Source organism: Malus domestica, chromosome 10, assembly GCF_042453785.1.
Source record: "Malus domestica chromosome 10, GDT2T_hap1".
NCBI lineage: Eukaryota > Viridiplantae > Streptophyta > Magnoliopsida > Rosales > Rosaceae > Malus > Malus domestica.
Genome location: NC_091670.1, coordinates 6,902,567 through 7,179,401, shown reverse-complemented (window position 1 = coordinate 7,179,401; position 276,835 = coordinate 6,902,567). Strand labels below are relative to the sequence as shown.

The 276,835-nt window shown below is 38.2% G+C and overlaps 16 protein-coding genes, 3 long non-coding RNA genes and 1 pseudogene across 32 annotated transcripts; 9 read left to right on the top strand and 11 right to left on the bottom strand.

Moving 5' to 3' along the window:
• Positions 1-9,297: 9,297 nt before the first annotated feature.
• On the top strand, positions 9,298-12,629 carry LOC103412045 (uncharacterized). 2 transcript variants are annotated; one of them, XM_008350651.4, is made up of 6 exons: positions 9,298-9,676; positions 9,783-9,878; positions 10,545-10,585; positions 10,859-10,976; positions 11,706-11,786; positions 12,033-12,629. In XM_008350651.4, the coding sequence occupies exons 1-6, from the start codon at positions 9,473-9,475 to the stop codon at positions 12,087-12,089; spliced, it is 597 nt and encodes a 198-aa protein (XP_008348873.2). In that variant the 5' UTR covers positions 9,298-9,472; the 3' UTR covers positions 12,090-12,629. The 2 variants fall into 2 exon arrangements, with proteins under 2 accessions (XP_008348873.2, XP_070662091.1); XM_070805990.1 differs by lacking the exon at positions 10,545-10,585.
• A 1,677-nt stretch (positions 12,630-14,306) lies between these two features.
• On the top strand, positions 14,307-19,110 carry LOC103422138 (uncharacterized protein At4g38062-like). Of its 2 annotated transcripts, XM_070806915.1 has the most exons (4): positions 14,360-14,502; positions 14,798-14,926; positions 15,657-18,566; positions 18,836-19,110. In XM_070806915.1, exon 3 carries the CDS (start codon positions 15,702-15,704, stop codon positions 18,558-18,560), a length of 2,859 nt encoding a protein of 952 aa, XP_070663016.1. In that variant the 5' UTR covers positions 14,360-14,502; positions 14,798-14,926; positions 15,657-15,701; the 3' UTR covers positions 18,561-18,566; positions 18,836-19,110. The 2 variants fall into 2 exon arrangements, with proteins under 2 accessions (XP_008358395.2, XP_070663016.1); XM_008360173.4 differs by lacking the exon at positions 14,798-14,926 and having other exon boundaries at positions 14,307-14,502.
• Positions 19,111-19,168: 58 nt separating this feature from the next.
• LOC103445021 (uncharacterized) lies at positions 19,169-20,569 on the bottom strand (annotated as a pseudogene).
• Positions 20,570-32,714: 12,145 nt separating this feature from the next.
• Positions 32,715-33,400, top strand: LOC139188942 (uncharacterized). Its single transcript, XR_011572370.1, has 2 exons — positions 32,715-32,843; positions 33,019-33,400. It is a non-coding gene; the product is annotated as an uncharacterized lncRNA (long non-coding RNA).
• A 564-nt stretch (positions 33,401-33,964) lies between these two features.
• LOC114827530 (uncharacterized) lies at positions 33,965-36,484 on the top strand. Its single transcript, XM_029109508.2, has 3 exons — positions 33,965-35,086; positions 35,173-35,648; positions 35,729-36,484. The coding sequence occupies exons 1-3, from the start codon at positions 34,096-34,098 to the stop codon at positions 36,380-36,382; spliced, it is 2,121 nt and encodes a 706-aa protein (XP_028965341.2). The 5' UTR covers positions 33,965-34,095; the 3' UTR covers positions 36,383-36,484.
• A 12,361-nt stretch (positions 36,485-48,845) lies between these two features.
• On the bottom strand, positions 48,846-61,409 carry LOC139188782 (probable ubiquitin-like-specific protease 2A). Of its 2 annotated transcripts, XM_070806583.1 has the most exons (16): positions 61,007-61,351; positions 60,518-60,711; positions 60,183-60,273; positions 60,024-60,073; positions 57,896-58,000; positions 57,748-57,823; positions 57,002-57,077; positions 56,032-56,160; positions 55,002-55,202; positions 54,852-54,907; positions 54,674-54,767; positions 54,155-54,245; positions 53,672-53,791; positions 50,671-50,955; positions 50,543-50,581; positions 48,846-49,637 (listed from the first exon to the last, which is right to left on the bottom strand). In XM_070806583.1, the coding sequence occupies exons 1-16, from the start codon at positions 61,215-61,217 to the stop codon at positions 48,951-48,953; spliced, it is 2,505 nt and encodes an 834-aa protein (XP_070662684.1). In that variant the 5' UTR covers positions 61,218-61,351; the 3' UTR covers positions 48,846-48,950. The 2 variants fall into 2 exon arrangements, with proteins under 2 accessions (XP_070662684.1, XP_070662685.1); XM_070806584.1 differs by lacking the exon at positions 57,896-58,000 and having other exon boundaries at positions 61,007-61,409.
• Positions 61,410-97,091: 35,682 nt separating this feature from the next.
• On the top strand, positions 97,092-99,430 carry LOC139188396 (uncharacterized). Its single transcript, XM_070805702.1, has one exon. It carries the CDS (start codon positions 97,453-97,455, stop codon positions 99,244-99,246), a length of 1,794 nt encoding a protein of 597 aa, XP_070661803.1. The 5' UTR covers positions 97,092-97,452; the 3' UTR covers positions 99,247-99,430.
• LOC103444995 (beta carbonic anhydrase 5, chloroplastic-like) lies at positions 98,215-105,856 on the top strand. 4 transcript variants are annotated; one of them, XM_029109507.2, is made up of 10 exons: positions 100,448-102,859; positions 102,947-103,014; positions 103,668-103,727; positions 103,834-103,995; positions 104,082-104,130; positions 104,298-104,411; positions 104,551-104,604; positions 104,833-104,915; positions 105,048-105,150; positions 105,502-105,856. In XM_029109507.2, the coding sequence occupies exons 1-10, from the start codon at positions 102,764-102,766 to the stop codon at positions 105,703-105,705; spliced, it is 993 nt and encodes a 330-aa protein (XP_028965340.1). In that variant the 5' UTR covers positions 100,448-102,763; the 3' UTR covers positions 105,706-105,856. The 4 variants fall into 4 exon arrangements, with proteins under 4 accessions (XP_008382186.2, XP_028965340.1, XP_028965339.1 ...); XM_029109506.2 differs by having other exon boundaries at positions 105,045-105,150; XM_008383964.4 differs by lacking the exon at positions 103,668-103,727 and having other exon boundaries at positions 98,215-102,859; positions 105,045-105,150.
• Positions 105,857-108,279: 2,423 nt separating this feature from the next.
• LOC114827364 (protein PELPK2-like) lies at positions 108,280-112,825 on the top strand. The gene is made up of 2 exons (XM_029109127.1): positions 108,280-108,694; positions 112,581-112,825. Exons 1-2 carry the CDS (start codon positions 108,280-108,282, stop codon positions 112,823-112,825), a joined length of 660 nt encoding a protein of 219 aa, XP_028964960.1.
• Positions 112,826-113,553: 728 nt separating this feature from the next.
• Positions 113,554-115,326, bottom strand: LOC114827529 (protein CHROMOSOME TRANSMISSION FIDELITY 7-like). 2 transcript variants are annotated; one of them, XM_029109504.2, is made up of 4 exons: positions 115,012-115,326; positions 114,461-114,742; positions 114,255-114,350; positions 113,554-113,930 (listed from the first exon to the last, which is right to left on the bottom strand). In XM_029109504.2, exons 1-4 carry the CDS (start codon positions 115,188-115,190, stop codon positions 113,810-113,812), a joined length of 678 nt encoding a protein of 225 aa, XP_028965337.1. In that variant the 5' UTR covers positions 115,191-115,326; the 3' UTR covers positions 113,554-113,809. The 2 variants fall into 2 exon arrangements, with proteins under 2 accessions (XP_028965337.1, XP_028965338.1); XM_029109505.2 differs by having other exon boundaries at positions 114,461-114,739.
• Positions 115,327-119,873: 4,547 nt separating this feature from the next.
• LOC103422137 (uncharacterized) lies at positions 119,874-153,341 on the bottom strand. 4 transcript variants are annotated; one of them, XM_070806739.1, is made up of 21 exons: positions 153,167-153,341; positions 132,232-132,294; positions 132,058-132,130; positions 131,662-131,784; positions 131,216-131,385; positions 130,546-130,695; positions 129,431-129,574; positions 128,862-128,922; positions 128,162-128,475; positions 127,171-127,302; positions 126,314-126,433; positions 125,976-126,062; positions 125,689-125,811; positions 125,360-125,480; positions 125,134-125,259; positions 124,341-124,475; positions 123,768-123,919; positions 123,441-123,581; positions 121,835-122,158; positions 121,189-121,319; positions 119,874-120,297 (listed from the first exon to the last, which is right to left on the bottom strand). In XM_070806739.1, exons 2-20 carry the CDS (start codon positions 132,286-132,288, stop codon positions 121,209-121,211), a joined length of 2,664 nt encoding a protein of 887 aa, XP_070662840.1. In that variant the 5' UTR covers positions 132,289-132,294; positions 153,167-153,341; the 3' UTR covers positions 119,874-120,297; positions 121,189-121,208. The 4 variants fall into 4 exon arrangements, with proteins under 4 accessions (XP_070662840.1, XP_028965335.1, XP_028965334.1 ...); XM_029109502.2 differs by lacking the exon at positions 153,167-153,341 and adding an exon at positions 132,599-132,821 and having other exon boundaries at positions 121,177-121,319; XM_029109501.2 differs by lacking the exon at positions 153,167-153,341 and adding an exon at positions 132,599-132,821.
• Positions 153,342-156,850: 3,509 nt separating this feature from the next.
• Positions 156,851-157,837, bottom strand: LOC139188526 (uncharacterized mitochondrial protein AtMg00810-like). Its single transcript, XM_070806112.1, has 2 exons — positions 157,600-157,837; positions 156,851-157,491 (listed from the first exon to the last, which is right to left on the bottom strand). Exons 1-2 carry the CDS (start codon positions 157,835-157,837, stop codon positions 156,851-156,853), a joined length of 879 nt encoding a protein of 292 aa, XP_070662213.1.
• A 12-nt stretch (positions 157,838-157,849) lies between these two features.
• Positions 157,850-160,884, bottom strand: LOC139188525 (uncharacterized). Its single transcript, XM_070806111.1, has 3 exons — positions 160,026-160,884; positions 159,788-159,940; positions 157,850-158,718 (listed from the first exon to the last, which is right to left on the bottom strand). Exons 1-3 carry the CDS (start codon positions 160,882-160,884, stop codon positions 157,850-157,852), a joined length of 1,881 nt encoding a protein of 626 aa, XP_070662212.1.
• An 18,504-nt stretch (positions 160,885-179,388) lies between these two features.
• LOC103422136 (root phototropism protein 3) lies at positions 179,389-182,902 on the bottom strand. Of its 2 annotated transcripts, XM_008360170.4 has the most exons (5): positions 182,600-182,902; positions 182,328-182,469; positions 182,086-182,155; positions 180,666-181,952; positions 179,389-180,190 (listed from the first exon to the last, which is right to left on the bottom strand). In XM_008360170.4, the coding sequence occupies exons 2-5, from the start codon at positions 182,438-182,440 to the stop codon at positions 179,639-179,641; spliced, it is 2,022 nt and encodes a 673-aa protein (XP_008358392.2). In that variant the 5' UTR covers positions 182,441-182,469; positions 182,600-182,902; the 3' UTR covers positions 179,389-179,638. The 2 variants fall into 2 exon arrangements, with proteins under 2 accessions (XP_008358392.2, XP_017184125.2); XM_017328636.3 differs by lacking the exon at positions 182,600-182,902 and having other exon boundaries at positions 182,328-182,593.
• Positions 182,903-203,459: 20,557 nt separating this feature from the next.
• LOC139188524 (uncharacterized) lies at positions 203,460-204,901 on the bottom strand. Its single transcript, XM_070806110.1, has 2 exons — positions 203,785-204,901; positions 203,460-203,485 (listed from the first exon to the last, which is right to left on the bottom strand). The coding sequence occupies exons 1-2, from the start codon at positions 204,899-204,901 to the stop codon at positions 203,460-203,462; spliced, it is 1,143 nt and encodes a 380-aa protein (XP_070662211.1).
• Positions 204,902-221,182: 16,281 nt separating this feature from the next.
• On the top strand, positions 221,183-221,674 carry LOC139188834 (uncharacterized). Its single transcript, XR_011572177.1, has 2 exons — positions 221,183-221,323; positions 221,457-221,674. It is a non-coding gene; the product is annotated as an uncharacterized lncRNA (long non-coding RNA).
• Positions 221,675-222,340: 666 nt separating this feature from the next.
• LOC103441844 (uncharacterized) lies at positions 222,341-225,260 on the top strand. The gene is made up of 2 exons (XM_008380556.3): positions 222,341-223,802; positions 224,113-225,260. Exons 1-2 carry the CDS (start codon positions 222,710-222,712, stop codon positions 225,174-225,176), a joined length of 2,157 nt encoding a protein of 718 aa, XP_008378778.2. The 5' UTR covers positions 222,341-222,709; the 3' UTR covers positions 225,177-225,260.
• Positions 225,261-230,619: 5,359 nt separating this feature from the next.
• On the bottom strand, positions 230,620-239,507 carry LOC114827362 (uncharacterized). Of its 2 annotated transcripts, XM_070806737.1 has the most exons (10): positions 239,026-239,507; positions 238,846-238,921; positions 237,460-238,230; positions 237,241-237,372; positions 233,903-235,197; positions 233,613-233,805; positions 232,273-232,509; positions 232,047-232,147; positions 231,016-231,313; positions 230,620-230,750 (listed from the first exon to the last, which is right to left on the bottom strand). In XM_070806737.1, the coding sequence occupies exons 3-6, from the start codon at positions 238,228-238,230 to the stop codon at positions 233,658-233,660; spliced, it is 2,346 nt and encodes a 781-aa protein (XP_070662838.1). In that variant the 5' UTR covers positions 238,846-238,921; positions 239,026-239,507; the 3' UTR covers positions 230,620-230,750; positions 231,016-231,313; positions 232,047-232,147; positions 232,273-232,509; positions 233,613-233,657. The 2 variants fall into 2 exon arrangements, with proteins under 2 accessions (XP_070662838.1, XP_070662837.1); XM_070806736.1 differs by lacking the exon at positions 230,620-230,750 and having other exon boundaries at positions 230,993-231,313.
• Positions 239,508-239,616: 109 nt separating this feature from the next.
• On the bottom strand, positions 239,617-240,896 carry LOC139188833 (uncharacterized). The gene is made up of 3 exons (XR_011572176.1): positions 240,617-240,896; positions 240,458-240,522; positions 239,617-239,924 (listed from the first exon to the last, which is right to left on the bottom strand). It is a non-coding gene; the product is annotated as an uncharacterized lncRNA (long non-coding RNA).
• A 7,306-nt stretch (positions 240,897-248,202) lies between these two features.
• On the bottom strand, positions 248,203-251,981 carry LOC103422547 (2-oxoglutarate-dependent dioxygenase 19-like). 2 transcript variants are annotated; one of them, XM_029109496.2, is made up of 5 exons: positions 251,536-251,970; positions 250,400-250,635; positions 249,639-249,969; positions 249,219-249,490; positions 248,203-248,453 (listed from the first exon to the last, which is right to left on the bottom strand). In XM_029109496.2, the coding sequence occupies exons 1-4, from the start codon at positions 251,965-251,967 to the stop codon at positions 249,224-249,226; spliced, it is 1,266 nt and encodes a 421-aa protein (XP_028965329.2). In that variant the 5' UTR covers positions 251,968-251,970; the 3' UTR covers positions 248,203-248,453; positions 249,219-249,223. The 2 variants fall into 2 exon arrangements, with proteins under 2 accessions (XP_028965329.2, XP_070662836.1); XM_070806735.1 differs by lacking the exon at positions 248,203-248,453 and having other exon boundaries at positions 249,088-249,490; positions 251,536-251,981.
• Between the last annotated feature and the right edge of the window lie 24,854 nt (positions 251,982-276,835).

Genomic DNA, 276,835 nt, shown 5'->3' with positions numbered 1-276,835 from the left:
GCTGAAAAATGGCTCGAAAGTGGCTAACTTGAGAACAAGACAACCACTTTTGAGCCGTTTTTCGGCCAAACCACGACGCGTTAGCTGTTAAAAAAGGTACCATTCTCTTTGTCTCATCGATAAGTATGATTTTTGTTTTTGAATCACTTGATTTCGTTGAGTATTGAAGAAGTTATGAACGTTTAAAATTTACCCAGTTTCCGACGAGTTTTCCAGTTTTCCTTAGACCAGTCAACTTTGAGGCTATTTTTTGGCCATCTCCGGCAGCCATTGGGCTTCCAAATAGGTATAATCTTATTCTACACTTTCCTATCTTCATTTTGATATATTATGGGTCGAATTTGGTTAAGAATCGATTGAGTTACGAAGCTTTGAAAATTGTCCAAACTTCCGGCCAATAGCTCCGGGACACTTAACGGAGTTTTTAATGGAATGACCAAAATGATGGATGGTGGACAATCTCAGGGACCACTTCTATTGATTTGAAATCTCAGGGACCAAAGTGATGTGTTATACAAATTTCAGGGATCATTTTCGCGATTTATCCTTTTCCCATAATACCCCCATACCCCACATTCTCAATATACATCTTATATTTTGTACATACACCCCACATTTTCTTTACACCCCACATTTCTCAAATCTTATAACACTCTTTTTTAATTTTCAGGGATTGAATCTAACCATTTGAACGTTTAGTTTGCCGAAAGATTTCAAATCATCTAAACGTTTAGTTTGCCGAATGATTTCAAAATGATGATTTGAAATCATCTTAGTATAGTTTGAAATCATCTTATTAACGCGTGCTAATTCGAAAAACACAAGGGATCCTTATTCAACTTCTAAATCTAATGTTGGACCTATTATATGGCCAGGAGATTCTGCCTCAGTTCCTAAGGGATGGGAGATCCCGACAAATGGCAAAAGATTGAGAGTAAGAGTTCCCGTGGAGAATGGCTATCCTCAATTTGTAAAAGTACTATTGACTCTAGCACTAATATGACTCATGTTACTGGGTACGCAAGATTAATATGAACCAATGTTCTAAAAAATGACCTAGGCGGCTGCCTAGGCGCTAGGTGAGTTGGAACCGAGGCGATTTCGTGCAAAACGGCTGGAAAAATCGAGGTGGCTCTAGGCGACACCTAGGCAGGCTAGGCGGCTTAGGAGGTGCTAGGCGGCTGGGCCTTTTTTTTTTTTTTTGAAATTTAAAAAATAAAAAATGAAAACTTAGATTAAGTATCTTACATTACTATATTTCCTTATTTTCCTCCTATTTTGCATTTTATGTTGTTTTAAATTGTGAACTTGTTGTACATGTGGCATCCTACATTACAATACTCATCACTATGGTTATATGGCATTGTTGACCCTAAAAACTATCAAGCCTACGTGGTGCGCAGGCCAAGTAATTAATAAGTTAACTACAACATTTGGTTATGTGCGGGGCGTGCCAACTTGACGGCCGAGCTTGGCCAGTGAGTAAAATTTGTTGATGTTGCGTTGGGTGAACTGCTGACTTCTGAATCTCGTGACTGCGACCGAGGAAGAAACACGTCTCGGCCTTCGGGTTCTAGAGCTTGAAGACAAGGCTGCTAGTTCTGCGAAGTTCAATATCAAATTTGACTTTCAATGTGCCAAATGTAGTAACTTGTAACACCTCACTTCGCCGAGAAAGCTAATAAGATGACATCTGCCAATAAGGATTCTAAAACCCTTCTCGACTGAGACTTGGATAGATAACCAGTCGGCCTCGACGCAGTGCTGTTTATCCAAAGTGAAGGTGCTCCGCGATCAGCTGATTCTACGGCAACAATGTTGTTTATCCAAACTGAAGATATTTGCCAGTTTCCTTCATAGTGCTATTTATCCAAACTGAAGATGTGTTGGCGAAAATAGAAACTAAAAAATCTCAAGGTTATTGAGAGGTTTTGCGTAAAGCGAGGGTTTGCGCATGGCAGTTTGTATGTTGAATTGGAGGTCATCTATCCGTCGCAGAGTATCTTGTATTTATAGCATTCTGTCTTCTGCTTGGCTTGGCCAGATAGTAGAGTCCAATTGCAACTCTAACTGGTGGAATGAAAAACTGACATTAGCTAAAGCCTATCTTCCAGATGGCTATCCGTAATTTTCAATAAATAAACAAAAACATTTCCAAGATTATCACATCATGACCAAAGACCTAGCCTACCTAAGCCTCCTATCTCATCACCTTTAATGGAATTATCACATCATGACCAAAGGCCTAGCCTACCTAGGCTTCTTATCTCATCACCCACATCCATGCACGCACCTGATCCCTTTTCTTTAATATCAGCTTGCAGCATATCCAATCCACACGTCCACACCCCAACTCAAATTGAACTGTACTGCTTGCTTAGGGATATAATTCACATCCTATTTATCCTGCTTAAAAATATGCCAAGATAATTCATATTAAAAGAATAATTATTATGATAAAAACCATAATATTATTTTTTAACAAAATTATCTTCACTTTTCCATCTGACGATCGGGAGCTATGTTCACTCAACGGCCTTAATTGCACGGGCCGATGATGTACAATCGGGTCCAAACAGGCATAAATGCTTAATGCGTTTTTAAATTTTGGACTTGTTGGATACTCTTTTTGCATGTTATCATTCTTTTATTATCTTATCTATGAATTTCATACAAGTATAATTTTTTGTAAGTGACAATATGCACTTATTTGCAAGATATACAAGAAATTTACATAAATCATCATAGTTGCTAGGCGCTAGCCTACCGCCCGACTAGCGTCTAACATTTTTTAGAACCTTGTTATGAACCCTAAAAGATGAATATGAATATATAAGTTTAAATAACGCAACAAACGCAAGATTAAATAATTATCCATGTCATCGAAATCACTAAAACAATGAAAAATATGAAGTCTTACCTCATGTGAAGCTTCCGAAACATTGATTTTGTGTTCCATTCGTCAAAAACAATTTTTCTCAATCAACATGTTTGTAGTTTCATTGGTTAGGGTTTTGTTCAACAATGGAGGATAAGAGAGTTTTGATAGTTGAAAAGATAAATAATACGCTAAAAGTGATTTGGGGTGTATTTATAATTTTTTTTTTTTTTAAAAACCTAATAAGGTCAAAATTGTCATTGCATAGTGGGGTAAATAAGTCATTTAATATTAAAATTTAATGTGGGGTGCATTCAACATTTTGTGGTGTGTTAATATAAAAAGGCCTAATGAAAATAGCTTCAAAAATTTGCATTTTAACCAAAAATCACCCTATAATTTTATTTAATAATAAGGACAAAAAGAAGAAATTAATAAAAAACAAAAATAACCTCACAAAAGCTCGTGCATTGCAAATTCTGTAAACTTACCATATATATTGCAGCAGCCCACACCTTTTATTATTATTTTCTTTAGTAGCTTCAAACCCTAGCCTCATAGCCCCACGTGCCTCCTTCCTATTTCTTTATTTCATGTTTAAGATCTTTAATGATGATAGTTAGTACTTTCAATGCTCTCCTCATGTTCCCACTCTTGCCATTTTCAATGAAAATGTAATAAACTATCTCCCATAATAATATTAGGGAATTGTTATTGATACTCCAGAAATCTCATTTTGCACTCCAAACTTTTTATACTTAGAAAGAAAAATACATTTGTGAAGAGTGTAAAATGAGATTTTTGAAGTACTAATAACAATTCCCTAATATTAACTGACCTATTTGAACTTTTTATGAGAATGGAATAGGCTCTCATCTTTCCTAAAATTAGAGAAATATCTGCTCTCTTCAGACTTAAATGGCTAATTGCTTTGGATGACACTTCCTGAAGAGATTCGACCATCATAATACTTTTGACGACATTCTCGTGTATAGAATAATTATTTGGGTTTGCTATTCATTGTTAGAATGTTTACGACTCATCCATTAATCAATATAACAACTAATCAGAAAACACAACTAATCATTTGTATCTAGTTAATGTTGATGACATGTCTTTTCCAAGTTTATTTTTCAAACCATTGGCCACTAATTTCTTGGCCCCCAAAACCATAGATGCTAGTGTGCATTTTCTATTGAGCTTCGCCTGTTGTCCATTGTTTTCTCTGCCATGGTTAATGAAATAGTGATAGTACTAGTGTTCAATTTAAGAAATAGTCAGTGTTTAGTTTACGAAATAGTGATAATATTAGTGTTTAGTGTTTAGTTTAAGAAATCGTCAATGTTCAGTTTACAAAATAGTGATAGTATTAGTGTTCAGTTTAAGAAATAGTGATAATACTAGTGTTTGGTTTAAGAAATAGTTAGTGTTTTGTTTACAAAATGGTGATAGTAAAGTGTTCGGTTTAAGAAATAGTTAGTGTTTAATTTACAAAATAGTGATAGTACTAGTTTACGAATTAGTGATAGTAATAGTGTTCGGTTTAAGAAATAGTCAATGTTTAGTTTACGAAATAGTGATAGTATTAATGTTCAGTTTAAGAAATAGTCAGTATTCAATTTACGAAATAATTAGTATTCAGTTTAAGAAATAGTGATAGTACTAGTGTTCGGTTTAAGAGTTAGTCATTATTTGGTTTGGGAAATAGTTAGTGTTAAGTTCTAAATATAATCAGTGTTCGATTCTAAAAATAATCAATGTTTAGTTGTAAAAATAACTAGTGTTAACATGACATGACACAAACTTAAAAAATTTGTCCAAACTAAAGATAAAATCACTATTTCGAAATTAAAATAAGCATTTTTTTTGTCTTGTAATATTATTACTTAGTTTGTTCCAAAAAAAAATTATGAAACAATGGTCATATAAACATACAATAAAATCAAAAGTAAAAATTGTAATATTTATGGAGTGAGAATAGAGTGATATGAGATATGAGAGAAAATAAAATAAAATTGATGTGAATGGGTGAGGTGAAAGAAGAGAGAAATTTGATGAGAATATGTGTGTGTGTGTGTGAGAGAGAGAGAGGAGCTAATAACAATGGAGGGAGAAAGAGATGGAGGAAAACTATGTGTGACTAAGTGATGTGACATATGCGTCAGATTTTGTTTTTTATTTTTTATTTTTATGTTAAACTTTTGTCCCTTTTTTATTAAAACTTAAATTCTTTTTAATAAAATTTAAGCCCTCTTTATTAAATAAAATTAGTTGATGGTTTTTTGTTAATAAAAAGTTGAGAGAAGCCATTTTCATTAAAGCTCCCTAGAAAAATGGGAACTTTAACGAAAAGCTCTCGGTACTGTTCACTTTAACGAAAAACCACATTTTTACACTAAAAGTCAATCCTGGTACTATTCATTTTACCCTTTATTTTGTCCTTATCATTAAAACTCAAAGTTTTCAAGCTCTTTTAATTAGTTTTCCTTGGAAAAATATGTATTCATTATTTTTCTCTTTTATATTGAAATTATAATCAATGGTTTTTTTTTTTTTTTGAGAGTTTTATATATAGAGACAAAAACTTTCACTATATTTTAAGAAACTCTACTAGTTTTTAAACATGTCAATGAGAGACAAAAACATAAAAACAACTAAAGCTTAGCCTAAAAATATGGAACTAATATTTTAAAACATCAACCATACCCTTAAGCCTTTATGAAACCAGCCTTCATAACTCTAACAAAATTAATATATGTACTCATCATTGACCATTTTTGCATAATTAGTTCAACTCATTCTCGATTATTTTTGCAGAATCAGTTCAACATGTCTTCAACCATTTGTGCAAAATCAGTTCAACATGTCTTCGATCATTTTTGCAGAATCAGTTCAATCAGTCATCGACCACTTTTGCAGATTCAATTCAACCCTTCATTGACTATTTTTATAGAATCATTTCAACTCATCCTCGATTATTTTTGCAGAATCAGTTCATCATATCCTCGACCATTTTTGCAGAATCAGTTCAACCCATCCTCGATCATTTTTGTAGAATCAATTTAACCCATCATCCACCATTTTTGCAGATCAATTCATCTTGTCCTCAATCTTGTAGAATTAGTTTATCTCATCCTCAACCACTTTTGCAGAATCAGTTCAACCTGTTGTTATCATATGTCACCATGCCTATGTGTGGACATTTGTTGTCATCCATTTAAAAACTCACCCAGACACCAACTACTGTCTTCAAACTACTCAGCCTTGTATTGTTCTTAATATTAGTAATTTAATAAAGTTGGTTACTTTTTCTATTTTAATTTTATAGCCAGTGAGTTGTGGATTTGAGATTCAATTCGACATAGGACAAACTAATACATAAAAAAATAATAACAAAAAACCAATATTATCTTGAAAAGTAAACAAATTTCAACCATTTTGATCACAAGTGTCAACCAAGGAGAAATCCAATCATCGAAAAAGTTTCTTTTAAATTGTGACTATAAAACCACACCATTTATTGGATCTCTCAACAATGCATATTGCTTCAACAGTGCCCCCAAACAAAGAGAAATTATTCTAGGTTCCAGGCTCGTTAGCTGACCTAGAGTCCACCAACCATAACTAACACTTGTTCATTTTTAACACCAACCCACCGCTTACAGAAACAAAAAAAACATTTTGGGATTTGCGCCCCACTCCTTCCTTTCTCCTTCTCCAAGAAATTGAAAGAATAAAAAAGTATTTTGCATTTACATTATTCAAAATCTATTTGATTTCAGAATTATGTTGTCTCTTACCAATCATATTTCAGTTGGCATGACTAGAGAAAAAGAAGCACAATGTACCAAATTCATATTTCAATATGAAGATTGGAGTTTCGGGTGGGTGTTCATGGTGGTGGGCATGATGTGGTTGGGTGGAAGGAATCTATATCAAGTGGGTGATCTTGGGAGTGGCAGCGACGGACATTTGGATGTAGGTGGTGGTGATTTTTACCCTTTTAGTTTCCTGGAGAAGAAGAGATAGTGGAGTGATCCCCAATATGTTTTATTTTATAATTCTTTAAATTGTGGGTTGTGTGAAAAATGAGGTGGTGGAATTCCCAGTTAGCTTATGAGCCGGATGAATTGGAATCAATATTTCTTTAAAAAAAAAAAAGAAGAGAGAATGGAGCAATAAATGAAGAGATAAAATTGTGAAAAAAATATTTTTTTTACTATAAAAGATAATTTTGTAACTTACACTCTAGAGAACAAAAAGGCAATGATGTCATATTTCACATGTATTAACTTTTGTCTCCCATTCTAATGTTTAAAAAGTGTTGTCTCAATATACAATTAAGTATTAAAAGTATACTCTATGTGTAATTTTTCCTTTTTTTTTATCTAAACAAAAGATTTTTTATTTATTTTTAAATACATGAGGTATTTCACTACACATTGATGACATACTATATGGGAGTTTCTATTTATAGACTCTGACCGTCAAATTAGAGGAATATTTGAGTCTGTAACATATCTCTGAATGAGATAAATAAACTTGGAATTCTAATAATATTTTGAATTTATAAAATGACATGCACCAATTCACTTATTTAGAATCATAAATATAGAAATTTAGAATTTCTGCATGAAAAAACAATTGAATTTTGTGACCTCCAATTCTTAGATGTAGGAATTAAAATATTAAAAAATCATGGTTTATTTCGTTGCAGTGTTGTTGCTTTTAATAGAAACCAAAAAAGTTATCTCCATCTTTGGAAGAGAAAAACCAAGGAAAAAAAAACCAAAAAGAGAAGGCATTCCCAGGTTGTAGACTTGTTTCTCATTCAAAATCAATGGTGGACTCACTTTTTGAGTCCCTATCACATTTAAGGAATGCTTTGAGATATTCGATGAATTCCTATATATTAAGATATTTTGAGAACTTTTATTCTGACCCATTAAAAGCCTTTTCTCATTATATAGGGACTATACTATTGTCGGAACTTTATTTAGGATTTTCATTGGAGATGCTCTAATACTCTTCTCCATACAGCCTCAATACTGTGAATGTAAAGTTTTTGTCCAAGCGGATTGGGAAAAAAATTGAGAGATGCCAATGTAAGACCTCTTTGTCACCACCACCACCTCATGAGACCTCTCTTTCATGGTCATGATCACCATTTCAATAATAAAAACTTAAAAATAATAATGTTTATTAGTAAAATTAGTATTAAAAAGTCCATGGCAGCCACATAATTTTCAAAAATTCTAGCATTGAACTTTTTAAAATTCTGCAAAAATCTATCATGTAACTTTTTTCTTTTTTGCAAAAGCATATAATTAAAAGTCTGAAATTTTATAGAGTATGTAATAATCAGTAAAAAAAATTAATGCATCCGTGAAAGTCTATCACTTAAACAAGTTAGACGTCCATATTAATTTTAATAAATCTCCTATTGTGAAATTAAACGGCAGTTTAGTTACAAAAGATGGAGGAGATTTATTAAAGGGAAATTTTTATTTAAATCCATATAAATTCTTTTTACACTCAACTTAAATTTTAAATGTTAATTGTCTTTTTTATTCTATTGCATAATTACTATTAAGTACAAAATAAAATTAATAATAAAACTCAAATTTATCAATAAACCCACACATTATAATTAAACTCTACCATCACTCCGTGTTTATCCTACTTTTATTCTAGCTAAAACATAACAACTCTTATAGAGAAAAATAAGTTTTTTTATTGGTGGATGATGATTTTGAACTTTTGAATCCTCCATGACTCACCTTATGAATTATTCAGGACAAATAATTATTCTTTTCAATTAATTTACATCCAAACATGACATAACAGGCTAAAGAACCCTAAAAGGGGCTCATAGTTTAGCACATTAGAAGGTGAAATATCAACCAAGGCATCTTAGGCAAAGCATGATCTGATATGTTGAAAGTGATTTCTGCATGTGTGAATAACTACAAGAATAAGGGAGAAATCAGATAAGGATGAACATGCAAAAATTTAAAAAGTTGGTAGAGATATGTTTTTTTTAAGGGAATGGTAGAGATATTTATGAACAAGACTAAGAAAGAGAAGAAAATTAAGTTGTGGGACTTGAGGAAAATAAAATGCTTTGATTTTGGGTTTTAATTTTCAAATTGGTGTAAATATAAATTTACATATTGAATTAAGTTTGTGAGGGTATTTAGGGTAGTAAATTTGGCTTTAAAAAGATATTGATAGTTTAATTAAAAATCAAATTGATGTATAAAATAAATTAGATGTATAAAGATGTTACATGAGTTTAAATAAAATTTCGTTTTATTAAAATATCATTGCGTAAAAGATTGGGTAGGAAGGAGCTATTGTAAAATATCAAAGCAGACCCCACCATCCATGATCCACGTTGCGGTTTGATATTACAAAATATCAAAGCAGCAGGTCAAAGTAAGGAAAATATCCCGCTCACAGAGAGAGAGAGAAAGCGCCAAAGCCATAGCCTGATAGCCATGACAGAAACCGACAATGCATTCGGATTCGCAAATATGAGCTACTACCTGCATTAGTTGGTAAATTTTCTCGGAGCTGAGAAAGCGCGAGAAAATGTCGACAAGCAATGGAGCCGACGTAGAAAGCGGCCTAGGACCGAGAACGTCTCCAGTTTCGAGTACAACCACACCGAGAGCGAGACCCGACCCTTTCTTGATCTGCTGCAGATGCTTCAGGGTCGTCACCGCTCTCACCGCAATTCTCTGCATCGTTGTCAACGTCTTCTCTGCCATTCAATCTTTCACTGATGGATCTGATGTACTTTCTCTCTCTCTTCTCTCTCTCTCTCTATATATATATATGAATTATGCATTAGTGTGGAGTTAGTTACAAATTGGGTTGTGTGTGTGGTTGTGAATTGCAGGTTTTCGATGGGATATTTCGGTGTTACGCCGTCGTGATTGGAGTGATTGTGGTGGTGGTCGAGACGGAATGGGAATTCGTTATGAAGTTCTGGAAGGTTCGTTTTCACTTTTTTGAAATTTAAATTACGATTATTCGAAATTAATTTTGAACCGATTTTAACCCATTAACATGTTACCAAGTTTTGTAGTTTCTAATCAAATTTTCCTGCCATGTACTTCCTGCGAAGTCCTTGTGTTGCATCCCCTGCTTTGTGACCTTTTGAGCCGTGAAAACGGTCTATTTGCAAAGCAAGAGTAAAGCTGAGTACGATAGACGTTTCCCCGCCTCCCGCAAAAGCAAGGGCCTTGTTGGCTTGGGGTTGCGCTTTATGTACTTCATGTGACTAAACACAAGAGAACCTTACAACTTTCTGAACTTTGATTTTCTCTTCCTCACTCTTTGATTCCTCACTCTTTGATACCAAACTTAGTGTAAGAAGACATGTCCCTTAGGATTCCTTGAACCTCAAATGTCTATGAAAATGATCTCTCAAATTGGATCCTCACATATTTACGATGATCGGGACCCCCATTTCTCTCCAACAACTGATGGAAGGGGGTATTCTAAGATGCTATCATTATCTCCACTCCAAAGATATTGAACCAATAAAAACTGAATATCAAAGAAACTATCTTTTTGAAACTTTAACTGAAATATTGGTGCTAGGGTGCCGAATTTTGCATCCATGATCTAATTTTAATATTGTGTTAACTGTTTGCAGCTATTGGAGTATTGGGCTGGTAGGGGTATGCTACAAATCTTGTAAGTTTGCAGATGTAGTGAGAAATGTCATGTTTCACTCTCATAGAGTAATTTTTCTGCATCTCGAGATTTTGGAGCACGACTGAATTCGTTCCAATCTGTATATTGCCTAGCCTTGTAACAGTATAATAATGTTGGGGCTAACATTAAAGTTAAGCTTGCTTTAGTGCCATAATTTGGATAGCGTGTGCCTGTATTACACTGAAGCAAGTCCCTTTTATGGCTGTTGCATAAATTTTACATGGTTTCTGACGCTGTGATTCTTTGTACCAGCCTTGCGGTCATGACAAGAGCTTTTCCTGGCAATTCCAGTACAAAAAAGGATCTAGTTCTTCTAGAGGACATAGCGAGCTATATGCTCCTTGCTTGTGGTGGGATCTATATTATTTCGGTAGGTTTAAATAGCCGAATCCTATAACAATTTTTAAAACTCGTGCGTGAGTTTGCATGTGGTTTTGTCTGTTTCTTCTTTTAATTGGAAGAATCCTCCAATGTTTATTTGGTTCGATGAAGCCGATTGTAACCAAAACTAAGATTCTTCTTTAACTAGGACTCAGCATGGCTCCTATTGCTAGCCGAGGTTAACGTTTCTCTTCTAGGAACACGATTAATTCCATGAGTGATTGGGTAATTGTTGCTAAGCAACTAACCCATTCATGACTTCAGGGAATTTATTGTGTGTTGGGGTGGAAGGGCACTCACCTAGTTGTTTAAACTTTCCCTTCATATATATGAGCTGTGTAACATCAACCATAGGGGGATTGTAAAGTTCCTGGAGGGGCTATGACTCCACTTAGGCTATCTATAGTGCCGCCCTTGTTTTCTGGTTCATGAATTATGATTAACTAGCAGTAGGAGATGCATGGGTATTCCCTAAACTTTTATATCTTCTTTATCCCTCGCAAATCATTTATCGTGTTATTGTTCAATATCTTTTAGTCTGAATATATTACATCAATATGTTGAGAGTAATTCATGCAAGGGTAGTATTACATCAATATGTTGAGAGCCATTTGCCCTGCCTTTGCAACTTCAATTGTAACTTAAAGTCTAGTGTGCCCCTTTTCTTCATCATTTTCTGCCCCTTCAAACTACTAATCTTTAATATTTGAATTTTAAGGGAATCCTATGCATTGGCTTTCTCAAACGGTCTCGGCAGAAGAAAGAAATTTCAAGGGAGCAAGCAGCAAAGGATCTTGAGGTAAGTTCTCACCATTTGCTTATCATGCTTCCTTTTCTTTATGGTTCTTACTATAGGGATATAAAGCTTTAGCTGTGAGGCCCGTGACATCAAAGGCTTAAATCACTATAAGATTTCTGCTAAAATCTATAGTACTTCTAAATAGTCTGTTTTGAGTTATGTTACGTTGTGCTTGTCAACGTTATGTATGTTTAATCTATCACGGAAGCTTGCTTACATTCATTCACCTGTATGCAACAATCACAGGACTTGGAGCGGCGAAGGGAAGAACTTGAACACTTGCTTATTGAGCAAAGAGATTAAGAAATATTGCACCGTACGTAGGCAAAAAGTGACACCGGTGAACCTTGCTCATGTTTCCAATATCGTGATTCTGTTAGTGAGTTGCATTTGAATTAGTATTCGTTGTTTGTATAGTTGTGTGAAAAGGCATGCTACCAAAGAAAAGGAGAGGATCCAGGATGTTAATGTTATTCATTCGTGAAGAAAAGACGAGTCTGCGAACTGATAAAAAAAAATTACCATAAGGGTTCATGCGCGAAATCCCTTTATGTCGGCAGAGACACAATCGTCTTAGACGAATGCTTTCAAGAAGATGCAAACCTGTGAATTTGAATCTTCCATGCTTTTATCAGAATAATGCATTTTATCATTGTTGAGCTTTTGGTTCATGTAAGGCTCATTTTGTTAGACTAATAAGCTGGATTGTAATAGTTGCTTTAGTGTGTTTTGTATTTGGATGACTCAGCTGGGGACCGGCTTGCCCGGCTCTGAGTGTGAGACTTAGCTTATGGTTTACATACCTCTGCTTGTCAATGTCAATTGGGTTTCCACGAAATGAAACAGGCTTTTCGTTTCTCTTTTATCTTCTTTCCCTGCTTTTTTATACGCCCTGCTGGTTCCTATAAACCGGTATCCAAAGCCAATGGCGGTTTTATAGGGGACCTAAGCGGTTTCAGGACTCCTCAACGATCTGAAATCATTGCTTGAAATTTTTCGGGGACCTCTCAAAGTCAAAGGCTGGGTCTCCGGCCTTTAGAGCAACTCCATCTCTACAAATTGCACTACCCAATGGGCGATTGAACCCGCAACACATATGCTCCAGGCCATGTCAATTGCCCCAAGTATTGTGGGCCCAACTCCTGCTTACCAGGCAGTCGGGCTAAAATGGCCAGAGGCCTTGCTTGAGGCGATTTGATGGCAGGGTGATGTCAACTTGACATCACCCACGTAATATTATCTTTTGTGTTAGGCACGTGCGAAAGATAGCGAGTGAGCCGACCAAAAGCAAGCGGCGGAGCCCACTTGGTAGCGCACTCACAACCCCCTAAAAGTGATCGACGTGGGTTGTTCTCAATAATTTGATTTCCAACGGTAAGAAAAATTGAATTCTTGGATTAAGAAGTGTCTATGTTGACAAAGTATTATGTACTCCTAAGCACAAAGACGTGACATCAACTATAAAAACTAAAGCATTGCCCCAAACAACTTTAGAAGAATATTTTAGGCCATCTTAAACTTTTATTTGTGATATTACATATTTTCGTCCTTTTTTTTCTCAGAAAATAACTAAAGCCACAATTACAGCCAGTTCCAACTCTATCAAAAGCATAAGCAAGTTTGGCACACGTACGAAGTGTGTTCCCAAACATAGTTATCAGTAATATCAATTCCTACACTAGTTCCAAGAAATAGTCTAAAAGGAAGCCGCCAAGCTTCTAATATCCTTTGTAATGGATCGAATTCTCCATGGAGTCTTGTATCTGTATTTAACCACTTCAATGACTAGCTTAGAATTCCCCTCCACACAATGATTAGCTTAGGGTTGATTTGGTATTGCTGTGATTTGAAAAAAAAAAAAAAAAACTACTTCTGCTGTGCTATAAGAATAAACTCATTTTTGTTGCTTCATGTTTTCAGTTTTTTTTCACCCAAAACTGTGAAAATGAGCTGTTTTTAAATGTTTACCAAACACATTTTTTAGCTCAGTTTTTTTTATACTTTTTATAAAATCACTTCAGTACCAAACTAGTAATTAGAATCTCCCTCCACACATACATTCTTAAAGCCCTTAACTTTTAGAGCATCACGTCTCACAAGAGCATCCGCAACTGAAATTGTGTTTCCCCCAATACTTCTTGCACCCGCAACAATGGGGATTTGATCTTCATCTCTAATGATAAAGCCACCAGCAGCCTTGCCTCTGCAACTGAAAAATATTGCAAATTTTTTAACTCATCAACAATTATTACTATGTAGAGGTGTGTTCTTAAAATGGGGCAAAAAAATTGTAACTTATTACAATATGTAGTTTACTTCTATACATAACTAGTCCACATTCAGACCGAAATATTTTATGACCTTAAGAAGAGCAATACCACAATTACTCATCTGAGTCTCATTTATATTAAAAAGATAGTACAAATGATGATACAAATAGAAGAATAATAATTTTGTTTTAAGAAGGTTATCCTTTTAAAAAAGAGGTTTTTGACCGTTGTGGTGCGAAAAGAAATTTCTGACCGTTGTGGTTGCGAAAAGATATATGAACGAATTTTCCCATTTTGCCCTCATATCAGATTTTGAAACCATTCGAATTTGCTTCCCACTCAACTCAACCACTTGAATCCCCCGCACACACAAATCCAGATTCGAAACAGAAACAGAAACAGAAACATAAACCCCCTTCATCTGCGATTCACTCATTTCGTTCCAGGTATTTCTCGTTTTCTCTTTTAATTTCTTGCTTATATTTTGAATGAATCCACTTCCAAGGTCATAATTTTGGTGTTCTAGGTTTCTTATGGCCCAAATCTTTCCAAAACCGAAGTTGAATCTTGAAAATCTCGAGTCTTGACTATCGTTTAACTCTAGTTTCTTTAACCTGTTCGACGATTCGGTGAAATTTCCTGCACTCAGACAAGTACATTGATAAGTAATCCTATTTCCCCATTTCTTGATTGGTGTTTCGAGAATCAGGTTCATGTTTGTGTTTTTTTATCTATTTCCAGTAGATACTTGCAAGTTTTCGATCAATTATATTCGGAAAATCTGATCGAATTTATGGCTCAATTTGACCTTTTCACAACTAAGGAGCCCCATTCCAGTCACTGTTAGCAGCAGATCCCAACTTTCTACAGGTAGGTAGCAATGGAGTCATAACTAGATTTGTAAACGAGTCGGATTTATTGGATTTGGGTCGGGTTGAACCTGACCCGTTAAGTTAACAGATCATCCGAATTCAACCCATTAAGCTAACGGGTCACCCGAATCCGACCTGTTAAGCTAACAGGTCATCCGTTTCACCCGTTAACAATTATTTTTATTTTTATTTTTTGCATAAAGTTTATTTTTTGTCATTAAGATTTTACTAAAATTACTAAAATATCCTCAACTAACGGGTGCTAATGGGTGTTAACGGATCCTAACGGGTCTAACGGTTTGACCCAAAATGACCCGTTATTTAACTGGTTCATCCGTTAACGAACCGACCCGTTAAGCATCCACCCAAATACAAATATTAACGAGTTGGGTCGGGTCAGGTTAACGGGTTGGGTCCAAAATGACAGGCTTAGTCATAACCATACTATGCCCAATTTTGTACACGACCTAGTGTATGTCCCGATACCAAGGGGTGTCAACTAGCGGGGCAGAAGTTGCAGGGAAAGAGTGTCATGATCCATATACCCACCACAACTAATCCCATACACTGCAGATGTGGGATTACCAAAGGCACATAATACTCATGGAATTCATAGTCTTAAATACTTCAAACCGCGCTTTTTCTTCTCATGCATCTGTCTATGTGGTTGGTTGTTTTCAGTTTTCTATATGAAAATGCTCACGTTAACGTGTTTCTTCATGCTTCAGATCTTTACTGCATTAGAGCCTCTCACAAGTTGATGATAAAGGGAAATGGAGGACGTATATGAAGAACTAGACGAAGCTAAAGCAGAGGTGGAGAGGCTTAAGACTGAAGTCCGGGTTAAGACTGAACTCTCTGATGCTTTGAAGAAAGCTCACAATGAGCAGTTGATTAAGTTTCAAGAAGCGAAGCGGGAGAATGAGAAACAAGCTCAAGAACTAAATGTCAAGCTTGAGGAAATTTCTCAATTAAGGCAGGCTTCTGAAACCCTCCAGTCTCGTTTGCTTGAAAAAGAATCGTTGCTTAGGCATTTGACTACTTTGCATGAAAAACTCCGAGCTGATAGTGAGAAGAAATTGCTAGAATTGGAAGGGGAAAATAGAGAGTTAGTATCTGCCTTAGATGAAGCTACTGAGAGAAACATAGAGTTGGAGCAGAATTTTGGTGCTAGTACTAAAGAGATTGAGGGCCTTAAAAGACTCTTATCGACTATAGAGAGGAAGTGTTTCGAGGCAGAGCAGAACGCTCGTGAAGCCAAAGAACTGAGACAAAGAGATGACGTCATAATGGGGTTAGAGGAGGAAAATAGAAATGCTCGAGATCAGCTGAAATGGAAAAAAGAACAGTTTACACATCTTGAAGAAGCACATAGACGGCTCCGAGCTGAGTTCCAGTTGGGTAAAGAGGAGTGGGAGAGGGAAAAATCAGCACTGCTTGAAGAGATCTCTTTGTTGCAGACAAACTTGGATTCCCAAACTAGAATTCTTGAAGGCGTTCAAAAACGTTTGGAAATGTGCAACCATGCTTTAGCTCATGAAGAAAGCAAGAGGAAGTTTTTGGAGGTTGAAGTGTCTGAATTCAGATCACGTTACGAGAATGTGTTTGCCCAGTGTGAAGAAGAAAGGTCAAAGTTTGATAGCTTGACTGTTCAAAGGGATGAAGAGATTGCTAAGCTAAGAAACTCATTGTCAACAAAAGAATCACTCTCCAAAGAAACGGAATTTAGAATTGTTCACCTTGAGCGAGAGAATCGGGAATTGAGAGAATCTATAAAAGAACTGCAGGAAGCTCAAATCAGAAATTGTGCCCCAGCTTCTCTAACAAAGTTGCGAAACAAGCTTAGGGGCATGGAGCAGACACATAGCAACTGTTCCACAAATCTGAAAGCAAAAGAATCTGAAGTGAGTCTCCTAATAGAGAAGATGAAAGGAGATGTAAACAGGCACAATTTTGAATTGAAGGATAGAGAGGAGCAAATACAGAAGCTTCAGATGGAGCTAAAAAGCTGCCATTCAGTGATCGACGTTTTAAATTTAGAGATTTCAGTACTATTTACGATCTTTAAATCAGAACTCTCAGAGGCTTACTCCAACAAATCTGATGAAAACACTGAGATGGAGCTGTGTAATAGAATGGATGACAAGATCTCTCTACTTCAAACAGAGTTGGAGATGAAGAACAGTGATTTAAGAAATGCTCATCTTAAGCTTGAACAAGAGCACATCAAAGCAGAAATGCTAATGAAGAGGGGAAGGTCCTTGGAGCTCGCTGAACAGCAGCAGGTTATCATGGAGGAAGAGGTTCAACGACTTAAAGAGATGCTTGAGGAATCATCTGTGCATCAACTTTACATGAAAGAACAATTTGTGCAGATGGAAGTGGAGAAACGAGAAGTATCTTTGGCTTTAGAAAAGGCAAATCTTGAATTGACTGAGGAAGTTTGTGAAGCAAGTCAGCTAGAATTTGAATTACAGAATTGGAAATCTCGAGCTGAAAGATTGAAAGTGTGCTGGCAAGGAAATCAAGAAAAATGTAGACAAATGGAGGATTCACTTCTTGCACAAGCTGAGTATGAAGAAACCCTTAAGCATGAGAAAGACCGCCTCATCACCATTATCAAAGAGGAAACTAAAAAAAGGGAAGTTCTGCAGCAGAAGATTGTCCTTCTAGAAGCTACAGTTGCAGCAGCAAAGAATGAGGAAGTGGAATTCATCCCAGAAATCACAGAGAACCTTATGAAAAATGCACAGGAGAAGGATAGCTGCATAGAAAAACTCCAAAATGATATCATGCAGATGGAGCAAGAGGCCATGACAAGAGAAGTGGAAGCAGCAATTTTTGCAAGCATAGATGCAGAGAAAACCGTTGGACTAGAGAAAGACAAGCTTTTCAAGGTTATAAATGAGAAAGATGAGGAAATAAAGAATCTTCAAGTACTGGCATCATCATTAGAGCAAGACTTGACAAGTGCATTTATATCGTCCTTCTCAGAAGTTGTAGAAAATTTGGTTACAATTGAAAAGCTTACTGAAGCTTTGAAGAAGGCCAAACATATGACAGAGCTAGAGATTGAAGAGAAGAACATGAGACTTGTTGAGTTGGAAAAGGAAGTATCTGGTTTGCGAAAAAGTTTGAAAAATCAGGAGGAAGCCTTGTTTACTGAAAAACGACAAGCAGATGGACTTCAAGCATTATTGGAAGCCAATAAACTGGAAAATGACAAACTGATGGGTGAACAGAGGAGACTGGAAGGCATAAACAAGCAACTTGAGTTTGAAAAACAGGTTCTCTTTCAAGACACCGCAAGTCTATCAAAAGATAGGGAGCACGTTCTTGTTCACTTCGAAGAATTCTGTGATCGCATGGGGGACTTCACTTGTGAGGATGTGGAGATGATGAATCTTTTGGATACAATATTGCAAACGTGCAAGGAAGAGGTGAAACCAGCAATGAATTTGAAAGTGGATAATGAGCTCTATGATTCTACCCAAGAGAATGAAAACAATTCTATTTCAACCTCAGCAAGAAAACTTGAAGCATGTATTACTGGAAGATCACCACTGAAAGAAATGAATCAGCAGGAGTTTGTAACTAAGAGAAGGAATACGAGTTTTCACTTAAGAATATGACACGAGGTAATTCAAAAGATTACGCTTTGGAGTTAAAAGATAGTTGTTTCAGTATTTTATTTGTTTCTCATAAAATAAAAAGCTCTTCCTAAGTGCTATAATGTTGTGAAATGCTTTTGCAAATTTTCTGATTCTGAACAAGAAATTTCTGTATGCAATAGCGAATTGCTAGATGTAGGAGGCATATTGTATATAATCTCTAGAAATACAGTCTCATTCATGCATTCAATATTTGTGGGAAATTTGACCGTAATGTAATGTTTTTGTTTGTGTAGAGGTGCCAGAATCGAAGAAAAGGGTTTGAGACCGTATCGAGCTTGAACCAGTTAGCAAATGGCAAGGGCAAACAAATATTTTGTATTTACTGCTGTGTGTTGTTTTGTGAGTTACCACGAAGCTCTTATAATTTTTCCTTTGTATGAGACTGAGCTGTGACGAAACATGCACTTGAAATTCAGTTCCCAAATGCAATCATCCCTATAAAATCCTTGTGTTGTTGAAAATTGTAAATTTCAGTTGTTAAAAAAAATTAAAAATGTTGCAAGTAGTAGTTGAGCAGCTGTTATTTGATAATGTAATGGAGATATACTGTAGTTTGGAATCAAAGATTCAGCGTAATCACAACGATGATTTCGAATGCAAGAAGATTAAACGATTATTAGCTCAGTCTGAGAAATTATATTTCTTCGGAATATGCCCAAAAACCTTGAAGCTGCTACTACAAGAACAACACAGAGGGATCACTTTGGGACCCAAAATCTACTCAAAACTCATATATGGCATAGAAAATTACTACTTCATAATAACATCAAATTTCTACTTGGTTGACTGATACCGTTTCCTGAACATCCAGCTTACAATACACATGAAGGAGACGGCGAGATGGGAGTGCTCTAGCCGTCTAGGGCGTTTCTTGGTAATTGATATAACAAATCATCGCCATAACCGGCATAGGGGTTGTCGTAGAACAATCCCCGACAATACAGGGAACCGCACCAATAAGTTTCAAGTTGTACGTATTTCAACATCTATGGAAGATTCATTCCTTTTCATTCTTCTCAGATGAGCTTGAACTTTTGGAGTACATTGTGCGCCATTTCTGCATGTTCCGCTCATATGTATTCACATTTCGGCGTAATTTGTAAGACCCTGCCTCAACGCTGCAACATTTACCCCATTGAACACCAAAATGCTTGTTATGCCCATCTTTGAAACCTGTAAACACCATCAAAATGTTTTGATAAATGGGTGAGACTGAGAGTATAAAAATAAAATCTCTTGGCACGGAGACTTGATGCGAAGTAACACTTCTGTCACACGTTGTATAGATAAACAGTGATTTCTGATAAGTTCTTAAACACTAGCAAATAATTCACACAATTTTTCTTCATTATTTTTAAATTAAAATATTTTAGGCAAAAGTCATGTATTTGGAAACGATCAAGGGTCAACAGATGATTTATTCATATTTATTTTCATGATGGTGAGAAATATAATAATTCAAAAGTTGATAACACAAATCCGAAAGGTAATCGTAACGATAGCAATAAGAACAACTGCAACAGAAGAAATGGAAGGCATGATCTTACCGCTTGGACGTTCCTATTTTCCTCATCAAAGAAAAGAATTGAGTTGAAGGGGACCCCAGTCCTCGTATGAATTCGCTGAAAATGATTTGTCTTGTGCGTCCAACTCCGAAAAATCTCCTGTATAAACGGCAATTCAGAGTCACAAATAAAACTCAATCGATGAAGTGTTACAGTCAGCACATCTTTGGCAGCTCTCTTAATCCCAATTGAAACTGAAGGAAGAAAAAGGCATTGTGCTCTGAAGCATCACCTGGGCAACGAACATTGACTCGATGTTCAATTTTTCAAAAAATGTCTTTGCTATATCCAACAGTTGGTGACCTCGAAGCAATGGCGAGGTCGATTCCTTTTGTCTTTCAGTGCATACAATACTGCTCTAGTATGGTGATACATCGATGGCATTTCACTTTCGGAGCGCAATTAACTGAAAAAGGAATACAAATGTAAGTTTGGGCTGAACATAAAATTGTCAAAACTGTTTGCAAGAGAATATGCTAAACTGTGTATGTTAGACATAACTCAGTTCACAGACTGTTTCATCTTTTCTTTGTGTCTATCCATGGATAGCTTATAGCAGGAGCGAAGCCAGAGATTTGTACGGATGGGGGCATCCTCAAACAAGAGTCACAATTAAAAGGCTAAAGTATTTACTAATACCATCAAATATCATGACAACTTCATTACCAATACCATCAAATATCTCTCTATAAAAATAATCATGTTATCATTCATCCATTGATCTCCCATCCGACTTCTCAATCGATTCTTCAAAAATTTCATGGACGAACATGCTCTTTCAACGTTGACAGTAGCAATTGAAAGAGTTAACTCCCCCTCCCCCTCCCCTTAGTGTAAAAATATCAATGTACTAAAAAAAATGCTAATATCACAAGCAAGTTAACTAGTGATACACCTTACTTATGTCACAAGCATGGACATTTTTTTCTACGAAAAAATTGAGCACGCGTATCTGCCCCCCTAGCGCAAGTTAGCTCCGTCCGTGGCTTATAGCCTACAAATGTGAACCCTAAACCATAAACTCTAGGAAGACTTGAAAAGAGATTTAAGAAAAGATACGAAATATTTGGAGCTAACGGAATACATGGTACAAAGCCAAGAGTTATGGCGTTTTAGGATTCATAAAGGTACAAAACCAAGGGTTGTGACGTTCTAGGATTCATAATGGACTATGCAGAAGAATATTCACAACATCCGAAACCTCATATCATGGTTTTGTTTCCAGTTGACAGGGAAAGTAGGATTACATATATTCACTAGTCATCAGGGTTATCACAATTAATGGAAGCTTTTCGCTGCTTCATGGGAAAAGGAGAGAAAAACAAGAATTTCCTTGACTTTGCTCGGCAACCAAACAAGTTGTAGTCGGGAAAGAAAAATAGAGAAAAAATGGCGTATTTTACAAATTAAGAATATCCACACACCCCTTTTTTTTCTATAACTTCCTATAACTTTTTTTCTATAACTTATATTTTACAAATTTTGGTTCATATTTTTTTTCGTATAACTTCTATTTTACCAAATTTGTTTCATTTTTTTTAAATTCCATTTTTTTCATATAACTTCTATTTCACAAAATTTGTTTCATATTTTTTTTAAATTCCATTTTTTTCCCATAACTTCTATTTCACAAAATTTGTTTCATATTTTTTTTTCCTATAACTTCCTAAGCCATTATACAACATTAAATTAAATTAAGTAACATGAAACAACATTAAACAATATGAAACAACATTAAATAACATTAACCAACATAAAAATTATACAACATGAAACTTAAACAACATTTTTAAAAACATAAAACGTAAATGCCTACTCCATGCTTCTTTGGGCCCAAAGATGTGCAACAAGACCTTGTTGTAGGTACTTGTTTGTGGTACGAGAACGTATCATTCTATAGCGCCTCATGTACTCATTTATAGAGATACTACCAGTTCTTGGATTGAAAGGCAAATTAGGCTCATCATATATTTTTGCACAAGCCCTTCTTGACCTATTTGGATCTTTTTGGTCTTCATCGAACTCTCCATCAATATATCCATCTCGCTCATCCTCCACTATCATATTGTGTAATATGATGCAAGATATCATGATGGAGTCCAAATTTTCTCGACTCCACCCTCTTGCCGGTTCGATGATGATCTTCCACCGTGCTTGTAGAATACCAAAAGCTCTCTCAACATCTTTCCGATATGCCTCTTGGTGTAAGGTAAAAAACTTTTCCATGTCATTCCTAGGGTTTGGAATTGCTTGGACAAGTGTTGCCCACTTTGGGTAGATGCCATTTGCCAAGTAATACCCCATATTGTATTGACGGTCGTTGATGTAGTAGTCAAGTTGAGGTGCTTTACCTTCCGTCAAGTTATTGAAGAGGGGTGAACGCCCAAGAACTGTAATGTCATTTTGGGATCTAGGGACTCCAAAGAAAGCATGCCAGATCCATGTGTCATATGAGGCAACCGCCTCTAACACAACAGTTGGCTTTCTCGACTTCTGCTAAAGCCTCATTGCCATCCGGTGGGACAGTTCTTCCAATCCCAATGCATGCAGTCTAATGACCCTATCATGCCCGGAAACCCACGGTCTTCAGCTTTGTGAAGGAGCCGATTCAGATCTTCTTGATTTGGCTCGTGGAGGTACTCGTCTTTGTAAACCTGAACAATTGTGTCACAAAATTCTTCAAGAGTATCAAGGCATGTAGACTCAGACATACCATGGGTTTCATCCATCGAATCAACTAGGGAGCCATAGGCCATCATTCGGAGTGCAACATTAACCTTTTGATGAGGTGCCAAACTAGGACGGCCTGCTCTGTCCTGCTTCTGTCAAAAGTACGGATTGACCTGCTGGACATAACAAATTAAACGCTCAAAGACATGACACCTCATCCGGAAGCGACGTCTGAAATCCTCTTCTGTGTACACTGAGTTGGGGTCGAAGTAGTTGTTCATTAGATTGGCATGCGTCATCGCTCTGTTTCATGGTTTGTAAGAGCGACCAGCAATAGAGCCACCCCATTGAGGTTGTTCCTCAGTTGGTTGACACACCATGGCCGCAGCCATGGCTGCTACTCTGTTTTGTTTGTTGCGCCTTACTTGAACTTCTTCATCAGACTCCTCATCTTTTCGTCTCATTTGCGCCCATTTTGATTCTCTTTTGGAATTGGATGAGGACCCCCAATTGGAATCTAAAGAGGATCCAAAGTTGGAATTCATTGCAAACTTGAATTGAAAAAGATGGAATTGAAATAGATTGAAATCAAAGTTGTGTAAATTATATCCCAATATCCACCTTATTTATAGCAAAAAAAAAAAAAATTCAAATCTAACGGCTAGCTGACGTCACTTAGCCGTTGGATTTAAATTGAAGTTGTAGTTTTTAAATAATAAATTATGTTTGGCCCTATGGCCCTTTGGCCCTCGGTTGGAGAAGGTTTTTTGTGACAGGGCTAAAACGAGCCCTTTGGCCCTCTGGCCCTCGGTTGGAGACGGATGCAAATATAACCCTGTACTATTCATTAAAATATTAATAGCTTGGAGGATCTTTGAGGGCTAGATGGCTAAAACGAGCCATCTGGCCAGCCATCGGTTGGAGATGGCCTTAGGGGTATTCAATTAGAATTTAAATTTAAAGAATTTGGAAAAGTTGAGGAATTGAGGGAATTAGAGAGATTTAGTAGTGTATTTTAAGCATCCACAAATCTCACCTCTCCCCATGAGATTTCTAAGGAATTGAATCAAAATTTTACATAGAATCTCTACAAATTAGTTAAACTCCATAAAAATCCATTAAAATATCTCAAATTCTCAATTGAATACACCCTTCTAAGTCTTACAATGAACCAGCCATAATAATATGATTCAAATCCACATTTGACGAGAATCGAACTTAACACTTCGTACTTACAACTAAAGAGGAATACAACTAGACCATAATACTAAAGTAAATAGAGGACAAAAAAACTTGGAAGGCTTACTTCTACGTGGACTACACGTAGGCATACACGGTGGCATTACCTAATTAATAAAGAAATTGAGAAAGCCACGCTGGACATATGTGTTTATTAGAAATTACTTTGTTTGGGTGCATTTTCACTCACCACCCTTAAATAGGGTAGTGCTAAGAGCATCTCCATTGGAGTCCCTAAATATGAACAACCACGGTATAAAATGAGTATAAAACAAATATAGAGACAAAATGAATCTGTAATGGATCGGAAAGTGAGTCCCTATAGAATAGGGACTCCCTAGATTAGGGGTGGGTTCAAATAACCGAAAACCGAAAAAAACCGAAAACCAAACCGAACCGAGGCCGAAAAAAACCGAACCGAAAAAAAACCGAACCGAAACTGCCAAACCGAACCGAACCGAATCTGGCTGGTTCGGTTTCGGTTTTTAAGGTTCAGAAACCGAACCAAACCGAACCGAACCGAACATATATATATATTTAATTTTGTTTTCAATATTATAAATAATTTAGTGATACAATCATAACAAGACATAACCTGTTATCAAGTTGGTTTGCTTGAAACTTTTCAAGCCCCTGTGCATGGGTTCGAATCCTCATGCCTCCAGGGTTTCAGAAAAGTTTTTTAGTTTTTTTGAGCAATCAACAACCTTTTAACTTAAAATTAAATATAAATACTTAAAACCTGCTGCTGTGAGGAATCGAACCCCTTCCGTCCAGGGGGGATAATTCCTTCAAGCCAACTTGACTGTAGGCTTTGTGTTGTTATAATTGTACCAGTAATATATTTATAGGTTTCTAATATTTAATGCTTTATAAAATTTCTTAAGATTAAAAACCCTAGCCGTCACTCTCCCAATCCCATTTCGGTTTTCCCTTTTCTCAAGCACTCTCTCCCCTCCGCTATTTCCTCTCTGCCTCTCTCTCTCTCTCTTTCTCTCCCCTTCCTCTCTTCCTCCAAATCACTATCTCTCTTTGTGGATTTCGACGGTAGCAAAGAGGAGACCCAAACCACAGTGGCAGTGGAGTAGTCCAGTGGCACAACATGGGACTGATGGGCAGTTGACGGCGGACGAGGGCAGTCATTAATCGTTGCAGATCCATGATCCATGGTTCTTTGTTTTTGTGTTGTGTTATTGGTTAATTTTCGTTTGCAGATTTTTTTTTTCAATTTCGTTGGTTCTGAACTTCTGATGAATTTGATTTGTAGCTTCTAAATTTCATGGTTTTGCAATTTGTTTTGGGTATGCTGGATTTGGTTAGGTAACTTCATTTATGAACACTATTAGACTATTTGTTGAGGTTTGATTAATTTGTGAGAGTACATACGGTTTGATTAATTTGTTTTGGGTATGCTGCTGCTGAAGCCTGGATTTGTTGTGGCTGTTTTGCATTTTTTGGAGGAAAAAAAAAACCGAAAAAAAACCGAAACCGAACCGAAAAAACCGAACCGAAAAAAAAACCGAACCGAAAAAAACCGAAAAAAATTTGAGCCGAACCGAACCGAACCGAAATTTCGGTTTGGTTTCGGTTTTGGCAAAAAACCGAACCGATAAGAACCGAACCCAGCCCTACCCTAGATACATAATGTATTTTCTCACATATAGGGACTGTATAGAAACAACTTTGAGTGAAAAACGGAGCCTACAATCTTGATTGTAGCTTTTAATTAATTAAAAAATGGTTAACATAAACAAAAAATAGTACACCTTGAGTGGAAAACCGTACTCACAATCCTGATTGAAGATTTTTCTTTTAATGCTTTTAATTACAACAACAACAACAAAGCCTTTTCCCACTAAGTGGGGTCGGCTATATGAATCCTAGAACGCCATTACGCTCGGTTTTGTGTCATGTCCTCCGTTAGATCCAAGTACTCAAGTCTTTTCTTAGGGTCTCTTCCAAAGTTTTCCTAGGTCTTCCTCTACCCCTTCGGCCCTGAACCTCTGTCTCGTAGTCACATTTTCGAACCGGAGCGTCAGTAGGCCTTCTTTGCACATGTCCAAACCACCGGAACCGATTTTCTCTCATATTTCCTTCAATTTTGGCTACTCCTACTTTACCTTGGATATCCTCATTCCCAATCTTATCCTTTCTCGTGTGCCCATACATCCCACGAAGCATCCTCATCTCCGCTACACCCATTTTGTGTACGTGTTGATGCTTCACCGCCCAACATTCTGTGCCATACACCATCGCTGACCTTATTGCCGTCCTATAAAATTTTTCCTTGAGCTTCAGTGGCCTACGACGGTCACACAACACGCCGGATGCACTCTTACACTTCATCCATCCAGCTTGTATTCTATGGTTGAGATCTCCATCTAATTCTCCGTTCTCTTGCAAGATAGATCCTAGGTAGCGAAAACGGTCACTTTTTGTGATCTTCGCTAGATTGCTCCGGTCATTAGTGTGGATAAGTATATAAATGGATAGAGATAGGAAAGCAAACACAAGATGTACGTGGTTCACCCAGATTGGCTACGTCCACAGAATAGAGGAGTTCTCATTAATTGTGAAGGGTTTACACAAGTACATAGGTTCAAGCTCTCCTTTAGTGAGTACAAGTGAATGATTTAGTACAAATGACATTAGGAAATATTGTGGGAGAATGATCTCGTAGCCACGAAACTTCTAAGTACCGGAGTGTGGTATCGTCTTGACTTGCCTTATCTGTCTCATAGGTAGATGTGGCATCTTCTCTGGAAGTACTCTTCCTCCATCCAGGGGTGGTATCTGTAACTGGTGGAGATGCACAAGGTAATGTATCAATTTCACTTGAAGCTTACTTGTAGTTTCATGCTTGGCCAAGCGCGATACAAACCATGTAGTAGGAGTCCCCCAAGTCGCCGAGCTAGGGGATCTGCTGAAAGAGGTGACAGACAAGGTAAGCAATCAGAGCTCCGGCTGATTGTTCACATTCTCCCTATCTTGCAGGCAGCATGAAGGATAAAGAGAAGAAAAATGAGGAGAGATGATATGGGATACTTTTGCTTTTGAAGAAGTAACTTTCCACAGGCTTATTCTTGAACTGCGCTGGAGGGTTTTCTGGTTTCCTCCAGAGTATAAGGCCGACTGAAGAATTTGAGGGTCAAAACAAGTCCATCAAATCTAGAGTACGTTCGACCCTGCTGATATGGGATACTTTTGCTTTTGACAGAGTAGTGGATGTATCGGCACGTGTGCTGTTACGCTTGTCTCCACATGCTTCCTTGTATCTTTCTCACTTGCCCTATCTGTTCCTCAGGCAGATGCGGTATCTTCCCTGGAAGCATAAGATGTTGAAGATGAGTACTCGAGAGCAATGCCAGGTAAGTAATCAGGTAAGGGGTTCCAGGCAGTCAGTTCCTGGCTGGAAGCTTGATTCCAAGTGCTGACTGATTGCTCTCTTTCTCCTTGTCTTGCAGGTAAGAACAAGGCCAAAGGAAAAGACAGGGAAAAAGCATGATATGGGATACTCTTTCTTTTAACCCTGATGATATGAGATATTCTTGCTCTAGTATAGCTTGTTTACAGAGGTATTATCGGGGGGAAAGAAAGCTGAATATTTCGAAAGGCTTCGTTGGGAGTGCCCTCTCAGATAAGAGAAAGGGTTGAGCATTTTTGCAGGTCTGCCTGTCCGTTAGGGATGGAGGTCGACATATATAGGAGTCTCCCTAACATCAAGTAATAATGCTATTCCTTTACCCTGCTTGGTTATAGCACGGTAGTGGGAGCTGCCAGCTTCACATGTTTTAACTCTGTCAGAGCACTTTGAAAAAGTGGTCTGTGGTATCTGGAAAGCTGATGTTGCGTGTGAAGATTACAGACAAGCTTTATCCAAGGAGATCCAGCTCTTGAAGTTGGGAAAGTGGTGCCTCTTCGGTTTTCGAACAAGCAATCCTGTCGGGGATCTGGCTCTCGAGATTCGGAGAACGATGCCTCTTCGATTTTTGAGAAAGCAATCTTGCTGGGGGTCTGGCTCTCGAGATTCGAAAAGCGGTGTCTCTTCGATTTTTGAGAAAGTAATCATGTTGGGAGTCTGGCTCTCGAGATTCGAAAAGCGGTGTCTCTTCGATTTTTTAGAAAGTAATCATGTTGGGAGTCTGGCTCTCGAGATTCGGAGGGTGGTGCCTCTTCGATTTTGGAGCAAGCAATCTTGTTGGGAGTGTTTTCTCGAATGTGAGTAAAGGTTGGGCATGTTTGCTAGTCTACCTTGCCACGAAGCACAGAGGTTGACACACCGGGACTTTCCAATTATCCAGCAGTGGTACTGTTCCTTTACCCTTGTGGGTAATAATATGGTAGCTAGACCTTCAAAATTTATGTGTCTTGTTGATGCACAAAATCAGCGAAGACTTTGGTACAACAGAAAGTGTCAGGTTTTGTGACCTTCGCTTGGTTGCTTGGTTGCTTCAGTCACTAGTGAGGATAAGTACGTAAATGAATAGAGACAGAAGCAAACACAGGATGTACGTGGTTCACCCAGATTGGCTACGTCCACGGAGTAGAGGAGTTCTTATTAGTAGTGAAGGGCTTACACAAGTACAAAGGATCAAGCTCTCAATTTAGTGAGTTCTTGTGAATGATTTAACACAAAATGGCATTAGGCAATATTGTGGGGGAATGACCCCTATTTATAGAAAAACTTGTAGCTTTGTCACATTGACATGTGTCATGTTATGATTGGTTCTTGATGTTGACACGTGCTGCGCTCTGATTGGCTTCTAATCTTGACACGTGTCGAGTAGTGATTGGCCTCCTGGTCGGAGGGGAACTCTTCTGGGTCCTTGACAGTATAGCGTTGGCCGGTGCTCGGTAGTTTCGGGATTGGTCAAGTATGGTACAAACAGTGCTCCCCTAAGTTCCCGAGTGAGGGAAACTCCTCGGTTGGGGACTTGCAAGATCCAATCCCTTGAGTAATCACGAAACTTCTAAGTACCGAAGTGTGGTCTGATCTTCATCTGCCCTTCTCTGGAAGTACCTTTCCTCCATCCGGGAATGGTGTACTTAGCTGATGTTGACGCACAAGGTAATGTATCAATTTCACTTGAAGCTTAGTTGTAGTTTCGGGCTTAGTCAAGTGTGATACAAACCCTATAGTAGGAGTCCCCCAAGTCGCCGAGCTAGGAGATCTGCCGAAAGAGGTGACAGACAAGGTAAGCAGTCAAACTTCCAAGTAAGCAACCCAGGATCAGAGGTTTGACGTCGGCTTCCGGTTGATTGTTCTCATTCTCCTTGTCTCTCATTCAACTGCCAGGATAAGGAGAAGCAAATGGATAAGAGATGATATGAGATACTTTTTCTTTTGAAGAAGTAACTTTCCACAGGCTTATTCTTAAACTGTGCTGGAGGGTTTTCTGGTGCCCTTCAGAGTATAAGGCCGACTCAAAAATTTGAGGGTCAAAACAAGTCCATCAAATCTAGAGTACGTTCGACCTTGATGATATGGGATACTTTTGCTGTTGACGGAATAATGAATGTGGTATGGAAAGGTGTCGTGCTGTAGTGATCTGTTTCAGCTCACCGTTGAACCTTCTGCTTCAATCTTTTGCATGGCAGAAGTGGTGTGCAACCTTTGCATTTAAATGGTCATTCAGAACATTCCTTCATAGTGACTCATCCACGCTTGGCAGCTTCAGTGTAAAGAGCCAATATCTGATCAACTGTCATGAGGTATTTGCCGGTGGAATTCGTGACCTTGACAGCAGTTGAGGATGAGTACTCGAAAGCAATGCTAAGTAAGCAACCAGGCAAAGGCTCCAGGCAGTCAGTTCCAAATTGGAGGTTTGATTTCAGGTTCCGACTGACTGCTCTCTTTCTCCTTGTCCTGCAGGTGTGGACAAGGACAAAGACAAAGACAGGGAGAAAGCATGATATGAGATACTCTTGCTTTCGACTCTGATGATATGAGATACTCTTGTTCTTGGTGTGGCTTATTTGCTGAGGTATTATCGGGGGGAAATAAAGCTGAGTATTTCGAGAGGTTATGTTGAGGGTGCCTTTTCGAATGTGAGAAAGGGTTGAGCATTTTTGTAGGTTTGCCTGTCCGTTGAGGAGGGAGGTCAATGTATATAGGGATTTCCCAATAACAAGTAGTAATGCTATTCCTTTACCCTTCTTGGTCACAGCAATGTAGTGGGAGCTGCCAGCTTCACGTGTTTTAATTTTGTCAGAGCACTTTGAAAAAGTGGTATGTGGTATCTGGAAAGCTGATATTACGTGTGGAGATTACAGACAAGCTTTATCTAAGGAAATCTGGCTCTCGAAGTTCTGAGAGTTGTGCCTCTTCGGTTTTCGAACAAGCAATCCCGTCGAGGATCTGACTCTCGAGATTCGGAAAGCGGTGCTACTCCGGTTTTTGAGAAAGTAATTATGTTGGGAGTCTTTTCTCGAATGTGAGTAAAGGTTGGTCGTTCTTGCCAACCTGTCTTGCCACAAAACACGGAGGTCGACACACATAGGGACTTTCCAGTTGTCAAGCAGTGGTGCTGTTCCTTTACCCTTATGGGTAATAGTAGGGTAGCTGGCACTTCGAAATTCTCGTGCCTAAACTTTGTCAGAGATCTTTGACAAAGTTATATGTGGTACCCGAGGAGTTGATGGTGCATATGGAGAGCGGTGATTGATCAGTAAGATTCACGTGCTTTCTACTTCACCAGAAATCTTCGACAGATTGCCCGTAATTTCCGCAAAGCTGATTGTGCATGTGACAGGTGCTGACGAGGCTGCAAAAGCAGGTGCTTCTTCGATTTCTGAGATCGGCCCTCGTGGTCTCTGAGCAGCCCAGCTTTTGAGAAAGCAAACGCCTCTTCGATTTCTGAAGCTCCGTCGAGTGCAGATTTTTATAGAGGCTGGCATTAAGTTCCACAGCACACTTGAATCTCTACCAGTAGAAGCTCATTTCTTACACTTCTAAGATCTTGATTTGTCTGACCTCTTCCTTCTTCAACACATTTGAAAATGTCTGGACCCTCCGACCGTCGTTTTGACTTGAACCTTGGAGAAGAGACAGCCACGCCTTCTCCAGACAACATATGGCGCCCATCCTTCATATCCCCTACTGGTCCTCTTACCGTTGGGGATTCTGTGATGAAGAATGATATGACCGCTGCAGTGGTGGCCAGGAACCTTCTCACTCCCAAAGATAACAGACTACTTTCCAAACGGTCTGATGAGTTGGCTGTTAAGGACTCTCTGGCTCTTAGTGTTCAGTGTGCAGGTTCTGTGTCTAATATGGCCCAACGCCTATTTGCTAGAACCCGCCAAGTTGAATCATTGGCTGCTGAAGTGATGAGTCTCAAACAGGAGATTAGAGGGCTCAAGCATGAGAATAAGCAGTTGCACCGGCTCGCCCATGACTATGCTACAAACATGAAGAGGAAGCTTGACCAGATGAAGGAATCTGATGGTAAGGTTTTACTTGATCATCAGCGGTTTGTGGGTTTGTTCCAAAGGCATTTATTGCCTTCGTCCTCTGGGGCTGTACCTGGTAATGAAGCTTCAAATGATGAACCTCCAATGCCTCCTCCTTCTGGGGTTTTGTCAAGTACTGAGGCTCCGGATAACCACCCTCCGGTGCTTTCTCTTTCTGGGGCTCTACCGACTGCTGAGACTTCCCCTAAGCAACCTTTGTGAAGGCTCCCTTTTGTTTGTTTATTTTGACTCATGTATATGTACATATTTGTGGCTTATCGAAAATATTAATAAATAAGCTTTGCTTCATTTCAACATATTGTGTTAAATACACCAAAGCCTTCTTCATAAAGTTCTTTGAATTTTTGCTTTTGTTGAAACCTGTATTGTTGAAGCTTTGTGAGTGAAGCATGTAGTTTGAGGTAGTGTTCCCTTAATTTCCCGAGTGAGGAAAACTTCTCGGTTGGAGACTTGAAAAATCCAAGTCACTGAGTAGTCACGAACTTTTGAGTACCAAGGCGTAGTAGCATATGGTGGGAGTCCCCCAAGTCTCTAGTCGAGGGAGTTGACGAATGAGGTGTCTTGCTAATAGCCCCGGACTTTTTCTTCATAGATTTTGTTGATGAAGGTTGCTAGGCCCGAATAAGTGGAATTGCAGAAGGTGTAACCGTTGGTGCATTAACATCATAATGGAAGCATCACAATGATGGAAGCATCACAATGATGAAAGCATCATAATGATGAAAACACCATAATGATGAAACATCATAATGATGTTTCTTTGGTGGAATTGTTTTTCATTTCCCCTAACAACCGGAATTGTTTTTCAACATAACACCATCATCTGTAGGTCGAATCACAAAGTTGTCTTCATGAAAGTTGTTCGTTAATTCCTTAACTACAACATATCCAAATTGGAGAGCCGTCGGAGCAGTACAACTCCAGAAATCCAGGTATGATGAGTGACGGGTTATTATTTTTCTGTCAACCCGTCAGATTTGTTGTGAGCTTCGAAACTCCATTTTTGCTTGTTCAGATCGGTATGCTTTCTTCATTGAAGTTGTTCCTCAGCTTGTGAACTACAACATATCCAAATTTGAGATCCCTCGGAGCTGTATAACTCAAGAAACTCAGGTATGATGAATGACTGGTTATTATTTTTCTGTCAACCCGTCAGATTTGTTGTGAGCTTCGAAACTCCATTTTTTCTTGTTCAGATCGGTATGCTTTCTTCATTGAAGTTGTTCCTCAGCTTGTGAACTACAACATATCCAAATTTGAGATCCCTCGGAGCTGTATAACTCAAGAAATTCAGGTATGATGAATGACTGGTTATTATTTGTCTGTCAACCCGTCAGATTTGTTGTGAGCTTCGAAACTCCATTTTCTATTGTTCAGATCAGCATGCTTTCTTCATTGAAGTTGTTCCTCATCGTCTCTTTCATAACATATCAAAAATTCAGAATGAACTAATGGTTAAATATTTCCAGATCTTCGAAACATCACAGCAGCTTCGAAATCTGCAAGAATCCGACTGTCATGCTTGGAGCTTCAACACTTTAATTTCCGTGGCTCAAACAGAAATGGTTCCTTCTTGAAAGTTGTTCATCTGCTCAAGAACTAGAGGGTGTCCAAAATTCAGCTCCATTGGAGAGAAGCAGCAGCTGCAAAAATTTGATAGAGAAAAGGAGGCGAAGCTTTGTTGGATTTCTAGGCTGGGGAAGATTCCAGTTTTTGTAGCAACTTCAGTACTGGTGAATTGCTTGTATTTTTGTCCATAACGAAATTTTGGACTTTGAATTATTATTTGATCTATCATAATATGTTTGGGAACATATATAAGTGAATAAATAAGAAGGAAGATTTTGGGCCCTTGTGGGTGTAAAACAAAAAATGTTTAGGTTTTGTGAACAAAATTTGTTTATTTGGAGCAAGGTTTTGTGTTGAAGCTTTCTAGGTGAAGCTTTGATGGTGAAGCTTTGTAGATGAAGCTTTGTAGATGAAGCTTTCTAGGTGAAGCTTTGATGGTGAAGCTTTGATGGTGAAAGTATGTAGATGAAGCTTTCTAGGTGAAGCTTTTTTAGGTGAAGCTTTGTAGGTGAAGGTATGTAGATGAAGCTTTCTAGGTGAAGCTTTTTTAGGTGAAGCTTTGTAGGTGAAGCTTTTCGGGTGAAGCTTTTTGGATGAAGCTTTTGGGCCCTTGTGAAGCTTTGGAGGTGAAGCTTTTCGGGTGAAGCTTTTTTGGGTGAAGCTTTTTTTGGGTGAAGCTTTGTGGGTGAAGCTTTTTAGGGGAAGCTTTGTGGGTGAAGCTTTGGAGGTGAAGCTTTTCGGGTGAAGCTTTTTGGATGAAGCTTTTTTTTTTTTTTTTTTTTTTTTTTTTTTTTTTTTTTTTTGGCGCTTGACACGGTCTTCATTTGCTTGTTTTGTAGTGACTGTGGAAGACGGATTGCTTTCTGATTGAGAAGGGTTCCGGCATCGCTTTGCACCATCTTCATGTGGGTAATATAGGAACTTCCTTATGTTTTGATCATGCATGTAGTGATAGAATTTGTTTCTTCTTATTGTAGATGTCAGAGCCTGGAAGTTCTAGTGATGAGGGCTCTTCTAGCTTTAGCTCTAAGTCTGAGTCTGCAATGTCGGAGTCTTCAGGGTCTTTGTTAGAGTCCGGTACTAGAGAAACATTGGATGATCTTCCCAACCGTCAAACTTTAGCTATTGCTAGTTCTTCCTCCATGGCGTTGGGTGAGGGGGTTGTTTTTGATGCCATACCCATAGTTCGCTCTGAGTTCACAGCAGACCATCTAAAGAATAACTTGTTAGATAATGAGAAGCAGGTTGAGGCGCTAAGGCAGTCATGTAATATCCCTCGTAGTGTAGGGATACGTTTGGTACATGATGAAGAATGGCCTTCTGAGCCTCCCCAGGGTCATGTTATGTTCTACACCCAGATATTACTGACTTTAGGGGTGAGACTACCTTTACATCCGTGGTTGCAAAAGATGTTATCTTTGATCGGATATGCACCTGGGCAACTCAATCCTGGTTTCTGGGATACTTTGATTGGATTTTATATCATTTGGATGGAGTGTGGGTTGTGTGAGCCTTCCTTCCATCAGTGGCGTTACTGTTACAAGATGCGCCCAGCAAAATCATGCACTGGTTATGCCGAGTGTGCATGTCGGAGTGAGAGAGAGCGTATTGTGTATGGTAAGAAAAAGGCATACTACACATGGAAAAACCGTTGGTGCTTTCTGTATAATGATTGGGAGTATGATAAGGGTGTCACGCCTGAGCGACGTGTGCTTACTCACTTCCAGACTGTAGGTTGTAACGTATCAACCGTTCGTACTATTTGCTATTTGTTGTGGTCTTTTCTTGCTTCTAACACTTTGCTTCATGTAGTGACGCGGGGCACCATCCAACTGTTTGGGCAGGAGCTATCTGACATAGAGAAGGTGTTGAGGGTGCCCAAAGAGGATAGACACTTAAGCAAGCTACGACCCTTATTTCGTCGGTACGGTTTCCAACCCTTAGTTTCCGAGAGCCAGGGACGATCGAGTAAGTTGTATCCTTCATGTAAACTTAGCTCAATTCCTTACTTTATTTGGAAAGTTGTATTTCTTATTTTGATTTTCCTTATGCAGTGGAGAAGGTAAGCAAGAAAACAGGGACTAGCACCCATAAAAGGAAAGCACCAGTGTTAGTTCCTTCGGAAGACATCCTACCGCATAAGAAAATTCATAAGTTCCGAGGGGAACCATCCGTTAGACCTAAGTCCCAAGATGTGGTCCTTAAGGGGCCTGCCTTTAGGAAGACTGGAGTCAAGGCCGTTGATAATGCTGCTGCCGTAGTTGCAGGAGAAGGGAGCCGACTGTTGCCTCATCCTCTTACTATGGAGCACACTGTCCAGGAAAGTGATCTTGGTTCCCGCCATGAGGGGAAAGGCAAGGAAAGAGCTGGCAGTGTCCCGTGGAAGGACTTGAGGGTTGCCACGCGGCCAAAGGATTTTGGGGATATCAACAATTGCTTGGCAGGGCGTCGATTCGCCTTCGATGAGCTCGGAGAGCCCTTAGCTAAGGATGAATCGGATTGCGACCGGATGTTGAAGCTGTCTTCATATGTGAGTGTTACTTTGTCATTTCCTTACTTTTTCCTCTTTATTATCATTATTTAGGTAGTGATGATCGTCTTGCCATGCAGGTCATGGCCGAGTATCACGACAGACTGCAAGAGGTTGAGCGGTACAAGGCAAAACTGAAGGAGAATAAGCAGCTTGTGGACGAGGCCCGGAGGAATAAGGGACTTTTGACTCAGGCCCTCCAACTGAAGGACGAAACCATGGAGAGCTTGAAAAGGCGAAATGGTGAGAACCTAAGGCTTAAGAAATTGTTTGAGGCAACTAAAAAACAGTTGGAGGTGGCTACCTTGGAAGTATCCAAGGTTAGGGGAGAATTGGATGGTGCCTTAGTTGAGATTTCTGAACTGGAGAAGAGCATTCCAACTGAAAGGGAGGCTGCTGTGCAAGAATACTTAAGTTCTTCGACCTTTCATCTTGCTATTAAACCCTACTGTGCTCAAGAAGCTCGCTTTGAAAAAAGGAAATGGATGGCCGTCCTTGATCGTTATGATGATGGGAGCATTCTTCGAAAATACCACGAAGATATAGATGAGCATCATCGAAAGGGCGAGACATTTGTCCTTGCTGTTGATCCTAGCAGCGAAGATGAGTCTGATAATGAAGGTAGTGCTGATGCACAGACTCAGCATGGTGAAGAGGATCTTGGGGATGCAGAGGATGATGGTAGGACGCGGAGTGATACTGCCAGGGGTTCGGCTTCAGATGAGAATGAATAGCAGTGTCTTTACTATCTGCATGTATTCTGGATGTAGTAGTCTGATGTGTGTATAACATGTGCCCATGTTATAAGCTTGAGAGTTTTGGATTTTAGGTGTTTATGAGTATTTGCACTATTATTAATGCATGTTTGGCTATGTATGAATAGATCTATTGTTTGGATATAAGCCATTGTTTGGTTGTTCCTTTCTTTGTATAGTCTTGTCGACACATACTTAGATTTTGCTTCGTGTTGGATATATCTGCTTTGAGGTTTCAACACTTGAGTGTTCCCTTGCTAGGAATGTAAAAGAGTGAGGGCTGAGTTGGCTAAATTACCTCTTTATTGAATTCATTGCCAAATGGCCTTCATTACATAGGATGCCGAACGGCTATAGCTCAACACTTGTACATCGTGAGTCTATTTGTAGTAGTACTTCAAGTGATCAGCGTTCCATGGATGGCCAAGGGTCTTGCCATCGGAGCTTCTAAGTGTGTAAGAGCCAGGGCGACTGATGCCAATGACTTCATACGGTCCATCCCAGTTTGGACTAAGTGTGCCTTCACTCGGGACTCTGTCGCAGAGTAATCTTTTCTTTAAGACCCAGTCTCCTATTTTGAAAGAACGAAGCTTGACCCTAGAGTCATAATAGTTGGAGATGCGCTGCTTGTAGGCGACATTCCTCAAGTGAGCTTGGTTTCTGTGTTCCTCGACTAAATCCAAGTTGAGGGTGAGTTGTTTGTCATTTTCACTTTGAATGTAGTTCTGGACTCGGAATGTTGCTTGCTCGAGCTCAACAGGGACAACCGCCTCTGTGCCAAAGGCAAGTGAGAATGGAGTTTCTCCTGTTGAAGTCCGATATGAAGTGCGATATGACCAAAGAACTTGGGGTACAAATTCTGGCCAACAGCCTTTAGCTTTGTCCAAGCTGGTTTTCAAAGTGCGCTTGATTATTTTGTTGATGGCCTCAACTTGTCCATTAGACTGGGGATGAGCTGGAGAGGCAAAGCATAAGCTGATGTTGAACTTAGAGCAGAACAACCTGAACTTCTTGTTGTCAAACTGTCGCCCATTGTCAGTGACTATCGCATTGGGAATGCCGAATCTACAAAGGATGTTCTTCCACACGAAGTCTTCTATCTTTGCCTCAGTAATGGTTGCCAAGGGTTCTACTTCGGCCCACTTTGTGAAGTAGTCCACTGCAACGACTGCGTAACAGACTTTGCCCTTCCCTGCCGGCATTGGGCCGATCAAATCAAGTCCCCACTGGGCGAAGGGCCAAGGGCTGATCATAGGAGTAAGAGGCTCTGGAGGGGAATGAGGAATAGTTGCATATCGTTGACATTTGTCACATGAGCGGGATACTTTGATGGCATCCTGGTGGAGTGTTGGCCAGTAATATCCTTGGCGAAAAGTCTTGTGTGCTAGGGACCGAGATCCAGCATGATCTCCACAGACTCCCTCATGTATTTCCCGAAGGACGATTTCCGCCTCGGCAGGCGTAAGACACTTTAAGTATGGCAGGCTAAAACCTCGCTTATAGAGTTGATCATTGATGATCAGGTAGCGGGTAGACTTGTATCGAATTTGCTTAGCCTGGACTTTATCATTTGGGAGGGTGCCATGAGCAAGGAAATTATAGATCGGGGTGATCCAACTATCCCCCTGTTGTAAGTTGCATACTTCTGCGGCCATGGTGCTTGGTGTTGCCAACAGTTCGACAAGAATTTTTCTTCCAATCTTGTCTTCCACAGCTGAGGCGAGGCGAGCCAGGGCGTCTGCATGACTGTTTGCCGCTCGAGGAACTTGGGTGATCTGGTAGTGGAAGTGCTTGAGCAAAAGTTGTGTTTGCGCAAGATATGCTGCCATGGAGCTGTCCTTAGCATCAAAGTTGTTGGTAACCTGGTTGACCACTAATTGGGAGTCACTGAAAATATCAATTTGTTTAACCCCGAGGTGTTTGGCCAAACGTAATCCTGCTAGAAGGGCTTCATACTCGGCCTCATTGTTTGATGCCTTGAATTTGAAACGAAGAGCATACTCCATTGCTACTTTGTCGGGCGTAGTCAAGACTAGTCCCGCTCCACAGCCCTGTTGGTTGGATGAGCCATCAACATACAGACTCCATGCTGAGGTCGTTGATTCTACCTTCTGAGCTTCCGGGGGTAATGAAGCCACTGCTTCAGGTGTAGAAGCAATGTCAACCGGATATGTGAAGTCGGCAATGAAATCTGCTACTGCTTGACCTTTTTCGGCTGGTTTTGGTTGGTAGGAGATGTCAAACTCACCCAATGCTATCGCCCATTTGATCATTCGCCCAGACGTGTCAGGACTCTGGAGTATCTGTCGAAGAGGGTGATTGGTAAGCACGATGATGGCGTGTGCTTGGAAATAAGGGCGAAGTTTCCGAGCAGACATGACCAATGCTAGAGCTAATTTCTCAATGTTGGAGTATCGTGTCTCCGCATCTTGTAGGGCTTTGCTAGCGTAGTAGACAGGTCGCTCAATATTCCCATCCTTTCGAATGAGAACGGAACTTACGGCTGAAGCTGATACCGATAGGTAGATAATGAGAATGTCTCCTACCTCGGGCTTGGAGAGTAGAGGGGCTTTACTCATGTACTCCTTGAGGTTTTTGAATGCCTCGGCACATTCATCAGTCCATGTAATGTACTTCCTACTTCCCTTAAGTGCTTTAAAAAAGGGAGCACATTTGTCTGTGGCCTTAGAAATGAACCTGGTTAAGGCTGCCACCTTGCCAGTAAGGCTCTGGATGTCCTTTGAAGTTACCGGTTCCTTCATGTCGAGGATTGCTTTGATCTTCTCGGGATTAGCTTCAATGCCTCGTTGGCTAATCATGAAACCTAAGAATTTGCCCGAGCCTACGCCGAAGGCACATTTGTTGGGGTTTAACCTCATTCGATACCTCTTCAAAATAGTGAAAGTTTCAGATAGGTTGGTGATGTGTTGGTCAGCATGTTTGCTCTTGACTAACATATCATCAACGTAAACTTCCATGCTCTTCCCAATCTGCTCGGCGAACATTGAGTTGACTAGTCTCTGATAAGTCGCTCCTGCATTCTTTAGGCCGAAAGGCATGACTTTATAGCAGTATAGTCCTCTGTCGGTAGTGAAGGCTGTGTGTTCTTGATCCGAAGGGTTCATGAGGATTTGGTTGTATCCTGAGTAAGCATCCATGAAGCTCAGGAGTTCACACCCGGCCGTAGAGTCTATAAGTCTGTCAATAAGAGGAAGAGGGAAGCTATCTTTCGGACACCCTTTGTTTAGGTCGGTGTAGTCAACACACATTCTCCACAAGACCTTTTGAAGCAAAAGACTTTCTTTGGTCGGATTTTTCTTAACAAGGACCACATTTGCTACCCATGTCGGGTAATTGACTTCGCGGACAAAGCCTATGCCTTTGAGTTTTTCAACTTCTGCTTTCATTGCCTCGTATCGTTCAGCGTCATAAGATCTTCGCTTCTGTCTCACCGGCTTGATCTTGGGGTCAATACTCAAACGATGACAGATGACATCGGGAGAGATGCCTGGCATGTCCTCGTATGACCAGGCGAAGACTTCAGTGTTCTCTTTCAAAAAAGATATCAATGCTAACCGAAGGGGTGGTGACAATGTGGTGCCAATCTTCACCATGCGATCTGGATAATCTCTTGAGATAGGTACCTTCTCCAACTCTTCAGCAGGTTGGGCTTGCTGGGTGAAAGAGTCATCTCGAGGATCATCGGGTTGATTGTTGCTATCAGGAAGATCCAAGTTCGCTTCATCTAAGCTGGTCTTTGTGACTTGGTCATGTACAGACAGGGTTTCCTTGGGTCCGGGCAAGTGTTGTTGCTTAACTGAAGTGTTGTAACATGATCGTGCACTAAGCTGATCTCCTCTGATGTAGCCGTTGCCATGGGGGGTTGGAAATTTCATCAACAGCATATGCGTGGATACCATAGCCTTGAGGTCATTGATGCCTGTGCGCCCAAAGATGACATTGTATGCCGTTGGGCAGTCAACCACTAGGAAGTTAGTGGTAATGGTAGCCGTGTAAGGGCCTGTACCAATAGTAAAGGGTAAATGTATGCTCCCTAAGGGTTGCACGATATCACCGGAGAAGCTTATCAGAGGAGAAATCGAGCGATCGAGCAAGTGTTCAGCTACACTGAGCGCCCTGAAAGCTTCGGCAAACATGATATTGACCGAAGCCCCTGTGTCTACGAGGATTCGTCGAACATCAAAGTTGGCTATGTGAGCCTCCACGATCAATGGGTCGTTATGAGGGTAGATGATGCCTCTTTCTTCCTCAGGGTAGAAACATATCGGATCCCAGTTAGGTTTTTGATACTTCCCTCCCCTGATGTCTTCCACGTGAAACACTTGGTGACCAGGCCTCAGACTTCGTTCACTGTTTTTCATGGCCCTATTGGAAGATTCAGATATGGGTGTGCCGCCGCTTATGGAATATATGACATTCACCTGGCGTTGGTTACGGTTATCCCTTTGAGGGTGAAGAAGGAATTGATCAATTTTTCCTTCTCGTGCCAAAGCTTCAATACGATCACGGAGGATGATACATTTCTCGCTATCATGGCCGTTATGCTCATGGTAGCAACAAAACGTGCCCGCGTTATTCGGGGGCGTGTAATCTGGGTGCCTCGGCTTTGGTTTTGGTATCAGGTGAGCTATGCTGGGGTAAATGGCCGCGCATGTGGCGTTCAAGGGCGTGTATGTCTCATACCTTGGGGTAGGGGGTATCTTGACGCGAGTTTGACCCACTGCATTGACTGCCTGGGGGCGAGCGTTATTGTGGCGATACCCTTGGTTATCGGGATAGTGTCCCTTACTCTTTTTACTGAAAGGAGAGTGGTGAGGATGGAAATCCTTCCTCTTGCCTTGAAATTGATATGTCTGTTGATTCGGTGAAGCATTATGCAAGGCATGGGGAGGTGCCACTGCTGTTTGGGAAGTCGAGGTCTTCTCATTTAGGTGAGTCTGGCTTCCACCTCCCACTTGTTGATAAAGGATGGTTGTAGGGGGTTTCTCCTGATATGTCTTTGCCTCGGCGGAGGCATGGTTATAAGCCTGCGCCATCACCTCAGAGTAAGTCTTCCAAGTATTGGCATTGATCATGTATTTAAAGAAACAATCACGTAGGCCTGCCGTGAAGGCTTTGAGGGCAGTCTTGTCATCTGCTTCGGCACACCGGGAGTATTCATGGCTGAAGCGGCCAGCATACATACGTAATGACTCGTCTGGCTTCTGGCGGATAGTGTACAAGTCATCTGCAGAGTGCAAGCGATCGGTTTGGAAAATGTGTTGGGAAACAAATAGTTTCCTCAATTCCTCAAATGAGTCTACCGTCTCAGGTGTAAGACGACAATACCAATTTAGAGCTCCACCAGAGAGGGTGGAGGGGAAGAGAAGACATCGCTCTTCGTCGGTGTGCATCCGGTATGCCATGGTGGACTCAAAGAGGTTAAGGTGCTCAATCGGGTCCTCTTTTCCAGTATAAAGTTGCAAGCCAAGCTTTTGCTTTGTCTTTGCTTGAAGGGGGGTGTTGAGGATCCTCCTTGTAAGAGGGCCAGGCCTGGGTTGGTTCCAGTCAGGTATTTCAGCCTGACGTTCAGCCTTCAACTTGTTTACTTCCTCAAGAAGTTGTAGGACAAGGGGGTCCTGAGCGGAGTTATGTGTCACTGGAGCTTTCTTTCGTAAATCTCCATCTCCTCTTGGAATTAGGAAGGTTTGATCAAGGGCATGTGATTTTTCCCTGGACTCGCTGTACTGGCTTCCAGGGTATGTCTGTCGGAACACCTCTGAGTCCCCTGTACCCTCATGTCTCTCTGGGACTTGTTGCCCCTTCCCCAAATTGGTGGCCGGCTTGGGCCGTGGCAGGGGACCGAGTCTCTCAGAAATCCTTGGGTCATTAATCTTTGAGCTTATATGGATGGAATTCTCTCGACGTTGCTTCAGGAAATCCCGACAATCGCGAAAGACGGCTTTCGATCCTTCTGCCCCTTCAGTAAAGAGGTGTCTCCCTCCACTTCTCATGGTTCGGGTTGAAGCAACTGGGTTAAGAGAAGCCTCATGTTGATTATCAAGTCGAGGGGTAATCTGTTCCCTATCAGGGATATCTATGTCGAATGCATGTGACCCTCCATGTTGGAGGGCACCCAGTTGATGATTGACTTCCACGGGGGCAACAAGCTCGCGTGTCTGAGCTTGCCTAGCTTCGTGGAGTGTCTCGAAGAGCTTCTCATATTGCTCCTGGAGGACCTCATTCCTTATTGCTATCTTGTTGTTCTGAGCTTCCAACTCATCGACTTTAGCTTGAAGAAGAACTCGTTTTCCTTCCTTCTTTCGTTGTTTCGCACTATGTGCAAGGGGGGTGTCATTCTGTGTGCTGTGGCTTCCTTCGCTTCCCATGTTGGAGAGGGATGCCTGGTCAAAAGAAAGTGTACGAATGATAGAAACCAGCTTGACACAGCTGAAGAGAGTAGGAATAAGTGTCGTTTCCCACAGACGGCGCCAAATATTGATGCACAAAATCAGCGAAGACTTTGGTACAACAGAAAGTGTCAGGTTTTGTGACCTTCGCTTGGTTGCTTGGTTGCTTCAGTCACTAGTGAGGATAAGTACGTAAATGAATAGAGACAGAGAAGCAAACACAGGATGTACGTGGTTCACCCAGATTGGCTACGTCCACGGAGTAGAGGAGTTCTTATTAGTAGTGAAGGGCTTACACAAGTACAAAGGATCAAGCTCTCAATTTAGTGAGTTCTTGTGAATGATTTAACACAAAATGGCATTAGGCAATATTGTGGGGGAATGACCCCTATTTATAGAAAAACTTGTAGCTTTGTCACATTGACATGTGTCATGTTATGATTGGTTCTTGATGTTGACACGTGCTGCGCTCTGATTGGCTTCTAATCTTGACACGTGTCGAGTAGTGATTGGCCTCCTGGTCGGAGGGGAACTCTTCTGGGTCCTTGACAGTATAGCGTTGGCCGGTGCTCGGTAGTTTCGGGATTGGTCAAGTATGGTACAAACATGTCTAAACTTTGTTAGGGTTGTTTCTTTGCAATTCTTTTACCCTTCTTGGTCAGAGCGATGTAGTGGGAGCTGCAAGCTTCACGTGTCTCAACTTTGTCAGAGAACTTTGGCAAAGTTATCTGTGGTACCCATGAGCTACTGTTGCGTGTGGGAAGTGGGTGATTGAACAGTACGATTCATGTGCTTTCTACTTCGCCAGAAATCTTCGATAGAATGCCCAAAATTTCCGCAAAGCTGAGTGTGCGTGTGACAGGTGCTGACAAGGCTGGAAAAGTAGGTGCCTCTTCGATTTCTGAGATCGGCCCTCGTGGTCTCTGAGCAGCCCAGCTTTTGAGAAAGCAAGCCTCTTCGATTTCTGAGATCGGCCTTCGTGGTCTTTGAGCAGCCCAGCTTTTGAGAAAGCAAAAGCCTCTTCGATTTCTGAGATCGACCCTCGTGGTCTCTGAGTAGCCCATCTTTTGAGAAAGCAAACGCCTCTTCGATTTCTGAGCAGGCGCCTCTTCGATTTCTAAAGCTTCGTCGAGTGCAGATTTTTATAGGGGCTGACATTAAGTTCCAAAGCACACTTGAATATCCACCAGTAGAAGCTCCATTCTTGCACTTCTAAGATCTTGATTTGTCCGACCTCTTCTCTCTTCAACACCTTTGAAAATGTCTGGCCCCTCCGACCGTCGTTTTGACTTGAACCTTGTTGAAGAGGCAGCCCCACCTTCTCCAGACAACATATGGCGCCCATCCTTCGTCTCCCCTACTGGTCCTCTTACCGTTGGGGATTCCGTGATGAAGAATGATATGACCGCTGCGGTAGTGGCTAGGAACCTTCTCACTCCCAAAGATAACAGACTACTTTCCAAACGGTCTGATGAGTTGGCTGTTAAGGATTCTCTGGCTCTCAGTGTTCAGTGTGTAGGTTCTGTGTCTAATATGGCCCAACGCCTATTTGCTCGAACCCGCCAAGTTGAATCATTGGCGGCTGAAGTGATGAGTCTCAAACAGGAGATTAGAGAGCTCAAGCATGAGAATAAATAGTTGCACCGGCTCGCACATGACTATGCTACAAACATGAAGAGGAAGCTTGACCAGATGAAGGAATCTGATGGTCAGGTTTTACTTGATCATCAGAGATTTGTGGGTTTGTTCCAAAGGCATTTATTGCCTTCGTCTTCTGGGGCTGTACCGCGTAATGAAGCTCCAAATGATCAACCTCTGATGCCTCCTCCTTCTAGGGTTTTGTCCAGTACTGAGGCTCCGAATGATCCCCCTCCGGTGCCTTCTTTTTCTGAGGCTCTACCGACTGCTAAGACTTCTCCTAAGCAACCTTTGTGAAGGCTCCCTCTTGTTTGTTTATTTTGACTCAAGTATATGTACATATTTGTAACTTATCGGGGATATCAATAAATAAGCTTTCCTTCATTTCAACGTATTGTGTTAAATACACCAAAGCCTTCTTCGCTAAGTTCTTTGAATTTTCTTTTGTTGAAGCTTGTATGTTGAAGCTTTGTGAATGAAGCATATAGGTTGAGGTAGTGTTCCCTTAATTTCCCGAGTGAGGAAAACTTCCCGGTTGGAGACTTGGAAAATCCAAGTCACTGAGTGGGATCGGCTATATGAATCTTAGAACGCCATTGTGTTCTGTCCTGTGTCATGTCCTCCGTTAGATCCAAGTACTCTAAGTCTTTTCTTAGGGTCTCTTCCAAAGTTTTCCTAGGTCTTCCTTTGCCCCTTCGGCCCTGAACCTCTATCCCATAGTCGCATCTTCTAATCGGAGCGTCAGTAGGCCTTCTTTGCACATGTCCAAACCACCGTAACCGATTTTCTCTCATCTTTCCTTCAATTTCGGCTACTCCTACTTTACCCCGGATATCCTCATTCCTAATCTTATCCTTTCTCGTGTGCCCACACATCCAACGAAGCATCCTCATCTCCGCTACACCCATTTTGTGTACGTGTTGATGCTTCACCGCCCAATATTCTGTGCCATACAGCATCGCCGGCCTTATTGCCGTCCTATAAAATTTTCCCTTGAGCTTCAGTGGCATACGGCGGTCACACAACACGCCGGATGCACTCTTCCACTTCATCCATCCAGCTTGTATTCTATGGTTGAGATCTCCATCTAATTCTCCGTTCTTTTGCAAGATAGATCCTAGGTAACGAAAACGGTCGCTCTTTGGTATTTCTTGATCTCCGATCCTCACCCCTAACTCGTTTTGGCCTCCATTTGCACTGAACTTGCACTCCATATATTCTGTCTTTGATCGGCTTAGGCGAAGACCTTTAGATTCCAACACTTCTCTCCAAAGGTTAAGCTTTGCATTTACCCCTTCCTGAGTTTCATCTATCAACACTATATCGTCTGCGAAAAGCATACACCAAGGAATATCACCTTGAATATGTCATGTTAACTCATCCATTACCAACGCAAAAAGGTAAGGACTTAAGGATGAGCCTTGATGTAATCCTACAGTTATGGGAAAGCTTTCGGTTTGTCCTTCATGAGTTCTTAGGGCAGTCTTTGCTCCTTCATACATATCCTGTATAGCTTGGATATATGCTACTCGTACTCATTTCTTCTCTAAAATCCTCCAAAGAATGTCTCTTGGGACCCTATCATACGTTTTTCCAAATCTATAAAGACCATGTGTAAATCCTTTTTCCCATCTCTATATCTTTCCATCAATCTTCGTAAGAGATAGATTGCCTCCATGGTTGAGCGTCCTGGCATGAACCCGAATTGGTTGTCCGAAACCCGTGTCTCTTGCCTCAATCTATGCTCAATGACTCTCTCCCAGAGCTTCATTGTATGACTCATTAGCTTAATACCCCTATAGTTCATGCAATTTTGTACATCGCCCTTATTCTTGTAGATAGGCACCAAAGTGCTCATTCGCCACTCATTCGGCATCTTCTTCGTTTTCAAAATCCTATTGAAAAGGTCAGTGAGCCATGTTATACATGTCTCTCCCAAAACTTTCCACACTTCGATTGGTATATCGTCTGGGCCTACTGCTTTTCTATGCTTCATCTTCTTCAAAGCTACAACCACTTCTTCCTTCCGGATTCTACGATAAAAAGAGTAGTTTCTACACTCTTCTGAGTTACTCAACTCCCCTAAAGAAGCACTCCTTTCATGTCCTTCATTGAAAAGATTATGAAAATAACCTTTCCATCTGTCTTTAACCGCGTTCTCTGTAGCAAGAACCTTTCCATCCTCATCCTTGATGCACCTCACTTGGTTTAGGTCCCTTGTCTTCTTTTCCTTTGCTCTAGCTAGTTTATAGATATCCAACTCTCCTTCTTTGGCATCTAGTCGCTTATACATATCGTCATAAGCCGCTAACTTAGCTTCTCTCACAGCTTTCTTCGCCTCTTGCTTCGTTTTTCTATACCTTTCACCATTTTCATCGGTCATATCCTTGTATAAGGCTTTACAACATTCCTTCTTAGCCTTCACCTTTGCTTGTACCTCCTCATTCCACCACCAAGATTCCTTTTGGTGTGGGGCAAAGCCCTTGGACTTTCCTAATATCTCTTTTGCTACTTTTTGGATACAACTAGCCACGGAATCCCACATTTGGTTAGCTTCCCCCTCTCTATCCCATACACACTGGGTGATTACTTTCTCTTTGAAAATGGCTTGTTTTTCTTCTTTTAGATTCCACCATCTAGTCCTTGGGCACTTCCAAGTCTTGTTCTTTTTTCTCACTCTTTTGATATGTACATCCATCACCAACAAGCGATGTTGATTAGCCACGCTCTCTCCTGGTATAACTTTGCAATCCTTACAAGTTATACGATCCCCTTTCCTCATTAGAAGAAAATCTATTTGTGTTTTTGACGACCCACTCTTGTAGGTGATCACATGTTCTTCTCTCTTCTTAAAGGTGTTGGCTAAGAAGAGATCATATGCCATTGCAAAATCCAAGATAGCTTCCCCATCCTCGTTTTTCTCCCCAAAACCATGGCCACCATGAAAACCTCCATAGTTGCCTGTCTCCCTGCCCACGTGTCCATTTAAATCTCCTCCTATAAATAACTTCTCCGTCTGAGCAATTCCTTGCACCAAGTCTCCAAGGTCTTCCCAAAATTTCTCCTTCGAACTCGTATCCAACCCTACTTGAGGTGCGTACGCACTAATCACATTGATAAGTTCTTGTCCTATTACAATCTTGATTGCCATGATTCTATCTCCTACCCTCTTGACATCTACAACATCTTGTGTCAAGGTCTTGTCCACGATGATGCCAACACCGTTTCTCGTTCTATTTGTGCCCGAATACCATAGTTTAAACCCTGAGTTTTCTAGATCCTTTGCCTTACGACCAACCCACTTAGTTTCTTGTAGGCACATAATATTTATCCTTCTCCTCACCATAACTTTTACTACTTCCATAGATTTTCCCGTCAAGGTTCCTATATTCCACGTTCCTAAACGCATTTTGCTCTCTTGAACTCTACCCTTCTGTCCTAGCTTCTTCACCCTTCCCCGTCTAATAGGATCAAAGTACTTCTTTTGTGTGTCCCGTGTAAAGTTGATAGGAGCATATGCTCCCAAACAACTTTGAGTGGAGTCGTTCGAAAAGAAGTTTCTATAGCCCCCTTGCTCATTTAACACTGCATCCGGGTGCCGATGGAGATACAGCGACCCTTGCTCACTTATCACTGTGCTCGGGCCACACAGCGCGCCACTTACGGGTGACGCCCTAGCTTTAGCGCGATTTCGTTCTGGATTTATTTTCATAAGGATTCGACGTGATCATGGAGTGCCGGCTGTCGACTACCTGACGCCCTCCCCCTCCTCCTTTATCCGGGCTTGGGACCGGCAATGTAAGATAAACTTACACGGCGGAGTTCTTTTAATGCTTTTAATTAATTAAAAAAAATTTAACATAAGCAAAAATTGTGCACCAAATCAAATTGATCACATAAAACCATAAAAACTTCAAATTTAAGGATTCTCCTATAAGGACTCTACCATTGGAGACAATATTCTTTTAGAGACACAAAGATTCACTTTTAAGTCTTTAAATAAGTACTCAAAATGGTGGTGAGAGTCCCTAAATGGGGACTTCCTTTAGAGATACTCTAATCACCCTATTTATCACCGCTCAAAACTACACAAATTTTAAAATTCAAACTCATCTAATAGTAATAGATAAATGGTGAGGTTGGTGGCGAGAATTTTTTTTTTGTTAGACGATAAATTTTTGTAAGATTAAATTTTAAATTAGCCACCGTTAGAGACTAGAGTTTGAACTCACGCCGTCTTGTAAGGGCTCAACACCTTTCTACCACTATGGTAAATGACCACTTGTAGGTGATGAGATTTGTTGTCTTCGTTGGCGAAATTTCAAGGGAGTAGGTTGAACGAAGATCACTTCTTCGTCCACCGTATGATTTTGGAGGCATACACGACGGAACCATTGTGTTAGGTTTTTTTACTTCCGAACACTCGTTACCCTTTCCACTGCTTTTTACTAAGCAATTATTCTTAATACAGTAAAAGATCACTAATGTCTAGTGCTGTATTACCAAAACGGCCAGAACAAATGCAACCGCCTTAAAAGGGGCGTAAGCCGTCTTCTACGTCCTGCACGAGCGATCCGTCGCCTTTTTCGAGGCTGCTGGTCGACTGATCCCGACTCTGGATCCTCACGACTCACTCGCGTTTGAATCCCTTCGCGATCGATGTTTTGGGTTGAGTCAGGATCTTGATGAAATGAAAGTTCGTTTTCTAGTGAGGAAGAAAAATATTTAACCTCATTGTCGTCTTGCGTTTCATCTTCATCTTGAGAATCCAGCACAACACAATCTTTGTAGTCGCCTTGCATGTCGTCTTCGTCTTGAGAATCTTCGTCTTGAGAATCCAGCACAACGCAATCTTTGTAGTCGCCTTGGACGTCGTCTTCGTCTTGAGAATCCAGCACAACATAATCTTTGTAATTTTCACTTGAAGATTCAGGTGCATCTGTTTTCCTTGGATAGTTCAAAGCCTCATTTTCCATTATCGAACGGTTTTCATCTATCCCCACTGCAGATAAGTTCTGTAATCCGCTACTAGATGCATCAACATTTCCTCCGATATGCCTAGCAACTCTAAATCTCTTCTCAAAACAGGATTTTGGGAGTGATTTCGAAGCTAATCCAGTCCCTTGCTGACGATCTTCCACGTTGACCCCTGAATCAGCAATCTGATCATCACTATCGTCAACTTCCTGTATCAAGCAAGATAAAGTGGACATCTTTAGTTGTTTGGAAATATTTTCAACCATTCTCAGAGCATAATGTCGGTTGATATTGTTATTCAACTACAAAATTAATAATAGTGCACACTACACACGACATAATCTGGAAGCAAATTTCACTAGAATGCATGGCACACGTGTCTAACGTTACTCTTTTTATGGCAATCCATATGAACAATATTGTTAAGGCAATATAAGCTTTGAACAGGCATTGCAACTTTAGACAGCATTCCCGGATATCATAACTAAACATGCCTGATGAGTTGTCAAGGAATACAAGCAGGTACAACTATTTTTTCTTCTCTTGGGAGCAAGGATCAGACACCTTGCGAACTTTATGCAACGTACAAAGCATCTAGTAAAATCTAAAAAACATTGATGTTATTAATGGCCAAAGGGCAGATGCTCCAACAGTTTCTGGGAAAATTTTGGAGACTAGCAGAGTTTGTCTTCAAAATACTTGTTATGGAAAATAATCTTCTTTGTACGGTTTCTATGTAAAATAATCTTCTTTGGACGGTTTTTTTGCAATGCACCATCGTTGTTTCTATGTAAAATAATCTTCTATGAAAATAGCAAAATCATTTTCTTTGTACTTTCATTTAGTTTATAATCAGTTGCATGTCAAGTATCTTTGGAATCATAATAAATACAAAGCACACATGGGTACACTGAACGATCAGATACATATAAATGGCATGTAATGTGGTCAAACTGATACAATATAATCATGGTGGAGCAAATTCCTAATGTCATCCAGCACTAAATTTTCAGTCAAGTTCCAAAAACATGGTACCTATTATTAGCAACTAGCAAATAATAACACCCAAAAGCCAAAGGAACTTCTGGATCATAAATAAATAAAAAAGGATTACCTCTATTGGCGACATTAAACTCATAACCCGAGAAGCAACCTGCAGATAATTTACATCAGAAATTAACCCGACAGAAGTTCTTGGTTACACCCCCTAAAAACCAATCATGAATTTCTAAAGCACCGTACCTGTACAGGAGGAGAATCTCCTAACAACGAAATTTCAATTCCACTAGCATTGGAACTGGAGGAATTACCATGAACTTTTTTTGTTAAGCTGGACAGATCTTCAGGAAACTTCATGCCAGTTTCTAGCTTGTCTGTTTCGTCCATCCCTTGAGAGGAAGGATGCTTATCAGTACAATCAGCATTTAGTGCTTCCCGAGAATGATCTTCAAGGATTTCACAAATTAACTTCTTAATATGAGATCGTTTGGCAGAAGCTTCCTCAGGACGGAACCAATTTTTTGTGAGCTGAAAAATTATAACATTGTTGTAGCATATCAAATTAATTTCCCATAGTTACAAAGTCATACACCAGTTAAAGATAAAAAAAATACATGGTCAAATGCATCAGTAAATCCTCTCAAATGAAAAATAGAATAAAAATTTATGTTAGTTTCTTCCACAAGTGAAGAAACAGTAGATTTTTATTAACTTTGGCAGAGGGTAGAAGAACAATGAATTCCCTGCCTCCATATCCTATATACAAGGAAATAGTAGGAAACAAGTAACCTTAGGCCCACAATCCATAATTTTATCGATAATAAAATTGTTCATCTTCTGTTCTCATTTGGGGTGCAATACAAGATGGGTTTTCAAGCTGGTATAATAGCGGTTAGATGATCCTACAACAACAACAAACAACAACAAAGCCTTTTCCCACTATATGAATCCTAGAACGCCATTGCGCTCGGTTTTGTGTCACTTCTTCCGTTAGATCTAAGTACTCTAGGTCTTTTCTTAGAATCTTTTCCAAAGTCTTCCTAGGTCTTCCTCTACCCCTTTGGCCCTGAACCTCTATCCCGTAATTGCATATTCTAACCGGAGAGTCAGTAGGCCTTCGTTTCACATGTACCACTGTAACCGATTTTCTATCATCTTTCCTTCAATTTCAGCTACTCCTACTTTTACCTCAGATATCCTCATTTTTAATCTTATCCTTTCTCATGTGCCCACACATCCAATGAAGCATTCTCATCTTCGCTACACTCATTTTATGTACGTGTTGATGCTTCATTGCCCAACATTCCGTGCCATAAAGCATTGCCGACCTTATTGTCGTCCTATAAAATTTTCGCTTGAGCTTCAGTGGCATACGACGGTCACACAACACGCCAGATGCACTCTTCCACTTCATTCATCTAGCTTGTATTCTATGGTTGAGGTCTCCATCCCAAACTCCGTTCCTTTGCAAGATAAATCCTAGGTAGCGAAAGCGGTTGCTCTTTGGTACTTCCTGGTCTTCAATCTTCACCCCTAACTCATTTGAGCCTCCGTTTGCATTGAACTTGCACTCCATATACTCCGTCTTTGACCGACTTAGGCGAAGACCTTTAGATTCCAACACTTCTCTCCAAAAGTTAAGCTTCGCACTCCTTCCTAAGTTTCATCTATCAACACTATATTGTCTACGAAAAGCATACAATAAGGAATATCATCTTGTATATGTCCTGTTAACTCATCCATTACCAATGCAAAAAGGTAAGGACTTAAAGATGAGCCTTGATGTAACCCTACAGTTATGGGACAGCTTTCGGTTTGTCCTTCATGAGTTCTTACGGCAGTCCTTGCTCCATCATACATATCCTTTATAGCGTGGATATATGCTACTCGTACTCCTTTTTTTCTCTAAAATCCTCCAAAGAATGTCTCTTAGGACCCTATTAAATGCTTTTTCCAAGTTTATAAAGACCATGTGCAAATCCTTTTTCATATCTCGATATCCTTGGCATGAACCCAAATTGGTTGTTCGAGAGCCGTGTCTCTTGCCTCAGTCTATGCTCAATTACTCTCCCAGAGCTTCATTGTATGACTCATTAACTTAATACCCCTATAGTTTATGCAATTTTGTATGTTGCCTTTATTCTTGTAGATAGGCACCAAAGTGCTCTTTCGCCATTCATTTGGCATCTTTTTTGTTTTCAAAATCCTATTGAAAAGGTCTGTGAGCCATGTATACCCATCTCTTCTAAGACTTTCTACACTTCGATCGGTATATCATTTGGGCCCACTGTTTTTCTATGCTTCATCTTTTTCAAAGCTACAACTTCTTCCTTCCTAATTAGACAGGTAAAAGGAGTAGTTTCTACACTCTTCTGAGTTACTCAACTCCCCCAAAGAAGTACTCCTTTCATGTCCTTCATTGAAAAGATTATCAAAATAACCTCTCCATCTGTCTTTGACCGCGTTCTCTGTAGCAAGAACCTTTCCATTTTCATCCTTGATGCACCTCACATGGTTTAGGTCCCTTGTCTTCTTTTCCCTTGCTCTAGCTAGTTTATAGATAACAAACTCTCCTTCTTTGGTATCTAGTCGCTTATACATATCGTCAAAAGCCGCTAGGGTGAAGAACTCTTGGGTGAAGAACTTACCATGAGGCATGATGTATATTGGATATCTGCCAACTTATTTGGCCTCGTTTGGTATAGAGGATTGGACAAGAATGGATAAACCCTCTAAATTTAAGGTCAAAGAGAATGATTTTCACTTCAAGGAGGTTAGAATAGGAATTAAAGGATTAGAAGGGAGAAGTTTTCTTCTTGAGTAATCCATCTTCTACAACCAAGTTGGCAACAAAATTTTCATTTCTTGTTTCATCATTTCTTGAAAATAGTTGCTTATCCATTCAAACCCAAAGCTTCATACAAAATGTGGCCAATAGTATATATTATGGATGGTGCACATGACTTTGACAACATGTAGAGGCAACATAAGCTTGACAACTTAAGGATTACTATGGATTGAATTTGAGTGTAATCAATAAATAATAGTAGAACAAGTCAACCAAAAAACACGAGAGAGCAACAGAAGCTACAAGGGAAAATTTGACAACTAAACGAACTTTTTTATGCTGATAGGAGATAGGATCATAGGACTAAGAAAAGTTGCATCATTCATAAGGGCCTGGAAAACAGAACATATACAATTTTTTGCTTAGGCTCTGGTGAAAGGAGATAGGATGACTTACAAATTTGGAGGACTTTGTGATTTCCAAAGGGCTAAAGTTGACAGGAGCTTCCTCCAGAAAACATTCCACATAATGAAGCAAAAAGAGGCCACAGTCATATGAATTTTCCTGTTGTGGTAACTGAATAATATGAAAGAAAAGCAAACGTCACAAATGGTAACTTAATTCCCCTTGTTAGACAAACATTTATTAAGGAGCACAAGGAAAGAATGACAAAAAGTACACCTTGGAGAAGAGAACTAAAAACTAACTCCATAAACACAACAATAAATCATATTCCCCTCCCATCAAGACAAATCAAACTGAAGAGTCTAAAATGTTTTGACATGGAAGCTGCCAATCACCCCCAGAAAATCCAACTCCTCCCCAATATTTAAAAAATTTCCATGATTATTACTAAGAAAAAGTTAGATATATAAAGTGGAAAGAGATATTGTTTCTTTAGTTAATGATATGGATGTCACTAAAAGCACAAGGCATTACCTTCAGAGCTACAAATCTCAAATGTAAGAATTTTGAATAATCATCTTCTGATGTGTCACCATGCCTCTCTTTCCACTCTTCACATAGGTATCTGTCATCTCATGACAATGTAAATTATCAGGGAAATCCTTGTGATCAGTAGTCTCAAACTGAAGGACATAGTTTCAAATTTTCAATATTATAGCAAATCATTAATTTGATAAGAGAGCAAATTCCAATATAAGCAATATATTCTTTTACATCTAACACCTCAACTATTAGTTAATGAAATCGTTATTTTTGTTTGATAGAAAAAATTTGCACAAGTGGGCCCATTAATTTTTTAGAATGGGAATTCTAGCTTCCGCATCAACCAAATGTAAACAAAATCAGAAGACTGATAGAATCCAAAATAGACTCAAGTAGAAGCATGAATAAAAAATTCATAATAGCTTTTGTTGAAAATTGAAATCCAGAACAATGAATTCTTATGGCCGGCAACCAGAAGGAGACTAGTGAAGCTGAGCCATAAGAAGCTACCTTTGAACAAGTTTCTCGAGGCCTCTATGACTTCCTTTAATTGAATCCATATGCAAGATGCATGGAACCTTTGATAAGCTTTCAATTTTCTCATCTGCAAGATAATTAGACAAAACAAACTGAAACAATAAAACCATAGTACATAAGGGAAATTAATCACAGTCCTAAAAGATCTTGCCTTTGATATTAACCACTTCACCAGGATGACAAATGACAATCAAACTCCAATGGAGACTGCACAAGATATAGTAATAATTCATATTAAAACGGTGGTCTAATTCTCCAATGCCACAAGCAGCAACAAAAATAATGCACGGCATTTTCTCACCTGTAGTTTACAGGAATGAAGATATAATCCTTTTCAAACACATTCACTTTCCTAGTCCATTTATGAACACCCTGAAATGCTGCCTTGCCTTCACAAGCACTTGATTGGTCTTTGTCTAGATCAGCAAGTTTCCGAAAGAAAAAACTATTGAAGAAGTGGAACCTATGCTTTTCCTCAGGTTGAATTTTACTTTTTAAATATCTGTGAGAAAATAAAAAATCAAAATTACTCAATATCGACTATTTTTTAATCTGGGAAGTAGGAAGTACAATCGGATAAAAAGAAAGGGTATAGGAGCTAGAACTGAACTGCAAGTAGATCTTTACACTTTGTAGTTCCCAAGTTTGATAATTAAAGGTAAAGGTGGTAAACTATCATAAGAATACTATGATCTCAGAAAGGGGAATGGCTTGTTTCATCAACGAAATAGATTCCTCTATGCAGTACCTGTCCTGAAAGTCTTACTTACACATTAATATGGTTATATGAGTTCCTCAAAAAAAAAAAGAAAAAAAAAAAAAAAAAAAGAAAAGAAGCTGATGTTTAATTCAAAGTGAACATAGACATTCAAGTTGTAAATATCAATTAGCATCAGATCAATAAGGATTGGGTAAGGAAAAAGCATCATGTGTGCCTGACAATCTGATGATCTACACAATATGGTAAATTATATGGAACACGAAGGCAGCCCAAACCCAAACAAATTTGAAATTCTGCACTATTTAAAAGCTCAAATCCAGAAATAAAAGGTCGTACCCAGTGCACAAGGCTCCCGCTTTACGCAGGGTCTGGGAGAGGTGAATGTCGGCTAGCCTTACCTCCATTTATGGAGAGGCTGCTCCCAAGTCTCGAACCCGAGACCTATCGCTCATGGTCAAATCCAGAAATAAAAGATAAAAAAAAATACAAGAAGCCTCCCTACACATTTAATGAATTTCTCCGAAAGTTATAATGCCTTCATTGTTATGCAAAAAAAGGAAGTTCTAATGCTTCCAATAGAGAAACTTGAAAGTGGCCAGGTCAAACTTACTGAATATAAAAGTCAACTACAGTGTCATTAATGAATTTCTCCGGCTGTAGAAGCTCAAGATCTCTCTTACTTATAGAAACTGCATCAGGATCTCCTTCTGGATAACTCACTTCAAAAGGCTTATTGGCACTACAATAAACAACCAACACGGATCATAATGGAAGTAAAAAAGGATGAGATATGATAATATCAAAGCCAATAAACGTACATGTAAGAAGATTGCCAAAATTTTAACACCAAAACAAGTAGTTTTAAATATAATGGGTGATACACTCAACAAAGGTAGTATCAAATTGCAAAGAAATAATAAATAAAAAAAAAGGTTGTACCCAGTGCACAAGGCTCCCGCTTTACGCAGGGTCTGGGAGAGGTGAATGTCGGCTAGCCTTACCCCCATTTATGGAGAGGCTGCTCCCAAGTCTCGAACCCGAGACCTACCGCTCATGGGCAAAGGCACTTGCCATCGCACCAAGTGCGACCTCTAAAGAAATAATAAAAGATTAAAAAAAAAAAAAAACTATAGTTTACAAATTACAATGACATAAATTAACACAATATAATGAAAAACAACTCGAGAAAAAAAATTGAGATGACTAATCTAAATTTTAAGAATGTATAGTTTATTGCTTTGCCTTATGCAGATGAGAAACAGTTACAACTTACAAATGTGCTGCTCTTAGACACCTGATGCTTGGAGTGTATTATCATGTCCCTTAGCTAAATTAGGTAAGATTACCATGCTAATATTTGGTTCTCTGGTATTGGTATTTGTGGTCAGATAAGTGACTCTGCTATTGTTTGGTGCCATGCAAGAACAAACCTTGGAGGTCTAGTATTCTAGCCAAGCTTAGGTTTGGTGAAAGTGGATTGCTTCCTCAAGATTCAAGGTGGTGAGCTTTCAAATTCTTTTTAATAGTTGACTATCTGGTGAACCGTGAACATCAAAATAAAAACTCCAACATGTCCATACCTCTCATCCAATGATTTAGTATCTTCCTCTTTGTCCACATGAGGTTCATAAACAGAACAGCTCAACTGCTCAATGCCTGCATTGACAACAAAGTCAAATGTTACACAAAGAACATTTAAATAGTTTAGCTAATTTTCAAAAGTAGTACTCACTTGTCTTCAAAAGGTTTAGATTTTATTTGAAGAGAAACAAATTTTTTATTAAAATGTAAATCATCAAAACAAACCATTATCTAATGTCTTCCTATCCAAGACAGCAGAGAGGCAAAGCAAGACGGGCTAAAATGGAGATAAAATAAAACCAAATATATATAATATCAAATTTGATCTTCTATTCTCAATACCAATAGGCTGAAACCAATTCTTTAGTATAAAATCTAATGTTCCAGTGTAAATTGAGGAAGAAAGAAGCTAGATATTAAGTTTTATAAAGTAAAAAATAAGTGTTTAGAAGAAGGCTTTTTAAACAATAATAAAGAAGCTAGATATTAAGTTTTATAAAGTAAAAAATAAGTGTTAGGAAGAAGGCCTTTTTAAAAATAATCGTGCTTGTTTAAGTCACTCGATATTCAAGTGTAAACCACATTGATTTGTAGACAAAATTCATTATTTGCTCAATCAAATAGGTAGAATCTTTCAAGTAAATATGCAACGCTACACATTTATAAAGGACTTTAAGGGGAAAAAATACACCATACAATCCAATATCACAAAGATCCAATACCATTTATCTAAATATGCACAAACCTGAATCCTTATTTGCATTTCCAGCTCCTCTAGAATCCCTTGATTCAAGATGAAGGTTGAGTGTAGCTTCTTCAACCTACACCAAATTTAATTGCACATAAGTCTTCCTTTATAAATAAAAGGGAACATAAAAGCAATTGCAGCTAACCCTGCCACACCATTCTGACTCAAATCTCAATAATATCACCAATTTACCACTTGAAGATAAACATTCCCTTTGGCTCAATTTCCCATTTACAGTTAAACCATCTACCTAAAGACAACGGCATAAAAAAATTAACTGAGATTCTATGTCCCACATAAAGTATCTAAAATCTATCAAAATAACAATTTACTACAAAAAGTTACTAAATAGTGTAAACTAAAAAAAAACTGATATGTCTAAGCAATGTATTTTATCCACATGCACAAACATTTTGTGAATATACTATCATGTAACTCCACTAATGCAAAAGAAAGAAACAACAGCTATCCATAGAATGTTCTTGTTTCCTTTACACCAATAAATCTTCATTGCAAATTACTTGATATTTTAATTTTTTTTTATTTGGTGTGTAGAGAGGCAATTTTTAACTTGATAATGCTCCCCCTATCACAGATCAATCACATTTCAACATCCATCTGATCATCACCTTTTTTGTTTAAAGGCACCGTTGGCAATAATGATGGGCCTTGGACACTGTAATATAGTCACAGCTTCACTTTCATTTATTTATTCTACCAATTGCCTATTTAAGGGTGGTGTAGAAGCAGATATGGCTAAACAATCTCAAATATAATTCCCCTCCAATACACAGATCTCTATTGGAAGGGACAATTCCCAAAAACTAAATCTTGTAGCCCAAATAAACATCACAATACCAAATTCATGCTAGTAAGCTTTGTAACTAAGAAGTCAACAATTAAGGTTGTCATGGGTCTAATGATGTTAGATCAAAGGTAGTACTTCTTGTGCTATACATATCTTCTATAAACCAGAGATCATCCAACTAAGCTAATAACAATAATTCAAAATATTTAGCATCAAACCATTTCACAAAGCAGAAAACAGGTTATCTATTAAAAAAGGCTTTGAGGATCAAGAGCCTTAGGTTGAAAGCATCCCTTAGAATGACTATGCAGCTACGTGTTATATCAAGAAATACTCCAATCTCAAAAAATTCCAAAATTACCTGAATGCCCCAACACTAATCATCTCAACCCTAGTTACATCTAGTCTTAGCCATGCTTCAAAAGCATTTAGAAAGGATGAAAAAAAAAAAAAAACAGGACGCTTGATCATAATGCAGCTAGATGTGAAAATGCGTAGTTAATATCGATAGCATAATGATTAATGAGGCTAAAACCCAAAGGAAACTTTTCTATTGTTTAGACACATTTGGTTCTTGAAAAAAAATAAAGAATAATAGCCTTCTTCGGGGCATCCAAAGACCAAACTTCACACATCTTTCAAGACCAGCTGGTTTAGGGAACACTTGCAAAGAAAGAATAATAGCCTTCTTCGGGGCATCCAAAGACCAAACTCTTATGGTTAGGGATCTCCACCGCAATTGCAAAGGGTATGAAGCCAAGGTTAAACAGGCTAGAGGAACGATCCAGAAAAACCCCCGAGTAGACTTATATTTTACCTAAGTTTGTCAGGAAGACACAAAATGACATATCTTTCCAGCACACTGTTATGCATGTAGCTCATAGTTTACTAGTCATACATACATGTCCCCTTTAAAGCATCCTCCTCTGCATGTACACCACTCTTTCATGAACTTCTTACAATTAAAACCTAAAATCCAAGCATCAAGCCATTGATTAAGAGGTTGATTCAAAGAAGTTCCCAAGACAGGAGAGGTGAAGTGTTTTGGATACTTATCCAGCTGACATAAAAATGAGTTAGGTTAATTTCAAAGTTATTTCGTTCGTATTTCTTTATGTTCTCCAATTCAGATGCAAAATCTTAACCAGCCTCATAGGAATAACTCTAACAAACCTTTCAATTCGAGTCCTGATGACGCAATGGTTATCATAAACTTGGTGATCCACCAAGCTCAAACATTGAGAATAGAATTATGAAAGGATATCCTACTTTCTGGAGATAAAAAAAAAACATTGGGGGTAGTTTTCATTAAACATTTCATTTTTTCATACTTCTACACTCTATATTATGTTTGTCTTCTTGCTCCTCCTGTTCGCTATGTTTCTTACACTTACCATAACAAGATTCAAATTACCATTTAAAAGGAAGAAAGGGAATATAACAAGGGGAAGGGAGGCAAGCTTACCCTTGCATATCCACCAGAACTTGGCTTTGATACTTGTTCTTCTAATGGAGCTAAAATCATGCAAAAAATATTGGGTAAGATAAATGGCATTCACAAAATACTGAGAATAAAGAGGCACCATAACTATATGATATGTACTTCACAGAATTAAAAAGTCACCTTCATTCTCTGATGGACTAACGGCCAAAGTTGATGAGGAGCATTTCTCAAATCTGTCATTGTCATCTGAAATTATAAAAACTTGCTTACTCTGCAACAATATAAATCAAGTTGTTATCAACAATATGCTTAAAGTGAACTTTCGGCATCCCCTTAAAATGAGTAAAATAACGAGTCTAGCAAAATGGAAAGAAACCAAGTATGATCATATTTAAAACTTCAGGGCCAAATACAGTTGCTTTAAGGTTTTCAAACCCCACTGAAAACAATTCGCCCAAGTAGGACAAGTTAGGAGTTAGACACTTGAAGCAATTGGAAAAAGCATGAATATTTACTTGATGATTTGAAGAACTAGAAAGAGCACAAGCATCCGACCCAGACATCCGTCTTGCAGTGCCATCCTCTGCTAATGTACCCGCATGAAACGAATCAGACGATCCACATTGACGATCCGCACTAGTACCAGAATCATCGTCTAATAATAATACTGTGCTAATTTTCTTTTGTGGACTCTTTGCTTCTTTTGCAACTACACAGAAAGTAAAAGAAAAAAACTCAGAAAACTTAAAAATCAGTAAAAGGGTTCAGGCAGTGATGACCCTACTACTACTACTACCTCCACCGTCGACGTCAATCGGTTCAGTTCCAACATTTTGAAGCAGAATTTAAATTCGATCATTTGAAGTTAATTAATTGGCGCAATTTTGGAGAGCTAGAACGATGCATTTCCGAAATCCCCAAAATTCCAATTTCTCGTTCCCAGAATTTAGTCAGAAACCACAGTTCAAAAGGCAAATTAGGAAAAGCGAATGGTGAAAACTTACAGTACTGGAGGAACGTGTACTTGGTGAGTGGGGAACCGAGGCACTTTTTCTTGGCGTTTTTGGCGTTACTGGGCACCTTCTTCATGAGGTTTCGGAATTTGGCCATCATCTTGGCGGATTGCGTCTCCACCACCTGGTCGTCGGCGCTGAACTCGAACGCCTCGAATCGCTTGCTCGGAGACTCCAAGTCGGACGCGAACCGCCGAGTCATGAAGCCAAGTCACTCAAAACTCGCAAACGAGAAAAATGGCTGAAAATTTTTGCGAGAAATTTGAATGATATAGAAAACAGACAGAGGAGAAAGTCGAGAAGCGTACGAGACAAGTCTAATAAACATAAATGGAAGGGAGAAGAATCGTTCTCAGGTTGAGATCAATTTTAATTTTTTACAATTTCTTTAAAACATTTCAATTTCACACATTTACTTATTATTTTATTTCAATTTCATATATCTGTTAAAAAATCTGTAAGTAAACCGTTAAGTGATGATGTGGTAAATATGGAATCCACATTTATGCTGATGTGGCTGCCAAATTTATGTCATGTGGTAAAAAAAATAATTTTTTATGCATTTAAAATATAATAATATTTACCCTATTATTTTTTTTTTTAAAACCCCAGAAAACCCATCTTCTCCCTCCCCTTCCGACCCCCATCACCTTCATCGAGCCCAAACCCTACACCTCTAATGCTCTTCACCGCCACCATGTCCAACCTTCTCCTCATCACTCCTCCTCCACCTACTAGCCGCAACCAAGGCCCACTCCGACCACCAAAACAACACCATCATCGCCTTTCTCACCGTCATCGCCCAAACCCTAAACCTCCAAATCCAGACCCTCCATTCCACCCTGTCCAAATCCAAGCCCCTTATCCTTATCCATTCCACCCCATTCCACACCGTCGACATCGTGATGCGGTTGTAGAAGATGAGGAAAAGTGAGTACTTGAAAAACGCCTTGTCGTCGCCGTAAGACATTCTCATGATCTTCTCATGCAAGAAACTAAGCAAAATATTCAACATTTCCGCCGCGAAAACATAGATCGATTCGATGAATTGAATGCGAGGGAATTAGGGACTTGGAGAACGTCGTAGGTGACGAGCATGGTCATGATTTCGGCCATCGCAAAAACACCTTTCCATAGCTTGCTCGGCTGCGAGGTGGTTGGGTGGGGAAGACGATTTCTATGCCAGATTTTTTATTTTTTATATTATAATATTTTTAATGCATAATAATTTTTTTTTTTACCATGTGGCACAAATTTGGCAATCACGTCAGCTCTTAACGAATCAATTGATAGAAAATGTAACGGATGTATTATATTGAAATAAAATAGTACGTGAGGTATGAAAATGAAATGTTTTGAAGATGTTGTATGAGGTTGCAATAGACCTCAAACCTGAGGTGGTAATGACACGCCCCGACCTTGATATTCCCCGAATACCAGGATAGACACGTGCTGGCCGACACCCGAGGGTGACGAAAGCCACTAATTGATACAAAAGCTAAGAATAAGAAATAAATAAGGGTTAGAAATTTGAAATACAATGAACTAACAATTTAGGAACATGTTCAGAACATACAACTAAACCTAATCACTAAAAAGAATTTAGATAAAATTGAATGAATAAAGAAGTGAGTCCTACATCGAGAAGATCCGAAGATGCTGCTGCGGAAGTGCCTTCACGCCGGGATTAGGTGCCTTGATTCTAAGTCCTGAATAGGGGCACAAAACAAAGGTGAGTGGACCAAGTTCGTATATATATAATAATAATAAAACAGTTATCAAGATACTAACCCCCACAGTTTATATAATGAAACCTACTAGCATAATCAGTGATGGATTTAATAAAAATCCTAGCATGCCAAATATCTCAAAAGTCACATCACGGAAACGCATCGGGGAAATCAAAATAGTAAACGTATCATAAATCGTCTTGTAAACGCGGTGTGCTGCTAGAAAGATCATCGAATAAATATAACTCCTGGCCCAATGCCTGCACCTCAGTCTTTGTGCCCGTAGCCAGAGATAACTCCCTCACGGCCCAATGCCAGTCTTCGTGTCCCTCATCCTTTCGCTAGGGATTATTTCTCCTGGCCTACATGCCAACACTAGATCCTCGCCCCAGGCGGCATAGTGTCTACTAGGTACGCACAAATATTTACGCCTCTCATAAATAACCACTTCATAGTATAAAGTCATCCATCGTCTATACTATAAAGAGGGGTTTCTAAAACATGTTCTAGCATCCTATCGTCATCCATTGGATAGTCTACCAGTTCATGGTTTTTATAGAAAGTACGATATATTAAAATATAGCACAAACTAGGCTAACAATTTATTTCCTCACCAAAACACGAGACGAAATCAATAAATTTCATAAACAGGCTTAACATAAATCAATTCATAAATTTGCAGGCATGCTAATCATTTATGCATTTACTATAAAATCATGTAATTTTAGAAGGGGTCCACTCACAGTACTTAGTTGCCAAAAGTTGCGCCACTAGCGAAGACGGAAACGTCACAATAATTGCCCCTAAGCACATAAAGAGTCCAATAAATAAAACTATATAATAACAATTGAATTTGGGAAAACGGACATTGGAAACGGATTCAGAACGTCGAATTACCCTAAGAATGGTCCTGGACGAAAACCCAAAAAGTCAACCCTAAAGTCAACGTTGACCGGGGGTCAATGGTCAAATTAGGTCTATCGGGTTTTAGGCTTGAACCTGGATTAGGGTTTAAGTTAAATAGGATTAGGATTTATTGGGTTTTAGAAACCTAGGGTTTTTGGGTTAAAATGGTTTTAGGGTGAGAATTGGGGTTTGGGCTTTAGCCTAACACACACATACTACAAATACACACACACACACACACGACATGCATGTGCATGCATAAACACATACACACACACACCTAACACACACACCCACGGCACCAAGGCCCTAAGGCCTCACAAAAACTAACAGGGCTTTAAGCCCTTTAAGTCAAAACCGGCCCAGGCCCTAAGGGTTTTAAAAACCAAATAACAAAACTTAAAAACTAAAGGGGCTAAGGTTTTAGGCTTAAGACAACACGGGCCTAAAGCCCGAGGGGAGGAAATGGGAAAGGCCGGATGGCCTAGTGCTGAGGAAGAAGAAGGCCGGAGCTGCTACAGCTCCGGTCACCTGAAAATGGGGGCTTCACGCTCCGATCTAAGTACAAACATGAAGAACAAAGAGAGAGGGAGAGGTTTCTACCTTCCAAACACCGTAACTCGGTTGGAGGTGACCGAAAAAGCCCTCGAAGTGCACGGGTTCACCGGAAAAATGGGTGTGCTCACCCACAACGATTCCGAAGCAAATCCTACGTAAAAATGGAAGGTTCTAGATCACAAAACTGTTGGAAATGTGCCCTAAAGCCAATCATGTGATGATACTTTACGGACATTTCACATGTTAAACTAATCCAGTTTAACATATAAAGGGCATACATTATTGTTTGAGCCGTCTCATATAAATGTTATATGCTTAAACAATAAAGTCCAAGGAATTTGTGATTGGGAGAATGTAATCTAATGAAGTTAGATTCTTGAGACCATTCTTTCGTAGACACATCCTAAACGTTCCTGATCATAGGATTGCCAATTGGGCATTGACAGTCCGTCAAGATCGGTACGTACTATGTCTTCTCTCAGGGAGAGTGATTAGTCTCTAGTCATTGGTGTGTGTGACATCAAGACAAGTACGGTAGGTGCTCAATAGAGAATGAGTTCACTGAACGCGATCAACGAAGAGTTCTCATATTCCATGTCACATGAGAACTCATGGTTGGGATAATGCAAAGTAGTCCTTTGACCTGAGGCATCATAGTTGTCTTGTGGTTAAGACCTTGATCTTTGATTATGTCAAAGTCATCCCACCAGGAGGGTGTCCACGGCATCGTTGGGGTCAAGCCGCTTAGCTATGGAGACAAGTGAATGCGCAACAAGGGATCTCTAACCTTCAAACCGTTTGAAGGAGAATACTCTCTGATATGATTTGAATCTCTGGCCAGAGTATGAATGAGATTTGGGAATGCGTTCCTAATCACATTCAAGGTAATCATATAAGCACAAGACACACATTGGATAATAGACATGAGAAAATAAACTATCAAACCAAACAATGTGGTCAAGAGTATTAGATTAGAGAAGGACCGTATTGCATTTGTAATCCCAGACTGAATAGGTTCTCCACCTCTTCTGATAAGCTTGGGTAACCATGACATACGGCTAGGTGTCACTCATGGTTTGTGGAAGCCCTAAACGTGTGTAATCACTAAAGGGAGAATTGAAAATAGTTTCAATTCACAATCGATGTAAAATGGTTTTAATCGCCCACTACCTCGCTAAAAGGAACCTAATGGATCGTACACCGTGTAAGGTAGAGATGGACGAAATAAATGAAATGAGTAAGATTAATTGAATGGTTTAATTATTTATGGCAAGGATTAATTAATATGTTAATTAATCAAAACGAATAAGTTCGTTAAAGACCTCGGGATAGTTTTGGACCTTAAGGCCCAATGGGCTTCGAACGTCAAGCCCATTAACTTAAGTTGTATGACAATTTAATGACTAAAGATTCATTAAAGCCCAAAAGCCCAAATCCCATAAGGTGGCCGGCCATATTAGATGAATTAGGGTTGTTTGGTTATTTAGGTCACTTAAAGAAGTGACTATATAAATGACTTTATAACTAAATATTCATTAAGTGAAATAAGGGTTTATTTTTGGGGAAAATGGGTGAGAATTGTCTCTCCATTTTCTCTCTAAAGAGGCCAACACCTTGGAGGTGATTAGCTAGTCATCTAATCCTCCAAGGTCACTCATTCATCATCCAATCTCTCCTTGGTGTAGAGACTTAGAGGTTCTCAATTTTGGGAACTTGGAGAACCTATTCTTCCATCCAAATCCATGGATCTAAGAAGCAAGGAATGAAGGCCCTATCTCTTTGGGTGATTAGCCTTTGCTTATGCAAAGAGGAATCTACAAAGGTATTAATTTCAACTCACTTATTTTTGAGTTGATTATTGGTTCACCAATCTACTAGGCTTTGAATTTCATGGTCATGTTTTGTTTTTGAGTACATACAAGCATGATTCCGCCTTTTAATTGTTAATTGCATGCTATATGATGTTGCTCAAATGAACATGTTTTTTCAAAATAATTCCTTCAAGTGGTATCAGAGCCTAGGTCTAGTAGTTGGTGAATCCTTTTGGGTTTTGTAGTTCATAGTATGTGATCTAAAAGTTGTAATTGTTACAAGCTTTATTCTTGCTTCTTTGAAAGTAAATTTTGTTGGAAAATTTGCTATCTCAAATGTTGTAGATGTTGTTCATATGAGCATGAATATTGGAGCTAAAATATGGTGCCATGCTTTTGGGAAAATTCGGCCAAAATCAAAGGGTGAATTTTTGGGTTCTTGTTTGACTTGTTAAAAGTGTTTTAATGTGTTCTTTGGAACCCCTAAGTACCCTAGTTTGGTTAGATGTTATTTCCCTTAAGTAAGAATGGTTTTGGAATGTTTTTGGGTGGAAAAAGTTCATGGAAAAATTTGGGTTTTTCATGGATGTTCTTCATTGTTCTTGATGTTCTTGCCAAGAACAAAAAGGTTTGGTGTTTTGATTCAAAGTTTTGATTTATTTCTTAAAGTATATGTGATATGTTTTTAAATGATTTATTATGTATTTAAAGTGTTAAATATTTGTATAAATGATGATTGAAATAATTGTGTTTGAATTATTTCAAAAACATATCTTATCTTACATACACTTGCATGTTTTTGACAAAACTCACAAATCAACACACACACCAACCTTATCCCTCCCTAAAACCAGCCACTCCCTCAAAGGGAGTACTTTTGGGGCTTTTATGCAATTACATAAAGTTTTGATACTTTTGTGTATTTGCACTTTGGCCCAAAAGTTTACGTTTTTACGTTTAGGTCCAAAAACGCTAAAGGACAAATTGTTTTGTTCCTTTAATGAAGTTTTTGCATTATTAAAAGTTTGGGTTCTAGTTGTATTTACATGAAGTTGTGACTTTTGTGTATTATACAAAGTGACCCCAAAAGTTTTTGTATTTGCAATATGGCCCAAAAGTTGAGGTTAATTGCAAGATGGCCCAAATAGGATGAGAACAAAATTGTTTTGTCTCTTTAAATGAGAATTGGATTTTCATTTTGTTTAGCTCCATTTAAATCAATTTTATGGATACAAAAACCAAATGAAAATGTTGCATTCATTAATTAGTTAAAGTGTTAATTAATTAAAGGGTGATTATGAACCTAAGCCTAATATAATTGAGCTATGTGAAAGGCGTTTCAAATTTGTTTGAACCATGGGAATGTGTAGATTAGATTTTGGTTGTAATTTGATTTGATCAAATGTTGTAAAAGGGCTTAAGCTCTTCTTTACTTTAAAGTAATTTGTTATATGCAAATGTTGTAATGAGCATAAGCTCACCTTTACTTTGAAGTACTTCTTTCTTGCTTTATATGATATGCATGAAAATGAAGTAGTTGGGTCCAACGCCCATAAGACAACACGCCTTAATGTGATTAAACGCGTAACTAAAATCAATCTTCATTCCTAGACCGAGATTCAACACAAGGCTCGTGTTGAATCTAAACAAAGGTTCATGATCATCCTTAGGCCCTAAGACAACTATGTAGTCCATCAAATGAATGCAAAGTTTATGTTAGTAGTATCATATACTCTTGCTTTAAAATCGTTTTAAAAGCATAGTGGGAGTATTATGTACAACTAAAACAATGAGATGGACCAATAGTTGTAATAGGACCAAAATAGTTTTAATAGAGATTAAAATGTATGTTTATATGTGATGAGACCTAAAACCCTCAATCAAACCAATATTAAGTTGATAAGCGAGAGATGTTTAGAATATCTCTTCGTGGCCTTCCACCGTGGTGGGATCCAATCGTTTATGACTTGTACACCGGCTTCACCCTATCATGGGGGAGTACACAGTGCATGCTTATACTCAGGAGGAATCCATATACATATGATGAGGTGAGTGTAGGCAACGAGGATAGCTATATATCGTATCATCGTGAGGCTATTCTTGAACCCCTTCACACACTAAGCATGGTGGGAAGAACTTAACTAAGTGCAATGGAACCAATATCATATCATTGTGAGGTTACATTCTCTAGAGGCCAAATAAGATGGGTACTTGCATGAGTTGCAAATGAGTAAGCGTACTCTCTCATTATTATTGTTGCTAGCCATATATCGTATCATCGTGAGGTGGGCTTGGTAATAGTGAGCCTCCCATAACCTACTAGGAGTTTCATCCAAAACTCTCGAATTCCTATGAGGGATATGGAATTTGCCAAAAATAGTGGGTGGTGCTATTTTGATTTAAAGACCCGAATCAAATGGCTTAAAATCAATCAATCTATATTCGTTATGTATTTGTTTACCAATATATTTGCAAACGCTATCCAACACTTGACAAAACCGAACGTTTAGTTTACGGACTTGGTACTACAATCCCATAGAATGTCTTAAATGGATTGTATATGTATCTAAGTAGTCTCATCCTCACAATCTTCCTATTGATAATGTATCATTAGAAGAATATGTTAGAAAAGGTCTATCATAAAGAGGACAACACTTTTAATGTCATAATTCTTCAATTACAATTTGTTGTATGAAGAAATAGGAGTTGCTTTGAACAACCCTTAGTCAATGCAAACACTTAGTGCTTGTTTCTTTGTTAAATGAACAAAGAACTTGAGAAGAAAGCACAAAGGCATGAACACTTAAATGTGCCATGATTCTTCATTTACAATTGTTGTATGAAGAAATGAGAGTTGCCTTGTACACAACTCTTGAAGGTTTGTAATTATGTTTAGAACATAATGGTTGGTTGACAAAAATAATCCATTAACATGGACTTATGATGATTTTGAATCATTGAATGTTGAAGTGATAAACCACTTAACGAGACGGAAACTAGGCAAGGACTTCACCTTTGTTTCCCTATCCTAATCGTTCACTAAGTTTATTGTAAACTATGTAGTGAAAAATAACCACATGCTCTCCAAAATGTTTGATGTGTATAACACAATTGAAAAAGGTTTCAAGAGAGATAGTGGGAGTTTAGGGACCATGACTAATGTAGTCAAAGGTGAAAGTCAAATAAAGAAGATAAATAACTCCAAGGGAACAAACTTTCTTTATGAAAGGATGGATATTGGAAGGGGTATTTGCAAGAAATGTCTTGCAAGTGTCAAGGACACACCTTTCGAAGGTGTTGTAAATTGTTCTTGAATAGTTCAAAACAGTTGGTTCTTCTACTTGAATGCATGATTCTGTATTAGTGACTATGTTTTACAATCGTTGTAAAAGTGTGGCTAATAAGAAGTAGAAGATAAATGAGAGAAGAGAAAGTACTTCACATTCGAAACGTGAATCAAATGTAGATCTCTGCGAAAGCAGATGGTACTTACTTCCTCATATGAACTACCAAAGAAATTGGAAAAACATAGATTGTCTTTGTATTCCAATTTTAAGGAACTAAATTCAGTCACTATGTGAAATGGATAAATGTTTTGTTTGACAAAACAATGTTCTTTATTAATCAATGATTGGATTATGGTAATCTAATTAATTATCTCTATAGTAGAGATGATATGGTAGTGTTAACTGTTTAGAAAATAATGATGCTTAAAACCCAAAAGGTTGCAAGGTAGTGACTAATCCCAACTAAAGTTGTGATACCTCTAAAACATAAATTACGAGTTGGTCATAGATGGACGCTTTGGATCGTAAGGTCCGGATCCAATACCTTCTTGTTAAAATTGTATGGAGGCGAAATGTTCGAATCTTTATTCTTTTGGAAGAAGAAAGAATCACAAAGTTGTTGAGGTTAATTCACTTAGATGTTAGTGACACTTGTCCACAAACATAATACTACTCATGTTGAATTACATTCACCGAAGATCACTCTCGGTTGGACTATAGTTTATTTTGAATAAACACAAGTCCGAATACTTTGCAAAATGTTTCAAAGAATTCAAGTAATGTAAGTTGATAAGTAAGACATCTAAAGTATTTACCTCCTTAGATTTGATCCAAGGAAATGTAACACTTTAGATAAGTTTCCTTGAAAGATATCAAGGAAAATAGCATCATAAGATAATATATTTCTCCATTAGGAGAAGATCGAACTCGAATAAGATTTAGTTCGTTAGATGTTATCTATTACCCATATATAGGATATATACTTCTAAAACAATATGATTGTCAATGAGAAGATCTTCCAATATTTTCATGACTCCATAAGATGTAGTTGGAAAAGAAAGACAAATCTTAAGCATGTTAAAGATTTGGGGTTGTGTGCTAACAAGCAATATTTGTTTGATAATAATCTTGTAGGATATCCTTAAAATAACTTTTGGATATCGCTTCTATAAACCAACTAACAAATGTTGTTTTGTTGGATAGTTCATTGTAATTCTACAATGTGATTTGCCTAAAAGCAAATGAACGAGAGATAGAACTCAAAGAATGGGTTCTTTGAGAGACAAGAAAGTAATCAACAAATATAACAACCTAGTTCCTATACCACAAGCTCCAAGGTAGTCGATAAGGATTTAAAAACCGTCTCAGTTGAATGGTTTTGAACTTTATGACTATGTCATAGAGTTGCACCTCTTAATTCGAAAGAAATAAGAATGAAAATCCTTATGACTACATTGAGTGCATATACGATATATACTCAAGGAAATGGCAAAGTACCATTTGACTCGAAATAATGAAACCTTCATAGCTAATTGGTAGCTTAAGGTGACTACAATCAAAGAGAATGGTTAACTTTAAAGGAACCATTTTTGACGTAGTCTTAGTTTCAATTAATTCGAAGATTGTTAGCTACAACTAAATGGTGATTCAATGTTTTGACATAATATGGGTTTCCGAAACCATTATTAAGATATTCTTGATAATATATGTCTAAAACTATGAATCACAAGACATGAAAGTTGTAGAGATCCATCCATCATGGATCTTAGCAAGTTAGTGGGAGCTATTTGCATTTTATGAGAAAAATGATCAAATCGTTTGATTTCTCATAAAGATGTAAATGAATCTTTTGTTTACTAGTTTTACAAAAGATTAGTGGGAGTTAATCATGTTCCTAAAAATTTAAATATATATGATATATTAATTTTGGAAATGAAAAGAATACTTCTTCGTTAAAGTTATGACTTTAATACATTATATGAAGATAGAATGTATATGGGAGATATAGTCTATATACATGGGATGGAAATCTATAATGATATATTTCATGATATAATTGGATTATATCAATCCCTAATAATAGACAATGGATGCTAGGAAGTTTCTCATATGATGATAAACTTCAATTAGAAGGATGACTCTAGTAAGACTAGCAAGTTGCCCTTCTCAAAGGGAACGTGCCCCTTTGACTCCCAAAGAAATAATGCGTAAATAGAATCCTTTATGCATACGCAGAAAGGTGATTTATGTATTTCATATTGTATGAAAAACATTGATATGAGTTGTACCTAGAACGGTACAAGATGATATCAGTGCAAGCCCAGGATCAGAACCATGGCAACTGTCAAGTGAGTCCTTAAGTATTTAAGAAATACTAAAGGATAAATTCCTCAAAGATCGAGGAAGAATCAAAGTAACGTAATGGAAGCGTAAATGTATTAGATTATGAATCTAATCCATCATTGGATGTTTCTTCATTATGAATGAAGAGATAAACAGATATCTCTTTATTATGACTAAAGAGATATTTGGATGGAAACATTAAAGTAATGACTTTAGTGTGTTCCATTATGAATGCAAGATATATTGCCATATAGAAGTTTACAACAATGTTGTTTGGATGGGAAAGTTCATTTATGAACTCTCTATTCGGTTCCAACCAGAAAGTGTATGACACTAATGGGGCGATAGCTCAAGCCTGGGAATCAAGGTCTCATCAAGATCCGAACACAAATGAGAGACTGAACCACATGATTGAGAATCATGTATAATGGTGACGTCGTTATTCTCAAGGTTGCTTCTGTGGATAACACATATAGATATCCACTGTCTAGGCCTACTATTCAGCCATTTATGAAATGACTACAGAAGAGATATCATCATTGATGATCAAGCTGATTGGCTCTAGTGCAAGTGGGAGATTGTTGGAAATGTGCCCTAAAGCCAATCATGTGATGATACTTTACGGACATTTCACATGTTAAACTAATCCAGTTTAACATATAAAGGGCATACATTATTGTTTGAGCCGTCTCATATAAATGTTATATGCTTAAACAATAAAGTCCAAGGAATTTGTGATTGGGAGAATGTAATCTAATGAAGTTAGATTCTTGAGACCATTCTTTCGTAGACACATCCTAAACGTTCCTGATCATAGGATTGCCAATTGGGCATTGACAGTCCGTCAAGATCGGTACGTACTATGTCTTCTCTCAGGGAGAGTGATTAGTCTCTAGTCATTGGTGTGTGTGACATCAAGACAAGTACGGTAGGTGCTCAATAGAGAATGAGTTCACTGAACGCGATCAACGAAGAGTTCTCATATTCCATGTCACATGAGAACTCATGGTTGGGATAATGCAAAGTAGTCCTTTGACCTGAGGCATCATAGTTGTCTTGTGGTTAAGACCTTGATCTTTGATTATGTCAAAGTCATCCCACCAGGAGGGTGTCCACGGCATCGTTGGGGTCAAGCCGCTTAGCTATGGAGACAAGTGAATGCGCAACAAGGGATCTCTAACCTTCAAACCGTTTGAAGGAGAATACTCTCTGATATGATTTGAATCTCTGGCCAGAGTATGAATGAGATTTGGGAATGCGTTCCTAATCACATTCAAGGTAATCATATAAGCACAAGACACACATTGGATAATAGACATGAGAAAATAAACTATCAAACCAAACAATGTGGTCAAGAGTATTAGATTAGAGAAGGACCGTATTGCATTTGTAATCCCAGACTGAATAGGTTCTCCACCTCTTCTGATAAGCTTGGGTAACCATGACATACGGCTAGGTGTCACTCATGGTTTGTGGAAGCCCTAAACGTGTGTAATCACTAAAGGGAGAATTGAAAATAGTTTCAATTCACAATCGATGTAAAATGGTTTTAATCGCCCACTACCTCGCTAAAAGGAACCTAATGGATCGTACACCGTGTAAGGTAGAGATGGACGAAATAAATGAAATGAGTAAGATTAATTGAATGGTTTAATTATTTATGGCAAGGATTAATTAATATGTTAATTAATCAAAACGAATAAGTTCGTTAAAGACCTCGGGATAGTTTTGGACCTTAAGGCCCAATGGGCTTCGAACGTCAAGCCCATTAACTTAAGTTGTATGACAATTTAATGACTAAAGATTCATTAAAGCCCAAAAGCCCAAATCCCATAAGGTGGCCGGCCATATTAGATGAATTAGGGTTGTTTGGTTATTTAGGTCACTTAAAGAAGTGACTATATAAATGACTTTATAACTAAATATTCATTAAGTGAAATAAGGGTTTATTTTTGGGGAAAATGGGTGAGAATTGTCTCTCCATTTTCTCTCTAAAGAGGCCAACACCTTGGAGGTGATTAGCTAGTCATCTAATCCTCCAAGGTCACTCATTCATCATCCAATCTCTCCTTGGTGTAGAGACTTAGAGGTTCTCAATTTTGGGAACTTGGAGAACCTATTCTTCCATCCAAATCCATGGATCTAAGAAGCAAGGAATGAAGGCCCTATCTCTTTGGGTGATTAGCCTTTGCTTATGCAAAGAGGAATCTACAAAGGTATTAATTTCAACTCACTTATTTTTGAGTTGATTATTGGTTCACCAATCTACTAGGCTTTGAATTTCATGGTCATGTTTTGTTTTTGAGTACATACAAGCATGATTCCGCCTTTTAATTGTTAATTGCATGCTATATGATGTTGCTCAAATGAACATGTTTTTTCAAAATAATTCCTTCAAAAACACCACCAAGCAGTAAGCTAACAACGAGAAGGAGAGGTTCAAGACTTACCTAACTGAAAAAAAAAAAAAAAAAGGTTCGCCGGAGTTTGCTCCGTGTCGTCGAACTCACAGGGCAGGGATCCTGGGTTCGTTGCGAGCCTCTTCTGTGGGTGACACTGTCCTAGTGAGTCTAGGGGGAGAAAGAGATACGAGGTCGAGGGAGAAAGATACACGGGAGAGCTAAGAGGGAGAGAGCTACGGGAGAGAGAAAGGTCTCGGGTTTGAGGGGAAACAGAAAGAGAGAATAGGGAAGAGAGACCGGAAAACACACACACAAAAAATAAAATAAAACAAGGTGGGACCCAAGGGCTCACCAATTAAGAATTAAAACTATTTTTAAAATAAAATGGGGTTGGGGTGTTTCAGGTAAAGTGTAATTTACCCATAAAAAAAAGACGGGGAATAAGTAAGAGACTGGAGTGGGGTGGGCTCCATGAACTGCCACTACATTACTTCCATTCCAATTTTTTTTAATTTTGATACAGTATTTTTGTTTAAAAAAATATTTACTGTTATAAAGTCATGTGGGTTTTGGTGGAAAGTTGGAGTCAAGGTTTCGATTAAAATAATTCGACAAAATTACCCCTGAAACAAGGGATGAGATAAGCGCATCAAAGGCGGTGCTCGACTGTTGGTGCTAAGCTGCTCCATGTATGGAACTGTTTAGGTAATGAAGACAAGGCGTGCTTTTGATCCTTGGTAGTTAGAGGAACTATCTTACAGGTTGGGCTGATGCGTCATTCTAGTGCTAGTCTGCCTTTAGTGTGCCTTTGGGCTAAGTTATTGTGTTCGTCAAAATGTCCGCTAATGTTTGTGCCTTTATCTTATCACGTCTAGATTGTGGGAAATACTGCATCATGATGATGACTGCATACATTTGAAGGTACGACTTGAGCTTCCGAGTTATGACAACTAGCGCCAAAATCAATGTTTTGATTTTCGAGCATCTGGATTAAGCATCGAGAAGAGCTTTTGAACTGTGGAATATAGGTAGTTGGCCTCTATCTCTTATCGTATGAGGGTTGAGCTCATTGTTGCTTGAGATACCGCCACATAGATGTATATGTCATCCGCTGCTTTCGAGTTGGATAATAGAAGAGGTCATGTTAGGTACCTCTTCAAAAAATAGCTTGCATTGGTCCGTACATTTGTCTCGTTGCACATTCCTGATCCCCTTGAAAAAGAACTTACATTGGTCGGTAGATCACGAAGGGAAAAGGTTGAGTGCTATTGCTTGCCTGGTAAGACCTTGTATCTCATTTAGAGTAGTAGGGGACTTCATATCCAAGATCACTCGGATCTTTTTTGGATATACGCCTGAAGGGGTTGACTTTCATCAATGGTTTTAATGCGCTGGAATCCGTGCAGTTATTCTGCTACGAACTTTTGTACTTCATCCTAGATTTGCCTCTACTGGGGCAGCGGAGCCATCGATTGCCCCCTATGTTGACCTACTGGCCTATGTTGCTTTTTCGCATGTCCTACTCGTTTGTGTTGCGGGTGCGGTGCACGTGGTTCATTTATGGTCTAGGTACGAACTGCTCGATGTCATGCTTGGTGAGGGCCGCCAGTTATGTGATACATCGTCTTTAATTTTTCGTATGTTATATTATCAAATTTCCACTGTGGCATAAATGTTGACTTTCGTTGATCGTCTCGACGTAACGTTTGTGACTAAACTTTTTTATTTATTCTTCTTGTACTTATTGCCAAGAACGCATGGGCGGGAACGGATTCGAATTTGGGATATTTCACTTTTGGGAGATATTTATATTTTTGCCTTTAGTGGACCCTATTTTATGACTAGAGGCCTACATGTTCCCTTATCTCTCGGCCATTTCTCTCTCATTCCCCTTGTTTTATTTCTTCCCGTGACTCCATCATCCTAATTCTCTCAAAAACTCTCTCCCTCACCTTTTGGCCCTCTCATTCTCTTCGAACCAACCCTCCCCGAGGGTACCACACACAACAACAACATCAACAAGGACACCACTCACCACCATCAGCCTCCCACATCCTTTGCGAATTCTACGAACCCAGGATCGAAGGAGGAACCTCTACCCCAAGTTCTTTTCTTTCCCTGCACTGTGCACCGTCATTATGCAACCCACATTCGACGAGTTTTGCCATCTACGATAAAGGTAAGCCCCCTAGAACCTTTTAGATCTTATTGTAGTGTTCAATTAGGCTAGTTTTAGGAGTTGACCACACGTGGATGCAAGGAAAACCCGATGTAAGGCATTATGCATTTTTGGAAAACCTAACCGTGGTCGTTTGGCCACATTTTAATCACTTTTTCAACGAGCTCCGACCTCCGTCGAGTAGGGGTGGGTTCGGTTTAAATCAGTTCGGTTTTTTGCCAAAACCGAAACCAAACCGAAATTTCGGTTCGGTTCAGTTTGGTTCATTTTTTTTCGGTTTTTTTTCAGTTCGGTTTTTTCCGGTTTGGTTTCGGTTTTTTGTTTTTTTTTTCAAAAAATTAAAAACATTGAAATTTTAAATTTTAACATATCCAACACAATCATAACATAAGCATTAATCAAAGACAATGAAAATAAACATTTAAAGTTGAACTAAAATCATCAATCAAGTCTTCCAAAGTCCAAACTAACAACCTCACAACACAAAAATTGTACACATGACTTAGAAAAGTTAAATTGTATGATGTTGTTCAAAGATCAGGGTTGTTTGCTTGTAACTGCATGTTGACAACTTGATTAGTAAAAGTAATGTGTGGGTGGATTTATTTAGTGTGTGTTGGATTCTTTTCCATCACAAATTACCCAAGTAATCTACCCGAAATAAATAGTTATGGATTCTGTTACATGTTATATGAGAGTAGATTTGGAAAAGAAAGCTAGGGCAGAAGTAGACAGTGCTATGGAGATGGATGTAGGTACTTCAGGATGAGGTTTGGTTCCGGAACCTTATATGGGGGATAAATAATAGGTTAGGGTTTAGAGTTTTTATAGGCCTTTTTTTAATATTTTGAGCTTAAAGTTTGGCAACACATTGGGTTTAGCACATTTTAACTTACAAATTGGGTTTAGAAAATAATACCCAAAACAAATAATTAAATAAAAAATTAATTTAATCAATTCGGTTCGGTTCGGTTTGGTTTTTTTAATTCGATTTGATTTTTTCGTTCGGTTCAATTTTTTAGATTTCGGTTCGGTTTGGTTTCGATTTTTTTCGGTTTTCGGTTTTTTGAACCCACCCCTACCGTCGAGCCTCGAAAGGGTATATATTTCTAGCTTTACATAGGACATTGAATTACTCATTTTGGTGTTGTATCAAGCTCAGAATGAGCTCTGGAAATTGGCCCTTCCATCTGCAAATCTGCAGATTTCGTGGAGAAGGCAAGTACAGCGTACTAGCGGCGTATGGTGCTCGTGGAGGGCTGTCATGGCCAGCGCATGGAGCACACGTGCCTTCCTGAAGGTACTGTGCTTTGCAGTGACTACAGCGGCGCCAACGACTTTTTGACCAACTTTTCGATGACTCAACTCGACACGTGCGGTGACACATGGCCTTCCTGGCTGCCATCCTGTGGCGACGCATGCGGGAACTCGAGATTCCCTGTTAGGTTTTTCGATGTCCTGAATCCGATTACGACATCCGTTTTCTTAAATTCAATCTTTTTGTTAGGGTTTACTAAATTGTCCTCTTTTGTGCTTAGTTTTGTCGTTTGAGGTGTCCCCGTCATCCCTATTGTTGAACGGCACATTGGTAACAAAATATGTTTGTACCATACTTGATCAATCCCGAAACTACAGAGCACCGGTCAACGTTATACCGTCAAGGACTCAGAAGAGTTTCCCTCCAACCAGGAGGCCAATCACAGCGCGATACGTGTTGACATCAGAAGCCAATCATAGCGCGACACATGTCAACATCAGAATCCAATCACAACACGACACGTGTCAATGTCAGAACAAAGCTAGAAACTCTCTTCTATAAAATGGGATCATTTTCCCACAATATTGCCTAATGTCATTTGTACTAAATCATTCACTAGTACTCACTAAAGGAAAGCTTGAACCTATGTACTTGTGTAAACCCTTCACAATTAATGAGAACTCTTCTACTCCGTGGACGTAGCCAATCTGGGTGAACCACGTACATCTTGTGTTTGCTTCCCTGTTTCTGTCCATTTACATACCTATCCATACTAGTGACTGGAGAAATCTAGCGAAAGTCACAAACTTGACACTTTCTGTTATACCAAAGTCCTCATCGATTTTGTGCATCAACATTTGGCGCCGTCTGTGGGAATCACACTTATTCCTACTCTCTTCAGCTTTGTTAAGCTGGTTTCCACCATTTGTACACTCTTTTTTGACCAAGCATCCCTCTCCAACATGGGGAGCGAAGGAAGCCACAGCACACAGAACGACACCCCCTCGCACCTAGTGTAAAGCAACGAAAGAAACTCGTTCTTCAAGCTAAAGTTGAGGAGCTGGAGGCTCAGAATAACAAGATAACAATAAAGAATGAGATCCTTCAAGAACAATATGAGAAACTCTTTGAGATGCTTCGAGAAACTAGGCGTACTCAAACATACGAGCTTGTTGCCCATATGGGCATCAACCATCATCTGGGTGCCCCCCAACACGGAGGGTCATCTTCTTTCGACATGGGTATCCCTGATAAGGAGTGAGCTAATCATCAAAACATTGATCAACATGAGACTTCTCTCAACCCAGCTATTTGGACCCGAAGCAGGAGAAGTGGAGAAAGACACCTCCTTGTAGAAGGGTTAGAAGAATCGAAAGCCGTTTATCGTGACTGCCGAGACTTCCTAAAGCAAAGTCGAGAGAATCCCCTCCACATAAGCTCGAAGATCAATGACCTAAGGGTTTCTGAAAGACTCGGTCTCTTCCCATAACCCAGGCCAGCTGCCAATCTAGGGAAGGAACGACAGGTCCCAGAGGAACATGAAGGTACAAGGAACTCAAAAATGTTCCAACAGACATACCTTGGAAGTCAGTACGGCGAGTCTAGGGAAAAATCACATGCTCTTGATCAAACCTTCCTACTTCCAAGAGGAGATTGAGATTCACGAAAGAAAGCTCCAATGGTACATGACTCCACTCAGGACCCTCTTGTCCTACAGCTTCTTAAGGAAGTAAACAAGTTGAAGGCTGAACGACAAGCTGAGATACCTGATTGGAACCAACCCAGGCCTGGCCCTCTTACAAGAAGGATCTCGAAACCTCCCTCAAAGCAAAGACAAAGTAGAAGCTTGGCTTGCAACTCTATACTGGAAAGAATGACTAGATTGAACACCTTAACCTCTTTGAGTCCACCATGGCATACCGAATGCACACCGATGAAGAGCGATGTCTTCTTTTCCCTTCCACCCTCTCTAGCGGACCTTTAAATTGGTATTGTCGTCTTCCACCCAAGACAATAAACTCATTTGAGGAACTAAGGAAACAGTTTGTCTCTCAACACATCTTCCAGATCGATCGCTTACATTCTACAAATGACTTGTACACTATTTGCCAGAAGCCGGATAAGTCACTACTACAGTATGCCAGTCGCTTCAGCTATGAGTATTCTCGCTGCGCTGAGGCAGATGACAAGACCGCTCTCAAAGCCTTCATGGTAGGGCTACGTGATTGTTTCTTCAAGTACATGATCAATGCCAACACTTGGAAGACTTACTCTGAGGTGATGGCACATGCATACAACCATGCCTCCGCCGAAGCAATGACATACCAAAGGAACCCCCTTATGGTTAACCCCTATCAACAAGTGGGAAGTGGAAGTCAAGTTCTACCAAGTGAGAAGATCTTGGCCATTCAAACACCCATTGCATCATTTCCTGCCTCATTTAGCTACTCGCTAAGTCACAAAACGTATTTGTCTCTTGGTAAAAAGAAGAATTTTTACTCTCAACAAGCCTATTACAACAAGAGGGATAAAAGTTCGTATCAAGACAACCAGGGGTGAACGTACCATCAACTATTATGACTATGGGGCCCAGCCTCACTCTTTCAAAGTGGAGGACTAGGTATTGAAGGAAATGCTATTATAAGAAGGCATACACATTACAAATGTTTTGACCTTCAACCGCTTGAGATCTTTTGTCACACAAGCCATTCGGCAAATGTTTAAAGAATAGGGAATTCAGACACTTCTTCTGAGTCTTTTGCATTCCTAGCACTGGAATACTGGGTTTACGCTGACCTACCTCTATACTCCAACTTAGAGCTTCAACATGCGTACTTTGACACAAAGTATGTGATACTAAGTGTTACAACCAACATGGTTCGCATATCGAAAGCATGGATCCCTTCATGCATAACAAAACATTCATAAGCATCACTCATGTTAATCAACATAAACATTATATATTCCAACACATTCATACATAAACATCATACATTCCAACACATCCATCCATAAGCCAACTGTGCTTCAAAAGGGTTCAACATACTTTGTGACATTCGACACTTGCTACAATGTGCCTCGACACCTTGCCATTATTCTCACCTACTATATGATGAAAGAACTCACCTTTGTGCCACCAACCAGGTGATGAAATATACAACCCGTACTCTAATATTATTTGGCAACTTGCCACTCTTATCACCAACCAGGTGAAGAAGGAACTCACCTTCGTGCCACCAACCAGGTGATGAAATGTGAAGAATGAACTCATCTTCATGCCACCAACCAGGTGATGAAATGTACAACCCGTACTCTCCTTTATGCCATCAACTAGGTGATGAAATGTACAACCCATACTCTAATATCATTTGGCAACTTGCCACTCATGCCACCAACCAGGTGAAGAAGGAACTCATCTTCGTGCCACCAACTAGGTGATGAAATGTGATGAAGGAACTCACATTCGTACCACCAACTAGGTGATGAAATGTGATGAAGGAACTCACATTCGTACCACTAACCAGAAGACGAGTGGTACAACTTGTACATGTGAACTCTTAGCATTCACATATAATCATAAACCCTCAAGCTTTACAACTCAACTAGGGGAGCACTCATGCCTATCAAGAGTTATAGTCACCAACAAAGTCTTATTGCAAGCCAACAACGACTTCAGTGCATGGTATACGAAGATCAAGCTCTTCAGCCCTCTTGCATTGCTTCAGACATTTCTCCTCTGTAACAATGCAAACACTACAACTCGTAGAAAGCTTCACACACTTTTGATCAAGACTGTTCGAAGCAAATTTAATTTATATGGTTCATCCAAACCTTCGACTACTACAAGGTGTGGCTTGCATCACAATCTCTTGCTCAACAGTGTGGAAGCAAAATTTGTATATGTTGTCTCTCCCACATTTTCAAATTTCTAATTTTCCCAAAAAAAAAAAAGAAATTGGGAAATTCAACAAAGCTTAATCAATGAAGGACAACTACAAATTCTCAAAAGCTTCACACTATCTTGATCAAGATAGTGTGAAGCAAAATCAATTCATGGTACCCAACAAAGCTTCACCATAAAAGCTTCACCAACAAAAACTTGACCTATAAAAGCTTGACCCACAAAAGCTTCACCTACAAAAGCTTGACCCACAAAAGCTTGACCTACAAAAACTTGACCCACAAAAGCTTGACCCACAAAAGCTTCACCTACAAAAGCTTGACCCACAAAAGCTTCACATACTCTTGATCAAGATAGTGTGAAGCAAAATCAATTCATGGTACCCAACAAAGCTTCACCATAAAAGCTTCACCAACAAAAACTTGACCTATAAAAGCTTGACCCACAAAAGCTTCACCTACAAAAGCTTGACCCACAAAAGCTTGACCTACAAAAACTTGACCCACAAAAGCTTGACCCACAAAAGCTTCACCTACAAAAGCTTGACCCACAAAAGCTTCACATACTCTTGATCAAGATAGTGTGAAGCAAAATCAATTCATGGTACCCAACAAAGCTTCAACCTCAAAGCTTCACCTACAAAGCTTCAACACAAAAGCTTCACCACAAAAGCTTCACCAAATGGAGGGCAACTACAAATGTCAAAAGCTTCACACATTCTTGATCAAGATAGTGTGAAGCAAAATCAATTCATGGTACCCAACAAAGCTTCACCTACAAAACTTCAACACCAAAGCTTCACCTACAAAGCTTAAAATATATATATATATATATATATATATATATATATATATATATTCGGAAATTCAAAAATTCGAAAATTCAGAAATTCAAAAATTCGGAAATTTTGGGCCTAACATCTTTCATAACAAATGTACGTGAAATAGGAGTTTTGAGCTACCACTTAGAAAGGAAAATGGTAAAGTTTTGTTACTTTGGAAACTTGACTACTAGCAAGACACCTCCTTTGTCAGCTCCATTGACCGGAGACTTGGGGGACTCCTACCATATGATACTACACCTCGGTACTTGGAAGTTTCACGACTGCTCAGTGACTTGGATTTTTCAAGTCTCCAACCGAGAAGTTTTCCTCACTCGGGAAATTAAGGGAACATTACCTCAACCTACATGCTTCACTCACAAAGCTTCAACAAAAGAAAAAATTCAAAGAACTTAGTGAATGAGGCCTTGGTGTATTTAACACAATACGTTGAAATGAAGCAACACTTATTTATTTATATCTCCGATAAGTTACAAATATGTACATATACATGAATCAAAATAAACAAACAAGATGGAGCCTTCACAAAGGTTGCTCAGGAGAAGTCTCAGCAGTCGGCAGAGCCCTAGAAAGAGGAGGCACCAGAGGGTGATCATTCAGAGCCTCAGTACTGGGCAGAACCCCAGAAGGAGGAGGCACCAAAGGTTGATCATTTGTAGCTTTATTAAGCGGTACAGCCCCGGAAGACGAAGGCAATAAATGCCTTTGGAACAAACCTACAAACCTCTGATGATCAAGTAAAATCTGACCATCAGATTCCTGCAGCTGGTCAAGCATCATTTTCATGTTTGTAGCATAGTCATGTGCGAGCCTGTGCAATTGTTTATTCTCATGCTTGAGCCTTCTGATCTTCTGTTTGAGACTTATCACTTCAGCCGCCAATGATTCAACTAGGCGGGTTCGAGCAAATAGGCGTTGAGCCATATTAGACATAGAACCTGCACATTGAACACTAAGAGCCAGAGAATCCTTAACAGCCAACTCATCAGACCGTTTGGAAAATAGTCTATTATTTTTTAGAGTGAGAAGGTTCCTGGCCACCATCGCAGCGGTCATATCATTCTTCATCATAGAGTCCCAACGGTAAGAGGACCAGTAGGGGATAAGAAGGATGGGCGCCATATGTTGTCTTGAAGAGGCATGGTTGCCTCTTCACCAAAGTTCAAGTCAAAAAGACAGTCGGATGGGCCAGACATTTTCAGAAATAATGAAGGAGAAATGAGGTCTAATAAATCTCTAAAGTACAAAAATAAGGGGAAAATTCCTACAAGCAATAACTCTCTGAACATACTTCTTGCACACAATTAGTGCCCCTATAAAAGAAAAGGCAGCAGGGCCGTTTATTCAAAAATCGAAAAGGCACCACTCTCCGGATTTCGAGAAGCAGATTTTCCTGAGTAAAATATGTCGACAATCTCCACACGCAACATCAGCTCCTCGGGTACTACAGATAACTTTGCTAAATATCTCTGAAAAAGTTTAGACATATAAATTTTGAAGGTCCAGCTACCCTACCATTACCCACAAGGGTAAAGGAACAACACCACTGCTTGATATCTGGAAAATCCCTATTTGTGTCAATCTCCGTGCTCCGTGGTAAGGCAGACTTGCAAAAATGTCCAACCTTTACTCACATCAAGAAAACACTCTCAACAGGATTGCTTTCTCAAAAATCGAAGAGGCACCGCTCTCCAAATCTTGAGAGCCAGACTCCCACCAGGATTACTTTCTCAAAAATTGAAGAGGCACCGCTATCTAAATCTCGAGAGCCAGATCCTCAATAGGATTGCTTGTTCGAAACCCGAATAGGCATCGCTCTTCGAACTTCGAGAGCCAGATTTCCTTGAATAAAATTTGTCCGCAATTTTCACACGCAACATCAGCTTTCTAGATACCACAGACCACTTTTTCAAATGCTCTAACAAAGTTAAAGCACGTGAATCTTGCAGCTCTCACTACATTGCTATGACCGAAAAGGGTAAAGGAACAACGTTACTACTCGCTGTTGGGAGAATTTCTATATATGTCGACCTCCATCCTCCACAGTCAGGCAGACCTGCAAATGAAAAAAATGCTCAACTTTTCTTCACATCCGAGAGGGCATTCTCAGCAGAGTCTCTCGAAATACTCAACTTCTTTTCCCCCCGATAATACCTCTGCAAACAAGCCACACCAGAGCAAGAGTATCTCATACTATCAGGGTTAAAAGCAAGAGTATCCCATATCATGCTTTTTCCCTGTCTTTTCCTTTGCCCTTGCTTTTACCTACATGACAAGAAGAAAGAACGCAATCAGTCGGAAACTGAAATCAAACTTCCGATCTGAAACTGATTGCCCAGAATGTTTGCATGGTTGCTTGCCTAACATTGCTTTCAAGTACTCATCCTCAACTGTTGTCAAGGTCGCGAATTCTTTTGGCAAATACCTCAGAATAGTTGATACAATATTGGCTCTTTACACTGAAGCTGCCAAACATGGATGAGTCGATGAGAAGTAGTACTTTGAAGGACCATTAAAATGCAAAGGTTGTGCACCACTTCTGCGATGCAAAAGATTGAAGCAGAAGGTTCAACGATGAGCTGGAACAGATCACTATAGCACGACGCCCTCTCTGCAGAATCGCATAATCCAGACGGAACAGTCTAAGTCAAATCCAAGCTCAACATCATTGTCCTATCCGAATAGCTCGAGAAGCTTCAACAACCTTTTGCTGACACCGTCGCCAAAGAGTAAAGCCTCGCCATGCCACATCCATTACTTTGTCAACAACAAAAGTATCACATATCATTATGGTCAAATGTACTCTAGATTTGATGAACTTGTTTTGACCCTCAAATTCTTGAGTTGGCCTTATACTCTAGAGGAAACCAGAAAACTTTCCAGCCTAGTTCAAGAATAAGCTTATGGAAAGTTACTTCTTCAAAAGCAAAAGTATCTCATATCATCTCTTTTCCTTTTTCTTCTCTTTATCCTTCTTGCTGCCTATAAGATAGGGAGAATGAGAACAATCAACCGGAACTCAAAATTAAACTTCTAATCTGGGACTGATTGCTTGGAACTCTGATTGCTTACCTTGTTTGCCACCTATTTCGGCAAATCTCCTAACTCGGCGACTTGGGGACTCCTACTACATGGTTTGTATCGTGCTTGACCAAGCATGAAACTACAAGTAAGCTTCAAGTGAAATTGATACATTACCTTGTGCATCTCCACCGGTTAAAGATACCACCCTTGGATGGACGAAAAGTACTTCCAGAAAAGATGCCACATCTACCTATGAAACAGATAAGGCAAGTGAAAACGATACCACACTTCGGTACTTAGAAGTTTCGTGATTACTTCACGGCTTGGATCTTGCAGGTCCCCAACCGAGGAGCTTCCCTTACTCGAGAACTTAGGGAAGCACTATTATACCATACTTGACCAATCCCGAAACTACCAGGCACCGATCAACGTTATACTGTCAAGTACCCAGAAGAGTTTCCCTCAAACTAGGAAGCCAATCACAATGCAACACGTGTCGACATCAGAAGCCAATCATAGCACGATACGTGTCAACATCAGAAGCCAATCATATCGCGACACGTGTCAACATCAGAAGTCAATCACAACACGACACGTGTCATTGTCAGAACAAAGCTAGAAACTCTTTTCTATAAAAGGAGATCATTCTCCCACAATATTTCCTAATGTCATTTGTACTAAATCATTCACTAGTACTCACTAAAGGAGAGCTTGAACCTATGTACTTGTGTAAACCCTTCACAATTAATGATAACTCTTCTACTCTGTGGACGTAATCAATCTGGGTGAACCACATACATCTTGTGTTTGCTTCCTTATTTCTGTCCATTTACATACCTATCCATATTAGTGACTGGAGCAATCTAGCGAAGGTCACAAACTTGACACTTTCTGTTGTACCAAAGTCCTCGCCGATTTTGTGCATCAGCAAAGTGTAACAATCCATCCTGGAATTTACTGAACGAAAAGGCATTTTTGTAATTTCACTAAGTTTTGGGATATTTATTTTAAAAATTGCTTTAGGCCCACTTGGCTATCTCCTTCCTCTTTCTCGTATGAAACTCTCTCTCACTCTCTTTCCCCATCACTTTTTCTCTTTCTTTTAAGCATTCCTCGAACCCTCTCTCTCATCTACAACGTATCCTCCTCCTCATCCCCGAGTTTAACAACAAAAACAACCCTTCCCACTAGACGTAGGGATCTCGAGAAACCCAGGCAAACCTTTGTGGAACCCCAACAGTGACAGAGTCACTATTCACCGTCTTCCCCGTCGGACTATGACATGTTTCGTGACTTTTTTTATGTTGGTAAGTTCCCTCAAACCCTTGAGATGTGTTTTAGGGTTGGATCGAAGTTTTTTTTTAGTTGTACTTACGTGTTAATTGCAGAAAATAGCTCGGAGTACCTTTTCCTAGTTTTTCTGTGAGCACGGCCATTTTTGAGGTGTTTTTCAACCAAACCACGACGAGTTAGCCATCGTGCAAGGTACTATTCTCTTCATCCCATTGAGTACTACAACTTTAGTTTTTAAATCACTTGATTTGGTTGATTATCCAAGAAATTATGGGCGTTTGAAGTTGTGCCCAGAAACCGGCCAAACCTTGACCTGAAAACGTGTTAAACCCGATGCACAACCTTAGTCGGCCTAAAGTTATTGGGTTATAGAACTCGGCCTAACCCAGAACCTAGGCCGTACGTGGGCCTACGTATAGGCACGCGTGAACACAAATCTTGACAGGTGCATGGAGTACACGTGCCTCCATTAGAGGTACTATGCTCCGCCATGGTGATGGCGGCGCCAGTGACTTTTTCGGCCAACTTTTTGGCGACCCAAATCGGCTCATGGCCATCTTGGTATGTCCTGAATCTATTTATGACGTCCGTTTCTCAAAATTCAATTGTTATGATAGAGTTTTATTAATCGAACCCTTTATGTGCTTAGGTGCAATTGTGTATGGCGTTTCCGTCCTCTCTTGTTTGCATGGCTCTTCGACGGCGAAATATCTGTAAGTGGACATTTTCTAAACTGCATGATTTTACTATTAGAAATGCATATATGAAAAGCATGATTTGTTGGTTACGTTTTATGAAACGTTTATGAGTAAATTGGATTTACACTTTATGATATTTTATGCTTTATCTACTTTACATTCTTTGTGGTATATATGATTGATGACTATATACCTACTTATGAACGTGGTTTTACGATATGACGTTTTAGTTACTGAGCTTTGTTTTGAGAGAGAGAGAGAGAGATATATATATATATATATATATATATATATTATGTTAATGTTCTTATATGCTTACTTAGTGGTTATTCAATGATACTGCCTACGGGCGAATGATATATATATGTATGTATGTATGGCTTCAGTCGAGCGTAGGTTGGTGGCTTCGGCCGGACGATATTTATATTTGGCTTCAGTCGATTATGATAACACTACTAAGCACATTATATACGATATATGTTTTACGCAAAGGTTTTATGGTATGCTAGGGTTTTCGGAAAACCTATTACATATTATACTATTGAGTTTTCATAAACTTTGGGGGTTAGTACGTTGATGTTTAACTGTTTCGGCATTACTCATATATAAACTTGGTCCACTCATGTTTTGTTTTGCGCCCCTTCAGGACTTAGAATTGAGGCGTACAATCCTAGCGTCAAGGCGCTCCCGCATTGGCATCTTCGAGTCCTCTCGGTGTAGGACCCATCCCTTTGTTCATTCAATTTTATATTGTTCCTTTTTAGTGTCTTGAATTAGTTGTATGCTCTGAACACGTTCCACAATTGCTTATTCATTAATGAAATTTACAAGTTTTATTTATGTCGGTTAATTGTTTTTAGTTCTCATGCATCCTAACATGGCTTCGTCACCTTCGGGTGTCGGCCAACATATGCCTCCCTAGTATTTGGATAATATCAGGGTCGGGCATATCACGAAGTATCTGTGAGTGAACCCTTTCCAAAATGCATGATTTTATTACTAGAAATGCATACATGAAAAACATGATCTTATGGCCACGTTGTATAAAATGTTTCTGAATGATCAGTTTTACGCTTTATGAAATATCATGATTTATCGAATTATGTTTATTGAGATATTGATGAATATGATTTATGATATGATGTTTGAGGTATTGAGCTCCAATGAGATATATTTTGGAAAGATTATGTTCAGGATTTTTCTAGGCTTACTTAGTGGATATCTATATATATGTGCCTTCAGGCGGGTGATGTAGTGCCTTTGAGCGGAAGATATATATGTCTTCGAGTGGGCGATGTAGTGCCTTTGGACGGAAGATATAAATGCCTTCGGGCGATTATGATACCAATATTAAGCACATTATATACGATATATATTTTATGAAGGTTTTATGGCATGCTAGGGTTTTCCGAAAACCTACTATTTATTATGCTATATGACTTTTCTAAAACTGGGGTTAGTATGTTTGTAGAGTAATTGATTTAGTATTACTATATATAAACTTGATCCACTCATGTTTTGTTTTGCGCCCCTTTCAGAACCTATGAACGAGGCATACGATCCGAGCTACGAGGCATTTCCATATCAATGAATTTGTGTCCTCCTCTTTGCTTAGGACATCTCTTGTAATCGCACTTTATAATATTCCTTCCGCTTGTATTTCGAATTAGTAGTATGCTCTGAACATGCCATGCATTATCACTTTTAAATTGTTAGTAGTTGATTATTATATTGTATTAAGGTTATACTTGAATACTATATTGCGTGGTTATGCGCAAAAATTTTTATGCATGTTCCTCATGTTCTTAGTATATGTATTCATGAAATGGTTTGCGTCACCCTTGGGTGTCAGTTAGCACGGGATCGAGGCGTGTTAAGTTGAACTCGAGCAGGATTGCTCTCTTGCTCTCCTAGTGCAACTGCCTACTTCAGTGCCTCGCATGAGGATCTCCTTGTGGGCCTAGTCTCGTGTGGCCATTTTGCCTAGAATGTCCAGAGTGTTCGTCAGAGTGTGAACTCAACCTCGAATGCACATGGACTCATGGGCCGAGTCGGGAATGAACGCTTCTCTGTGCATTAAAGCATAAGAAGACGTTTTCTCGAGGGCTAAGCCGAAAGTATACACAATCCTAATGCTCAGTTCATGATAGGCTGAGCGACTGCTTGCCGAGATATCGCATGTTACACCCCAACCCTCACCCCCGATTTTAAAGGTAGTTTTGGGTTTTTATCTAAAACTTGTTTTTAGGGCCTTAATAGGTGTGCCCAGGGGGCCCACCTTGTTTTTGTGTCCCCCGGTCTTTCTCGTTTCTGTTCTCCCTTGAGCTCTCTTTCTCTCATTCAGCTTTCATTTTCCCTTATCTATCCATCTCGACTCTCTCTGCAACCTCCTCCCCCGAGCACCCCACACACACACGCAAGCACTCATTCCCTCTGATGTGCACCATCAACCACATGGACCTCCCCATCGTGACCCCGGACCACCATAGTTGTCCTTATCTTTCCCCTTTCAATAAACAGTGACACTATCACTATTCAAAGTGTGCTTCGGCGAACCCTGACATAGGCGAGCTTCGAAACTACTCTAAAACTTTCCCTTTTTATCCTCATAATTCATTTCTGATCGTATCTATGTGTTTTGGTCGTCGAAACTATGAAGAAACACGTCGGGGAGACTTTCCCAGATTCTGGCAAGGAACCCATCACTTTCGAACCAATTTCCGGCCAACCCACGGTGAGTTGGCCAATGTGCAAGATATCAATCTCTTCATCTTGCTGAGTACTACAACTTTCCTTTTTGTTTCACCCAATTTTGTTGAGTATTGAAGAAGTTATGTTCATTTGAATCTTACCTAGTTTCTAGCAACCTCTGTGGCTTTCGAGGCGTTTTCCGGCCAAACCACGACGAGTTAGATGTCGTGCAAGGTACCATTCTCTTCGTCTCGTCGAGAGCTATGATTTCCATTTTTTAATCACTCGATTTCATTGAGTATTGAAAAAGTTATGAACGTTTAAAGTTTGTCCAATTTTTAGGCCAAAATTCGACCTTATCCTTCAATTGGGTTCGGCGACCCATGTTTTGAACTCAGGCCAGGCTTTCAAGCCCAAATCCTTTTGAACCAAGCCTTAAGGGCCGTGCCAACTCAAGCCCTTGGCCTGCTGAATTCTTCGAAGCCCAGCCCGTTTCCTTTTTAATTTAATTTGTGTTTATTTGTTTCAAAACCCTAAAATAATTGGGCCAGGCTTCAAGCCCAGCCCTAAACCCTTTTATCCCTTAGAACCCAACTTTTTTGGGCAACCCAACCCCATAACCTTTTAATCCCAAAACCCTTTCTAGGCTTGAGCCGTAATCCTCCCATGACCCAAATCCTTGTAACCCAAGTCCAAAATCCTAAACCTTAGCCGGGCCAAACCCTCTATGTGGAATATTCCATCAGGGAATATTCCATTAGGGAATATTCCATTAGAGAATATTTCGTCAGGGAATATTCTCTGGAATATTCTTATATTGACTTTACGAAATTTACCTGGTACGCTTCCTAGGGTAATTCAATTTTGTGAATTCGTTTACGAAGTCCGTTTTCCCAAATTCAATTGCTATTATATAGTTTTATTAATTAAACCCTTTATGTGCTTAGGGGTAATTGTTTATGACGATTCCATGTTCGCTAGTTTGCGTGACTCTTTGGCGGCTAAGTATCTGTGATGGACCCCTTCTAAAAATGCATGTTTTAACAGTAGTAATGCATACATGAAAAGCATGATTTAATGATTACGTTTTATGAAACGTTTTACGAGATAACATGCTTACTAAGGCTAGTTTGAATTATTATTATTTTTCCTATAACCCGTGTTCTTTATAGAATATCTGATGGATGAAAATATAATATTTAGAACATGTTTCGAACACCTCTTTATAGTGTAGATGATGGATGACTTTATACTATGAAGTTGAATTTCAAATAGATGTATGTTCAATAGTTTTGTACTTACCTAGTGGTCCCTATTCCGCCACGGGGCGATGGATAGATTCTGTCACGAGTGAGGGTACAGTGTTGGCATAGGGCTTGAAGATGATTTTCCTCTGGCAATTAGCACAAGGATAGGGAGCTGGCACGGGGCCTGAAGGTGATTTTCCTTTGGCAATTGGCACAAGGACGAGGAGCTGGCACGGGGCTTGGAGGGATATTGGACATTCATTAGTGATTATTATATATACGAGATATGGTTTGAGACATTGCACGGCATGCTAGGTTTCGGAAAACATATTTGCGTCATAATATATGTGTTTTCATAAAACCTGGGGGTTAGTATGTTGATAACTAGTTTATTATATCTATATCAACTTGGTCAACTCATGTTTGTTTTGAGCCCCCTTTAGGACTAAAATTGAGGCATACAATCCCGGTATCAAGGCACTTCCGCAACGACATCTTCGAGTCCTCTCGGTGTAGGACCCATTCTTTTATTCATTCAATTTTTATATAAATTCTTTTAGTGTTCTAGATTAGATGTGTGCTCTGAACATGTTCTTAAAGTGCATATTCATTATATTTTAAATTTATAAGTCTTATTTATTTCTTGTTCTCAGCATTTGCATTCAATAAATGGCTTTCGTCACCCTCGGGTGTCGGCCAGCACGTACCTACCCTAGTATTCGGGGAATATCGGGATCGGGGCTTGTCATCGTAGGAAAGAGTCATGATCATCTGCCCTTGTCCAACTTTTGAACACCTTATCTAGGGCATATGCTGCGTCTCGATGCACTCAAGAAGTTGATTCACCAAGGTTGTCTGTTGCACGAGGGCACTACTTAGGTTAGCGACCTACCGAGACAGGTGAGGTTCACCATTTGGAGTGGAAAAATCTAGATGATGGGTGTCTCCATGTGTGGTGTAAGTGTAATGAGCTGTAGGTACGAAACTTAGGCCCGGAGCGGGCATACTTATGGAAAAATAGGGTGAAAAAATACCTGGGTCGATGGTCTGTCCGGTGGTCGGAATCTGGCTCGCTTGAAATGGCCTCAGACCGATCTGGGCCACGGGTCGGATCACGGGGTGGGCCAACACTCATGGCTGGCTGAGCTGTGTGTTGGAGCACGTTGGGCTCACGCGTGGGCCGCTTGTCCTTAGGTCTACGTTGCTTGCGTCGTCTGCTGGGCTCGAGCTGCATTTATAACAAGTTGGGCTTGGACCGCTTGCGACTTCAGCTGTTGGCTGGGCTCCAGTTGCTTGAGTTGCAATGGCTTCGGCCTTCTGCTTAGCCTGCTACTGGGAGGGCCTGGGTCTCCTACCAGTTGGTTGGTGGATGAACCTAGGCCTTTTGCCTAAGGTTTTGGGGGTCTGTGTGCTACAAGGGTAGTAGTGCAGCTATTTGGGCATGCCCTGGTGGCCCTGTCGTGGCTGCTAGTTTATGGCCGTGGTGGTGACGTTGCTCTGTAGTGGTGGGGCACCTCCTACCGTCTCATTGAGCCTCGAGGATCGCTGTAGTGGGGTCACATCCTCATCTCCACTTCGTTCAAAATCCTTGAACATATGGGATCCGTTTGTCGTGATTTCAGAATTGCCTACCATTGTATCATTTCCTAGAATGAACTTTTCTAGGAAAAATTAATTGATACGACGTGTGAGAAATTCAACATAACAGAAAATTCCCAAAACTAATTGCGAGAGTTTTCTTCGAGTATTTGAATTATCTCTCATTGAAAGCACCAATTTGTCGACACAAATTTATGTCGTCCTTTGTTTTGACGAAAATGCACCTGCAAAACAATCAACTCCTTTGATCAAAGACCTAAGCCTTACACGCCCACAAGGTGGGAGGTTTAGGCCAATGAATCTCCGATGCCTAAGTTAGTTTCTCTGAAGAAAAAAAGTATGTATTTAGGGCTTTTAGGGGTAGTAAAAACTTCTCGAAATTTGGTAGAATTAGAGATATATATAGGGGAGAAGGCCAGCCATGGTGTTAGGGTTTTACCATACACATGGCGGCATTCTATTGGACAAGGTTTATGGAGAGAATATTCTCAAGATATTATGTAGGAAATAATATTTTGAGATAATGGTGTAAAATTGTAAATTTCCCTAATTGAGTTAAATAGAGATTACTTACATGTAGTCAATCTTCAATTGGAATGTATTAAAGATAGGATTTGGATAATTAATCCTTATCTTTAATGCTTTGACTTTTCCTTATCATGTGCAAGTGAGCTGTGAGTTGTCGTATTCAGCTGCATGAACCTTCAGGAGTATTGAATTGCGCGTGAAAGTATTTGAGAAGCATGCCCATTTAATAAGAGCAATGTTGTATTTTTTAAGTAAAAATTCACATGTCGCCTTTAGAATTTTTGGATTTATTTTGAACTCCACATAAACCATTTTCTCTCTTGAAAGCATAGGTTAGAAAATAGAGGAAATAAAAAAATCAAACAAAATAAACGAAAGGACCTCTAGGTTATACAAGTTACTATACAATATATTAATTACCATACGCTTGAGTATATATCAAACAGTTTGCAAGGAAAGCGTGCAACAGGCCAAAGACAGAAGATCTTTAGATCTTCAACCAATATCATTATATGGAATTGTAATTTTGAATCTCTGATTCCAGAAAACTAAGCCTCATTATTTGTTGGACTGAAAGTAATTCGAAATTAAACAAACTCAAGCTGATACATTGGAGTAACTTCATCCACTTGGTATTTAATTTTTTTTTTGGGTCAATTATTGATATATATAGTATCAATGACAGGAGAAGTCTACAAAAGAACTTTGACTTGGAGCGTAACCTATACACAGGTCTTAAGGTGGTTCCGTCACTGTTTGCATAAAAGGTTTATTTGTAAGTGATTTTAAAATAATTGAAAACGTTTTTAGTGAAAATATTTTTAAAAACAATCATTAGTAAAAATTTAAGTGGATCCTGAAAAAACACATAACTGATACTTCTTTCAGAAAGTATATTGTTCGTTAGTTTGTTTTTTCTTCCTTAAAAAAAAATTTTGTATGCCACAGTACACGTTTTCCAGATTGCCATAGTATGAAAACTTGGTGTTCATTTAATGTGCCTTAATATAGAGAGTGGGTATCGTCAAACTCGTGCTGCCATAGAAAGTTTAGATGGATCGTCCTCCAATTAGTCAATTTGTTATTAAAAGAGGGTTTGATGTGTAAAGTTATTTCTATCAATGACCATTTTCTATCATTAAAAGCAATGACCCAAATTTATGGACTGAAGGATTTTCAATTGTATAAGCGGTAGCACAAGCCACAAGGACCCGAATTGTACAAGCAACGATAAGAAAATAATGCACTCTGCAGCTACCTAATTTGTACAAGTTGTAATATCAGTTTGGGCTTTTTTTTTTTTTTTTTTTTTTTTATAAATCTAGTGAAATTAAAAGGTTATATCTAAATATCAAAATAATAGATTACAAAGCTTACAACCCAAATGAAATAATAAGTTACGACACAAAAGTAACAAATCTAAATGATTCAAAATAAATCTAGAGTTCAAACTCAAGAGCTTGATGCAGAAGCTTAATCCCTTCCACTTCTTTGGCTCCTTTGCCCCTTTTCCCTTGTTAGACCAACTCCAATGGTGGGCTAAAAGCCAAATTACTCCCCAAAATTTCCCCTCAAACCCACTCCAACCCAAGGGGAAATTTTGGGCTAAATGCTAAATGTTAAACCAAGGCCATATTCCCCCTGAAATTTAGCCCAGAAATCGAAATTTAAATTTTTCAATATTTATCGGAATTTAAATTTTTTTAGATTAAAATGTTCATAAAATTAATTTACGATAGTCTACATATTTATTTATTTTTTTAAATTTTTCAATATTTATCAGAAGAAGCTTAATCCCTTCCACTTCTTAGGCTCCTTTGCCTCTTTTCCCTTGTTAATCTATCTATTTAGTTGTTAATGGGTGCTCAAGAAGACCCATTTGGTTTGATTTCACCTTACACTCTAACCACCACTACCAATCTCACATCTATATTATGGTGATATCAAATTAAACAAGTCTTAACGAGTACTCATTAATAACCCAATTAGGGATGGGCAAACGGGTCTTGGACTCGAGGGTCGGGGTGGATCCTTGCGGTTCAGGGTGGGTACGGGATGGGTCTAAAAATTATAAATACAAAACGAGGCGGGGAGGGCCAGTTCTAAAAATTGGAGAAAACGGGTCCCATACTCGGACCGTTCATTGCCCACCTAAATGAATAACCCTCTATTAGTCTATCTCTCTATCCACCCATTCACTCAACTGTCAAACTCTCCCCTCACCCTTGATCTCTCCAACACCACTTTGAGTCTCCTCCCTCGATCTTTTTGACACTCCAAGCCAGCCACCATCACCATAGTCATTGTCGTCTCCCTTCACCCTCGATCTCTTCGACACCACTCGGAGTCTCATCCCTCGATCTCTCCGACACCACTCCGAGCTAGCCACCATCACCATCATCCTTGTCGTCTTGACCAACCAATAAAGCAACATACGTGCGAAAGATAGAGTGACTACAGAGACAGTCAGGGAATGCTAAGCGCGTCAGTACTGGCACCCACACCATGTTCTCTCATCGGTTTGCCACAACTAATAAAAATGTTCTCCAGATTGATATATGATGCTAAATCGAGACCGAGATAGAGAAAGGGCTACTCGTTGGCTTTTCGAGACAAATCATAGGAATGGTGCTAATTCCACCCTCGCTCCAACCACATTGCTGTGCGTGCTTCCATGGCCTCCGCTGTAGCTCGCAGCTCGGCTCGTATAACAGTTGTTGGCGACGTCGTAAGTCTCTCTCTCTCTCTCTTTTTTCCCTCCCTCTATGAATTTACGAGCGGTTCTCAGTTTTAAAATAGTAAAATCCGTCTTGGCGCCGCCTGTTGTATTTTCAAGCGGGTTCGGTCTGATCCTTTCAATTTTGGGCCTGGCCCGGCCCATGCCCACCCCTAAACCCAATGGTTTGATTTGCCACCTTTACCCTTGTAGAAGCTTGATCCCTTCCTCTTGAAGTTGAACTAGTTGTAGAACGTGGAGGTGGACATTGTTGAGGAGTTGGATGAGTTGATGGGGGTAATGGAAGTGGTATTTCACCTAGAGTTCTATTTGGAACTTCAACTTAGATTCATACGTATAAAATTGACAAGGAATAAATAAATAGGCCGTATTACGTTTTTAATTAAGGCATATTGAATACCAAGAATGAGTTTCTCTTCATGACTAAATGCGAAAATGACTAAATGAGTTTGTCTATATGAACCAATATCATGTTTTTAATTAAGGCATATTGAATACAAAGAATGAGTTTATCTTTATGACTGAATGAGTTTTCCTTTATGAACCAATAGTTGAGATTAATCTCATTCAAATACACTAATAATTTCAGTTCGATTTTGAACATTGAACCGAAAAGTTCAGTAATTTTCGGTTTCTATACATTTTTTTTTATTCGGTTTAGAAAATTTCAGCCTTCTTTTTCTCTTTCTTTTAGTAGAATAACAGGTATCTTGTTTTAAATAGGTCCATGTCAAAGGGGCAATGAGCTGATCTTTAACCGGTAACACAAGTATCATATGATATCTAACATCATTTCTACTTCAATTCTAGATAATCGGATTTCAATTCTCCTTCAATTGTATGTCTCATTAATTCAATTTTATCTATCCTGATTACAAATTAGTAGGGGAAGCATCACAGTGATCAAAACAGGAGATCCAACGTGGACTTCCAGTGGGTCGTAGTGCTGGTGTTCAATGATCCGACCCATTTCACATCACATCTATTGATGTCATGATTCATGAGAGACTAGTTCCGCTGTTGACACCAGACGAAGTAGTGGTCAAAAGTCAAAAGAGTAGCAGTTCCGTTGGTTTAAAATCTCAATCCATTAACCGAGTCCAGGTGTGCTCAAAACCCTCAACAACAACAACGTGTTACGTGTCACTCTCACTGCGCATCCAGATAAAACGCCAGTCCCAGAATTATCAGATCAAACTTTTACCAAACTCCCAAAACACCCCTACTGCACCTCCCAATCTCCCACCCCACCACCGAACAATCCCCGTCATTTCAGTCACAACCCAGGTCCTCTTTCGTCCACCCAAAATTCCCCCACCCTTCTACTCTGTCCGAACTTCACCGAAAACCAAGAAAGGCAAAGAGGGGGAGTGAGAGAGAGACAGAGAAGAGAGAGACAGAGAAATGGAGTTCAATTTCAACACCAACAGGGCGGAAGCGGAGCGGTGGCTGAGCACCGCTGTGAAGCTACTGTCGGCGCATGACTTGCAGGGGACTAAGACCTTCGCGATCCGAGCCCGAGAGACCGACCCCAGGCTCGAGGCCACCGAGCAGATAATCGCCGTCGCCGACACTCTCCTCGCCGCTGAATCCCAGATCAACAACCAAAACCAGCAGCCCGACTGGTACGCTATTCTCCAACTCGCCCAGTACACTCAGAACCTCGAAATCGTCGCGACTCAGTACCGCCGACTCGCTCTCCTGCTGAACCCCCACCGGAATCGCTTCCCTTACGCCGATCATGCCTTCCGGCTGGTCTCCGAGGCCTGGAACGTCCTCTCTAACCCCACCAAGAAGGCCATGTACGACCACGAGTTGAGCATGTTCAACCGGTTCGACTCGCCCCCATCCGGGTCGACTCAGCTGTTCGAGAGGCAATTCTTGCAAATGCATCATGTTCAGCAACAGCCGCAGCAGCCACCACCACCACAGCCACTTCTATTTCATCCCCAACCGTCACAGCTACTACAATTCCAGCCTCAACCGCCACCGCCGCCACAACCACAACCAGAAGTGCAGAGACCACAGCCACAATGGAATTTTCAACAAAAGCGACAACAACCACCACCAGAGCAGCAACATCAGCAGCAGCACCATCACCACGAACCTCCTCAGCAGCAACAATATCAGGAACTTCCCCAGCTGTGGCAGCAGCTGCAGCAACAACAGCAGCAACAAGAAGTGAGTAAAAACCCTAGAAGTAAGGACGGAAGACCGTCGATGGAGGAGGAAAGGCCAATTCCGATTCCCATCAATGTGACGGAGCCTGCACCTCCGGCCTCTGAGTCAACTCCTCCGCCCTCCGAATCAACTGGCCCTGTTGAGTCAACTCCTCCTTCTGAGTCAGCTCCCCCTTCTGAGTCGACTCGGCCTCAAACAGTGTCCAAAACGGGGAGCTTCTGGACTGCATGTCCTTACTGTTATAACCTCTTCGAGTATCCTAGCGCTTACGCGGATTGCATGCTCCGGTGCCAGAATTGTAAGAGGGCGTTCAATGCAATGGCGATAGCTGCACCGCCTCAGGCGGGGAAAGATGTGAACTTCTGCTGTTGGGGGTATTTCCCATTGGGGTTACTGGAGAATAGTAAGGATACAGGCGGGTCTGCTGAGGTGTGGACACCATTTTCGACAATGTTTGCTTGCCCAATACAAGGGAAGAAGAATACCGCACGAGCCAAGATTGCTAATTCGGGGCCAAGGGTCTATTATGATGATGAGGAGGCGTTGCTTGATGTTTCGGACCCAAGTGAGGACTCTGATGATGATGATGAGTGGCAGAGGGTTAGGAGGAAGAAGAGAGTTGTAAAGGCAAAAGGTAAAGCTTCCACCGCTAAGACTCCTGTGAGAGCTTCGGATAGATTAAGGAAGGGGAGTCAGAATGCTGGTGGGCAGGGTAAGGAGGGTACGGGTGGGAGTGTGGGTGCTGGGTCTGTGTCGAAGGCAGAGTCAAGTAAGAAATCAACTTCTGGTGCAAGAAAGAGAAGTGCTGCTGCATTGGGGAAGTTGGATTTGAATGTGGAGTTTAGTAATAATGAGGGGGAAGAGCCTGCGGCTCAGACAATGAGTGAAGGGAATGGGACAGCAAATGGGGAGGAGGATAATATGGAAGGGATCGGGTTTTTTGAAGGTCTTGACGAGTTTTTGAGTAGTCTACCCATACTTAATGTTGTGGGAGATGACAAGGTTAAGGCAAATTAGGGAAGTAAGGGTAAGAATTTTCCTTTTTGTCATTGCTGCTTTAGCTGTTGTAATTGCTTTATGGATGCATGTTGTATTGAATGATGTAGAGCTTCTATGCCTTTTGTTTCATGGCTCTCGCTGTTTGAATATGTTATATAATCTGCAGCAATGTGAACTTAATTCAGTTTTTAGTTTTAGAAAATGTTACTGTGATTTCCGTGGATTATCTTGCGGTGGAAGGGTTGATCTTTGAAGTTTGGACTTCAACCCCAAAATAGACTAACATGGGGCATCAGTTCTAGTGATAATCCGATTTTTCCGTTGTGCTGAAATCATGAAATCTTCGTATACTATAATGCAGAGGCTTTTCTTTTCATCAATCATGGTTGAAGCTTCTTTATTTATTATCTTATTGCTGATCCTATGACAAGGATTGTGTTAGGAGACCACTAACATTTTTATGTTGGTGTGCTATAAGCAATTTCACATTCTTTTGGGATTAGAAAGGAAATGGAATGGGCCTCTCTTGCGTTATTTACTTGATATATTATTTATTATCCCTAGGTGTCTTATAGGGAACTCAAAACCTGTTTTTCCCAGATGGTTTGGGATCGACTATGAATAGTATAAAATGTAGCAGTTGTGAATGGAAGAAAGCAACACAAGGAGTAAGAACTGATGAAAAGGAATATCTTTAGTGATGCTACTCTTGAGTTGGGCAATGAACTGATGAAAAGGAAGATAATTTTCGTGTATGTTGGGAGAATGTCAGTTTGATGGGTCTAATTTCCCCGACCATGATGGAGGTTGCCAGGTCTTTTGGGGTTATTCAAAGAGGTCATGTTTATTGAGGTATCCGGCCAAGCTTTTGGAGAAGAACAGTTGCAAACATGATGGTAAAGCGTATTTGGCTCGAAGTGATGCCTTTGTTGTTCTTTCTGGAGCATATGGAATGTCTGTTGGGAATCATAGCACTGGCCCAACTTGGGCTCATAAAAAGCCAGTCGGCGCCAAGTTTAGATGGGTATTCAAATTGCATTCTTTCACTGATGACAATGGTATTATTGACATTGAACGCTGGAAATGGAGCAACATGGTAATCACCAAGCCGTAGTGATTGTAGGCTTTTCATTTCTAAATTGATTCCTGATGTGATTCATCAATGTTTTAGTTCTGTGGAAGAATCTATTTATACAAGGTCCATTATCATTTATTTCTCCGCATATTCTTGTTCTTTAAATATAGTGCAATATGTCGATCTATACTTGCTAGAGGACTCAAAAGGTTGCATAAGGGTACTGTTGGGTTTTGTAGAGGAAAGGAGGCTAGAGTTTTGTGGGTATGGGAAGTATTTTACGAAGAGCGGTCATTAGTGTACCATGTGTATTGCGGTCTTGATGTGCCGTGGTCATTGTTAGTAAACCATATGTATTTCGGTCTTGATGTGCTCTGTTGTTCCCGTGAATCACTTGTATATGCCCTTACTTATTAGAGAGTAAAGGATTACTGTATTGTTCCTAGGTTAGTGCCCCGGTGCTCTGTGGCAGGATAACTAATTATCTGTTTGTGGTGGTTTTTCATTTCATTCTTTTACAACCCGAACAAATCTGCGTACCGGCCTTTTGATTTCTAAAACAAATATTCTTGGGTGCTTAGCAGCACTTTGATTCTGGAATTTTTGTGTCTTATTCTACTAGACGTGGATAATTGATTTACTCTTTGGGCAGCATGGTCCTTCCTTTCTTTATTTGATGACTGCCTGTTGTGCAACAGTCTGCATATCATGTTGTCTTTAGAATTATTTCTTCATTCTCTTCGCTATGACGTTAGAAGTTGTAATTTAATGTTAGGTAATGTTAGGGTGGAAAAGGTGCGTCGGCATCGGTATGCAGTGAGAATATGTTTTCACGATGTTCACCCGAGTACTTGCTATTTATGCTGCGGTGGCCGGTTTGTATGGGTTATGCTGTATGGGTAGGGCAGCAGTTATTGATGTTTGCAATCGTGGTGTGTGCACTTCCTTTAAACCTTTGCTTTGGCATCATTGCCCATCATTCAGATGTAATAGTCTCGTATAATTTCACACGTTACATACTACAAGGCCGGTGGACTTGCGACGACGAACTCTGCAGCATCGCGACGACGAACTCTGCAGCATCGTCTTCCTTCTCAAGTACGGCAACTCGCCTTGAAAGCGAATGTATCGAAAAGGGAAACATTTCAGGCGTTTGCTGAAAACTGCTGAAGGAGACTCAATTTAATTAGAGATCCTCCAACAAACTCCACAAAATTTACTTTGCAACTAAACATGTGGAGTCGCGTTATCAAAACGGGAAGGCGGTGAGGGAGGTAGGACAATCGAAAGACGAGGATGGCGTCGGTTCGGTTGCGGAGAGCTCCGGTGAGTTTGAGGTGCTCCCTAACTTAGCATTTATATATATATATATATATCTAAAAAATAGTCTGGGCTACTGAGTAGTTTGACTTTATATCTGTTAGATTAGTAAACCAACAAAAGTAATATTTCTTCAATTTAATTATGACCATTTATTTTTCATACTGTTAAGTAATCTGAATTATTGAACAAAAAAATTGTAGTAACGCATGCACCTCTTGAGCAAATAGGACAGATAGGAAAAAGAAAATAGGACAGATAGGAAAATAGTTAGCAAAGTGATGAAATTAGGGTTTTACCATAAAACCAACTGACAATATGGGAAGTAGCCCAAAACCATATAAGCCCATAGCATATCTTGTCCTTCAAGGATATGGGACAACTCTTAACATGCCCCTGCATGTGTGGCGTATTTTTAAGCCTGTGTGGCGTATTTTTAAGCCTACACGTGGACAACGTGTGGGGTGACGAAGAGTGCGTGTAGCCGTTTTAGCTTCACACAAGGACAACTGCTTTGATACCATGATGAAATTGGGGTTCCATCATAAAACCAGTTAGCAATATAGGAAGTAGCCCAAGACCATATAAGCTCATAGCATATCTTGTCATTCATTGATGTGGGACAACTCTTAACACAAAGTGGCACAAGAGAAAAGAAAAGTGGACTCTCCACATGGTGTCCAAACATCTCATTTCCAAATGGTGCATTTTTGCTCATCACCCTCAAGTAGTAGTAATGTTTGTCACTTATTTATCATCATTAAATAAGTTTAAATTTTGATATTTGTATTTATCAACTACATAGATATCAAAATTTAAATTTATTTAACAATAATAAATAAAATAGTAAGCATTACTAAGAGCAAAAATATTTTCATTTTTCAAAAGACAGTTGGATAACGTCAGGATTCAGGAAGCAGCTACTTAGTGTGTCTGCGTGTGTGCAGAGCATAATAGCATAGAAGCTATAGATTTGATGTACTTTAACTTCGATTTCTCCGTCTTTGTGGGAGGCCGACAAATGTCTCTTGATCCGACCAACCAACTCACCCACTCCCTTCCTTTCCCCTCCATCTTTTTAATCGCTCTCTTCTCTACAGACTGAAACCCCATTTCCCATCTCATAGCTCTCTGTCTTCCATGGCTGTTCTCGCGCCAACCTCTGTCTCAAAATACTCAATCTCCAATTCCTCCTCCTCCTCGGATTTTCACAGAATCCCATTCAACACACGACCAGTAAACCTCCTCTTTCTTTCTCTCTTTACCATTTCATTTATTCATTTGTTTCTTGGTTTTGTTTATTTTTGGTCATTTTTGCTGCAGATCTTTGGTTCTAAGCTGAAATCAGGAAAAGTTCAGCCGACCCAACTGAGATTATTGACTACTTCCGAGTAAGATCCTGAATTCATAACCTTTCTGCTCAAATTCTTATTATTTTTGTTATGTTTTCTTAATTGGTATGTCTGTTTCAGGTTTCATGATCTAGTTTTGTATTATTTTATTTTGAATGTTTTGCATTATATCCTCTTTCCAAATATGTCCATTTGAGCTCCAAAATTTACTAATTTTGACTGATTTGAGAAAGGAAATGTAAATGACATTGAATTTCTGTCAGCTCCATGAAATTTTTTAATTTTTAAATTTGTGTAAGAAAAAACAAAATGAAAACTAATGAAAAAAACTTAAAAATTTTGAGTTGTAATTATAAGGACAAAATAAAGGGTAAAGTGAATAGTACCAATATTGATTTTTTAGTGTAAAAATATGGTTTTTTTGTTAAAGTAAACAGTACATAGAGCTTTTCGTTAAAGTTCCCAAAAACAAAACCAGAATCATGGCTAAAGTTACTGGTATAATCTGGGAAAATTTGATTTTTGGCTTGGATGTTATTAACCGTACTTTTGGTTTAGTCAGTTGTTCATACCTCAGCTACAAATCCATGGACTGCTCCTCTATTAGTGAGATCAATTTGATGGATTTACTTAGATGTGTTGTGTGCCATCACAAAGGTTCTAATTTTCTTTGTTTGATGGTTTGTATATAGGAGATGTTTACAATATAAGATTACGACTACATGCAACCTTCAGATTGATCTAAGAGATAAGAATGTCTCTATTTTTTTTAACTCGCCATCCGAGTAACCTGTTGAACTCAAAATCCCAAAGATAATTGGTTGGTGCTGAAATCCTTTCCTTTCGGCATATTTGCAGCAATTGTCCAGGGTTGACTGTAAAGGCTTCAAGAGAGTCCTTAGGGATCACCGAACAACATAAAAACATCAAACTGGAGAGAGTAGCTGAAACTGATGATCGGAGCGAATTGTTTGAGGATATGAAACAACGGTTTCTTGACTTCAAAAACCATAAATACATGTAGGTGCCCAAGGACTCAGGTCTGAAGGTTGTTTAGTTTAAAGTAAAGTAATTCTGTTTCCTAATTTGGCTTTTATTATGAATAGGGAAAACTTGGAACATTATCAAAACCTTGCAAAGGGTCAAGCGCCAAAGGTTGTATAGTATACGTGTAGATTCTTTTTTCTTTTCAAATTTAGTTATTAACAGTTGATGTTCATAAGTATTCTTAATACTAGGACATGTCGTTCATTTGCTGTTTGCCTCAATCTGGTGTTGAGTGTCAGGGAGAATATGTGTGTGTACTGATGTTTCTCGAACAGTTCATGGTCATTTCTTGTGCAGATTCTAGGGTATGCCCCTCAACCATTCTGGGATTCCAACCGGGAGAAGCATTTATAGTGCGCAACATTGCGAATTTGGTGCCCTCCCTTGAGGTATACATTGTAAATCAAAGTTGAATTATTTTGTTTCATTTCTGATTTGTGGAAGGTTACGAAAAAGTGAACACTCACGAATCAAATGATATATTATTATCCACTACATTTGTTTTGTTATTTTTTTCTGTTTTTGCAGAGTGGACCCTCAGAAACAAATGCTGCATTGGAATTCTCTGTGAATTCTCTGAAAGTAAGTATACTGGGAATAAATTCTAAAAGAAACTTCCAATTATTTCCTTGCTAGTCTAATCCGTTACAACCAAATCCCTATCTAAGTAATGGCTTTAAAGTTATAGAGTGGCAATAGGGAGGTACAACTTGAAAAGTTGAGTTTCCCAGAATGAGTGCGATTCTTAATAGAAAAGGGAAGCAAGAAAAGCTACATGGAAATACATCCTTAACCGTAGTTATTTTGTAGGTCGAAAACATATTGGTCGTTGGTCACAGCTGCTGTGGAGGCATTCGTGCTCTTATGAGCATGGATGATGAAATAGAGAAAAGGTTCACCAAATTTCTTCTTGTATACTTTTCAAGTTGTTGCATGTGGTCTTTGTGTACGGTTGCTTTTTATTTGTTTCTCCAATAACAGTCGACCTATGGTTTTCACTTTGCCAAAACTCTTTTATGCAGTAGCTTTATCCAAAATTGGGTTGTTGTTGGGAAGGATGCAAGGTCGTGGACTAAGGCTGCTGCCTCCACGCTCAGTTTTGACCAGCAGTGCAAACATTGTGAGAAGGTAACATTTTATATTTCTTATTTTCTTTTAAAGTAACGTAATTATTCTCCATTTGTATTTTTCTTCATTTCATCAGTATATGACTATAACCTAAATGAACTTCTAGTTTGTATATGTTCAAACTTGTATCAGCATTCTGTTGTACTGGTATATTAAATTCCTGATCCATTTATTTTAGTCGTCGTTGACCTTGTATGTATCTGGGAGTTAAACCAAATTCTTTTGAAGGCCATAGATTCTCCCATTGCGGCATGAATTTTGGTTGTAACTAATGTTGGGTGTCTTTTATTATAAAAGGATGCTCCAGATTCATAAAAAATGTTGCCCATTTTGAATGATATCCTTGTGCAGGAATCAATCAACCGTTCATTGTTGAACCTGCTCACGTACCCGTGGATAGAAGAAAAAGTGAAGCAAGGTGTTCTTGCTGTACATGGTGGTTATTATGACTTTGTTGAATGTACATTTGAGAAATGGACGCTCGATTATAAGGAAGGCAACTTGAAGGAGAAACATGGCAGAATTTCTGTCAAAAATCATTTGTTTTGGTCCTGATTTCATCTGTGGCCTTGTATGATCTAATTCACCCAATAAGTTATTTAAAATATATGTTGTTTGTATGGTGATTAAATTAAGACAATTCGAAAAATAATGTGAAATGATTTCGTTTGTATTGAAATAAAATAAAATAAAACAATTTTTATAATTTGTTGTGTTTTTCATCTGACGGAGGTTATGCTCATTGTTTTCAAGTTGATGCTTTCTTTTCTTTTCTTTTGGGTCAAGAAACTTTCACTCTTTTGATCAGTAGTTATCCGAAGTAAAGTTACCAAAATTAAATTTAACGCGACTCTATGTTAAACATTTTATCAACCTGGCATCGAGCTATTTTTCTGTAAGAAGACATTTGAAGACATTGATCGTATGATTAAGAGATGCAACTCAAGTTTAAGTCGGTCAATTAGCAAAGTGTGGAGCATGAAGTTAAGAACAAGAACAATTTCTTGTTGATATACGTCCTCAATCGCACAAGTTTTGAATCCAAGTAATTGTACGAAATCCAAGTTTTTCTCTTTGTACCAAGTTCACCGTTGCTTGATGCGGAGAGAGAGAGAGAGAGAGAGAGAGAGAGAGAGAGAGAGAGAGAGAGAGATTCAAGTTGAATCAAGGTTTTGGTTTGCAGATTGAGGACGGAAAGAGAAAGAGAAAAACTTGTGCGAGCTCTAAAGTCTAAGGCTTTCATATGATATGGGAATAATGAGATTATGAGTAGGGAGTCATTAGAGTTGGTTTAACTTGGTTTAATATTTGAGGATAGGGTTCCAGTTATGACCGTTACAAAATTTGGAAGACAATTAGCTCTCCACCGCCTTACTAATTCATGTAATCTCAGTTCATTAAATTGGGGGAATTAAATAATCAAAGCGAAATACCTTTGTGCCACGGCATTGGTTCAAACCCCTTTGGCTCCCTAATCTAATATCTAATTTAACAAATCTATCATTTGATACAAAAAAATAATAATTAAAGCGAAATACCTTTCCCGTTCATATATGCAAGCTTATTCATTTGTGTCGGCAAATTTGGGAAACCTGAAACCATTGGCTTTAAAAACTTCCCATCACCCTCTTAACGTTGGGACATTACATGTGCTTCATTGTGTTTGGTTCACATTTTTACTACAGTTGGCCATAAGGGCATTTTTGTCATTGTGTATGTTATGTCAAGAAACTCGTGTAGTTCATCCTAAGTGGAGAGATTTTTTAGTGTTCCAGTAAAAGAGTCTGGTATACTAAGTGTAATAATACAATTGATTGGAAACTTGAAAACAAAAATTTCCAACCAATTGTAATGACATACGAAACCATTATAAATGCACACTAAAAAATAGTGGAGAGGCGTGCTGCCGACGGCCGTTCTTATATTTGTTGGGTATGATTCTCTGGATTATATTCCGCTGTAAGACGATTTGTATTTGTTAGGGTTGACTGAAATGCAATGGAATGATGCGTAGAAGGATGAGAATTGAATGATATAGAGACACAAGCGTGAGTGGTACAGAAGTTTTGCGAAGGCAGGTTAATGTGCAAAATTGGGCATGAAAATTATGTTTGGGTGTGGTCGATATATTTGTGAATGAAGGTCAATCTAGCTGTGATTTGTCATGTGTCCAACTACATTGGTATTTTGTGAAGGAAGCTGCTATTTATACATTTTTACTTTCTACACATTCTTATTAATTTGTTGTTATTAATCTTCTTCAATTCATTTAATCCGACGATCGAAAATTAAGAGACGTGTGTAAGAGGTAAAAATGAGTATGTGGATAACACTGCATTTTGAATCCAAGTAATTGTATGAAATCGAAGTAATTGTAAGAAGGCAATGATAAATGGAATTGTTGTGTGGAAGTGATAAGAATCTACATTTAACTGGATGCAAGTAGATTTTGTTGTTAAAACTAAATTTAACTGGATGCAAATTGTGTAACAGTTGGTTGTAAATATTAATTGTAGATGAATAAGCATTGGTTTGTCATTTATAAGATCGCAATAAGACTTTCACTTACAAATAAAAAGTAATATCATTAAATCGTAGTATTAAGCGACAAATAGTGAACAAAATTTTGAATTCTATATGAATTTATAAAAGAATGCAATATATAAGTCAAGATTTGATTCCATGATTGTCAAATAGATGCCGTAGTGAGCAAAATTAGATAACCTAATAACTCTACCTTTTACCGCGGAAGAAATAATCTAACGTTGCATGCAATATATATCTTTAAACCAGACGAGCACGTAGTGAGTCATAATTGGCTAAATACAGCCAACCGCAACCGAAGCCAACAACTTAAGAGACCGACTCTATCTCATTGACGAGTAGTGGACAAGAAGGTGAACTAATTAACAACTCAAATATGTATGGGTCTTCATGTCAAGTTTTTCCTAACCATATTTGAGCAAACCAACAACAACACAACCATAGAAAAAAAATAAATATAATATATATTTCCTTGGCTATATATACATGCACAAACTCATCATCAACATTAACTCAACTGGTCATATATACTTAGTTGCCCATTCGAATTACTTCCAAACCTTTTAGATCGATCAGTTTGAATCAATGGCCAATTACAAGCACTGCTTCTTTGCTGCCATCTTGTTCATTATCCTGTGTTCTTCAAGCATCCATGTCTCCGTAGCGGCTCGCAATCTTCTCCAGACGACGGTACCGTCTTTGCCTAAACCTGCCACAACACTGCCACCTTTCCCTCCCCTGCCAACACTGCCACAACCCACATTGCCTAACTTGCCAAACTTGCCAAACTTGCCAAACAACCTACCATCTCTACCTATTCCCACCGGCGGCGGCTCCACACAGACACAGCTGCCTCCACTTCCCAATTTCCCTACTACATCATTCCCTGCTATCCCTAAGGTTACACTGCCTCCAATACCAAACTATCCCTCAGTACTACCAAACAATTTCCCTACTATAATTCCATCTTTCCCATTTTTCTCTCCACCACCTGCAGCCGGTAAACCGTAAGTCATGCATATATGTTCGCACATGCAGACGCAGCAACGCTAGCTGACTAGCTACTATTGGATTGGATCTTCATTTTCTCTTTTTATTAATATGCTTTTGTTTATGCACGGTATTGGTTACGTATGTCTTTGATTATAATATGTACTGTATGCCTTGATATGCTTTATGTCCAATGAAGCTTTATTTGGTGTGTTGTTATACATATTTCAAGTTCATTTGTGCTTTGTATTTATAATGTGAAATCGAACCTATAACTTAATTTGCTTTCTTCATAGACTTCGTGGGAAAATTAAGTTTATGTAAATTGATAGGATTTTTACCACCTGCAAAAGTAGGGATAAAAACACCTAAAATACTTGCAAGAGAAACAAGATTGTCGTAGTATAGTTGGCTCAAGCAAGGTTCGTTTTCCATAAGGATTAATTTAAATAGATTAATGCCAAATCAATTCTCAACTAATTATTTAGAACAAAATTTTGGAAAAGGGTGATTTAATGACCTAAATTAAGAAAAACGAAATTAATTAAAAAGATTACTTAAAAATTGCAATTTTAAAGAAGGAGAAAGAAACAATTTTTAGAATTCAAAGTGATAAAGTACTAGGGTTCCGCCGTCACCCTAACAATCCTAGGTAGTTCTGCTAATTCCTTATGAATTACACATGCATATTTTGAAGGTTAGGTTTTCCTGAAGTATGCCCTACTTGGAACCTCTAACATAAACGTATATCTAACATGCAACCCGTCCGTGACGTCCAGATCGAATGTGAACATGCAAGACTCATTAAGTTTTATGAAAACCTTTTGAAAAATCATATAACCCTTAAAACGTGTCATCCATCCTAAGAGGTTACACATATTAACCACAAGAAGCCTTAGTCAATTTTAGGGATAGCCCCTCCTCCAAAATTGCATCAAATTACTTTTTTAAATATCCTAATGGTCGTGAATCACTAAGACAAATAGATAGTTTAAAGTATGTGATTAACAATCCAAAACTTGCATGCATAAATTCATATGAAAATTAAAAGGAAACTACATATTCTTGCTAAGGATCATGGCCTCACCCTAGCAAAAAGGATTAGTTACACATATTCATAATTTAAATCAAAAGAATTATATTAAACTAGAAATAGAATGAAAATACCTTTTAGAATAAGGTCTTGAAATCTCTAAGCTTTGCCCAAAGTCTTTTCTCCAAAAGTTACATCCGATACATCCCATCAAACCCTAGGTTTGCCAAAAGGCTTATTTATACTACTCTCATTAAAATCCTCCTAGTAAAAGGTCTTAGAAATAGACTAGGAAACTAAATAAATTAAAATAAAATAGGAAATATAATCCTAATTGACTTGGTAAATTTGCCCAAAATCTTACACAGCCACGTTTTGGACCCAAATCAGCTCCAAAACTGGCCCAAAATAGCTGAATTTAAAGCTTTGACTATTCTGAACACTTCTCCAAAAGGCCACGAACACATCCGAAGTCATCTTGGGCTCCAAAAACGTAGTTTAAGCCCATAAACATTACTTTCCAGAAACGTGCACTGCTCATTCATTTAATCTCCAGAAAATAACCGCTTGGTAGAAATTGTTGGGATTTTGACACTGACAAGCTAAGGAACACACGAACGTCCTCTAATTTGAATCACTCCAAAATTCGTCTGTTTGGTCACTTTTGGCTCCAGAGGAAGTCGAATGTTCTATGTTAAAAATATAAAGCAAAGTATCAAAATTCTACCAAAATAATTATCAAATTATACTAAGAATAGGGTAAAATATATAATATGATTTTGACTCGTCATAAATTTCTGATATCTTATTCCCATCTATAGTGGAAGTATATATATATATACAAGAGGACTTTACAGGTTATTATAAATATAATAGGATACCTAATTTCCATGAAATTATAAAAGTGAGTTGTAGAGCGCTTTACTCGAAATTGTTTTCGTTAGGAGATCAGCCAGTTGGTCTTTTGATTCACAAACTGAATTGAACAATCTAATCTTTCCGCTTCTCTTAAATGAAATATATGACCACCTTAACATGCTTAGTACAAAACTAAATTATGAGCAATGTTATTTGCAGTTTTATTGTCGCCATATAGATTCACTACACAATCAGAAACCCAATTTTGTGACAAACCTCCCTAACCACAAAAGTTTACAAAGTCCCTTAGCCATTTCTTTATACTACCTCTTTTAACCACTAAAACTAAGTATAATAACTTGGAAAATTAAAATGAAAACCGAGACAATGAACTTCTTATACTTGGATAAACCAAGAGGGACAATGATAATAAATAGATAACTGCCAACTGCAAAGTTTTCAATGGAACTGTTTGGACACTATTTTTTTCACTATCGACCGGTCAAAGTGATTTTTAATCATTTTTCTAGATATTATGGTTTTAATAATCATGGTTTTATCTGAGGAGTTATTGAAAATTATCGTAAAATTGAATGGATAATTAAAGAGTCTTGGAGATTGAGATGCTATCGGGTTTTAGAATATCAAGATAAGGCTTGACTGACCATGTGGAAATTATCTTGGTAGTCTGATAGCAAATTATCAAGAAAAGGCCGAATGTCAAGATAATATTGAAGATTATTTCAAAAGTTGGTGTCTACGTGGAATATAGGTCTAATAGCAAATTGCATTAAGATAATTTACAAAAGTTGGATTGGTTATGAGGAAATTGAAGGTGATTTCGAGTATATCGAGATAATATTCCAAGGAGTTGTAATGCCGTCAGACACTGCAGTACGACTTGGGCATCAAGGAATTTGTCTCTATAAATATACAAGAGATCTTCAATTTAATACACAAATCAGCCTCTACATAAACCATGTCACTTTTTTGAGAAAAATACTAAGTAGTTAAATGAAGTATTTCAGAGGCAACAGTTCGTCTTAGGAGTCTTAACAGTTTAGTTAAACACCACGTTTTACAAGTTATCCATCTCACGTCATTGGCGAAAAGTTTTTGGCCGAATGAGGTCACTTCATTAGCCTTCTCGGCAAAATGGAGTGTTTTTATGATTGAATGCTCCCAAGTTACATTCAGAGTTCGACATACCGCGACGGCCGAACTACTTTTACAATAAAAACGCTCATTTCCCTTGAGTACTTTTGTCCCTATAGATGCCATTTCGACAGACCTAAACTCTTACCAATATAGTCAAGGTTGCCGAACCCGGTGCACAAGATCCAGAGCTTCATAGTGAGTTGCATAACCTTGTCTTCAAGTTATACAACTTAAAGTCTACAGTGTTCCTTCCTCGGCCGAAGTCGCTTAATTCAGGAATCAAAAGTGCATTTCACCACATCCATTACATTCAAAATATTCACCCAATCGAGTTCGGTAGCAAACTGATACGCCCGCATCAGCAATTAACCACCTAAAAGTGTAATTAGCTCCTTAGTTATTTCGGCATGTATACCATGTAGTCTCTGTGATTTATAGGGTCAACAGAAACGGTGTGCAAATTATTGGTACTTTTGCTGCTGCTATTCTTAAATTTGACCGAAACCTGCATCTGACATATGTGTCTTACTCATTTACACCCACATCAGAATTTTACAGCATTCAAAACCAAATATAAATTCGATGGTACCCCATCAAACTACCAAACCTTTACTCAATTTTTTCCGGGGGGTCCAAATTAAAACCACTAGCTTTCAACCATTCGTATATAAATTCACCATCTCCTGGGTCTTTTCTCCCTCAAGTTAACCTTGTTGAGTTTCCTCGTGAATTAGCTAATTCGAGCTCACTCCCTTTGGTTTGGTTCCACATCACAAGTCCAAAATGGCATATAACTGGAAGTGGTTGTTTGTCACTTCTATCCTTTTCACATTATCAATTTCTTCAGCCTTGGGCGGCGGCGCCGCCCCTCGAAAACTCTTAGCACCAACCTTTCCTTATAATGTGCCCAATATTAATATTCCAAACCTCAACTTTCCACCTCTGCCACCCACAATCGACCTTCCTTTTCTGCCACCCACACCACTTTGGCCAGAATACAGGTTGCCTCCCCCTATTACTTCACTTCCAGATTTCCCTCCAGTTCTCACTTTCCCCATCGCCTCTCCACCTTCAATTACCACTACCCCTTAATTAAAACCATCAATATATACACACATAAATATATATATATATATATATATTATGTCTATGTCTTTTATATATTATAAGTTGGCATTTGCCAATATATCTTGGCACTAACTTGCTATTGTATGGTATTATTATAGTTTCCAAATGCAGTTAAATAAAGGTGGATTCATTGGATCCCTCTAGCTAGATCTGTTTTGGGGACCTCATTCGTTTGGTGTTGCAGTGTTGATACAGTGATGAATGCTATTAGTCAATTGAGCTACAAGCATTTTGTGAGCAACTTTAAACATTTATCGATATAGTTTGTGTAAGCCGAAGAAAAATTGAATAATTTTGTAATGACCAATTTCCATATAATATTGTGGCGTGGTGTATCATTGCTCTTGCTCAATTGTAATAAAATCTTTCGACACTATAATAAGCGACCAATTACCGGTTATGGCTCATTGCTTCAAACATTTAACATTTCTCCTTTCTATTATAAAAAGGTTAATTGAGCGATATTCTAATTTAATTTAAACTAAATTACATAAAGAGCAGAGGTCGCACTTGGTGCGATGGCAAGTGCCTTCGCCCATAAGCTGTAGATCTCGGGTTCGAGACTTGGGAGCAGCCTCTCCATAAATGGGGGTAAGGTTAGCCGACATTCACCTCTCCCAGACCCTGCGTAAAGCGGGAGCCTTGTGCACTGGGTACGACGACCTTTTAAATTACATAAAGAGCCATTTGAATTTGGGATGAAGATGAAAAGTAACTGCTGTAGCCAACTTGTCTACACATTTCTAAAGCACTAAAAACGACACTAAAACTAGAGATCAATAGTATTAGTATAAACATCAACCTTGCAAACCGACGCTGAAATTGGAGATCCTACCATTCCTCTCCTACCAAAAATGTTCATGTACGGAGGAAATATCTATTTACGTTCGCTTATAAAACGTGCCAACAGCACAGCAAGGAAAAGTTCCATCTCTTCTTCCATCCCATTCATCTCTTTCTCTTGGCACCAGCTCCTGAACCTCGGCCACCTTTTTTTCTCAACGGCAGCAGCAGAACCACCTCTTCGTCGGCCAGCTGGTGTCTTCTTTGCACTTGTATTTGGCGTACCCTTCAAATTGAATTGTACCATACAACATAGTAACCCCATTCAGCACATCTTCAAGTTAACTTGAAACAATACCACAGACATAGGGCTCGTTTGGTGTCTAGGGTTGGATTTGATTATATAACCCATTATATTCAAGGTATGGTTGAAGCAAGAAATGAAAACCGTGTTTAAATTGAGGTGCAAGCCAGATGGGGTAAGTTTCCTTCACTCTAATCATTCATCTCTACCTTTATCATACCTTGAATTCTTTGAATTATCCTATCCAATCCAATTCAATCCTCTGATAAAGTATCAAATTCAAGAAAACAGATTTTGTGTTCGAACCTTGTTTCTCTGCGCCGGAGGATCAGAATCTTACACCAAAACAATCCGACCTCCTTCCACAGAAGGCAAATGAACAACCCTCTCATTGCACCATCCCTGCAAAATTTGGTCAGCAATTTGAGTAAACAAGCACCCATTTCTAACAATCTCATTTTTTTATAAATGGACCTAACAAAGGAGACACAAAACCTATAACGAATTTGCACCTTGAATGGAATTCCATTGGTATAGTCCTTGTGAAATGCCCTGTGAGCATCCTGTGAGCCTTCTCATCGTCTTCGTCTCCGGCGGTATACTTATCCCCGCAAGTGGAGCACGTGTGCAGATTGAAATCAGACAGTCCATAGTCCAGATAGAACTGAGAATAGCTTCTCTTCTTGTTCTTGATCACTGTTCTTCCCAATGTGGTCGATTCCGGCTTCCCGGAATTACAATCAGAAAAGGGTTTCTCCGGCAATTGGTTCACTGGATTTTTGTCCCTTCCACTACTTTAGTAGACAAAGAAAAGATTGGAAGGGAAACAGAAGCAAATAAATATAAATTTAAACAGTCAGTAAATCAATATATTCATAAATAAACTAAATCTCGGATTTTCTGTATGGAAAATCCCAGAATTTTAAATCCAGGCTAACCCAAGTTCCTAATTGTCTTAACAGAAGCTACCCAGAAACAACTTTTAATAAAAAATAAAAATAAAAATTGAAACGTTTTTTCTCGGCATCCAAACAGCAGAAAGCCCAGAACAAAAAACAAATACCTTTGCGGGTTTGGAGCTCTTCGCTTGTAGGTGTTACAGTACTGGTGCTGCGTATTCTCCCAGACGGTCAATTCGTCGTCGTTTTCGTTGGAAAGAAGCGGAGGTGCGGCTGCTGGGTTGGGTGAAGAGGAAGAAGAAGAGGAGGAGGGTTTGAAGAAGGCACTGATCTTTGATTGCATTGCATGAATTCGTCGGAGTTGATTTGAATTGGATCTGATTTCATTGCGCTTACCTCATCATTGACTTTGATTTTGGCGCCAAGAAATTGGGGAAATTGTGGGATTGAGTCAATTTTCCCGCCTAATTTATTTCTTTGGGCCTTCTGTTCCTTTTGAAGTAACCCTAGAGTTTTATTGAATTTGATCACTTTTTATTTTGGAATACTTTGGATGCAGTCATTAATCCTTGACATTTTTTTATTAAAATCTTAATAGTATTCAAAGTTTGATCAAAGTCCTTTGACTTTGTACACCTCATTATATTACTATTAATATTTATATTTTTATAGTTTTGACATTAATTGTTTGATATTTTATGAGATTTATAATCATATAAATTTAAAATTCTTCATTATAATACTATTAGAAACAGTTACAATAAAAAATTCAAACATTTTGATTTAATAAATGGATAAAAACTATGTAAAAATAAGAATTAATAAATGGCAAAATAATGTATCCCTAGTGTTAAAAAAATTTGTACATTTTACAAAAAAAAATAGGTACATTTCAAATATAACAAAGTGGTACATTAATAAAGAATAATGGGTACATTATAAATAAATTAGGGTACAGATAAAAGATTAAAAAATTATTAGTACAAATGAATTTTTTTTTAAATATAGGTGCTAAAAGAAATTAATACATGGGTACAAAATAAAACTAAAAAAGAAAATACTACAAATTTAAAAAAAATGTTGCAAATTAAAAGTGGGTACAAACTAAAAATATAAATATATGATATGAAGTTTAGGCATAAAACATAAATATATCATATGTAATTTTTCTATCATTGATTAAATATACAATGTCACATGATGGTATATGACACACCCCGACCAAAATCAAGGCATGATGGCCGTCACGTGAGGGTGACGTAGCCATGTGCACAGTGCGGAAATAGTAAGGATAAGAAATATATGAATAATTAAAAATCAAAACTACTAGAGTGCATTAGAAAACAGGAAGTGTTAGGAGTAAGATACAAAAGTAAGTACTCCTAATCAGAGCATAGAAAGTCTAGGTGCAGTCCAGTAGGATAAGTACTAGTCATACAATACCATATGATGTCCTACAATTATTTTGATAAGTCAGAACCGCCGAAGTCCTCAAGCCACCAACATCAAGCTTACCTAAAACCTGGAGGGGCGCAAAACAGAAAACGTGAGTGGGCAAAAACAAATGTTTTATAAAACCATTTTATTTATCAACATATCTAACCCCTCGCTGTAAAACATGTATAATTTTTTCCATAATCAAGATCTAAGCATATACATAAATATATATGTAATCATATCAATTCAAATCATGCTTCATATAATCATATTCATATGTATGCCATGCCAAGATATAACAGGGCAAGCAATTCAGGTAAGGATAATTTCATATAAATATAACAAGTTAGCCAGAACCCCTGTGGTAGTCTGTACGGCTGAATTCATAGCTCAACAGTCAATCTAGCTGGAGTCACTACACTGACCTATACGACACTATATTGCACAAGAGTTGGAACCAAATGACAAGGTTTGTATGACAATAATGGGTGTAATATAATCATGCTCAATACTACTCTCACATAATAGATGGGCGATAAATCGCTAGTCACCTATGAGTCAGAACCACCTAAGATGGTCTATACGACAGGACTGTGCACCTAAATTGGATCCAATATGAGCATATGGTCCAAGAGGTGACATAATAAACAGGTCTGTGTTATATCTCTGGCTAAATCACAATCACCCTAAGTGCAGTTTTATGAGCTCCACATTATTCAATCACATATCGCACCATTGATAATTCATATAACCAAACATAACTCACTTGAGTTTACCTGAGCGTCCACAGCACCACAATTATATATAAAGCATCATATACCAATTCATATACGAAATATAAATTCATATGCATGACATTTAAGGCATACTTTCATTTAAACTCATATTTCTGGGAAAATATCAAGTATATAAATATATACTGAAAACCAAAAGCTCACTCACTGGTATGTCGAAGGGTCGTAGCCCCCAAGTCATCCTTGAACAGGCTCATCCTCTGGATAAGTCTCACCTATATGCGAATTAACTATAAAAATGTTATTTAAATCACATAGACAAAACTAGCTAATAACTTCTCATACATAACTCAAATTGGGTATATGAATATACCACAGTGACCTACACAACCTCAGGATCATCCCCAAATTTTTAGAATAATTTTTGGACCACCCACGCGCCGGCCAAGGCATAGCAACACGCGGCGCCCACGCGTAGGCACATGCCAGGCACGCTGACGGAGTCAGTTAACGCCGTCAGGAATATTCCATCGAATCCATGCATATACCGTTAGATTCTTAACGGCATCAGCCAACGCTGTTAGCATTTTTCGTCAAAACTGACGAAATATTCTCTATCTTCTTTGGCGAGTCGCCGGTCGCCGGTGACTTCGTCGGTTTCTGGAAAACTAAATAAATTGTCCTAACTTCTTCATTTTTGCACCATTTTCAACATAATTGGTACCATTTTAAAGATCTCAACAAGAGGAACAAAATCATACCTGCCTCGACCTCCAACTTGTCAGAAATTCGCCGGAAAAAGCCTCGATAATTCCGGCCAAATTTGAAACTCTTCGTTATCACGATTCCGACGTCCAATTTCTTTAAACGAAGTACTCCGAGCTTCGTAAGGACCTCTTTAAGCTCCCTATGAGCTTGAAATTCCTGAAACAATCATATTTACGTCCACATGAACAATGCTAAATTTCTGGGTTACGGGTTCTAGGGTTTTTCGAAGCATTCACGTCCAAACAAAGGTACCAATGAACTCAGGAGGTTACAATGAGCAAGAATCTTACCTTTAAAACTTCGATTCGTGCCTGAAATGGAGAGTTCAAAGGCTGTCCGTATAGTTTGTACAGAAGTTGCAGGAAATTCGAGAGAGTGAGAAAGAGAAGTCCACGGGAGAGAGGGAAAGTGTGCGTGTGTGTGGTCCACTTGGGTCACCAACCCAAAACCAAAGAAAATACCTTCTAAGTCCTAAGTGTCCCAAAACTTAGGAAAATTTAGAATTAATCCAATAAAACTTAAACTTAAACCACACCACCACATAACTCAAAACGTTCAAGGGTAATTTAGTAACTTCACGTCATCGATAAAATATTTCGGGACAGGCTGTGACAGTATACACATGGGTATAAACACAAATAAAACTTTAAAAAATTGGGCACAAAAAGAAACTAATATATGGGTACAAATTAAAAATGAAAAGAAAATTGGTACAAATTAAAAAATATTTGCAATTAAAAATAAGTACAAACCAAAAATAAAAATATATGATAAAAAATTTAGTCATAAATATAAATATACTAATTGTAACATTTTTAACACTAAATGAATATATTTAAAAATAAAAATATTTTATTATTCAAATAATTAATGATGTTATTAATACTCAAGGACCTTGATCAAAAATTGAAAATGAATAAGATTTTAATCAATGGAGTAACAAGAAGAAGGATGTTATTAATACTTTTTTATATGTTTTTAATACAATCATCATCTCAACGATCATATATGATCTCCCAATTTACGTATATTCGCATATATTACATATGACCGTTAAATGACGATTATATTAAATACATGTAAGTATTGTTGTCAATCACTTAATTAATTAGATGAATAATGAGTTACATTGCATACAAACACAAATTTCAGAGTTAATGAAAACTAAAGAGTTTTAAAGTGTTAAACATTTCACAAGCCAGTTTAGGGTCTCGGCATCTTTGTAATCCTAGCCAAAGGTTGCAAGCTTCCCTTGGTTCCACCTTGAAACACAAATCATAAAGTCTGACATAATAACAAGCAATTAAACCCGTAAGACGTAAGAAAGCTGACTAGGAGGATCTTTTATAGTAGTGAACTGTCGACTGACCCTTGATCTTCTAAGAATGATTCAGTAGAGAGCGAAAGCGAGAGTATGCTTGTCGGGACACAAAAGATGTGAACTATGAGAAGTTCAGTTGATTAACCATACGTGAATCATCTTCTATTTTGATTTTTGAGATAGTTATATAGGCCCTTTATGCAAAAGGATCTCCATTTTTTGAAAAAAAATGGGGATTAGGTGTGAGGCTCACTCTACATCGAAATTCAACGATCCAAACTGTCTATTTTGTAAGTCTCGATTCATATATCATTCTTGTAAAAATTCAATTCAATTAGAAACCATTTGCCTATTCAATTATCAAGATCAAATTTCATTGTTTCTTATATAACAAAATATTCGTTTATTTCTTTGAATCCAGTTAGATGTCTTAAATATTTCCGATTTGACTAATATTTTACAAGAATGGTCTATAAGGTACAACTTGAAAAATAAATGATTTGAATCGTTAAAGTTCAATATGGTATGAACCCCACAACTAACCTCCATTTTTATAAAAAAATAAGGATCCCTTCCCTTAATGACTTCCTTTATAAATCATAAATATATGAAGAAAATATAAATCTTTCGAGGGCATTTGGTTTATCATCTGCACCAATCTTGTTTTGTTTTTCTTCTACCTTTCATTTTTGTGTGTTCCTGGAATATTTTGAACTAATTTGTTATTTTGGAGAATTTAGTATGTTTTTAGTTGTAAATAACAGGATTAACAAAAATAATGATCTTGTCAATTACTAGGTTAAAGATAAGGAGTAAAAGTACAAAGAAAAACTATTCCTAAATCACCATCAATCTGTTTCAATCTTTCTACAACAAAATTGGACACCCAACATAGCCAGATATATGATGGAGACACTACTTTAGTTTCATACAACCAAAACCCGAAAAATATGCTACATGTTTTGAGACTCTTTTCTTCTTTTGCTTTTGATTAGTTACACTCGTTGAAAACCATGAGGTAGACACGACGGCCATAGGAGATGTGGATCCAGTCCGGGCCTTCGAGTACCTAAGCTGAACCAAGTCAAGGATTGACGACCAACATCAATCTAGAAGCCGTACTCCAGCTACTGGATCTGGACCGTCTGTTATCTTTAAACTCCTTGTACTTCCACCATGGTTGCGTATTCCTGCAACAACGGAATCAGATGCAGCGGACACTTATAGCTGTCCGGAAAACAAGTGGTTAAACTGTTTATCTAAAATTGGTCATTCGCTAATCATTATCCCAAATGTCTTCCAAACATTGTTCTAAAAATCCCCGTCTAGCGCTAACTAGGCCTAGGCTAAGCGCTAGGCGGCTGGTCATTGCCCCGATTAATGCTTAGGTGTTTGAAAATTAAGAAGGGCGCCTAGACAAGCTAAGGTGCCCACCTAGCCCGCCCAAACCTGCCTAGGTTGCGATTCACTAAGACAGAAAATAGATAACTTTCAATTTACATTTAATTTTTTTCAATAAATTGTAAGAGACTTGTTGAATACTTAAATGAGCACACAATATATGCTTGTTCCCCATGTTTTCATTATGTTCCAATACTTCATAATACACATGTCATTCTATTTTGTAGTTTATGATGAAATTATATATATTTTAAGTATAAATATACCCTTATTTACACAAAATATAATGAATTTACTTAAATTCGCCTAATCGCCTGCCTAAACCCCGCTGCCCGACTAGTGCCTAATGTCTTTTAGAACCTTTGCTTCCAAGTGTGATTTTAGAGCTACAAGGGCTAAAGCACATTCCAGAGCCATATACTCTCGTCTCCCTCCCACTGGATTGTGTGCACATGAAATATCAACTTCTGAATAGTCCTACACACTTTCATCTCTTTATTTATTTATTTGGGAGAGAGAGAGAGAGAGAGAGAGAGAGAGGGAGGGAGGGAGGGAGGGAGGGAGGAAAGAAAAGGTGGGGGGGTTGTGATGGTGGCTTAAAAAGGAAGCGGATTATTAGGACCCTACACAAATGAATCCTAAAGATGCTTACGAAGAAGAAGACTCACAACGCAGGTTACCTCAGGTTAACAACGTTCTTCTAGACTGACTGCATCTCACCGTGCAGTGTATTTATTACATTCTGTAGTCTACCAAGTGCACATTGCACCTTGTGCTTTTCTTCAATCGTCATGCTGATTTCCTCTGATGACTGCACAAATAAAGTAGAACAAAATTAAAGATCGCCATTTTTTTTCCAGAATATTAAAAAAAAAAAGATCTCAACACAAAGCGCACATGTAAGAGTTGAGTGCGTGGAAAAAACCAAATCAAACCAACAAAAGAATTACACCCGGGACAAAAATTTCCAGTTGTAAACTAGTTACATATAGAGTGACACATCAATTAGAATATCAAAGACTTTTCAATCCATAACGCTCTTCAAATTACAATTTATATATTTTTGAACATTGCCCCATATATCACTACGTATATCAATCCTTTCATCCACTGCATGCAGTACATACCATATGTAACATGTACATGTTGACTAGACATTGCACTGCAGTTACTCTCTTTTTAAACATTTATAATTTATAATAATTGGAATTATCACGGGAATGGATCAAATAATCAAATTCAAAAGAGGACGGGCTTCAGGTATGCTGCAAGGGGAAAAAAAAAATCAAGATTCTCTGAATATGCAGGGTTATGCCTTCATTGCACCTGTAATAACCTGATGCCTTCCATGATATAGTCAATCTCTGCCTTGAACGAAGATATGATTTGACAGATTTTGTCATCCATATGCATCAATTGAAGCAGGAAAACGACTGCATCTACCATACTTGAAATGTCAGTTGCGTAGTGGGTAAGATCACCAGTTACATGCAGCAAACTACTTTCAGTTATCCATGACCCCAACGTATTCAATACAAGATTCAGAAGTTTGTGACTTTTATCAAACAAGACAAAGCAAGGGATGAGATAATAACGACATGAACTTGAAGAAATGGAAACGGTGGTCTTCTTGTCATCTTCAACAATGCACTGCATCAGAAGGCAGAAACTTGAGAAACGGTAAAACTGAAACAAGGCCGAAGGACCTTCATTGTTTGAAATAGAATACTATGCACTAGAGCGTTATGCAACAATTTAAAAGTTCACGAAGAGGGGGCACAAAATGTAAAACAATACCACACGTCTACAAACATATAGAAAGCATTAGAGCAAGATATCTGCAAAATGTTCCCTATATTGATAATTATTGAAAAGACATATATAGACATCCCTTCCAAAACCCCATCCTCCAGACCAGCGGTAGTATGAGATTGCAAACAAAATTATATTTTGTTGGCTTTTTATTAGAGGACATGATATTTAAAGATTCCAATCCATCGATTCTTGTGTCGCAGCGTACAACTATGGAAGTATGACATGGTAACTAGCAACTTACAACACAAAGATACATTTGTACTTCATAGAGGTTCCTATTGGAAAACACAACAATTTAAGATGAACCTGTAAAGCAAAACGTCTTTGTGGATGTCTTTTCTCTTTGCCAAGGATAATGAGTCAATTATTATGCATGCATGAATTACTCTCTCTCTCTTTGTTAGAAAGATATTAAACGTACCGAGGCCAGCCTAACCCTAATCCATTATCCTCATTTTGGTTACATTTGCAGACAGCGTACCCAGGCCAGCCTAATCCTAACCCAATTATCCCACCCTGGACAACTATGTGCATGATATTAATGCTGCCTTGCATCTTCATTAATACTAAAAATCTAATTAATAAAGGAAACATAAAGAAAATCCTGAGTAACTAGTGAAAAAATAAAAAAGAAACCAAATCCTTGGGGGACAAGGAAATATAAGGTTATCCAAAACTAAAACTTTACTAAAAATCTTAAAACTTAAGCCTCTTTTCTTTGAAATGTAATCGAGCCACTAACAAATATGCAACACTGACTTGTTACTTTTTCCTACTTCCAGATATTATTCTTGAATGCATGAGCATTATTCTTTCTTATTTTGTAGCACTCTCGTTTCTTTGATTTTCTCCGCTTTAATTGACCCCTATCTTGTCCTACATCAATAACAGATATCAAATCTGAGCATCCCGTGAAAAAACTTATTTTCATGGGAAAGACAAATTTACATATGAGCAGCAGAGAATAACAGATTCAATAAATATTGAATTTCAGAAACCAAAAACACTGGAATCCTCAGTGGAAAATATTCCAAACTAAGTTAGAAGACACAAGAAAGTAAAAAATGGTGTTTGGGTGGTTAAGGCAGATGCTCTCCGAACAAGAAATGAAAGTTACCTGCACAACGTCAATCAGATACCGTGGAAGGATATTGCCAAGGCTTATAAAAGCTCTTTGGGAAATTATTGTGGTTTTAGAGTCCAGTGTAATAAGCGTCCTAAGCATAGCACAAATGTTGTCTAGAGGAGGATTTTGAGACTGAAATATGTACAAAAATCAGAATCAGGAAAAATAGATAAACTGTAACTTTCAGAAAGAAAACACAGGAACACACAGTAAGTTGACAAAGTTAAGAAGATGAAGTTAAAAAATAATAAGTTAAGAAGATATTGATGTAAAGAAAACAGAAAAACACAATAAGATGAAGTTATCTAGTCAACTCACCATCTGATCGAGTATAATTTTCTCTAGCATCTGCAAAACAAGAGTATTATCACCCATCTGTGACAGGCATGAGCAGACAATTCGGCTGAGTGACTTAAAAGTCCCTCGATTTGAGATATTCACATCACTCTCTCTACCAGGAACGATATTTTCTGCCATGATGAAGCCATTTTAGGTTTGGAACCCAAGCAATTGCAATAAAAATTATGCATATAAGTAATAAATTGGTTCTCTAGTAATACTAATATGAAGGCATCGGATCTTTTGGCAGAAAAAACAATAAATAGCTATAAATAGTCCAGAGCAGGAACTTTCTATCCCAAAATCTCAGAGCAAGATAATTTTTGTTCTGAAGCAGCCTTATAAAATGTGTTGACAAAGTCTTACACTTGCAATTTAGTTACCTTATTACGATAAAGCATGAAAAAGGATAAATCATTTGAAAGTCACCATATTAGTAGAAACTAGAAAACTTGAAATTTGAAAGTCATCATAAGATGTCAACCCGTGCAAATAGAAATTACACATACTAATACAAACCATGAAGAGGAGAAGAAATTCTGTCAGACGTACCTGGGAAAACTCTGAAACGGGAGAGCAAAGTGATCAAGAAACTAATGTGATCAACAATCTGAATATGCCCAGATTTATAAGCTGAATTCAGGACCTCTATGATTCGAAATAATACATATTGTTCCAGATCAGGACCTGCAATGAACAGGAAAGAGATAGAAATGTCACTTAAACAATCCCAATTTGCAAATAACTCGTCATACTTCAACAATGTTCACACATCACTGGAAAGCAGAAGAGAGAACATTCATCATTACTTCATATTGTTACCATATAACATCAATCAGAACAGAATCACCCTTTGATGTTTAATGGCACGTCTAACCCCCTATATATTTGGATTTAATCACTTAACAAATGAGAGTTACATTAAGACATGAATGGCAAGCATCTATGTTCCAGTTGATGGAAAATTACTATCATTCAGCCACAAAATGATGCAACAAAATGGTTTCTACATCAGATTTTAAAATGACACTCTTTCTAATGAAGAAACTGATGAGGATAGGATTTTTTTTCCTGATTCTTGTAGTAAAAGATAACTCTACCAACAAAACTACTGTGCAGAAAGGAACATATCTGGTACCCATGTGACTTTAACCCATAATACTTTTGGAATCCCAAGGTTCCTTTATAATTGTTATAACAGAAACAAGAATAGCTTGCATATTAATGGCACGCATGAGACATTAAAAAAGTCAAAATAATAACTATAGGGAACTATGTGCAGCATGCCAAACCTAAGCTGTCAAATCCATACAGAATCTAACCAAGGCAGAAATGAATAACTTACATAGGCAACAGTAAGCTATTGACTTCAGCAAAGGTGGACCCAAATTAGAGATATAACAGAGGCAGGAAAGAGAGAGTTCTTGAGAATCTCTGGGAAGCCTTAAAAAGGGACCATATAATACATTTCCTGCAAGAACAAGAGGCGGAATCATAAGAAACCAAGTTGTCTGCTGATGGATGATTAATCCACAAAGAAGAATACTAGTGTCTACTGAATGGGCTCTTACCATCATCTTGACTTATGCCAAAAAATTCTTGCAGTGACAATTGGATGTTGTCATATTCCCATGCAAAGGAAGAGTTCACTAAAGCACGTTGTCCCAGGCGAAGTAGAAGGTGCAGCACAACCTGAAGAAACATGCAATATAAGCCAGAACTAATGGGGTGAAAAAGCATAGGTGATGATAAAGACTGACTATGCAGAAAAACAAAGATGATAAATAATGACAATATTAATGAATAACGTCCTGACACAGAGATACGGATGCAAAACCTACTGTCTAGATTCTTCTGTGTCAATACAACTGTCTGTCTTACGAGGTTAAAAAAATGTTACCTGGGAATAGTATGGGTTTTTATCATCCAGCAGAATAAGCAACACAGGAAGCTCTCTTATCCACGTAATCTGAAAGTCTAATATCTCGGGAATACTCGGATCCAGGTACAGCATGTCTTGTCTCTATGATGTGTAGAAAATATATCGAAATTCAATTTGAGAGAGAGAGAGAGAGAGAGAGAGAGAGAGAGAGAGAGAGGAGTCTGATTTCTTACTACCACAAGTATACTAAAGGGAAAGAAAAAACTTGGAAAAATTGCAAGCAGGAGGTATAGAATCAAGCTTACAGGAACTAGCAGCTCCTCCAGTACAGAAATACAAGCCAATTTTAAAGGGGATACAGGATTGCAGTCCTTGAATGCCTCACTAAAAGCCTGCATTTAATGATATATAGGTAACACCATTTCCAGAAGTTAAAAGACAAATCATTTAATACCCCACTACAATGGTTTGTGGAAATTGGGAACCTCTAATTGTTTTAGAACCAAATCTAGAGTTACACAACCATTGAAGTACTTAAAGAAAAGAGTAAAGACAATCTTATAAGGAAAAAGGAATTCCGTTGACATAACTCTGCTGATGATAAACTCTTGGAATGTAAAATAGTTTTAAGCACAGCTCATACCTGAAGAAGGCGAGACTTCCAGTCAACTGCCACTTGAGAAACAAGTTTTGGAACAAAAGGAAGAAGTGAAATTAAATGCTTCTCCCAGACTGCCTTACCAGAAAGTGTGTCATTGCATACCTGTAAAGTAACAAGTTTCCAACATTTTAAAAGAAGCTTTACAGAAAGTATTAGAAATGTAACCTAAAACATAACAGTACAAAACTATTAAATACAATAACTAAAATTGAATGAAATTTTCTTTTATAAATAACCACCATGGCAAGTTCTAGAGCATAAATGCTTTCTTCAAAATTTGATGCTGCAAGTAACAACCTATCAGTTACATTATTCTATTGAACATAATATGTCTTAATTTCTAGAAAAACTACATCAAGCACCCACCAGTATTTGAGGCCCAAACTATCATGGCAAAATGTAGATCATAAACTTCTTTTTACCTTCAAAACGTGATGCTGTGGAACAACAATCCATCATTTACATTATTATATCGAAGATATTATTTTAATATACTTTTTTCAAGGCAAATTACATCAAGCACCAACCAGTATTTGCACCCCAAATTAACCCCCACCTTTGTGCTTAAGGGGAGGATGTGCCATAAGCCCTGAAGGCCATCATCGACATTATTAATACACATTAGCAGAATGCAAATCATTTTATTTTTTTTGTCAATATATGAGATTATTTTATATTTCAATTCATTGAATAGAAACATTCAAATTACAATGCTATTATACTTATAACCACTTATCACACCTAAATCAGCACTTCTAAGAAATACAAAGCACATGATGCAGAAATTTGAACAGCATGAATGCAACTTCCTACTAAAACATTATGGTAGACGAACCAACCTTTCCAAGCAGAGAATCTTCCAGAAATTCTAAAACTTTCTCAAATAAAACAGGAGGAGGGCAGATCCATTTGCTTGAGTGCAAAAATATTTCTGTCATCACGGTGTTCAAGACAAAATATTTAACATCATCCTGTCAAACAGAAATAGAAAAGAACCAATTCAAGTTAAAAAGAGAACTTGTAATACTGGCAACAAAAGACCCTCATAAAACGTGAAATGAGTTACTACAGACACACAGACACACACATCTACAGCTAAGAATGTGCCTCACATAGTAGACATCCCTTTCTAAGATATTTGGTGCCCAAATAGCACCTGCCCAGATCCTAAAGTTTGAAATTTCCCCCCAAGAAAAAACTCTAGTATATGATTCTTACTACACACTCAGGTTTCAAGAATGTAAGAGCTGCCAAGGGGTTGGCCTGATATAATCCATAGAACAAGACAGACTTATGGAAACATGACCTTCTATGAAAATGTCAACATGTTCAGATACCATTAGATAGTAATAAAAACTCCAAAATACTGAATCGAAATTGCAAGACATACAAGAAATATCTTAGGTGAACAAAACAGAAGAGAAATTGAGAGAAATGCAAGAAATTCTAAGATGAACAAAATACAAAATGTGAAGGTCAAATACACATTATTCATTGCATTTGTACTATAACTTTATACCAATTTTATTCAAAGTATAATATATCATTATCAATGAAATAACAAGGGTCTGAAAAAATGGAATATATCAATGAAAATATTGACAAATACATCGATAATGAGAGAAATTGCAAATGACGGAAATTTTGACACAAAAATACAAATATAAAATATCAAGCAACACATAGGCTTCCATGCTTACTAGAGTATTAAAATAGAAAGACCATAGAACGGATGCAAAATAAAGTGAGACCAGTCAAGAGACTCTTAAAGAAGTCATTTTGCAGAAACAATGATGAATTTAAAAGTTATATTAAGGTTATAACTTATACCTTTTCTGAAAGTTGATTTCTCATGTTCAGGGGAAACAAAACTTGTAAAAACTTCTTTACTAGTGTCACAGAGATAGTATCACACATAGTCACACCATGCCCCCCTTGAGAAGGTTGTGATTCTAGTTTACCCTCATCAGTCATATAAAAGAAGAATTTGACTGCAAGGTTTATGCTGTTAAGTATGGACAGCATACAATCAAATGATTGTGTATTAAGAAGAGAGCCAGTCTGAACTTCCGGAATAAAATCTTGGAAACAATTTACTAGAAATGGGACAAGATCCTTTAGTTTTGGGATGATGATTGAACATCCTACAAAAGAAAGCAAGATGACGATAGGTCAATATGAAAACGAAAAAAGGTATTAAATAATTGGAAGTTCTTGAATTGCGGAATGCTTGTCCCACTAAACAGCAACTTATTAACACAATCTAAGTAACAAGCTAATATTATCAGAGTGAATTTTGATTTCTCCTGCTGTGAGAATGCTGCCAACTGCAAGGCATTTGAAACTAAGAAGTACAAACTAATAAAATTACATAACCAAAATAAGTATTATCATTCCAAAGTTCAGGAACTTCAACTATCAAACTCATATTGATCTTTGTCGTGATATGAGCCATGACTAGACACATGGTGCCATCCGAAGAACATAATCGATAATGACGTATAAACACATGCACCAATGTATCACATACCAGCAGATTTTGCAGGTACATCAGGCTCAAAAGCATGCAGTATCCCTTGTCCAGCACCATTCTATCAAGTAAAAGGAAAGGTATTACAAAACTATTTCATCAATAAGGCAAGAGACTAAAATCAGTAACTCAGAACAGTTTCTTCCTGATGCAATTATATGCCTAGATAGTTTTTTTTTTCCTTTCATTTGGCCTCTGATCACCACTATAACCCAAGAAAAAAAATACTCTCCCATTCAAAAATTGTTTGTCCAGCTTCAAAAGTCAGATCTCTGAGTATGAATAAAAACAAATTTATTTTCAAAAGTTTCACATGTGCAGTTGAGGCTACTTTTCATGGCTTTCTGACTGACACATGCTTTGCACCCCTTGTCTATACTAACTAAGTAGGGGAAAATGATGATTATAATAACAACAATAACAAAATTTAACAGCAAAGTTTCAAGAATAATGTGCAATGAAAGAATACAGCTGGAAGGTACAAGAAAACAAGCAGGCTCACGCTGCACGATACAAACAATGAAAGAAAACGTGCAAACCCTCCGGATTTTAAGAAAACTTAAAAATACCTTTTCACATGAGCGAGCTTCTCTCTTGTTACATGGCAAAAGCGACAAGCATAGTTCCAGGACGGCAAGAGCAGTCTTGAGCTTGCCCTTGTCCTCTAAAAAAAATTGGTTCCTCCGCAGAATATCCTCAAAGCTTTGAAGAATCTGTCAATGAAGCAATCGTTAAAACAACCTTAAAAGTTATCTTTTTTTTTCTTTTTCTTTTTTTTTTTTTTTTTTTTTTGAATCTAGTGTCTCCGGGTCTTTGACCCGACTACTCACTAGGCCACCCGCCTGACCCCACAACATTTGGTAGGCAAGAAACTCTAGCAATTGCTAGGTGGGTACCTTGAGAGGTGTCGAACCCCAGACCTCTTGGTAACAAACCAAGGGCCTGACCATTAGACTAAACACTCTTAGGTACCTTAAAAGTTATCTTTAAACACAAAAGAGAGCAGTAACACTGAAAATTTCGAGTTCATCTAATATTTAGATTCATTAACCACACAGACAGACAAAATCATAAACAATTGATAGGAAATAACGCAGTGGAAAATATAAAGGCAACCAAACAAACAAGCTCGCACACCCACCAGGGATAAAGTTTCGAACAAGAATATCTGCGTACAGGAATAACATGTCTAGTGGGAATAAGAAAGAAAGAAAGAAGATGACAAGTAACCTAAAGCTCAACATCTATAAGAACTTTCATGTTATTGAGCAGAATGAGAGCAAAGAAAACATGAAGAGAAGAGACCAAGAATTACAGAAAGAGCAGAATCTTGGAGAAAAAGAATGTTGTTGAATAAGGCCTCAATCCGTAACACTAGACCACAAAGTAGCAAACACTAGCCATAAATTACCATTATAATGTAACTAAGAGACAGTGTGGAGTCTCAAAAGATGATTATCATGTAACTTCCGATCTTTGTGACAGGTACATAACTACCAGAATATGCCTAAAGTCCATTCCATTAGAATAATGCATAGAAGAACAACAAACCATATAACAGTTCATAGTTAATGACCAAAGCATAAATCAGAAATTCTACAGTTGTACATCAGAATAACATATCTAATAAATGATTCCAATGAAAACACTGCATACAACATTTTACAGCACAATCTTAGGATACCTTTTCAGCATTCAAGAAGAAGGAAGGTGGATGGTATTGGATAGCAAGCTCCAAAAATTTGAAAGCCATCAACCGAACATCGATTGCTAAATGTGTCATTGCATTAAATATATAGGCCATCATCAAGGAAATCAACAGCTCTTGATTATCCTGGACAAGAAAAGAAGGGGGAAAATGTCACATTAAATTCATTGGCTATAAACACCACCGAACTTAATGATAATAATAGAGAGATGATGACAACAAAATCTCAAAACAATGTTACACTTAGATGAATCCATATATACAATAAAAGCAGTGTAGATGTGAAACTACCAAATTGTTCTATTGTATGGAAGATGCATAACATTAAGAAAAAGTGAAAACTAGGAAGGAAAAAGAATAAGCCCTTCAAAGATAATTTATGTCAATTTCTATGAAAGAGACAGAATTAATTCCAGAAGTATGGCCTGGCAGTTTAATTTAGTGCAATGCACGGCAACAATTGAATAAAATTTGGCATATAAGACACATGTATCGTGAAAAAATTAAGAGGAAAATAGTGAAATTAACAACCCAAAAGTTTCTTGAACTGCAAATAATAAAAAATAATCATCCTTGTTTCGCATTAATACATATAATTCACAACAGGTTTTTACCTTGCTGCATTCAGACAAGAATAAAAAATTACCTCCTTACAGCCAGGTAAAATTACTGACTTAAAAAGTTGATATAGCGTATCTCGAACCAGCCTATCGTCATCGCCAATGCGTTCACGCAGCTTTTCAACAACAGCATACTTGTGCAACCTCAACTCTTCTGGATACCTAAGGAGTAAATCCTTCATACCCAATAATGCATCTTCAGAGAGAAATAACAGTAAGATTATTAGATATATACTATATGGTACAGAATATCAATAATGGGAAACAACTTCCTAGACAACATAATTATTGAAAAGGTCGTAACTTCTTCAAATTTAACACATTAAAACACAATCAATGTGCAGAAATATATGATCAACGATCTAGGTAATCTATTTCAGGTTAAAAATAGATTAATTCTCATATTTTGGAAGATACTATACAGCTGTAAGCGCTTTCATTAAGAAAATATTTTAAAATAACATTAAAATACCTTTACGAACTTTTGGGTTGTAATGAGATGTTTGCTGAAGAAGTTCTTTCAACGTTAAACCTTTCTTGTTCACTGCTAATCCTGCCTTCTCCGATGCCACACTCTGTTCGGGAAGAACAATTGCTGCTCACAGTGACCATTATTTAGTACTCATTAAGAAACTAGCACACCACGATATTTGACATCAAAATGGAAGCACAAAGGCAACTCCTTCATCGTGGCAAGAAAAAGTATTTCAAACAATCAAACTCTCATCCTTAATTACTCTCGTCACCCCCAAACAAACTTATTTTAAAACGATGACAGAATTTTCCTTTCAATGAATTAACGAAAATCGACAGAGAGTACAAAAAGCAATATCAACTCATGAATTTAAGAACAGATTAAAATCAAAACCTTTGGACTTAATTTCAGTATTCGTGGCGTTCTTTGGTGGCGGCAACTTTCTGCCAATCTTTCGCTTTATTTTCTGCAAAAATTGTAAAAGAAAATAAACATCAAATGCAAACAAAGTTTCAGAGGTTGAACTTCCCAAAGCAAAATGCATTCAAAACCCGAAATATCGATTACTTTGAAGTCGATGCCTCGCTTTTGCTGCTTCTTTGCCGGAGCCTTGGAGCGTGCCATTTATACCTACAGCATACACACAATAAAACGATCTTATTTAAGTTTTTGAACAAACTAATTACATTGTTTATTGTATGAAATACAATTCAATTGACGAAATTAAAGGCTTTGCTGATCATATTAGATAGTATCAAATGGCAATGCGGCGCCGTTTTCAGGCCTTCGCCAGCTATTAAGAACAAGAACTCCAGGAGCAGTAAACTAAACCAGCTCTCCGTTTGGCAGCTCAGAAAATTTGGGGAAGTAAAAAGGAAAATAGCAACTCTAAAAAATTAAAGAGAACGAATTGTTTCTCTCTTCCTTTGCGTACCTTTTTCTCGGCAACCAAACAGCGGGAATGGAAACAGTAAGCTGTAGTCTTCGAAGTGCCAAGCAACGAAGTTGAAGGAGGAGGAGGAGGAGAAGGGAAGAGAAGGTCAAGGAACAAGAAAGTGACAGTCACGGCGGCGAGGAGTAATTGCAGAGCGTTTTGAGGGGAAGGGGGAGTTTTGTGGAGCGGCGGAGAGATACAGTTCCTATTTTACTTCAATTGTAAATAACTTATTTTTATCCTAAAAATTTTATAATCGAAATTTTTTAAATTCTTAAAATTACTCAAAGATTATTCTTATATTGATTTTTATCATAAATAGTCCTTAAAATTGATTTTCATCATCAAGATGGTATCTGAAATTGAAAATCAATTAATGTAGTCCTTGAAAATAGATGTCGCAAATCAATGTAGTCATTCCGTCATAATTATGTTAAAATTTCCATTAAGTATTGATGTGGCACATAAATGGAGTCACAAGATTTACGGGTTTTTATCATAAATGATCCTTAAAATTGACTCACACCATCAAGATGGTCCATTGACTTAGCGCTAGATTCGGTTTTTTGGCAAAACCGAAACTAAACCGAAATTTCGGTTCGGTTTGGTTCATTTTTTTTGGGTTTTTTCTCAGTTCGGTTTTTTTCCGGTTCGATTTCGGTTTGGTTTCCGTTTTTTTATTTTTTATGTTTATATAAAATAAAAGCAAGGTCTAATGGTCTATGACTATAATTAGACCTGGCATTCGTGTCGTGTTTCCCGTGTTCGTATTGTTTTTGTATCATACCCGATATCTTAACGGATCGTGTCGTGTAACACTCGTTAAAATAAACGGGTAAAATGACCCGACCTAAAATTGATCCGATAATATTAACGGGTAATATAACCCGACGTGTTACCCGTTAAGGAAAATATATTTTAAAACAATAAATAATTAAATAAAAAACATAATACTTTTTTTGAGTGAAAAAAAAGGTTGCAGGCCCAAACTAATAACCCTAAACTTAAACCGACTTATTACCAAGGTATTAAATATCGGTAATATCGGAAATATCGGTAGTCCGAAAACACGGAAATATCGATGGAAATATCGGGATAATATCGATATCGATAAAAATTATATGGAAACCACAGAAATTGTAAGAAAAACTTAGAAATTTTTATTGAAACTTTGCAAGATGTTTATTTAGTCAATTATCTATTAGTTTATAACAAAAAATTGGAAGGAAATGCATTGCATGATGGATTTAACATTATCAAGTTGATTATATAGCGAGTTAACAAACATTGTGAGTGTAGAAAATATGTAGTAATTAATGAAAGAAGTTTAAACACACCATAATCATTTATATATAATGAATTAGTACAATATTTTACACTTTATACATTGCATGGTAAGATACATGAGTGACTTAGTACCACATAGAGTTCCTATGAGGTTCAAAATTTTCACTATCTTCATCATCTCTATATGTAGACTGAGTGTATTGTGAAGAGTAGTTATCAAATGATAAATCCCCAAAATAGTTTTGTATGTAATTGTTAACATGTCACCCATATGGATTCGAGATTGGTTGACGTTGTCTATAAGCAAAATCATTTGAAGATTGAGTCTCGGATTCTTTCCATGAGTCGCTCGATTCCATCCCAACAGGAATGGGTTATGAAGGGTAGGGAAATGGTTGGTTATGAGTATAACCATAGTTACTACTTCCCACTCCAACAGAGTCCGAAGTTCTAGATAACGAGTCATCTTCTTGACTTGACAAAATCCCATTGCCTCTTTCTCTACGAGTATAGTCCTTCCCTATGACACCAATTCCTGGTCCTACCCGCCTAGTACCATGGTCATCATCCTATGTTGCAGTATGGGCATATGACGGTTTGGTTCAGTTTCAGTGGGTTTTCTTTGGATTTTTTTGCAAAATTATTGGCACACACTTGATAAGCTCATATTTATATATATTTTACATAAAATTCACTTGTCTTTTCTTAATTAGTTCCTTATATTTTTGAGTTATTTACTATGTTTTTGTGTTTTGTGTGATTTATCAAGCAAATAAAAGAAAAGTAGCACAAGTGAGTTATTAAGTAACAAATTCGTCAAAACTGCCTGTGCAGATTAGCTGACTTTGGAAGCATGTTACGAATAGCTCAGAATGAATGAGAGAATGAGCCTTATATTCTTGGAAAGCTACGGATGTCAAATTTCTGGAGCAATTTACGGATTGTTAATATCATTCTTCTAGAAGAAGTTATGGGCATTGTAACACTAAAAGGTTCAGGAAAAGGCTAAGCAGATTTGGCTAATAAAGTGAAAAAGTAAAGGCACTTGTTTTGTGTTTTGCTTTGTCATCAACACTCAGCAGCAAATAGGGTTATGATTGCACTTATTTGGCTTTGGAGCAAGTGGAAATGCACAGCTAGAAGATGAACAAGGCACATGGAAGAAACATGGACAACACACACACAAAGAGAAAGGCATGGCATGGACAGTTTGACATGGGCAGAAAATGGGTGGATTGTTGGCTGAAATAATGAAGAATATGTGTGTGCAAATGCAAAGGAAAAACACACACACATGGGCAAAGGAAACACACACACATGACAGAAAATGGGTTGATTTGTGGCTGAAATGATGGAGGTCATGTGTGTGCAAATGTAAAGGGAAACATGGACATCACACACCCATACAAACTGCACATGCAAGGAATTGAAGTGGTCCTCTTCCTAAGAACAATTTGGATCCATCAAAAGATCTTCATTCACAAACACAATAACCTTGTAGTGACCTCCATCCATTTATCTAGCCATACTGCATCTCACCAATTCATACACTTTCATCTCTTAGCCGTGCAAATCCATTCCATCCATATATCCATACATCTCCTAGACACTTGTGCTACAACAAGGTGGTGAAAACAAAGATCCTTGGCGTTTCAAGCTTGGAACTTTGGAGCGTTTTAGGTGTACTTCGTTCTTGCTTTCAATGTCTACTCTGTTATTTTCTAATTTTGTTGCAATTATGAGTGGCTAAACCCCTATTTAGTTAGGGGGAAGTTTGAAGCCATGAACATGCTTGAGATTTGAATTGATTTCTTCAAATTGTGATTTGATAAGTTGTGATTGCAATTCAATTATCTATTTTATTCATAACTGATTCTTGTATGTTTATTAAGGATGCATACTTAGTTTTCATGCATGAATTGGATGCTAGAATATAAATGAGTTTCACCTAATCGTTACAAGTTTATATTCATGAGTAGTGAAGGTTTGTTTATCACAATCGCGTTAATTGAATTCTTGGCAATTGTATCATGCATTCATAGTTATAATTGTCTCGTCAACACTTATGATTTTCATTGAACGTAATGATCTCTGATTGTATCTCTATTATGCATTCATATAGGGGACTTTTAGAGAATGATTTGGGTTGTCGCATGCATTCATCCAATTCAATGAGTAAAGGAAAATCTGAGAGTTAATTTGTGTATCACGGTTAATCTGGGGTGTTGAGCATCATAGTTCATTGAAAAGCAATTGGAAATCAATTCATGTACAAGTGTGTCATGTGCGAAGAATGGTCCATCCATCATCTCATTTCTTAAATTCGCTTTACAATATGTCTAATTTTATAAGTTGTTTGTTCGTTTCGAATTAGTCAAAACCAAAATCCCCCTTTTACTTTGTTGTTTCAAAGTGTTAAATTTATATTTAGTTAGTGTTTTTGAGTGTTTTGATTCAAGTCAAAACCCAAATTTCATCCAAAGTTGTGTTAGAGTCAAATCTGTCCAGTAAGTGTTTTTAGGCAATTTTGAGTGTTTTTTAAGTTGTTTTGCGTCTTTCGAATCTGTTTTGAGTCATTTGAGTCTATTCAAATGTTTTTAACTTTGTTTTTATGTCTTTGAGTTAGTTTAGAGGTTTTAGCAAGCCCTCATAATCCCCCGTTTAGAACAATCCCTACTTGCATTTATACTACAATTTGACAAAAAGAGGGTTTAATTTGAGTGCTTAACTTTCATCGCATCAACACTCACACAAACCTAACATCTCACAGTCACAGGCACATTATTTTCACATCTTTTCACCTCTGGGTGCAAAATTATTTTCACCTCTTTTCACCTCTGCAACACTCTGCAACACACACACACACACACGATGCAACACGCACACACGCAAACGCAACAAGCACACACGCACACGCACACACGCATACCCAGAGCCTTTCTGGATCCTTCTCTCTCTCCCTCGGTCTCTCCATCTCCTTCACACGCACACACAACAAGTAGAACACAGAGCCTTTCTGGATCCTTCTCTGCCTCGGTCTCTCCGTCTCGGTCTCTCCCTCGGTCTCTCCGTCTCCTTCTCTCCCTTGGTCCGGTCTCTCCGTAGTTCGTCCATTATGCTGGGTCACCTCACCTCAGTCTCTCTCAAATCTCGAATCTCGATCTCGATCTGAATCTTTCCCTCAATCTCTCCATCCTTCTTCTCCCTCAGTCTCTCGAACTCGATCCTTCTCCGGTTCTCCCCCCATCTCTTCTCTGCAACTTCGCCGAGCACCATCACCACCTCCCCCCCATCTCTTCTCTACAACTCCGCCGAGTTGCTTGGGGCCTTTTTACGATCTCTCTACACCCTGGGGGACGTGATTTTGCTGTTGTTCAACTCGTACCCACCACCTATGGTTTCCTCCTCCCTTTCTCACCTCCCGGCGGCGGCGATGATGACGAATATTCGCGATAATATCGCTAATATCGCGATATTAGCGATATTATCGTGATATTTTAAAGATATTTTAATTTTACTCAAAAAAATATCGGCCGGTCAAAAAAATGATATTATTGGCGAAATATCGCCGATAATATCGATTTTTAAGACATTGCTTATTACTAATAACCCTAAACCATTCCTCAAATTTGATCTTCTACCAACATGTCAAATTGTGATAGACTGATAGTTTATAATGATAGATAATAATACATACCATATTGTCATATCTAACCAAAACATAAAAACGTATTTTTCTTTTAAGTATATATTTACATATCCAAAATAAAGCATAATAAAAAAAACATTAAAACATTACAAAATATCGAATGCTCAAAAGATTTGCAAAATTAAGAACATTGGAACATTAGAACATCTTGCACATTTTCTTCCAATCAAACCCTTCACTTTTCTGTGCAGCTGCTCCTTTGGCAGTGTCAAGGGCTTGAAGATAATGTTCGAAAGTTATTAAATCGATAAATTGAGCTTATTCTTTTCTCTTAGTCAAAATGGTCATACACAGGACGTACCTTATTTCTTGAATCCAAATTAAAAAGAAGCAATGAGAGACAAAAAATTCAAACAAAATGTATAAAAATAAAATAAAAATATATTACGATGAGGGAGATTAATCCGAAAGATATTGGTATATGTACAATTGGCTAAGCATTTAGTAGGCATACAAATTAAAAAGCAATAAAAGTATAAAACTGGGGCTTGAAGTTTTGCCAGAATTCCTCTTCCTAATAAATTATAATTAATTCATAATTAACCCGGACACTTAAAACAATTTTCCAAGATTTAATTTCTATCCCTCATTTTCATTAGGGTCACAACAATGATCTAAAATAGTAATCTCCAAAGCAGCCACTGCTTTCAGTTCAGTTACATTTTTTTCATTTCCATGAATGGAGGAATAAAGGGGGAGAAATACTTACGTAGAGAAATAAAGAGGAAGTGGCCGTACGAATGGAGGACGAGAAGATTGTGGCTGTCGGATTAGAGCTTTTTGGAAGAACAGACCGCTGGAGAGAAGGGCTAGGAAGAACAGACGGCATCGGCGGGTCAGGACTCAGGAGAGACAGAGAGCCGAGAGGGTTATGGGAGGGGAGGTGGAAAGAAGGGATTAGAATTTACTATTTAGGGCTGGGTAGCCTGGGCCCTGGGCTCAGTGGGCTGGCTTAGAGCAGCTCCAGCCATGGGAATTGCCCGGGGGACAGGGGAGAGGAAAGGGCCCAAGGCCCTGTGAATCAACTCCAGCCTTGAAGAGCCCGAGCTGGTGAGAAGGCCCGAGCAGAAGGCCTGTCAACTTTTGATAGCCCGTGAGCCCGAGCTCCAAACCCTTTTTTTATTTTTTTCTGTCAGGCGCGTGCACCCCACTCGCACGTGGGGGCACATCGCCTAACAACTTTTCAGAAAAGCAGTCCACTTTTGCAGTGGTCTCAGTTACCGTTGAAAAGCCACGTGGCTTCCCACGGTCCATTTGATCTCAACGGCTCCTTAATTTGGACTGTTGGATCTCAACGGTAAAAAAAATAAAAAAAATCTTATTTAATATCAACCGTTCGATCTGAGATCAACGGTCAATATTAATATGCTTTATAAATAAAGAAAAAATAGTTTTAAAATTAAGAAAAGTTACCGTTGTGACACGTGGCACAATTTGGAGTGTTGGAATTCAAAATTTTTAAAATCCAACGGCAAAGACTAATTATTTGAATAAAAATTAAAAAAAATGGAAAAAATCCGAAAAAATTGTAAAAAATCTGAAAAAAAATTTGTAAAAAATTGTTTTTACTTTTCTATAAATACCACTTCTTCTCCATCTACCTTACACCACAATTTCATATTTTCTCAACTACTTTCAATCAAATTCCTATCTTTCTCTCAAAGTTTCAATCCAATTTTTTTCCACAAAATGACTACTGATGCAGGTACGAATTTGTCGTTTCTTGAAGATGTTGCGTTGTGCACTAGCTGGGTTGAAGTTACTCATAATTCTCTTACGGGTAATGAGATGCAGTTGCGAGAAATGTGGAGTTTAATTCATACCAAATTTCTTGAGCAAATGAGTGGGAAAAGAACCAAAGAATCGATGTCCAGTCGTTGGAAAATACTTAGCCATTCCTTTAGTACGTGGAGAGATGCCTTGACACAAGCTAGTAGTAATGTTCGAAGTGGGGCAAATTATGCGGATGAGGTAAGAATATATTATAATTATTTGTTTGTATTATTATTTAGTTACCTAATTTGATTATAATTATTTGTTTGTATTATTTATTTGTTACCTAATTTCATTATTTGTGACCTAATTTCATTATTATTATTTGTTTGTATTATTTATTTGTTACCTAATAATTTCATTATTATTATTTATTTGTTACCTAATTTCATTATTATTATTATTTGTTTGCATTATTTATTTGTGACCTAATTTCATTATTATTATTTGTTTGTATTACTTATTTGTTACCTAATAATTTCATTATTATTATTTGTTTGTATTATTTATTTGTTACCTAATAATTTCATTATTATTATTTGTAGCAACTTCAAGCACAAGCATGGTATGCTGCCAAAATCAAATCAAGAAACAAATCATTCAACCGGTGGGAATGTTGGAATATTGTTAAAGATTATCCTAAATTCAAAGTTGTGCTTGTTGGTCCAGAAGTATGCATGAACAACATCTCTCTACACAGAACCTTTGTACACAGCACCCCTCCACACTCTACACCCGATCATGGCTCCCATGTTGATGAAGAAGATGGAAAAGAAGTGCCTGAAACGCCCATTCCTGAACAAGCGTCGGGGTCGACCCGTTATCCAATTAGGCCTCAAGGTAAGAAGGCTTCAAAGAAGAAAGGGAGTGCTTCCAAGAATGATTATGGAAAGTACATGCAAGAACTTGCTCGTCAAGGTGAATTGACGTTGGTGCGGGAATTGGCGAAATATGAGGCTGAAAAGGCTAGAGATGAGGTAAAGGCTGCAGCTATTCAACAAGCATTTCAAGCTGAACAGAGGGAAATAGAGCTACTTAGGCAAGAAAGGGAGTTGCTTAGAGAAGAAAGAATTGCACAACGAGATCGTGACATTATGAACATGCGTTTAGAAGGGATGTCTCCAAATTCTAAATATTTTTGGCAGTCGGAGAAAGCAGATGTGGTGCAAAGGAGGCATGCAAGAGAAGCGAGATCAAGACAAGATGGTCCTAGCACAATAAGACAAGATGATCCTAGCACCACAGATTGGTTAAGTGATGATGAATACGGTACTTTTTGTAATCGGAGCCCATAGTTTTCCAATCACTCTGGGTTGTAATTTATTATTTATGTTGTTTCCATTTTATTGAAGTTAGTACTTTATTTAAAGTGAGAGTACATGTATTTAATTTCGTAATATATTTATCCTAATAATAAAATCTTTATTCATCAAATTGTTCACGTATAATGAAATTATAAAACACACCAAATAAAACTAAAAAACTCACCAATTGGAATTACATAAACACACCAAATAAAATTACATAAACATACGAAATAATAAAAAACTCACTAAAAAAAACACACCAAATAAAATTACATAAACATACCAAATAATTCACACCAAATAAAATTACATAAACATACGAAATAATTAAAAACTCCAAAAAACACACCAAATAAAATTACATAAACACACCAAATACAAACAAACATACTAAATAAACTTAAGTATCTTCAGCTTGTTTCAATGCCCACTGGTGCTCTATCAAGTCAATTTGCCGATCATTGTGCATAGATGACCTTTGAAGTGTAGTATATCGTTGAATGACCCTTTCATTCTAACGTCCATCCCTTTCTAATGGCTTGTGTTGCATGGGTTCTTCGGTGGCATCATGCGCACAATATATCCGTGTTCTTGAATTGTTCATCGTGTCTGGCTCAGGCTCATATTCATCAACCGCATCATAATCGAACTCATGTTCCACAATCATGTTGTGAAGAATGACGCACGTCATCATGATGGATCGAAGTGACTCTACATCGAACATTCTGGCAGCACCCCTGACGATCGCCCAACGAGCTTGAAGGATACTAAAACAACGTTCCACATCCTTCATGCACCCCTCTTGATAGCTTGCAAAGTGTTTTTCCTTTGCACTTCGTGGACGTGGCACTGTTTTGACAAATGTTTCCCACCATGGGTAAATGCCGTCAGCTAGGTAGTATGGCCCGTCGTACCTACGTCCGTTGATGACGTACGTGACTTTTAGTGCCTTTCCTTGCAGGACGTCGTTGAATACTGGGGATTGGGCAAGGACGTTGAGATCATTTTGAGCCCCCGGAACCCCGAAAAAGGCGTGTCATATCCATGTATCAAAAGATGCCACTACCTCCAAAATGATAGATTTTGCTCCTTTTCTGTCCCCATATGCGCCTTGCCATGCACTTGGACAGTTTTTCCACGTCCAGTGCATACAATCGATGCTTCCTATCATCCCAGGAAAACCTCGCATCTTGCCCTTCTTCAGAAGCCTTTGCAAGTCCATGTGAGTAGGTTTTCGGAGGTACTCAGCGGTGTATAAAGATTTGACTGCTCCGCAAAACCTTATCAGGGCCTCAAGAATGGTTGATTTCCCCATCCTCGTTATCTCATCCACTTGGTCTGCAGATGCTCCATACGCAAGCATCTGCAACGCAGCAATGATTTTTTGCTCAGGCAGGAGACCCATAACACCACAAGCATCATTCTTTTGCACAAAGTAAGAATCATGGTTGCAAACATCAGTCATGATTCTGTTGGACAAATGTCGTTCCATTATAAAACGGCGTCTGAAGTACGTATCAGGAAATGCACTGTTATGGACAAAGTAATCGTCCAACAGCTTTTCACCCCGTCGTTGCCTACTTCTATCAAGGTTTCTTGAACGGCTGGGCCTGCATATCTGAGCAACATTCTGGATGATTCTCGACGGGAATGTGAGGCTCTGGCCATTCTTGTTTCGCCATCTCTCCTTTTACGCTCATCATCCTCTTCCATCTCATTTTCGGCTATCTGAAGGTTGAACATTCCTTCAGATTGGTTAAACAATTCTTCCTCTTGCTGATCGATTTCCCACATCATCCTTGATGAAGAAGAAGACATTGTAAGGATGCATGGTGAAGAAGAAGCAGAGACTATGAATAATGAGATAGAGATGTTGAGAAAATTGGTGTGAGATTTGTGAGGATGGATGGTGGATTATATGGACGATTCAGAAAGGATCGGATTGTAGATGAGGCCACGTGGCATGCCATCATTCGTTAAAAATCTGATCGAAATATATCCTCAAAGATTCTGAAAAGATATTGACACGTGGCACGATCGTATTAGATAAAAATCTTATCGAAATCGATCTCCAATAATTATTTTTTCGGATAATGACATGTGGCGTGATTTTGAACGAGTTAAAATCTGATCGAAATCTATCGTCAAAGATTCTTAAAAGATAACGACACGTGGCATGATGACATTGGATAAAAATCTTATCCAACTCCATCGCTAAATAATTGTTTTTTTTATAAAATGACACGTGGCGCAACGAGAACGATTTAAAAAATCTTATTCGAAATTACAAATAATTTTATTTTGTATTATTTAAACAAACAAACAAAAGACTAATATTGTATTGCCTATTGCCAGGGGAGAGGGCTCCAAGGGTGGAGATGCAAATGGTAATTACTGTTCATTAAAGGCAGTTACTATTCATTAAAGGCAATTACTGTTCAATAGGGTGGATTCAATAGTGGATTGTCAGGGGGAGGGCTCCATGGATGGAGTTGCTCTTAGTGTTGTTAGTGGCATTTGTTTTTTTTTTTCTTTGTTTTTTTATGAAGACTACTAGTGGCTTTTGTTTGGATTTGATCAGAGTCACTGACCACTGAGTCACTGACTAGTCAGAGTCATATGGAAATAATGGAAAATATAAGGGGTTTGTTGTCCAAAAAAGTTCTAATAATATAAGTGAGATAGAATCCAACGGTACAAATTTACTCTCATTTATCTTACGGTTGTTATTTAAGTAAAATCTTTAATAGTTGTTAAATTAATGTAGAAGTATAAAAAATATAGAAAAAATATATAAACGCTCATAATAACAAACTTTACAACTTTCGTGAAGAGCTTAATTTCAAAATTCGCCACTATAATCATATAAATCATAGATCAAAATTTAACCGTTAATTGTTGTTTATATTTACGCTTCATTTTTCTTATCACATTTTGTTTTTTCAGATTTTGTTTTTTGAAAACATGATCTATTAGAGGATGCCAGAAGATGAATGGTTTGTATCGTTGATATTATGTTCAGAGTTTTATGCTAGTGAAAATATTGCTTGATGTTTATAAAGTTTCTACAAACTATATGACATCGACTCATATTTCAGTTAACCGTAAATATCGAAACGTGATATAAAAATTTGAACCGTTCATCTTCTTACATCTGCCATATGATCATGTTTTAAAAAAAGAAAATTAAAAAAATGAAATTTAGTAACAAGAATAAGGAGTAAATGACAATCGACGGTTAAATATAAATTTAAGGTTTATGGATTATAGTGTTGGATTTCCAAGCTGACCTCTTCATGAAAGTTGTAAAGCTTGTCATTATGAGTGATTGTATATTTTTTTTTGTACATTTTTTACACTTTTACAATAATTATTATTAATTTTATTAATTTTGCTCTCAAATAAAAAGCATTATTCATGAGAATTTGGAGTATTTTAAAAATCTACACGATAATGTAAGTGTAACCATTATCTACTCGTAGAGAAATAATGATGAATCACAAGTGTTTATATATTGTTTCACATTTTTCATACTTGTATGTATGTCTTCTTAGTTTATTTTAATTTTGGACAACAATATGTTAAGTAAAATTTATTATCCTAGGCTTCTTAGGAGTATTGAGGTGGGCTTGGCCCACGGTTTCCTTCTGGTAGGCCCGTTTGTCAAGACTGGCCCTATGCTGCTGGGGGAGCTGGCTCCTTGGCTGCTGCTGCTAGTCTTGTTGTGGTCATCCTTTTAAAAGCATAGCAAGTTATTACATGAACAAAATAAAGATCCTTTGACCCAGGACTCCAACATACTTTTTTTTTTTATTCTTTGGCACTTAATTAAATTAGAAAATAGGTTTTTTTTTTTTTTTTTTTTTTTAACAAACAATAGTAAGGGATAGAGAGGTGGGCTAAGCCTCATACAGTCATACTGAACCAACTATAATAATATGGTTCAACATCGCCTTTAGCGAGAATCAAACACTTATCACTTATAAATAAAGAAAAATACTATTAGATTGTACTACTAATACTAAGTGGCAAATTAGAAAATAGGTTTTGTTTTTTTTGGAAGACATTAGAAAATAGGTTTTGAATCGTAGCAAAAATGGTAGAGATTGCCATATCCATATGCATGCAGCATTCGCATGGTATTATATTCAACTGTGAGAATAGAGAAGCAGCATGTCAGAGAGAGAGAGAGAAAGAGTCCTAACCCTTCGCTTGACAACCTATGGAATTTCCTCCTTCAAGGAAGGAGAGCTCCCATATCATGATAATGATAATAAAGAACTCTCATAATAAAAATAAATAATAATAAAAACTTTTTTTTAAACTTATATAGAATAATAATACAAAACTATATATTTAATATACAATATATTGTATATATTAATATGGCTATTGTATTTTATAATAAATCTTTTAGTAATTAAATTTTAAAATTATCAAAATAATTTTTTTCTTAAGGGGTTGAAATAGGTTACCCATGTGTTATCCACATGTATACCTATTAAGAACCCGATAAGTTATTGTGTTGATCCGAAATCCGTTATTTTCGTGTCGTGTCAGAAATTGCCGGGTCTAACTATAATCATCAAAAGATACAAAACATATAAGATGGAAAAGCTACGGATGCACAACAAACTTTAATCCTTCTGCTGTTGGGTGACAAATAATTAAAAATCAGAATCAAACATATTTTGGTTCTCTTTGAAATTTAGCCGTTGAGCTCGTATTCCTCGTCATATTACTCGAAAGTATTGACACCTAAATACTAATTAATTTGACATTTAGAAAGTAATCTACAACTCATAAGTCATAAAGATGCAATCAACAATCCTCCTCCTCCGGTAAAACTTGATTATTTATAATTATGTTTTTTTTTTAAATTTTTGAACAAACAGATACGAATGAAGACTGAAGTGGAGGCCACGGGCAAGAACATACAAATTCCATAACTTATTATGGAACAAATATGTTCTATTGTGTTCAGAAAAAATTGGTCTACCCTATGTACTACGTTTAAAGGATTGGTTTTGGTTTCGGTCTACCTTATGTACTACGTTTAAAGGATTGGTTTCAGTGTTGTGTTCTGAAAAAATTGAACAAACAGAACCGAATATAATGGTTCAGTTCTTAACTGAGAATGAGGAGAACCCTAATATAATTGAGGAAGGTACCACTTAAGCTACTCCAAACCCTATGTACTCTCACAAATTAATCAAATCCAGCATACCCAAAACAAATTGCAAAACCATGAAATTGAAAAGCTACAGATCAGATTTATCAGAACCAATGAAATTGAAAAAAAAAAAATTTGCAAAACGCATCAGGGGGTGAGAGACTAGCCTTGCAAATGAGGGAATTTGTGGGTCGAGACTTGAAATGGCGAGAGGAAGTCGTGCCTCCTGGGTCGCAGGTCACCAGTCACGGGGGTGAGAGACTGAGAGTGAGATAGCGACGGCAAGATGTGAGACAGGTCGCAGGTTGCTGGGAAGGAAAAAGACGAAGTGGAAGAGCGGCAAAGCTGGGAATGAGATGGTCCAAAGTGAGAGTATGTACAGAATAAGAAGGCAGGCGGCGGGTGTTACACAATTTACAAATTGGACTAAACGACGCCGTTCAAGGGAAAAATAATAATAATTATTTATAATTAAATATGAAACGACGTCGTTTTGCCTTACTTCGATTTGGTTCGGTCCGATTTCTGAACCCTAGAAACCAAACCGAACTGAACCAGATCGGTTTGGTCTGGTTTTACATTTTCGGTTCGGTTTTTTTTCGATTTGATTTTTCGGCCTTGGTCCAGTTTGGTTCTCGGTTTTTTTTCGGTTTTCAGTTTTTTGAACCCACCCCTATATTGACCTACAAAAGGGATTTTATTTAATAGGAATTGATAGACACGTATTTATTACAATTGTTACCTTATTGTTTATATTTATTAGTGCCTCATTCAGATTATTTTGAGTGAATTACTTTAGTTTTGTAATTTATAAAGATTAGGATGCTTATTGATAAAGGTGGAATTAACATGGTCTCAGCACATTTGTTACGTTTTGGTCATGTTATTAACATTGGCTTCATTTATTTAATTACTTGTTATTTTATTAGTAGGTTGAAGGCTAATGGGTTTTGGGATATCTTATTTATTTGGAGTTTACTTACAAGGGATTTCAACTTTATACACAAGGCATTACAATTGTCAATAGAATTTCAATTGGTGGTTCCAAGGATTGGCAACCGACAAGTTAGGAGAGAGATATTTGTGAGATCAAGGAATAAAATCCTTAATTTTATTAGAAGAATGTGATCCTACGAATTAGAAAAGGGGGCAAAATATAAAGAGAATAAGCAGCAGCAAAGAGAGAGACTCTGATTTCTTTTGCTGGCGTGAAATAAGGCAGCGGCAGGAGGATGTTTTTTCTTCTGGCTTGAAGCAGAGAGGGGCGGCGGCAGGGAGGATTTGATTTGGTTCTTCTTCTCTAGTTTTATGCTAAATAGCCAAAATGGTCCATGAGATTTGCATAACTCATCATCTTGGTTTCTAACATTTCAAATCAATAAAAGTGGTCACTAAGATTGTCTACCATCCATCATTTTGGTCATTCCATTAAAAACTCCGTTAAGTGTCCCAGAGCTCTTGGCCAGAAGTTTGGGCAATTTTCAAAGCTTCGTAACTCAATCGTTGCTTAACCAAATTCGACTCATAATATATCAAAATGAAGATAGGAAAGTGTAGAATAAGGTTATACCTATTTGGAAGCCCAATGGTTGCTAGAGATGGCCAGAAAATAGCCTCAAAGTTGACTGGTCCATGTGAAAACTGAAAAACCGGTCAGAAATTGGGTAAACTTAAAACGATCATAACTTCTTCAATACTCAACGAAATCAAGTGATTCAAAAATAAAAATCATACTTCTCGATGAGAAGAAGAGAATGATACCTTTTTTGATGGCTAACTCACCATGGTTTGGCCGGAACACGGCTTGAAAGTGGCTGTCTTAGTTTCGAGTTAGACACTTTCGAGCTGTTTTTTGCCAAACCATGGAGATTTAGCAATCTAAAAAGGTACCATTCTCTTTGTCTCATCGAGAAATATGATTTTTGTTTTTGAATCACTTGATTTCGTTGAGTATTGAAGAAGTTATGAACGTTTAAATTTTATCCAGTTTCTGGCGAGTTTTCCAGTTTTCCCTCATATTAGTCAACTTTGAGGCTATTTTCCTCCCATCTCCGGTAGCCATTGGGCTTCCAAATAGGTATAATCTTATTCTACATTATGGGTCAAATTTGGTTAAGAAATGATTGAGTTACGAAGCTTTGAAAATTGCCCAAAGTTCCGGCCAAGAACTCTGGGACACTTAACAGAGTTTTTAAAGGAATGACCAAAATGATGGATGGTGGACAATCTCAGGGACCACTTTTATGGATTTGAAATGTTAGGGACCAAATTGATGAGTTATGCAAATCTCATAAACCATTTTGGCTATTTAGCCCTAGTTTTATTTTATGCAAAATTTCTGTCTTAGAATTACTATGAATTCTTTGTTCATGGGGTTCTAATATCTTAGCTAAGGCTAAGAGGAAGCTCTAATTATGATTACTCTAGTTATTTCATTGTTTAATTCATGGATTTCAGATTGATGATTAGTTTTCATTCACTAGTGGAAGTGCAATTTTGATATTGGGTTCTTTGTGCTTGAACATAGCCTAGGATTTTGATATTGAAATTATTTGCATACGAATTTATTTTTGACCATGAATTGGATTCTATCGATGTTCTGTGAATGAGAATCATGAACTTTTTGATCCGACTGTAGACGAATATTGGTTTGTGTGGCTTCCTAGAAAATTAGCTATTTGTTTGACGTGACCAAGTTGATAAGTGGTTAATTTGTTTCTAAATTTGCTTAATTGGATTTCTACATGTTTGTGTATACCGGACCATGGATATAGAGACTGTAGGTGTAATACCCTGAAAATTTTAAAATATAAATGTGATATCAATCCTTGTGGAATTGGAGATGACTAAGCTATATGCTTAGCTTGCTGGTCGATTAAGTTAGGAGGTGTCAATAAAGTTACTTGCAAATGGGATATGTAGGTAAGTCGTGGCATGAGTTGTGGAGATCAGGCAACCATTTATCCACATTGAGGTGACAGGTGTGCTTGCTACAAATTCATCCAATATGATGTGTTGTTTTGCTGTCATTCTAATATATTGAACAGGAGCAACATGCATCATCCGTGCAGGGGAAATCGAAGAAAGAAAAATGGGTCACGACAGTGCAGAAGAGAGAGATTTCCCTTTTCTTTGCTGAAAGCTAAAGGTTTGAAGATTTGTAACGTTGTCGTTGCTACCACGGGAGGTGGGCTACTTACAATTGCAAGGGAAAAGAACTGCTTTTAGAGTTTAAAGTTTGGATTATGCAGAGATGGAGAGAAGTGTGGAAAGAAAGGGGATAGAAAAAAAAATGATGAAAGACAATAGATGAGAGTTCAGACAAGAGTTGATATTTGGATGTTGTCCGCTGGTGATGGTGAGTAGGCAAGTCTAATTAAGATGGAAAAGGGAGCTGCTGTACTAATGGCACCATTGGTACAACAAGCAGGTAGTTCTAGTGGCCTAATTAGTTTTATTTCAAATTGAAGGAAAGCTCTTAGTTGGTTCTCTACCTTACGGGTAAGAAAGAAGATTTTAAATTGTTACTTTTCTTATTTAGTTGTGAACTACGAATGGCTTGATCCCTTCGTAGGGTACGTAGGCAGTCTAACGAGGTTAGATGCAGCCATAATAAAATAACTGAGGTCATTCTTTTCTTGAAATTTGGCTAAGAAAAATAATTTGGGCCTATCTTAATAATTAGCTTCCGAATTAGGAATTTCGGGTCATTACAGTAGGAATAGTTGAGTTTAAGCCTGGCCACGGTAAAATTCACATCTCTTTGGGAAATTATTGTCATGTGTGCCTGACCACAGACATATGTACATAGTTGTTTTCATTAATTTGATAATTCATGAGTTGACAATTGTATAATAGGGTAGTAAAACTCACAAAACCTTACTATGGTAAAACCCAAGGCATGGGGAAAACCCATAGACTAAGGAGAAAATTGAGAAGTATGCAGAATATCTAAAACAAATGTCAAACAGGACGAAAGTAATGAACTCAATGGAGTATGATCATCCGAGGATGGGTGTCTCATCAAAACCTTGTTAGGTAGCAAAAACCCAATGGGAAAAATTCTACTAATCGTAGGAAAAAGAATACATTAAAATTAAGTGAGTATGCTTCTGGATACTCCCCCTGAGTTAGACATAACTTCCAAATAAGAGAACTATAAGCGATTCAACTCAGATAATTTACGCATACCAATTCCTTGGATGAGCTTCTAAAAAGCAGACTTGGGCAATGACTTCATGAAGAGATCGGCCAAGTTGTCCTGGGAACGGATTTGCTTGACTTCAATGTTCTGATGCTGTTGTTGCTGGTGAGAATAAAAGAACTTCAACGCTATATGCTTGGTGTTGTCTCCCTTGATGTATCCCTTCTTTACTGCATTGTCTTCAAAGATCATCATAGGAAGGTCAACGACGAAAGAAAGACCATTAATGCTTCGAATATGTTCCATAACTGCTCTTAACCAAAAGCATTATCGTGAGTCTTCACGCAGGACGAGAATCTCAGCATGGTTCAAAGAAGTCACAACTAGCGTTTTCTTGGTCCAACGGTAAAGACATAACTCGTTTGAGAACATGCCTTATATGGGTCACATAGATAACCAACATTTGCGTAACTAATGAGGCAAGAATCAACCCGAGGGGGCGGCGGCTCCTCTCAATGATTCATGGGTGTAGAACAAATCCAAATTCGTAGTACCTTAGAGGTAGCAGAGAATATTTTTAACACCATTCCAGTGTCTAAGTGTATGCGTATTGTTGTATCTAGCCAAAAGATTAACAACAAATGAGATATTGGGTCTAGTGCATTGAGTCAAATACAATGGAGCACCAATTGCACTTAGGTAAGGAACTTCAGGCTCCAAATCTCTTCCTCATCATCTTTTGGAAGGAAGGGATATCTTTTAGCATCTAGAGTCCGAACGAGCATATGAGTACTCGAAGGCTTTGCTTTATCCTCATTAAAACGTCGTAACACCTTCTGGGTGTTGTTCGATTGATGTACTAGGATTCCATCCGAATAATGCTCGATCTCCAGGCCAAGACAATATCGGTTTTCCTAAGATCTTTCATCTCAAATTTTGATTTCAAATGAGCGGCAATTTCCTCAAGCTCTGCGGGAGTTCCGATGAGGTTCATGTCGTTGACATAAACTGCAATGATTGCAAATCTAGAATGTGACTTCTTAATGAACATGCATGGGCATAGTTCGTTGTTCACATAACCCTGACTTGTCGAATATTCACTTAGGTGGTTATACCACATCTGCTCGGATTGTTGCAATTCGTAGAGTGATATCCTCAATCTAATCGAGAGAATGTTCCATGGTCCAAAACTATTTGAACCAGTCAATGGAAGTTCTTCTGGAACTTTCATGTACATTTCTGTATCTAGATCCCCATAAAGATATGCAGTTACCACATCTATAAGTTGCATATTCAATTTTTCGGAAACCACCAAACTGATAAGGTAGCGAAACATTATAACATCCATTATGGGGGAATACGTCTCCTCGTAATCAATCCCAGGGCGTTGAGAGAAGTCTTGCACTATGAGGCATGCTTTGTACCGCACTATTTCATTCTTCTTATTACGCTTCCTCACGAAAACCCACTTGTAGCCCACATGCTTCACATGTGGTGGAGTAGAAGCTACAGGCCCAAGCATATTTCGTTTCGCGAGTGAATCGAGTTCGACCTGGATTGCTTGTTTCTAGTTTGACCAATCTGTTCTACGTCGACATTCATCAACGGAGTGTGGTTCAATGTCATCACTAAGCATGATATCAGAAGCAATGGTATACATGAATGCATCATCGACAATCTTTTCATTCCAATTCCAAACTTCATCTAATACTGCGTAATGGATCTAAATGAAGGCCTGCTATGCTTCAGGGTAGGGGCAGGTGATTGGCTAACCGCCAGTGTACCTTGTCGTGTAGGAGGTGCGGCTACCCCTTCGGGGACAGTCTGGCCTTCTACGGTTGTCGTACAATGTATGATAAGTACGTTCATCCTTGTAGGTACGTTTGCAGCAGGTATATGTGAACTTGTCACTTTTGCTAGATCAGTAAAAGTATCTGGCATGCTATGAGCGATGTTCTGAAGATCTAGAATATGTCGCACTTCAGTTTTAGATTGAGGGTTGCAGGGATCTAAATGAGACATAATGGGAGTAATCCATGACAATTCGTGGCATTCTACATGAACATTAGTGATCTTATCTCCCCCTAACGATGGGAAGACTATCTCATGAGCAAAACATGCGGTAAAAAGATATATTGTCAAAGGCTCTAAGTAGCGTATAATCGATGGTGAATCATTACCAACATATATTCCCATTTTTCTCTGAGGACCCATTTTGGTATGTAATGGTGATGCTATTGGCATATAGACTGCGCACCCAAACACACGTAAATTTGACGTTAGGCTCGTATCCAGTTATCAAATGTAACGGTGAATGAGGTTAGGTAGCAGTGGGCCTCCGACGGACCAACATGGCTGCGTGCAATATTGCGTGGCCCCAGGTAGATATCAGCAAAGTGGTTCACATAACCAAAGTTTGAGCTATCGTTTAAAGGTGCTTTATGAAAGCTTCTGCCATGCCGTTTTGGGTGTGAACATGGGGTACATGATGTTCAACATCAATCCCAATATATATGCAATAATCGTAAAAGGTTTATGATGTAAACTCTCCAACATTATCTAGTCAAATCGACTTGATCGGATAATCAGGGTGGTGAGCCTTAAGCTTGATAATTTGTGCTAGAAGATTAGCAAATGCAGCATTGCGTGTGGACAATAAACAGATATGTGACCATCGTGTCGATGCATCAACCAAACCATGAAGTGTCTAAATGGTCCGCAAGTTGGTTGGATAGGCCCACAAATATCCCCTTGAAGAAACATAGGGGGGGTTGTGAATAATCTTTGTAATTGAGGGTTGAATGTTTAACTTCCCCAAAGAACATGTTTTGCAAAGCGGATGGTTAGGATAAGATTTCAAGTTATGCCCATGTGATACTTTGAGGATACGGCGCATCATATCTCGTCCATGGTGTTCTATTCGATCATGTCAAAGAAGAAGAGTGTCCTGGAACCCAACCATAGGGCCGACCACATTATGTGTCTCAGATAGTATCAAATGGCAATGCGGCGCCGTTTCCAGGCCTTAGCCAGCTATTAAGAACAAGAACTCTAGAAGTAGTAAACTAAACTAGCTCTCCGTTTGGCAGCTTAGAAAATTTGGGGAAGTAAAAAGGAAAATAGTAACTCTAAAAAAATTAAAGAAAACTAATTGTTTCTCTCTTCCTTTGCGTACCTTTTTCTCGGCAACCAAACAACAGAATGGAAACAGTAAGCTGTAGTCTTCGAAGTGCCAAGCAACGAAGTTGACAAAGGAGGAGAAGGGAAGAGAAGGTCAAGGAATGAGAAAGTGACAGTCACGGCGGCGAGGAGTAATTGCAGAGCGTATTGAGAGGGAAAAAGGAGTTTTGTGGTGCGGCGGAGGGATACACTCTATTTTATTATTTGCTCATTTCAATTGTTTTTATCCTAAAAATTTTATAATTGAAATTTTTTTAAATTCTTAAAATTACTCAAAGATTATTTTTATAATCAACCTAGCAGGGAGCACACTTTGTGTGTGTGAACAACCGTCCACCTCCTCCCACATTTTCAATAAGCGCAATCGTTTCAGTTCATTCAAACTATAAAAAAAAACATCATGATTTTACTTACCTGTATGAAAAAAATGATAGTGGGACAATTTCTCTTAATAAGTGCATATTTTTATCTTATGTAAATATTTTGATACAAAATTACTATTTTGCTCTCCTTATGTAAATATTATTTATCAAAAGTGAGGGCAAAATAGGAAAAAAAGGATATGATTGTCATTTTGTCAAAAAGTACAAAATTATTATTCTGCTCTCCTCATCTTAACATTATATATTCAAAAATGCGGGGCAAAATTAGAAAAAGTGGGCAAAAAGGATGACAAGTTGTGTTCTTCAAATTTAGCACATTAAAACCCAAATCAATGTGCAGAAATACATGATGCACGATCTAGGTAATCTATTTCAGGTTAAAAATAGATTAATTCTCATATTTTGGAAGATACTATAAGGCTAAAAACATTTTCATTAAGAAAATATTTTAAAATTACATTAAAATACCTTTACGAACTTTCGGGTTGTAATGAGATATTTGCTGAAGAAGTTCTTTCAATGTTAAACCTTTATTGTTCACTGCTAATCCTGCCTTCTCCGATGCCACACTCTGCTCGGGAAGAACAATTGCTGCTCATAGCAACCATTATTTAGTACTCATTAAGAAACTAGTTCACTACGACATTTGACATCAAAATGGAAGCGCATAGGCAACTCCTTCATCATGGCAAGAAAAAGTATTTCAAACAATCAAAAGAATACAAACTCTCATCCTTAATTACTCTCGTCACCCCCAAACAAACTTATTTTAAAACGATGACAGAATTTTCCTTTCAATGAATTAACAAAAAACGACACAGAGAGTACAAAAAATAATATCACATAAATTTAACAAATTAAAGTCGAAACCTTTGGACTTAATTTCAGTATTCGTAGCGTTCTTTGGTGGCGGTAACTTTCTGCCAATCTTTCGCTTTATTTTCTGCAAAAATTACAAAAGAAAATAAGCATCAAATGCAAACCAAGTTTTCAGATGTTGAACTTCACAAAGAAAAATGCATTCAAAACCCGAAATATCGATTACTTTAAAGTCGATGTCGCGCTTTTGCTGCTTCTTTGCCGGAGCCTTGGAGTGTGCCATTTATACCTACAACATACACACAATAAAACGATCCTATTAAGTTTATGCGCAAACTAATTACTTTGTTTATTGTATGGAATACAATTAAATTGACGAAATTAAAGGCTCTACTGATCATATCATATAGTATCAAATGGCAATGCGGCACCGTTTTCAGGCCCTAGCCAACTATTAAGAACAAGAACTCCAGAAGCAGTAAACTAAACCAGCTCTCCGTTTGGCAGCTCAGAAAATTTGGGGAAGTAAAAAGGAAAATAGCAACTCTAAAAAAATTAAAGAGAACTAGTTGTTTCTTTCTTCCTTTGCGTACCTTTTTCTCGGCAACCAAATAGCGGAATGGAAATAGTAAGCTGTAGTCTTCGAAGTGCCAAGCAATGAAGTTGACGGAGGAGGAGAAGGGAAGAGAAGGTCAAGGAACAAGAAAGTGACAGTCATGGTGGCGAGGAGTAATTGCAGAGCGTATTGAGAGGGAAGGGGGAGATTTGTGGAACGTACCTTTTGCAACTTCTCACCAACAGCTTAACCTCCTGACACATTGTGAAAAGAACAATCACTAAGTGAGCACCAATAAGTCAGATGGTCAACTAGAATAGTTGGAATCCAGAAACAATCTAGCTTGCGTTACAACCCTAATAACATAATTTAATTCATTGCCGAGTAAGTTTCTGCGGGCAATGTATAAACGAATTAAAGTAATCCTTAAACAAACCATTTCTGGTGGTGTCAAGTTTCTTGACAAGAAACAGAGAGTAAAATCCTAGAACATAAATTCAATATTCCACAGAGATGCACGCTCAGAGGCAATAATATATATGAACAGGTCACTGAAGAACAGTGTAGACGCTCTCCCTGCAGTTCCTTTTGTTGGATTTATTCCATTGTAAATCAACCTTAAATGGTCTACAACATATAATAGGAATGTAATATTGGAGATTAATGTAGACATTGTGATTTGATCTCCTAAAGATATCAATCCTGTATTAGGTGTCTTGTAATACAAGTAAGATTGAAAAAGTCCTTGGTTTTATGTGATTATGAAACCTAACTGATAGGCTAAAAAAGTAGGATTTGGGATTCTTTTATGGACGAAACCTTAATGCCTTAGCCAACATAAATACTAAGGTCCCTATAAACCCTAGATACATAACAAATGCTTCCCATAAAGTAGTTGTATCCAGCTAGGTGCTTTATAAAAGACTTTGGTGTTGCCGCAACTACATCCTCTTTGCTAGGTCTCTAATGGCTATTGTTTCATGATGAGGTCAGCCAACTCCTTCGTTTGTGTTTTAATTGTATAACCATATAAGGTTTACACCTTTCCTTTCTACTATTTTAGAATCCTAGATAGCATGGAACATGCCCTCCATTTCTTATGGAGTAAAACATGTTAGCATATGCCAATTTTATTTTACAGCATAACAATGATAGAGCTTTATGTTCCAGAAACATCTTAAGGCAACACCTTTTCACAAAATATAGTGCAGAACAAAAATGGCCATGTATGGTTGTGAAAAATTGCCTTAAACTAAAACAGTCCCAGCAAAATTATGACAAAAAAAATTACCCCAGTCCTCTGTATCTGACGAATGTTCATCTTCACTCTGCTAAACTTGTTGAATTCTAGTTCAAAGTGGTTGTTTTGTATTTTCATTTTATGAGTAACAATTACAAGATAAGGCTCTATATAGAAAGACTGATCAAGACTAACAGCTAAAGACAAAAGACAGCTGCAAGCCACTAATATGGGCCACTAGTTAAACTAACTAAACTAGATACAAGTTTCTAGGTAAAATATGAAGACCAAAACTACGAAGAAAGTTGCTTGGAGCAGCTGCAACACAGTATGTGAGGTATGGAGTTGCAGATGCAGCTTTATCTTATTCACCAAATGACACAAGGATGCACAATGGCGGCTACAACTCACATGAGAGTAGATGAAGTTGCAGATGCAACTTGTATCTTGAAACTGATGCTTCAGATGTAACTTGTAACTTGACCACTGATGACTTCTTTCAACATGCCCCCTCAAGCTGGATCAAGGGGGTTGATTGATCCAAGATTGCAGAGCAACCTTTGAAACTGAGTAGACTCGAGGGTTTTTGTGAAAATGTCTGCCAGTTGATCATGACTTCGAGTGAAGACAACTTCGATCACGTTAGCTTGAACTTGGGCATGGATGTAGTGGCAATCCACTTCAATGTGTTTTGTTCTGTCGTGAAACACTGGATTCGATGCAATGTGCATGGGTAACGAGACTTTTTAACCAAGTAAGCTCATAAACAGTGGATGCCATCGCACGGTACTCAACTTCAGCACTTGACCTAGCTATCACAGCTTGCTTCTTGCTCTTCCATGTAACAAAGTTGCCCCCAACAAAGGTGCAAAAACCTGTGGTAGATCTACGATCAAGGGCATTACCTGGCCATTCAGCATCAATGTAGCCCATAATTTGAGTTGAACCATTTTTCTTCATAAGAATACCCTTTCCCACTGAGCCTTTGAGGTACATGTGAAGTATTTTGACCATTTCCCAGTGAATTGAGGTAGGAGAATGCATGAACTGACTAATGAGACTCACTGCATAAGCAATGTCTGGTCTCGTAATAGTAAGATAAATGAGTTTCCCAACTAATCTTTGATAGGTACTAAGATCAGTTAAAGGTTCTCCTTCAACATCTAACTTCAGCTTGCTGACTAAAGGAGTACGAGTAGGTTTGGAGTCCATCATTTTTGCCTCATCAAGAAGATCCAACACATATTTTCTTTGATTTAAGAACAGACCCTTATTAGAAGTAGCCATCTCAATCCCAAGAAAATATTTAAGAACTCCCAAATCTTTAATTGAAAATTTGTGGTGAACAGATTGTTTGAGAGCATTAAGTTCATCAATATTGTCTCATGTAATGATTAAATCATCAACATATATAAGTACCACGAGTTTACCAGCTGAACCAATTCGAACAAACAAGGAAGAAGCAACATGGCTTCTTTTGAATCCTGCAGCTTCCAAAACTGAGCTTAGTTTAGAGTACCATGCACAAGGAGGTTTCCTTAGTCCATATATAGCTTTGTGAAGTTTGCAGACCATATTAGGTTCATTCTCTTGAGGATGTTCTGGTGGTAATCTCATGTATACCTTTTCTTCAAGATCACCATGAAGAAATGCATTCTTCACATCCATTTGGAACAAGGGCTATTCATGATTAACAGCCATAGATAGTAAAACTCTCACAATGTTCATCTTGGCAACTGAAGCAAGTGTCTCATTGTAATCAATGCCATATGTTTGAGTTAATCCTCTAGCTACTAGTCTGGCCTTGTGCCTTTCAATTGGACCATCAGAGTGAAATTTTGTCTTGTAAATCCACCTACTTCCCACAACTTTCTTCCTTTGGGGAAGCTTGATAACACTCCATGTGTTATAATCATTCAAGGCATTGAGTTCTTCGTGCATTGCTTCTTGCCAGACTGGATTGACACTAGCTTCTTGAAAGCTTTTAGGTTCATTTTCATTAGACAACAGACTAAGGAAATATGCATGAGATCGAGACAAATTTTTATAAGTAACAGCTTGAGAAATAGGATGCCTTGTAGTATGAGTAACATACTCTTGAAACCTTGCAGGTGGTTGCCCATCTCTGGTAGGGTTTCTCCTTGGAGCAATCATAGATTCTTGGAGTTGATCTTGAGCATGAGAAGGATCAGTGGGATTTTCACAAATCACATGGTCATCAGTATGATTAATAAAGAGCAATTTAGAGCTACATTCATGTACTTCAGTTGGAGTAGGAAGTGGAAATGAATCTAAGAAACCCTCTCCCTGCGAAATAGACTCAGAATTTTTTGAAAAATAGGGAGTGAATTCATCAAATCTCATATCTTTTGACACTATGATTTTTCGAGTGCTTGGATTATAGCACTTGTAACCCTTCTGAGAACTTGAATAACCCATGAATACACACTTAGTAGCTCTTGGTTCCAATTTGTCACGTTGAGTAGCTTGAATGTGGACAAAGCAAGTACACTCAAAAGTTCTGAAGTGAGATACATCCATGGTTCTTCCTTTAAGGATCTCATAGGGTGATTTAGAACTCAATATTCAGCTAGGCAACTTGTTAATGATGTAAGTGGCAGTAAGAATGCCTTGGGAACATTCATTTGAAACATCAAGGACCTGGTTTTTTTTCCTAACAAATCCCTATTTTTTTTCTCTCGGCAACACTGTTTTATGGTGGTGTACCCACACAACTTGTTTGATGCATAATTTTATGAGTGCTTAAATAGGTTGACATGATGTTAGATGTATATTTAGTGCCATTGTCAGACCTAAGTGTATGTATCTTGGAAGAAAAATGAGTTTTAACAAGATTGTGAAAATCTTTAAAGGCATCAGAAACCTCACTTTTAAACTTCAATAGATATAACCAAGTAGTTCTAGAGTAATCATCTACAAAGGTAACATAGTACCTATACCCATCAAATGATTCTACCTTCAAAGGACCCCAAACATCGGAGTGAACAATTTCAAAAAGACTATTGTTTCTAGACTTGGATGCAACAAAAGGAAGTCTAGTAACCTTTGAGAGTTGACATGTCTCACATTCATGTGAATCCTTACAAAACTTAGGAAACAAAGCAGACAACACTTGTTCAGAAGGGAGAGCTAATCTTTGGTGCCAAAGCTGGTGTTCTTGAGCAAAACTTAAACAGGCAAAAGACTTTTGGACAATGTTGATATCGCTTGACAAGTAGTACATACCATTTAGATTGACTCCTTCACCAATCTTCCTCTTGGTGACTTGGTCCTAAAAAATAACATTGTGATGAGAGAAAATGGCAAGACAGTCTAAGGTTTTTGTGATCTTTCCAACAGACAACAGTTGGAAAGGAAAAGAAGGAACATAAAGAGCAGGTGACTCGACCCTATCACTCATCAAGTTTATCTTCCCTTTACCTAGAATAAGTTCCCCCTTACCATTTGCCATATATACATGGCTAGGTTTATGTAACCGAGTATACTTATGTAAACTGGATGCTTTGTTTATCATATGCTCAGTGGCACCTGAGTCTATAATCCAAACATCATGTGAAAGACCTATATTTAGAGCAGTGGAAAGTGCACTTGTTATACCTGAGATGTCTCTTTGTGGTACACATTTTGAATCAGCCAAGAATCCTGCAAATTTCCCAAGTAAAGTAGTGGGATTTCCAATGGCTTGATCCTCACTCTTAGTGCTTCCCTTCTTCCTTTGTATATAGGCAGCAAACTCATTTATTAAATCATCTGGGTTAGAGGTGAAATTTAGCAGTTCATCAATAGATATGCTTGCTGCATGATATGCCTTTGGAGCATGCGTGTGTGAGTGAACCTCTTACATCTCTGAACGACCTGTTTTCAAACTTAGGTCCTAATTCATGATGTAGAATCCAACACTTCTCCCTCAAATGGCCACCATCATTGCAGTAAGTGCACTTCCAATCTAACCTCATTCCTTTAAACTGCTTGTCCCCAACTGATTTGTGATTGACATTGAATGCTCTAGCTTCAAGGTTGGTATTGATTTCGACACTCATCACTTTCCTGCGGGTTTCTTCTCTTTGCACAGCTTGACACACACTTGCAAAGGATGGAAACTTAAGAGTCATCAAAACGTGGCTCTTGAGATCTTCATACTCTGATCCCAAACTAGCCAAGATTTGGAAAACCTTGTCTTCATCAGCTCTCTTCAGAAGTACAAGGGAATCAGTGGTGTGTGGGTGATACAAATCTAGCTCGTTCCACATGTTCTTCAAGTTTCCAAGGTGTTGGACAAACACTTGATCACCTTGCTTTAAACTAGCAAGGTCCTTTTTGAGTTGAAACACATGAGCAGTGTTGTTTTGACTCTCGTACATCTCTTTTACTGCTTCCCAAAGAATATACAAGGATTCTAAGTAACTAAAAAGCTCAGACAGCTTGGGCTTCATGGAGTTGAGCATCCACGACATAACCAGTTGGTCATTACACAACCATGCATCGTAAGACAAAGAGGTAGTTTCAGGTGGTTTAATGCTGCCATTAATGTACCCTGTCTTGGATCTGACAGCACGAGACCAAGGTAGATAGTTGAATTCATTTACCAACACAGAGCATAACCTTTGATTAGGATTGATCTCTCCATGAATGATGTTGGAAGTTGAAGTAGAGGAACTCGTAGCCTTTGAAACCAAAGGGTTATCTTCTGCCATTTTTGTGGGATGAACAGTAGAAAATAAATCAAAGGCAGGCCAATTACGGTTCTTGCTCTGATACCATGTTGAATTCTAGTTCAAAGTGGTTGTTTTGTATTTTCATTTTTTGAGTAACAATTACAAGAAAGGGCTCTATATAAAAAGATTGAGCAAGACTAGTAGCTAAAGACAAAAGACAGCTGCAAGCCACTGATATGAGCCACTAGTTAAACAACTAAACTAGATACAAGTTTCTAGGTAAAATATGAAAACCAAAACTACGGAGAAAGTTGCATGGAGCAGTTGCAACATAGTATGGGAGGTATGGAGCTACAGATGTAGCTTTATCTTATTCACCAAATGACACAAAGATGCACAGTGGCGGTTTCAACTCACATGAGAGTAGATGAAGTTGCATATGCAACTTGTACCTTGAAATTAATGCTGCATACTAATTCTGCAAATGCAACTTGTACCCTGACCACTGATGACTTATTTCAATAGAACCAAAGTATCATTACCCAAACAGAGCATTAGATGGTTCTAAAAGAGTAGCAATCCGTTTCTTAGCGGCCTTTATCATTCCAGGAATAGTGACAAAATCTGCATCACGTACAATCCTTGTTTTGCTTCCTTTTTTGTATGTTTTTGTTAGAGCTACTTTTACAGCAGGCAATATGCCATCTAGCAAATTTCGATGCCCTTGGTACATAGCTTATTAATGAGAAAACTAGGAAAATTTTGGAGCAGTATAGCAACAACCAAACCTGCACCAAGGGTTACCTTATATTTGGAAAACTCCACAATAGTATCTCATCCTAATTGATGGAATGAGTATTCATGAACTCCACAACTTCCTGCATAGCTTTATCCTGATTTTTTTTTTACACAAAAGATGGATTTACAACTGATCATCAACTTAATTATTTTACATATTTTGCTCACCTTGATCAAAAATAGAAAACAATAAGGTTCAAGGAATATTTAATAGAGAGATCATAATTGAAGGGCAAACAATATTGTTTACAATTGTTTCATTAATAGTTTTACAGTTAAACAAACAAAGTCCAATGAGTAATAGAGAGATTGTAATCTAAATGCATTAGATTCATGAGACATTTTTCTCTCAAACACATATCTTGAATCTTCCTGGTCATAGGATTATTAATTAAGCATTGACAATCCGCTAAGATACATAGCTATCTCGCTTGTGAGAATGACTAGCCTCGAGTTATCGGTGCGAAAGACACCAAGACAAGTATGTAGATGCTTAATAGAGAATGAATTCACTAAACACATTTAAAGGAGAATTCTTATATGAAAGTATTCATCAACATGCAAGGTTCTACAACATGCTAGGCGCTAGTCGGGTGGCAGGTTGGGGCCTTGCGCCTAGGCGGACTAGACGGATTTAAGTAAATATATTGTATTTCGTGTAAATAAGTGTCTATTTATACTTAAAATATATATAATTTCATCATAAACTAGAAAATAGAATGACATATATATTATGTAGTATTAGAACAATAAAATGTAAACTAGAAGAATACATAAATTATAAAGTTTACATTTTATTAATTTAACAAAATTCATTATATAACATATATATCTTATGTTATTTTATATGTGGTGAAACATAAAATACATAAAAATTAAATATAACGTGTTTTTTATTTGATAGTGTATACCAAAAAAATAAAAAAAATAACTATACTTACAAAATATAATAGTTGTTATAGGCATAATTTACTGAACATGCCATAGAGAGAGCGAAAGGTGGTGCAATAGTAAAGAAGAAGAGAGAGATGTGTAATTGTAGGTGTGTGTTATTCCACCTTATTGTGCCTTTATTTATAGTAGTAGGATAGGTAAAACCCTTTCTCTTTAGGATTACAACAGTTAATAGGTAATCAACTCCTAATAGGAATACAAGAGATATTCCAAGATATACTAGGAGTTACACAATCACATTCTTACTCTTATAAGACTGCAACACTCCCCATTGAGTGTGTAAATACTCAAGAAAATGGCGCATCAGGTCTTGAACAATGAAGTAAGTACAGTTGATGAAGTCGTCGGCACAATGAGCGAATGTGAGTATCAAATCAAAGGAAGAATTCATAAAAAAAGTAAAACTCACAAAACCTCGCTATGGTAAAACCCAAGGTGGGGGAAAACCTATAGACTAAGTAGAAAAGCTCACAAGGGTATGATTAGCCCAGGATGGGTGCCTCGTTAAAACCTAGTTAGGTAGCAAAAACCCAGTGGGAAAAATGCTCCTAATCGTACGGAAAAAGAGTACATTAAGATCAAGTGAGTATACTTCTGGATACTCCCCTTGAGTTTGACATAATTTCCAAATGAGAACTACAAGCATTGCATATGAATAGTTAGGCATACCAATTCATTAGACAAGTTTCTGGAAGGTTGACTTTGGTAGTGGCGTCATGTAGAGGTCAGCAAGGTTGTATGGGATCGGCTTGCATGACTTCAATCTCCTGATGTTATGCTGATGTAGATGTAGACGCAATATGTCTTGGCGTTGACTTCGTTGATGTATCATGGCTTGGTCGGATTGATACATGTGGCATATTCTTCATGGATCGTCGTTGGTACTCAACGATGGATGAAAACACAACAAATACTTCAAATATGCTCAACAAGAATTCCTAACCATCTCTCACTTATGGTGTATTGAAGTGAGGTGAGTCTTGGAATGATTCGAAGATTTCACAACTAAGGTCATATTATGGACCTTAAAGATATTGCGATATCCCTAAAGGTAAAGACATAACCATTTAGGGATTTTTCCTTATGCGGGTTTGATAAGTAACATGCGTCAGCATAACAACAAGACAAGCATTATTTCGAGGATCAGGGGAGTTGGATCCACTTGAGATGCGTTAGGATTTGCCTGCGTAGTACCTTCAAAGAACGTCTTTAATACTAATTCAATGGATAAGTGTAGGCGTAGTGTTGCATCTTTACCAATAGATCAACAATGAAAGAGATGTTCTGTCTAAATACAATGAGCTAAGTACAACGAAGCATAAAGTTGAACTTAAATATGGAATTTCAGATTCCATAACCTCTTCAAGGGTCTCATTTGCATATAACGTATGGACGATCAAAGGTATATTCAAAAGTGACACATTCAGGGTGTAATTCGATTGGTAGACCAAAATACCGTCAGAACAATGCTTCAACTTTAGGTCAAAGCATAAATAAGTTTTCCAAAGATCATTCATCTCAAATTCCATCTTCAGGTGCGAGGTTGTTTTCTCAAACTCTTCTAGAGTCTTAGTGAGATTTGTGTCAATGACATAAACTTTAACTCTAGCAATTCGGAATAAGACTTCATAGTTTAACATGCAAGGGGATAATTCATCCTAACTGATCAAATAATCACTTAAGACGGGTATACCACATTCGTTGGATTGTAAGTGAATGCCTCAAACAAGTTAAGAGGGTGTTCCATGGTTTTGGAACTATTTGAACCAGTCCATGCAATTCTTCAGAAACTTACATGTAAATCTTCGTATTAATATCCCTATGGAGAAAACACTAACCACATTTCATAATGCTGCTATCAATCACAGGACGTTTGAGAGAAACCTTACGCCGTAAAGCGTGCATCATATCACACTGTTTTATTCATCTCATAACACTTCCTTTCCCATTTGTAACATAATAGGGTTACCTTAGGCAGTGTAGGAACGACAGGTCCAAAACACACCTTGGTAAGGAATTTGACTTCGATTGTAATTTCAGTTGTCCAATCAGTTCTATATTGTCACTTAATCAACGGAACACGATTCAATATCATCGTTTTCCATTTATATTGGTAGCTACCATATAAGTGAAAATATCATCGATGGTAATCTCATTTCAATTCCATTTAGCTCATCCAAACTAGTATACTAGACCAAGAACTTTAAGTCTCGGGAGAAATTCGGATTAATCTCATGAGATGGAAATGATTTGAGACAGCATTCATTGTTGTGCCGTGTCTTCCTCTTTTAGGGAAGTGAATTCTACGAACCGAGTGATTTGTCGTGCTACAGACCAAGATAGATTGATTGGCTATCCGTTGTTGTACTGGATCGTCTAACAGGGGCGTCCAAACCGCCCAATAGGGGCGGTACACCCTCCAGGGATGTTGACTTAACGTCCGTTAAGTACGTCTCTCCTTGCAGGCATGTTTGTACCTGGTATATGATCTCGTCACTTTAGCTAAATCAGAGGAATAGGTCTGGAGCAACATTTTGAAATTTAGAATTCATCACACTTGTTTATCATAGTGGGCAACATCTACGTAAATTAACGCTGGTTTACAAGAACGTTGATGTTCTTATCTCCCCCTAACAGCGGGAATACTGTCTCATTAAAGTAACAACCCACAAATGAGCGGTAAAGAGATCGTGTGCAAAGGCTCTAAGAGAGCTAGTATGAAGGAGAATCATAATAGACAAAAGATACATATCCTTTTTTGAGGACCTATAGTGGTACATTGCGGCGGCGCAACTTGGCACATGGAATGCACACCCAAATGAATAAATACAAAAATCATCAGGTTTGTACCCAGTAACCATCTATAACGTCATATAGGTTGGGTGGCAATGGGCCTTAAGGCGGACCAACATAACTGCGTACAAGGATTGCATAGCCCTAGGCAGAAACCGAAAACTTGGTACGTTTACCGAAATTCGGGCAATCATTTAAATTACGCTTTATGATTGTTAGGCAAGGCTATTTGGGGTGAACATGAGAATTCGATGTTCAATTATAAACCCAAAATGACATGCAATACTTTATCGAAAACCGTTGATATAAACTCTTTGCCATTATCCAGTATCCCAATCGGCCATGAGGTTTAGCATCAATGTGTGTGGAAAAACATGTGACCAGTTTGTCGATTCATCAACCAAAACCATAAGTATTTATATGGTCCGCGTTTTGGTTGGATTAATCCACATATATTCCCGTGAATCCACTGTGAAAAAGGGTAATTTCGTATCTTTGAAAGAAATGATATAGAAAATCAATTTCCCTAATGAGCAGGCTTGGCAAAGTGTGCTTGTAAGCACAATATCCTTACTTCAAATAAGGAGATGCGTTGTAGCATCATTGTTCGACCTAAATGTCCCAAAAGGTTTTGCTCAATCACCAGGCTCCAGGCTGGCCACATGTGGTGTATTCCTAGTTGGGAGACAACTTATTGGCCCCAAATCAAAGCTTCAGGCTCATTTTTGGAGGTGGTGCAAAGATATTTCACTTTATTTTCTTTAGTGATTTCATTTATGATCATTGTCATCTTGAACATCCTCAAAAACTCAAAGTCAGGGAGAATTTAAGGTCCCTTAAATGGTAATTCAGTACCATTCCTACAAAGATGAGCGTGCCTATGCTCTTAATCAGGTTGGATAGACCTGAAGTCGTTGTCAAAGATGTGATTGAGGTGTGTTGATGCACAAAATCAGTGAGGACTTTGGTACAACAGAAAGTGTTAAGTTTGTGACCTTTGCTAGATTGCTCCGATCACTAGTGTGGATAAGTATGTAAATGGATAGGGACAGGGAAGCAAACATAAGATGTACGTGGTTCACCCAGATTGGTTACATCCACGGAGTAGAGGAGTTCTCATTAATTGTGAAGGGTTTACACAAGTACATAGGTTCAAGCTCTCCTTTAGTGAGTACTAGTGAATGATTTAGTACAAATGACATTAGAAATTATTGTGAGAGAATGATCTCTATTTATAGAAGAGAGTTTCTAGTTTCATTCTAACATTGACACGTGTCGTGTTGTGATTGGCTTCTGATGTTGACACGTGTCACGCTATGATTGGCTTCTGATGTCGACACGTGTCCCACTGTGATTGGCCTCCTGGTTGGAGGGAAACTCTTTTAAGTCTTTGACAGTATAACGTTGACCGATGCTCAGTAGTTTCGGGATTAGTCAAGTATGGTACAAATAGTGCTCCCCTAAGTTCTCGAGTGAGGGAAGCTTCTCGATTGGGGACTTGCAAGATCCAAGCCATTGAGTAATCACGAAACTTCTAAGTACCGAAGTGTAGTATCATTTTCACTTGCCTTATCTGTCTCATATGTAGATGTGGTATCTTCTCTGTAAGTACTTTTCCTCCATCCAAGGGTGGTATCTTTAATCGAAGAAGATGCACAAGTTAATGTATCAATTTCAATTGAAGCTTACTTGTAGTTTCGGGCTTGGTCAAGTGCGATACAAAACCTTATAGTAGGAGTCCCCCAAGTCGCCGAGCTAGGAGATTTGCCGAAAGAGGTAACAGACAAGGTAAGCAATCAGACTTCCAAGCAAGCAACCTGGATCAGAGGTTCGACTTCAACTTCCGGTTGATTGTTCTCCTTCTCCTTGTGTCGTAAACATAAACAAGGATAAGGAGAAGCAAATAGAGAAGATATGATATGAGATACTTTTGCTTTTAAAGAAGTAACTTTCCACAGGCTTATTCTTGAACTGGGTTGGAGGGTTTTCTGATTTCCTCCAGAGTATAAGGCCGACTTAAGAATTTGAGGGTCAAAACAAGTCCATCAAATCTAGAGTACGTTCGACCCTGATGATATGGGATACTTTTTCTTTTGACAAAGCAGTAGATGTATCGGCATGTGTTCTGTCACACTTGTCTTCACATGCTTCCTTGTATCATTCTCACTTGCCCTATCTGTTCCTCAGGCAGATGTGGTATCGTCTCTAGAAGCATAAGATGTTGAAGATGAGTACTCAAGAGCAATGCCAGGTAAGTAATCAGGCAAGGGGTTCCAGGCAGTCAGTTCCTAACTGGAAGCTTGATTCCAAGTGCTGACTGATTGCTCTCTGTCTCCTTGTCTTGCATGTAAGAACAAGGCCAAAGGAAAAGACAGAGAAAAAGCATGATATGGGATACTTTTGCTTTTAACCCTGATGGTATGAGATACTCTTGCTCTGGTGTGGCTGGTTTGTATAGGTATTATTGGGGGGGGGGGAAGAAAGCTGAGTATTTCGAGAGGCTTCGTTGGGAGTGCCCTTTCAGATATGAGGAAGGGTTGGGCATTTTTGCAAGTCTGCCTGTCCGTTGAGGATAAAGGTTAACATATATAGAAGTCTCCCTAACAACAAGTAGTAATGCTATTCCTTTACCTTTATTGGTCGTAGCAATGTAGTGGGAGCTACAAGCTTCACGTGTTTTAAATTTGTCAGAGCACTTTGAAAAAGTGGTATGTGGTATCTGGAAAGCTGATGTTGTGTGTGAAAATTGCAGACAAGCTTTATCCAAGGAAATCTGGCTCTCGAAGTTCGGAGAGTGATGCCTCTTCGGTTTTCGAACAAACAATCCTGTCGGGGATTTGGCTCTTGAGATTCGGAGAACGGTGCCTCTTCGATTTTTGAGAAAGCAATCCTGATGGGAGTCTGGCTCTTGAGATTCGGAGAGCGGTGCCTCTTCGATTTTTGAGAAAGTAATCATGTTGGGAGTCTGGTTTTCAAGATTCGGAGGGCGATGCCTCTTCGATTTTCGAGCAAGTAATAATGTTATTCCTTTACCCTTCTTGGTCATAGAAATGTAGTGGGAGCTGTAAGCTTCACATGTTTTAACTTTGTCAGAGTGCTTTGAAAAAATGGTCTGTGGTATCTGAAAAGCTGATGTTGCGTGTGAAGATTGCAGACAAGCTTTATCCAAGGAAATCTGGCTTTCAAAGTTCGGAGAACGGTGCCTTTTAGGTTTTCAAACAAGCAATCCTGTCGGGGGATCTGGCTTTCGAGATTCAGAGAACGGTGCCTCTTCGATTTTTAAGAAAGCAATCCTGCTGGGAGTCTGACTCTTGAGATTCGGAAAGTGGTTCCTCTTCGATTTTTGAGCAAGCAATCTTGTTGGGAATGTTTTCTCGAATGTGAGTAAAGGTTGGGCATTTTTGCCAATTTGCTTTGCCACAGAGCATGGAGGTTGACACACATTGAGACTTTTTAATTATCAAGCAGTGGTGCTGTTCCTTTACCCTTGTGGGTAATAGTAAGGTAGCTGGACCTTCAAAATTTATGTGTCCAAACTTTGTCAGAGATCTTTGGCAAAGTTATCTGTGGTACCCGATGAGCTGATGTTGCGTGTGGAAAGTGGTGCCTTTCTGAAATCTGGAGAGTGGTGCCTCTTCGGAATTCGGAGAGTGGTGCCACTTCGATTTTTGAATCAATGACCCTTTGCCCTTTCTTTTATAAGGGCACCAATTATGGGCAATGAGTACATTCAGAGAGTTATTGCTTGTAGGAATTTTCCCTTTACTTTAAAGATTTATTGTACCTCATTTCTCTTTCATCATTTCTGAGATTGTCTGGCCCATCCGACCGTCGTTTTGACTTGAACTTTGGTGAAGAGGCAGCTATGCCTTCTCAAGACAACACCTCTACTGGTCATCTTACCGTTGGGGACTCTGTGATGAAGAATGATATGACCGCTGCGGTGGTGGCCATGAACCTTCTCACTCCCAAAGATAACAGATTACTTTCTAAACGGTCTGATGAGTTGGCTGTTAAGGATTATCTGGCTCTCAATGTTTAGTGTGTAGGTTCTGTGTCTAATATGGCCCAATGCCTATTTGCTCGAACCTGCCACGTTGAATCATTAGCGGCTGAAGTGATAAGTCTCAAACAAGAGATCAGAGGGCTCAAGCATGAGAATAAATAGTTGCACAGGCTCGCACATGACTATGCTACAAACATGAAGAGGAAGCTCGACCAGCTGCAGGAATCTGATGGTCAGATTTTACGTGATCATCAGAGGTTTGTGGGTTTGTTCTAAAGGCATTTATTGCCTTCGTCTTCTGGGGCTGTACCGCGTAATGAAGCTCCAAATGATCAACCTTCGGTGCCTCCTCCTTCTGGGGTTATGCCTACTACTGAGGCTCCGAATAATCACCCTCTAGTGCCTCCTCAATTTGGGGCTCTGTCGATTGTTGAGACTTCTCCTGAGTAACCTTTGTGAAGGCTCCCTCTTGTTTGTTTATTTTGATTCATGTGTATGTACATATTTGTAACTTATCGGAGATATCAATAAACAAGCTTTGCTTCATTTCAACGTATTGTGTTAAATACACCAAGGCCTTCTTCACTAAGTTCTTTGAATTTTTCCTTTTGTTGAAGCTTGTATGTTGAAGCTTTGTGAGTGAAGCATGTAGGTTGAGGTAGTGCTCCCTTAATTTCCCGAGTGAGGAAAACTTCTCGTTTGGAGACTTGAAAAATCCAAGTCACTGAGTGGTCATGAGACTTCCGAGTATCAAGGTGCAGTAGCATATGGTAGGAATCCCCCAAGTCTCTGGTCGAGGGAGTTGACGAATGAGGCATTTCCTTTCCAAGTGGTAGCCCAAAACTCCTCCTTCATATATATTTGTTATGAAAGTTGTTAGGCTCAAAGAAGAGGAGGCTTAGGCAATTTTTTTTTTTTGAATTTTTGAATTTTTTGAATTTCCAAATTTTTGAATTTTTGAATTTCCAAATTTTTAAATTTTAGGATTTCTGAAAAAAAAAATATATATATATATATATGTTAAAGCTTTGTAGGTGAAGCTTTGGTGTTGAAGCTTTGTAGGTGAAGCTTTGAGGTTAAAGCTTTGTTGGGCACCATGAATTGATTTGCTTCACACTATCTTGATCAAGATAGTGTGAAGCTTTTGTAGGTGAAGCTTTTGTGGGTCAAGCTTTTGTAGGTGAAGCTTTTGTGGGTCAAGCGCTTTTGTGGGTCAAGCTTTTGTAGGTCAAGCTTTTGTAGGTGAAGCTTTTGTGGGTCAAGCTTTTGTAGGTGAAGCTTTTGTGGGTCAAGCTTTTATAGGTCAAGCTTTGTGGGTGAAGCTTTTGTGGTCAAGCTTTGTTGGGCACCATGAATTGATTTTGCTTCACACTATCTTGATCAAGATAGTGTGAACCTTTTGTAGAATTTGTAGTTGTCCTTCATTGATGAAGCTTTTGTTGGTGAAGCTTTGGAGTTGAAGTTTTGTAGGTGAAGCTTTTGTGGGTCAAGCTTTTGTTGGTGAAGCTTTTATTGGGTACCATGAATTGATTTTGCTTCACACTATCTTGATCAAGATAGTGTGAAGCTTTTGAGAATTTGTTGTTGTCCTCAATTGATGAAGCTTTGTTGAATTTCCCTTTTTTTTTCTTTTTTTTTGGGGGGAAACTAGAAATTTGAAAATGTGGGAGAGACAACATATACAAATTTTGCTTCCATACTGTTGAGCAAGAGATTGTGATGCAAGCCACACCTTGTAGTAGTCGAAGGTTTGGATGAACCATATAAATTGAATTTGCTTCGAAGGTCTGAGAATTGTAGTTGCCCTCCATTGATGAAGCTTTTGTTGGCACCATAAAATTGGTTTTGCTTCACACTGTCTTGATTAAGAGTGTGTGAAGCTTTTGAGAATTGTGGTTGAACTCCTTTGATGAAGCTTTTGTTGGCACCATAAATTGGTTTTGCTTCACACTGTCTTGATCAAGAGTGTGTAAAGCTTTTGAGAATTGTGGTTGCCCTCTATTGATGAAGCTTTTGTTGGTATCATAAATTGGTTTTGCTTCACACTGTCTTGATTAAGAGTGTGTGAAGCTTTTGAGAAATGTGGTTGCCCTCCATTGATAAAGTTCTTGTTGGCACCATAAATTGGTTTTGCTTCACACTGCCTTGATCAAGAGTGTGTGAAGCTTTTGAGAATTATGGTTGAACTCCTTTGATGAAGCTCTTGTTGGCACTATAAATTGGTTTTGCTTCACACTGTCTTGATCCAGAGTGTGTGAAGCTTTTGAGAATTGTGGTTGCCCTTCATTGATGAAGCTCTTGTTGGCACCATAAATTGGTTTTGCTTCACACTGTCTTGATCAAGTCTTGATCAAGAGTGTGTGAAGCTTTTAAGAATTTTGGTTGAACTCCTTTGATGAATCTCTTATTGGCACCAGAAATTGGTTTTGCTTCACACTGTCTTGATCAAGAGTGTGTGAAGCTTTCTACGAGTTATAGTGTTTGCATTGTTACAGAGGGAAAATGTTTGAAACAGATACAAGAGATCTGAATAGCTTGATCTTCGTATGCCATGCACTGAAGTTGCTGTTGGCTTGTAATAAGATTTTGTTGGTGACTATAACTCTTGTTGGGCATAAGTGCTCCCCTAGTTAAGTTGTCAAGCTTGGGGGTTTTTTGATTATTTGTGAATGCTAGGAGTTCACATGTACAAGTTGTACCATTCGTCTTCTGGTAGGTGGAATGAATGATGAGTTGCTTTCATCACTTAGTTGGTGGTACGAAGGTGAGTTCCTTCTTCCCCTGGTTGGTGGCATGAATGGTAAGTTGCCAAATGATATTAGAGTACGGGTTGTACATTTCATCACCTGGTTGGTGGCATGAAGATGAGTTCCTTCATCACCCAGTTAGGCTTTTGATGTTTACCTCCCCTGATGTCTTCCACGTGAAACACTTGGTGGCCAGACCTTAAAGCACGTTTGCTATTTTTCATGGCCCTGTTGGAAGATTTAGATATGGGTATGCCACCACTTATGGAATATATCACATTCACCTGGCGTTGGTTACGGTTACCCCTTAAAGGGTGAAGGAGGAATTGATCAATTTTCCTTTCACGTGCCAAAGCTTTAATATGATTACGAAAGGTGATACACTTCTTTCCGTCATGGCCGTTATGCTCATGATAACAGTAAAACGTGCCCGTGTTCTTCGTGAGCTTGTAATTCGGGTGCTTTGGCTTTGGCTTCGGTATCAGGTGTGCTATGCTGGGGTAAATGGCCACACATGTGGCGTTCAAAGGTGTGTATGCCTCATACCTCAGGGTAGGGGCTGTCCTGACACGTGCTTAACCCACTGTGTTGACTGCCTGGGGTCGAGGATTATCATGGCGATACCCTTGGTTATCGCGGTAGTGTCCCTTACTCCTTTTACTAAAATGAGACTGGTGAGGATGGAAATCTTTCATTTTGCCCTGAGATTGATATGTCTGTTGACTTAGCAAAGTATTAAGTAAGGCAGGGGGAGGCACCACTGCCGTTTGGAAGGTTGAGGTCTTCTCATTTGGTTGGATCAGGCTTCCACTCCCTACTTGCTGATAAGGGGTGGTTGTGGGGGGTTTCCCTTGATATGTCATTTCCTCGGCGGAGGCATGGTTGTAAGCTTGTGCCATCACCTCAAAGTAAGTCTTCCAAGTGTTGGCATTGATCATGTACTTAAAGAAACAATCACGTAGGCCTGCTGTGAAGGCCTTGAGGGCGGTCTTGTCATCTGCCTCAGCGCAGCGAGAATACTCATGGCTGAAACGACCAGCATACTCTCGTCGTGACTCGTCCGACTTCTGGCAAATAGTGTACAAGTTATCTGCAGAATGCAAACGATCGGTCTGGACGATGTGTTGAGAGACAAATAGTTTCCTCAGTTCCTCAACTGAGTCTACTGTCTCAGGTGGAAGACGGCAATACCAGTTTAGAGTTCCGCCAGAGAGGGTGGAGGGGAAGAGAAGACATCGCTCTTCGTCGGTATGCACCTGATATGCCATGGTAGACTCAAAGAGATTAATGTGTTCAATTAGGTCATCCCTTCCAGTATAGAGTTGTAAACCAAGCTTTTGTTTTGTCTTCTCTTAAAGGGGGGTGTCGATGATCCTCCTTGTGAGAGGGCCAGGCCTGGGTTGGTTCCAGTCAGGTATCTCTGCCTGACGTTTGGCCTTCAACTTGTTTACTTCCTCAAGGAGCTGTAGGACAAAGGGATCTTGAGTAGAGTCATGTACCATTGGAATTTTCTTTCGTAAGTCTTCATCGCCTCTTAGAAGTAGGAAAGTTTGAGCAAGCGCGTGTGATTTTTCCTTGGACTTGCCGTACTGACTTCTAGGGTGAGTCTATCGAAATACCTCAGAGTCCCCTGTACCTTCATGTTCCTTTAGGACATGTCGTTCCTTCCTTAGATTGGCAGCTGGCCTGGGTCGTGGGAGGGGATCGAGTCTTTCAGAAACCCTTGGGTCATTGATCTTCGAGCATATGTGGAGGGGATTCTCTCGACGTTACTTTAGGAAGTCTCGGCAGTCACAATAAATGGCTTTCGATCCTTCCAACCCTTATGCAAGGAGGTGTCTTCCTCCACGTTTCCTGCTTCAGGTCGAAGCAGCTGGGTTGAGAGAAGTCTCATATTGATCAATGTTTTGATGATTAGCTCGCTCCTCATCAGGGATACCCATGTCGAAGGAAGGTGACCCTCTGTGTTGGGGGGCACCCAGATGACGGTTGATGTCCACAGGGGCAACGAGCTCATGTGTTTGAGTACGCTTAGTTTCATGGAGCGTCTCAAAGAGCTTCTCATACTGCTCTTGGAGAACCTCATTCTTCATTGCTATCTTGTTATTCTGAGCTTCTAACTCATCGACTTTAGCTTGAAGAGCAACCTTCTTTCCTTCATTCTTTCATTGCTTCGCACTAGGTGCAAGATGGGTGTCATTCTGTGTGTTGTGGCTTCCTTCGCTCCCCATGTTGGAGAGGGATGCCTGGTCAAAAGATAGTGTACGGATAGTGGAAACCAGCTTGACAAAGCTGAAGAGAGTGGGAATAAGTGTCGTTCCCACAGACGGCGCCAAATGTTGATGCACAAAATCAGTGAGGACTTTGTTACAACATAAAGTGTTAAGTTTGTGACCTTCGCTAGATTGTTCTGGTCACTAGTGTGGATAAGTATGTAAATGGATAGGGACAGGGAAGCAAACATAAGATGTATGTGGTTCACCCAGATTGGCTACGTCTACGGAGTAGAAGAGTTCTCATTAATTGTGAAGGGTTTACACAAGTACATAGGTTCAAGCTCTCATTTGGTGAGTACTAGTGAATGATTTAGTACAAATGACATTAGGAAATATTGTGAGAGAATGATCTCTATTTATAGAAGAGAGTTTCTAGTTTCATTCTAACATTGACACGTGTCATGTTATGATTGGCTTCTGATGTTGACACGTGTCGCGCTATGATTGGCTTCTGATGTCGACATGTGTTGCACTGTAATTGGCCTCCTAATTGGAGGGAAACTCTTCTGGGTCCTTGACAGTATAACGTTGACCGGTGCTCAGTAGTTTCGGGATTGGTCAAGTATGGTACAAACAAGGTGTAAAGTTAGTGTGCGTAGTATGCATTCATCTAGACAACTAACTTTCCCACATTCCTACCTAATCACATGTTTAATTGAATTGGTCACATGTATTAAGAAATATGATTCAATTAACTCATATTCGAGCACAATATCAATAAGATTATCCATAAGTAAAACATACACCAAACTTGAATCCAAGAACATGAAAAAATGTTCAAAGTAATCCAAAGTTACTAGGCTGGATTCAGCCAACAAGGTCATTCATGTTCGGTGGAGCAAAATTAATCTCACATATTGACTACTAGAATGGTACCTCTCAACGACATTGGTAGAGGCACGAACAGGTGCATAACCAATGATTTATTCCATCGAGGCGGAAGTAGATTCTGCAGGGTTGAGGTTCGAGAATATTATCCCTTATTCTTGAAGTTTTAGGTCTTAGGTGCCAATGATCATGCTTTGGACATGTTACCACACCTTGGTAGGCCCTGATTCTACCATATGTTGGTGGTAGTAATCAGATCCGAGAATTTGGTAAACTTGTGCTTTTTACACTGCTGCTTCAGGAGCGAGTTAGAAACATGGAAGGATGAGAAAGGTATTCTCCAGTCAAAATTCGATCGGATTTATAAACTTCAGAATTTTACTCATTCATAGAAGTAATCATGGTGTGCTTCAGGCAATGTTTTTCATTATTAGCTAGTCCATAGGAGCGAGCCAAATAGCCATGGAATCCTCGTTAGGGAGGGATTTCCATTTGTAATGCTTCAGGTATAAGTCTTCGAATGAAGATCATGGTGGAGGCTTATTCAGCTCCTTGCCATTGTTAGCTTCAATGGTTTCTCAGCTTCTTGATAGTTAAGTGGAGACTCACGTCTTGCATCCACATATAAAATGGCTTCTATTAGAAACATCCAAATAAGGGAAATCGAACTTGTGACGGTTTGACAATCCATTGATTTTGAGGAATAAGATTGTGATTGGTGCTATGGGAATGAATCATCCATAAGCATCAAAGTTAGAACATTTGAGTTCTAAGACATGGTTTTCATGAAAAACGTTGGGTTTTCATGGGTGTATTGTTTTATGAAATCTTTGGGTTTTCAAAGGCAATAAATTTGAAACTACAGGTTCAATTTAGTTTATGAACATTTAGTTCATAAAAGAGAAGTTCCTGTAAGAACATAGAATGCAATAATAAAGAAAGTGTAGTGGATTTGAGTTTCTTTAGGAACTCAAGTGTGATCGCTTTAGGACTACGAAAATGAGTCAACGGTTCAAAGAAAAGAAATAAAATATTGAATCGTTAATGTCTAAAAGTGATCTTCAGGTCAATAACTTTGGATTTATTATCAGATTAATGGACTGTAGGTTACTTTTAATTAATTCAATAGATCGGGACCAAACATGGTCGATCGTAGAAGCAAAAATAATATTAATATTCAGGTTAAAAATTATTTAGAATGCCAAAAATTAGTATTGGATTCGAAATACCATAACCCACACACGGTGGGTATGGGTGTTGTGAGTAGGGCAAGGCCCTATAGGCGTTTTAGGCTCGGGTTGGCTGTTAGAAGCAACCCAAATTATGGCTGCAAGCCACGGGTCAAATTGGGTAAGCCCAGCCATGAAGGCGGGCATGTTAGGTCCAGTCAAACACACGGGGCAAGCCCAAAGGGCATGCAGGTGTGAATGCATAAGCCTAGCTGCAGGCTAGTTTTGTTTTTGGGCCTAGGGAAGAAGCCCAACCGCATAGGCTAGCTTAGGTTTTCGGGGGCTATGGCTTAGGGCAGAGCCTAGCAACAAGCTGGCGTAGGTCGTAGCAGGGAGCTGGTTTAGCAAACTAGGGCTTTAAGCCTGTGGATCAAGCAACCCAAGCCAAAGCTTGGTTGGGTCCGAGAGGAAGCAGCAAGCCCAGAGGGCTGCGTTTAAGGTCCAAGGTGTTGAAACACTATCCCAAGGTCTATCATATGATGGCGCCGTGGTGGTGCTGTAAAAAATTACCCAATTTTGGTTTTTTTTTTTTCGAATCTAAGGTTTGAAAAAACCCTAAATTGCTTCTAATTTATTTCGATTCTTTGACTCACAAATTCCACATAACAAAAATTGCGTAATGTATGAAACAAATATATGAACATATACAATATATATATTGGAATGAAAATATAAACATATGGGGTTCATGCGTCATGGGAATGTTTTCATGCTTCAAGGTCATTTCAAATATCTTACTTTATTTTAAGCGTACTTGATTGACAGAAAACATCAAAAGCCTTTGAATTTGTATCGCATAAAGTCGGAATTACATCTCCAATGCGCTGTATCACGTTCAACATAGAAAAATGAAATTGAATCAATAACATGTAGATCAATTCAAAATAATAAATTAATCATAAAAATAATGATTAAAACGTAATACTCCCCTGATTGAAGAATAAACTCTCTTTAGCGTAGCGTTAAGAGCGTGCTGATAACGTGTTGTAGGCATAATTTACTGAACAATTATGGAGGCCATAGAGAGAGAAAGGTGGTGCAATAGTAGAGAAGAAGAGAGAGATGTGTAATTGTAGGTGTGTGTTATTCCACCCTATTGTGTTTTTATTTATAGTAGTAGGATAGGTAAAAACCTTTCTCTTTAGGATTACAACAGTTAATAGGTAATCAACTCCTAATAGGAATATAAGAGATATTCCAAGAAATACTAGGATTTACACAATCACATTCCTATTCTAATAGGACTGCAACAATAGTATCATTTTCTTTTTTTTTTCTTCTGATTTTGTCGATTAGTACCATTTTCTTTCAATTAAAGTGCTATCAGGATTGTATGACATAGTGTTTTTTTGGTTCCTTGTTTCTTTATGGGCGAAAATAGTGGCACTTACTAAGCCACATGTAAAGAGTAAGGAAAACTTAAAGAAAACTAAAATGACACCGTGTCAAATTAAAAGATAAGGGTTAATTGTTCACTTTCTTCTTCTCTGCGATGGTGAGTGTGCCTGCAAGTCCGCCGAAACCAAGCTCAGCAACCATGGCTAATTTATTAAAGTTGGGATTCGCATCACACTAAAAGCGGCCTTGACTTCGCCTTAGACTGCCTACACCGCCTAGAGCACCCAGGTGGCTGCCTAGGCTTTGCCTAATTCCTCTGCCAATTTTTCTTCCGATCCTACCTTAATCGCGGCAGCTGAGCAACAACTAGCGCCTAGGCTGCTTTTTAGAACACTGTTGACATGTCAAATAAGAAACTCCAAAATTGCAATAATGCAATTAACACCACAGTTGTCTTATGGTGAAGTTTTTGATCATTTGACGATGCGTTATAACTGTAGGGTTTTTTTCCACACATTGTTGGGGTTTTAGACTTAATCGTAGAGACATGTAAGTGTACAACAAGGAATCTCTACCTTCGATAAAGAAGGAGAATACTATAAGATATGATTTGGAAATCTTTGTGCAAAGTATTGAATATAATAAGAGAGTCGTAAATTATATTCATTATGAATCATATGAACTTTGATATCCACATTAGGGGTTTGACATAAACTCTTGCTATAGATAATGACTGTATTGCATTGCAATTCTGTCTTAATTGGATCTTCAACTTAATAGTCCCCCCCCCCCCGCTTGTTTTACCTATTCTTTTTTCTTCATATTATTAATAAAATCTAGTAGAGGGGGACCAACAGAGAGTTTCTAGATGCACACTGTTCTAAAAATCTCCGCCTAGGCGCTAGGCGGCCGGCCACCGCCCTGATTAATGCCTAAGCGTTTGAAATTAAGAAATGGTGCCTAGACCAACTGAGGTGCCCGCCTAGGCACATGCTTAGGTTGCGACTCACTTAGATAGAAAATAAATAACTTTCAATTTGCATTTATTTTTTTTCAATAAATTGTAAGAGACTTGTTGAATACTTAAATGAGCACACACTATATGCTTGTTCCCTATGTTTTCATTATGTTCCAATACTTCATAATACATATGTCATTTTATTTTGTAGTTTATGATGAAATTATATATTTTAAGTATAAACAGACACTTATTTACACGAAATATAATGGATTTACTTAAATCCGCCTAGTCCACCTAGGCGCCCATTGCCCGACTAGCGCTTAGCGTCATTTAGAACCTTGTAGGTACAATGGTCATTTTTCCTTTGGGAGAGGGTTGGTGTCTCGCACACGACTGTTGACGAAGAGGTAATTTAGCCTAGCTGACAACAAATTTAAAAAAAAAATTGAAAAAATTGAAATAAAAAAAAAAATATAATAAAAAAGCAAAAAGTGGTGGATTATCTATGTTGTTAGCATAGAATATCGATTGTAATAATAAATAAATCAATCAAGAAATGCACTCTCCTTGAATTCGGGTAATTCAGCCTGCTCCTCCCCCATTGGAAAAGAAAAAACAAACAGATATTAGCATTGACACAAGAAGAAAACACTCCCATAATACAATCAAATTTCAGTGATGCTGATGTTCATCGGCTAGGCTCTGGGAACAATTGCTACAGAAAAGAGATCTCCAATTCCTGTTGAAATAAATGAAAAATATAAAAAAAGAAAGAAAAATCCTTCAAACAATTAAAGAAAACCTTTGGAACACATAGTCAAACATGTAGACGTAAATCTCTTTCGTTCAATCATTTCTTATTTTCAGGAGATGGAATTTCTCCACCTCCTAGGTGTCTTTCTACTCAGCTGATCTGCGGCCGTTGTGTGCTCCAGCCCGATGTTCTGGTTCTCTAGATTTGTGTTCTTTGTGAGTTTGCTTAGTTTCTTCCACCCACTGCTCCATGCTGATGTCTGTTTGTGCTTTGACATCTTATCAAACTGTCTCTGCAAATTCTCCATGTCATGCTGGAGCTCTACGTACTTGGCTTTCACACTCTCCAGTTCGAATTTCACCGTGTTAATGTCTTTTTTAGCGGCAGCCCATCCTTCTTGGAATGACTGCGGGGTCCCTTCCAGTAGTGTTTTTCGATTGGAAACCATTGGCTGAAACTGAGAGTCTCCAGCTTCTTTGAGGGAGCTTGTGGCTAATGCATTGCTTATTTTAACTTGTTCAGAGAAAAGGACTTGCACTACCACTCTAAGTGGGAGCCTTTCATTTTGGGCAGCATGCATGCAGGCATCAATTGATAGCTTTTGGCAATCCATCACCCGGCAAAGCCTCTTCCTTTCGTGCTCAGAAAGTGTTGGATGGGCCTGTTAAATTGATAAAGTGATGAAAAATCTTAATCTGAAGCAATTCATCAACAAAAATGGCGTAACGATTTATGAGAAAAAACTAAAATAATTTCCCAATGATTGTTCATGAATTATATAAACCAGTGGAAAACGATATTTTTGAGTTGTGCTTTCAAGTCATGATCACAAAAGCTGACTTGCAGTGCTTGCTATACATATCGGTAGAACTCATAATCATTCACCTCTGAAAATGTAAACTTACTAGCTAATTAGCAATAAATAGTTCAAATATTCAAATCAATAACGCTCTCCCATCGTTATGCAAGCTAAGAACGAGCATACATCCATTGTTCAAAGGCCACTAATAACATTGAAGCTCTCTGCACTAAATAATGTGAGTGATACATTTCTCTATGTAGCAAACTTTATATCTATTTGTTTTCCCTTCATTGTATATTCAAAACATGCATGTAATTTCAGGAGGAGGAGGTACCTTAAGATAGGAATCGATTGCTCTATAAAGTCCATCATCGCAGATCCTTGCAGATTCGGGCAAAGCTTCTGCCAGTACCTGAAACTTTGTTAGGGAGAGGCTTCTATCTCTGGACACCTCTGTAAGATAACTATCGACAAGCCTAGCTACCCTCATCTTAGCATTTGGGCCGGTACCCCTTTGAAGGTCATCATAGTGCTTCCCAGGAAAAGATTGTGGCCTTGGACTCGAAATTTCTGTCTGTTCCTGAATCAGAAAGTGCTCCAGAAGCCTTTGAACAAGATCCACGTCGTACATAGTTTCACATTTATTGTACGAAGGAATAAGAAGATCCGCCAATGTAGCCTGTTCGAACTGCATTCCCACCCGTTTTTCCAACTCAGTTACCAAAGCAGGTGCTACTTTCAACATGTTTGCCATTCTCAAAAGCCGAAGCAGGAAGCTGCACGAGACACTATCCTTCTGTGGTGGAATTATGCTGATAAGGCTCTCAATGATCATCCGTTGATTTTTGGCCTGAACATTTGCAGGCTCATTTTTATTTCCTGCCACAATCATATGAAGTCCACCTTTCCAACTACTGCCACTATTACTTGTACTATTGCTGCTGTTGCTTCCTTCATCTGCAGCACCCGTTCCTTCGTTGATCAAACCTGGAAGCCACTTAGATGCGTAGTGCATAATTGAAGCTCCAATCAGTTCAAATCTCATCCCCTTTACCTTAATTGCGGTGATAACCCTGACAAAGTGATCAATCCTAAGAATTGAAACATCTTCAAACCACCAATCGGGAGGGACCTGCTGGCTTCTACTTGGACTTGAGTCCTTCATGTCACCCCAATTTGGGCTAGAAACTTTTGTTGGCTTTCCGGTGTATGCCCATCTTATCCCTTTCGGATTAGCACAAGCTTTCCAGGCAATAGACTCGCTGCATCTTCGGACAATTTGAAGGTTTTCTGCCCACGGTGACAGCTTCTCACAGCTCTTCAACACAACAATGGAGTCTCTCCACGAGGATAAAACCACATAGCTAAGAAATGCCTCGGTTTTGAAAATAAGGTTGCCTTCTTCCAAGTCCTCTGTCATTTCAAGGTACTCTGCAGCACATCTCAGGCCCGAAATATTTGCTGCTGTTAGGTCAACTGCAATTCCATAGCAGAATTTTGCAGCTAGCTCGAAGGCCTCCGGTCCACCAGGAACATCATCCAAAACCATCTTACTCAAGTCCGGGTCGCGTAATTCATACATAACTCTGTTGATCTTTCCGCTCCTAGAAAGCAGGGGATACTTGGACAACAGAGACACAAAATTTCATTGCCTCAATATTTACCAGTACCAAATTTATTAGACAAGAAAGAATTCAGGGGTTTGAAAGAAGTGAAGTTTTAAGCATTTGTGCAATAGAATTAGCATACTTTACCTTGTGCAAGTGAAAATTGACATCCCCAACTTGAACCAGCAGGTCACTTGGGATATCAGTTGCAACATACCTATTAATTTAAATAAACAAACAAACCCACTCAATAATTTAATCAACTTTCTGAATTGATATCCTATCAAAGATATGCAAAACAAAGCATGCATGATGGACGATTAACATCTCGCTTAATCAGACTTTAATTAATTAATTAATGTAATAATCTGAGAGTTCATAGTACATACCAAGAGTTGCCTTTGAGCTCAAAGCCATCAGTCTTAACACTCTGCTTGGTTGAACTCAGAACTCCATTCCCATAATCTCTTCCTCCAACCAACTCAGTCTCAGAATCCCACATGATTTTGAAGAAATCCCAGAAAATTTAAGCTGGAATTTTCTCGGGAAAGTAGCAACAAATAGGAGCAGTGAAAGTGAGAGAGCAGCAGAAAGCAGAAAGCAGATAGATAGCGCAGTGAAAACTGAGACTAAAAAGGGAAGAGAGAATGGTCTCACTCACATGGGGTGCTTGGAATTATGTTCAATTGTCGGCTTCTTAAGAGGTTTGCAAGAGTTGTTACAGGCTGTGGTGTAATGGGCATAGTAGGTACTGTTTTGGATCACTCGCAGCCTCCTTTCTTTGCTTTTCTCTGACTGTTGAGTTGGTTCTCTTCTCCCTACGCGCACTGCACAAAGAACTTCGGAGATTCAGTTTCTTACCTTCCATCCATTATTCTCTGTTTACCCTCATTTCCATTTTTCTGTTCTGTCAAACGGAATTGATTACGTACACCGCTTTTATTTTTTTCCGGGCTCTAATGCTACATCAATGATTCAGTTGTACGAATTTTATGCAAGATTTAATTGTTGAAAATATCCACTAGATCTTAATATAAGATTTAAGCTGTTAATTTTTCGGATCACTCAATAATACGTATTATGAAAGAAAAAATATTTACCCACACATTTGTTTATTTTTGTCATTTGATTTTTTTTTTTAATTTATATAATTTAGAATGACAAACATAAATAAGTGTGGATGACATGAGAGAAAAAAAAATTGTGTGTAGAAATCACTTCCTTTTCCAAAGTAAAATAAATATATGTAGCTTGATTGCACAAAAAGATATGTTGTGTGAGTCTCATTGATTAATGAAATAGGCAGTTAACAAATGGAGATAATTTCAACATTTGAGAGATGAGTATGACAACAACAACGACAACAAGAAGTCTTATCCCATTAAGTAGAGTCAGCTATATGAATTCTACAATGCTACTATGCTCGGTTTTGTGCCAAGTCTTTTGTTAGCTCCAAGTGCTCCATGTCTTTTCTTAGAGTCTATTTTTAAGTCTTACTAGATCTTTCTCTACCTCTTTTACCCTGGGTCTTCGTCTCATAATTGCATCTTCTAACCAGAGGATCTGTAGGTCTTTGGTTTACAGGTCCAAATCACCTTAACTGATTTTCTCTCATCTTATCTACAATTGCGACTACTTCTACTTTACCTCGGATATCCTTGTTTTTTATCTTGTTCTTTATCGTGTGTCCACACATCCAACGAAGCATTCTCATCTCCACTACACTCATTTTGCACATATTGATGTTTGACCGCCAAACATTCCGTGCCATAAAACATTGTTAGCCTCATTGCCATTCTAAAAAAAATTCTCTTGAGCTTTAGTGGCATATGCACTCTTCCATTTCATCCATACAGCTTGTATTCTATGGGTAAGATCTATATCTAATTTTCCATTCATTTTCAAGATATATCCAAGATAGTGAAAGCACTAGCCCTTTGGTACTTCTTGATCTCCAATTTTCACCCCTATCTTATTTGAACACATGTTCCCACTGAACTTGCACTCCATATATTATGTCTTTGACCTACTTAGGCCAAGCACTTTTGATTCTAACACTTCATGCCAAAGGTTAAGCTTTGCATTTACTCCCTTATGAGTTTCCTCTATCAACACTATATCATCTGTGAAAATCATATAGAAAGGGATATCATCTTGAATATGTCATGTTAACTCATCTAGTACCAGTGCAGAAAGGTACTTAAAGATGAGCATTGATGTAAGCCTACGTTATGGGAAAACTATTGGTTTGTCATTCAAGAGTTCTTATTACAGCCATTACTCCATTATACATATCCTTTATTGCTTGGATATACTCTACTCGTGCTCCCTTCTTTTCTAGAATCCTTCAAATAATCTCTCGGGACCTATTCATACGCTTTTTCTAAATCAATAAAGACCATGTACAAATTCTTTCTCATATCTCTATATCATTCCATCGATCTTTGTAAGTGATAGATTATCTCCATGATCGAGCACCCCTATCATGAACTTGATTTGATTGTCTGAGGTCCATGTCTTTTGCCTCAGTCTGTGACTAAATCAATTAATAGTTGTATGTATTGTAATAGGTGTATTGTCATTAACCAAAGTATAAACTTTAAATCTCAAATGGCGATTCAAAGACTTGGTTGTTAGTACACATTTAAAACAACATCTCTAATGAAGAGATACAAATTTGCGATGTAAAGCCAGATTTACATCTCATTTTACATTTATGGGAGATATATATTTTTATTCTACCCCAATGGGAAAGATGTAAATTTCTATCTCCAAATATGAAAGTCATGAAACCACCAAAGAGTAACCAGTCTTGGTTTCTACAATCAAAGTTCCTCTGTTAATTGATTTCACAAGATCACCAGTGCCCATTTTTACTTTGCACCTCACACTTCTGTCAATATTAATAAGGAGAGACCCATTACTGGTCTTGTGATTACTGCAACCACTTCTAGGTTTGCAACAAGAATAAAACATCATTGTAGAATCTTGGACTTGGTTCTCATAATTTTCCGTTTGACCCTTCTTTGGTTGATGGCTATCTCTCATCATATGCCCAAACTTATCATAGTGGCGACATTTAACCTTTTCATTGAACCAACGCTCCCCATAGTGAGCATTGTCACAGATGATACACTTGGTTTATCCAAATCCATAGCTCTATCTTCCCTCTCATTTGGTTGAGTTTGGTTTCCCACTTTTTGTATTTTGATTTCCAATTCTTCTTTGCTTTGCTAGCAACTCCATGAACAAAGGGCTTGTTCTAAGCTTTTGGAGTAGGGCTCATGCTTGCAAAAGCTTTTTCAAAGTTCATAGCATCTTCAACATGTCTATTTAGCCAATGGTCATAACTCTTGAGTGATCCAACTACCTCTTGTACAATGATAGGATTTAAATCAGAAGTTCTTTCAATTACTACACAGATTAGGTCATACACCTCAGATAGACTAAAAAGGTCGTACCCAGTGCACAAGACTCCCGCTTTATGCAGGGTCTGGAAGAGGTGAATGTCGACTAGCCTTACCCCCATTTTATGGAGAGGCTGCTCCCAAGTCTCGAACCCGAGACCTACCGCTTATGGGCGAAGGCACTTGCCATCGCACCAAGTGCGATGACAAGTGAGTTAGATTCTCACCATAGATTTCATTTGATTTAGCAATTCGAATAGTCTAGTTAAGTAATCATATAATAATTCATTATCCTTCATCCTCATGTATTCAAATTAACGGGGGTAAATTTTGAAGTTTCACTTACCTTTGCTTGTCCTTCACGTCGAAATTCATTTTGGAATAGATAGCTCCTTTGAATGTCTCCTGATTCACAATTCGACGAAAGATTTCTTTAAACACAAGAGAGTGTGTATGCTCGCATCTTAACCATCCAAGACAATGCCCTAAGAGACAATGCCACTTGCTCACATCTAAGCCTAAGGACTCAACAAACTAATCTGGGCGATTCATTTGTAACAACTAGATTAATGCCTCAGCCAAAATTAAAACAGATTTAACTAAATCAGTTTACTTTTAATTCCAACAATATTTTGTTGGGGAGTGCTGGCAACATTTACATTAATCTTTGCATTTGAACCTTCCCACTTTATCAAGTGCCATGTGTTATTTTGTACACAAAAAACAAGACTTTTTAATGCTTTTGGGTGGGGATTAAAGATGAAAAACATAAAACATAATTTCAAAGGCGTCAAATGTCTTACTTTTTGCACAAAAAAATAACACGTCATTTGATAAAGTGAAAATGATTTTTTACGTACTCTATCGTCCTGCATTTCATTAAGTAGTTAGTTATGCTCCCTGTATTAGTTTACATGATATAGTATTTTCAAGTATTAATTTTATTATTGGTAATTCAAAAATTTCATTGTGCACTCCTAATAAATACATTTTTCTTTTAAATATAAAAAGTTTAGAATGCACAATAAAATTTTTAGAATGCCAATAATGGCACCCAAACAATAACTTAGATAAGATCATAAGAGTGTTCAACATCCGTCCAGAGGAGAAGAAAAAGAATTGAAACTTGAAGCATTTCACTGATATACAGTAATTTTGTTATTATTATACATATCTCATAAACATGTATATGCGCATCCGCCCTTTGTGTGTTGTGATGATGATTCATTCTAAGCATGCTCTATGGGGAAAATACTTGAAATCGATGTTTTCAATTCTATCGCATTGGGTGGTGGGAAGTTTGCCGCATTAATGGCTTCCCTTCGTCCCCCACATGCTCGGTTGGGTTGGCCCCCCCTTGGGTCTTGCTGGTTCAGAATATGATCAAGTAGCTGCTGTCTTAATTCATTTTATTTCCAATATTGTTTCGCCAAGCATTCTAATTATAATGTAAAAGAAAAGTGTTAATTTACATTGGCACTTACTACTACAATGTAGTAATTTTTATTTTTTTAGGTTTTTTAATATGGGTCCACTTTTATATGCCTGTTTTGAATATAATCCACTAGTATTACATCTTAATAGCCTTACAGGTGAGATCTAGTAAGTAGACGTTAGCAGTTAAAGTATCCATAATTTTAAAGAGAAGAGGAAGACAATGAAGGGTTACATAACTTATGAATTATAACTAATGATTAGATTAATGATAACTTTGAAATGAAAAAAAAGGAAGCAAAAAAAAACAAGGAATGACAATATTGATATGGAATTATAGTCATTGGATCTAATTGAAAAAAACAACTAAAAAGCTAGGGTATGAGATTGGACTAATATTAAATTTTCCCTTGTTTTTGTTTTTATAAATGAAAAAAGTTTCAATCTTGTAAATGACAATTATGATTTTAATTTATTCACCTACCACTCACCCTCTAGTTTAAATGTTTTTCATTATAAAAAAGAAAAATAATGATAATTCACATAATTTTGGGCGGTGATATTTATTCCATTTGATTGGGATTGCTCGACAGGTGCCTACACCTTCTCCTAATAGGCTAATCGTGTAACTATTGCGACTACTTGATTGGACTAAGACGAAAATGACACTTAAAAATATGGCCAAACACCTTTGATCTAGAGGATCTAGTCAACAAGTGATTGGTTTCATTTCTTATTTGGTCGATTTGGATGAATGGTCTCGTTCTCAAATGTTACTTACGTCTTTGTCTCCCATGCATGCTCATATTTAATTGATCCATCACTTGTTAGGTGTATTCCCATAAAGTTAATTGTTTTGCAATTTTTTTTAGATTATTTCATGTAACTGATTACCTAGTTTTGATATAACCTGTAAAGCTTATCGTATATTATTTATCGTAATTTACAACGAGTCCAAAAGAATATGCATGGGTCACTATGTTCGGAATAGTGAATCTAGTAAACTTAGATTGTTGAGACACATTTTGAAAGACTTACATATTTCGAAGTGTTCTTAATCATAGAATCATTAATTGGACATTATTAACACGTCTCAAGTTGTTGTCTGTTGACACTAAGACATATACATACGTACTTGTTAGGGAAAAAATACTACTGAACGCGATCAAATAATAATTTTTGTTAAATATACACCTAATACTTATTCATGTCAAATTAAGTATTCATGGGTTGCAATAATGCAGAATTAGTCATTTTACCTGAAGCATGATAGTTATCTTGTGGATTAGATATTAACCTTGTGATTCTACACTATAACCAAGAGACAAGTGAATATATAGAAAGGAATCTCTGACTTCACAATTTAAGCAGAATGTTCTAGTAGTGTACATGATCTTGTAGTCTCTGGCCATATCTGACACACCCCGATCCTGATGTTCTGTAGACATCAAAACCGAGGTGTATTGGCCATCACCTAAATGGGTGACGAAGCCATAATATGCATGCAATTATAATTAAAAATTTTAACTAATATAATATACCGAAAATTGGGCAGAACTTCCTCTAAAATAGGGATAAGCCCAAATACAAACATGTGAAACCCCACCCCCAAAATTATTTGTAATTTCACATTTTCCTTAACGATTTATGAAATTATATTTTAACCCCTCATTTTTATCCAATCTGGATCCCCTTGTTAGATTCTCTCCCAATTTTCCTCCTCTCCCTGCCTGCCACGTGGCACCCTCACCTTACCTCTCATTATCTCTCTTCTTCCCCCGAGTCAACTCTCAGCTCACTCGTTCTTTCTTTCTCTCGGATCTCTCTCACTCTCACATATCTCTCTCTCCCTCTTTGTGCTCTCACCCCTCCGACGACACACCCATCGTCGACGAACCACCGCCACCACCACCTTCACGAGGACCTCTCATCTCTTTCCCTCGTCTTTGTGCAGCACCAAGGGAACTAGTGCAAGGGTTTAGAGACTCCGGCAAGCCCCATGGGTTTCGAGCAAAGATTCAGCCACCTTCAACGATTTCATGGCGAATCGAAGGTAAGAAACCCTCAATCTCATCTCTATGTTCAATTTAGTTGTTAGATCGTAGGTTAAATGGGTCAATCGGCGTTGACCGGAGCTCGGGAGGCTCCGGCCTTCGTTCCTGACGAGAAATGGGTCAAACGACCCAAACCTAAAACCCTTAGGAACCTAACTTAGACCTTTGGGCTAGGCTTCCAAGCCCAAGGCTGTGAAACCCCAAACCCTTTGGACCTTAGGCCTTTGGGCTGTGTTAGCTCGGGCATTCGGCCTTCGGCCCTTTGAGCTTTAAACCCAAAATCATTTCCTTGCCTTGGGTTACAAGCCCAATACCTAAAGCCCAAGCCCAGACCCGAATCTGACCCAACCCAACAAGATCCCAGAAACCCAGGCCGCGCGTGAAGGGCTGCCGGTGACTTTTTCCGGCAGCGTTAGCGACTTTTCCGACCAACTTTTCCCGGCTCGTGGGGGTACCCGAAGTCCTCCTTTATGTTTTTTGACGTCCTGAATCTGTTTATGACGTCCGTTAATTGGACCCTTTATGTGCTTATGTGCAATTATTAGCGACGTTTTCATCCCGCCTAGTTCGTACGGCTCTTCGACGACGGAGTATGTGACGACCCGTCCCAAATTAATATATATTTTATCCTCGTATGTGTGGAATTGACGATTATACCCTCGAGTCATAGTGACGTGAATGTATGTTTATAATTTTAAATTATTTTTTTAGCGGACGTGAGTAAATTATACGCGACGTCACGAGAGCGTTGACATTAGTTAGGGCCAAATTGGGTTCGCAACGAAAATATTACGAATAAACGATTGTGTAGTTGAGCTAAGGAATTGGACCAATCATCATACCTCATACTTTCTTGGGTCCAATTAGAATTGTGGGTTTTTTTTTATTTAAATTGTTAGCCCTAAACCTTATGGCCCAATCAGGGCCATACTCTTCTATTTCTGCCCAATTCCGTGACAAAAAAACACACATACACCCACACGTACTAACTTTCTCTCATTTTCTCTTCTCGACTCTTCTCTCTTGTCCGTACAATCCGAGCCTTCAACTCTCAAACACCATCCAAACTTCATCAATCGAGCTTGAACTTTGCACCAATGTATTTTTGGTGACTTCACGAACTCATCCGTACCATTGGATCAAAGAACGGATCACGGGAACCCGAGAACCTAAGAGCTCCGGCGTGGTGCTCTGTTGCTCCGTTGTGATCATGGTTATTTCACGAAGTTTTAAAGCTTAAGGGAGCCTTAAAACTACTCTATAGAAAACTACTCTATAGAGACCTGGGAACAATTTTCGGGAGGATTTGGACGTTGGGATAGGTTAGTTCCATGAGTTGCAAACTTAGCCAGAATATCGAAGGATTTTCTAGCCACTTTTCATCGGTTTTAGGACCTCTAAGTTCAGGGCTTCAAATTGATATAAAATTTGTGGAATTTGGTTGGAAAACGAAGAAGATATTGAAGTTTTACGATTTTCCAGTTTTTTGTGACACAGCGGTGGCCGGCGCTGGATTCTGGCGAACCATCGGAGAAGGAAGGAGAATATTCCATCAACTTTGACGGAATATACTAACGGCGTCAGGTAAAGTTAACGGCATATGCTACTATTTAACAAAATATTCTCTAACGGCGTTAAATATTCCGTCCATGTGCCAGGCATGTGCCTGCGCGTGTGGCCGTGCCTTGGCCGGTGCTTGAAGGCATGTGGGACGTCGAAAAATGATTCTAAAATATGGGGATGCTCGTGGTGTTAAGTAGGCCACGATGGTATATTCAAACACCTCAATTGAGCAACGTATGGGAAGTTATTATACGGTTTTGATTATGTGCTTAAATGGTTTTAAATGAAATTATGTTTTAAATGCCATGTCGATTGCATTATATTTTAGTATATGCATTAGTATAGATATGCATATTATTGCATGGTGTTGCAGACGCACATGTAAGCTTCAGGTGAGTACATATTGATGATAGTGATTGTAGTGTGTATGATTATGTTGAGATATATTTAGTGCTCATTATCCTGCACCCTAGTGTTAGTACTCCGCCTGAGGCCAGGGCCTAGCCTTCACGTGATCGTTCACCTCCCGCACCACACGTTCACCTTGGATCCAAGGCAGGTGCCAGCTTGTTGTACATACCACATTAGGTGGTTCCGACTTGTAGGTGACTTACGATACTTCGCATAGCCTTCACAAGATTGTATCACTTGAACGCATCTAATTACACCTAGCTTGTCGTACAGACCACAATAGTGGTTCCTACTCGTGTGCAGGAATTGATTATGAGCTATAGGTCCATTCGTACAGGTCACGTTAGGTGACTCCGGCTGATATATGGTTTTCATTGCTCTCGAGCCTGATTTCCATATACGTATATATTGTTATTTTCTAGGAAATTATACAGGTTTTACGATGAGAAGTTATATGTTTTGAAAGTGAAATGGTTTTGAAAAGTTTTATTTTTGCCCACGCACATTTTCTATTTTGCACCCTTCCAAGTTCTAGTTAGAAGATCGTGTTGGTGGCTCACGATGACTCTACAGCGGTTCTGACAGACATCTATCAATGTAGGATTTTCTTTCATATCATGTATAATTTAGTATTTAGCCTGCTGGACTGCACTTTGGTATTTACGCTCTGATTATGTATACCTACACTCTAATACTTACACTCGTACTTATATACTTACCTAGTGTAAAGTAGCTAGTTCGGTTTTTATTTACCCACATTGTCATATCACTATCACTTCCGCACTGTGCACATGGCTATGTTGTCATGCCCGATCCCGACATGCGTCCAAGATCAACACGTGACGTCGCTAAATACCCATATCTGAAACATACCCTGCCTCTAGAATATTGCAATTCACAACTCGAAAATCGAATCACATAGTAATTTTTCGTATACTTTATGGTTGCATCTAACCTCCTCGTTAGACTGCATACGTACCATCAATAGGATTCAAGCCATTCGTAGTTCACCATTCAATACACTTCGACGTTTATCACAATACGTTCAAATCGAAAAGAATAACATTCCTTAATCAATTATTAGAGCTTAACAAGCATGAATTACTAGATTCATGTTTACATAACAAACCCACATGACATTTAAGGTTTCCATTCCATCCACCACATAAATCACTATGTTTTCAACATGATACCTCCATCCACAACATGTAACATATCCAATAACCAATGAAGCACAATATTATTCTCAAGCCACATTGATCACTAAAATAATCATAATAATAATAATCGTATCCAATGTCGTTCCACAATCTCGTCAATTAATCCATTCATGAATCAAGGATGGATGATCTTAGCATTTAACTACGTTAATCAATCAATACGATAACATATCATTTCACGTATTTAATTAAAGAACTCTATATAATTCCCTACTTGCATTATGAGTAACAACATGGCAAATCTAATTTATATTCATAAGGTTTAATGTGGATAATTCCCATTCACTCGAATCTAGGGTTCTAGACTAACCTTTTTGGAAATATGCAAGAGTAAGGATTCTGGACCACTCAACGGAATCCAACCACATCGGGTTCCGGACCATTCAACGAAACCAAAATATCAATCGGTTTCTTGTAATCTACCCAGACCTATCGCACGTAAAATCAGTGCCTACATCATGAAAATGGTGCATTGGGCAAATCAGAACTTGGATAAGTTGTGAAGCTCGGGTGAGTGACAATAATATAAGTATGTGATATTCAATAAAAATAGACTATCGATCACAATCTATAACATCAAGTATAGAATCATGCTCTATGAAATCATAATCAAGTTGCAGAAAACTCCGAATGAGTCACCCAGACATCCAACGGCTTCTCCCATTCCAACCACCACCAAGATTCCCAAAAACCATCGTTCACATATACATTAAAAACTAGGGCTAGAGTGACGCAGTTCGGCCGAAGGCTACATAAGTAACCAAACAAGAAGTGGCCCCCCAAAGTGGATTAACTAAGCAGAGCCACCCCTGAGAAAGTAACCAAGTAGGCAGTGACCCCCAATGCGGATTAACCAAGCACAGTCATTCCTACAGCTGTTAAGAAATGATCACCCAATGCGGATTAACCAAGCATGATCACTCCTAATCATGCATAACCATAAGGATTGCCCAACACAGATTAACCAAGCACGATCCATATATAGTATGGTTCCCCAATGCGGATTAACCAAGTAGGACCACTAGTGACCCCCCAATGCTGATTAACTAAGTAGGGTCAAGATAATCAGGTAGGTAGTGACCCCCCAACGCGGACCTATAGCACTATTAGGCAGTGATCACCCAACGCGGATTAACCAAGTATGATCATCCCTCAGTATAAATGGCCATAAGGATCACCCAACGCGGATTAACCAAGCGCGATCTATATCTGGTATGGTCCCCCAATGCGGATTAACCAAGTAGGACCACTAGTGACCCCCCAATGCGGATTAACCAAGCAGGGTCATGGTCCACTACTAACCCTTAATTTAAAAAACATTTCAATATGCAATTCGAATCACTTTTCAACAAATATTACCAATCCATGAATCAATTCACATTTAATAAAAATAGATCGATGGCCAATTATAAAAGAATCACATTTTAACAGAAAACCATATCATATCCACAAAGGATATTAATATCAAGAATCGGGTAATCACCATATCATATTTATTAAAGTCACTCACCGAGACAAGTCCTCAAAGCTTCACTGAGTCTCTAGTAATACTAATTTTAGTAATTCAAATGGTTCAAGACCTGTTGACAAAAATCAACGGTGGGGTCCACACCCTCACAATTTAATCCGAAAGATCCGCACTCATAATCTAGATCCATAACTCCTTAAGGTCTACATTATGCTCAAAGAACAACATACTAAAATCTCATTGTGATCCAACAGTTGGATCTTCGCCTATTGCTAGGATTAGGTGGCGGTTAACAATTAATTTTCCTAACTTAGAAATCCAATTCAAGAAGATCCGTATGTCGGATTCCCGATCCGTCAGTTCCAACTATCCTCAAATATTACGTTTTATAACACATTAAAGTTTGGTCACGATCCAACGGTCGGATCGTCGATTCAAATTTTGATCAAATGATGTATCATAATGAAACTAAGTTCAAACAATCAAACCACTTCATACAGATATCAATTATGAATTCAAGGCATCTAATTGGACCTAGAAAAGTAGAAAGACATCGTCGGCCCACTGGCCACGCGCCGCCGCGTGTGGCGGTCGGCCGTCTCGACTCGCCGGAAAATTCAACTATTTCCAAAAATTACCAAATTTTACAAGCAAGTAGATCTTAGTGAGTGGAGCAAGTTTCATACCTGTGGACAAGTTCAATTTGGCAGAGAAAAGCTCCAATTTCACACGAACCCGCCGGAAACCCTAAGATGGGCGTTATTCGATTCGACTTCCTCGATGTCCCAACGCCCCTACAACTAATTAGGTCTTGTTCTTGGGTCCAAGGGGAGTTGATTAAGGGTGGTGGTGGGTGGTGAGACTCGCCGGAAAGGCGAAATCGCTGCCAAAACTCCATGGGTCACCCGCACTGTTTTACATAGTTTTGGACCTACAAACCCTCAAATTTGGGTGGGAATGGAAGATGGGAGATGGTATAAGAGGTTGCAGGTGATGGATAGTTGAATTTCAACTAAACAAAATGGTGGAAGTGGCCGGAAACCACTTCGGGTTGGCGCGGATAAATAGGTCCACAGAAATGGAGGGAAAAAAATCCTTTTTTCCCTCATTGGTCATTCCTTTCTTTCCTTACTTCTAATTGGCCCCCTTAAACTTCCACATAATTGTGCTGGTCCTCATCTTTCATTGGTCACCATTTCCACGGGGAGTTATAAAGAAAATTAAAATCTATAGTTTAGAAACATAACTTCAGATGTCTGTAACAGTACCGTTATAATTCGAACTTGCAAACGGTTTTCGCCTATGCGTTCATGGTTTTGAGATCTATCCAAAAATATAAATTGTGACCTCGAAAGGTCTACGAATTTTAGATAATTAATTTCCAAACTTCAATTTCGTAACTATTATAATTAAAATCTAAATTCAAATAAATTAATATAATTTCTCGTAATATAATATAAAGTCTCAATAATACAAATATCTAGATTATAACAGTGAAATCCAGGAACGGGATTTCACATGCGTCATCCGAACGTGACGGCCAGCATGCCTCGATCTCGATCAGGGTGTGTTAGAGTATTTATGAGTGGACCCCTTCTAAAATGGATTTTTTAATAGTAGAAATGCATACATGAAAAACTTGATTTAATGGTTATGTTTTATGAGTAAATTAGATTTACACTTTATGATTATCATGTTTTACTGAGAATATTTTGGAATTTATCGAACTTATGTTCTTTGTAGTATATATGATGGATGACTATATAATATTTACGAACATATTTTTACACTCTTTGTAGTATATATGATGGATGACTATATACTATGAAGATGTTTTGAGATATATGTACGTATGTTTGGAAAGATTATATTCAATGTTTTGTGCTTATCTAGTGGTTATTGTTCTGCCTACGAGCGATGATATTTATTTGGCCTACGGGTCGAGTGATGTAGGGGCCTACGGGTCAGAAGATATTATATTGGCCTACGGGTCAGGTGATGTGGGGGCCTACGAGTCGAAAGATATTATATTGGCCTACGGGTCGGGTGATGTAGGGGCTTACGAGTCGATTAGGATACCACTATTTAGCACAACATATATACGAGTAAGGTTTTATGGCATGCTAGAGTTTTCGGAAAAACCTATTACATATTATATTATTGAATTTCAATAAAACTTTGGGGGTTAGTACGTTATTGAATAATTGTTTCAGTATTATATATATATATATATATATATCAACTTCGTCCAGTCATGTTTGTTTTGCGCCCTCTCAGGACATAGGAACGAGGCATACGACTCGAGCTACAAGGTATTCCCCTACAAGTGATACCGCGTCATCCTCTTTGCTTTGACTCCACTTGTAATGGCATATTTCGCTTGTATTCTGAATTAGATGTATGTTCTGAACATGTCATGCATTATCACTATGTTTTCATTGTTGGCAGTTGAATATTATTTATTATTTTAGTAGTTTGTATTTGAATATTACTTTGCTTAGTTCACACGAAATTTATATGCATCTTTCACATGTTCTCGGCATATGCATTCATTAAATGGCTTTCGTCAGCCTCGGGTGTCGGCCAACACATGACCATCCCAATGTCCCTCGAACATTGGGATCGGGGCGTGTTAGATTGGTATTAGAGCATACTTAAGACTTCATTCTTCCATTTGATAATCATGAGCATTCTTATAACCATAGTCTTTTGTCTTTCTAAATCTTGTTTGCCTCTTATCAGAATTATGTACCATCCTCGTGGGAATGTACCTTGACGACCTCATTCTAGTCTAATGGGAGGAATTCAGTAGTTGACCTCTGCTTTACGGAATGCTTTTCCAAGTAGTAATAGGCCGAGTTGTACATATATGGAGATTGCTCGTAGCCACGACATTACATAACTTAGGATAGTTGGAGCCTGTGAGGAGGCTGAGGATTGGTTGGAAAAGATGGAGAATACCTTAGAGAGCATGAGCTGCCCAGCGTCTGAATGGGCGAATACCACTAGTTACTTCATTCAGGAGGACGCGAGGTTTTGGTGGAAGTCAACGACAAGCTCTCATCCACGTAATTCTTTGATGACTTGGGCTACATTCAAGTGACTTTTTAGTGCACACTTTTTTAGCCCTGGTTATCAGTTGAGGAAGAGACAAGAGTTCTTAGAGCCCTGGTTATCACGTAATTCTTTAGCGATCTAAGCATTACATAGTTTGATAGCACTTTTCCACGCCTATCAAGACACCATGAATGAACCTATGGGAACCAGCGGAAAATGATGATTCAGCTGCAAATTGCTTTGAACCCAGACTTTTGCGAGTTTTTTGCTCCACAGAGGCATAGATTATACGAGGATATGATTGAGGAAACCTTGAGGATCGAACAGTCGAGATGGGACAGACTTAACTAGGATCAGTCTTAGAGTCAGAACCAGCATCGAAGTCAGAACCAGCCTCGGAATCAGAACTAGAATCAGCGAGGTCATGGAATTCGATCCCAGAGTATGAGAGAGTTTTCTACTTCTTCTAATTCATTCTGCCCCAAACACTCTCAGTCGTTCAAACGATAGAGTCAGGGTTCGAGATCATCCAATGAGGGCTCAGACGATGAGTCGGCGAGGTGATCTTTTAGCCATTTTAATCCCGGTGTGGCTGATCCGAATGTATGTTACAGGTGTGGCGGCTCTGGACACATGGCCCATGATTGCGTTACTCCGCGTCCATCTAATAGTTTTGCTTCTGATTCGGGCTACAGTGAGAGTAATAATCCGAGCACTCAGAGTTACGGCAGCAGTATTAATACTTAGAGTTATGGTGGGAGTGATGGTCAGGGTACTCAATTTTATGGCTCAAAATAGCCGCAGTATTCCGGAGTAGCTTCAGGCAGTCATACTTAAGGGAATTGAGTAGGTTGTAATAATCAGGGTGCTAGGACTCGGGGAGACCAAAACAGTGGTTCGAGACGTCAGGTCCATGGGTTTATCAACGCCATGACTCAACAAGAGGCAGAGTAGGATCCTAGAGTCATTACTGGTATGTTACTTGTTTATGGTAATTGGGCTAGAGTTCTGATTGATTCAGGTGCCACTTATTCATTTGTATCTCCACCATTTGCACGGGTTGTAAACCTGCAACCTACCTCATTTGGTTTTGATATGTTCATACAAATACCACCTAGAGATATTTTATGTACACTGTAGGAGTTTAAAGACTGCCCGGTTATGATTGAAGGGAAAATTTTGGAGGCTAATTTAACTCCCTTCCAACTTGCGGAGTTCGATGTCATCTTGGGAATAGATTGGCTATCCAGGCATCGTGCTTATATCGAATGTAGGGAGAAATTTGTGACGTTCAATCGGCCTGGACGACCGTCAATTACGTTTCAAGGTGAATAACGAATCATTCAAAATAGTATTATTTCTGCCATTCAGATGACTAAGCTATTACAAATGTTGTGTAGGATTCTTAGCTCACGTAGTCACACATAGTGAACCTTCTTTGTGTGCTGGAGATGTGCCAGTGGTGAATGAATTCACCGATGTGTTTCTTGAGGATTTGGCGGGGTTACCACATGCGAGGGAAATCGAATTCACCATTGATTTACTTCAAGTACTAACCCTATTTTCTTGGCACCGTACCGAATGGCACCAGTGGAGTTGAGAGAATTGAAGATTCAACTTCAGGAGCTCGTGGATAAAGGTTACATCCAGCCCAGCATGTCTTCCTAGGGCGCTCCTGTATTGTTTGTCAGAAAAAATGATGGGTCGATGAGACTTTGCATCGACTACAGGCAACTGAATCAAGTGATGGTGAAGAACCGTTATCCTCTACCTCGGATTGATGATCTATTTGACTAGTTGAGGGCTGCTCAGGTTTTTTTCTAAGATCGATCTTGTTCAGGTTATCACCAGCTACTGATCCAGAACAAAGATGTACCGAAGACTGCTTTCCGCACTAGGTATTGACACTATGAGTTCCGTGTCATGCCTTTTGGACTGACCAATGCACCCACAACTTTTATGGATTTGGTAAACAGAGTCTTCAGACTGTATCTGGATCAGTTTGTGATTGTGTTCATTGATGACATCCTGATCTACTCTCGGAGTAATGCTGAACATAAGAAACACTTGAAATTGGTGTTGGAGAGGTTGAGAAAACATCAGCTGTATGCAAAGTTCAGTAAATGTCAATGTTGGCTAAACCATATCAGTTTCCTCGGGCACGGGGTTTCTACTGAGGGAATTAGTGTGGACCCTCAGAAGGTTTCGGTAGTGTCTACATAGGAGTAACCAAGGAATGTTACTGAAATGATGAGCTTTCTGGGGCTGGCAGACTATTACCGACATTTTGTACAAGACTTCTTGGCAATCGCTCTGCCTCTTACTAAGTTGACTGGGAAGGGGGTCAAATTCGAATAAGATGAGTGTTGTGAATGGAGTTTCCAAGAGCTAAAACAGCATCTTACTCATGCCCTCATCCTTGCTTTTCCGAACGATGGTGGTGACTTTGAGATCTACGGTGACGCATCTCTGTCGGGATTGGGTTGTGTTTTGATGCAGCATGGGAAAGTCATCGCCTATGCTTCCAGGCAACTCAAAACTCATGAGAGAAATTACCCCACTCATGATTTGGAACTTGGAGCAGTGGTATTTGCTCTAAAGATCTGGCAACATTACTTGTACGGCGAGAAGTGCCGCATATTCATTGATCACAAGAGCCTGAAACATGTCTTCACTTAGAATGAACTGAATTTGAGGCAGAAAAGATGGATGAAGCTCATTAGTTATTATGACTAAACTATCGAGTATCATCCTGGACACGCCACTGTTGTAGCGGATGCACTTAGCCAGAAATCCTATGGATAACTTGCCTCCCTTCGAGCCATCCATATTCCGCTATTGTTTTCTCTTCGAGAAACCGGCTTTACCATGACACCAGATTCATAAGGAGCATTATTGGTACACTTCCATGTTAGACATGTCTTGGTGGATATGGTGAAGGAAGCTCAGGAACTTGATCACCAGTGTGTAGACCTAAATAAGTAAGTACTGGATAGGTTGAGACAAGATTTAAAAATCTGGAGAGATAAAGCGTTGGTGATGGGAAACAGGTTAACTGTGCCTAAGGATTACAAAGTGGTGAAGAGGGAAATTCTTGATGAGGCTCACATCTCGGCGTACACTATACATCTAGGAAGCACCAAATTGTACCACATTATCCGTCCATTTTACTACTGGTACAGGATGTGGCAAAGTATGTGAGAATATGCATTATTTGCCAGCAGGTGAAGGCGGACAGACAGAGACCTGAAAGGCTAATGCAGAATCTCCCTATACTAGCTTGGAAGTGCAAAGACATCACCTTGGATTTCATGTATGGTTTGCCGAGTACATGGTTGAGATTTGATGGCATTTGGGTGATTGTGGACTGACTCACCAAGACAGCTCATTTCTTACATGTTTAACAAACCTACACACTAGATAAGGTGGAAATTCATTCATTGATAATATTGTTAAACTCCACGGTGTACCAGTCACCATTGTTTCAGACAAAGATCCAAGATTCACCTCTAGGTTTTGGAGAGCTTTCAATACTGCCATAAACACTCAGTTGTTGTATAGTACTGCCTATCACCCACAGACTGATAGTAAATCAGAGATGATGATTCAAACCTTGGAGGACATGTTGAAAGTGTCTGTTCTCCAGTGGAAGGGTAGCTGGGATAGTTATTTGTTGTTGATCGAATTTGCCTACAACAACAGCTACCACTCCAATATCGATATGGCACTGTTTAAGGCACTGTATGGGAAGGCGTGCCAGACGCCGTTGTGTTTGTAAAAACTGTATTTAGCCAGAATGAATGCTTTCATTGATAGAATGCTCAATATATATACAATACCTTTCCTTGTACAACAAGAAGACCTAGAAACTAGGAATACGATAACAGAAAGTATCAATTACAAATCAATTAAATAAAACATTCCTATCTAGTTACATTGACTTTCTAACACTCCCCCTCAAGTTGGAGAGTGGATGTCAAGAACTCCCAACTTGCCTAACATGGATGAAAATTTTTCTTTGCCTAAGGCCTTTGTAAATATGTCTGCCAATTGTTGAGAAGAACTGACATATCGAGTAGCTATAGAGCCGTCTAAAATCTTGTCCCGAACGAAATGGCAATCCATCTCTATGTGGCGTGTTCTCTCATGAAAGACAGGATTAGCAGCAATATGCAATGCTGCCTGGTTATCACAAGACATAATGGCAGGTCCTGAAATGGGTACATGCAAATCTGTTAACAAATACCGTAACCAAATGAGCTTGCAACATGTTCCAGCCATAGCCCTTTATTCGGCTTCAGCACTAGAAAGTGAGACCATTTTCTGCCTCTTAGTCCTCCACGAAATCAACGAATTCCCCAAGAATATACAATACCCAGTCGTAGAACGTCGAGTTATCGGACAACCAGCCCAATCCGAATCACAAAAGGCCCTCAAAGTTAACTTATTATCTGACTGAAAATATAAGCCCCGACCTGGTGCAGACTTCAAATACCGCACAATTTGAAGTGCTGCATCCATATGTGGTTGACGCGGTTGATGCATAAAACGGCTGAGTACATGCACGGAGTATGTGATGTCTGGTCTAGTAACGATAAGATAAATCAACTGTCCAACCAATCTTCGGTACAAAGATGGGTCTTTGAGTAATTCACCTTTATCTGAAAGTTTGTTTTCCTCCATTGGAAATCCTACTGGTTTTGCACCCAAAAGGCCGCAATCCTTGATTATTTCAAGGGCATACTTTCTTTGTGAAATACATAGTCCTCTTTTTGAACGAGAAACTTCAATACCCAGAAAATATTTCAGATTGCCAAGATCCTTAATACGAAAGCGAGTATGAAGAAACCGTTTGAGAGCATTAATGGTATCTAAATTGTTGCCTGTAATAATAATATCGTCAACGTAAATCAACAAAGCTGTGAAGGATGTACCGTTCTTTTGGGTGAAGAGAGAATAATCTGCTTTGGACTGAGTAAAACCAGCGGCAAGGATAGCTTCTGTGAATTTTGCAAACCACTGTCGAGAGGCTTGCTTGAGACCATATAAGGACTTGTTGAGGCGGCATACAAGGTTCTCCCCCTGACGCCGAAGACCAGGAGGGGGGGACATGTAAATTTCTTCCTGAAGGTCGCCATGAAGAAAGGCATTATGAACATCAAATTGTTGAAGAGACCACCTTTGACCAGCGGCAAGAGCAAGTGGACAGCGAACGGTGATCATTTTGGCAGTGGGAGAGAAAATGTCATGATAACCAATCCCCTCGGCTTGAGTGAATCCTTTGGCCACTAAACGAGCTTTGTAACGCTCGATAGAACCATCAGCATTATGCTTGATTTTGTAGACCCACCGACAATCAATGGGACGCTTGCCGGGAGGAAGCGGAGTAAGAGTCCAGGTATTGTTGGAAGAAAGTGCCTCAAGTTCGGAATCCATAGCCACGCGCCAATGAGGGTCTTGAAGAGCCTCTGCAAAAGAAGAAGGTTCTACACTTCGACTAATGTGAGCAACAAAAGAAAGATGCAATGGTGAATATCTGTGATAGGAAATAGAATTACAAATGGGATAACGAGTACCTTTGGTGGAACCGGATGACGAAGGCGACGAAGATTGGAGTGGGGGCAGCATCACCTGCGAGCAAACGTAGTCACGGAGATGAACATTGGGCTCCTTGTGGAGTGTGGAAAAACAGGTGGGTTGAGTAGAAATAGGAAGGTCAGGGGTGGGGTCCGTGGGGGGGTCCGTGAGGGGGTGAAAGGTGGGAGGATGTGAGGATGAGCCAGGCGGTGGGGATGGATCAAGCGGTGGGTCAAGCGATGTGGAAGTGTGGGAGACAATATCTAGTGGAGTAGCGGTGGAATGGTCAAGGGTGATGGGATCAAGTGGGATGGGTAAAGGTGTGGAATGAGGTAAATCGGATAAGGGAGGGGAGGGTGCAGCGGTGGTGGATGGATCAAAAGGAAATGTGTCTTCAAGAAAAATAACATCCCGATTGGTGAAAATTTTATGTGTCTCAAGATCATAAAGCTTATAAGCCTTTTGACCTGGGGGATAACCAAGAAAAACACATCGATGAGCCCTCGGAGATAATTTGGAGGAAGGATGGACAGATGTGGCATAGGCAAGACAACCGAAAACACGCATATGGGAATAAGAAGGTGGTTTGTTGTACAGTATCTCAAATGGTGATTTTCTGGAAAGTAATGGTGTAGGGAGACGGTTTATGAGATAAGTGGCGGTGAGAATACACTCCCCCCAAAACTTAACTGGTAAATGAGACTGAAAACGCAAAGCTCGGGCAGTTTCTAGGATGTGGCGATGCTTGCGTTCTACAACACCATTTTGTTGTGGTGTGTAAACACAAGAGTGTTGATAAATGATCCCATTGTCAGAGAAGAAATCCCGCATGGAATAAAATTCACCCCCATTATCGACTCTAATTTGTTTGATTTTGGTGTGAAATTGAGTTTCAATATAAGCAAAAAAAGTTTTGAGGGTAGGCTGTGTTTCATGTTTGTGTCGCATTAAGAAAACCCAGGTGAAACGAGAAAAATCATCAACGATAGTTAAGAAATAATGAGCACCAGTAAGGGAGGCAGTCTTATGAGGACCCCAAATGTCACAATGCAAAAGTTCAAAAAAACTAGAAGTTGAAATGGAGCTACGACTAAAAGGTTGGCGAGTTTGTTTCGCCAACGGACAAACATGACAACGATGACTTGAATCAAAAGGGAAATTTAAGGTTTGATTTGCTAAATATTGTAGACGCCCAAGAGAAGGATGCCCCAGACGGCGGTGCTAAAAGTCAGCAGAAACGGTAATGAGGTGACAGGAGGGTCGGTTTTGCAGAGAGGAAGTAGAAGCCAACGCTACAAGGTAATAGAGATTGCCCCGTCGCTTACCAACACTAATCGTCACCTTCGAAATCAGGTCCTGTAAAATGCACCAAGAGGGAAAAAAAGTCACTGAACAATGTAACCCATCTGTAATTTTTCCAACAGATAATAAATCAACTTGGAAAGAAGGCATGCATAGAACATCTTTCAATTGTAGTAAATCACTTAATTGAATATTGCCAATCGAAGTAATAGAAGCATTCTCTCCGCTAGGCAGTGAGACAGGCGGTAAAGAGGTATTGTTAATGGAATTTGTCAATAAACTAGATGAGCAAGTGATGTGATCCGTTGCTCCGCTGTCGATAATCCATCGACCGGGAACAAGCGGAGACAAACCTGAGGGTGGTGGAGAAGTGAGAGCGGCATGGGCTTGTGGTGCTTCATTCGCAGCTTGTGATTTGTCATTCTTGGAAGTCAAGGCAGAAAAGATGTCTGCATATTGCTTCTCGGACAGGTTGGGCACAGCAGCTTGAAGATCCTTGATGGTGGGAGTAGAAGCAACGTGATGAGCAGAAGAACTTCTACGAGAGAAGCCGCTGCCACCACCATTTTGTTTGGAGTTGTGTGTCGTGTTGGGATTGTGACGGGGATGATCCGGTGGATAACCATTCTTCTGCCAACAAGTCTCAACGGTATGATACTTAGCGTCGCAGTAAGAGCAGTGAAGAAGAGGTCGACTGTTGCTGCTGGTCTGCGACTGTTGGTGCTGCTTCTTGGAAGATGGCTGCTGATGGCGAACCGCCATGGCTGCTGGTTCAGTTAGACTGCGGGATCCAGTGCCTAACTCCCGTTCTTTTTCTTCTTGGATGATCGAGGAATACGCTTGTCGGTAGGAGAGAAGTGGATTCATCAATAGGATTTGTCCACGAATAGCACTGTAAGACTCATTCAATCCCATGAGGAACTGCATAAGTCTATTGGTTTCATGTTGTGCGCCACAAGTGCAGATTGTCGAAGAACTATAGGATGCTAACTCATCCCAAAGACTCTTCAATTTTGTGTAATAAACAGCCACAGATTGTTGGCCTTGGGTGAGAGAGGCAATCTCTCTTTGAAGCTGAAAAATTCGTGGAGCATTGCTTTGAGAAAATCTTTCCCGAAGATCTTCCCAAACTTCATAGGCTGTCTTCAAGTAAAGAATTGAATCTGAAAAATCAGATTCAATGGAATTGATGATCCATGCAAGTAACATGTTATTGCACCTCTGCCATGCGGCGTAAGCATCGGGTTGCTTTGTTTCAGATGGCATGTTCACCTTGCCGTTAATAAAACCAATTTTGTTCTTGGCACCTAAAGAAATCTCCATAGCTCGGCACCAAGTGTTGTAGTTGTCCCCAGTCAATTTTTTGGAGACTAAAATCAAACCAGGATGATCTGAAGGATGAAGAAAATAAGGGTCGACAAAACTCTCGTCGTCGCCCTTCTTGATAATGGTGTTGTCGCTGTCAGCCATGGAGAAGGAGGACAACGAACGAAAAGGTTCTGGTGGTTTCGGCAGAGAAAAGAGCTAAGGTTTGGAACCTGCTCTGATACCATGTAAAAACTGTATTTAGCCAGAATGAATGCTTTCATTGATAGAATGCTCAATATATATACAATACCTTTCCTTGTACAACAAGAAGACCTAGAAACTAGGAATACGATAACAGAAAGTATCAATTACAAATCAATTAAATAAAACATTCCTATCTAGTTACATTGACTTTCTAACAGTGTTGGACAGAGGTTGGTGAACGAGTGTTAGTGGGGCAAAAAATTGTTGACACTACTAATACTAACATCCAATTTATTAAGAGGAACATGAAGGCAGCACAAAACCGACATAAAAGTATTGCGTACCGACATTCTAGCGACCGTGAGTATAAGGTTGGCAACTTTGTCTTCCTAAAGTTGTCTCCCTAGAAGACTATAGTTCGATTTGGTAAGCGAGGGAAGTTGAACCCTCAATATGTTAGCCCCTACCAGATTACGAAGAGGATTGGTGCAGTTGCTTATAGGTTGGAGCTACCACCAAAGTTGGTGCAGATTCACAACATTTTTCATGTTTCTATGCTTCGAAAGTATGTGCCGGATCCCTCTCATGTTATTTAGCCGGAACCCCTGGAAGTGAGTTAGGATGCGAGCTATGTTAAGGAACTAGTGGCTATCATTAACCGACAAAATAAAACTTTGAGGAACAAAGTCATCCCGTTGGTAAAAGTGTTGTGGAAAAACCATGCAGTCCAGGAAGCGACATGGGAAACGAAGGAATTGATGAGGAGCTAGTACCCATATCTTTATAATTGAGTTTGTAATTTCGGGGACAAAATTCTTTTAAAGAGGTAGATTGTGAAACCCTACCCCAAAAATTATTTTTAATTTCACATTTTCCTTAAAGATTTATGAAATTACATTTTAACCCTTCATTTTTATCCAATCTGGATCCCCTTGTTAGATTTTCTCCCAATTCTCCTCCTCTCTCTACCTGCCACGTGGCACCTTCACCTCTATCTTCTTCCCCCGAGTCAACTCTCAGCTCACTCTCTCTTTCTTTCTCTTGGATCTCTCTCACTCTCACAGATCTCTCATTTCCTCTCTATGCTCTCACCTCTCCGACATGTGAGAACATTTGAACACATAAGCAAACTAATAACACTTTAAAGTAGGTATGCATTCAAAAACAATTCTAAAACCCATGACTTTCAAAGCCTAGTGAATGGTGAACCACAAGATTCTTTAACAACATTAAAGAGAAGAAAGGATTTTGAGATTCATTACCCTTGAAGCTCATCCTTGTTTACACAAGGGATTCACCCAAGTGGAGGGCCTTCAAGTAACCTCCTAGCTCCTTAGATATTCCTTGTGATTTTCCTCCTTTTGATACTCATGTGCTCCTTGAGGATGTGAGGAAAGGATCTCCAAGAACACCAAAGGTTTAGTGTCTCTAAGTCTCCACACCAAGGATGTAGTGTGAAGAGAAGATGGATGACTTAGAGAGATTTTTGATGCTAGCAAAAGTCTCCCTAAGTGGCTGGCCTCTATAGAGAAAAAGAGAGAAAAAGTTTCTCTTCTTTACCTCAAGAAAAACCCTAGTGAGTAAAAGCTATAAAGATGACTTTATACTACCTCACATGTGAGTGGCAAACTTGCAATTAATCCAAGTTTGCATCCACTCACCCTTATGGCCGGCCTTGACTTTGTTATTGGGCTAATTGCCCATTTTGTTTTAGTTGTCATACAACTTAAACATAATGGGTCTTGTGGAGCAAAACACTTTTGGGCCCCCGAGACTTGAAACTAAATTGAAAGCCCAATACGAACCTTTCATATAATTAATTAATCTTGACCATTCTCAATTAAACCATTTAATTGTTTATCCATCTCATTTATATTTCTTCACTTTCATCTTTACTCAGTGTACGATCCATTAGGTTCCAATTAGCAAGGCAGTGGGCGATTGTTACTCTTAACGATCGATTGTGAATTGAAACCACATTTCAATTCTCCCTTTGATGAAGATTAGTGTTTGCTAAACTTCAAGGCTTGCACAAATCATGAGTGACAACTAGCAGTATGTCATGGCTACCTAAGCTAAGTAGAAGTGGTTGGAGAACCTATCTAGTTACAATTACAATGTAATACGATCATTCTCTAATACAATACTCTTAATCACATTGTTTAAGTGATAGTTTGTTTCATGTCTACTATCCAATGTGATACTTCTCTATATGATTCATTTGAATATGATTTAGAACAAACTTCCTAAGTCATATTCGTATGCTTTGGCCAAAGACTCCTGAATCATATCTCAGAGTATTCTCCCTCCACCATGGAAGGTTAGAGATCCCTTGTTGTGCATTCATATGCCTACATAACTAGATAGTTTGACCCCAACAATGCCGACACTCTCAATGGAATTCCTTTAACATGATCAAAGATCAAGGACCCAACCATTAGACATCTATAATGCCTCAGGTCAAATGACTACTTTGCATATTGCAACTTACGAATTCTTACATGACATGTATGTTCGAACTCCTTTTTTATCGTTGTTCAGTGTACTCAATTACCTTTCGAGCGCCTATGTGTTGTCTCAGTGTTCAACACTAAATGACTTGAGACTAGTCATACTCGCGCTTGAGTTAACATAACACATACTAACCTTAGCGAATTGTCAATGCCCAATTCGCAATCTTATGGCTAGGAACGTTTTAGTAATGAACATAAGAGAAAGGTCTCGTTAATCTAACTTACTTAGATCACTTCTCTCTTAGATTAAATACATTCATTGGATTCCCTTATTGCTTAAACATATAATACAATAAATAGTGATTAACAAAAAGATTTGCCCTTCATTAAACATATAATAGTTTAACACAATAAGTATTCCAAAAGCTATTACATCAAATGAGTGGCTTTGTGGGCATACTTCCAACATATGATGGATGATTATATACTATGAAGATGTTTTGAGATATATGTACGTATGTTTGGAAATATTATATTCAATGTTTTGTGCTTATCTAGTGGTCACTGTTCTGCCTATGGGCGATGATACTTATTTGGCCTATGGGTCGGGTGATGTAGGGGCCTACAGGTCAATTATAATACCACTATTTAGCACAATATATATACGAGACAGGTTTTATGAAAGGTTTTATAGCATGCTAGGGTTTTCGGAAAAACCTATTACATATTATACTATTGAATTTCCATAAAACATTGGGGGTTAGTACATTATTGAATAATTGTTTCAGTATTTTATATATATATATCAACTTGGTCCACTTATGTTTGTTTTGGGCCCCCTCAGGACATAGGAACAAGGCATACAACCCAAGCTACGAGGCATTCCCTAACAGTGATACCGCGTCATCCTCTCTGCTTTGACTCCACTTGTAATAGCACATTCCGCTTGTATTTTGAATTAGATGTTTACTCTGAACATGTCATGCATTATCACTATATTTTCATTGTTGGCAGTTGAATATTATTTATTATTTTAGTAGTTTGTATTTGAATATTACTTTGCATAGTTCGCGTGAAATTTATATGCATGTTTCATATGTTCTCGACATATGCATTCATTTTATGGCTTTCATCAGCCTCGGGTGTAGGCCAGCATGTGACCATCTCAATGTCCCTTGGACATCGGGATCGGGTCGTGTCAAAACACCTATAGGTAATCACATTTATTTCAACACATCCCCGAAAGGCCACACTTAATGAGTCTTCGACCCTCCTTTACATGCATAAGAATGAGTTCAAAGCATACTTACCCAAATACAAGTTCTATGAATATGTTGAGTAAATACCATACTCAGTGGAATGTTAAAGCTGCTGGAAATACCTCGGCGTCGAATGTGTTCATTGCTATTGCTACCGAATCATGAGGGGCACAAAACATAAAAATGTGAGCGGATGAAAAATAAAGTTTTTAAAAACATTTTATTTTCTGAACATACTAGACTCCTATTTTGAAAACACAAATTATACATATATTAAAACCCAGTATGCAAGCACTGTTTTGCATTGTTAATGAACAGTAAATTGACAGAAATGCCCTTGGATTTTTCTGGCTTTAACATTTTGTTATCTCTTTTGTGCACTAAAATGTCCGTTTTGCCCATGCTTGCCATGTGTCTTTCATCCTTCGCTTCTCTGGTTTGCTTTACCTTCGGTCTCTGCTTCGTTCATTTCATTTTCTCTGTCTTCATCGCATCCTGTTTTATCTCAAATCCTTCATTTTCGCTTCGCAAAACAATCTTCCACGAGATCATGTCTTTGATTTTCTTGGGTATTTTGTTTGGAGGCTCTATTTTCACAGAATTGGTGCATATGTGTAAAGCTCAAGAGTTTCATCGCTCTTTGCCTCCCAACATCGTGACTACCTTCTTTCTCCGACTGAAACCAGGTCTCTCTGGCTCTCAGTATATTAAAACAGTTTTCTCTCATGGGATAAAAATCCGGTCCAAAGATATAGGAACTTGAAACGAATATTTTTGTTGGAATATTTATGCAGTCCGATTTAATAATTCTGAGATGGATCAGAGATATATGTACTGTGTCTCTCAAACATAAAATATGACTAAAAGCACCAGCTGTATATTTTCCGGTTAAATCCCGAACATGTCAGTATATAATCTTAGATCTAATGGAGGTCCCTATATTATTCTTTTTCCAAGAAAGATCAATATAATTTTTTCTAGAAAACAAAAGTACAGTATCAAAGTAGGAACAAATAGTCACAGGCATTATTGGATTATGCTACTATGTGTAAGACTACACAGCAAGGATCGATGATCATCTACTTTACTTATGCTCAGAACAATATAGTAGAAGCAAATCCCTAACAGAAAAATAATATCCTTTTCCACTTACTGGATTTACTTCTTTTGAACTATTTTCCTCAGTTTGATTCAAATTAATTTTTTTATTTTTTTTAATAATTTGAAAATTAGGCCTTTTATTTTTTGCGTTTTCTCTGTTATTTCATTCTCAGTTGAGAAGTGGGAGTCCCAACTTTTAGCACAAAGAAAAACCCTTGATTGAATAAAATACTGGTATGGTTCCTCACATGAGAAAAAAACTTCAATTTTTCTTTCCTTGGTTTTTGTTAATTTTTTGTTTTCCCGCAAATTCCTGCTAAAGCTAATGTATTTGATTTGAAAGGAACAAGACTAATTTTGTCATTAGCATCTCCATTTTCACATCAATGTAAACTGACTTATGCAGAAGAGCTAATTTAACATCAGCAGATATGACGGAATCTGATTTCAATGGTTCAACTTTCAATGGTGCATACACGGAGACAGCTGTCAGTTCATTTCCATACAAGTTATCTCAAATTGTTACAGCATTTAGGTACTGTTTGGTACATAGGATGAGACGGAACGGAGTGGGACGAGACATTCCGTCTCACGTTTGGTGTGCCTAAAAAAAGTGGAACGTGCTGTTCCACAAAATGAATTTTGAGTGAATTTTCGTTTCGCCTCACCCCCTGGAACGACTCATTCCACATCTGTGGAACATAAAATTATAACTTATCCGTCTCCTTCTTCTTCCTCCTTGTTTCCATTCGAGGGCATCTTTACTCCCTCTCCGTTCCATCCCGTCCTGTCTCAACACGTCCCGTCCCGTTTCGTTCCGTCTGCATACCAAACGATACCTTAGGCCATGCTTAATACGCAGGACTATACTACACTTGAAGGATTAAGAAGGGCTATCCATAAGGAGTTGATGTCTAAAGCATATCCCTAATTTTATCCCCACTAATCCCTTAAAAAATTGTATCCCTTAAAAAATTGTAAGTAGACATATTGAACTTTATGTATATAATTTTTTTTTTATAAGAACAGATGTAATTTAGAATCATACATGTGTCAACATGGTGGTAGCATATTATTGAACGACACTAAAGATTAATTATGAACTTAGACTATGTGCCGAAAGAAAGTTGCTCATTACTTGCGTATAATTTATTTTGTTTAATATGGCCCAACGCCTATTTGCTCGAATCCGCCAAGTTGAATCATTGGCGACTGAAGTGATGAGTCTCAAACAGGAGATTAGAGGGCTCAAGCATGAGAATAAACAGTTGCACCGGCTCGCACATGACTATGCTAGAAACATGAAGAGGAAGCTTGACCAGATGAAGGAATCTGATGGTCAGATTTTACATGATGATCAAAGGTTTGTGGATTTGTTCCAAAGGCATTTATTGCCTTCGTCTTATGGGGTTGTACCGCGTAATGAAGCTCCAAATGATTAACCTCTGATGACTCCTCCTTCTAGGGTTCTATCTAGTACAGAGAACGCGGTCAAAGACAGATGAAGAGGTTATTTTCATAATCTTTTCAATGAAGGACATGAAATGAGTACTTCTTTAGGGGAGTTGAGTACATCAGAAGAGTGTAGAAACTACTCATTTTATCGTCGAATCAGGAAGGAAGAAGTGGTTGTAGATTTGAAGAAGATGAAGCATAGAAAAGCAGTGGGCCCAGACGATATACCGATTGAAGTGTGGAAAGTCTTAGGAGAGATAGGTATAGCATGGCTTACTGACCTTTTCAATAGGATTTTGAAAACGAAGAAGATGCCAAATGAGTGGCGAAAGAGCACTTTGGTGCCTATTTACAAGAATAAGGGCGACGTACAAAATTGCATGAACTATAGGGGTATTAAGCTAATGAGTCATACAATGAAGCTCTGTGAGTGAGTCATTGAGCATAGATTGAGGCAAGAGACACAAGTTTCGGACAACCAATTCGGGTTCATGCTAGGGCGCTCAACCATGGAGGCAATCTATCTCTTACGACGATTGATGGAAAGATATAGAGATGGGAAAAAGGATTTACACATGGTCTTTATAGATTTGGAAAAAGCGTATGATAGGGTCCCAAGAGACATTCTTTGGAGGATTTTAGAGAAGAAAGGAGTACGAGTAGCATATATCCAAGCTATAAAGGATATGTATGAAGGAGCAAAGACTGTCGTAAGAACTCATGAAGGACAAACCGAAAGCTTCCCCATAACTGTAGGATTACATCAAGGCTCATCCTTAAGTCCTTACCTTTTTGCGTTGGTAATGGATGAGTTAACAGGACGTATTCAAGATGATATTCCTTGGTGTATGCTTTTCGCAGTATAGTGTTGATAGATGAAACTCAGGAAGGGGTAAATGTGAAGCTTAACCTTTGGAAAGAAGTGTTGGAATCTAAAGGTCTTTGCCTAAGCCGATCAAAGACAGAATATATGGAGTGCAAGTTCAGTGCAAATGGAGGCCAAAATGAGTTAGGGGTGAGGATCGGAGATCAGGAAATACCAAAGAGCGACCGTTTTCGCTACCTAGGATCTATCTTGCAAAAGAACGGAGAATTAGATGGACATCTCAACCATAGAATACAAGCTGGATAAATGAAGTGGAAGAGTGCATCCGCCGTGTTGTGTGATCGCCGTATGCCACTGAAGCTCAAGGAAAAATTTTAAAGGACGGCAATAAGGTCGGCGATGCTATATGGCACAGAATGTTGAGCGGTGAAGCATCAACACGTAAACAAAATAGGTGTAGCGGAGATGAGGATGCTTCGTTGGATGTGTGGGCACACAAGAAAGAATAAGATTAGGAATGAGGATATCCGAGGTAAAGTAGGAGTAGCCGAAATTGTAGGAAAGCTGAGAGAAAATCAATTACGGTGGTTTGGACATGTGCAAATAAGGCCTACTGACGTTCCGGTTAGAAGATGCGACTACGGGACAGAGGTTCAGGGCCGAAGGGGTAGAGGAAGACCTAGAAAAACTTTGGAAGAGACTCTAAGAAAAGATTTAGAGTACTTGGATCTAACGGAGGACATGACACAGGACCGAGCACAATGGCGTTCTAAGATTCATATAGCCGACCCCACTCAGTGACTTGGATTTTTCAAGTCTCCAACCGAGAAGTTTTCCTCACTCGGGAAATTAAGGGAACACTACCTCAACGTACATGCTCCACTCACAAAGCTTCAACATACAAGCTTTAACAAAAGAAAAATTCAAAGAACTTAGTGAATAAGGCTTTGGTGTATTTAACACAATACGTTGAAATGAAACAAAGCTTATTATTGATATCTCCGATAAGTTACAAATATGTACATATACATGAGTCAAAATAAACAAACAATAGGGAGCCTTCACAAAGGTTGCTTAGGAGAAGTCTCAGCAGTCGGTAGAGCCCCAGAAAGAGAAGGCACCGGAGGGGGATCATTCGAAGCCTCAGTACTGGATAGAACCCTAGAAGGAGGAGGCATCAGAGGTTGATCATTTGGAGCTTCATTACGCGGTACAGCCCCAGAAGACGAAGGCAATAAATGCCTTTGGAACAAACCCACAAACCTCTGATGATCATGTAAAATCTGACCATCAGATTCCTTCATCTGGTCAAGCTTTCTCTTCATGTTTGTAGCATAGTCATGTGCGAGCCGGTGCAACTGTTTATTCTCATGCTTGAGCCCTTTAATCTCCTGTTTGAGACTCATCACTTCAGTCGCCAATGATTCAACTTGGCGGGTTCGAGCAAATAGGCTTTGGGCCATATTAGACACAGAACCTGCAAACTGAACACTGAGAGCTAGAGAATCCTTAATAGCCAACTCATCAGACCGTTTGGAAAGTAGTATGTTATCTTTAGGAGTGAGAAGGTTCCTGGCCACCACCGCAGCGGTCATATTATTCTTCATCATGGAATCCCTAACGGTAAGAGGACCAGTAGGGGATAAGAAGGATGGGCGCCATATGTTGTCTGGAGAAGGCGTGGCTGCCTCTTCAACAAGGTTCAAGTCAAAACGACGGTCGGAGGGGCCAGACATTTTCAAAGGTGTTGAAGAGAGAAGAGGTCGGACAAATCAAGATCTTAGAAATGTAAGAATGGAGCTTCTACTGGTGGAGATTCAAGTGTGCTTTGGAACTTAATGCCAGCCTCTATAAAAATCTGCACTCGACGGAGCTTCAGAAATCGAAGAGGCGCCTACTCAGAAATTGAAAAGGCGTTTGCTTTCTCAAAAGCTAGATTGCTCAAAGACCACGAGGGCCGATCTTAGAAATCGAAGAGGCGTTTGCTTTCTCAAAAGCTGGCTGCTCAAAGACCACGAAGGCTGATCTCAGAAATCAAAGAGGTGCTTGCTTTCTCAAAAGCTGGGCTACTCAGAGACCACGAGGGCCGATCTTAGAAATCGAAGAGGCACCTGCTTTTTCAGCCTTGTCAGCACCTGTCACATGCACACTCAGCTTTGCAGAAATTACGGGCATTCTGTCGAAGATTTTTGTCGAAGTAGAAAGCACGTGAATCTTACTGTTCAATCATCCACTTTCCACACGCAACATCAGCTTATGGGTACCATAGATAACTTTGCCAAAGATCTCTGACAAAGTTTAGACACGTGAAGCATACAGCTCCCATTACATCGCTATGACCAAGAAGAGTAAAAGAATAGCAAAGAAATAGCACTAACAAAGTTTAGACACATAAGGTTTGAAGGTCTAGCTACCATATTATTACCCACAAGGGTAAAGGAACAGGACCACTGCTGGATAATTGGAAAGTCCCTGTGTGTCAACCTCTGTGCTCCGTGGCAAGGTAGACTAGCAAACATGCACAACCTTTACTCACATTCGAGAAAACACTCCCAACAAGATTGCTTGCTTCAAGATCGAAGAGGCACCACCCTCCGAATCTCGAGAGCCAGACTCCCAACATGATTACTTTATCAAAAATCAAAGAGACACCGCTCTCTGAATCTAGAGAGCCAGACTCCCAGTAGGATTGCTTTCTCAAAAATCGAAGAGGCACCGTTCTCCGAATCTCGAGAGCTAGATCCCCGACAGGATTGCTTGTTCGAAAACCGATGAGACACCGCTTTCTCAACTTCGAGAGCCAGATCTCCTTGATTAAAGCTTGTCTGTAATCTTCACACGCAACATCAGCTTTCCAGATACCACATACCACTTTTTCAAAATGCTTTGACAGAGTTAAAACACGTGAAGCTGGCAGCTCCCATTACCGTGCTATGACCAAGCAGGGTAAAGGAATAACATTACTACTTGTTGTTAGGGAGACTCCTATATATGTCAACCTCCATCCTCAACGGACAAGCAGACCTGCAAAAATGCTTAACCCTTCCTCATATCAGAGAGGGCACTCCCAACGAAGCCTCTCGAAATACTCAGCTTTCTTTCCCCCTGATAATACCTCTGCAAACAAGCTACACTAAAGCAAGAATATCTCATATCATCAGGGTTAAAAGCAAAAGTATCCCATATCATGTTTTTTCCCTTTCTTTTCCTTTGGCCTTGTTCTTACCTGCAAGACAAGGAGAGAGAGAGCAATCAGTCAGCACTTGGAATCAAGCTTCTAGTCAGGAACTGACTGCCTGGAACCCCTTACCTGATTACTTACCTGGCATTGTTCTTAAGTACTCATCTTCAACATCTTATGCTTCCAGAGAATATACCACATCTGTCTGAGGAACAGATAGGGCAAGTGAGAAGGATACAAGAAAGCATGTGAAGACAAGCGTAACAGAACACGTGCCGATACATCCACTACTTTGTCAACAACAAAAGTATCCCATATCAGCAGGGTTGAACGTACTCTAGATTTGATGGACTTGTTTGACCCTCAAATTCTTCAGTCGGCCTTATACTCTGGAAGAAACCAGAAAACCCTCCAGCCCAGTTCAAGAATAAGCCTGTGGAAAGTTACTTCTTCAAAAGCAAAAATATCTCATATCACCTCTTCTCCTTTTCTTCTCTTTATCCTTCATGCTGCCTGCAAGATAGGGAGAATGAGAACAATCAGCCGGAACTCGAAATCAAACTTCTAATCTGGGACTGATTGCTTGGAGCTCTAATTGCTTACCTTGTCTGTCACCTCTTTCAGCAAATCCCCTAGCTCGGCGACTTGGGGGACTCCTACTACATGGTTTGTATCGTGCTTGACCAAGCATGAAACTACAAGTAAGCTTCAAGTGAAATTGATACATTACCTTGTGCATCTCCACCAGTTAAAGATACCACCCCTGGATGGAGGAAGAGTACTTTCAGAGAAGATGCCACATCTACCTATGAGACAGATAAGGCAAGTGAAGACGATATCACACTTCGGTACTTAGAAGTTTCGTGATTACGAGATCATTCTCCCACAATTTTTCCTAATGTCATTTGTACTAAATCATTCACTTGTACTCACTAAAGGAGAGCTTGAACCTATGTACTTATGTAAACCCTTCACAATTAATGAGAACTCCTCTACTCCGTGGACGTAGCTAATCTGGGTGAACCACGTACATCTTGTGTTTGCTTTCCTGTCTCTATCCATTTACATACTTATCCACACTAATGACCGGAGCAATCTAGCGAAGATCACAAACTTAATACTTTCTGTTGTACCAAAGTCCTCACTGATTTTGTGCATCAACAATCCTTAAGTCCTTACCTTTTTGCGTTGGTAATGGAGGAGTTAACAGGACATATTCAAGATGATATTCCTTGGTGTATGCTTTTCGCAAACGATATAGTGTTGATAGATGAAACTCAGGAAAGGGTAAATGCGAAGCTTAACCTTTGGAGAGAAGTGTTGGAATCTAAAGATCTTCGCCTAAGCCGATCAAAGACAGAATATATGGAGTGCAAGTTCAGAGCAAACGAATGCCAAAATGAGTTAGAGGTGAGGATCGGAGATCAGGAAATACCAAAGAGCGATCGTTTTTGCTACCTAGGATCTATCTTGCAAAAGAACGAAGAATTAGATGGAGATCTCAACCATAGAATACAAGCTGGATGGATGAAGTGGAAGAGTGCATCCGGCGTGTTGTGTGACCATCGTAGGCCACTGAAGCTCAAGGGAAAATTTTATAGGACGGCAATAAGGCTGGCGATGCTGTATGGCACAAAATGTTGGGCGATGAAGCATCAACACGTACACAAAATGGGTGTAGCGGAGATGAGGATGCTTCGTTGGATGTGTGGGCACACGAGAAAGGATAAGATTAGGAATGAGAATATCCGAGGTAAAGTAGGAGTAGCCGAAATTGAAGGAAAGATGAGAGAAAATCGGTTACGGTGGTTTGGACATGTGCAAAGAAGGCCTACTGACGCTCTGGTTCGAAGATGTGACTACGGGACAGAGGTTCAGGGCCGAATGGGTAGAGGAAGACCTAGGAAAACTTCGGAAGAGACCCTAAGAAAAGACTTGAGTACTTAGATCTAACGGAGGACATGACACAAAACCGAGCGCAATGGCGTTACAGGATTCATATAGCCGACCCCACTTAGTGGGAAAAGACTTTGTTGTTGTTGTTGTTGTTGTTGTAGGGAAGATCATGGTGGCATGTGCTTTGGGTGGGAGTTTGTACCGCAGGGGAAGCTGTTGTACATTCTTGAAGCAGAACATCGTGCAGAGAACATTCAGAGGATTGGTATGTATGTCTTTGCCTCTTTTTAGATTAAATAAACCCTTTGTTTAGATTAACTCTGGCTTTTGGCTTCATTATGTATTCATGAAACTAATCTCTGCAGTTTTTCAATTCATCTGGGGTATTTGTTATTTTGAACGACACTAAAATTATTTATGGGTTATAGGAACCATGGGTTAATCTTCCCTCAAAATAAGAAGAAAACACTTCCTCATCACCATATTTCGGCACCTCAGGTGTATTTGTGTTGTAAAGTCTTTTACTTCTTTCAGTTTCTTCAGAGCTATTAATTTTCCCATATGTGATTTGTAAAGTGCAAGATTGGATTTCATGTCTTGAGTACTTATGGTTGTGTATAGTGCAAACTTGAGTTTATTGATCCAATTGGCTAGAACAGTATACTCAACCAATTTCATATCCTCTTGGCCAAAGGAGAGTATGATACTTGCCACTGAGAAAAATACTTCATATAATAGCAATGTGTTGGTGTGTGGCATGCTCTAATTAGGGATATTTTTGCGTTATAAGAAAGCAATAGAGAGTCACATTGAGTTTGGAATTTGTAAGTTACAAGCTCATGGAAAGTAGGCTTTTGTAATTGTCTAATGACATGGTCAAAGAGTTGTCCACCATATGTTTACAATGGTAACGAACACTGTAGTCTAATTCCGTTGGAGAAATTTCAAAATAAGATGTTAAATGTCTGAAATAAGCCTAATGTTGAAATTTATTTCATTGTTTCGTTTTTTCTATGAAAAAACATTTATTGTTGAAATTTTCTTGGTGCTTTCTTTTAAAGTCAGGATGGGGATTATTTAGCTTTCATTGATTGGCATTGGTTTTTAAGTTGTCTTTGCTTTTGTTTGTAGGATCAACTTGGGAAAGAACATAACAGAGCAGAGCATAGGCATTATCAATTTATTTGCTAAAGTATTGCAGGCTTGCAGCTATCTGCACGACTCCAACGAGCCACACCAAGCTTGCAATGGGTTTGCATGCCTGTAAAGCTCCCTCTTCCTCTTTCTCTCCCTCCATTTTTTCCTTATTAGTTTCGTGCTAACATCAATTTGTACATCGATGAAATAGGAGCAGCTAGATTTTGAACAACTATTTATATGTATGTAGAGTTGTCAACAACTATTATATACATTTTATAAATATTTTGTACATGTTTTGTATAAATACTTTTTATATATTTACACACAATGGTTACAACACATTTAGTTCCTCATTCTAACACATACAACGCTTATAATCAAGTTGGCATTTCAGCGGCAACGCACGGGCTAAATTTCTAGTATAATACTATATATAAGTTTCTGAAAATCTAAGCATGCCATAAAAGCTGAAATCTGATATATACTTGTATACATTAAGAGCTGATAAATATATATATAATGAGTTGATACTTACCAGTGGCATGACATACAATATCATCACCATCCATGACTAGTGGAAGCTGAATAATATAATCATTTCATTGTCGAGTAATCTTGAGGCAATGATAAGTGGAAAATGTAACTGTGTAATCATGTCATTACTGAATAATCTCAAAGTAATGATAAGTTACGAGTATAATTGTGTAATCATGTCATTACTGAGTAATCTCAAGGTAATGACAAACTAAAAGTATAACTATAGTACCCCAATACACGTGTAAGTTGATATATAATCATCCACTAGACGTAGCTAGTGGAAGCTAGAGGTATAATCATCCATTAGCCGTAGCTAGTAGAAGCTAGTAATATAATAATGTCATAACTACGTAATCTCGAGGCAATGACAAGCTGGAAGGACATGTCCATCGTCCACAATGTGGACGAGTTGGAAATACTCATACACATGTAAATTGTGTCCTACTGCCGGAGACCTTGTACAATACTCTTAGTCTGTATGGGTGTATGCATGGCACAAGATAAATAATAATAAATGAATAACAATCATGAAATTGTCATCGTCATAAATCAATTATCATAAATCATAAATCATAATTCTGGTAGTAAAATCTTGAAATATATCTAACTCGTAAATCATAAGTCATAACTTTGAAGATATCATAAAATCGATATAATTAGTAAAATATAATTGAAATTCATATTTATTTAGGTATGCTTAGAATTTAGATAAATAAAACATTTATGAAATAAAAGTCCACTCTGATCATATAGGAAGTCTTCCTCAAGCTAGGTTTGTCCTCTAAGGTCTCTGGAACTCCTCACACCTAAGTGAATAAACGAAACCAAGCAAAACTCTATAAAACAATCAAATTCGAAAAAAGGTCTACGCTGACGAAAAAAGTTAACGGGTTGGCCACCGATGTAAATTTAAACTAACTTAATAAATAGATTAATTCAAATCAAATTTACTCGCAAGTGCACGAATTGGTTGTAGTGGAAATATGTAAATACGAGATTGAATTCACCGAAGTTCATTTAACAATTTAATCCTATAACTATTACTTAACAAATTGAAATAAGATTGGGTTTGTATTGAAGAATAATTAAAATTAACAATGATTAAAAAGAAATATGATTCAGAACAAATGTAAGAAAACACTAAGGCTTTGATTCCACCACTAATTGTCATACCCTGGATCCAATTGTCAACTCATGAATTATCAAATTAATGAAAACAACTTCCGTACATATGTTCATGGTCAGGTACACATGCCAATAATTTCCCAAAAAGATGTGAATTTTACTGTGGTCAGGTTTAAACTCAACTATTCCTATAGTCTCTATATCCATGGTCCGGTATACACAAACATGTAGAAATCCAATTAAGCAAGGTGAGAAACAAATTAACCACTTATCAACTTGGTCACGTCAAACAAATAGCTAATTTTCTAGGAAGCCACACAAACTAATATTCCTCTATGGTCGGATCAAACTATAAGTTCATGATTCTCATTCACAAAGCATCGATGAAATCCAATTCATGGTCAAAATTCATATGCAAATAATTTCAATATCAAAATCCTAGGCTATGGTCAAGCTCAAAGAACCCAATATCAAAATTGCAATTCCACTACTGAATGAAAACTAATCATCAATCTGAAATCCACAAATTAAACAATCAAATAACTAGAGTAATCATAATTAGGGCTTTCTCTAGCCTTAGCTAAGAGTTTAAAGCCCCATGAACAAAGAATTCATAGTAGTTCTATAGAAAATAAGGAAAACTAACCAAAAGGGCTTGAAAAATTTAATTTTTAACCAAAAACCATATTGAAAGTTTATTTAATGGTTAGTACAAAGCCCATTATTATATCAGCCCAAATACAATAGTCCAGACTAAATAATATTATAGTTTGTCAATTTTACCCCTAACGGATGTGGTTAACCTAATTTAACTATTCTGTTAGATTACTCGGTTTGGGGTCAGCCGAACGTATAAACTAATTGAATTTAAATTTTTGCCGATCAGTTTCAGTGGGATTTTCAACTTTTTATGAATCTGGTTGAGTGGTTTGAGTAATGCTTGCTGACGAATGTTGAGAGCATTTTGAAATCGTGATCGCCGTTGTTCAATTTTTCCGGAATAAACATTTGTTTCAGAACAGATTCGCAGTGGTTGCATATTTTGAGATTCTCTTGAATCGTTGTCATCGTCTTTCATATTTGGATAGATTTTCGTTTGGAGGTAATCGACATTTGTTCCGGAATAAACATCGGTGTTGTTCGTTGTGCTTGAATATTTTAACTGGAGTGATCGTCTTTCATATTTGGATAGATTTTCGTTTGGAGGTAATCGACATTGTTTTTTGCAGTTTTGTATTCGATTTTGAATTCGATTTTTTGTTTAATTCGAATTCGATTTTGAATTTGTTTTTGTATGTAATATGCTTCGCTTTTATTTGACTTTATATATTGTTGTTGATTTATTTTCAGATTATCAGATTGATTCGGTTTGTGAACTTTTCAGTTAGGAGTTTCGAAGAATCTCAGGTAAGTTTTGATTTGCTTGTTTGTTTTTTTTTTTTTTTTTTTTTTGAATTGGAATTCGATTTTGAATTCTTTTTTGCATGAATTATGCTTAGCTTTTTATTTGACTTATATATTGTTGTTGATTTGTTTTCAGATTAGCAGATTGATTCCGGTTTGTGAAATTTTCAGTTAGGAGTTTCTTATTTCGAAGAATATCAGGTAAGTTTTTATTTTTTTTTTGTTTTGTTTATATTGTATGTTGGTCATCTTGATTTTGTTTTCTTTTTCAGAAATTTATTATGAATTAATTCGTGTTATGCACATTTGATGTTGTTAACATTTTTTCAGAAATAGTGTTCTTTTTTTATGAAACAGTGTGTATTTCAGTTTATTTTTTGTTTTTGTGATTCTTGTGTTTTATAACTAGTGTAATTTCGTTCACTTTATATGTATATTGTTTAACTAATAGGTGTTCATTAAACTGAACTATTTATCAAAGTGAACTAGAAAACCACACTTTTTTACCAAAGCAAACTGAACTATTTATCAAATTGAACCATTTAGCAAACTGAACTACAAAACCACACTATTTATCAAAGTGACTAGAAAACCACACTTTTTTTACCAAAGCAAACTGAACTATTTATCAAACTGAACTATTTAGCAAACTGAACTATTTATCAAACTGAACCATGTAGCAAACTGAACTATTTATCAAACTGAACCATTTAGAAAACTAAACTATTTATCATATTGAAGTAGAAAACCACACCTTTTTACCAAAACAAACTGAACTATTTATCAAAGTGAACTAGAAAACCACACTTTTTTACCAAATCAAACTGAACTATTTATCAAACTGAACTAGAAAACCGCACTTTTTTACCAAAACAAACTGAACTACTTATCAAAGTTAACTAGAAAACCACACTTTGTTTATATTGTATGTTGGTCATCTTGATTTTGTTTTTCTTTTTCATAAATTTATTATGAATTAATTCGTGTTATGCACATTTGATGTTGTTAACATTTTTTCAGAAATAGTGTTCTTTTTTTATGAAACAGTGTGTATTTCAGTTTATTTTTTGTTTTTGTGATTCTTGTGTTTTATAACTAGTGTAATTTTGTTCACTTTATATGTATATTGTTTAACTAATAGGTGTTCATCACATTTTATGTTTTTAACATTTTTCAGAAATAGTGTTCTTTTTTTACGAAACAGTGGATATTTCAGTTTACTTTTTGTTTTTTTTGTTGTTTTGTGATTGTTGTGTTTTATGAATAGTGTTATTTTTTTTCATTTTATATGCATATTGTTTAATTATTAGGAACTGATTTGTTTTACAAAGATTTGAATTTAGATTTGCAACCGATTAATAAACAGTTGTTGTTTATTAATAAACAGTTATGGAGAATGGTAAACTAGCTCGGTTTACATATGGTGGTTTATGCGTCGTTAGTTCTATTTCATCATCTTCTACCTTCAATCAGATTTGCATTGATCTTTGTTCTAGGTTTAAGGGTTTGAGAGCTGGTTGTTTTGAGTTGCGATATGGTTTGAATGAAAATCCTAATTGCGTGTTAGATTGTGATGCCGATGTTCTAAACATGCTGATGGTTCTTGATGTTGTTGGGAAATCGATTGTAAAAATATTGGTTATAGACAAATGTGATGGTTCCATAGTTCAACTACCTTCGGAAAGCACATCTTCTTCTTGCCGTACATTAGACTCTATGATTGTTTCTAGTGAAAATGATCATTTAGGAAAGTATGGTTCATACGGTGTGCACAATTATATGTCATGTGAATGGGACAATTACATAGAATCTGAGGGGCAAGTCTTTAGGGGAGGTTGTGTTGATTTCCGAGATAAGTTGAAGAAGTTTTCTGTTGAATGTGGTTTTGATTTGAAGTATTTGAAGAATGATAAGAATCGCATTAGTGCGGAGTGTTCTAGGAAGGAATCTGATGGCTGTCTTTGGCGTGTGTATGCATCCAAGTGTGATATTAATAACTTTTTTGTTATTCGGAAGTTGCATAATCTGCATATATGCAAGGGTATGATTCGAAAGAAGAAAAACAAAGTTGTTGGCCGACAGTTTGTTGCTTCTCTCATCAAAGATAAGGTTCAATCAAATCCTCTTATTAAACCGAAGGAGATCATTTCAAATTTAAAACAGTTTTATGGATTAGATATCGATTATTCTACTGCCTATTTTGGCAAACAGAGGGCAGTTTTTGAGTTAAATGGTGATGATGTTGATGCTTACAAGTTCTTGCCTTGGTATGTTGAATCTGCTCGTTCAAGCAATCCTGGATCTGTTTTTGAGCTTGAAGTTGTACCGGAGAGCAATAGATTTCTTCGTTTGTTTATTGCTTATGATGCATGGATAAAAGGTTTCATGTTTTGTCGCCCGATGTTATTCATTGATGGTACTTTTATCAAGAGCAAATACAAGGGAACACTTCTGTCTTGCTGTGCAAAAAATGGTAACGATGGTGAGTTAATAATTTTAGACTTTTATATTGGATATTATTTGTTTCTGTTTTCTTACTGTGCAAAAGAAACATATCCAGAACTAGTTGAAGAACAGTTTAAGAAATAGTTCAATCAGTCTCATAAATAGGTGATACTTTGACTGTATCTGTTTTTATTTTATTTTTATTTTTTGGTGCATTGGTCTTTGATTTTATGTTCAAATAAAGTAAAAAGGTTGCAGAAGTAGTTCAAACAAAGTATACTAAATAGTTCAATTACAATTTCAGAAGTAGTTGACATTTGACAGTGCATTTTAATTTTTTTGTGCAGAGATTTTTGAGGTTGCTTATGCTATTGTTGATTCAGAAACGATAGCAAATTGGAGATGGTTCTTGGCAATATTATCTGGTATATTGAGGCCTCAAGGGAGGGTGATTACATTTATGTCGGATAGACATGATGGTATTTTGAAGAGCATTCGAGAATTCTTTCCCGAGTGCCCACATTCATTTTGTATTGTTCATTTGAAACAGAATGTGAGTACTTTATTTCCAAAGGCTGCTGGTGAAGGACTAAAGAAGAAAATGATGAATCTGTTGGCAAATTGTGCGTACGCATGTACGCCATCTGATTTTGATGATTGCATGGCTGAATTCAAGGATAATGGGCAAGGGCATGTGAAGAATTTTTTGTGTGATTTGCCAAAAGAGAACTATGATATTGCCCATTTTCCTGGTAAGAGATGGGGATCGATGAGCAATGCACTTTCAAAATCTTTTAACGCCATGGTGTCGAATAGTCGTTGTATGCCACTTATGGATCTTCTTGAAGACATTAGAGTTCGGTTGATGGGTAGTATGGCTGAGAAAAGAATATTTGGTCAGAATATTCATACGATTTTGTGTCCAAAGAAAGAAAATGAGATGAAGTTGATGTTGAAGGAGGGCATGCATTTGAGGATTAGTCGTTCTGATGCGGATGTTTTTGAAGTTAGGACAGAGTGGAATCGGTTTGTTGTTTGTCTGGATGATAGGACATGTTCTTGTGTGCAATGGCAGCATAATTGTTTCCCATGTTCTCATGCTTTACAGGTGTTGCAACATGATAATCGTGATGTTTTTTATTACGTTGATGATTACTGGAAAGCAAGCTTTTATCGGAAAACATATCAATTTGTCATGCATCCATTTTCAGATTTGGAAAAGCCGAATGTTGATACTATCATAAATGGTGTGAGGCCTCCAATTACAAAGTTTCCGTCTGGAAGACCAAAGAAAACTAGGATCAAATCTGCTGGGGAAATCAGTGGGAGTAAGAAGACTGTCACTTGTAGTAGGTGTGGTTGTTCGGGACATAACAAGGTTTCTTGTAAAGTTGTTATACAAGAGGGTTGATTTTTTTTTCTTTTTTGTTTTGAGAGATTGGAGTTTTTAGTGATATGTACCATATTTTCATTTTGGATATTTTTTTTATTTTGTTTTAATTGGTGTTTGGGAATATGTAATTGTTGATTTGGAATTATGTTCGAGTAATAAATATGAATTCAATGTTTTAGTATTTCCAGTTTTACGAAACAGTAGGTTGAGTTTGATAAATAGTTCAGTTTGATAAACAATGAATACATGTCTATGTTTATGGCTTTGTGGTCTCAATATCTGTTTTGTAGGTTGTATGTAAGTTTGTGTATTGCATTTTTGTAGGAGGCAAGTATGTTGGTTTTCATTCTTGATCTAGTTAATATTCCTTTTTAGGTAAGAGGAAATGAAAAAAAACCACACTACTTATGAAAACTAGGATCAAATCTGTTGGGGAAATCAGTGGGAGTAAGAAGACTGTCACTTGTAGTAGGTGTGGTTGTTCGGGACATAACAAGATTTCATGTAAAGTTGTTATACAAGAGGGTTGATTTTTTTTCTTTTTTTGTTTTGAGAGATGGGAGTTTTTAGTGATATGTACCAGATTTTCATTTTGGATATTTTTTTTTTATTTTGTTTCAATTGTTGTTTGGGAGTATGTAATTGTTGATTTGGAATTATGTTCGAGTAATAAATATGAATTCAATGTTTTAGTATTTCCAGTTTTACGAAACAGTAGGTTGAGTTTGATAAATAGTTGAGTTTGATAAACAGTGAATACATGTCCATGTTTATGGCTTTGTGGTTTCAATATCTGTTTTGTAGGTTGTATGTAAGTTTGTGTATTGCATTTTTGTAGGAGGCAAGTATGTTGGTTTTCATTCTTGATCTAGTTAATATTCCTTTTTAGGTAAGAGAAAATGAAAAAAAACCACACTTCTTATGAAAGTGAAGTAGAAAACCACACTTTGTTACCAAAGCAAACTGAACTATATATCAAAATGAATTATTGATGATAGTGAACTAGAAAACCACACTTTTGTATGAAAGCAAACTGAACTATTTATCTAAGTGAACTAGAAAACCACATTTTTTTAGGAAAGCAAACTGAACTATTTATCAAAGTGAACTAGAAAACCACACTTTTTTATCAAAGCAAACTGAAATATTTATCAAACTGAACCATTTAGCAAACTGAACTATTTATCAAACTGAACTATTTAGCAAACTGAACTATTTATCAAACTGAACCATTTAGCAAACTCAACTATTTATCCACATTAAAGTAGAAAACCACACTTTTTTACCAAAGCAAACTGAACTATTTATCAAACTGAACTATTTAGCAAACTGAACTATTTATTAAACTGAACCATTTAGCAAACTGAACTATTTAGCAAACTGAACAACAAAACCACACTATTTTACCAAAATAAACTGAACTATTTATCAAAGTGAACTAGAAAACCACACTTTTTTACCAAAGCAAAGTGAACTATTTATCAAACTGAACTATTTTACCAAAACAAACTGAACTATTTATCAAAGTGAACTAGGAAAACAGAGGGCAGTTTTGGGTTAAATGGTGATGATGTTGATGCTTACAAGTCTTTGGGTTAATATTCCATTTTAGGTAAGAGAAAATGAAAAAAAACCACACTACTTATGAAAGTGAAGTAGAAAACCACACTTTGTTACCAAAGCAAACTGAACTATATATCAAAATGAATTATTTATGATAGTGAACTAGAAAACCACTTTTTTATCAAAACTAACTGAACTATTTATCAAACTGAACTAGAAACCCACACATTTTAACTAAGCAAACTGAACTATTTATGAAAATAGATTAAAATTTAGATTAAGTCATAAAACATATATATATATATATATATAGAGAGAGAGAGAGAGAGAGAGAGAGAGAGAGAGAGAGAGAGAGAGAGAGAGAGAGAGAGAGAGAGAGAGAGAGAGAGAGAGAGAGTGAGAGAGAGAGAGAGAGTTGTGTCAAACATGTTTGACAATGACATTTGTAAATCATAGCAAAAGTAAGCTTGAACATGTAAGTATTGATTCAGTTTAGACCAATACTTTCCACCATCTCTCAGATTTTCATCTTGAACCTTAAAAAGTACATCCGAATCAAAATTACATATAATGCGTATTTTTTATTTTTTATTCTAATGTCCAATGCTTGTGAGTTGTTGTGAGATTTCGATATATGCTTCTTGTTCCCTTGTCCAGCTGAAATCATGGTTCATCAAATCCACGAGGATATGTTTCCTTGCTTTCATTACTTGATGATCTTTGATACATCTTTGAACCTTCTGGTTAGTTGATAGTTGGTCAATGAAGCTCATCATGTATAAGCCGCAATCTAATATGATTTACAAAGAAATTCATGGAATGATTATGAGTATTAAAATGAAATGAAATGTGTGGTACAAACTATTTCTATAACTGTATCAAATTATTCATATTGTTTCTGAAACTGCAGTAAGCACAAGCTATACATATATATAACTAAAATTCTTTTAATTTTATAACGTACGATGTTGGTTTCTGTTGTGCACAGGTTCTGTCTTCTTTGACTTGGAATTCAAAGTCACTTTTGATGGAATTAATTTTCTTCGTTGTGGCTTGAGTTGAATCCATAGCATTTGAATTGCTTGTTGATTTTTTTGCTTTATCCAGCCAATATTGAACAAAGTGGCCCTGCAAAAATTTATAATGTAATAATAAGATGATTGTTTTTCTATAAATATGACAGAGTTTTTGGTTGTGCGTTTTTGCTTACCACAATTTCTGAATTTTCCCAGTAGCAATCAAAGTCCAGATCTTCATCTGTTGTGCTTTGTCGAAGAGAATTGTAGTGAATCATTTCTGCATTTTTTGTGTCCAAAACTACCAAGGAGAAATGGTTGTAATGAAATAATGGGAAGAAAATCTTTGATACTATTCCATATTGGTCCATCAATTGGTTGTAGAGCCTTTCCTTGTTTTGCAGAGTTGTTTCAATGCTTTGTTCATTGATGTTGTGCTGTTGAAAATGAAAATCATCAAACATCATAATTACAGATTAATTGTTCTAATTTTTATATGTATATGTAAATTATTTTTTTCAGAATATTAGTTGTTTTGTTTGCTCACAAAGATTGTTGTGGAGACATAGAAGTTCTTTTGTTTCGTGATGTTCTCTTTTTCTCTTTTCATGTAGCAGAAAGAATCAACAATCTGAGTTGATGTAGGTCCATTTGCAATCAAACTGTGCATGTCATCTTTCAACACCATTATTCTGTAATAGTTGAAATCTGTAGTTTCAGCCATCCAGTATTCATCACTGCAGGACAGTGCAAAAGTATTAGTTATACAATAATTCGTCAGTGCTTATAAAGTTATGGGAGTGTGTAAAAACTTCAGTTAAGAGTTTTGTTTTGTATTACTTACCTGATGTCTATTGACTAGAATTGAGTTATTCTTCTTCTATCATCTGGTTTCAGCATCTTGTACACTTGAAGTTGTGTCCAATTCACACTGCTGTCTATGTGATTTGTTGCTGGAAGGTCATCCGGTTGTGAAGAAGGCTCATCTTTTAAATCCAGGTTGAATGATGGAATTTCACCCAAGAGTTTCTTTCTGTTTTTTGTCTTTGGCTTTGCTGCTTTTTGGCTGAATGTTTGCTTTTTGACTTGTAGATCATTCTTGTTGAGAGCATTGTTGCTTTTTAGAGCTTCAATATCTGTTTCTTCAATTTGTTGCTTGTTTGATTCTGAAACTGGTTTGGCATTTTCCTTTTTCTTTCTCTTGATTGCTGTTGGTGGTTGGAGTGTTTGGCATCTTTTCTTCTGCATCCTTGATTCACAATTGTTCTGTTCTTTAGGTTGTGTCTTCCAATTCCTCTGCCTTTGTAGTGGTTGTTTTTTTTCCACCTTTTTCTTTGCAATTTGCATTGGTTCTCCAACTTCTTCTTCAGTAGTGGTGTCAATCTGTAGATGAATTGTTTCCTTCTTCGTACGTGATCTGTTTTCTATTTTTCCAAGCATTTTCCTTTGTTCTGTTCTCTTTGTTGTTTTGGATATCATTTTGACATTGGCTTTGGTTGAGTTTGACATTTGTACAGTTATTCTAACTGAAACCATCTGTCAATATAGTTTTTATTAGAATCCAACTTGATCGTAAACAAAAAAAAATCAGTACAAGTACACGATTATATTTGAAACATACCAAGGTGAATTACTATTTATGGAATTGGAAAACATTTTTATAAGTGCATAAATCTTTATAAGATTCATATAACTAAATAAATTAGAAATAAAAATGTACAATAGCAGGTGTTTTATGTGTAAGATCTGGAAAAATTGCAATTCTATTTATAAATGAAGCAATTGTAAACTGTTTCGTAAACACTGTTTATTAAACTTTAAAAAACACAAACTATTTACTGAATGTAAAAATTATTAACAGACAATCACACTAGTTCATGCAATAGCGTAATATATGTTTATACTACTTGTTCGTGAATGCATCCCAGATTTTACTATTTCCGTACATTTCAATTCTATTTACAAATGAAAGCAAATTGTAAACTATTTCGTAAACAGTGTTTATTAAACTTAAAAATCGTGAACTATTTTACTCAAATATAAAAATTACAAACAGAGAATCACAATAGTTCGTGTAATAGCATAATGTATGTTTATATATTGAACGATTAGCTAGTAAATAGTCTTTTCTTGGGTGGATCTGTGATGGATTCGTACTGATAGTAAATAACAAAATAAATTTAAGCAAATAGTATAATCTGGGTTTTGTTTAAGTTGATGCATGTTATTCTATATGCTGGATTCCAGTAGATGTTTGTTATATAAACAATGAACCGTATGATTTTGCGAAATATGTTGAGAAAAATTGTAAGATTGTTACCTTCTGTTTATTTTCTGGGTATTTCTGCGACCAAGTTGCTCAGCGAAGTTGAAATTTGCGTGAATTCGTCCGTAAAAGAACTGGAATGATGTACGAAATCGGGAAATGAGGATTGATGATTTGAGCTGGGGGCTGGGGGCTGGGTTTCTGGTTTTTTTTTATAGTGCATGCAGTTTCTTCATCGTGGCTTATCTGTGCGTGAAAATGGGAGTGGTGTTAGGGAGAGAAAGTGAAGTTAGCGGAAGAGTGAAATGATGATTTTTGCTGGGCGTTAATTATGCGTGAAGGATGGGGTGCTGATTTGGAACTGAAAAAAAAAAAAAAAAAAAAAGCTGTTATTTTTCATTTTTTAGATATAGTGTGTACATATATTTCAGAAACAGTTTAAGTTATCTAGTTTTTTGTTTTGCATAAATTTATCTAATTTGGTAACTATATTTTTTGGATAATAAAATGGAACTTTAACAAAAAAGGAAGTGTCAAAATGTAAGCATGTGAAATTTTTTAATATAGTTCTCATTCTTATAAGTTATATCTCAAAGAATCAGGTATGTGAAGTTAATTGGCTTCATACTAAACTTCTTTTTCATTTTTATATGGTTTCTTTAGATGAGTAATGGTATTAGGCCACATAGGGCAAAAAAATTATAAAACGTACGCAAGTATGGGATGGACACCAGCATACAAGCCCACCTGAGCTCGGGGTTTTGTATGTAGATGTACATTGATATAAAAAAGGAAGTGTCAAAATGTAAGCATGTGAAATTTTTTAATATAGTTCTCATTCTTATAAGTTATAACTCAAAGCATCAGGTATGCGAAGTTAATTGGCTTCATACTAAACTTCTTTTTCATTTTTATATGGTTTCTTTAGATGAGTAATGTTATTAGGCCATATAGGGCAAAAAAATTATAAAATGTACGCAAGTATGGGATGGGCACCAGCATACAAGCCCACCTGAGCTCGGGGTTTTGTATGTAGATGTACATTGATATAAAATGTAATTTGTAAAACTCAAGCTAATGTAATAAAATCCTCATCTGGAATGTCATCATATTGACCATGTTTATTTTGTTGTCTTCTGTCTTCAAGTATCTTCTTCAGTCCATTTGCATAACTATTCTTATGATTCACAAGTGTAGTTGCAATTTGAGCTCTTTTAGCAAATACATTTTCCTTCTCAAATGTGGCTTCTACCGGTTTGCCCTCTTGCACTTGGGTTGCAAATTGAAGGACAAATATGCCACAATCCAATCTGCATTTTTTTTTTTGGATAAATAAATAAGTATGACAGATAATGAGATCATATTATAACATTCGATGACATATTAAACTGAACTATTTATCAAACTGAACTATTTATCAAACTAAACCATTTAGCAAACTGAACTATTTATCAAACTGAACTATTTATCAAAGTGAACTAGAAAACCACACTTTTTTACCAAAGCAAACTGAACTATTTATGAAACTGAACTATATATCAAACTGAAGTACAAAAACCGCACTTTTTTATCAAAACAAACTGAACTAGAAAACCACACTTTTTTACCAAAGCAAACTGAACTTTTAGCAAACTGAACTATTTATCAAACTGAACCATTTAGCAAACTCAACTATTTATCAACATTAAAGTAGAAAACCACACTTTTTTACCAAAGCAAACAGAACTATTTATCAAACTGAACTATTTAGCAAACTGAACTATTTATCAAACTGAACCATTTAGCAAACTGAACTATTTAGCAAACTGAACAACAAAACCACACTATTTTACCAAAATAAACTGAACTATTTATCAAAGTGAACTAGAAAACCACACTTTTTTACCAAAGCAAAGTGAACTATTTATCAAACTGAACTATTTTACCAAAACAAACTGAACTATTTATCAAAGTGTGTGTATATATGATTTTCATGGTCCTTCTTATGTGTTTGAATGTATAAATTTAATTGAAAAATATAGAGATCAACTTGTTTGTATTTACGAGTCCTCCTTTTGTTGGGCGCAAGTTAAGCATCTTTCAATATCTATTGTGAGATTGCTGTCTCCTTTGAAATATTTGTAAAATCCTTCAATTTTGTCTCTCTGCCAAAAAATCAAAAAAACAAAAACAAAAAAAAACAACAAAAAAAGAAATTGTATTATGAAGTTTGATTTTTCCTATCAGCATAAGAATATAGTTTGTAATTGAATTATAGTTTTGTTCTTACCACTTGAACAACATGATCAAAGTATAGGTCTGTATTCCCATGTACCCTTGGTAGTTTGGAATTGTAGTTTGTCATTTTTCCATTTTTAATGTCCCAAACTACCAAGCTGAAGTGAAAGTAATGCCTGATCAATATGAAGACCTTTGCTACTTTATCCACATTATCTTGCAAGACTGTCTGCAATGTTTTGTCAATATGCTCCTGATCACTCTTGCTTTTCTCAATCTCCATATCATTCTGAACCAAGAATACACATGTATTTATTAATCTTAATTAATGAGCAATACTAATTCTTAAACTGAACAAAAAAATACACATTTTTTTTTCAATCTCCACATATCATTCTAAACCAAGAATACACATTTAAAGTTTTAAAGTGAATGCAAGGCCTTTTCGCAAACTGAACTAATATCAAAGTGAACTATTTAGCAAAGTGAACTAGAAAATCACAGTTTGTTACCAAAGCAAACTGAACTACATATGAAAGTGAACTAGAAAACCACGCTTTGTTACCAAAGCAAACTGAACTACATATTAAAGTGAACTATTTGCAAAGTGAACTAGAAAACCACACTTTTTTTACCAAAGTAAACTGACCTATTTATCAAACTGAACTATTTATCAAACTAAACCATTTAGCAAACTGAACTATTTATCAAACTGAACTATTTATCAAACTAAACCATTTAGCAAACTGAACTACATATTAAAGTGAACTATTAGCAAAGTGAACTAGAAACCCACATTTTTTTACCAAAGCAAACTGAACTTTTAGCAAACTGAACTATTTATCAAACTGAACCATTTAGCAAACTGAACTATTTATCAACATTAAAGTAGAAAACCACACTTTTTTACCAAAGCAAACAGAACTATTTATCAAACTAAACTATTAGCAAACTGAACTATTTATCAAACTGAACCATTTAGCAAACTGAACTACAAAACCACACTATTTTATCAAAATAAACTGAACTATTTATCAAAGTGACCTAGAAAACCACACTTTTTTTACCAAAGCAAACTGAACTATTTATCAAACTGAACCATTTAGCAAACTGAACTATTTATCAAACTGAACTATTTATCAAAGTTAACTAGAAAACCACACTTTTTTACCAAAGCAAACTGAACTATTTAGTAAACTGAACTATTTATTAAACTGAACTATTTAGCAAACTGAACTATATATCAAACTGAAATAGAAAACCGCACTTTTTTATCAAAACAAACTGAACTATTTATCAAACTGAACTACAAAACCACACTATTTTATCAAAATAAAATGAACTATTTTATCAAAATGAACTTTTTTGTAAACAAAACTGTTTGGCACTTACAAATATGAATGAAGGAAGATACATATTTTTTTGTTGCCTCATTTTTTATTCGTTTTCTGCCATTGTGTAGAACGAAGCATCAATTATGTTGGCATCGATTGCTCCATCCACAAACAATGATGTCAGATCTGATTTTAGGACAACAAGGTCATTCACAATGGACCCTTGCCTTGGCTGCATCCAGAAGTAGTCCCTGTATCAGAAAAATAAAACGTATTATATATCTATGTATATATGTGTGTGTGTGTGTGTACACATGTATTAAGTTATGATTAATAATGTAAACTTACATTTTCTCTTGTCTGTAATATTCCTTGAATTTTTCTTTTGTCTCATCTGCAAGTAACTTGTACGCCCTTGTTGATGCAGGTAGATGATACCGTTTGTCAAGCTTTCGCTTTACAGGTTTCTTTGCATCCTTCTTTGCAGGTTTGTTTGCTATTTCTTTAGCAATTGGATTCAAGGGTGATTCAACCTTGGGCTCCTCCTTTCCTTTCTCAATTATTAGATCCAATGGTTGGCTTTCTGACGGCAAAATTGAAGGGCTTTCACTGTCACTCACAGCATATATGTATTTTGCCTTCTTTTGTTTTTTCTGGATGGGGATATAATCATAATGTGGATAGACATTTGGTTTACGATCATCCCTCATTCGAATATTTTTTACCAGTGTTCTCGTCTTCTTTTTGGCAGTCTCTTTTTCTTGCTTTTCAGCATCCTTGATAGTTGGAGTCTGCATTTGAACACCTGGTTGATCTCCAGAGGTTGCTTTTTCAGTGGCAGCGTCTTTTCCTTCATGATCTTGATCCTCCTCAGCTTGATCCTCCTCATTTTCATCTGGACCATGATCAATTGCATGCCTTTGTTTTGGATCCTCCATAGCCACATCATTTTCAGTTGCATTCTCTTGAACTGGATCCTCAGTAGCAGTATCCTTATCATGTGTATGCTCTTCAACTTGATCATCATTATCTGGATCCTCACCTTGATTTTCCAGTAGCTTCTTCTTCAAACTTCCAATTTCATCCAGAAATTTATTTACTTTCATAGAAGCTGCTGTGTTATTTAATTGCAACTGTATCATTTCTGTGTTCATTAAACTAATCTTCTGCTTGTCCTCAAGTCGTTCTTGCAGAAGCTTTTCAATGTTTCTGTTAAGGGCTCCAGTTGTTTCATTCATTACAATTGAATTTGTGTGTAGGTTGTCGAGTGCATATATCATCATGTGACTGAGGACTAGATACCTCTTTTGATCCATGCTCGCACATCTTTTAAACTTTTCAAAATCTTCCACACCTAATGTATTATCAATCCCGAAGAAGTCCTTTTGATAACTTGCATCAAATTTCATGAATTCTTCTTGGTACAGTTGATCAAACTGTAACTGAGCTTCATTGATGGTGATGCTTTGATCTTCTTCAGCTCCAACTTCAGTTCTCTTCCTTTTCCTTCCCGGTGTCTTCTTTTCCTTTTTCTTGGAAGACTCATTATTTTGTTGAGGATAAGGAATGGCATTACATTCTTCTTGATTGATGTTGGAATGCTCCCTTATTGGTTCTTCAGAACAAGGAATACCTCCACCAATCTGCACAGTGACACATTAAATAGTTGTTAAATTACATAATATGAAACTGAAGTAGAAACCACAGTTTTTTACCAAAATAAACTGAACTATTTATCAAAGTTAACTAGAAAACCACACTAATGTATGAAAGCAAACTGAACTATTTATCAAAGTGAACTAGAAAACCACACTCTTTTTACAAAACAAACAGATCTATATATCAAACTGAACCACTTAGCAAACTGAACTATTTATTAAACTGAAGTAGAAAACCGCACTTTTTTACCAAAACAAACTGAACTATTTATCAAAGTTAACTAGAAAACCACACTTTTGTATGAAAGCAAACTGAACTATTTATCAAAGTGAACTAGAAAACCACATTTTTTTACAAAACAAACTGAACTATTTATCAAACTGAACTAGAAAACCACACTTTTTTACAAAACAAACTGAACTATTTATCAAACTGAACTATTTAGCAAACTCAGGTATTTAGCAAACTCAACTATTTAGCAAACTGAACCATTTACCAAACTGAACCATTTACCAAACTCAACCATTTACCAAACTGAACTATTTATCAAACTAAACCATTTAGCAAACTAAACCATTTAGCAAACTGAACTATTTATCAAAGTGAACTACAAAACCACACTTTTTTACCAAATCAAACTGAACTATTTAGCAAACTCAAGTATTTAGCAAACTCAACTATTTAGCAAACTGAACCATTTACCAAACTGAACCATTTACCAAACTCAACCATTTACCAAACTGAACTATTTATCAAACTAAACCATTTAGCAAACTAAACCATTTAGCAAACTGAACTATTTATCAAAGTGAACTACAAAACCACACTTTTTTACCAAATCAAACTGAACTATTTAGCAAACTCAAGTATTTAGCAAACTCAACTATTTAGCAAACTGAACCATTTACCAAACTGAACCATTTACCAAACTGAACTATTTATCAAACTAAACCATTTAGCAAACTAAATCATTTAGCAAATTGAACTATTTATCAAAGTGAACTAAAAAACCACACTTTTTTACCAAATCAAACTGAACTATTTAGCAAACTGAACTAGAAAACCACACTTTTTTACCAAAGCAAACTGAACTATTTATGAAGCTGAAGTAGAAACCACATTTTTTTACCAAAACAAACTGAACTATTTATCAAAGTTAACTAGAAAACCACACTTTTGTATGAAAGCAAACTGAACTATTTATCAAAATGAACTAGAAAACCACTCTTTTTACAAAACAAACTGAACTATTTATCAAAGTGAATTAGAAAACCACATTTTTTTACAAAACAAACTGAACTATTTAGCAAACTCAACTATTTAGCAAACTGAACCATTTACCAAACTGAACCATTTACCAAACTGAACTATTTATCAAACTAAACCATTTAGCAAACTAAACCATTTAGCAAACTGAACTATTTATCAAAGTGAACTACAAAACCACACTTTTTTACCAAATCAAACTGAACTATTTAGCAAACTGAACTAGAAAACCACACTTTTTTACCAAAGCAAACTGAACTATTTATGAAACTGAAGTAGAAACCACACTTTTTTACCAAAACAAACTGAACTATTTATCAAAGTTAACTAGAAAACCACACTTTTGTATGAAAGCAAACTGAACTATTTATCAAAGTGAACTAGAAAACCACATTGTTTTACAAAACAAACGCAACTATTTATCAAACTGAACTAGAAAACACACTCTTTTTACAAAACAAACAGAACTATATATCAAACTGAACCACTTAGCAAACTGAACTATTTATTAAACTGAAGTAAAAAACCGCACTTTTTTATCAAAACAAACTGAACTATTTATTGAAATACACTTTTCTTTTTTACGCTATTTCTGTTACTATTTATTGAATCACACTAGTTTGCATAAATGACACTATTGCTGGATCTGTTTTATATAAATGACACTTCTGAAACTTTAAACTGTAAAGATCACTATGTTATGAAACTGTAAGGTGCAAAAATATACTGTTTATTGAAATACTTTTATTATTTTTCCTTACCTCAATTTCTTCAACTCGAATGTCTCTGATTGCTTTGTGGATTTTCGTTATGTCCCATCTTCCAATGACAGGAATCATGTTTTCTAGCCCACTTATTGTCTCCACCAGATTGGTGTGAAGACAAATCCAATACTGCATGAAATAAGAACTTTGAATTACTTTCTTGTGTAATTTATAAGAAATAATTCATGTTTTTTAAATATAGTTCTTATTTCTTACCAAAATAAGGGTAGTGCATCCGCTTGTTATTGCTGATTCTTCTCCATTTTTCCTTTTTTTCTTTGATTTGTTAATCCTCTTGAACAAGTAGTCCCTCACTCCTTTTGCCCAGTTGTATTTGCTGATTTGGTCCAAAGCTCCACAAATTGTTATGAAGCTCCACGCTATGTAAGTTCCAGATGTTGCAAATAACAGTGATTGTAGCAGATGCACACATATAATTGAAGCAGTAGCTTTTGCCCCTTCAGGAGTTTTGTCTTGGACTGATTTTTGGTATGCTTCAACAATGTCCTTTTTTTTCACTATTTTTTGCTTTGCAAAGTATGTTTTGACAAAGCTGTCCTTCATGTTCTTTGTGGATTTGTCTGTGTTTGGTAGTTCAACCCCTTGGTTGTTCAATCCAAATATTTGAACGACGTCTTCACTTGTTATTGCTTTTGGCTCATGATCTCCGAATTTGAACCGTTGTTGCTTGGAGTCATAGCATTGTATGATCTTGATCAGATCCATATCAGACTTCTTTTTTCTGTCCGTTGCAACAATTTCATCATCTATGTAGAACTTGATTAGACTCCAAAATGGTGTCTCGGCCAAATGATTGATGACATCTTGGCGTTGTTGAAGCATTGGTCTGTACAATTGCATTGCATTTGCAAACCCGAAAACGTTGCATCTATATTGAACATAAGAAGTTGCTGGTCTTATATTCTCTATCTTACGTGGACTCTTTACAGCGAAAGTCTTTATTCTTAGTTTCTTTGTTCCGTCCATCTGTAAGAATAAACATAGTTTAATTATTACAACTATTTATTACCAAAGCAAACTGAACTATTTATTAAACTGAAGTAGAAAATCACACTTTTTTTACAAAACAAACTGAACTATTTATCAAACTAAACCATTTAGCAAACTGAACTATTTATCAAAGTGAACTACAAAACCACACTTTTTTACAAATCAAACTGAACTATTTAGCAAACTGAACGAGAAAACCACATTTTTTTACAAAACAAACTGAACTATTTATCAAACTGAACTATTTAGCAAACTCAACTATTTATCAAACTGAACCATTTACCAAACTGAACTATTTATCAAACTGAAGTAGAAAACCACACTCGTTCGTGAATGCATCCCAGATTTTGTAAACACTATATATTAAACTAAAACACCACCAGAATAGAATGTTGATTATATTTAAGTTATTTAAGCAAAGAAAACAACATATGAGGGCAAGAAAATACTATTTAAAGGTTATAAGAAAACGAGCAGTTATCAAAGTGAAGTAAAAATATACCATTTTGCAGAAACATTGCTATTCGAAGCATGCAAACTTACATATTACTGTAAAATCACCAAAAATATCAGAAATTTTGTGGTACATACCTCTGTTTCTTCTCTGTTGCTTTTATTTCGCAAATTTTTTGTGTGTTTTCGTCTGGATGCAAATCAGAACTGTGAACTGGAAACATAATTCACTTTTTAGAATCTCAAACATGCAAATGCACATATTCAGTAAATTAAAGAAAGAAATCATCAAGAATATCAGAAATTATAGGTTCGTACCTGTGTTTGTCCGATTTCGACTCTGCAAACGTACAGATCGAATGTTTTCAGTTTTTCGTCCTCAAATGTAGTTTGTGGGTTGAGAAATTCCGGATTTGATGTGTAGATTATTGCTTGAAAACTTGAATCGAACTTGAAAACGCTTTGAGAACTTGACGTTTGCAGCAATGGAGGTTTCGTTTTTTTAGTACGGTGTAAGGGTTTGGTGAACATTAATGGCGTTGGGAGGGATGATGAATTTCAGTAACTTTAGTTAACGGGCCTGGGTTAGGCTCCGTTAGGGGTAATTTTGGAATATTAATTGTTATGCGGTTTGGGCTTTTTGGTGAGCCCGTGTGTTTTAGTTTTGTAGGGCCTAAGATAAAAGTTTTGTGTCCTTATGATTAAAATTTAAGCCATTTTCATTAAATAATAGTTTAGGGTGGTTTTTCATTAATTAAAAGTTAATTCAATCCCTTTTCATTAAAGCTCCCTAAAAAATATGCATAAAATAAAACTGAATAAAAGAAACCAAATTACTGCTACTCTGCCGATGCCTTGTTCCACGCCAGAAGAAGAAGTCCGAGTCCCTCTCTACTGCTCGTATCTTCCTTTTAATATCTTTGCCTCCAGTCCAATTTTGCTAAAAAATAGGAGTTCCAATCAATTTGAGATTCTTTCCTAAGATATCTCCACCGCCTCATGTAATCATCTTGTCCATCTTTCTTTAATTCTTTTCATCCTTCCTTTTCTATATCAATTGTCCTTTGCACTAACTCACTTAAAAGCCACAGATTGGAATTTGGTTTTGGGCAAGTGAATTTGATTCATCCTTCTCGAATAAGTCCAAAAGCCATCATTTGAAAGTATTGGCTCTTGCTCCAAATAAGTAAAAAACAACCCACCTATTCGTCTTCAACCTACAAATAAAATAGGGGTGAGATATCCATATATCTTTTTTTACTTTTTACATACCCTTTTAATTTTCGACCATCGGATCAAATGAATTGAAAAATATCAAAGAACAAAAATTAACAAGAAGTGTGTAAGAAGTAAAAAAAGAAATATTTGGATAGCACACCCCATAAAATAACGATTAATTAAACGGATGAAGCCAATGTAATTAGGAAGACTAAAACGTATAGAATGTGTCAAAACCGTGTTAAATTTCACTTTTTATCAATACACATCCTAATACTTATAAACTACAAAAGTATAGTAATTAACTCCAAATTAATCTAAATGAAACGCTAATTAATATAAATAATAGGTAACATATGTAATAAATACGTGCCTATCAGCCACACAGTAGCAGAGCCACCGAAAAATTTATTAGATTCTGAAAATTCTTGCCGAAAAGAATTTTTCAGACTTCATTCTCACTCGATTCTCAACCAAAATTCATGAACTTTGTATCAAAGTGCAGTTAGGGAAGAGAGGAACAAGATCGTACCGAGTTGGAGGTTGAAAAATGGCTGGAATCTCGCCGGAAAAACAAGAAAACTTCCTTCTTCGAATCTGTATCCAAAACCACCTATAATTTATAATTTTTTTACACCAATCTAGTCCTAATCAACCAAATGAAGCTATTGGTAGAGTTTAGAAGTCTCACATATGCCTTGAATGACGAGAAACTAGTCCAATTTTCACTGTAACCGTCGAAGTTCCCGGTCCGAGACTTCGACTTTGCATTTTCCAACAAAGGTGGAGTCTTTGGACTCGAGGCGAGGTGGGGATGGTGATGATGGCAGCCAATGATCGTGACTCGCCGTCAAACAGCGAAGTCGTCGTTCGTTTTTCTCGATTTATCGAACACGGAAGAGAGAGATGCATAGAGGTTTCCAGAAACATGGGGGAAAGAGAAGGGAAGAAAGAAGAAAATTCTTTCCCCCATGGAACCTACAGCCCTTAGAAATCAAAGAATTCTCCGAAAATGGAGTAAAATGACTAAAATGCCATTGAATTCAATGTCTCGTAAAAACTTCGTTTTAAGTCTGATTTTTGTCCCATTTGTACCCACGTGTTTGTAACGACGGCTACTGTTCAAATATACTAATTAATACGTCATATGTCATGACAAATAAAATCAACAAAAGTCAACCCGCACCCTTCTAGGGCATTTGGGTAATTTTACATTAAAGCTACAGAAAAATTTTGGATGAGTCGTAACAACAACATAATAGTGGTTAAATATAGTAAGTTTTAAATTTACAATCCTGGAATCGTTGGTTAAGTTCTACGGAAGTAACAAGTGTACAACAACAACAACAACAAAGCTTTTTCCCACTAAGTGGGGTCAGCTATATGAATCCTAGAACGCCATTGCGCTCGGTTTTTTGTCATGTCCTCCGTTAGATCCAAGTACTCAAGTCTTTTCCTAGGGTCTCTTCCAAAGTTTTCCTAGGTCTTCCTCTACCCCTTCGGCCCTGAACCTCTGTCCCGTAGTCATATTTTCGAACCGGAGCGTCAGTAGGCCTTCTTTGCACATGTCCAAACCACCGGAACCGATTTTCTCTCATATTTCCTTCAATTTTTGCTACTCCTACTTTACCTCGGATATCCTCATTCCCAATCTTATCCTTTCTCGTGTGCCCATACATCCCACGAAGCATCCTCATCTCCGCTACACCCATTTTGTGTACGTGTTGATGCTTCACCGCCCAACATTCTGTGCCATACAACATCACGGCCTTATTGCCGTCCTATAAAATTTTCCCTTGAGCTTCAGTGGCCTACGACGGTCACACAACACGCCGGATGCACTCTTACACATCATCCATCCAGCTTGTATTCTATGGTTGAGATCTCCATCTAAGTCTCCGTTCTCTTGCAAGATAGATCCTAGGTAGCGAAAACGGTCACTTTTTGTGATCTTCGCTAGATTGCTCCGGTCATTAGTGTGGATAAGTATATAAATGGATAGAGATAGGAAAGCAAACACAAGATGTACGTGGTTCACCCAGATTGGCTACGTCCACGGAATAGAGGAGTTCTCATTAATTGTGAAGGGTTTACACAAGTACATAGGTTCAAGCTCTCCTTTAGTGAGTACAAGTGAATGATTTAGTACAAATGACATTAGGAAATATTGTGGGAGAATGATCTCGTAACCACGAAACTTCTAAGTACCGGAGTGTGGTATTGTCTTGACTTGCCTTATCTGTCTCATAGGTAGATGTGGCATCTTCTCTGGAGTACTCTTCCTCCATCCAGGGGTGGTATCTGTAACTGGTGGAGATGCACAAGGTAATGTATCAATTTCACTTGAAGCTTACTTGTAGTTTCAGGCTTGGTCAAGCGCGATACAAACCATGTAGTGGGAGTCCCCCAAGTCGCCGAGCTAGGGGATCTGCTGAAAGAGGTGACAGACAAGGTAAGCAATCAGAGCTCCGGCTGATTGTTCACATTCTCCCTATCTTGCAGGCAGCATGAAGGATAAAGAGAAGAAAAATGAGAAGAGATGATATGGGATACTTTTACTTTTGAAGAAGTAATTTTCCACAGGCTTATTCTTGAACTGGGCTGGAGGGTTTTCTGGTTTCCTCCAGAGTATAAGGCCGACTGAAGAATTTGAGGGTCAAAACAAGTCCATCAAATCTAGAGTACGTTCGACCCTGCTGATATGGGATACTTTTGCTTTTGACAAAGTAGTGGATGTATCGGCACGTGTGCTGTTACGCTTGTCTCCACATGCTTCCTTGTATCATTCTCACTTGCCCTATCTGTTCCTCAGGCAGATGCGGTATCTTCCCTGGAAGCATAAGATGTTGAAGATGAGTACTCGAGAGCAATGCCAGGTAAGTAATCAGGTAAGGGGTTCCAGGCAGTCAGTTCCTGGCTGGAAGCTTGATTCCAAGTGCTGACTAATTGCTCTCTTTCTCCTTGTCTTGCAGGTAAGAACAAGGTCAAAGGAAAAGACAGGGAAAAAGCATGATATGGGATACTTTTGCTTTTAACCCTTATGATATGAGATATTCTTACTCTAGTATAGCTTGTTTACAGAGGTGTTATCGAGGGGAAAGAAAGCTGAATATTTCGAAAGGCTTCGTTGGGAGTGCCCTCTCAGATAAGAGGAAGGGTTGAGCATTTTTGCAGGTCTGCCTGTCCGTTGGGGATAGAGGTCGACATATATAGGAGTCTCCCTAACATCAAGTAATAATGCTATTCCTTTACCCTGCTTGGTCATAGCACGGTAGTGGGAGCTGCCAGCTTCACATGTTTTAACTCTGTCAGAGCACTTTGAAAAAGTGGTCTGTGGTATCTGGAAAGCTGATGTTGCGTGTGAAGATTACAGACAAGCTTTATCCAAGGAGATCCAGCTCTTGAAGTTGGGAAAGTGGTGCCTCTTCGGTTTTTGAACAAGCAATCCTGTCGGGGATCTGGCTCTCGAGATTCGGAGAACGATGCCTCTTCAATTTTTGAGAAAGCAATCTTGCTGAGGGTCTGGCTCTGGAGATTCGGAGAGCGGTGTCTCTTCGATTTTTGAGAAAGTAATCATGTTGGGAGTTTGGCTCTCGAGATTCGGAGGGCGGTGCCTCTTCGATTTTGGAGCAAGCAATCTTGTTAGGAGTGTTTTCTCGAATGTGAGTAAAGGTTGGGCATGTTTGCTAGTCTACCTTGCCACGAAGCACAGAGGTTGACACACAGGGACTTTCCAATTATCCAGAAGTAGTACTGTTCCTTTACCCTCTCTTCGATTTTTGAGAAAGTACTCATGTTGGGAGTCTGGCTCTCGAGATTCGGAGGGCGGTGCCTCTTCGATTTTGGAGCAAGCAATCTTGTTGGGAGTGTTTTCTCGAATGTGAGTAAAGGTTGGGCATGTTTGCTAGTCTACCTTGCCACGAAGCACAGAGGTTGACACACAGGGACTTTTCAATTATCCAGCAGTGGTACTGTTCCTTTACCCTCTCTTCGATTTTTGAGAAAATAATCATGTTGGGAGTCTAGCTCTCGAGATTCGGAGGGCAGTGCCTCTTCGATTTTGGAGCAAGCAATCTTGTTGGGAGTGTTTTCTCGAATGTGAGTAAAGGTTGGGCATGTTTGCTAGTCTACCTTGCCACGAAGCACAGAGGTTGACACACCGGGACTTTCCAATTATCCAGCAGTGGTACTGTTCCTTTACCCTTGTGGGTAATAATATGGTAGCTAGACCTTCAAAATTTATGTGTCTAAACTTTGTTAGTGTTGTTTCTTTGCTATTCTTTTACCCTTCTTGGTCAGAGCGATGTAGTGGGAGTTGCAAGTTTCACGTGTCTCAACTTTGTCAGAGAACTTTGGCAAAGTTATCTGTGGTACCCATGAGCTACTGTTGCGTGTGGGAAGTGGGTGATTGAACAGTACGATTCATGTGCTTTCTACTTCGCCAGAAATCTTCAACAGAATGCCCATAATTTCCGCAAAGCTGAGTGTGCGTGTGACAGGTGCTGACAAGGCTGGAAAAGTAGGTGCCTTTTCGATTTCTGAGATCGGCCCTCGTGGTCTCTGAGCAGCCCAGCTTTTGAGAAAGCAAGCCTCTTCGATTTCTGAGATCGGTCTTCGTGGTCTTTGAGCAGCCCAGCTTTTGAGAAAGCAAACGCCTCTTCGATTTCTGAGATCGACCCCCGTGGTCTCTGAGCAGCCCAGCTTTTGAGAAAGCAAACGCCTCTTCGATTTCTGAGCAGGCGCCTCTTCGATTTCTGAAGCTTCGTCGAGTGCAGATTTTTATAGGGGCTGACATTAAGTTCCAAAGCACACTTGAATATCCACCAGTAGAAGCTCCATTATTGCACTTCTAAGATCTTGATTTGTCCGACCTCTTCTCTCTTCAACACCTTTGAAAATGTCTGGCCCCTCCGACCGTCGTTTTGACTTGAACCTTGTTGAAGAGGCAGCCCCGCCTTCTCCAGACAACATATGGTGCCCATCCTTCGTCTCCCCTACTGGTCCTCTTACCGTTGGGGATTCCGTGATGAAGAATGATATGACCGCTGCGGTAGTGGCCAAGAACCTTCTCACTCCCAAAGATAACAGACTACTTTCCAAACGGTCTGATGAGTTGGCTGTTAAGGATTCTCTGGCTCTCAGTGTTCAGTGTGCAGGTTCTGTGTCTAATATGGCCCAACGCCTATTTGCTCGAACCCGCCAAGTTGAATCATTAGCGGCTGAAGTGATGAGTCTCAAACAGGAGATTAGAGGGCTCAAGCATGAGAATAAACAGTTGCACCGGCTCGCACATGACTATGCTACAAACATGAAGATGAAGCTTGACCAGATGAAGGAATCTGATGGTCAGGTTTTACTTGATCATCAGAGATTTGTGGGTTTGTTCCAAAGGCATTTATTGCCTTCGTCTTCTGGGGCTGTACCGCGTAATGAAGCTCCAAATGATCAACCTCTGATGCCTCCTCCTTCTAGGGTTCTGTCTAGTACTGAGGCTCCGAATGATCCCCCTCCGGTGCCTTCTCTTTCTGGGGCTCTACCGACTGCTGAGACTTCTCCTAAGCAACCTTTGTGAAGGCTCCCTCTTGTTTGTTTATTTTGACTCAAGTATATGTACATATTTTTAACTTATCGGGGATATCAATAAATAAGCTTTCCTTCATTTCAACGTATTGTGTTAAATACACCAAAGCCTTCTTCGCTAAGTTCTTTGAATTTTCTTTTGTTGAAGCTTGTATGTTGAAGCTTTGTGAGTGGAGCATGTAGGTTGAGGTAGTGTTCTCTTAATTTCCCGAGTGAGGAAAACTTCTCGGTAGGAGAAGGATATGTGAAAAATATGCTTAATATGACGGTTTTACCATTGACGTCGTGAGTAAACCAAAATTTTACCCTAAAAGAAAAAGATGTAGTTTGCCCAAAGGTATGCCACTAACGGACCGTGGGTTCTTCAGGATGCCAATGACATATATTATGGGGTCTTTGGGCCGTCTATACTTCCATTGGGCCATACTTGGTCCAATGGTAGTAGGGCGCCAACTTTCTGGAGTCTTCCTTTGCGTGTCCGACGCATCTGAACTCTTACCAATAGGGACCTTCAAAACTGCTAGCTGATTGTGGAGATTGTCCTGCATCACCAAGAACTACCTAGTATGCTCACAGCTTCCCTTCACATTTTCTTGCTAAATTTTATCCTTATAAATAGTCAGGTTAAACAGAGAAAACGGTAATCGCTACTTACTACTCAGAAATCTCTCAAGTTCTATTTTTCTGTCTACTACTTTTCTGACTTAATTAGGCATCAAACCTTTGGCGTACACCATCTCCCTTTTTCAGGGTATACGTCAATTAGGCTAACGATTTTTGTTCTCTTGTAGGTGAAATTTCGTCAAATCAAACATGTACAAAATTTGCATCTAAAACAATGGCTGAAGATGCTAAACTACGGAGAAGCATGATAGCTAGTCGAATGGTAATCACACCCCTGAAGAGCCTATATTGAAATTGGAGTCTTACTTGACTTACACAAGAAGTTCAATGACTATCATGAAAGCTTAATTCTGGACTACATGCTTCAGCCACTTATTGTATTTGAGTGAGATGAATTAGTGGTCAAATTGTCCATGATCTGGTATTGTGCCGAGTAGCAAATAGGGATGTAGACATCACTGGTCTGAGCTACGTTATTGTTACAAAGTTCACCGAGCAAGACATTGCTCTGATTACCGGGCTAGTGTCAAATATCGATGATTTGAATACTAAGAAGATGTACTTTCCTAGCAAGGCCATTGTGACCAGAAATTGTTGCAAACTGTATTTAGTAGCCGCCATGATAAGGATGATTTACTGAAAGTGTGCATTTTTACATTTAGTGATTTAACGAGTTGACAAAGTGCGCATGTAAAGGACCTTTACCTGTATCGATCGGACAATTTGACGAAGTTCTATGACTAGGTACACTTTGTCGTTTGAGTACACCAGAGATGCCTTTTTTTTATTTTTTTTATTATTACAATGGAACACCCTATTTAACTAATTTGACTATAGAAAATTAAATAGAACTTGCAATGAAGAGTTTGAATCCACGTAATGCAAAATAAAAATTACAATGCAAAGTTTCATGTTGGTTTGACCTATTATAATATATCAAAATTTAGAGAAATGGGTTGTTAGTTGTACATATGTAAATGACACTAGTATGTAACTCTTGTTTGGTTTGGATGCATTAATGCAGGTAGAAGGTTCATTGATCTTTAGTTAAATAGGTAATAGGATTAACATAGTTATTGTAAGTTTTAATTGACCTAAATTAGCTCTAATTAATTAGTAGAGGAGTCTACCAATAAGGGATGGGACTTACTGATACGTGGTGTAATCTTAGTAAAGGGACATTGTGGATGCAAATTTCTTCCTCCTTGATCTTGGACAAAATTGCACCTACAAAACAATTAACATCTTACGTCAAGACCAAGAGCCTCACGCGCCCACTTTGGCCGAAGAACCTCCGATGCCAAAGTTAGAATTTAGAGAGAAAAAATTGTTTGAGAATTCTAGAGAATTTTAGCACGAGTTGGAAGTGGCTTTTTGGTGAGAATGGGAGTATATTTATAGGGATAGGAGGTGGCCGGCCTAGCTAGAGTTTTTGGGTTTAATTTAGGTTTAATTAGCCAATTTATTATGATTAATTGGCTAATTAAACATAAAATGAATGTTTTGGTGGTTTATGGGATTAATTGGCTAGTTAATTAGGGTAATTAAAAAGGAAAAATGGTGGAAAAGGTGGAGAATAAGATGGATTATTTTTTTATGGGATTGGCCGGACCCTAGCATGATTTTGGGGTGATTTGTTTGCCAATTATGGGATTAATTAGGCAATTAATCTCTTAATTGGTCAATTATTATGGTTTTAAAAAAGGGTTTTAGGAAATATGGAATAAGTATATTTATTTAGCTAATTGATTAGCTAAATAATGAAATAGGAAATATATGAATAAATTAGATTTTAAGTTGATACCTATTTTGGGCACTTTTGACTTGGTTGAGGGATAATTGCTTACTGCTTGCGCATAGGAATCCCGGTATGCCCCAAGGATAGTTTTGTCTTCTTTTGTCAAAATTATTTTTGGCTCCACAGACATGGCATGTTATGAAAGGGTAGGTCGTGGTCAAAAATTGAAGTTGTGATGGTTGAAGTTTATAGATAGTTTGTCATTGTTCTTGATTTACTGGATTAGTTGTTTGCTAATGAAAGGTGTGATTTGTCTTTGCTCATACTTCGTGCAATTTGTAATTCAACTCGTAACATATTAATAAGCTGAAATTGTTTGGCAATTGCTCCAATGAACTTATTTACGACTATTTTTTGTGTCATTATTATTCACATTAGTGTACAGAAACATGACACCATGTCGTTACGCTAGCCAGCTAGCTACGACCAAAAGTGTAGACCCAATTCCAAAGCTCCAGAGGGAGCTATAAGGGATTTTCTGCAGTACTCTAGAATATGGGATACTTCCTGGTGTTTTTCTGGTTAGTTCTGTTGGAAGTTTTGAGACTCTTGTATCATATTGGGGAAAACATGATTCTCAAGGACCTTTATATAGATTTAGTGCTTTAGTCTAGTAATTAGAATATAGGCCATTTGGAAATGGATTGAAGGCTTGGGCCTTATGGTTGTGTGGATTAAGCTTGTATAATATAGCCTAAATACAATTAATATTAATTAATCAAGACAAGGGCCTTGGGCCTTGGAATTTAAAATTAATCTGATTCATTAATTTTAATTTTCGGATTAAGTTTTTAATTAATTTATTATTAATTAAAAACGTTTTGATTAAAAGACACAGCTCTTAGAAAAGAGTGTGAACCTTCAAATATACTGAACTGGTATTTGAAAGGGTGTGAAACAACCTATATATCTGCAATCTATGGTATCCAAATGAATCATCTTTTCTTCTTCCTTTTCTTCCGTACAAACTTTCCAGATAGAGTAAACACACAAAGCAATTCGCTAGAATTCTATAATCCAGTGCGGGTTATAGGATTAGGTAGTTGTATCCTGATCGAGCAGACGTTATAGAACCACAAGCACAAGAGTGGGACGGAATTACTGTTCGAAGGACATAACTTTTACGCTAGCCTCTACCTTCTGTAATCAAGTTAGTACCGTTGATTAATTTCTGTATTTATTGTATACTTTTCATTCTGTATAGCAAGTACCTTTTGTGAAATAAAATTGTGAATTTCAAGTTCTGTTTATTTCTGTTATTCTGTTTATTTCTGAATTGTTCTCCAACAAGATCTTCTATTCAGAGTTTGAAACCCCCGCACGTACACGATCCAAGATGACTTTCCCATCAAGTACGCTGCCTTGTTGAAGCTCCAAGTAGTCCTTGTACTTCATGCCAATATATGCTGCTGCCGGATGCTTTGCAGTGTCTACCAACTTTGGTGTAGGTGTAACTACTGTTTCAAGTGATGGGCCAGTCGGAGTGGCTACCGATATTCTTGTTGATTTGTTGTTCAACACTGCCCTGTGAATGTTGCTCCTGTACTTTCCATTGCTAAATATCTACGACATACGTACGTACATGTAGCAAAATGGAAATTAACGTTTGTGATTGCCAATGATCGATAAAGAAAACCCCAAATATCTCTAGGGTTAATGCCATTAAACAGTAATACCAAGTGACGAAGTGAAATTGAATAGGAATATTTACCTCAAGGTGATCGCCAGTGTTGACAAGGAAGGAGTAGGGTGCAGCATTGACGTTGACCCATTTACCCTTGTGTTGCACTTGAAGGCCACTGATCCCATTCTGCATGAGAAGGGTCAAGAGGCCATGATCAGAATGAGGAGGCATCCCCATTGCAAGTTCAGGCTGTGGACAAGGAGGATACAGGTTTGCAATGAAGATTTGCAAGCCAGCTGATTCCACATCCAAGGCCTTGTCTATGTCTGTGGCCTCCAACCCCAGGCTTTCTGATATTCCTTTCAGTAGCTCCCTTGTCACTTCTCTTGTTCTTTTGCAATACTCTGATGCAAGCTCACTGCACCAACAAAAAGGCAGGGTGAACGCGTTTTGTGTACTACCCTAATTTACCATATGAGATTCGAACTCATGCGTAAGGAGACAATTACATTGCTCAGACTAACTAACATAAACCACATCTCTTAATGATTTAGGATTCTTTTTAATGCTTATTATGATCATGTGTTAACCCACATCTCTTTAAATTAAAGCTTCATAATTGGAATTCAACTTGGTTTTAAAATATGTTCATCTGTGCCACTGCCAAGTAATTCAACTTTTGGAACTTAATTACTTGATTAACTTCTAAAAGACCACAAGATAATAACATAATTAAATCATCATGATCCAACATACCCTACCCAACAAGACCATGATTTAACAAGGTTGATAACATATATTTAATTAAATCATGTATTCATTATCAAGAATGGTGGTCGATGACTAACCTGAAGCCAGCAGGTTTAGAGGGGAAGTGAAACTCAGGATATACAAAAACCTTGAGAAAATCCCTCCAAAACCGAACATTCTCCACGGAGGTATTGAAGCTGGTCCCGCATCTGATGGGGTCCAACACATGCTTCCCTTCAAACTCCTGCTTCTCCTCCTCCGTCAGATCAAAAAAGCCTTCACAACCATCCAAGATTACCTTCATCAGACTCTCTGGCACACCATGATTGATCACCTACCAGTGGAAAATGAAAATATATAAAAATACAAAACCAATAATTGCCCTTTTCTTTCTTGAGGCATTTAGATTTGAGTAAAAAAATCGAAGATTTAAATTAAGTCCAGTATTAGGTATTTCTTTTATACTTATTTTATATTTCTTTAAAGTATTAGAGATAAATCAAAATCTTTTAATTTCATGCATCTTGTAATTTCAATAATCTACTTAATATCTTCTAATAAAAAACTAATATACTAGCACAAATTCATCATATGTAGAATATATGACCCTAACTCTAATCAATCAACAAAATATAATATACTTATGAGCGAGCAAGATATGAAGCCTAACTAAAAGTACAAAATCATAATATACCTACTAGCAAAACACATTAACCTGTAATACATGTTGACTATAAAAAAAGAAGTAATATAAGTAGATAAATACAATCAACCTATTATATAGGCTCTTTATAAAAATAAAATAAAATCTATAAATATACAGGGTTTAGAGCATGAAGAGGAGCAAGAAGTAAAAAAAAAAAGGGTGTGATATCCACACACCTATTTTTACTTCTCCCACACCTTTTTGGTTTTCGACCATCAGATCGGATGAATTGAAGAAGATTAACGGACAGAAATTAACAAGAGGTGTATGAGAAGTAAAAAAAGGTGTGTGGATAGCATACCCTAAAAAAAAATTAAGTAAACTAATTAAAGAGATAATTATTGATAATAAAATAATCTTAAATTTAAGAATTGAACTTATTTTAATAAACTGGCCGATCTATTACTAATATTGGCTATGAAATTGGACGTTTTCTCTTTTTTCTTTTGAGGACTATAGTCCAATAGTATTTTTCTCCGCTTATACGAATGATATATGTGTAGGGTGGAGGGTGGAGGGTGTAGGTACCATGAAGAAGCCCCAGTCCTGGCAGGCTTTGCCGAGGTCGTTGATGGCTTTAGAGCGCTGTTCAGGAGTAGCAGATGTTGTGAGAAGAGAGAAGTCAACGGTCGGAATGGTTGCTGCTTCTGTATCTTCTTCGAAAGCTTTCTGATCATCGTGGGGATTATTATTGTTTGTGTAGGTATAAGTGGGAGGAACAATGAAGTTGCCGTTGGTGTCTTGTGATTCCGCAATAAGCTTTTTTATGGTGGTCAGTTTGGGTGGTGGATGATCGCGGCAAACTTGTGACGAGTTAACCTTAACCATTAGATCAGTTGCAGCCATTAAACTAGCTATAGAGAGAGAGAGAGAGAGAGAGAGAGAGAGAGAGAGGCAAGAAATGTAAGAGATAAGGTGGAAGTGGGGGTGGCGGTGAAAGGAAGGGAGGGAGGGGTCCATATCTATATATGACTCTAATGACTCTAATGCAATTTATGGTGATACTTGTGACAAATCATCACCAATTCTGATAAATAAATAAAAAATAAAAATAAAAATAAAACTTATGTAGGCTAATGTGGTGATGGTGAAAAATCAATTCTGATCAAAAGCTTAGGTGTAAGGGTGGGCACAGTCTGGTTCGGCCCGGTTCCATCCTCAAAATGGAACCGAAACCGAAAAATTTCAACGGTTCGGTTCGGTGCGGTTTCGCTTAAATTTATTACTAAAACCGTATGGTTCGGTCTATGACGGTTCCGGTTCGGTTCATGCCGGTTTACGGTTCTAACCAAAATTATATATATGTTTTTTCTAATTTTCTACTTCTAATATCAAACACATATTTCAACCACAAATTCAAGTAAATTTGAGTTTTCACTACTAAATCTACAAGATTTGTGACCGGAGGATATAAAGTGTGCATATAAATATAAATCAAAAGATAGAAAGGCTCATATCAAGACCAAAGTGTAGATCTTAAACTAAAACTAAAATGTACATAATGCATAATATACTGAAAAAGAATGAAGAAAAATAATGTAGGAGGAGAAAAGTGATAAAACAATAAAGGAGGGGAAGAGAAGTGAAGAAAAATATTGGGCTTATGCACATGGTCTTCTTGGAAAAATGTCTTATTTATATAAAAATAATAATAAAACAATAATTTATATTAAAAGCGGTTCGGTCCGGTTCCTCCGGTTCTTAATATTTTCAAACCGGAACCGGAACCGTTTGAAACGGTTTGGTTCGGTTTTTGTTCTGGCTTTGACTTTTTTGGTCAACGCAGTTTTTTACGGTTTTTTGTGTCACGGTTCGATTCGGTTTTCCGGTTTGGCCGTTTTTATGCCCACCCCTACTTAGGTGGTTTTATTTATAAAAAAAAAATATATATATATATATATATCAAAATAAACCGGTACCCGTTTATAATCGTGGTTAATACCCATAACCGTCCATTTAAATTTCACTGATAAATGGTTATACTCATAACCATTTAATTGTAACTGTGAAATTTAAATGGACCGGTACCCACAGTTACCATAACCAATGAATATTTGACCATCTTGACACTTAAATTTACATTTTTTCAGTCAATTAACCCTTAATCTCAATCTTTGGTATTGGTGAAGTTACAGAGCAACTACAAAAGTAATTTGTTGTATTTGACAAGGTCATTTAACACATTTAAAAAATGGTTAATCTCAGTTTACTACTCTCAAGTTTTGTGATTTTCAACATTTGGTACATGAAGTTTTTTTTCATCCCAGAATCATACCTCAAGTTTTAATTTTGGGACAGTCTCATACATCCGTTAAGTTGGCTGTTAAGTCAGCTGTTAATTGGTAACGTGACGCCCAAGTGGACAATGATTAGGCGCAACATGTCAATATGGGCCCACGTAATATTAAAAAATTAAAAATTAATAAAATTAATAAATAAAAATTAAAGAAAACAAAAGGTTAATCTCAGTTTACTACGATGAAGTTTCATGGTTTTCAACATTTAGTACATGAATTAAACTCATTTTACTACTATGAAGTTTCATGGTTTTCAACATTTAGTACATGAAGTTTTTTTTTCATCCTAGAGTGGTACCTAAAGTCATAATTTTGGGACACTTTCATACATCCGTTAAGGTTGTTGTTAAATCAATTTTTAACTGATGACATGGCACCCACGTGGACAATGAATGGACGCCACGTGGATATTAAAAAAAAAATTAAATTAATTAATAAAAAATAAAATAATAATAATAATAAAATATTTATAAATAAAAAATAAAAAAAAACCCTAAAAGATACCGATACCTCTCTCTCTCTCGGTCTCCCTCCCATCTGTAATGCTCAGAACCTTAACCCTCGCCCACTTCAAAGCCCTTTTGTTATTCCTCTCTGTTTTCCTCAATTTCTACTTCCTCTTCCTCCACACACCACCAACCCTTCTCTCCCGCTACCATGCGCCGCCACCTCGTCTTTGCCGTCGCCTCCTTCTCCCATTCCTGGTCCCATCGCGAGCCCTACCTCCGCCTCTGGTGCTCCCCTGCCTTCACCCGCGCCTTTGCGTTTCTCGATCCCGTACCAATCGACCCCTCCGGCTAGAAGTCTGTCGCTCTGGTCGTCGTCTCCGATGATAGCTCCCATTTTCCATACACTTTCAAGAGAGGGCTCTGTTCCGCGATCCGCATGGCGCGCATGGTCAAAGAGGTCGTCGATCGCGGCGAGCCGGATGTGAGGTGGTTCATGTTAGGAGACGACGACACGGTGTTCTTCGTCGAGAATCTGGTGACACGCTGTCAAAGTATGATCACGATCAGTGGTTTTACGTCGGGAGCAATTCAGTTGTAGTCGCGGTCGCGGGGAGAGTGACGATGATTGAAGAAGAAGGCGATGAGGTTGGATTGGAGGGTGGCTGGCGATGAGGATTGATTGCAGGAAGTGTGGCTGGGGATTGAAATGGTGGGATTGGATTAGAGTGTGGCTGGGGATTGAAATGGTAGGATTGGATTAGAGTGTATCTTTTGGGGGTTTTTTTTTTATTATTTATTATTTATTTTTTTAAATAAGTAATTTTTTTAATAATAATAATTTTTATTTTTATTAATTTATTAATTTTAATTTTTTTTTAATATCCAGGTGGTGCTTAGTCATTGTCCACGTAGATGTCACGTCATCAGTTAACGGTTGATTTAACAGCAACCTTAACGGATGTATGAAAGTGTCCAAGATTATGATTTTAGGTACCGTTTGGTACGCAAATTGAACGGAACGGGACATGACGAGACGAAATAGAGGTTTCGTGTTATGTTTGGTACACGTAGGACGGAACGGGACGATTGTTCTGTTCTGCGTTTGGTATGCGCTGGACAGAACGAAACCAAATGATTAAATGACTAACTTATCCATGTTCCGTCTGTTGTTTGGTACAATGAGGAACACCCATTTCCAGGGTCTCCAACGGGTTTGGATAAAATTGAGACACTTCCCGGCTGAATTGGACTTGGCCACAGGTATGAAAATTTCTTTACTCACTGAGATATACTTGCCTGTAAAATTTGGTAATTTTTGGAAATTGTTGACTGCCACCTAATTCTAGTAATTGGCGGAGATCCGACCGTCGGATCGCAATGAGATTTTAGTATGTTAAGGGGGAGGGCGTCAGGTAGTCGACAGCCGGCACTCCATGATCACGTCGAATCCTTATGAAAATGAATCCAGAACAAAATCGCGCTAAAGCTAGGGCGTCACCCGTAAGTGGCGCGCTGTGTGGCCCGAGCACAGTGATAAGTGAGCAAGGGTCGCTGTATCTCCATCGGCACCCGGATGCAGTGTTAAATGAGCAAGGGGGCCATAGAAACTTCTTTTCGAACGACTCCACTCAAAGTTGTTTGGGAGCATATGCTCCTATCAACTTTACCCGGGACACACAAAAGAAGTACTTTGATCCTATTAGACGGGGAGGGTGAAGAAGCTAGGACAGAAGGGTAGAGTTCAAGAGAGCAAAATGCGTTTAGGAACGTGGAATATAGGAACCTTAACGGGAAAATCTATGGAAGTAGTGGAAGTTATGGTGAGGAGAAGGATAAATATTATGTGCCTACAAGAAACTAAGTGGGTTGGTAGTAAGGCAAAGGATCTAGAAAACTCAGGGTTTAAACTTTGGTATTCGGGCACAAATAGAACGAGAAACGGTGTTGGCATCATCGTGGACAAGACCTTGGTACAAGATGTTGTAGATGTCAAGAGGGTAGGAGATAGAATCATGGCAATCAAGATTGTAATAGGACAAGAACTTATCAATGTGATTAGTGCGTACGCACCTCAAGTAGGGTTGGATACGAGTTCGAAGGAGAAATTTTGGGAAGATCTTGGAGACTTGGTGCAAGGAATTGCTCAGACAGAGAAGTTATTTATAGGAGGAGATTTAAATGGACACGTGGGCAGGGAGACAGGCAACTATGGAGGTTTTCATGGTGGCCATGGTTTTGGGGAGAGAAACGAGGATGGGGAAGCTATCTTGGATTTTGCAATGGCATATGATCTCTTCTTAGCCAACACCTTCTTTAAGAAGAGAGAAGAACATGTGATCACCTACAAGAGTGGGTCGTCAAAAACACAAATAGATTTTCTTCTAATGAGGAAAGGGGATCGTATAACTTGTAAGGATTGCAAAGTTATACCAGGAGAGAGCGTGGCTAATCAACATCGCTTGTTGGTGATGGATGTACATATCAAAAGAGTAAGACAAAAGAACAAGACTTGGAAGTGCCCAAGGACTAGATGGTGGAATCTAAAAGAAGAAAAACAAGTCATTTTCAAAGAGAAGGTAATCACCCAATGTGTGTGGGATAGAGAGGGGGAAGCTAGCCAAATGTGGGATTCCATGGCTAGTTGTATCCGAAAAGTAGCAAAAGAGGTATTAGGAGAGTCCAAGGGCTTTGCCCCACACCAAAAGGAATCTTGGTGGTGGAATGAGGAGGTACAAACAAAGGTGAAGGCTAAGAAGGAATGCTGTAAAGCCTTATACAAGGAGAGGACCGATGAAAATGGTGAAAAGTATAGAAAAGCGAAGCAAGAGGCGAAGAAAGCTGTCAGAGAAGCTAAGTTAGTGGCTTACGACGATATGTATAAACGACTAGATACCAAAGAAGGAGAGTTGGATATCTATAAACTATCTAGAGCAAGGGAAAAGAAGACAAGGGACCTAAACCAAGTGAGGTGCATCAAGGATGAGGATGGAAAGGTTCTTGCTACAGAGAACGCGGTTAAAGACAGATGGAGAGGTTATTTTCATAATCTTTTCAATGAAGGACATGAAATGAGTGCTTCTTTAGGGGAGTTGAGTAACTCAGAAGAGTGTAGAAACTACTCTTTTTATCGTCGAATCCGGAAGGAAGAAGTGGTTGTAGCTTTGAAGAAGATGAAGCATAAAAAAGCAATAGGCCCAGACAATATACCAATCGAAGTGTGGAAACTTTTGGGAGAGACAGGTATAACATGGCTCACTGACCTTTTCAATAGGATTTTGAAAACGAAGAAGATGCCAGATGAGTGGCGAACGAGCACTTTGGTGCCTATCTACAAGAATAAGGGCGACGTACAAAATTGCATGAACTATAGGGGTATTAAGCTAATGAGTCATACAATGAAGCTCTGGGAGAGAGTCATTGAGCATAGATTGAGGCAAGAGACACGGGTTTCGGACAACCAATTCGGGTTCATGCCAGGGCGCTCAACCATGGAGGCAATCTATCTCTTACGAAGATTGATGGAAAGATATAGAGATGGGAAAAAGGATTTACACATGGTCTTTATAGATTTGGAAAAAGCGTATGATAGAGTCCCAAGAGACATTCTTTGGAGGATTTTAGAGAAGAAAGGAGTACGAGTAGCATATATCCAAGCTATAAAGGATATGTATGAAGGAGCAAAGACTGCCGTAAGAACTCATGAAGGACAAACCGAAAGCTTTCCCATAACTGTAGGATTACATCAAGGCTCATCCTTAAGTCCTTACCTTTTTGCGTTGGTAATGGATGAGTTAACAGGACATATTCAAGATGATATTCCTTGGTGTATGCTTTTCGCAGACGATATAGTGTTGATAGATGAAACTCAGGAAGGGGTAAATGCAAAGCTTAACCTTTGGAGAGAAGTGTTGGAATCTAAAGGTCTTCGCCTAAGCCGATCAAAGGCAGAATATATGGAGTGCAAGTTTAGTGCAAATGGAGGCCAAAACGAGTTAGGGGTGAAGATCGGAGATCAAGAAATACCAAAGAGCGACCGTTTTCGTTACCTAGGATCTATCATGCAAAAGAACGGAGAATTAGATGGAGATCTGAACCATAGAATACAAGCTGGATGGATGAAGTGGAAGAGTGCATCCGGCGTGTTGTGTGACCGCCGTATGCCACTGAAGCTCAAGGAAAAATTTTATAGGACGGCAATGAGGCCGGCGATGCTGTATGGCACAGAATGTTGGGCGGTGAAACATCAACACGTACACAAAATGGGTGTAGCGGAGATGAGGATGCTTCGTTGGATGTGTGGGCACACGAGAAAGGATAAGATTAGGAATGAGGATATCCGGGGTAAAGTAGGAGTAGCCGAAATTGAAGGAAAGATGAGAGAAAATCGGTTACGGTGGTTTGGACATGTGCAAAGAAGGCCTACTGACGCTCCGATTAGAAGATGCGACTATGGGACAGAGGTTCAGGGCCGAAGGGGTAGAGGAAGACCTAGGAAAACTTTGGAAGAGACTCTAAGAAAAGACTTAGAGTACTTGGATCTAACGAAGGACATGACACAAGATCGAGCACAATGGCGTTCTAAGATTCATATAGCCGATCCCACTCAGTGACTTGGATTTTCCAAGTCTCCAACCGAGAAGTTTTCCTCACTCGGGAAATTAAGGGAACACTACCCCAACCTACATGCTCCACTCAGAAAGCTTCAACATACAAGCTTCAACAAAAGAAAATTCAAAGAACTTAGCGAAGAAGGCTTTGGTGTATTTAACACAATACGTTGAAATGAAGGAAAGCTTATTTATTGATATCCCCGATAAGCTACAAATATGTACATATGCATGAGTCAAAATAAACACACAAGAGGGAGCCTTCACAAAGGTTGCTTAGGAGAAGTTTCAGCAGTCGGTAGAGCCCCAGAAAGAGAAGGCACCGGAGGGGGATCATTTGGAGCCTCAGTACTGGACAGAACCCTAGAAGGAGGAGGCATCAGAGGTTGATCATTCGGAGCTTCATTATGCGGTACAGCCCCAGAAGACGAAGGCAATAAATGCCTTTGGAACAAACCCACAAATCTCTGATGATCAAGTAAAACCTGACCATCAGTTTCCTTCATCTGGTCAAGCTTCCTCTTCATGTTTGTAGCATAGTCATGTGCGAGCCGGTGCAACTGTTTATTCTCATGCTTGAGCCCCCTAATCTCCTGTTTGAGACTCATCACTTCAGCCGCCAATGACTCAACTTGGCGGGTTCGAGCAAATAGGCGTTGGGCCATATTAGACACAGAACCTGCACACTGAACACTGAGAGCCAGCGAATCCTTAACAACTAACTCATCAGACCGTTTGGAAAGTAGTCTGTTATCTTTGGGAGTGAGAAGGTTCCTGGCCACCACCGCAGCGGTCATATCATTCTTCATCACGGAATCCCCAACGGTAAGAGGACCAGTAAGGGAGACGAAGGATGGGCGCCATATGTTGTCTGGAGAAGGCGGGGCTGCCTCTTCAACAAGGTTCAAGTCAAAACGACGGTCAGAGGGGCCAGACATTTTCAAAGGTGTTGAAGAGAGAAGAGGTCGGACAAATCAAGATCTTAGAAGTGCAAGAATGAAGCTTCTACTGGTGGAGATTCAAGTGTGCTTTGGAACTTAATGCCAGCCCCTATAAAAATCTGCACTCGACGGAGCTTCAGAAATCAAAGAGGCGCCTGCTCAGAAATCGAAGAGGCGTTTGCTTTCTCAAAAGTTGGGCTGCTTAGAGATCACGAGGGTTGATCTCAGAAATCGAAGAGGCGTTTGCTTTCTCAAAAGTTGGGCTGCTCAAAGACCACGAAGGCCGATCTTAGAAATCGAAGAGGCGCTCGCTTTCTCAAAAGCTGGGCTCCCCAGAGACCACGAGGGTCGATCTCAGAAATCGAAGAGGCACCTACTTTTCCAGCCTTGTCAGCACCTGTCACACGCACACTCAGCTTTGCGGAAATTATGGGCATTCTGTCGAAGACTTCTGGGGAAGTAGAAAACACATGAATCTTACTGTTCAATCACCCACTTCCCACACGCAACAATAGCTCACGGGTACCACAGATAACTTTGCCAAAGTTCTCTGCCAAAGTTGAGCACGTGAAGCTTGCAGCTCCCACTACATCGCTCTGACCAAGAAGGGTAAAAGAATAGCAAAGAAACAACACTAACAAAGTTTAGACCCATAAATTTTGAAGGTCTAGCTACCATATTATTACCCACAAGGGTAAAGGAACAGTACCACTGCTGGATAATTGGAAAGTCCCTGTGTGTCAACCTCTGTGCTTCGTGGCAAGGTAGACTAGCAAACATGCCCAACCTTTACTCACATTCGAGAAAACACTCCTAATAAGATTGCTTGCTCCAAAATCGAAGAGGCATCGTCCTCCAAATCTCGAGAGCCAGACTCCCAACATGACTACTTTCTTAAAAATCGAAGAGAGGGTAAAGGAACAGTACCATTGCTGGATAATTGGAAAGTCCCTGTGTGTCAACCTCTGTGCTTCGTGGCAAGGTAGACTAGCAAACATGCCCAACCTTTACTCACATTCGAGAAAACACTCCCAACAAGATTGCTTGCTCCAAAATCGAAGAGGCACCGCCCTCCGAATCTCGAGAGCCAGACTCCCAACATGATTACTTTCTCAAAAATCGAAGAGACACTGCTTCCCGAATCTTCGAGGGCCAGACCCCCAGCATGATTGCTTTCTCAAAAATCGATGAGGCATCGTTCTCCGAATCAATCGAAGAGGCGCTCGCTTTCTCAAAAGCTGGGCTGCTCAGAGACCACGAGGGCCGATCTCAGAAATCGAAGAGGCACCTACTTTTCTAGGCTTGTCAGCACCTGTCACACGCAACAATAGCTCATGGGTACCACAGATAACTTTGCCAAAGTTCTCTGCCAAAGTTGAGCACGTGAAGCTTGCAGCTCCCACTACATCGCTCTGACCAAGAAAGGTAAAAGAATAGCAAAGAAACAACACTAACAAAGTTTAGACACATAAATTTTGAAGGTCTAGCTACCATATTATTACCCATAAGGGTAAAGGAACAGTACCACTGCTGGATAATTGGAAAGTCCCTGTGTGTCAACCTCTGTGCTTCGTGGCAAGGTAGACTAGCAAACATGCCCAACCTTTACTCACATTCGAGAAAACACTCCCAATAAGATTGCTTGCTCCAAAATCGAAGAGGCACCGTCCTCCGAATCTCGAGAGCCAGACTCCCAACATGACTACTTTCTCAAAAGCGAAGAGAGGGTAAAGGAACAGTACCATTGCTGGATAATTGGAAAGTCCCTGTGTGTCAACCTTTGTGCTTCGTGGCAAGGTAGACTAGCAAACATGCCCAACCTTTACTCACATTCGAGACAACACTCCCAACAGGATTGCTTGCTCCAAAATCGAAGAGGCACCGCCCTCCGAATCTCAAGAGCCAGACTCCCAACATGATTACTTCCTCAAAAATCGAAGAGACACTGCTCTCCGAATTTCGAGAGCCAGACCCCCAGCATGATTGCTTTCTCAAAAATCGAGGAGGCATCGTTTTCCGAATCTCGAGAGCCAGATACCACAGACCACTTTTTCAAAGTGCTCTGACAGAGTTAAAACATGTGAAACTGGCAGCTCCCACTACCGTGCTATGACCAAGCAGGGTAAAGGAATAGCATTACTACTTGTTGTTAGGGAGACTCCTATATATGTCGACCTCCATCCCCAACGGACAGGCAAACCTGCAAAAATGCTCAACCCTTCATCATATCTGAGAGGGCACTCCCAACGAAGCCTTTCGAAATATTCAGCTTTCTTTCCCCCCGATAATACCTCTGCAAACAAGCTATACTAGAGCAAGAATATCTCATATCATCAGGGTTAAAAGCAAGAGTATCCCATATCATGCTTTTTCCCTGTCTTTTCCTTTGGCCTTGTTTTTACCTGCAAGACAATGAGAAAGAGAGCAATCAGTCAGCACTTGGAATCAAGCTTCCAGCCAGGAACTGACTGCCTGGAACCCCTTACCTGATTACTTACCTGGCATTGCTCTCGAGTACTCATCTCCAACATGTTATGTTTCCAGGGAAGATTCCGCATCTGCTTGAGGAACAGATAGGGCAAGTGCGAAGGATACAAGGAAGCATGTGGAGACAAGCGTAACAGCACACGTGCCGATACATCCATTATTCTGTCAAAAGCAAAAGTATCCCATATCAGCAGGGTGGAACGTACTCTAGATTTGATGGACTTGTTTTGACCCTCAAATTCTTCAGTCGGCCTTATACTCTGGAGGAAACCAGAAAACCCTCCAGCTCAGTTCAAGAATAAGCCTGTGGAAAGTTACTTCTTCAAAAGCAAAAGTATCTCATATCATCTCTTCTCATTTTTCTTCTCTTTATCCTTCATGCTGCTGCAAGATGGGGAGAAGGTGAACAATCAGTCGGAGCTCTGATTGCTTACCTTGTCTGTCACCTCTTTCAGCAGACCCCCTAGCTCGGCGACTTGGGGGACTCCTACTACATGGTTTGTATCGCGCTTGACCAAGCCTGAAACTACAAGTAAGCTTCAAGTGAAATTGATACATTACCTTGTGCATCTCCACCAGTTAAAGATACCACCCCTGGATGGAGGAAGAGTACTTCCAGAGAAGATGCCACATCTACCTATGAGACAGATAAGGCAAGTCAAAACGACACCACACTCCGATACTTAGAAGTTTCGTGATTACGAGATCATTCTCCCACAATATTTCCTAATGTCATTTGTACTAAATCATTCACTTGTACTCACTAAAGGAGAGCTTGAACCTATGTACTTGTGTAAACCCTTCACAATTAATGAGAACTCTTCTATTCCGTGGACGTAGCCAATCTGGGTGAACCACGTACATCTTGTGTTTGCTTTCCTATCTCTATCCATTTATATACTTATCCACACTAATGACCGGAGCAATCTAGCGAAGATCACAAAAAGCGACCGTTTTCGCTACCTAGGATCTATCTTGCAAGAGAACGGAGAATTAGATGGAGATCTCAACCATAGAATACGAGCTGGATGGATGAAGTGTAAGAGTGCATCCGGCGTGTTGTGTGACCGTCGTAGGCCACTGAAGCTCAAGAGAAAATTTTATAGGACGGCAATAAGGCCAGCGATGTTTTATGGCACAGAATGTTGGGCAGTGAAGCATCAACACGTACACAAAATGGGTGTAGCGGAGATGAGGATGCTTCGTGGGATGTGTGGGCACACGAGAAAGGATAAGATTGGGAATGAGGATATCCGAGGTAAAGTAGGAGTAGCCGAAATTGTAGGAAAGATGAGAGAAAATCGGCTCCGGTGATTTGGACATGTGCAAAGAAGGCCGACTGACGCTCCGGTTCGAAGATGTGACTACGGGACAGAGGTTCAGGGCCGAAGGGGTAGAGGAAGACCTAGGAAAACTTTGGAAGAGACTCTAAGAAAAGATTTAGAGTACTTGGATCTAACGGAGGACATGACACAAAACCGAGCGCAATGGCGTTCTAGGATTCATATAGCCGACCCCACTTAGTGGGAAAAGGCTTTGTTGTTGTTGTTGTTGAACTTGTTCATATTTGAACGCATATATGCTTATCTATGATATATTTTTTACACTAGCACATGGATGAAGATATGTTATGCCATGAATTTCGTCATCGTTTATAACAATACCATGATTAGCTTTTGGAGATTGCAGAATAACCAAAACGAAAAACAATGGCAGAGAATTTAGAGAGAGAAAGTGAATGACTAAAGATTGTATTCCTTAAACAATGAATGAATTACAGAAAGAGAGAGGTGTTTGTTATTTATTCAAGTATTCTTTGCTCCACTCATCAGTTACTAACCATCACAAACTTGCCAACCTCATTTTGTCTCTTAGCTATTTCATTGAACACTTTGTCCGCATTCAAAACCATCACAAACTTGCCAACCTCTTACATGTTGACCCAACCATTTATCTCATTCAAAAAAGCATCATTCATGACCACCTTGCCATCAGTATAACACGCAAAGAAACTATGGAAAAACCAATGCCACATGGCCTTTCGATTTTTAAACTTGAAAACCAAAGATCTCAATACCTCATGTCTACGTTTGGTGGTGTTTGTATTCGTTGACGGCTGCTTGTAGAGGCAAAGAATCTGTAATTTGACGCTCATGTAGTGTGAAATCTCATCCCCAGAATTTCACTATTCATTATGTATCTCGTAATTTAAATTTGTATTTCATGTTTACGTTATTTTTATTACTTAATTTTAATTTTGGGAATTAAATCGAATAGTTATCGGGTTTGAATTTTCATAATTAATCTTTAAGATTCGTTGACCTTTCGAGGTCACAAGTAACGTTTACCTTGTGGGAAAGGGACCAATGAGAAAAGAGAGTGAGGGACCAATTAGAAATGGGAGAGAAAAGGAGAACGAATCAGGAAGGAAAAAAAAAACAAACAAACAAAGAGGGACTGGATGCTACCAGGTGGCAGCAGGAGAGAGAAGAAGATGAGGGTGCGGGAGAGAAAATGAGGGAAGAGTGACCAATGGGAGGAGAGAGTAAGGAGGGGAAAGGAGAGACAAAAAATGGGTCATTTTTCACCTGCGAACCACCATTTTTGACCCAGCCATATCTTCTTCATCCGACTTCCGTTTTGGGTAATCTTGGTGTCCATGGAAAGCTCTTGATGATTCCTACATCCCTGTAGTGTTAGATTTCCATTTTACCTTTCCATTTTTCTAGGCCGAAGCCACAAAGTTCCGAGGGTTTTCCAACGAGTTTTCTCATTTTACAGTGATTCCGACAATGATTACCATCGATCATCACTACCAATAGACTCCCCTTAACCCCTGGAGCAAGGCCCAAGCATTGGATGAGGTGTTGGAGTTCGTTTTGGCAATGAATCGAGGAACACCCATTTACAGGGTCTCCAACGGGTTTGGATAAAATTGAGACACTTCCCGGCTGAATTGGACTTGGCCACAGGTATGAAAATTTCTTTACTCACTGAGATATACTTGCCTGTAAAATTTGGTAATTTTTGGAAATTGTTGACTGCCACCTAATTCTAGTAATTGGCGGAGATCCGACCGTCGGATCGCAATGAGATTTTAGTATGTTGTTCTTTGAGCATAATTTGGACCTTAAGAAGTTACAGATCTAGATTATGATGTGCGGATCTTCTGGATTAAATTGCTAGGGTGTGGACCCCACCGTTGATTTTTGGTCAACAGGTCTTGAACCATTTGAATTACTAAAATTAGTATTACTAAAAACTCAGTGAAGCTTTGCGGACTTATCTCGGTGAGTGACTTTAATATATGTGATATGGTGATTACCCGATTCTTGATATTAATATCCTTTGTGGATATGACATGATTTTATAAATGTGTTTTCTGTTAAAAATGTGATTCTTTTATAATTGGCCATCGATCTATTTTTATTAAATGTGATTTGATTCATGGATTGGTAATTTTTGTGGAAAAGTGATTCGAATTGCATATTGAAATGTTTTGTAAATTGAGGGCTAGTAGAGGACTATGACCCTGCTTGGTTAATCCGCATTGGGGGGCTCATTAGTGGTCCTGCTTGGTTAATCCACATTGGGGGACCATATTATATATCGATCGTGCTTGGTTAATCCGCGTTGGGCGATCCTTATGGCCATTTATACTGAGGGGTGATCATGCTTGGTTAATCTGCATTGGGTGATCACTGCCTAACAATTATGTAGGTGTGACTCTGCTTGGTTAATCTACATTGGGGGGTCACTACCTACCTGATTATCTTGACCCTGCTTGGTTAATCGGCATTGGGGGGTCACTAGTGGTCCTACTTGGTTAATCCGCATTGGGGGACCATACTATATATAGATCGTGCTTGGTTAATCCGTGTTGGGCGATCCTTATGGTCATGTATACTTAAGAGTGATCATGCTTGGTTAATCCGCATTGGGTGCTTACTTCCTAACAGCTGTAGGAATGACTCTGCTTGGTTAATCTACATTGGGGGGTCACTACCTGCTTGGTTACTTTCTTAGGGGTGGCTCTGCTTGGTTAATCCGCTTTGGGGGGCCATTTCCTGTTTGATTACTTATGTAGGCTTTGACCGAACTGCGTCCATCTAGCCCTAGTTTTTAATGTATATATGAACGATGGTTTATGAGAATCTTGTGATTTGAATTAGAAAAACTGTTAGATGTCTGGGTGACTCATTCGGAGTTTCCAGTGACTTAATTATGATTGCACAAAGCATGATTCTATACTCGATGCTTATAGATTGTGATCGATGGTTTGTTTTTATTGAATATCACATACTTGTATTATTATCACTACCCGAGCTCCACAGCTTCTTCGAGTTCCGTTTGGCCGATGCACCATTCTCATAATGTAGGCACTGATTTTACATATGACAGGTTTGGGTAGATTATGAGAAACCACTTGATATTTTGGTTCCGTTGAGTGGTTTGGAACCCGATGTTGTTGGATTCCGTTGAGTGGTCCGGAATCCTTGCTCTCACTCATTCCTATAAGGTTAGTCTAGAACCCTAGATTCGAGTGAATGAGAATTATCCACAATAGACCTTGTGAATATAAAATAGATTTACCATGTTATTGCTCATAATCCAAGTAGGAAATTATATAGAGTTCCTTGGTTAAATTTGTGAAATGATATGTTACTGCATTCATTGATTAACATAATTAAATGCTAAGATCATGTATCTTTGATTCTTGAATTGATTAATTGACGGGGTTGTGGAATGGCCTTGGTTATGGTTGTTATTATTATGATTATTTTAGTTGATCAATATGGCTTGAGAATAATATGTGCTTCGTTGGTTATTTGATATGTTACATGCTGTGGATGGAAGTATCGTGCTGAAAACATGGAATTTATATGATGGATGGAATGAGAATCTTGAACGGCATGTTGGTTTGTTTTGTAGCCTAAACTTGGTAATGTCATGCTTGTTAAGTTCTAATAATTGATTACATAATGCTATGTATTCCTGTTAGAACGCACTGGAATAAATGTCTAAATTAGTGAACGACGAACTACGAATGGATTGATCCCTAATGAGGGTACGTAGGCAGTCTAGCGAGGAGGTTAGATGCAGCCATAAAGTTTACGAAAAATTACTATTTGATTCGATTCTCGAGTTGTGATTTACCATATCCCGGAGGCGGGGTATGTTGAGATACGGGTATTTGGTGACGTCACGTGTCGATCACGGACGTATGTCGGGATCGAGGCGTGACATGTGGTCTTCATAGCCCTTAATGTTGATGTTATCATTGGCATCATGTAGTAACCATTGAAAAGGGCCTGAAGCTTTGGCTCCTTCATTACTGAGAGTTAAACCTAGACATTGCACACTTGTTGGAGCTGCTAAAAAATGGTTTGCTATTATTGATGTGGGCTACCATTGAAGCGTTCGAGTTCGACTGTGGCTTGACGGATGAAGCTACGATTTCTCGCAACAATGGTGATGACGAAAACAACGGCGGAACGGAATGGACTTTGACTGGTGATGGAATTTTTGGTTGTTTGCCATCTCCTTGAAGTCTGGGATTCCAATACAAGAATCAGCATGCTAATTTGTAGGCATCAAAGTTAACAAATTCAGTTATCTGCACCAATGTATAGATAACAGACAGATTAACATATATCACAAGTTTCACTGTTAGCTAGAAATGAGATTCTTCTATTATACGAAATGTATAACAGCTGCAAGATTGACAATACCCAATTAATTAAAACCCAGAAAACTTTCCACTGAAACGCAAAACAATGAAACAAAACGAGCACAAAAAAAATTGAATCAGAAAAGATTAATCGATTAAAGTCAAAAACTGAGATTCAACAAGCTATCAATCGCATACCTAGCTCAATTTGCAGCGCAACAGTAGTGGCTCCGTATTTCTGCGTGCTAGCTGGGTGTAATCGGCGGCTACGGGAAAGGATGAGGAGAAGATGAGGATGAAGAGGAAGGCTACGGGAAGAGAGGTAGCGGCAGAGAATGGTTAGGGTTTGTTTTATGATTTGGATGGTAAATATTGAAAAAGATAAGGGGCATGTTTGTCCTAAAATGTTCTAATTTTGTATTCCATGGATGTGGAATAAGTCGTTCCAGGGGGGAGGCGGAACAAAAATTCACCTAAAACCCGTCCTGTGGGACAGCGCGTTCCACCAATTTTAGGCGCACCAAACGTGGGACGGAACGCCTCGTCCCACTCCGTTCCGTCTCGTCCCACGTACCAAACGGTACCTTAAGGACCATTCTGGGATGAAAAAAACCTTCATGTACTAAATGTTGAAAACCATGAAACTTTAGGGTAGTAAACTGAGATTAACCCAAAAAATAAATAAAAATGCTATAGGGATGCGTGCTTCTCCTTGGGTTTTTGCAGAACCTTTCTTCCCCTTCTCTAGCTTTCATCGTGGCAATTCAGACGACGGGGAGGAGTAGCAACTGGTCTGAGTTGAGAACTGGAGAGGCGTTGTCGCGGTGATCTATTCATCGAAGCTCGAGCAGAAGTGAGTGGTAGAAATCGTACGGTTGCCAACCCCCCCCTCTCTCTCTCTCTCTTTCTCCCTCTCTTCCCTTTATGTTTCATAACATCAGACTTTCTCTCTCATCTTCTTCTCGGAGAGACACATATACAAATACTCCTTGGCACGACCTCTCCTTCGATTTTTCCTTTAATATTTTTTTCAATTTTTTATTTCTAAATCTCACCCACTCGAACCCAGCTGCAACAATACAAAGTTCTCAACTTTTCCCCATCAAAGCTGCTATTTAGGTAAAATCTCAGAGCTCCCCCAATTTGAATTTTCAATTTGGAATTTCAATTTCTAGGGTTATTTCGATTTGGGTTTGTTTGGAATCTGCGCTTTCTTTGGTATTTTTGGTTATTCTGTCGTCCGTCATGGCCTCCTGAGATGAAAGGGCCATGGGCGTCCATGGCTGCTGCTGTGTTTGCTTCGTGTGAGAGGCTGATTTGCTTTTGGGTTTGTATTTCTCTTGCTAATTTTGGATATGTTTGGATTTTGTTTTGCTGAGTTTGTCATTCTTTAAATTTTTGTAAATTTTCTATGAAGAATTGAACATTTGTGCCTGTCTAGGGTTTAGGTTTCAGCTGAAATGTTCATATCTAGGTTGAGATTTAGAAAAAATTTGGGTTTTGAGGTAGGGCTTTTTTGCTTTTTGCTAATTGAAGGATTTATTTTGAAAAACATGTTCATTTGAGCAACATCATATAGCATGCAATTAACAATTAAAGGCGGAATCATGCTTGCATGCACTCAAAAACAAAACATTACCATGAAATTCAAAGCCTAGTAGATTGGTGAACCAATAATCAACTCGTAACTTAGTGAGTTGAAATTATTACCTTTGTAGATTCTTCTTTGCATAAGCAAAGGCTAATCACCCAAAGAGATAGGGCCTTCATTCCTTGCTTCTTAGATCCATGGATTTGGATGGAAAATTAGGTTTCTCCAAGTTCCCAAAATAGGGAACCTCTAAGTCTCTTCACCAAGGTTTGATTGTAGAAGAAATGAGTGACCTTGGAGTAGTAGGATTGCTAGATGTACCCTCCAAGGTGTTGGCCTCTTTAGAGAGAAAATGGAGAGACAATTCTCACCAATTTTCCCCCAAAATAAACCCTTTTATCACTTAATGAATATTTAGTTATAAAGTCCTTTATATAGTCACTTCTTTAAGTGACCTAAACAACCAAAACCCTAATTCATCACCATATGGCCGGCCACCTAAGGAATTTTGGGCTTTTGGGCTTTAATGAATCTTTATTCATTAAATTGTCATACAACTTAAGTTAATGGGCTTGACGTTCGAAGCCCATTGGGCCTTAAGGTCCAAAACTATCCCGAGGTCTTTAACGAACTTATTCGTTTGATTAATTAACATATTAATTAATCCTTGCCATAAATAAATGATTAAACCATTTAATCATTCTTACTCATTTCCGTTTAATCTTCAATCTCCACCTTTTATGGTGTGCGATCCATTAGGTTCCTTTTAGCGAGGTAGTGGGCGATTAAAACCATTTTACATCGATTGTGAATTGAAACTATTTTCAATTCTCCCTTTAGTGATTACACACGTTTAGGGCTTCCACAAACCATGAGTGACACCTAGCAGCATATCATGGTTACCCAAGCTAATCAGAAGAGGATAGAGAACCTATTCAGTTTGGGATTACAAATGCAATACGGTCCTTCTCTAATCTAATACTCTTGACCACATTGTTTGGTATGATAATTTATTTATTCATGTCTACTATCCAATGTGATTCGTGTGCTTATATGATTTCCTTGAATGTGATTTGGAACGCATTCCCTAATCTCATTCATACTCTGGCCAGAGATTCCAAATCATATCATAGAGTATTCTCCCTCAACTGTTTGAAGGTTAGAGATCCCTTGTTGCGCATTCACTTGTCTCCATAGCTAAGTGGCTTAACCCCAACGATGCCGTGGACACCCCGAGGGGGTGACTTTGACATAATCAAAGATCAAGGACTTAACCACAAGACAACTGTGATGCCTCAGGTCAAAGGACTATTTTGCATTATCCCAACCATGAGTTCTCATGTGACATGGAATATAAGAACTCTTCGTTGATCACGTTCAGTGAACTCATTCTCTATTGAGCACCTACGTACTTGTCTTGATGTCACACACACCAATGACTCGAGACTAGTCACTCTCCCTGAGAGAAGACACAGTACGTACCGATCTTAACGGACTTTCAATGCCCAATTGGCAATCCTATGATCAGGAACATTTAGGATGTGTCTACAAAAGAATGGTCTCATTAATCTAACTTCATTAGATTGCATTCTCCCAATCACATATTCCTTGGACTTTATCGTTTAAGCATATAACCTTTATATGAGACGGCTCAAACAATAATCTTTGCCTTTTATATGTAAACTAGATTAGTTTAACATGTGAAATGTCCGTAAAGTATCATCATATGATTGGCTTTAGGGCACATTTCCAACAATCTTCCACTTGCACTAGAGCCAATCAGCTTGGTCATCAGTATGATACCTCTTCTGTAGTCATTTCATAAATGGCTGAGTAGTAGGCCTAGTCAATGGATATCTATATGTTATCCATAGAAGCAACGTTGAGAATAACGACGTCACCATTATACATGATTCTCAATCATGTGGTTCAGTCTCTCATTTGTGTTCAGATCTTGATGAGACCTTGATTCCCAGGCTTGAGCTATCGCCCCATTAGTGTCATACACTTTCTGGTTGGAACCGAATAGAGAGTTCATAAATGAACTTTCCCATCCAAACAACATTGTTGTAAACTTCTATATGGCAATATATCTTGCATTCATAATGGAACACATTAAAGTCATTACTTTAATGTTTCCATCCAAATATCTCTTTAGTCATAATAAAGAGATATTTGTTTATCTCTTCATTCATAATGAAGAAACATCCAATGATGGATCAGATTCATAATCTAATACATTTACGCTTCCATTACGTTACTCTAATTCTTCCTCATTCTTTGAGGAATCTATCCTTAAGTATTTCTTAAATACTTAAGGACTCACTTGACAGTTGCCACGGTTCTGATCCTGGGCTTGCACTGATATCGTATTGTACCGTTCTAGGTACAACTCATATCAATGTTTTTCATACAATATGAAATACATAAATCACATTTCTGCTTATGCATAAAGGATTCAATTTACGCATTATTTCTATGGGAGTCAAAGGGTACGTTCCCTTTGAGAAGGGCAACTTGCTAGTCTCACTAGAATCGTCCTTCTTATTGAAGTTTATCATCATATGAGAAACTTCCTAGCATCCATTGTCTATTATTAGGGATTGATATAATCCAATTATATCATGAAATATATCATTATAGATTTCCATCCCATGTATGTAGACTATATCTCCCATATACATTCTATCTTCATATAATGTATTAAAGTCATAACTTTAACGAAGAAGTATTCTTTTCATTTCCAAAATTAATATATCATATATACTTAAATTTTAGGAACATGATTAACTCCCACTAATCTTTTGTAAAACTCGTAAACAAAAGATTCATTTACATCTTGATGAGAAATCAAACGATTTGATCCTTTTTCCTCATAAAATGCAAATAGCTCCCACTAACTTGCTAAGATCCATGATGGATGGATCTCTACAACTTACATGTTTTGTGATTTATAGTTTTGGACATATATTATCAAGACTATCTTAATAATGGTTTCGGAAACCCATATTATGTCAAAACATTGAATCACCATTTTAGTTGTAGCTAGCAATCTTCGAATTAATTGAAACCAAGCCTATCTCAAAGATGGTTTCTTCAAAGTCAACCATTCTCTTTGATTGTAGTTACCTTAAGCTACCAATTAGCTATGAAGGTTTCATTATTTCGAGTCAAATGGTACTTTACCATTTCCTTGAGTATATATCGTATATGCACTCAATGTAGTCATAAGGATTTTCATTCTTACTTCTTTCGAATTAAGAGGTGCAACTCTATGACATAGTCATAAAGTTCAAAACCATTCAACTGAGACGGTTTATAAATCCTTATTGACTACCTTGGAGCTTGAGGTATAGGAACTAGGTTGTTATATTTGTTGATTACTTCCTTGTCTCTCAAAGAACCCATTCTTTGAGTTCTATCTCTCGTTCATTTGCTCTTAGGCAAATCACATTGTAGGATTACAATGAACTTCCCAACAAAACAACATTTGTTAGTTGGATTATAGAAGCGATATCCAAAAGTTAATTTAAGGATATCCCACAAGATTGTTATCAAACAAATATTGCTTATTAGCACACAACCTTAAATCTTAACATGCTTAAGATTTGTCTTTCTTTCCAACTACATCTTATGGAGTTATGAAAATTTTGGAAGATCTTCTAATTGACAATCATATTGTTTTAGAAGTATATATCCTATATATGGGTAATAGATAACATCTAACGAACTAAATCTTATTTTAGTTCGTTCTTCTCCTAATGGAGAAATACATTATCTTATGATGCTATTTTCCTTGATATCATTCAAGGAAACTCATCTAAAGTGTTACCTTTCCTTGGATCAAATCTAAAGAGGTAAATACTTTAGATATCTTACTCATCTATTTACATTTCTTGAATTCTTTGAAACTTTTTGCAAAGTATTCGGACTTGTGTTTATTCAAAATAAACTATAGTCCAACCGAGAGTGATCTTCGGTGAATGTCATATAACATGAGTAGTATTATGTTGAGGACAAGTGCCACTAACATCTAAGTGAATTAACCTCAACAACTTTTGTGATTCTTTCTTCTTTCCAAAAGAATAAAGATTCGAACATTTCGCCTCTATACAATTTTAACAAGAAGGTATTGGATCCGGATCTAACGATCCAAAGCATCCTTGTTTCACCAACTCGTAACTTATGTTTTAGAGGTATCACAATTTAGTTGGGATTAGTCACTACCTTGCAACCTTTTGGGTTTTAAGCATCATTATATTCTAAACAGTTAACACTACCATATCATCTCTACTATAGAGACAATCAATTAGATTACTATAATCCAATTTCTTTGGTAGTTCATATGAGGAAGTAAGTACTATCTGCTTTCGCAGAGATCTATATCTTATTCACGTTCCGTATGTGAAGCACATTTTCTTCTCTCATATATCTTCTACTTCTTATTAGTCACATTTTTACAACGATTGTAAAACATAGTTACTAATACGGAATCATACATTCAAGTAGAAGAACCAACTGTTTTGAACTATTCAAGAACAATTTACAACACCTTCGAAAGGTGTGTTCTTTGACACATGCAAGACATTTCTTGCAAATACCCCTTCCAATGTCCATCCTTTCATAAAGAAAGTTTGTTCCTTTGGAGTTATTTATCTTCTTTATTTGACTTTCACCTTTGACTACATTAGTCATGGTCCCTAAACTCCCACTATCTCTCTTGAAACCTTTTTCAATTGTGTTATACACATCAAACAATTTGGAGAGTATGTGGTTATTGTTCACTACATAGTTTACCATAAACTTAGTGAATCATTAGGATAGGGAAACAAAGGTGAAGTCCTTGCCTAGTTTCCGTCTCGTTAAGTGGTTTAACACTTCAACACTCAATGATTCAAAATCATCATAAGTCCATGTTAATGGACTATTTTTGTCAACCAACCATTATGTTCTAAACATAATTACAAACTTTCAAGAGTTGTACAAGGCAACTCTTATTTCTTCACACAACAAATTGTAAGTGAAGAATCATGGCACATAAAGTGTCCATGCCTTTGTGCTTTCTTCTCAAGTTCCTTGTTCATGTAACAAAGAAACAAGCACTAAGTGTTTGCATTGACTAAGGGTTGTTCAAAGCAACTCCTATTTCTTCATACAACAATTTGTAATTGAAGAATTATGACATTAAAAGTGTTGTCCTCTTTATGATAGACCTTTTCTAACATATTCTTCTAATGATACATTATCAATAGGAAGATTGTGAGGATGAGACTACTTTGGTACTTTTACAAGCCATTAAAGACAATCTATGGTTTTGTAGTACCAAGTCCGTAAACTAAACGTTCGGCTTTTATTTGTCAAGTGTTGGATAGCGTTTGCAAATATATTGGTAATCAAATACATAACGAATATAAATTGATTGATTTTAAGCCATTTGATTTGGGTCTTTAAATCAAATAGCACCACCCACTATTTTTGGCAAATTCCATATCCCTCATAGGAATTCGAGAGTTTTGGATGAAACTCCTAGTAGGTTATGGGAGGCTCACTATTACCAAGCCCACCTCACGATGATACGATATATGGCTAGCAACAATAATAATGAGAGAGTACGCTTACTCATTTGCAACTCATGCAAGTACCCATCTTATTTGGCCTCTAGAGAATGTAACCTCACAATGATATGATATTGGTTCCATTGCACTTAGTTAAGTTCTTCCCACCATGCTTAGTTCATGAAGGGGTTCAAGAATAGCCTCACAATGATATGATATTGGTCATCCTCGTTGCCTACACTCACCTTATCATATGTGTATGGATTCCTCCTGAGTATAAGCATGCACTTTGTACTCCCCCATGATAGGGTGAAGCCGGTGTACAAGTCATAAACGATTGGATCCCACCACGGTGGAAGGCCACGAAAGAGTGTTCTAAGCACTCTCCGCTTATCAACTTAATATTGGTTTGGTTGAGGGTTTTAGGTCTCATCACATATCAATATACATTTTAATCTCTATTAAAACAATTTTGATCCTATTACAACTATTGGTCCATATGATTGTTTTAGTTGTACATAATACTCCTACTATGCTTTTAAAACGGTTTTTAAAGCAAGAGTATATGTTACTACTAACATAAGGTTTGCATTCATTTGATGGACTATATAGTTGCCTTAGGGCCTTAGGATGACTATGAACCTTTGTTTAGATTCAACACGAGCCTTGTGTTGAATCTCGGTCTAGGGATGGAGATTGATTTTAGTTACGCGTTTAATCACATTAAGGCGTGTTGTCTTAGGGGCGTTGGACCCAATTACTTCATTTTCATGCATATCATATAAAGCAAGAAAGAAATACTTCAAAGTAAAGAATGAGCTTATGCTCATTACAACATTTGCATAAAACAAATTACCTTAAAGTAAAGAAGGACTTATGCTCTTTTACAACATTTGATCAAATCAAATTACAACCAAAATCTAATCTACACATTCCCATGGTTCAAACAAATTTGAAACGCCTTTCACATAGCTCAATTATATTAGGCTTAGGTTCATAATCATCCTTTAATTAATTAACGCTTTAACTAATTAATTGAATGCAACATTTTCATTTGGTTTTTGTATCCATAAAATTGATTTAAGTGAAGCTAAACAAAATGAAAATCCAATTCTCATTTAAAGAGACAAAACAATTTTGTTCTCATCCTATTTGGGCCATCATGCAATAACCACAACTTTTTGGGCCATATTGCGAAAAACATAAACTTTTGGGGTCACTTTGTAAAAACACAAAAGTCACTACTTCATGTAAATACAACTAGAACCCAAAATTTAAATAAATTCAAAAACTTCATTAAAGGAGCAAAACAATTTGTCCTTTAGCGTTTTTAGGCCTTAACGTCAAAACGTAAACTTTCGGGTCAAAGTACAAATACACAAAAGTATCAAAACTTTATGTAATTGCATAAAAGCCCCAAAATTACCCTATTTTATTAGGGTGGCCGGTTTTTAGGGATAAAAAGGAGTGGTGGGTGTTTTGATTTATTAGTTTTGTCAAAAACAATCAAGTAGTGCTTTCACCTTTCATAAAAATAATATATGTTTTGATGATTGATGTTTCCATCATCATTTATACAAATATTTAACACTTTAAATACTTTCATAAAATTAATATATGTTTTGATGATTGATGTTTCCATCATCATTTATACAAATATTTAACACTTTAAATACATGATAAATCATTTGAAAAACATATATCATAAACTTTATGAAATAAATCAAAACTTTGAATCAAAACACAAACCTTTGTGTTCTTGGCAAGAACATCAAGAACATATGAAGAACATCCATGAAAACCCATAAGAGCTCCATGAATGTTTTCATGCAATAAAACTCAAATTTTCATCATTCAAAATGAGGCTAACATCCTAGGGTACTTAGGGGTTCCAAAAGTCACCTTAAAACCATTTTAACAAGACAAACATGAACCCAAAAAATCACCCTTTGGATTTGGCCGAAAATCCCCAAAATCATGACACCAAATTTTAGCTCCAATATTCATGCTCATATGAACTACATCTACAACATTTGAGATGGCAAATTTTCAAACAAAATTTACATTCAAAGAAGCAAGAATAAAGCTTGTAACAATTACAACTTTTAAATCATAAACTTATGAACTACAAAACCCAAAAGGATTCACCAACTACTAGACCTAGGCTCTGATACCACTTGAAGGATTTATTTTGAAAAACATGTTCATTTGAGCAACATCATATAGCATG

Coding starts and splice junctions, on each gene's coding strand:
- LOC139188524 (XM_070806110.1), bottom strand. CDS start 204,901: ATGGCTGACAGCGACAACACCATTATCAAGAAGGGCGACGACGAGAGT. Junction 203,486..203,784: donor CACTTCTCCACCACCCTCAG/GTTTGTCTCCGC, acceptor TGCATTTTACAG/GACCTGATTTCGAAGGTGAC.
- LOC139188526 (XM_070806112.1), bottom strand. CDS start 157,837: ATGGATGTGAAGAATGCATTTCTTCATGGTGATCTTGAAGAAAAGGTA. Junction 157,492..157,599: donor TGTTCGAATTGGTTCAGCTG/GTAAACTCGTGG, acceptor TTTCAATTAAAG/ATTTGGGAGTTCTTAAATAT.
- LOC103412045 (XM_008350651.4), top strand. CDS start 9,473: ATGTCGACAAGCAATGGAGCCGACGTAGAAAGCGGCCTAGGACCGAGA. Junction 10,586..10,858: donor AGGGGTATGCTACAAATCTT/GTAAGTTTGCAG, acceptor TCTTTGTACCAG/CCTTGCGGTCATGACAAGAG. Junction 10,977..11,705: donor GTGGGATCTATATTATTTCG/GTAGGTTTAAAT, acceptor TTGAATTTTAAG/GGAATCCTATGCATTGGCTT.
- LOC114827530 (XM_029109508.2), top strand. CDS start 34,096: ATGTCAGAGCCTGGAAGTTCTAGTGATGAGGGCTCTTCTAGCTTTAGC. Junction 35,087..35,172: donor CGAGAGCCAGGGACGATCGA/GTAAGTTGTATC, acceptor TTCCTTATGCAG/TGGAGAAGGTAAGCAAGAAA. Junction 35,649..35,728: donor TGTTGAAGCTGTCTTCATAT/GTGAGTGTTACT, acceptor CTTGCCATGCAG/GTCATGGCCGAGTATCACGA.
- LOC114827364 (XM_029109127.1), top strand. CDS start 108,280: ATGGCCAATTACAAGCACTGCTTCTTTGCTGCCATCTTGTTCATTATC. Junction 108,695..112,580: donor CTCTCCACCACCTGCAGCCG/GTAAACCGTAAG, acceptor CAATTTCTTCAG/CCTTGGGCGGCGGCGCCGCC.
- LOC103422136 (XM_008360170.4), bottom strand. CDS start 182,440: ATGTGGGATTCTGAGACTGAGTTGGTTGGAGGAAGAGATTATGGGAAT. Junction 182,156..182,327: donor GAGCTCAAAGGCAACTCTTG/GTATGTACTATG, acceptor TTAAATTAATAG/GTATGTTGCAACTGATATCC. Junction 181,953..182,085: donor TCAATTTTCACTTGCACAAG/GTAAAGTATGCT, acceptor CTGTTGTCCAAG/TATCCCCTGCTTTCTAGGAG.
- LOC114827529 (XM_029109504.2), bottom strand. CDS start 115,190: ATGCAATCAAAGATCAGTGCCTTCTTCAAACCCTCCTCCTCTTCTTCT. Junction 114,743..115,011: donor AGAGCTCCAAACCCGCAAAG/GTATTTGTTTTT, acceptor TGTCTACTAAAG/TAGTGGAAGGGACAAAAATC. Junction 114,351..114,460: donor CCAATGGAATTCCATTCAAG/GTGCAAATTCGT, acceptor CAAATTTTGCAG/GGATGGTGCAATGAGAGGGT.
- LOC103422137 (XM_070806739.1), bottom strand. CDS start 132,288: ATGGCACGCTCCAAGGCTCCGGCAAAGAAGCAGCAAAAGCGAGGCATC. Junction 125,812..125,975: donor TGGAGGAGCTGCTAGTTCCT/GTAAGCTTGATT, acceptor TACACATCATAG/AGACAAGACATGCTGTACCT. Junction 125,481..125,688: donor AAAACCCATACTATTCCCAG/GTAACATTTTTT, acceptor ATGTTTCTTCAG/GTTGTGCTGCACCTTCTACT.
- LOC114827362 (XM_070806737.1), bottom strand. CDS start 238,230: ATGGACGGAACAAAGAAACTAAGAATAAAGACTTTCGCTGTAAAGAGT. Junction 235,198..237,240: donor TTCGAGTTGAAGAAATTGAG/GTAAGGAAAAAT, acceptor GTCACTGTGCAG/ATTGGTGGAGGTATTCCTTG. Junction 233,806..233,902: donor TATTACAGACAAGAGAAAAT/GTAAGTTTACAT, acceptor TTTCTGATACAG/GGACTACTTCTGGATGCAGC.
- LOC103422547 (XM_070806735.1), bottom strand. CDS start 251,967: ATGGACCCCTCCCTCCCTTCCTTTCACCGCCACCCCCACTTCCACCTT. Junction 250,636..251,535: donor AGGACTGGGGCTTCTTCATG/GTACCTACACCC, acceptor TTCCACTGGTAG/GTGATCAATCATGGTGTGCC. Junction 249,491..249,638: donor ACACTGGCGATCACCTTGAG/GTAAATATTCCT, acceptor CGTATGTCGTAG/ATATTTAGCAATGGAAAGTA.
- LOC103422138 (XM_008360173.4), top strand. CDS start 15,702: ATGGAGGACGTATATGAAGAACTAGACGAAGCTAAAGCAGAGGTGGAG.
- LOC139188525 (XM_070806111.1), bottom strand. CDS start 160,884: ATGGCAGAAGATAACCCTTTGGTTTCAAAGGCTACGAGTTCCTCTACT. Junction 159,941..160,025: donor GTCGTTCAGAGATGTAAGAG/GTTCACTCACAC, acceptor CCTCTAACCCAG/ATGATTTAATAAATGAGTTT. Junction 158,719..159,787: donor ACCACAAAGAGACATCTCAG/GTATAACAAGTG, acceptor AGATCCTTAAAG/GAAGAACCATGGATGTATCT.
- LOC139188782 (XM_070806583.1), bottom strand. CDS start 61,217: ATGACTCGGCGGTTCGCGTCCGACTTGGAGTCTCCGAGCAAGCGATTC. Junction 60,074..60,182: donor TAGTCCATCAGAGAATGAAG/GTGACTTTTTAA, acceptor GCATGATTTTAG/CTCCATTAGAAGAACAAGTA. Junction 57,824..57,895: donor AGTCAGAATGGTGTGGCAGG/GTTAGCTGCAAT, acceptor AATTTGGTGTAG/GTTGAAGAAGCTACACTCAA.
- LOC103441844 (XM_008380556.3), top strand. CDS start 222,710: ATGGAGAATGGTAAACTAGCTCGGTTTACATATGGTGGTTTATGCGTC. Junction 223,803..224,112: donor TGCAAAAAATGGTAACGATG/GTGAGTTAATAA, acceptor TTTTTTGTGCAG/AGATTTTTGAGGTTGCTTAT.
- LOC139188396 (XM_070805702.1), top strand. CDS start 97,453: ATGGAGTTCAATTTCAACACCAACAGGGCGGAAGCGGAGCGGTGGCTG.
- LOC103444995 (XM_029109506.2), top strand. CDS start 102,764: ATGGCTGTTCTCGCGCCAACCTCTGTCTCAAAATACTCAATCTCCAAT. Junction 104,131..104,297: donor CAAAGGGTCAAGCGCCAAAG/GTTGTATAGTAT, acceptor TTTCTCGAACAG/TTCATGGTCATTTCTTGTGC. Junction 104,605..104,832: donor TCTCTGTGAATTCTCTGAAA/GTAAGTATACTG, acceptor GTTATTTTGTAG/GTCGAAAACATATTGGTCGT.